This window comes from Pithys albifrons, chromosome 16 (genome assembly GCF_047495875.1).
Source record: "Pithys albifrons albifrons isolate INPA30051 chromosome 16, PitAlb_v1, whole genome shotgun sequence".
In the NCBI taxonomy this organism is placed as follows: domain Eukaryota; kingdom Metazoa; phylum Chordata; class Aves; order Passeriformes; family Thamnophilidae; genus Pithys; species Pithys albifrons.
The window spans coordinates 3327162-3611975 of record NC_092473.1 but is presented as its reverse complement, the minus strand read 5'-3'; the positions used below and the strand labels follow the sequence as shown (position 1 = coordinate 3611975).

At 46.0% G+C, this 284814-nt stretch overlaps 7 protein-coding genes across 18 annotated transcripts; 4 read left to right on the top strand and 3 right to left on the bottom strand.

Moving 5' to 3' along the window:
* The first annotated feature begins 25394 nt into the window (after positions 1-25394).
* On the top strand, positions 25395-43029 carry IL20RB (interleukin 20 receptor subunit beta). 4 transcript variants are annotated; one of them, XR_011699180.1, is made up of 8 exons: positions 25395-25618; positions 29689-29815; positions 30552-30742; positions 33471-33595; positions 34213-34363; positions 34675-34820; positions 35358-35535; positions 42679-43029. XR_011699180.1 is itself a non-coding variant. In XM_071570911.1 (7 exons), exons 1-7 carry the CDS (start codon positions 25531-25533, stop codon positions 35481-35483), a joined length of 954 nt encoding a protein of 317 aa, XP_071427012.1. In that variant the 5' UTR covers positions 25395-25530; the 3' UTR covers positions 35484-37944. The 4 variants fall into 4 exon arrangements, 2 of the variants coding, with proteins under 2 accessions (XP_071427012.1, XP_071427013.1); XR_011699179.1 differs by lacking the exon at positions 42679-43029 and adding an exon at positions 37484-37944; XM_071570911.1 differs by lacking the exon at positions 42679-43029 and having other exon boundaries at positions 35358-37944.
* A 4580-nt stretch (positions 43030-47609) lies between these two features.
* GSG1L (GSG1 like) lies at positions 47610-105769 on the top strand. Of its 2 annotated transcripts, XM_071571042.1 has the most exons (7): positions 47610-48420; positions 66000-66047; positions 82270-82422; positions 86524-86635; positions 91780-91947; positions 96969-97036; positions 103907-104018. In XM_071571042.1, the coding sequence occupies exons 1-7, from the start codon at positions 48120-48122 to the stop codon at positions 103927-103929; spliced, it is 873 nt and encodes a 290-aa protein (XP_071427143.1). In that variant the 5' UTR covers positions 47610-48119; the 3' UTR covers positions 103930-104018. The 2 variants fall into 2 exon arrangements, with proteins under 2 accessions (XP_071427143.1, XP_071427142.1); XM_071571041.1 differs by lacking the exons at positions 91780-91947; positions 96969-97036 and adding an exon at positions 105000-105769 and having other exon boundaries at positions 103907-104512.
* Positions 105770-116683: 10914 nt separating this feature from the next.
* KATNIP (katanin interacting protein) lies at positions 116684-176616 on the bottom strand. Of its 2 annotated transcripts, none has more exons than XM_071571284.1 (26): positions 176536-176616; positions 175066-175141; positions 173307-173476; positions 168323-168402; positions 166372-166509; positions 164165-164426; positions 162768-162917; positions 160583-160746; positions 159438-159535; positions 158901-159015; positions 158328-158534; positions 154413-154553; positions 147757-148654; positions 142678-143412; positions 141909-142117; positions 137243-137306; positions 135237-135414; positions 133016-133181; positions 129036-129193; positions 128651-128715; positions 128194-128304; positions 126277-126416; positions 123392-123493; positions 122585-122745; positions 120284-120372; positions 116684-117844 (listed from the first exon to the last, which is right to left on the bottom strand). In XM_071571284.1, exons 2-26 carry the CDS (start codon positions 175125-175127, stop codon positions 117789-117791), a joined length of 4719 nt encoding a protein of 1572 aa, XP_071427385.1. In that variant the 5' UTR covers positions 175128-175141; positions 176536-176616; the 3' UTR covers positions 116684-117788. The 2 variants fall into 2 exon arrangements, with proteins under 2 accessions (XP_071427385.1, XP_071427386.1); XM_071571285.1 differs by having other exon boundaries at positions 176491-176601.
* A 91-nt stretch (positions 176617-176707) lies between these two features.
* Positions 176708-217208, top strand: GTF3C1 (general transcription factor IIIC subunit 1). Of its 2 annotated transcripts, XM_071571462.1 has the most exons (37): positions 176708-176940; positions 177978-178187; positions 178340-178516; positions 179577-179720; positions 180257-180353; positions 180813-180936; positions 184226-184378; positions 184996-185111; positions 186439-186763; positions 188483-188694; positions 189177-189316; positions 192315-192468; positions 193422-193510; positions 193750-193931; positions 194285-194560; positions 194789-194934; positions 195351-195448; positions 196550-196646; positions 197419-197596; positions 198223-198358; positions 199372-199507; positions 201245-201326; positions 201982-202167; positions 202736-202893; positions 202980-203122; positions 203713-203794; positions 204993-205105; positions 206025-206087; positions 206605-206698; positions 207627-207799; positions 208288-208572; positions 210557-210810; positions 212135-212421; positions 212893-213556; positions 214989-215028; positions 215766-215958; positions 216813-217208. In XM_071571462.1, exons 1-37 carry the CDS (start codon positions 176720-176722, stop codon positions 217032-217034), a joined length of 6450 nt encoding a protein of 2149 aa, XP_071427563.1. In that variant the 5' UTR covers positions 176708-176719; the 3' UTR covers positions 217035-217208. The 2 variants fall into 2 exon arrangements, with proteins under 2 accessions (XP_071427563.1, XP_071427564.1); XM_071571463.1 differs by lacking the exon at positions 184226-184378.
* Positions 217209-217555: 347 nt separating this feature from the next.
* On the bottom strand, positions 217556-218402 carry POLR3K (RNA polymerase III subunit K). Its single transcript, XM_071571472.1, has 3 exons — positions 218271-218402; positions 218050-218137; positions 217556-217705 (listed from the first exon to the last, which is right to left on the bottom strand). The coding sequence occupies exons 1-3, from the start codon at positions 218379-218381 to the stop codon at positions 217578-217580; spliced, it is 327 nt and encodes a 108-aa protein (XP_071427573.1). The 5' UTR covers positions 218382-218402; the 3' UTR covers positions 217556-217577.
* A 23-nt stretch (positions 218403-218425) lies between these two features.
* Positions 218426-222716, top strand: SNRNP25 (small nuclear ribonucleoprotein U11/U12 subunit 25). Its single transcript, XM_071571470.1, has 5 exons — positions 218426-218741; positions 219525-219630; positions 219706-219780; positions 221116-221177; positions 222518-222716. The coding sequence occupies exons 1-4, from the start codon at positions 218459-218461 to the stop codon at positions 221168-221170; spliced, it is 519 nt and encodes a 172-aa protein (XP_071427571.1). The 5' UTR covers positions 218426-218458; the 3' UTR covers positions 221171-221177; positions 222518-222716.
* A 134-nt stretch (positions 222717-222850) lies between these two features.
* Positions 222851-259558, bottom strand: RHBDF1 (rhomboid 5 homolog 1). 6 transcript variants are annotated; one of them, XM_071571469.1, is made up of 18 exons: positions 259217-259290; positions 243198-243342; positions 241131-241261; positions 235598-235811; positions 233507-233713; positions 232740-232862; positions 232408-232568; positions 230001-230252; positions 229297-229408; positions 228324-228398; positions 227636-227797; positions 227452-227552; positions 226807-226870; positions 226284-226378; positions 225301-225376; positions 224744-224844; positions 224333-224486; positions 222851-223231 (listed from the first exon to the last, which is right to left on the bottom strand). In XM_071571469.1, the coding sequence occupies exons 1-18, from the start codon at positions 259276-259278 to the stop codon at positions 223094-223096; spliced, it is 2373 nt and encodes a 790-aa protein (XP_071427570.1). In that variant the 5' UTR covers positions 259279-259290; the 3' UTR covers positions 222851-223093. The 6 variants fall into 6 exon arrangements, with proteins under 6 accessions (XP_071427570.1, XP_071427568.1, XP_071427565.1 ...); XM_071571467.1 differs by lacking the exon at positions 259217-259290 and adding an exon at positions 259436-259558 and having other exon boundaries at positions 223100-223607; XM_071571464.1 differs by having other exon boundaries at positions 223100-223607; positions 259217-259289.
* Between the last annotated feature and the right edge of the window lie 25256 nt (positions 259559-284814).

Genomic DNA, 284814 nt, shown 5'->3' with positions numbered 1-284814 from the left:
AAATCTAGTTCAGTCTGATTCCTTTTAGGGAGGAAAAACAACTGCACAGGAAAGTTACATAAAACACCTATCACCTCTGTAAGATACACAAATCTCCTGCCTTCTACAGGTTTAAATGTCAGGTATTACCATCAAGAAAACTGTTTTCAACAAATTCTTTTTTTGCCTTAAACATTTCTGGATTGTGGCATTTTCTAGCCCACCATCTGTGTCTGAAACCTAATAGTGTGCTGGCAGCTCCAAAACCTTAATTTCATTCATCATTAGATTTCATGCTAGGAACAGACTTCAGAGTTTGGGCAGCAACAGCTGTGATGCCTTGAAACAAAATTATTTGTATTACCAAGGCAGGTTGCTGAAGGAGCTCAGGCTTCCCAAGCTGCCCTTTGCTCTCTGCTCCTCAGACTCTGAACAAAAATTCACTTTGCAACTCTCACATATCTCCCAAATTCACTGGCACATCTGTGAACAGTGATAAAGCACAGGACTGCAAATCAAAACAAGCAGCTCAGAAAATGCACCAAGTGGCTCTCACTAAACTCACTGAGAGTTTTTGTTCCTTTTTCCAGTTAACAATAAGGTCTTGATCAGTGAAGGCAAGAGAAAGGCTGTCAGTGATTTCAGAAAGACAGTCAGCCAAAAAGGGAACATCATCATCATAATACTGGAAAATGCTACTTGCTGAAGGAGCAGGAGAAGACAAAGGCACAAATGAGATGCTGGAAGAGCTAAAGGAACTGCTGTAACATTCAGCCACAGTGACTGTCACCTGAATACTCTTCCAGTCCCCTTAGCACCTTCATCTCACACCCTCTGCTGCCTTCAATGTCTCTCTCCCTCCCTCCATCCATCCCTTCAGCACAGCCTCATTCAAAGCCCGTTTTAAGTAGCTTTGTTTCCTTCTCTCACTTTGCTTGTACCTCACATCCATTTTCTTTGTCTGCCTCACACCTTTTTGAAGAATGGGGGTCCTGCTTCATACTTGGAAAAGCTTAAAAGCAACAGAACTTGATCATAACTAGGGCCAACAAATACTACCAGAATTCATATATAGAATAAATGGCTCTAGGGCCAATAAATACTACCAGAATTCACATATACCATAAGTTGCTCTATCAGTCAAAAGCTTTGTCTATGCTACAGGAGTAAAGAGGGAGTCAGGTCAAACTCAAACATGTTAATAAACCGTTTAACCAATTGAATAGTTGGTAGAGCCCAAAAGAAAAGTCATGAGTTTAGGTCACCCTGGAAGGAGCAGAAGTAGAAATAACTGAGCTACAGTTTTCTCATAGCAGAAAACAGTCACCTTCACATCATAGTCAAAGAAAGAAACTTAAGTGTAGCTTTGGGTGTCTGTTACCACCTGAGCCACAAAAAAAGGCCAAGCAGGAGGTAAACTATTCTTACATACTCCAGAGAAAATAAAATGTGCAATCCCGACCAGTTTTCAGCAAGTTCATTTCCCTCCCAGCATCATTTCTGAAAGGAAGAGATCTCATTTCCTTCAGTCATGAAGCAGAAAGAAGCTGTTTGCCTTTTGTGAGAGCATCTTGTGATTGATGGGGCTTCAGCTTTACACAGGATGGAAAGATGTGTCCAGATTCATCACAGCCTTTTACAACACAGTTATAGAAACCCATTCAGTGCCTAACAAACACGGGGAGGTTAATTGTCTCCTCCTGTTCCTGTTATCAAACAGCAAGGGCAAGGTTACCATCCTGTCTCATTTATACCTGCATTACCTCAGGTGCCTTAGTGCTGTACAAGCCATTTATAAGAGAGCACAGCAATGGCAGGAAAGTACAACAGGCAGCATCCAGCCCAAGGAAGAAAATACAGGTGTCACCACCACCACCTGACTGACTACCTGCCAGTATGTCCAGCAGGTTCGTGCTTTCATGAGGGCAACACAACAGAGTAATGCAGATCTGCTCAGATCAGCCTCAAAACTAGTCCAGTATTTCAGGTTAAAGACTCTTAACCCCCTTAAGTGCCCATTGTTCATTCTTAGTATCACTTATTTCATTGATGAATTATACTCAGAATGCAGCTTGGCTGAAATAGATATTTTTAAAGATACACTAAAGTGGAAGGTGGGAAGGCCAAGAGGAAAAAAACAAACCTGGAATGGAAAGGCATTTCACATCTTGCTCTCCTTTCCTCTCTCATTTGAATATTGATGCTTTGCAATCACTGGCCTTCATTTAATTAATGCCCTGAATTTCCAGAATGTAATTTTTAAAGCAATAAAACTATAATCTCTTATGCTTCTCTTTATGGAAATAAATCACTTGAGCATCCTCTACAAAACAGGACAAAGGGAGAGAATATTTCAGTCATTCTCAGAAAGTGAAAAAGGAAAAACCCAGCCTGCCACACCTCTGCAGAGCCACCAGCTACAGTAAAGGAGGCATATTTAACTTATATTTAATTTACAGTCAGGCCCCTGTGGTAGTTTTGGCTTTAGTTTCAGTTTAGGCCTTATTTAGGCCTCAGTTTTAGCAGGCCTGAAAGGATGTGACATAGATCAGAACGGACAAACATCACCTGACTTAAGCAACCAAAGAGGTATTTCATATCATCTGACATCATCAAAAAGTGTCAAGGGATATAAAAAGAGAGAGAGGAGGAGTTTCTGTGTCTTTTGGTCTCTGCCTCAGCCCACAAGGACGTGCTGCTCTGATTGCCAAGATTAGGCCTTGCTGCCATCCACGCTGTTGTTTATCCAGGCAGGTGAACATTTTCTTGTTAGTTTTCTCTTTTCTCTTGCTGGGAGGCTTCTCAGGAAGAGTTTTTGGGAGGTTTTTCTGGGGTTTGGGTGGTTGGAATCTGTATTATTAGGCTGGGCAACTCAGTGAAGATGGTATTATTTCTTTTCACATTTGTATATATATGTGTGTGTTATATCATATTCTGTTTTAAATTTTCTTCTGTGTAAATATAAAAACGTTGCCATTTCAAAGTTCCATTTCTAGGTGGTATTTTTTATTCTTCTCCCTCCCTTTCAGTTTCTGGGGGGGGGCCTCTGACAGGGAATTGGGCACGTGGCATTTTGCCAAGCTAAACCATGACAGCCCCAAGTAAAGCAAGGCCTATATACACCCTGCATCAGTGCCAAGGAGTCAGCTGAGCTGCTGCACAGTCCCTGCTGGTCTTCTCCTTTGTGCTGCCAGTCACACAGAGAGGTGCAGATGGAGGCACCATGCACGGCAAAGCCTGGCTGTATGGCTGGTGTCAGCCTTTGGATTCCAACAGAGGACCACCTTCTATGCATATGGACACTTGGGGAGGGATGGGCTCCACCCACCCAGCAGAGGAAGAGGAATTGCAGGTGGGCTAATTTGGTAAATCATGCTTTAAAGGGACTGGAGCACAAGTGCTGTGGGGAGAGGCTGAGGGAGCTGGGGGTGTTTAACCTGGAGAAGAGGAGGCTCAGAGGTGACCTCAGCACTGTCTGGAACTGCCTGAAGGGAAGTTCTGGCCAGGTGGGGGTTGGTCTCTTCTCCCAGGCACTCAGCAATAGGACAAGGGGGCACGATGGGCTCAAGCTCTGCCAGGGGAAATTGAAGTTGGAGAGCAGAAAAAACTTCTTTGCAGAGAGAGTGCTCAGGCATTGGAATGGGCTGCCCAGAGAGGGGGTGGATTCCCCATCCCTGGAGGTTTTTAAAGTGACATTGGCCATGGCACTGAGTGCCATGATCTGGTAAAGGGACTGGAGTTGGACCAAGGGTTGGATGATCTTGGAGGTCTTTTCCAACCCCATTGATTCTATGATTCTATAATTCTATTATTCTAAACTAACAAGCCAGGGTGGTGGGGTCCAAAGCCATGACCTGTGTGCTCACAGCCAACAGGTAAATGAGCACACCCACCAGAGTTGGGATCAATGTCCTCTCAGCTCTCCAAAAATCTCTTACCTAACCCCTACCTGGCCCCAGGAGCCACAGCTGGGCTCTGAGCACCAGCCCTGGTGTCTGGGTCCTTTTCTGCTCTGTGCCAGAGTGCCCTACATCACAGCCACTTGGATTTATTGCATTTGAATCAGAGCTGAATGGTCTGTTTAAAATTGAGATACAGCCTCTGCATCCCTCAGCTTTAAAGGTCTCCTCTTTATTTATCAAGAGTGTTTAAACAGATGCACCTGAGTGGTGCAAACCACACAAGGAAGTAATTAAATGCCATAGAATCTGAAGTACTGGAGAGAAGCCATTAAATTTAATAATAATGTGGCTTTTCCAGCAGCTGCAATAACACATGCACAGCCTTATCTATTATATTTTGATTGATCATTTCTCTATTATGTAGGCAAACCATTAAGTTTAGGTATCGAGCTGAAAGCTATTATTCAAAATCTTTTAATGAAGAACAAATGCCCCATGTTTCAGCTTTTACCAATAAATGGAGTTTTATTAGTTTTTTAATAGAACTATAATGTCTACATGCTTAAAGAGACAGATCTCATGGTCTTTCTCAGTACAAAGCACCTCCTTGCCTGATTTTCCTCAAAGATGGTTTGTGCTGAGAGATTACAGATGTGGCCAGGCACTAGAACATCAATGCCTTCAGGCCTAGCAGATCCACCAAGAGCAGATGGAAAGGTTTCAACACCTCTGCTGGTGATTCAGCTAACAGAGATCCAGCTCTTAATATCACAGTTGTACAAACACAGTCCACCAAATTACACCTCTGCTTGAATTTTTCTATGGTTTTCTTACATTCTTACATAGTATTCTTTGCATCTAACTTTTACAATGCCCCTTTCTTTGTGTGAATAGAAACTCATGGACTCTTGAAACCCACCTGCAATTACTCTGGGCATTTGTACACAGAGAAACTGAGGCATAACTTAAGGCACCGACCTGTTCATCACTCCAGGCTAAAAAAACAAACTAAGAAATCGTGAAAAACCATCAGGTGGGTACAGAACTGAGCCAACATTAGGGCTGAGGCAAAGCTTAGCACAAGCACTTAAAAGCTGCCCTGTTGATTTAAAGCTCGTTAGCAGCAACAGCATCCATTTGTACTGAAGATGCACTTTGGTCAATAAGCAGAAATACTTAAGCCACAAATCGGGCTAAAGGGATTTCTTCAGAAGAAACAATTAAAGACTTAATGTGCAATACCTTGACTAAATAATCACAGAGGGGAACAATAACCTTCTCGAAGTACATGGAGGATGAACACACCAAGGAGGGAGATGACTCTTCAGGGACTAAGCTAATAGGATTAAAATTCAGAATATCAGAAACTTTATTAGTGTAACCTCATAGACCATGGAATAATTGGTATCACCAGAGCAAAGAGGCATTTTATTAATACTACACAGACCAAGTACTCACAGTGAGATTGAAGAAAAAAGCAATGAGACCTTAAACTTTTTTTTGGTATCATTTCTAAATAGACTATGAGTCTATTATTGAATTATTTAAATATTTCAGAATAATTAACTTGAAATAACGGGTGAGATTTTGGAATGAAAATATGAGAAGACACTTCTCCAAGTCTCCCTATAGGAAACCACATCTTCAGCAGAATATTTTCCTCACTATGAACAAAGAAATCCCACTTTCAAAGGCAGCTGTATTTTCCCCCCACTCAACAGCTAAACCTCAAGCTTCAGCTACCACTGAATTTCTCAGTGTAAAGTAGTGTCTGCTTCAGTTCCAGAACACATTCAGTTCTGTACAGTGATGACAATGCTAGATGTGGGTTTGTTTGTTGTTTGTTTGGGGTTTTTTGTTAGATCAAAGTATTTGTTGCCACATGAAGCTTGGTAATTGAGGAACTCCAGTAAAATGGAGTTGTTTGAGTCCAAGCTCCAGGGAACATATTGGTTGCTCCTATGAGGAAGTTCCACTCCTAACATACAGATGGCCCTGCATCAGTTTTATATACCTTAAATTCAAACAAACTGACTAAAGTGATCTAGTCTCATCACACTTCATTAAACTCAGCACACAAATTCCCCAAATCGATAATTAATTAAAAAGAGGTGGCAATTTCTTCATACTAAATTAGGCCATACCTTTTATTCCACATTCCCTGTTCCAGGTATGTGAATGCTACTGGGAGAAAGAAGACCAGTTCAATTGAAAGCAAGTTTTTAGGAGGCTGCCTTTTAATTTTGGGGGGAAAAAAACAAACAAACAAAAAAAAACAACAAAACAAAAAACCCAAACACAACAAACCACCAAGCCACCACATTAAGAATAAAACAAACAGAAAACTTTATTAATGCTTAATTTTGAAAACCAAGTATATCAAGACTGACCATAGGAGGGCATCACAAAGTTGTACAAGCCTTGACAAGGCTACAAAAACATAAACCAAAACAAAAAAAGAATGCCTCAACCAGCAGAATGTCTCATCCTGGGAGGATGTTCTTGCAACTTTCTTGGTTGATGTGTCTTAATTTTTTTAAAGCTAAAGGAAATAATTACTATGCATGCCAATCTGGAGCTAGCAGATGTGGGGATTTGGGTGTTATTTGTATTATGCAAATGTAAGCCAGTTCAAAACATATAATTTCATTGCAAGTTCAGTAGGCACATTAGGCTGGCATGTGCCACCTACCCCATCAGGTCTGTCATGCCCAGCTAAGCCTCGGGAGTGCTTGAGGATAAAATACCACTGTTCTCTGCTCCCTGGCAGTGAATAACCCAAACTGAAGAAAGGCAGTGCCTGAGCAAGACAATAAAGGAATAAAAGCAAAGGCTAGGACTGTTCACACATTACCTCCACCAGTGGATTTCCTGAGAAAGCAGCAGATCAGTGGAATCTCTGTATTGTGCCAAACTCCTCTGAGTTTTCTGTGGGAGCCAGAAGACCTGATGGCACAGGTAGCACCTATTTCTGGCCTGGATGCCCATCTACCCTGCTCAGGGGGCACGAGGGAGCTGTTGGATTTCCACAGTGCCCAGACCACCCTGCACTGAAAGCATGTTTAGGTTGTAACAAGTGTAAAGGCAAATCTGAACTATGTCCTATTTATAGCCCAGCAATGACCCACCACTGTTCTTCATACAAGGCTTTGTAGATTTCAGTAAGATACTCCATTTCTCACCTCAGCTCTGCTTGGCACTTGAATTATTTCCTATTTTTGGTGGAAGAGGTTGTAGAGGTTTGGCTGCTTCAGGGGAAGGTTTCGTGTTTGCTTTTCCTTTTTAACTGTATGAAGAATAACGAATAATATGCACCATAAAGCTCTTGCAACATGTTCTTGCCTATTGACAGTATCTCAAGCCAAGTCTGGCTTTGTTCCTCTATAAACCAGCAGTGCTGTGAATGATTCCCAACAGATGTTCTTCCCCCAGCTTTGACACTCCTTCAAACATGGTCCTTTTTCAGAGGGCCTTTTCCAGTTCTCTTGTATGTACTTGCAAACAAGATATTACACTCCTGTGGAACGTGTTTCCCCCAGAATACAGATATTTTGCTGCTGTGGAAGCAGACTTGGCTGCTTCTCTGCCATGACCTCTTGGAATCTAAAGATAAGAAAGGGAAGCAAAATTGAAATTCTGCCTTTCAAAATTCAATACTCCCAGTCAAAGGGGGCCAGAACAGAAAGGTCTTGCTGCCCATGGAATGCCCTGGGCAGCCCATCATCTGCACCTGAGACTCCAGTGCTCCAGGTTTTCTTTCCTGAAGGGCTGTCATTCACTTGCAGGAGCCCAGTGCTCAAATTGCAATTCTGCCTCCCAAAACTGAATGTGGTCAAAGGTTCCTCCTAGAAAAAGAGGGCCAGGACAGGGAATCTTGCTTTGCTCAGCCTCATTCACTGTTTTGTCTAAAGTGCATTAGTTCATGTACTGAAATGGTGTTTAGCAGAAAAATCAGAGTGATTTATTGGGCTATACCTGCTTTTAAACATTCTATAGGAGTACTGAGTATAGATAGCACAGGCAATGAAAGAAACAGGTTGTGTGAACTGAAGTATTAGTAGCTATGGAACAGTAGCAAAGAATAAATAATTCTTGTAAACTTTATGTGTTGATTTTACAGACTAACCCCAGTGTTTATACTCAAGACTAAAGGCAGCCGAAGGAATGGGACTTTACCATCTGGTACAAGTGAATTCAAACCTCGTTAAAATGAGCCTTTTCCTGGTGCATTCCTCATTCTCACTGACATGTCCCCGATCACTGCCATTTGCTTCAGATCAAACTGGGAATTGAGCCTTCAGATCAAAGTGGCAAATGTAATTCCTCTGCTCTGATACCAATCATGAGATAAGCAAAGGCATTTGCTTCTTCCCAGGTTTTCAGATGGTTTCACTCCAGGGAAGTAGAAGTGTCATGCCCAGAGTGGATGTCATGGATGACTATGGGTACATATCAAAGGCATTTCTCTTTTCCAGCAGACCTCACATAACAGACTAATTGCAAGATTTCCAGGTGTATAAGAGGGAGTTACACACCATGATTTATGGAGAAGAGGCAAGTCTGTTTAATCACCATAGTTTTTTTTAAGACATTACATTTCTTGCCATCCACTGAGCAAGTCTATTTGCATAACTAGGCTTTAAATGCAAATCAGATAAAGAATTCCACTAAGTGGATGATTTGTACAATGCAGCCTCTAGGTCTCCTGCAGAATTACTTTGATGAGGGAATGTTTCTTTAATTACGCTGAAGGCCGATTACCCCATTACAGCCATATTGGTTGGGGGATTGCTTATCATTTTGCTCTTTCCAAAGATTCCCTGCCATAATTCTGAAGAAAATTCAAACAGCAAGCAGACACTTGAGACACATTAGGCAAGAGATGCTTTAGTGAATTCAATTTAAGCTGCAACATTAAAGTGATTTTGTTGAATAAAACATAATGCAATAATGAGGCTGTGTATGTCAACTCTGCAGAGGAGATAATAGCTGGAGAGTTGGCTTTGCTTTCCTCCTTTCTAGGCTCTTCTTTTCTTAGACTCATTAGGAAGAGACAATGCTGCAAACAGAAACCTCTTCTAGTATATGCTTTGTTTCAGGTTAAGTGTATTCCCTGCAGTTGTATTTCACAGCTGAATACAGTGGTGAAGGAATTCATTTGTGTCTGCTTCACATCAGCACTAATGAGATCCCACACTACATGGGTATTTCACCCATTTATGCCTAATCTTAGGGACAATATATTGTAGCGATCACTCCAGATCACTTGCTGATGTTTGTTGCTTTTTTAGAGATGAAATATTTACAAATCTATGCAATTAAAAGAAAACAATCTCAGTTATGCTCAGCACAGTTTTCCTTCATTCTGCTTTCTGACATCCTTCTTGTCTCTACAGACACTGAATGCAACAAGGGCAGGAGCCCCTCATGTCCAGAGCAGGGATAACACCTGACACTTCTGGGGCTGGAAGTTTGGAGCCTGTGGTTTCCTCCCACCTCCCAGAGGGGCTCAAATCTGAATTACAGGCAAGCAGGTTTTTTGTGACTTCAAGAACATTCACCTGTACCAAAAATAAAGGAAAGACAAAGATAATTTAAAGAAAAAGAACCTTAGTAGGGTTATTTATTCATTGTAACTTCCACCAGACCTCTTCTGATTTACAGGGTTAGCCTGTAACTCCAATTAAGTACAGCACAGCTATCAGGTTTTTCTTTTAAGACCTACCAAAACTTCTATAATGTGAAGTTTGCAAATAGAAAAGGTGACTTCTAACAGTTGTGTCTACACTGGTTTTCAGTTATTGCTACCTTGGGTTTTTATAGCTTTTTATGGTTTTAGTAAGAACCACTATCTGCTTTGGTGACTCAAAAGCCTTTGGTACAGAAAACTACTGGGATTCTATGATTGTAGCATATTGGCAGCATTTCAGCTTTCATTTATCCATGGAGTCATCATTTTATATGGAAAAGCAAGGTAATAAATCAAAATCTCAGCCATTCATCATTTAGAGGGGTGTCTCACCTTGTAAATTCAAATTGCTTTAATGGTTTGGCACCATTTTATTTAGTTTTCATTGAATGAAGAATAGCTGAGAAGAACAGCCAAGCTTATACATCACTACATGTGTGGATCAAAGGGAAAACCAAGACTGAAATGTTTCATAAAGGCAAAGCAGTAAATGGATTGAAAAGGAAGTGTTATTTATAAAGGGGAAAGAAGGCAGGCAGCCTTTTTGGCTTGAATTTAGATTCTCTGAAATCCTGTGTCTTTGGCTGATAATGAAAGGCTTCGGGTCTGCAGGATGCTCCAGTCCAGTTGGGAAGCTGGGGGTACCCAGGGGTTTTTGGCAAACTGTCCATGGTAGAGCTGAACATCCATTCACCTTCAGGGGTGAGTTTGGTTGATACAGTGGTTTGCCATTGGTGCAATCTGGTCACCAAACACATCCAAACTTTTATTCCCTTCCCACACTCTCATAGAAGGTGGCATGGACTCTAAGAGAGTGGTGATCACCACTTTGGAGCTGATCAAAGCTGTCCTGCAGTCTTGTTTCCTCTTGCCTCCAGTTCCATTCTCCTCACAAGCCTCATTTCTGTGCTTTTTGGGCCTGCAGAGTTAATTTTACTTAAAAAAAATCCATCCTTTATGCTCAGGGTTACTCAGAACAACTTTTTAACTCAGGTGCAGCAATAGGAACATGATCATGAATGCCAAGAGGAATTCTTAGGCTCTGCTAATTAAAAGAGTGAAGATAAAGCACAAGAAATGATTTGCACTGCTAAGTGAAGGTTGTAGGAATCCCAAGTGATAGTGTATATGTTACCTCAGCAGAGAAATAAATGAATGGGTCTCCATTCTCTTATCTCTGTGCCTTACTGTGCAACCCCCAGTGAGGAACAGCTCATGCCAGGCTGTGGAGTTGGATGGGAAGCATCACTCCCATATGGAGTCTGAGAAGCCCTACGTTTTCCAGAGGGAAAGAAGGAAGGAAGAATTTTCAAACAGATGTGTTTGCCACAGGAAGGTTAACTCTGTACTTCTGTCTATGACATCAGATCTACTGTGTTGTGCTGGTTTAAAGGTAAACCGGCAGGAGAAACAAACCCAGCACAAAAGAGAGTATAAGTCAGAGTTATAATTTAATAAAAATATTACAATAAATACAGTGACACAAAGGGAAATTGCTTTTAACCCACAAAACCCAGTAGTATTACCCAGCACCCTGGGGCACAAACACAGTGGGGTTTTTTGGCCCCTGTGCTGAGCCCCACGTGGTTCCTGTGAGTCCAAAGTAAAAGGAAGGGGAAAACCTGTTGGTGCAGATGATGGCACAGTCTGGTGGAGAGTGGTGGGCTCCTCCTGTCAAGATTCTGGTTCTCCTCTGGATCTGCCAAGTGGTTTCAGAAGTCCCCAAATCCCCAAGATTATAATACCCTCTGGTTCAAGTGGGAGCCCCCAGTCTCTCCCCCAGGGCAGGGAGTTCCACACTGGGGGATCTGACTCTGGCAGTCAGGGGGGATTTTGGAATCGTTGCTGGCCCATGAGCAGAGCTGAGCCCTCAGGTGGGTGTGGAGGTGCCAAGGACTCCCTGGAGGGGAGTTCTCCCAGCTCCTCTGCCAGGCTTCTTTCACACTCAGTTTACATCCTGAGGGGTCAGGTGTGCCCTGGGCAGCTGTTGCAAATGGTCCATTGTTAACAGTTCATGGGAAATGACGTAGAGGGTTTAGAATATAAAGTTTTGGTCACACCCACACAGTGATAAACTGGTCCCACCTGCTGCACTGGGACATGCGCTCATTGTCTCACATGGCAGCAGAAAAGAAACATCAGCAGTGAAAGGATGAGATCTGGGCATAACCCTCTCTAAGCAAAACCTTGGAAACACTGCTCTGTTTCCTACCCTGCACCATTTTTCATTGCCTTCCTTTCTCACTGCCCTGTTCTGAAAACCCTCATGCTGTTTCCATCCAGGTTGGTGCCTTTGTGCTTGGAACACACACAGTGGCCTCAGCTGTGAGCAGAAATTGTGCTGGAACACGAAGGTGGCTCAGGAGCTGCAAGACAGGACACCTCTGCAATCTCTATTTGTTTGGGTGTGACCCTGGTTAGTTGTGTCATTCCTGAACTTGCTTTACTGAGGTAGCCCCAAGTCAAGGCTTATTGCTTGTGCTTTGGTGGCTGATGGTGCAGACTAAGTGAGGACTTGCAAAATAATCAGCTTTTTCCATCTCTTAGTGATGCAGCTGATTAATCTAATAGTGCTCTTTACTTTGTGCTCACACCTGCTTTGTTTCATAATTCTGAGACAATTTTTTCAATATTTAAGACAGTTCTAAGCTGCTTTCAAAAATCTTTGCAGCTTTACTGAACACTTCTGATGTCTTGGTTCCAATCTGTAGTCCAAGAATGACACCACAGTATACAACAAAGCTGTTTGAGTGTCCATCCTTCTGATGAAAGAAGTACAGCTTGGAATCTGTACTAAGCAAGTAATACCAGCATACTGGAGTACTTTTCCACAGCATCCACAAATCCTTAATTTTGCTTTCTCTTAAGTCATTCACCCTACTGCAAATGCAGTAAAAATGGCATCAGCAGGAATATCTTCATTCAAGTTTTTGTGTGCTTTGCTGTTCCATTTGGGTTTCAAAATCTTTGTTATCTAATAAACAATATATTTAACCCTAACACTAACAAAACAAACTGTCTGTAAGACTTAAAAGTCTAATATTAAAATAGAAAAAAATGTAACAATCCCCCCCAAAACTAAAAAAGAAACCTTGTGCTCAATAGGGATCAATCACAATGATAGAAGTAGAAAATGGGATGCAGTTTGTTCAATAATATTTAGAAACATGCGGGGTTTTTTTGTAGAAGGGAACCCTCAAACTAGAGAGAACCAGTGTCTCTTAGTATTCTACAGTGACATGCAGGACTTGGCAGAATAAACAGAATTTTTAGAGACTCATTGTGCATTCTGCTTTTTTTTGGAGCCACGTTTGTGCTGTTTGTTTGTCCCCAGCGGATGCCACAGTAGGTGATATAAAAAGATGTATGAATAATTTATGAAAGTACGCAGTAGTCATCAAAGAGCATTGCTCTGATGATGTAGTGTGCATGGAGGCCTTGGGTAATAATAATAGACTATATATAACAATAGATACAGTGGCAGCCATTGGAAGGCTACATTTTGGGCTGCACTTCTAGAGCTCTACTCAATGTAGACATCTTGAGCTGTAAAAAGACATTTTCCAAGTAAAAGCATTTTGAAGGTCCACAGTTCCTCCAGTCCTTAAAACAATGAACTTTATGTTAGAGAGCACTGAATGTGTATATTATCTTAGCAGGCTCACTTAGGTATCACCTGAGGCCTTTCATCAGAAGGGTGTAATTCTATTTGTGAGTCAGTATAATCTGTCAGTGTAATTATTCACAATGAGCAGGATCATAATTTTTTTTAAAAATCCATATTAGCTGTATTTTAAAAAGGAAATAAAACACAGATGGTTTCAGTTCTGGATCTCCCCATTGGAGTTCCTGTCACTCACAATAGTGAGCATGGAAGGGATGACACTTTTAGACCACTGAATGCCATGGAATTATTATTTGAGATGAGCTAGATATGGAAAATGTTCTGGTGGGACAAAAGCTGAAGCTTCCTAAGAATCCCCTTTCTGGTTCTTTCCACTTTGAGCCATGGGAGGGAAACGTGGCACAGTCAAAGACAGCAGTTCAGAACTTCTGAGATGGGTTAAGCAGAAGCCAACCAAAGAAATGGCAAAACTTTAGAGCCTGTGTCTGCTCTAAATTTATTAAGAGGGTGTCAAAACATTCCTGTGTGCCAGCACTGCTCCTTGTACCTTCAGAGGAGAAAATGTGAGCCCTTATTAATGATTCAAAGTGGCTAAGGCTATTTTGAAAGAGATCAATGAAAAGTGACACTTTGGCCCTCAGAAATTCAGGCTTTGCTCGAAGTGAAGTTCAGGTTGCCTTAACTTTTCTTTCTGTGCAAATGTGAAGATAATTAGCAGGCTGCTTGAACAGAGGCCTGAGACAGAACTGTATTTTCAGTTTTATTAAAGTCGGTTCCACTGACTTGAACATAATAATTCAATGTGTATTGCCTGTGCTCACACATAGGAATAAGAAATCCTGCAGTTCCTGCCAGTGGCTGTTTCCAATGTGGGTGTTTGCACTGGGGGGTCCCAGAAGAGTGTGCTGCTTTGGGCACCTTGTCTCTCTTACCCTTCCTCTTCCACTTCTCCACACATTTATTTAATGAGAGGAATCAAAAGGTGGGCTGAGCTCCAGCTCTTCCCACATGGCTGCTTTGTCCCAGAATTCATGTCAGGCAGAGCTCAGGGAGTCCTTCTGACCTTCCCAAGCTCCACTGGTGTGCAGCAAAACAGCATTCCAGAATTCCAGGAATTGGGCAGTTAAAGTCAACAGAAAATAAACGGTGGAGGAACTGGACTTCACACAGAGAGTCTACGAGATTCAGAGTGAAGACAATTTATTACACATAGCACATGGATTATATATTGTTAGAACTGCAGCTTATTGGCTAAAAAGAGTTACACATCACCACGCTAGAAACTTCAATTGGTTAGAACCCATATCTCACAAGTCCCATGTTTTGGAGAACTTTTCCTAGATGTTTTCAAGAACCTCTCCAGTGTGCTGTGAGAAACCTGAGGAGCTCCCATGAGAAGCCTCTTGGGAGTAGCTACTCCTCCAAGCAACTGTGACTTGTTTATTCTTAGCTGCCTTCGGTCTCACAGGGTCTTCTCTACATCTGAATTGCTCACTTTTGATTTTACTGTAACTACAGGGCAGTGTTGGTGGTTGAAGTCCAGAGAGAACAGCAACAGCCAAGAGTACAAGCCCAGGGTTTGGAGCCAGGTCTTGGAGACTGAAGAAGCTGATTAGAGACCAGGAGCTGCAGCCTCAGCAGCACCATGTTATGAACCACAAACTCTTCTGTGGGAAACACTTCATAATCTAAACAGCTTGTGATGATTTAAAGAGACATTTATGAACTGATGGAACAGATTGAAATACGAAGTGTAATTCTGAGCTGATTTGGTAGAACTAATGGGATTTAAAGTACATCTTGTAAACTGTCTGGAATACAGTTCTGAATATCAGGGGGATTGTTCTCACTTGTCACAGCTACGCTACCTGACATAGTTCTTTTTTACTCCTCAGTTTTATTCCCATAAACATCTTCAGCACAAACAAAAAAACTTGAAAAATTCTTATATTCTCTTCCTTAGTCCCAATGGCAGGTTAAGAGGAAGTGCTTCTTGAGTTTATTCCCATATTCATCTGCCAACATCTGACACCAGGCCAAACACTGAATTTTGGCAATAATGGGTGGTGTGTGACATGACTATCCCAACAGCAGGAGGAGTCAGACACCCACATGCACCTGCCCTGAGTATTGAGGGTGGATGGTCCTCCATGGCTTTGGAGTCTTTCTTTTCAAATTGCTCTGTAAAACAGCAACCTGTTCTCACCCTGGACCCCCAGTATATGCCATGTGTTGTTTGTAACCCTGAAGTGGATACTGTTTTCGTTTCTGAAAACCCGAGGAGTAACTCTGCGTTTGTGAGCACATCTTGCACTTATAGAAGGTTGTCCTAGTTCAGCAGGTGGGACCAGCTATCACTGTGTGGGGATGATCAAAGCTGTGTGTTCTACCCCCTCTATTCATTTCCCAAGGACAATGGACCATTAGCAGCAGCTGCCCAGGGAGTCATTGGCACCTTCACACTCAGCCTGAGGGGGTGTGGCTGCCAATGGGCCATCAACAGTTCAACAATACCCCCTGGCTCCAGAGTCAATCACCCATTGTGTGAGTCCCCACCCTGGGGGAGGGACTGGGTGCTCCCTGAGGGTACATAAGCAGGGGGTAAGAAGACCTTGGGGACCACTTGTTGGAACCAGAGGAGCAGCAGGACCTTGACAGGAGGAGACCATCACTTTCACCCAGCTGAGACCACCATTCTCAATTAGACTGGGACAGTCATTTGCACCAACAGGTCTCTCGCTTCTTTCTATTTTGGACTTGGGGGAACCATGTGGGATTTTTACCCCAGGGTGGTGGGTCATACTGGGTTTTGTGGGTTAAAACCAATTTCTCCTTGTGCTATTGTATTTATTATAATATTATTATTAAATTGTAACTTTGACTTATAATCTCTTTTGTGTAGAGTTCATTTCTCCTGCCGGTTTACCTTTAAACCAGCAGAAAGGCATTCAAGGGCTATAAGGCAGTAAACAATAAAAGCCTTGTGAATCAGAAATTACTATTAGTGACTTCACAGTGATTCCTTAAGCCCCAGGTTGTAACCTAAAGTGGGAGAAGTTTTTCCCAGACTGACTCTACTGCAACTCCATTGAATTTGGCTTTGTTTGTAAAGAAACACAGGATGTAATCAGAAAACAACAGTAATTGGAAGAGATGAACTTCAGAAAAACCAATAAGCAGTTCCCATGTTAGCATCTGGAGACATAAATAAATTAAAAAGAAAAAGATGAGTAAGAAAAGAAACATGATTTATAGTAAGAATTGTCCCCTAGCTGAATGCTCTTGTATATTTTCTGAACTCCAGGAAGTTTCTAATACTGCAGTTTGGCTCCCACAGCTGCATAAATATTTCAGAGCATGCTTATTTCTTTCCTGTTAACTCAATTTTTCTTAAAATCCTTCCAGATGCCATATCTAACTTACACTATTTCCTTATTTCCTCGCTTCTGGAAAATCTGAGGTAGAAATCATGTAAAGCAACTACTATATACACATAAAATCTCTCATAAACATCTCACCCTATAGAAAGAAGGTGTTTCTGTTAATTGTGCCTCTGTTGTGTCTTTTCACTGTGCTTGGGAGCCTGGGACCAGTTTGAATTATTTAAACGTTCATCCAACCCAGGTGTACTTTTTTCAAACTAAAATATTAATCCTCACTAGAACATACATTAGTCTTTTTCCCCAAATCAAGACTCTTGGTTATCTTTTGGCCCTGAATTGCTGGCTGTCTCTAAGAGATTTCCAGAATACCTTCTACCAATTAAAGATGCTTTGTTTTGTTTCTCTTACTTCTAATTTGGGGAAAAAACCCCAAATGCCAAAAAACAACCTAAGACTTTTTCAGATACACTTTCAGGCTTGCTGCATTTAGGACTCTAGAAAGAAAATCTCATTTTTTTACCTCATAGACAGAGTTAACAAAGTGCCTAAAATGAATTTCTTTCTGAGCTAGAATAGCTGAGGATGAGTCTCCTCCAGGTGTAACAGAAGTGCCTTCCCCAGTGTGCGTTAAATCTTCCACAGGTTTTTGTCTTCAGAAGTTCTTTGACAAAAGAAGGTGCCTACAGCCATTTTGTGGAGCAACAGTGACATGTAGTGGTGACTGAAGCAACTCTTAAATCTTGTTGGCCCTTTATTGTCTTGTTGACCCCAGCAACATTTCCCATACACTGATACCCTCTCTGTGATTCACAGTTAATCTCCTTTTCTCCCCAAGCTTTGTATATTGTAATGGAATATTTGTAAAAGGATAAAAAGCTATTTTCTGGAACACAAACCTTTTAACAACATAAATATTTCATTTGAGGGTCTGCCTTGCAAATCCACACCTTTGCATATCATGATAAAACATTTAATAATTAACAAAACTTTACTTTGAGACTCAGACTGAAGCAGAGCATTGTAAAAAAAATCAAATTGCAAGGAATAGATAGAACCATTTTTTCCCTTAATTTTTCACTTATTGTCTCAACATTCTGGTATTGAGCTCAGGTCATTCATTTGTGGTTTTGTTTTGACCACAGAGTAAGAGTTGCTTGCTCCTTCCAATTCCCTTTCCCACCTCATTAAGCTTTTGGGATTATGAACATTGAATAAATGAGTGTTCCGTTTTGTTTCACTCTGATTTCAGGGATTACATACATTTATAAAGGAGATCAGTTGTTTGGTAATGATCATGGGAACATAAAAGGGCCTGGTTTTACACAGAATTATTCAGCTTGGCCCATCACCAGGCTCTGCTTCTCCACTGCTGTGTGAACTGCTGAGAGTCCATCCTGTGTCCCACACTGATCCCCGATGGTCATAGAGAAAATGCTCTTTGACAGACCAGAGGATAAAATCAGGCATTCTGTTAGTTTTGAGTCCCACAGCAGCAGCTCTTCTTGCCCATGTTCCACACTGCCATTCAGTGGAAGGAGGAAATTAATATCTACATAATTGGAAGCACAGAAAGAGTAGCAATTAGTCTTCAGGGAGAGTTGGATGGATAAAACAGGAAGTTTTGCTACTTGTCTAATTATGAGAAAACAGGACATAACTGTCTCTTTCTGACCCCACTCAGTTAATAGAGCACTTAATTCCTTGTTTTCTCATTCAAGGCAATATTTGTAATTAATATCTCAGTTTGGAAAAAGCTTTAGGTTACCTGGATGCCTAATGGCCCAGGCAGCTGGGAAAGCACAGCACTGCAGTTTTCCAGTTGTGTCCCAACAACAACCTTCAAAACTCCTGAAGGATTTAAAGAGCTGTTTCAGGGGCGTGTTGTCTGTCCTGATCAAACTTCTTCCCTATAAAGAGCTTTAAAGATGTTTTCCAGATTTAGCTACAGCACGGAGTTTCTTTCAGGTAGTGCCATAATTTCTCTTTCAAGAGGTTGAAATGTGCTCTAACACAGCACTTCTCCCTCTAACACTAATTTAATTTTCTCCTGTCACCCTTGTTGCCACCAGTTGGAGCTGCCACTGAAGTGCAGCCCAGAGACACGTGATTTGGAGCTGTGAGGAAACTGGGATAAGAGCAGTTGCTCAACATGTTTCCACTCCTGAGAATGACAGCCACACACTGCCTCCAAAATATTGTTTTCCTCTCCCTCCACCCCCACGCAATGGTTTTGCAATGTTTGTAAACTCTTGAACAAGTGTTCTGCAGTAACAACACAGTCCTGGAGAAGCCTGCAGAAGACAGGCAGTCTACAGACATGTTGGCTTCAAGTCTTCTAATCAGAGGGTATTTCTCTCAGTGATTTGGCTCAGATGAATCAGCTTTCTAAATCGTTCACATTTATTTAAGTTCTACCACAGATTGGAAGCTTCAGCACATCACAAAGCATATGTAAATAGATCAGTTATTCATGTTTTGGCATCCACCAAGTTATCTAAGTACAACAAAGAGCCTGTCACAGGTAGTTACATAAAACCCTGTCCAGCTGCCATTGGAATACGACTGAAAGCTTTCTTCTCAAGCTGTCACCTGGATCTTCTCTTTCTGTTCCTTCAATCCATTTTCCTTACAAATAACTACACTTGTCCCTCTGGCAGCCATCCCAGGAGAAGGACAACTCCAACCCCAAACCCGAGCAGATGGAGCTCGCTTAGCCCTGTAAGGCCATCCATCTAAGAGAAGGATACTCCAACCAAACCTACGTCCTGAGGTATTCGCTGTCACCGTCCAAGCTCGCTGGGCCCTGGCAGATGAACCTCAGGAGTAAAGGGTGGGGCCAGTTCTGCGCACGCTGTGCCTCACCTAAACAATCCACTGCACAGGCTCACACCTTGTCCGTGAGCTGCTCTTTGCTGACAATGCTGCCCTCGTTGCTCACACAGAAGCAGCTCTGCAGCGCTTCACATCCTGCTTTGCAGAGGCTGCTGAGCTTTTGGGGCTGGAAGTCAGCTTGAAGAAGACAGAAGTTCTCTACCAACCTGCACCTCAAGAAGTCTTCCATCATCCTCACATCACCATAGGCAATTCAGAGCTTAAGGCAGTCCAGCAGTTCACCCATCTGGGAAGTATCATTTCCTCAGACGGTAAGACTGACAAAGAGATAGACAACAGGCTGGCAAAGGCAGACAGAGCCTTTGGAAAACTCCATAAAAGAGTCTGGTCCAATAAACACCTGAAGAAAAGTACAAAGATCAGTGTCTACAGAGCCATTGTGCTGTCTACTCTTTTATATGGGTCTGAATCCTGGGTCATCTGTCACCACCTGCGGCTTCTCGAACGCTTCCATCAGCGCTGCCTCCGTTCAATCCTAAACATCCACTGGTCTGATTACGTGACCAATGTGTCTGTTCTGAACAGGCAGGGGTCAGCAGTGTCAAGGCCATGCTGATGAGAATGCAGCTGTGCTGGGCAGGGCACGTCTCCAGGATGGAGGATCTGCTACTCCCTCCTGAAAATTGTGCTCTGTGGAGAACTCGCCACCAGCTGCCGCAAGAGAGGAGCCCCGAAGAAGAGATACAAGGACTGCCTGAAACAACACCTCAGCCTTGGCCATATTGACTGCCACCAATGGTCCACTCTGGCCTCCAATCGGGATTCATGGAGACACACCATTCACGACGCTGCTGCTTCCTTTGAGAATGCACAGAGAGTCAGTCTGGAGGAGAACAGACACCGCAGACAGAACCGTCCCTTGCCAATGTCACATAAGGAGACGTTCCACTGTGCCTTCTGTGACCAGACCTGCCTATCCCTCATTGGCCTCTTTAACCACCAGCACCCTTGCAGCAAGCGTGGGCAGTGCCCTTCCCAAATCTTCGTTCTTCTTGGCCATGATGATGATGAACTGCACATGAGCAACCCAAGTTGCACTAGGTATGGATTCCCCAGGACTGCTTATCTGCACTAAGAGATACAAGCCCTATATTGACTCCAAAAATGGATGACACCTTGAAAGGCACAGAATTCCATACATTTCCCAAACATTGTATAATTCCCATGAGTGCAGCTGTGCATTTTTTTACCTAAATCAACATTCCAGGACTGAGGGGGCAGTTCTTCATGCATTTCTCTGTGCATTTCTCAGCTACCAGTCAAACCTCTTTGTTTTCTAGTTATAAATGGTGAGGAGGCTGCTTAATAATGTGGTTTCCTCCAATACCAGCAATGCTCTTGGCCAGGGCAGTGTGACCTGTTCTCTGAAGGAGAGCAGATTCCTTCCCAGACCACTCTGCCTCCTCCCACTGCAGCAGCTTGAGCCTTCAGCTCCATGTGCTAACAAACCCAGAGGCACATGGTCATCCATTTTTCCTTTCCATTTACTTGATTTGGCAAGTTTTAACAAGGCCCTCCAGTTCACATTTTGCAACTATACCTTTTTTTTACTGCTTTCATCTTATCCAAATGAGCCCAGCAAAGAGAACAGGTCTGTCATCATTGCTTTGGATACAGGGATTATTCCAACTCCTTTCCAAATTTCTCATGTCTGTTGTCTTTTCCTGCAGTTAATTCCATCCTTCTGCCTGATAACCACTTCTTCCCCAGCACTCTTGGTTTTTCTCAAGCTTTCTTCACAGGATCTCTGCTTTCCACTCACCTTTATAGAAAGAATAACTGTCCTCACCGTTAAACTTGCTGTGATTTACTGAGGTTAAAAACAAACCAGTCAGATTTACATATTTTTCTTTGATATTTGTAAATGTCCTGGGCTTTCAGCAGTTGGGGTTTTGTTTATTTTTTTTCAGCAGAATAGCAAATAATTGAACTGCTTTCCTTACATATTGCACTACTGCTATTTGCTGTGTCTTACAAACATAATGATCATTGTTGCAAATATGTCTGGCAAATGTCATGACCCATTTTAGCATTCCCCTGTTCACTCACAGGAACTGCAAACAGAACTACACTCACAGCCCCTCAGGGCAGTCAATTTCTCATTTTCCTGGTAGTGGCAGCATTTTTTCCTCTTGAGCAGCAACAAAAATTGTCAAAGCCCTGTGGCAAATTCCACAGTTTCTCAGTGTGTCAGGATGAAGGTCTTTTGCTAATCTTCACTTGCAAAGCCAAGCCTGACCAAGTGTTAAATCAATTTATAGCCATTTTATTTTAGGAGCCTTCTTTTGGATTAAATATACTGAAAGCTCAGCTCTATTTACATATTCTGCCAATTCCCTTTCAAGCCACTTCTCCTCTTTCCTGGCAAGACTAAGCTGGTGGCTGCCTTGTAGCAGCATGTCTGGGGCTCTACAGTCTCTTTCTTTTCTGGATGTAGATTTTGAGTGTCATCCAAACTGTGCTAGTCAAATTTAATGGAACAGAACCCCATTTCTGTCTGTCTCCTGAGCCCAGTGGTTGTGATGTTAAAGGTAAACTCTGCTGAACTGAACCATGCACAGAGTTTTGCAATATTTTGCATTGATTTCAGAGAGTAAAAATAATCCTGATTACCTCCAAATTAGGCAACAGTTGGAAATTACCCAGAGTTTCTTACTGATCCAGTTCCAGTTGTGACCCCTCCCTTGCCCTGTCCTGCCCTGCCCTGCCCTGCCAAGAGAGGGATAGGCAAGGCAAGGCAAAGGGAGAGCTGAGCAGGGAAAGGCAAGGGAAGGCAAAGGGTGGGGTAGGCAAGCAGGGCAAGGCAGGACAAGGCAAGGCAAGGGAGGGACACACAAGGGAAAGTAAGGCGAAGGAGGGGTAAGAATGGCAAGACAAGGGAGGGGTATGTAAGGCAAAGTAAAGCAAGGAAGGGGTAGACAAGGCAGGTCAAGGCAAGGCAGGAAGTGTTAGGCAGGGGAAAGCAAGGGAGGGGAACAAGGCAAGGCAAGAGAGGGGCAGGCAAGGGAGGGGTAAACAAGGCAAGGCAAAGCCAGGGAGGAGTAGACAGGGCAAGGCAAGGTAAGGCCTGCCCTTGCTGACCCCTCCCTTGATTTGCCTTGCCCTGCCTTGCCTACTCTTTACTCTGCATTTCCCATCTCTCTCTTACCTTCCCTTGCCTTGCCTATCCCCCCTTGCCTTTCCTCTCCTTCCCTTGCCTTGCCTACCCCTCCCTTCCTTATCCCTCCCTTGCCTTTCCTCTCCTCTTGTCTTTCCTCTCCTTCCCTTGCCTTTACTTGTACTGGTCTGTGGATTTTTATATTGTTTTTTTAATTAAGTTCAATGCTCTGTTTTGTGATGAAAAATCATGTTGTTTATCCAAGTTCTCCAAACTGCAGCTGAGAAATCATCTAAATGCCCATCCCAGCTTAGTGGTGTAAAAGCTGTCCTGAGTTTCTTGCCATGCAAGGCAAGACTTACAAACTAAAGTCAATCAGACAGATGCTTATCTTTAGAAATACTTGTTTAACAACTTTTATCTTTAGAAACACTTGCTAAATAATCTCAAAGTATTTCACAGAAACATAAATGGCACAGTAATTGATAAGGAAAAGCTATCAAAATGTTTGTTTCATCAATTCCAAAGTGACTTGAAAAACTGATAAAATTCTGAAAGCAAAGCAGCAAAATTGAAAGAGCTCTTTTATCTCTATCAAACCAAATATTTTCATACAGCACTTCAGAATAAGGGTAAATCTCAGAATGTATTTTGTCACATTATTTGTGGCTGTAATCTGAATAATCACTTGTATTCCAAGCCTCCTGCTTTGCACATCTCAGCCCTGTATCTGCACCACCTCCAGCTTCCACCTCAGGCTTTCTTTAGACACCCCACCTTAGGTGACTGTAATCAAGGAAGGAAATACAGTATAATATTATTATCATTTTCATTTTAGAGTCTTGCTGATAACTCAGAGCACTTGCAGTCCTTATCATTACAATAGATTCCCTCTCCTTTCCATTGCTCAGCATTGATTAACTCTGATATGGGCCTGTATTCATTTTTGCCACCTTTGAAAATGAAAAATAGGCTGACTGGCTCAGAGACAGTGAGAAACCTTTGCAAAGAATGACTTCCAGCTGTGTCCTTGATGGCAGTAAATCCCCTGCAAACTGAATGCAAACCCTCTTCTGTGCATCTGTTTCAGTAATAAAATGAAGGGTGAGAGGCACAATTTGTTACACATCGTGTGAACTGTTAAATACTTCCCAGCCCTTGTCTGACTATTTAATCAAAACACATCCCCATGTTCCTGACACCACGAGAATAACCCAGTGAAGAACCAGACATGGTACCCACCCTTAACTGAGGGTTACCTCAGTCCTCAGGGTTGCTTTCTTTATAACATCTTGGCACAACAAAAAAACAGACTGGGGGTTTTTTTCCCCACTGACAATTTAAATTTTGCCTTTCTTCTGCAAGTACTTATTTTGCTTGCCAGCAAAAGCACAGTATTTTATTGCCAATCCTGTTAACCACATCCATGTCTTCCTTTAGGACATTGCATTTCACAGCAATAATGAAATCACTCACCACAATCCCCACCTTTGGTTCTCAGTACAGGCATTGGATAAAAGTTGTAGGAGATTGGGAAAATGAAGAGCAAGAAGATAAAAGTTTAGTTGAAAGGTATTTCAGAGAACATCCTTCTACCATGGAAGGAAAACATCCCCATGTTTGGGAAAAGCATGGAATTCTGTGCCTTTTGGTGTGTCCCAAAGATGGAGAGAAGAAGGAAAAGGAAGGCTGGAAGGGATGCAGGAAGGAAGGGGGGTGGGAAGGGAGGAAGAAGGGAAGTAAAGGAAAGAGGATGGAAAGGAGAAGGAGGCACAGATAGCAAAGGAAGGAAGAAATGAAAGAAAAAAGAAGTGAAAGAAGTAAGGAAGTGAATGAAAAGAAGGAGCAGATTTGGGGATTTATTTGACTGTGCTGCTCCTGCATGTCTGAAAATCTGAAGACCTCTGATTAACTGAATACAAATTTTATTAAATAAAAAACCACCTTTCTTTCCTTGGAAAATATGTACTAAACAGGTTTAGACAGATCCCTTTAGTTCACACTGAAAACAGCAGTTGTGTATTTGTGATTAAAATAGAAGGGAAATAATTTCTAAAGAAATAAAAAGCACCTTCTAAGGTGCCAAACTGTGAGGAGGAGGAGGAAGTGGTTTAGAAATGAGGTTTCTGAGCATTTGGTGGGATTTGGCTTTTTCCTCACATTTTCTGTATAATCAGAATTTCATTTAATTTAAATGACCTGTTGCAGAACATAAGAAGCTTCCACCTCAACTTTGTCTTTCCTTTGGCCTCTGAAGAAACCAACCCCATGGGCAAAAAGGGAGCTGCTGCTGCAGCCTTGGAGCCTGCAGGAGGTTTGGGGGTCTCAGAAGGTCTCAGAGCTGCACTCACCTGAAAATCCTGCCTTCATTTGAGGTGAGATGGACAGCAGTGGACCTTGGAAGATGGCAAAACCTTGAGATATGTGTGCCTGCATCAAACCAGGTCTGAAAACTGTGTCCTCCTCAGCACACACCCAGCACAGCCATCATAAAAGTAGTGCTTGAAGATAAATTGGAGCACGCAAGTCCCTTCTGCCAGCCCAGAGTCACAGAGTGATTTGTGCAAGGACACAAGACATGTCCTTGTAATGTGGAGGAACTTCCCTGGGGCTTGGAAGCATCAGGATCTGTGTAGTTTGGGGCTGAGCAGAAAAGAGAAAAGCATTTACAGTTATATGGAAATATCCAAAGTATCCTGGTTCCTTCTGATAATGCCTCTGTTGAATCCATATCATTGCTAACTACAGAGTTGCACCATCTAGCTGAGAGCTGCACAGACCTGTCAGGAAATGCTGGCAGCAGCTTCTCTGGGCACTCCCTGTAACTACACCCTCACAATGTTTGGAGAGAAGAGGTGTTTGCCACACTCCCCTGGAGCCTCCACCTCGTGCCCACCATGGATGGCTTGGACAGGGCTCCCAGTCCAGGAGGGAAAATATCTGACCTGTGTCATGGGATATGAATGTGGGAAAAGGCAACAAAGACCAACAAAATGTCACCAAAGCTCATCTGCTTCTTCCTCTGCACCCTGATTGCACCAAACCTCACAGGTAAATATCTCAAGTATCTTCAGTTGAGTTCAGTCAGAAAATGAAGGGTCTCAATCAAAGGCTTTCATCCTTTTGTTAAACAGGCCTCTACAGTACTGAAGTCAAACAGTCAGATGATCCTGAATGTTAATTCTTTTTCTAAAGTTAATATTAGAATAAGCAAATGAAAAAGACAACCTGTAACTTCTGTATTCTACAGGTCAGTTCTGAACCCTGAAGGGAAATTTCAGTTTGATGGAGTTTAAAGAAAACTGTGTTTATCTCTGTTCTTTTGCTGTTCTGTGAGAAGCTGAACTCCCAAATCTTGCTTTGATACTCTGAGCACAGGGGTGCCCTGCCTGGGTGCAGGGTCACAGAGGAAGGACATGAAGTGCTAATTAATAGCTCCAAATGGTTCACTGAGGGTCCCCTTTACCTAGAAGGAGGTTGTACAGTTTGCAATCTGCTTTTCCAAGTAAACACCAAACACATCTAGAAGGGGTTTGGCCTCAGATCTTCTGACTACCCTTCAGTGTTTGTGATGGTCAGACCTTTAGAAAGCAACATGGCTTGCCCTGTGCTTGTGTTTTCCCTAGTCCTGTCTTTCTCAAATGTGCCATCTTAGGTTGTGTCAACAATACTCAGGTTGTTTCTTGCTCCATTTTGTTCTCTGCCTCAGAAAATAATTTATATCTTCTTTATTATTTATGTTCTTAATTGCTAATTACAGAAACCACTGACACAGCATTGGCTTTGAAAATTTCTCCTGTGGAACAGGCAAGATTATGACAGATGGGTTTTAAAAGCTGACAAAGCTGGGCAATTATTCTTCACATAATTTTTCCTGTATCTTTGATTAGGGCCTGGCTGTTTGTGTGATTTGCCCAGGCAGGAGCAGAGCTGTGTGTGTGCCAGCCTTGCCCAGCTCACACTCAACCAGTTTTGCCCTACACTGGCACACAGCAGGAGAGCAGGGTGGGATAACTCACACTGTGCCTCCCATTCTCTTGGCCTTGACCTGAAAAACAAAAATCAGTGTCCTGATCTCCTTTTTGGGCAAACAACATTGATTTGGTCCAATATTTATGCCTTAATCTGCCCATGTGGTTGTGCAGAGCAGCCCAGGGTAGAAGACAGTGTGTTCCTGTCCAGTGCAGGAGTCCAGGCTGGATTCCCAGGGGCTGGGGAGAAAAACAGGCAAGGGATTTGTCCTGGGGTCTTGCCTTTTGATGTCACTTTGTGTTACCAGCAGATGAGGAAGGGGACGTTCCAGAGCCTTCAGGTCAGAGTTCTAACCAAAGAGACTGCTTGGTATCATTTGTTTCCATTGTCCAGATTTCTGTGTTTCCAGGAGTTCAGGATGCTTGGCTTTCATTTACAACATTTATCTCACACAAAAATCTTCTTGGAATGTTCTAGAAATCATTTTCCTGTGACCAATATTCAGAATTCAGAATTCCCTTGCCAGGTTGCCCTACACAGATATTTCCTCCCATGGAGAGGCAGAACATGCTCCAAGACACAAGGAGCTGGTGGCACTGGTGTCCTCCAGAGGAGCAAAGCGAGATTAAATGATGAAACTCTTGAAAGTTAAAAGCCATTGCTTATGAGCACAGCAGGGAGGAAGGATTTCTCAGTCCTATATATAAAATTGTAAGGGACATGCCAGGAAAAGCACAGACAAGGTGAAGGACTTAGCACTTCTGGACACTCCAGTTCTGGAGCTGCTGTTTCTTCTTGTGTTGTTAAGCCCCTGAAAGGTGAGCATGTTATAAATGAAGAGGTAATTGTATTAATATTTTCACACTGTTCAAATACATTTAACAGTAAGTAGTGATAATAGTAGTAATGAAGTAATGAAATATTATTGCCAGAGCAAGAAGCATCCAAAAATCTATCCCAGAGCAATAGAATTTTATCAAATTTAAGACATTTTTAAACGAAAAGTGAGGCAGATAAATGTCCTGGACTTGATCATGGGTTTTTATAATTGTGAATTCTTTATGTTTAACATAAAGAGGATAAAAATATTAAACAAAAAGGGTCATCACCATTCTAAATGGAAATATATTCCTTGTGTAACAAATGGAATATATTGCTGAGAGGGTAGGAGGCAAAAGTGCTGTTTGCAGAGAAACTCTGCCATGGCTTTTCCTTGGCATGGCTGGAGGCATCAGGGTAAGAGTCAGGATGGCTGGAATGCCTGGAGTTTGGCTTTGCCTGGGAGGCTGTTCCCAGCCTGCTTGGGAAGCCCAGAGCAGGTGGAAAGGTGCAGCCCTGGGCTCTCCCCTTTACAGGACTGGTGTTTCTTTTTCCTTCCAAAGGCATAGGCCAGAGGTAATGGGTTATTTTAGCCCTGAAACACCAGACTTCCCTGGTTTCACCCTCTGCCTTCCCTCTTTATATAACCCAGAACTGTCTTTTCTCCCAGTGTTAAACTTGAATTTGTTACAATTGTTTTGTGGGCTGTTGCAACAGATGGATTGGAGAAACCACGAATAGAATTTGTTTGGATGTGACACAGGATACATTATGTCTAGAACAAAAGTATTTTGGAAAAGCACGAGCCTCTCCTCCAAACTGTAACTTTCAGCATATAATGCCAAGCAGAAAGTTAAATCAGTGAACTTCTTTTATAGAGGCTTAAACACTGGCATTAAGTACAGAGTGTTTCCTACTGAAAGGAAGAAAGAAACCTTCATTTCTGTGTGTGAACTTTTGTGGTTCAGCTGAAATGAGGTGTCAGGTCTCACTGTGCCAATACACTGGTTTTGCCAGCAAAACAGTGTACTAAGATAAATATAGCCTGGAAAAGTTTGGGTTCAACCAGCTCTGAAATAACCCTTGGGCCATTACAAGCCATAGACCAATTCAGAACTATCCTCTTTTTAAATAGGTTTCTAGACAGTTTAATAAAATAGGGGTTAGTACTGTTGAATAATAATAGAAAAAATAAATATCAACAAATCCTAAAGTCAAGTACTTAAAAAACACAGATGCAGGGAATATTCTAAGGGCAGAAATAAAACAGATGTTGTTTCAATGCTTTAAAAGAGCAATTGTCATGGAAACATTGCTCCTGGACTTGTCAGCCTGGTTTTGATCCTGGTTAGAGCAACTGACATTAACTGGTTAACTTGGTAAACATGGCTCAAAAGAAGACACTTTTATAAATGGCAGTTAAGGACTATTGGATTATAAACCTAGTTAAGTGAAATAAATTTCATTTTAATATAATCTTTAGGCAACATATTGTGATAGAACAGTTACCTTGTTCTGGAGAGTGTTTGCCACTGCTGCTCTGGGGTGGGAGAAACCACTGCACCCCTTCCTTCCTTCCTTCCAGTGGTTCCATGGGAACCATTCCCTGCTGAGCAGAGAGAACATGATTGTCCTGGGCTAGGAAAGCAGGAGACAGAGATGAGTCTGTTCCCACAGGACAGTGCAGGATGTGCCCATGGGGAACTCTGCCTTCTGTGCTGGGGTGCAAACACTGCTGAGGATTTGACATCAAGATACCAGAGTGTAAAATTAACTGCATCCCAAATTTATGCTTTGATGATCTCAGAGTAATGTAATAATTTCGTTTATAGAGCATTGAATAAGTATATTCTATTAAGAGGTACTTTGCAGCCTACAAGCACTTACATTATTAGAATCCTGCAACAAGAAAGGACCTGTACCAGAGCCAGGATCCTCCTTTCCAGATCCAGCCTAGAAAGAAATAGCAAATTTGAACCATGGCACTCATTGGAACAGTTTATAGAGTGCAACAGAGTATCTGTTAGACTCCATTAAATCGAATGGGGTGGCTTGACCTTTTCTCACTGTTTCACTGATACAATTAAAAGCTCTGGAATAAGGAAAAGGCACCTTTGCCTTTCTGCACACAGTGCCAACCTAACTCTGTCATTTGCTCTCTGGTTGTCATTTCTTCTTCTTTATAAAATACTTTCAGATACTGAAGTGACAGTAGTGAAATAAAGAGTCTGTATTTCTGATGCAAAATGCTGTTTTGTACTATTCTTCTAAGCTTTTTTTCTTTTCCTAGTACATTCAGGTTTTTTTCTTTCTTATACTGGGAATTTTAGGTGAAGATGCTTTGCTGCCAGCACCTCAGAATATCTCCATTCTTTCTACCAACATGAAACACTTCTTAACTTGGAGTCCTGTGATCGTCCAGGGAGAAACTGTGAGATACTCGGTTGAGTTTCAGGGGTAACTTCTGGATTTTTCTTCTTCTTTTATCTTTGAACACTGTTTATCTACACTTAAAGTCCTACCTTGTTTTTGTGGTGCTGGTGCTGGTGGTGCTTGTGGTTGTTTTGAGCACCCTTCAGCTCACAAGCCTGAGAAGTTTGATACTTCAGCACTGATAATCACAAGGGGAATGGGGTGGAGAAGATCCTTTTGCTCCAGTTCTGAGGCTCTTTACAGGTTCATCAATTGCTGAATAATCCAAGGTGTGCATCAATTCCACATGAGAAATCTGCCTCTATCCAAAGAATTCAAAAGTTAGGAAGATTAGCAAAAGTTTATGTAGAAGGAGAAAGCATTTGAGATTTATTCAGTGTTAATCTTTGAAACATTCAACACACATCACAGGAGGTTTCTGATATATCTTGAGCTATGACTTGTATTACAATATGCCCTTGGAATTCTGGTGCACTGGGAATGCTCAAGTCAAAGGAGTGGGCAGGATTTGATGCCTCAACACTGCGTTGGCTCTTCCCACCTCCCACCATACTGTGCTGCATTTGGCTCAGGAGCAGGCTGGCTCTGGCAGGGTTCCTCCAGATACCATCCCAAACACACCCATACTGCTTTCCCACACTCCTGGTATTCCAGCATATCCCAGGACTGGTTTTACCTGGGAAGAACCCCCAAGCAGCCTCAGCCCATGTCACAATCCATGTCCTGTCAATGCTGCCTGTGTGCTGTGTCTTCTCCTCAGGGAGTACGAGCGAGTGTACGCCAACGAGAGCTGGATCCCCAGCTCGGAGTGCTCCCTCATCACAGCCACGGAGTGCAACATCACAGAGGACATCTCTGCCACCGTGGCCTATGCCCTGCGAGTGAGGGCACAGCTTGGTGCCAGCAGATCCCAGTGGGGGACCCTGCAAGGCTTCTTCAATCGCATCACCAGTGAGTGCTGCTGTTGGCTTAAGCCGCATATTCATGTTTTCTTCTCAGAGCCTCATGCTGAGGGATCCCTAAGGTGCAACTTTGTCTCACAAAGCCCAAATAACCACAGAGCACATCCTGCTCCTCAGCTCCTCTCCTGCTGGTTTAGGGTGTTCCACTCATGGACAGCCATGCCGTGTTCTTGGACATGAGGTAGGGCCAAAACACACCAGGTCTTGAATTTGAAGGGTTTCAAAGACTGCAGGCATTTCTTCTGACAAGTTGGTTACTCCTGCCCCTAATTTCAAGGAGTTCCAATCAACTAGGGTATCTGTCAACCAATTCATGTCATGCAGTCACTTCCAAGGGCCCAGAACCTGATCCCATGGGAGCAACTTCTCTAGGAAAGAGCCCTGTCACCCTCCATGTGCCTTATGCTGTCCTGGAAACCCAGCTCCCTTCCAGACATGATTCCCTCCTCCCCTCTTGTCAGATACAGGAAATAATCTCCAGAGAGGAAAGAAAAATAGACTCCATATCACTGCTCTCATGCCAGCAATGATATTTTCTCCATTTTCTTTCAAGTCCTGCAAAGCCTGAGGCCCAGCTTAACTCAAGGATCATGTTGCAGCCTAAAATTAGTATAGTATTTCCAGAATTTCTCTGAAATCATTACCTCTCTTCTCTGCCATGTATTCAACTGCTTTCTGCAATAAGAAGTATGGAGAAAAACCCCTATTGAGGCTGTAACTCTCAGTCTGGCATGGGCTGCAGTGATCAGCTTTAGCCAGGGGAGAAATTGCCTGTCCTAGAGAAGAACTGACCTGATATTAAACCTTCACCAGTCTTTGTAAGTTATCTGCTACTTCATGAGTGAGCAGTCCACACTCACACAGAGCTCTTAGACAAAGCAGCACCTTCCAAAGTGCCACTTCAGTTGGTGAATGTGTCTCTAGGTGTGAAAGTATTCCCTGGATAGTGCCTTAAATGAAAACCCTCTCCCTTTTCCAGCAGCTGTGGTGGCCCAGAGCTGAGCCACAGTCCACAGTGCCAGGCAGAGAGAGGGAAGGACATTCCTGAGACCAACAGGAACAAAAGCAGCAGCTTTCTCCCAGCTCAGTGAAGTACTTGACAGCTTGGTCCTGTGCCTTCAGGACCTCAGCACAATCCCTGTGCAAGTTCAGAGGACACAGCCTGCAATGGGATGCAGTGTGAATATGACCAATGTTTAAAAGAGAAAGGGAAAGTCACTTTCAGCGCTTGTCCTGCATTTTTACTGCTTGCTTTCCCTTGTCTCTGCTTTCACATCTCTTAGGAAATCTGGCACTGAGTCTGAGAGGAGCCAAGGAATTCAAACACTGCCCACAGGTTCTGGATGGGGTTCACAGACAGTCAGGGCATCAGCACAGCCCACACTGCCTCCAGATTGGGGAGCTCCAGTGTCAGAGGCATAGGTGTACAATCACAGAAAGTATGATAACACATGGAAAACACATGGAAAAAGTCTTCCTAAACCCAACAATTTAGTCAGCCTTACTCCTTCAGTTATCAAAATTCAAATAGTTGGTTTGTATCCAGCATGCCAACACAAAGCTAAACAGAAATGCTCCTGTTTGGTTGGCAGTTGCATCTTGCAGTGTCCCTTTGTTGCCCAAAATTTGCTATTAACCTTCCAATGTTATCAATTTTCTGTTTCAATTTTGAGGCATAGTGTTAAGCAGAATTCCAGCTTTTCATTTAAAAGTATAAGTAGATTTCCAAGCCTCCCATTTGTGGGACATTCATCATGAACATACTTGGATTTTATCTTTTCATATTGCTCAGTATTGGTGGCAGGTCACTGGATGTAAAAACAAATTCTATTAAGAACCTCTCTTCTGTGTGGAACTGTGCATTGCTAAATAAGGAGGTGGAAACTGGGTTCAGCTACAGCAGAGTGGTAAATAATGGCATAGATAAGCAGTGCAAATCTGAGCTCTGTACTGCCTTGATTCCCCATTCACAAATGTACAAGGTGTAGTTTCAGCTCTACTTGATTGATTCTCATTATTTCACTAATATTCATCACAGCAAAATCTCAGAAAAAGCCAAGCTTTGAATATCAAAGTAAGCAGGAAGCAAATCACTTACAGATTCACTTGCATACATTTACACAAACTTAAGGCACAGCAGACCATCAGCCCAAGTCTATCTAACACCATGTACATACTAAAAGAAATCAGGATTCCTGTGAACTACCAGTTATCCTGAGGCTCATAATGCCTTTTCCTTCACCTTTGAATAACTGCCAAACTTCCCATGAAAAAGCAGTGGTTTCTCAGCTCCTGTTCTGTGTGTTAGTGCTAAGCTAATGCCCAGGAGCAGAAGAGCTGGCTTGATCTGGTGTCTCTGCTTCTGGCTGCCCAGCTGGTTCTGCTGCAGTCGGTCACGTGGGACCCTCAGGCCAGACAGTTCCTCCACTGGAGAAGATTCCAAACCTTTCAAGTTCTGTGCAACTCAGCTATTGCCAAACTCCTGTTTGAAATGCCAGTCATGGTCCTTCTCCTTTTGGAAGTCTCTTATTTTATCTAGGCATACTGGGAGGTAGAGCAGAGAGGTTTCTGCCCCACAGAAGCAACCAGCTGTTCCACCAGATTAGTGTTACTGTACTAGAGATGGCAGCTGCTCTTCCTCTCCAGGCTGAGGAAAAAGAGGAGGGTTTTTAAGGGTTGCCTCTGATGTGGTAATGGTGCTCTCTCTGTGTTGGCAGCTTCTCTGACCCCACCTGTGCTGAAGGTCATAGCAGATGGGTATCATTTACTAGTGGAGCTGGAAGACATGGGGCCTGCCTTTCAGTTCCGTGTTCTCTACTGGAAGAAGGGCCAGGAGAGGAGGGTGAGTGTCACCTTCAGGTTTGGCGTGATGACAGAGAGCCCTCAGAGAGACAATATATGGACAGTTTGCCAGCCCAAGCTCGTGCTGTGAGACTGGAGGACCTGCCTGGAATCAGTGTGTCCCATATTACTCTGGATATACCCTTGGGTTGCTCTTCTCCTCATGGAGAAGGTTGTCTGTTCTTTCCACATTTCCTTCTCTGAAAAGAGGAATCCCCCCAGGTACCTCAACTGCTGAAAGAAACCAGAAGTCAGGTGTCCATCACACCCAGCAAAAAGCTCAGATCACTCAGAACCTTAGTCATTGAGCCCTTACATCAAGGCAGTAGGTTATGGTCTAGTGTTGAAGCCCAATATTATCATTCTGTCCTTTGGTTTCTTCTCCTCAACCCCCTCCTAGCCTTCCAGATGTGTGTGGTCTCGTTCTGTACTCCACTGTGCTCCCTTGTTTGCTGCCTTTGTCCTCCTCTCCTCTTACTCACCCAGTTCCCACTGACACCTCCTGCTGCTCCTTCCTTTTCTCCCAGCAGAGCCTTGGCCAGCACCATGATAGGGCTCCCTTTCCATAACAGGTCCCTGCCCTGAGTTCTGATGCTTTCTCTCGTGGTCCTGTGGCAGATGCAGGTGAAGGTGGTGAAGGAGGTCAGCTCTGTGGCCCACCTGGACACCATGGAGGCAGGAGCTGACTACTGTGTGAAGGCTCAGACGTACGTCGAGGTGATCAACAGGGGCAGCATCTTCAGCCAGACACAGTGTGTGAGGGCACAGGGTGAGAGCCAGCCCTCCTCCTATTCTCCTGCTGTAGCCATGCCCAAGGGTACCCTGCACTCTTTGATTCCACCCCACATCTCCTGTCTTGTTTGCAAATGTGCTGCCCGTTTGTTCCCTGGAAGAGGTAAAAAAGAAAGAGCCCTGAGTGCAGCCCCTTCCACTGGCACTGGTATCCTCCCCTGGAGTGTGCCTATGAAGGATCTCACCAGGATGGGTGGGAAGGGCAGCCCTCAGGGTGCAGGCTGCCTGCAGGGAGTGGTGGGTCCTCACAGTCTCTCTGAGAAGTTTTGCTGCTTCTGTTGTTTTTAGGAGACACATCCATGTGGCTGGTTACTGCCCTCATGTCCTGTGCTGGCTTTGCTGTGGCTGCCTTAACCCTGCCTTTCCTCACCTGGAAAACAAGCAAAATCTTTCAGTACTCCTGCTGCCCTGTTGCTGTCCTGCCAGACACACTGGTAACTTTTTTTACTGATTTTATTGGTTTTTAGGGTGCTGGGTATTCCCAGGAATTTGGGGTAGGCAGACAAAGCAGGCACATAGGAAGCCTTGTTGAGCCACAGGGATCAAGCAGCTCTGAACTGGCTGCACAGCTCCCACTGTCCTTGGTCTAGAGCCCTCAACAAGGAAGGTGCTTCTCGTGCTTGTGAAGAAGTGGCCTGGGAGGCATGGACTGACCCTGCCTGACCAGCTGCTCCCTCACCACACAACTGTGTCCTTGGCAACACTGCACCATGTCCCCTAGAACCAGCTCTGAGCTTCTCAGCTCCCTGGTGAGGAGAAACCAATGTCCAAAAGCTCCCTCATGAGTATTTAAATGTCCACTTCAAGTGAGAATGCAGGTAGTAGCTTCTATGGCTGTGGGTTCATGAGCACAGGGTCTCTGGGCAGTTGTGGCAGGAAGGATGAGAGGAACAGCTTGTGGGGAAAAGCAGAAGACAAGCAGACAGGCTTATCATCCTGAGGGTGTTTGAGGGAGTGCATTTGTTTTGCAGAAAGTATCTGAGCCCTCCCCCCAGCTGACACTGCGTGGCAGTGAGGAAGCCGAGCAATGTGATCCGATGGTGGTTGTGATGCCCTCAGAAGAAGTTCTCCGACTGTGGATCCAAGAAACACTTTAGAGCACCCCACAAAACAGCCTCTTCGTAGCATCTTCATCTGTCTACACCAAAAGTATGTAAAAGTGACAGCTGCCAGTTCTGTACTTCCCCTCCATATCCCTCTCCAGGAGCAGACAGGAGGGTTACAACATCTCCTCCTTTCCCCCCTGTCAGCCACATCAGTTGTCCCAAGGCAGAGCTCACCCTTCAGCCACCAGGATTTCACCAGAGCAATACATGTCCCTTAGTTCCAAACCATTTCAGCCTCAGTGTTTTGTCTCACTAAGAGCTTCTTATACGGCAAAACCAGCAGGTGGTAAAAAGCTTTTAGGGCTGCAGGCCCTGATGTGAGGTGACACTCACTGAAAAGGATGTTGACAGTGACTGGGTGCAGTGTCCTGATTTGCTGCATGTGACAAATGACAATGTATGGTGCCACCAAAACCTCCAGACAGGGCCACGAGGGATGACTGGCCTTCAGCTGTGCTTAGGAGGGAGTGATGTGAGAAACAGCCAGACTTCAAAGCTGGTTGGAGAGAGTGCTGAGAACCTTTTGGGGAGCAGAGCTTTGCAAGAGCAGCAGCATCACTAAAAATGTAGAGGCCCAAAGTCACCTAGTCAGGGTGTCAAAAGTAGGAAAGCTGTGTCTGAGTGAAGGAAAAACTAGAACCTCTAGGGAAAATATAATGAGTTAATTGTTTAAATGAGAGGAGATTGGAGTGAGGAAAGGTAGGGAAAGGATGGAGAAAGGTGGGCTTAAGAAATAGGAGAAGAAATAAAAATGTACAATTCATGGTCAGGATTGTCCAGGGTGCCTGCTGGGCACCCCTGTGGTTCAACAGCAGGGCATTGACCATGTCACACAAGGCAGATGTGCTTCTGTGGCCAGAGGGCCAGGCTGAGGGGCAACTGCAGTGCTTATCCTGGCTAGCAGGGGAATATCAGGATTTATGGATGAAGCATCACAGCAGTGCCATGTTAGGGACCACTCCAAGCCTGACAACATCATTATCCTCCAGATGTCTTGTCCTCTTAAGGAAGGAAATTGCCAAAGACATGAGAAATTCCTTCTAATCACAAATAAAATACAGTTGATGTGTATACTGCAATTATGGCTGTCACTTCATAAAACAAAGTAATTTATTACCTGTGAAGCAGAGACTTGTGTTAGCAGGGCACGAAAAGACATTGATCTGAGAAGCTTTTTTAAGGGTATCAGTAGATCTAATGAAATGCAAGACATCTCTTTCTTAAATAATGTACCTTTTCGTTTCATTATTGCAATCTTGCATGGGGCCATCGGGTGGCAACAAAGCACCGTGAGAAAGGAGAAGTGAGTCAGGGCTATTGATCCCTGTGTTCTGTCCAGGCTTTTGCCCCTGGTCAGCACGTCCTTTGTGTGTTGTAGCAGTTCCTTGTTTTATTCCTGTCTCACTGCCATCTGTCTGGTCAATATTGCTTAAATTTTCGAGGCATAGCTCCCCATCACAGAGACCTTGAAAGTAAGGCTGGTTTTTAGAGAGCTCTTGTGCCTCCCATTTATCCTTATTTTATACCCCAGTGATTTGGAAGAGTTCTGGTGTGCCCCACAGGGGTGTCCCCATGCAGGAAAAATGTCCTGTTTCTTGTGCATTCCATGGCTAAAGGTCAATAAAACCTCAGCAATTCCTCCTTCCTCTTTGCCCTGACAATGCTGCATTATGGCAGTACCAGCAATTGTTTAGGGATACAGAGAGAGGAAGAGAAAGAAAAGGCCCTTGAATCTAAAGGGCTTTAAAAAAAATATTTTAGTGCATAATTTCCAGCTGCACATTAAGCATAGAGCATATGTTTCTTTCTCACTTGCAATAACAGATTTTATGTCCTTCCTCATTGCCAATAAAGCAGTTAAAGTGTGGGAGAAAACTGTGCAGACAATGTTAAACAAAAGAAAGACCTGAAAACAAATTCTTACAATAGGGACATGGAAGGGAATTAAGTGCCACTGCCACCTTAGCAAGGCTATTTTCAATATCCATTAGGATGTTCCAGTTTATGGCAGCCTGAAGGCAAATTTGAGGTGGTGATTGAAAATGCCTGGAAACCTCCGTGTTTGGGCTGCACTTTGCTGAGTATTGTGAGTATCGTGGTGTGGAACAGGAGCAATTCCTCTGCCCCCTGTGCCCAACATCAAGGTGGCATTGGCAGCAGTGCCAGCAGGGACTCCTCAGTTCATTGCCCTGCATTCCAAGAGTTAATTGCACCTCAGCAGTCATGGCAACCACTGCCTTTGATCCCTGATTTTGCTCCCGAGACCATGATAGCACATTTCAAAGAAGGACCAGACAAGTCACCACAGTGAGGAGCACTGTGGACTGATGAACTTTGCTCTGTTTCTTTCCCTTGATGTCACAGGAAGTGGCTCCATTTCTTTCAAAATATGCTTCTTTTTTATTTATCTCAAAATATGTTGAATGAAAATAAAGCATAAACCTGCACCATCTTTTTAGTGAGTTTTGTGTCTGTGCTACAACCTCTGGGTTGTGACTCAAAAAAAAAAAAAACAACTTTGTGAGAAAGAAGAAATGGTACTAAGGCCGTTTTTCAAAGAACAAATTATGCAGACCAGCATAAAAACTGTTGATTACATGAAGATTTGAGAAGAATTACATATTAATGCATTGACAAGGAAGCAAGGAATTCAATTATCTGTTCCATAACACTAACTGGCTGCAGTATAGCCTAATTTTTCCTGTGAAGTACATTTCCTTACAAGTATATTGCTTTTTACAACTTTTAAAGGTCAGTACTAATATTCAGTCCAGCATTTCACTGTCCAATCAGATCCTTACCTTGATAAATTGCTATCTTAGGTATTTAGTGCATCATTACTGTATGTTTTGTCTGTTTAAAATTTACCAGCTCTCTTACAAAGTCAAAAATAACCACAATCCCTCCTTTGACTGCAAGTCAGTTCAGTTTCTTGCAAAGGTGGCACTGTGTCCTGCAAATCAACTGCTACAAAGATAATAAACTTCTAATCCACTGCAGATACAGTTACAGATATTTATTCTTTAAAGAACTTGTGCACTGATGATCCTCTTGTTATTATAGTACCAAATTCCAGAAGCAGAAAATTACTCAGATCAGGTCTCTGGTGGTGTTTCTCAATAAATGGAACTATAAAAAAAATCAGAAATTACTAAATCAAGATATAAAAGCAATTAAAAGATGGCAAGGTTAAGTGAAATTGCCCAAGTAAATACTGCACACAGAGCCCTAATTTGGTTGTGTGCACGTCTGGGCTATAATTGAGCTATTACTGCAGAAATGGCTCCAGCTGAGGGTTGTGATGCCCATGATTTGCTGGGATCAAACTCAGCCCTTGTGGAGAGCTAAGCCTGTGCTGTCAGGGTGCAGCCCAGCAGACAGTGATGCTCCCCCAGACCCTGCTCACCCTGCAGCCCTCAGTGCCCCAGGGACAGCTTGCACTTCATGTACAGATCTTCAGAGCTGGAAAAAATAGCCATGAGGAAACTGCCAGCCCAACCCTTGCTGCTGTGGCTGCGTTTAATGATGGAAGGGCTGACTTTAGGAAGGTCTGGGGACAATGACAGGGGTCAGGCCCAAGCACTGGATGGGTCTGCAGTGTTGGGGCATCAGGCACAGCCAGGCACAGCAGAGCTACAGCTCTGGCAGCAATGACAAGGGCTGTGGCTTGAGCTCAAAGGCAATTCCCAGCAGGGGGAGGTCCTGATCAGAGTTTTCACTGTCCTCTTGTGTACCATCATCTGATCCCCAGTGACATGGGTGCACCTTATCAGAGCTGGTCTTGGACACAGGCCCTCTGGCCACTGAGCCCAGCTGGGTCTATCAGCCTCCTCTACAAGCAACCCAAAAGACTTGTGTCTTCATTGTCCTTGGAACATTAACAATATCTGATTTTTTTTTCCCATTTTCCATTATCCTTTATTTTTTTATCCAACATCTGAATCAAGAGCATGAGGCCTATTTAAAGACAGAACAGAGGCTTAAAATAAATACATTCTACCTGCCAAACAATTCACATTTGGCAGAACTATTTTAACTGAGTGCTCTATATCTGCTTCCAACCAGGCAGTCTGTTCTGTGCTACGGGTGTTGCATTAACGTACACAGAACAGAAGGGCTGAATGGTTTGGAGCACATGGTGGAGAAAAGAAGATCTTTAAAGATGCACACAACAAGTGGAGAGGTGTTCACTCCCTGAGACCTTGCAGGATATTGAGAATAGGAAGGACTTTTCCCCAGCCAAAACTCAGTCAAGGAAAGGACTGGAAAGAGGAAATATTCATGATCAGCTGTGAACCTGGAAATACAACCCCAGCTCCTGAGCTGACCAGGCAGTCATTGTGCTACTGCTGAACATTTTTCCTCCTATAGCTCCATTCTCATTTAAGTTGCCAGATTTATAGCAATTTTCCTTTGAAGAACTGTTCTTTCATTTTGCCCCCCTGCTGAGGCAAGAGAGTTCATGTGAAAGAGGTCCTTGATACAAGCCAGCCACAGCTCTATACTTTTTAGCATATTGTGGTCTTCAAACCAGCCTTCCACTGCACAATCCCTCTCTGCTCTGCTGTGCTTTCATTCTGCTGAGCGTCCTGCTCGTCCTCCAGGTTGCTCATATATCTCATCCCTCCTGCTGCTACCCAGACAGGCTGATGGCTAACATTTTCCCTCTTGCTGCCAAGTCCTGGCCTTGACTCCCTCTTCTGCCATCTGGTACAACTTCATTGCTAAATTTGACATTGTTCCCAACCCTCTGCTGAGTTTGGTGCTGCCTCAGATGTCCTGCAGTTTAGAGGATGTCTCTCACCATGACAGTGTGTGTCATTCTGGGACAGTCTTACCCAGCCCTTCTCATACAGTTTGGCATTTTCTTAGTCACTTTTGCATACTCATTCACTTTTCTTCCAAAGCACTATGAAATGCTGTCCCCTGCTAGGCAGAGGCTCTCTGTGCACCAGCCTGTCATCCTCCTGTTGACCTTTTCTCTTCCACTTGGAACAGTTATGCAATTACCTGGCTGTGCTATGAAGAGAGACCTTTTCCACTAAGTTTTGCTTTTACTATCGATCTCCTGGTTTTTAGTTCGGTTGTTTTGTCCTCTGCTGTGCTCCTGGGGGAGAGTCTTGTGCTCAGACTGAGATTTGGTACTGGAATGTTTAAAACCTTCTGGCTGTATGGATGAATTTGCTATTCTGTAGCTTCTGTTAACCAAGTGGGGGTCAGTGTGTTCTCCCAGGACAAGAGGACACAGTCTTAAGCTGCACCAGGGGAGGTTCAGGTTGGACATTAGGAAGAAGTTCTTCACAGAAAGAGCGACTGGGCTTTGGAATGGGCTGCACAGGGAGGTGGTGGAGTCACCATCTCTGGAGGTATTTAAGGAAAGAAAGGTACTATGGAGTGGTTAACATGATGGTGTTTGGTCATAGGTTGTTTTGATAATCTCAGAGTTCTTTTCTAACCTTACTGACTCTGATTCTGTCTCAGTGTAGACCAAATGCAGCGTTCTGTTGCATTCAGCTTCCAGAGCCAACCTGCCTTCCTGTGGCAGCCAGACTGTGCACTCACCTTCAGCATCACCACCCTGTGTCCCTTTGTCTGCAAGCCAGAAACTCTGCTGGGGATCATGAGCACAGGCTCTTGATCCCTTGGCTTGGAATAAGCCTCCAGTGACAGGATGTGCACTCATTCTCTGCAAGTCATACTGGGCCCATCCAAAAGCCATCCCTGGACAGAAGCAGCCTCTCCTGCTCTGCTCTGGTAAGGTCTATTTTCCCAAATGCATTTTGCACAGAGTACAATTTCTGCAGAGAATACAGAGAAATGTGACCTGCAGGGTACAGAGCTGCTCAAACAAGTCTGCCTGGTCACCCCTTCCTGAAGTAAAACCTCATTGCAAATCATATTCTATCACTTAAAATGCCTGGACATATGGATGAATCTTAATTATGGGAATAAAATACATGGACATACAAATAAGCAACATTAGTCTTCATATAAATGACACCAAATGTACACAGTTTAGTCCTTTGCCAGGCAGAAACTAAAAACTACAGACATTTAAATGTTCTGGCTGCTGTCCCTAAAAATATATTGATAATAGAAGGGAAAGAAGGTCTTAAAAAAAAGAACAAATGAGGAAGTAAGATAAATGAATTCATCTGTAGTTAGTGGATTAGGTACCTCCAAGGCACACTGGGATATAACAATCTATAACTTTATATGAATATGGAAATCAGATGGCTGGGTTATAAAAGAGCATGTTTGTGTAATGAACCCTTTGATGTTTCTCAGCATTGCTCTGTTTGCTGTGGCCACCTTTGCTCTGGTGCTGCTATTTTGCCAGGCCAAGGTGCCTAAGAATATTGAAAGACTCACAAGCTGCCATTAAGGCTTTGATGTGCAAAAATGCCTCTTTAATTGTAGCAGTAAAGAAGGTAGGTTCTGCTTCAGAGTTCTTCTTAGGCAGGGCTGTAACTTCTTCCAATAACTTAGACATATCAGAGCAAAGAGAAGCCTTAACAAAAAGTAGCAAATATTAATTAAACTTTCATCTTAATCCAATCCAACGGGAGACTGTGAGGAAATAATTCTCGCCACTCTCAGACAGACAAATTTCTGACTCTAAAAGTAGGGTAGCACTACATTTTGTTCACTCCCAGCATAGGCTGACATGTGTAAATGGCCTGTTGAGATTGGCCTCAGGAATATCTTGCTTGCTCAGCCATGACCTTTTGGACCATCTTTTGAGGCAACTCACCAGTCAGCTCTCCTAGACACGAATCACAACATGACTCAGACCTGTCACTTCTTTTCATCTCCCTTCCTTTCCACCAGCTGCTGAAAGAATTAAATGCAGATAGCAGCTAAGTACAAATCTGTTAACATCCCAGTCCCACCCCGTTTTTACACAGAGAGCAGTGCTGGATGATTAATGTAATGCTGTTTGGGACAGACTGCAAATCAGAGAGCTGCAGAGCCCCTTCTTGTTGACAGGGAAAATCAGAGAGCTGCAGAGCCCCTTGATGCCGAAAGGGTTTTTGTTCTGATTTTCACATCTTGTAGATTTTAGGAACACAGTAGTTGTGGATTTTTAGAGGATTAATATTTCTAACAGTTTAATGCCTTTCTATCACTACCCCTGTCCCAGAACAGGGAGCTCAAGTTCCTTTAGTTAATTAATCTTGTTCAGACTCCTTTCCAAGGTAAAGAGCTGAAGGATATCAGAAGGCCTACAGAATGAAACATAAACACAGGTCAGAGTGACCCAAAAGCCAGAACTGGATGAACTCCAAGAGACCTTTGTGTGCCTGAGGAAGAGGAGCTGATGAAGACAGAGGGTCTTGACGACCCCAGACCCAATTCCAGGGGTTGGACCAGGGGTGGAACCAGGGCTGGACTGAGAAATGTGTAAAGCAATGATTGGAGGGATCTTATTATAAAAGCCATGGAAACAAGAACTGGGGCACATGCATGTCATCATGTATTCCTGTGGGCCATAGGCCTGTGATATTAAAGGACCTTTACTTTTTATCTTACCCTACACTAACGTGGCTTGAAGTCCTGTTTTTGGGGGGAAGAGTCACTCACGGCATCACCCTGTTTGTCAGCAGGAGAAATCAGAGAGCTGCAGAACCCCTCTTTGTCAGCAGGAGAAACCAGAGAGCTGCAGAGCCCCTCTTTGTCAGCAGGAGAAATCAGAGATCTGCAGAGCCCCTCTTTGTCAGCAGGAGAAATCAGAGAGCTGCAGAGTCCCTCTTTGTCAGCAGGAGAAATCAGAGAGCTGCAGAGCCCCTCTTTGTCAGCAGGAGAAACCAGAGAGCTGCAGAGCCCCTCTTTGTCAGCAGGAGAAGGGGTGCCTGGAGTGGCACAGTCCTGGGGTGCAGGCAAGGATGAGCAATACTGACAACTGGTCAAAACATCCTTACCAACTCCTCTGAACGGGCACTTAGGGATGTTTTGTCTACTCACGAGTGACAAGGGAATTGTTCTGGGGAAATCACACAGGAGAACCAACAGTTTGTTTTATAGCTTTCTTTTCTGTCAAGGCTGCTAAAGGTCTTCGCTACAGTACTGTCACAAATCATTTTTTGCCTGGTTGGTTTAGGAACAGGAAGAATTTCCTGAGCAATCTTCTTGTCCTTGACTAAATGCCCACAAGCAAAGTACATGAAAGGCACACTTCAAGTCCTAAGTTGAACTGAACACCAAGATTTCATGTGGTATCAATATTCAGCCCACCTTCACACGCACCCTAGTGGGACTGCCCGTTTGCTGAAGGCTTAATTTCTGTAAAAAGCTCAGTAGTAATGTCTCTCAGCAGCATCTCTTAGATGAGCAGGATTATACAGCTCACCCTGTGTGCTCAGAGTGCTGAACACAGACCACTCTGGGTCAGAGGTCTGAGAAAAAAAAAGCAAAACCCAAGGTGAAAACAGCAAAAGAGAGACTGCATATAGAGAAGACAAGATATGCCTATACAGCTGGGGGAAATACAGAGAGAATTTCTACCTCCACCCTCTTCTCTGAATATAAAGGTCAAACTTGCCATTCTGCTGGACAGAGTGGGGACAGGGGAAGTGTATTGGGGGCATACCAATAATTCATATTTACTGTGGTAAGAGAGCAAGAAAAAGATGAGCTGTGCAGATCTTCATGTCCAAGGAGGACAATTCTAGCTAGAAAAGGAGATTTTGCATCGTTTGTAAGACAAATGAATTGAGCAAATGGATTCTGTGGATCTGTAGTGCTGAGGAAAAGCAAAGATGGGCTGTCAGGAGGGGCCAGCAACTCAATCCAGCGACAATACAAACACATGAGGAAGCTCAGAGGGGCAGAACTGTAAGAAATGAGAATTTAAACAAAAGCTATAGGTTTTTTTTCAATGAGGATTTCAAACCAGTATCTAATCCCCCACAGCTGACACTGCTGGTGTGTGTGGCTCATCTTCGCGAACGAAGATTTGGGCAGGGCTCTCCCCACGTGCCCTTCCAGCCTGCCCAGTGGATTTTAGGTGAGGCTCAGCGTGCACAGAACTGGCCCCACCGTTTCAGTCCTGAGGTTCATCTGCCACGGCCGAGCGAGCTTGGACAGTGCCAGTGAAGTCCTCAGGACTAGAACCTGCAGCACCCGGCATTGCCCAGGAGGTCTCCCATCCAAGCACTAATCCGGGGCTGACCCTGCTGAGCTTCCGAGATCTGACAGGATCGGATGTCAGGGAGACATTTAACTGCCTAACACTGCTGGTATCAAATAAACAACCAGACTAAGGTCACCACATCCCCATCAAACCAGAGGACCCAAAAGCAGGACTTCCTCTCATTTCTGTGAATGGGGCTTCTGTTTGCCACCACTGAAAAACACAGCCTGACTGAAAGATTCCTTTGCAAGTGCTATCGTTATTTTAAATCCTCTGGGGCAAATTCCTTCTGTACGTGAGTAAATCCTGAGTAATAACAATGTACACTGATCCTGTAAGAAATAGTAAAGGGAAAGGGGCTTAGCTATAACCTGTGAAGGTGGTTATTTCTCACAGCATCAGATAAAAGCTATTGCTGCAAAAAGGTTTTTAAAGATTCTGGTAGCCACAATATGAAAACTATTTCTCTATAGCATTCAAAACCTTCTACTTTACTATTAAAGATAATACCACGTAAATACAACATAATCCAGGCATCTGAACTGCCTTCTGCAACATATGTATGATCTTTCCATTTTTATACACAACAAATCTGATAAACAGAGATTATATAAAGAGAAGTCATTGGAGTATTACAGCATGAGTATAGCACAGACTAGTTTCCTTCTTTTCAAGTAATCCCAACTTATGCAGCAAGAGGAGTCTAATAATGAAAAAACCCACCTGACTTCCTTTAGAAAACAAAATTATTCCTATTTAAAAAAGAGCACACTTTACTTTGTCCCCGGTATTTTTAAATGTTTAATATTCTAATAGCTCTGTGTCACAAAAGAGACCAAATTTCTGCTTCATTTTGCTTTTTTTTTAATATACTGCCACCATCTCTGTTCTCAACAGCTCTGCCTGCCTGAAAAAGAAGAATGAGGAAGATAAGGAGGAACAGAAATAGAAATATCTATTAGGGTTAGGAATAAAACAAACCATAAGAAGTATTCAGGACAAAATTATCACAGATAACAAAACTCTTGGATGCCCAGCCCTTAGGGAGATGGGCAAAGGGAGAAGCAAAGTGTGGAGACATTTGTGCTGCAGCCAGAAAATACAATGCACAGGGCAATAGAAAGAGAAAAATTTGTAAGAAAAGAGCTGTAAAGACCTATATTCACACTTGGAAAAGTGTGATGATTCAGATGTTGACAGCCACTTGAAAGACAGTCCTGAAGATCAGCACAAGCTTTCTTCTGAAGTCTTTCTGTCCAAGTTTTGAGGGCTTTGTTTATTCCTCTAAGCAAGTGGATAACCCTGAGAAACACAGAACACACAAAGGCATTACTGAGTGAATGTCCTGCAACATAGAAATAATTGAAGCAATAATCCTGTGGTCCTCTAAACACCTATCCTCTGTATGTCTTGCATGTAATTAAACCCAAGGAAATCATGCTGATTATTTGGCTGCAAGGTGTAATGCTGAAAAGACCAGAACAGGGAGAGGTGACAAGCCATTCCAACAGGACAAGGAGGACCATGCAGAGGCACTCTGCTAGTGCAGACCACTGGAAGAAACCTGGCCCTGGGGAGGTGGCTGTCACCATGTACAGGCAGGAGCAGGCCAAATGAAGCCTCTTGGGCAGGGAAGGGTCTGCAGTACAAAACTCTTTCAACTAACCTTGCAAAGTTGCCATCATAATTGTTCTCACAGATCCATGTGAGTTTTCTCACAAAAGTTTTCCAGCAACTTTCCAGTTTACTTTTAACACAAAATGATTAAAGCCAAGTGAGTGTGTATAAATAGTGGAAAATCTCATCAACAGTTGGGTCCAGATGTGCAGGGCAGGCACCAACAAGAGCCATAGAAGAGTCCTAAGTCTATCTATGAGGGCATCAGGGAGGCAGAAACAGGTCCCTGAAGCCTTGTGGGGTGGTGGCTTCAGGGAGAAACTTCACCTCATCCTTCCAGTCTTTCTTCAAGCAGCCGGAGAAAGTGGCCCCGCATGTTCTGTCTGCAGACAGTAAGGCACAGGATGAGCTTTGCATGTGTGCTGCCTCAGCAGAGTGCAGGGTGGGAGATGGCAGCCCTGTCCCCCTGATAGCACAAGCCAGTGTGCCTGCAGGGTTATTTCCAGGGTTTGCTGGACTGCTCTGAGAGGCCACAAGCATTCCCAAGGCCCTTACAGGGAGTCCAAACAAGGCTGGAAGGGAATACCACTCAGTCTAAAGCCCAGGAGGCACATGCAGCTTCTTCAACACAGAAAATTGAGTTCATCTACTAAGGGCACATAACTGTTGTGTGCAAAGTGTGGCCAACTTCAGTGCTTGGATACAGGCTCTTAGGGATTGCACTTTCACCACCATCAAGGGCTCCTTGTGGCACTCTGTGCTCACCAGGTAGCCCTGAGCAATGTGGGCAGAGGTGAGGAACCCTCAGAGCCAGTCAACCATCACAACAGGGCAATACACTTCTCTTTGGAAATGGGATTTTAAGTAGTCCTCCCTGCTCTCACAGCATTGCCACCTGATGAGTAAAGGCCAGGGTTTGTTCTAATTAGTTCTCTCCATCTGCACAAACCAGGACCTACAAAATTTCCTATGGACTCTTCAACCCGAACATCTGTGTGTGCTCTGTGTGGAAATGAAAGCCTGAGAAAGGGGCTCCACTTGGCATTGTGAAAGATGTGTGTTCTGCTCATCACACACTGAGCTTGAAATTCCTCTGGGGCTTTGCTGACTGCCAGAGCGAGCCCCTGAAGAGACAGATTTACACCAGTGTGCTGACAGCAGAATCTAACCCTGGATTTACTACTCACTAGCTCAGAGCAGAAATGCTAAAGTACCACTCGATCTCTCCTCCTGCTCCTGGACGAATCTCTCTCCTCTGGTATATGAAAAATGCATTTCACGGCTCCACACAATAATTCTTGTTGAGACTAAGCCGTGACGCCTCCCCCAGTCCGGCTGAGCCGCCAGTGTGCTGCAGTGGTGGCCGAGCTGTGCGAGGACGGTGGCGGCGGCAGCAGCAGCAGCTGTGTCTGTCCCTGCCCCTGCCGCCCGCTGAGTTCTCCTGCCCATCCTACGGGAGCGGAGGACAGCGAGTCTCGCAGCCTGCAGGTGTCTCCCGGCGGAGGAGGCTGCGGAGCCCCCTGGGATCATGTGTGGTACCCGAGCAGCTGTTCCGCGGCTCCCGACGAGGCAGAGCCTGTGCGATCCCGTCAGCGCGCTGAAGCTGCCCGGCTGCGAGAGCCCGGCCGCGCTCCCGCGCCCGCAGCTGCTCCGCTAACGTACAAAGGCAGGGTTTCAAGTGAAGGGGGAAGAATGGGAGTCTGGCTGCAGCGTTTCCTTCGCCGCCGCTACAGCAGATTGGAAGAAGCTGAGAGTTTTGGTGCCTGGACAACTGGATTCTGAATCGTGAGAGGCTTTGAAACCCCCCCCTCTCCCAAATAAAACAAACCCCTTTGACTTCTTCTCTCAGCAGGAGGGGGAGGGAGGGCGGATTTACCATGAAGACAAATCGAAGATGCAGAGCCCTGCTAGCAGTGAGTCTGAATCTGATGGCTCTCCTCTTCTCTACAACAGCTTTTATCACGACCCACTGGTGTGAGGGCACACAGAGGGTCCCCAAGCCGAGCTGTGGGAAAGAGAAGAAGACAAACTGCCTCAACTACGGCGGGAATGAGACTGCAAATGAGACAAACCAGAATGTGGTTCATTACAGCTGGGAGACGGGAGATGACCGCTTCCTTTTCAGGTATTTCCACACCGGGATCTGGTACTCCTGTGAGGAAAATATCAATGCTGCTGGTAAGTATAAAACAACTTCCTTCCAGCTTGTGCAGCTTCGCGTTTGCCTCGGCGCGATAAACACACAGGCTGTGCCGTGCCGTATCTCAGAGCAGATTCGCCCTGCAGAGAGAGGCAGGATTCTAACAGTTCTTTGTTGGAAAGCAACCTGTTTCCAGAGGGAGAGAGAGGGTTAGGCTGTTTTCTTGCTGGCTGGCGCAAGGTGTGCGCTCTCCCCGGGCAGCGAGGTGTGCCCCGCGGTGGGCACTGCGGCCAGAGCCGGCCAGCGCTGCTCCCCGAGCCGCTCCGGGCAGCGCACGAAGGGCAGCGGCCGCCACTTGTTAAGGAGAGTCTGACATCTCATTGTAATCGCCCCGAGGACGGTGGTCGGAGTGGCAGGGAAAGCACAAAGGGCACGGGTTTTATCACACTGCCTCTTTTCTGGTATCCCTTAAGTAAGTGACCACCCGCAACCCCTTCCTGGGTTGTGTGTTTATTGAAGTAGAGAAATGGCAGTTAAAGGGCACAACTGGGTGCAAGAAAGCTCATTTCTGTTCCCTGCTCAGCCGTTTGCTGACTGAGAACCACTCAAAAAGACACCTCTCCAGCTTATCAGTGCATTCATTTCTTCTGCTGTACCCTGGCACTTACCAAGAAATAAAACATTGGAGGGTGGATGGCAGGCAGCTGCCATGGGACCCGTTTGAGTCTCAGCAGATGCAAACTGACAGTCCCTGCTCCCATAGGTGTCTGGTAGAGCTAATTTCCAAACTCTGCTTTAGAAAGAACTCTTTTCTAGATTATGTGTCTGAAAAATAAAGTTTACCAATGTGACACAATATGAGATGATGGATTGTGGATGCTGGTTCCTCTCTGGGCTGTTTGCAGCCTATCCTGCCCATTGCCCAAGGAGTAGACTGGGAAGTTGGTCATTCACCACTGCTGGGAGAGAGGAGCAGGTAACATGCTACATGTTGTGTCTCTGAGGACACCTCTCTGCTAATGGGAAGCTTATGAGATCCTGGTAAAACTGCTCTGTAGGGATGTACTATAAAGTGGGACAAATTTGGGGAGGTGCTCACAGCCCATTTCATCCCAAGGGGCTGTGTATATTCCCTGGTATTTTTGAGGATAGTTCTTCGAGGATTAGTTGGTCATTAAAACTCAGTTTAACATAAGAAAAGGAAAGTTCCTGAACTTCAGCCTTGGGACTGTCAATAGACAGCTCCATGCTGAAGTGAGGGCACCAAAGCAACCTTCTTGATGTTAGGGAAAAAGAAAAAAACACAGAAAAAAAAGATGTTTTATCTTACTTATATGGGAATCAACTTAGGCCACAGCAGCCTGAGTGAGCAGCTTGAAAATCTCTGGCTTTTTGAGCATCTTAGCTGGGATTGGCACAATCAAACATGCCCATATTTCTGGCAGATACTGAAATCTTTCCAAGTCAAGATGTATGTGTGAGATAAGTTGTAACTGTGTGACTCTAGCCCACTCAGAAAAGTGAGTTATCTGTGGGAGAAGAGAAATACAGTGATCTATTCTGTACTGGGTAAACAAAGATGTGCTGGAGTGGGTGATTTCGGGAGAGAGCTGGAAGCCAGCTTTAGAAAGTTATGCTGAAAGCAGAAGAGAAGGGGTTGTTTCTCCCTCCCCACACCACCACAGCAGTCATGTGTGTGCTTCCTCTTATTTGAAACACTTAAATTGGAGGAAAGTACTCTTCAGTTAGCAGAGCAGGAGTGGCCAACCTTTGCAAATAATCCAGGGGATATGTTGGTTTAGACAGACAGCTGCCTCATTCACATTTACTGTATCTTTTTCTGATAAGGACAGGAACAATGTAAAAGACACAGATCTAAATTTGTCCCTAATAGTGTCAACATAAAATAAGTGACAGGTCTTCATTCAGAGTTACAGGTTTGTAATATCAGACTGTCAGTATGTTGTTATGGCCTTTTGCAGCCTGACTGGTGATCATTTTATCTGAGGCACCACCCAGCCCCAGTCCAACACCAAAATGCTCATGCTTTTATGTACAGCCCCCCACTCAATGTAGCTGTGAATAATCCATCCCATAGGCTCGTCACACCATCCACAGCACACTCACTGACCCCAGCCCTGCAGGTATCACAAGTCATACAGTCACTACGTGTGTGTACTAAATATTATTGTATTAATTGTATTAAATAGTAGTGTGTTAAATCAGTCAAAATCCCCAGTTTGAATGCACTGCATACTGCCAATAAAACCCCTCCTAAAGCTTTACCCAGAGCATACTGACAGTGACTGCACCAGCAGCCTTCCTCCAGGCAAAGCCCTTGTCAGCCTCACACCTCTGTCAGCAGCACATATGGCCACAGCCTCTGGTCAGCACCATTCCCACAGCTCACTCCTATCCCTGGTTCCTCACTGACTCACTGCTGTCTGAAGTTAAGCACTGTGAATCCCACCAGGCACACGTGAATGGCAGTAACTCTCCCTGTGATGGTGATGCTGTCAAAACTACCCAGAGCCTCCAAACTTGCCCAGCTGGGAGCCACAGTCTTCATCCAACCACCAGGCTTTTGATTTCTCTCTCCCTCCAGTCACACTATCAAAACTTTCTGCTCCCTGTGCTGGTGCAGCTGCAACACAGCAGATCTTGTAGTGCCAAAGTAACGGGACCAGTTCCCAGCAGGTTGAGGCTGCAAGAACTCCAGGAACAGGACTCCAGGGCTTCCAGTTGGCTGGAGGAGCTGGGACCCAGTCACACCTTCAAATGACATTTAGGCTGCAAGCAAAGACATTTTTGAGTGTCTTCTCCTTCCCCTTGTTTATGTGCAATGTGCATTTGGATTCCAGAGGCTGAGGTGCAAACAGCATGTCATCCACTTTGTGCAAAGCCCAGCAGAGCGTGCCCTCCTCTTGGTGCCAGTTCTTGGCTTTCACTGACAGCTCTAACAGAGATTGAATGCTGTGATTATTTCTGAAATAATTTGTGAATCTAGAGTGTATTTTTATCCAGCATGTCTAGGACAGCTAAAGAATTCAAAAAGCGTTTAGTACCTGAGAAATGTAATTGTGAGTCTCCTCTGGGAATAGAAGGACTGGAGCATTTATATTTCATTGGTGGGGGAGTCCTGTACTTATTTAGCATGATTTCTGACTCAAAAGTGTGCTGAATTCCAGTCTACCAAAAAGGCTCCCCCTTTCAGAGTGGGCTCAGTGCTTTGGATCCCACACAGGTGGAGGGACCCTGTGTAGGAGAAATGCACCTGGGCTCGGAAGGGGATGAAGCTGCAGCACATCCTACAAGCTCTGCTGGTCATGAGTCCTGTTCTGCCCTCACACACTGCACTTGAGGCCTCCTCCTGGGCTGTGAAATCCTTGGCCATGGCTCACTATCATTTAATTTCTTTTAAAGTGTGATTTTGAGTGTGTATCTTCTCGCACACCTGTAATCTGGGCCTGTGCCTGAGCAGTGCTGAGCCCTTCACAAGATACCACACAAGTGCTGTACTAATAGCAACAGTGGGGAACCAGGTGGCAGATTCCATGACTCAAGACCATACATGCCGTGAAAAAATGGCCACATAAAGTAGGCAAGGTGGTATATGGTATCCTAACAGGTAGAGGAGTTGGAGAGCTGGGAAGCAGTCACAGATCAGCTGGCTTTGCTCAACAATGTATTTGCTTTGATGTCAGATAAACTCAGATCTGGATTTAGATGCCAATGAACAGACAATCTCAGTAGTAACAACCACAAAAAAGAGAGGAAAAACAGCTGCCTAATTGCCTTTAAAGAGCACTGCCCCATTAAATAAACAACAAGCTTTACCATGATGCTCCCATGCTGCCTGGAAGTCAGGAGGTCAGGAATGGGTATGCAGGGCTTGTTTTGTGGGTTTGGATTGATTTTTGAGGGCAAGGGGTCTGCAGCTCTTTGTATGCTCTGTGCCTCGTATTCCTTAGCACTCCTGAGGGAGTCAATGGCAGAGTGGAATTTAGATGATATGTAAGGATGCATCAAAATGAGCCATAATCATGGACATTAAATGCACCTTGAGATGGAACCAGAGGAGGAGAGAGTCAGTCCTGCAGAAATGAGTAAATCTGTAACACATAAAGACCAGAACTTGCTCCACAGTGGTTCTGCATCACCTTCTCCCCCCACCCCCTGTGATAATAAGCATATCACAGTGAATCACTGCAGGTGGCTGTCCAGAGAGGGACCAGGAGAAGCACCTTGTGAGTATAAAATTAAAAGCAAGAGGAGTTGGGAATTCTTGCTGGATTATGAGAAATACAATATAATTGGCATGACTGAAACCTGGCAGGTTTATTCACATGACTGGGATGCAAAAATTGCTAGTTATAAATTGTTAGGAAAGAGTGGTAAAAGGAATTGAGGAGGTAGAGCTCTGTATTAAAGGTAAAATTTCCAGCACTAGAGGAACTAAACCCAGGGGGCCTGGATAATCTCCATCTGAGGATGTTGAAATAATTGGTACATGAAAATGCAGGTTTAGTAGCAAGAATCTGTACTTTGCTGTATTTAAAGAAGATTGGAAAAAAAGTGGTACAGGCCACTTGACCCAGGAATTTTAGGACAGTTTTTAGGCAAAGCACTCAGTGCATGGCAACAAATGGGTTTTATCAAAGGTAGGGCTTTATTAAAGGTAAATCTTTTAACAAGATGAATCACTTCTTAGACAAGGGTAATGGATTAGACCCAGTCTCTGTGGATTTACAAAAAAAAAAAGCCTTTGATGGAACATCCCACTGAAAATTCTTTATAGGAGAGCCACAGAGAGTGGAGAGGATGGTAAGAACACGGTGACAGAGGCAGGGATGCTTCCACACTGGGAAATGCTAAACTGCCTGAGCTGCTTCAGGCTGGGAGGAAGGCACAAGGTGCAGAGAGATGTGATATTGGAGGGGATCAAGTGAGAATGACAGAGATCAGACAAGACATCCCATTGATGCTTCTGTGATTTAAGAATAAAAAGGCATAACAGACAAAAATAAATACTCCTTCCTACAGAGCTCCCTGCCAGGGAATGCTGTGAAGGCTGAAACTGGGGTTTGCATGGATCCAGGGAGGAAACATCCATTCTTGCTACCAACAGGATGGTTTGAGAGCAAGCCCTGACTGAGAAATCCCCAAACTATTGGTGGAGTACTGGTATGAAAAGGGCAATATATGAGTAGAATCACTCTATGCCCACCCCTTTGTTGTTCCCTAAATATCTATCACTGGAAGTGATACAAAGACAGTGAAGAAGACAAACCTTTTGCTTGAACCACTTTTGCAGATTTTACTTAATTTTATTTATTATGATGGGGAAAAATAAATAGTAAACTGCCTAAAGCCCAATCTTACAAGGAGGCTGTGGCAAGTAATACAAAAAGGGGTATTATCACAATGGAGATCAAATATTTCTACCTGTCCTGAAATCTGGAGTTGGGACTGATCCTGTTCTTGTTGAGATTAGCAATCAAGGGAAAAAGAACTAGTGATACAATTTGTAGCACCTAAAAAACTAAAGGCAAGATGAATCCTACAGCAGTCCCATGGACATCAGCAAATGTAGGTAGGTGTCTGTGGCTAAAGTGATCAGCAGCATCATTAAAGAGGGGAGATTCCATCACTGCTCCTATGGGATGAACTGAGCCCTCAGATGACGTGTTTTCCTCATTGGCCAAAAAGGAATCTGTGTAAGACATTGCAATTTTAACCCAGAAGTCTTAATTTGAAGAGTCTAATCCTGCTTTGGATGTGTGTCTTACATACTCTGTGAAACAAAATCTGGGAATATTGGGCATTACAGAGCAGAGATTTTCCTGCATAACTGAAAATGTGAGCTGGCCTGATAGAGTTGTAAGAGCAGTATTACATTTTAAAGAAGGTTAAAAGCACCAGATGCTAAGGCATAAAGTGCTGTGAGGTCACAGGTATTACCAGTTGTAGGGAAAAGATAAGAACCAAGATGGGGACCAGTATTGTGGGGTGACTGTGAGCTGCCAAGTGCTGTGGTATAAAGGAAAGGTGTTATTCTAGGGAAAAATCAGCACCACAGTGCAAGGCACAGGTGACACCAGTGACTTTTGTTAATGCCATGCTATGGTAGGAAAAAGGGAGAGGTGAATTCAGATGGAGAGTAGGATTTCCAAGGTGATTAATGGAAAGAGGATCCCCTTCAAGAAAAGAAAAATGGTCCTCTTTAGTATAATAAATTGGAGAGCTAGAGGGGATGTGGTGATATCATATATATGGGAAAACAAAAGTGCAAATCCAAGGATGGAGTTCCCAGAGAGTGTGTCTGGACCTCAACTCCACAGAGGGCAGTGTGAGCCAGGGAAATCCATGGGCTGAAATGGACACTTCTTAAGCCACAGGAAGAACTGCAGGAGAGAAGAGGAATGTTCCTGGCATGAGGAAGCTTGGAGTGAGTCCTGCATGGCTGATTTGTTGGTGTCTTAAGGAGGTCTGAAAGGAGCCATCCTGCCTGGTGTCCACGTTCTGCTCTGGCACAGCCACAATGCCCGCTGGGCACCAGTGGGAGTCACAGGAGACAGAGCTGCTGTCTGGATTCATGTCCCCTTTTCTGGAGGGTTTTATGCCTCCTGTAAAGCTGCAGAAATTGGCTACAGGTGGAGGCAGTCTGTGAGGAGGCTGCTTCGTGCAGCATTATTACAGCTTCTCAGGATCTAATTGGTATGGCTGCTCATGCACTGCACATTAAACTGATGATCTAATTTGGGATCAGAAGGGAAATCTCCCTCAGGCTACATACCAGGGAGAGTCACAAATTTTTGCCTTCCTTTAAAACATGGGGAAGGATCCATTTCAGAAAAGTGCTTGTGAACTCCTCCTAACAAATGTCTGGTATTTTGCTTTTGGGATGAGACAGGCCTGGCCATAGGAATGGGCAGATTTATTCCTGTTCCTCACGATGACTCTTGCTCCCTTCCTGTGCTACATGATTTCTGTGGTGGTGATTGCTTTATTATAGACATTCAAGTTTTTATGGGATGTTGGGGATATTTTGTGTCTGCAGTGCTCTGGGAGCTTTGGATTTTAGGTCCTCCTGATCCTGCTAGACAGACTAGCTGTGTGAACATCTATCATCCATAAATTGTGGGTATAAAGTCCCTGCAGGCTGAGCCTCATAACAGAGCAAAGTAAGGGAGCAGGCAGCTAACTGCTCCTTCTTTGATATGTTACTCCACCTCACTGTGCTGTTTTCTCTTTGGATGTGTCTGTCCTCAACCACTTAACCCAGTAGCCTTAATGGAAGTATCTGAGGGGTTCTGCTAGTTCCTTGTAAAGTAATAATAAACTTCAAAGTGCTGTAAGACTAACACAGAAGTCCCAGATTTCAAAGAGAGCTGAGATGCCTTACCCCAGTGTCAGTGCAAAATAGAAACCTGTGCATTCAGGGCTATGGAAAGATCTCTTTTTACAATCAGGTGACCCACCTGGTGGATGAGGGGAAGGCTGTGGGTGTGTCTATCTGGACTTCAGCAAGGCCTTTGACACTGTCTCCCATAATATACTCCTGGAAAAGCTGGTAGCCCATGTACAAGTGTACCCTCTCCTGGATTAGGAGCTGGCTGGAGGGTCGGGCCCAGATAGTGCTGGTGAATGGAGCTGCATCCAGCTGGCGGCCGGTCACCAGTGGTGTTCCCCAGGGGTCTGTGTTGGGTCCAGTCCTGTTTAACATCTTTAGTGATGATTTAGATGAGGGGATTGAGTCCATCAGCAGCAAGTTTGCTGATGACACCAAGTTGGGAGGGAGTGTCGACCTGCTGGAGGGCAGGAGGGCTCTGCAGAGGGATCTGGATAGACTGGAGAGATGGGCTGATTGCAATGGGATGAAGTTCAACAAGGCCAAGTGCAGGTCCTGCCCTTTGGCCACCCCAACCCCCTGCAGCGCTCCAGGCTGGGCACAGAGTGGCTGGAGAGCAGCCAGGCAGAGGGACCTGGGGGGACTGAGGGACAGGAAGCTCAACAGGAGCCACCAGTGTGCCCAGGTGGCCAAGAAGGCCAATGGGATCCTGGCCTGGATCAAAACTAGCGTGGCCAGCAGGCCCAGGGCAGTGACCCTTCCCCTGGACTCTGCCTTGGGGAGGCCACACCTTGAGTGTTGTGTTCAGTTCTGGGCCCCTCAGTTGAGGCAAGAGATTGAGGGGCTGGAGCGGGGCCAGAGAAGAGCAACGAGGCTGGAGAAGGGACTGGAGCACAAGTGCTGTGGGGAGAGGCTGAGGGAGCTGGGGGTGTTCAGCCTGGAGAAGAGGAGGCTCAGAGGTGACCTCAGCACTGTCAGAACTCCCTGAAGGAAAGTTCTGGCCAGGTGGGGGTTGGTCTCTTCTCCCAGGCACTCAGTAATAGGACAAGGGGGCACGATGGGCTCAAGCTCTGCCAGGGGAAATTGAAGTTGGAGAGCAGAAAAAACTTCTTTGCAGAGAGAGTGCTCAGGGATTGGAATGGGCTGCCCAGAGAGGGGGTGGATTCCCCATCCCTGGAGGTTTTTCAAGTGAGCTTGGCCATGGCACTGAGTGCCATGATCTGGTAAAGGGACTGGAGTTGGACCAAGGGTTGGACTTGATGATCTCGGAGGTCTTTTCCAACCCAGTCGATTCCATGATTCTGTGATTCTAGCAGAGTCCCCTGTTAGTCACCAACTGGTGTAGTATCATTCAGTGTCCTTGTTGGCAAACAAAATGGGAATATAAATCTTTGCTGATCTAGCTTAGAAAAAACTAGAGAAGACAGTGAGTAATAAGAAGCAGATGTTATTACTGTGGAATGGCATGGCCTGTAGAATAGTCACAGCCAAACAAAATTCACTTTATGGTGTTCCACCTTCCACTTGGCTACATTTGATGGGAAGAGGGACTCAAACCATGTTTGCAAGCCATTCCATTGTGTTTAAACTCACTAGATTTGGAGAGACCAAAAAACACATCACACTGTCATTCAGCCTGATTTAACTGTGCATCACCTGGCCAGAAAAAAACCATTGAGTGAGAATGTGGTGCAAAGTTATTAGCTACAAGCTTGGAAATAAAGTCCACTAGAGGAAATGCAAGCATAACATTTTTCCATTTGATTTCAAAAATTGTGTGTTCATTTGCAGAGCATTTCCTTTAAAAGTGGTGGAGCAAAGGTTAAAGTTATCTCAGTTTCCATACTCCGAGTCAGGGGCACCTGCCCGGGAAAACAGGACACCTCAAACCAGAAAGCAACAGAGCATCTTGGGCACAAAAGTGGAAAAGTTTCTGGAGTTCACTTTGAAACAGGCAGCCTGAAGTACAGTGGTTAAGATGAACAGAGCAAATAGATGGGCAAAACAGGGAAGAAATACTGTTTGGTGTTAACAGAGGAGGAGAAATAGAGGCTGATGTAGTGCAGGCTCTGGCATTCAAGGTTCCCTGCCCTCCAGAAATCCCTTTGCCTTTCCCACAGTCACTTGCATATCCTTCAAGCTGCAGCCTGAGGACTCGTGTTCACAGCACCATGCCCTGCCATGGGAGTAAGGCTCTGTCCTGCACCCCTTTCCCTCCATTTTGGCACGGGTCAGCTTTTGAGATGTTAATTTTCTGGAGTAATCCATCAGTTAAAACCTTTCCTCCTTTTCTGTCAGTGACTTGCATCTCTGCCCATGTGTCTCTGGAGACAAAGCAACGCAAACTGGCTGGGCATCACCTGCACAGTAACACTGGCATGATTAAAAGAGAATCCACATTGATCCACAGCAAAGATCTGGAAGGAGTGAGAGCCACTGAACTGTATTTCATCTCCAATCAGGGCTTTAGGTTCTTATGGGTTATTTACTCCTTTGATCACTGTTAGTCACCAGCTTGGATGGAACAGCTAATGCACACAGGAGGCTGCAGAAGGCATGTCATACTTCATGCAGTGCAGGATCTACATCCACTCCATCCTCTGGGAAGAGCATCCTTTCTAGTCTTTGCCATTTTCTGAGCAGCCTGTATTCCCACAGACACTGAATTGCCCAAAGCTAGTTTGGTTTGGCATATTTACATTCAGAGAGTCAGCACAGTGTGGCAGATGGTCACCTGTGGGATAGGCAGGTGAAACCCTTCCCATTCCATGGCTTGAAATGCTTAAAGCAACTCAGAGTTCTGTCTGATTTAATGCTTTCCAGATTATGAAGTCAGCTCTTGTTTGACACCAGAATCATTGAAAACCTTTCTCAGCACTGTTGTTTCCTCGATTGTCCCAATTATTTAGAAATCTGAACTATTTTCCAGCTCTCCAAGTGACAGATGTGTGTACACATCCACCAGGTCTCACCAAGATACTCAGCTGAGTCTTGTGACTTGGCTGTGTTTCAATTAGACATGATTTGAGAGCAGCCTGTGGAGATGTTTGCTTTCAGATACTGTGCAAGATTTTTCACATCAGGGAGAGTTTCAGCGTGGAAAATGCAGTTGCCATGGCACATAGTGCCAGGCAGCACCAACCCCTGGGCATTCCCAGCTCTGCCCACACCCACAGCTCTGAACATCTCTCCAGTGCTCCAGCCAACCAAGGGGGAACCCACTGTGTGGATGGTGCCTCTCTGATGAAATGATCACCATTTCTTGAGTATATGTGAACTGAGGGGTAAAACAAACCTGAAATGAACAAGTGGGAAGCTTTAAGCTTTTTCCACTTTTAAAGGTAGGAAACCTTAAGGAGTTGGGTTGCTGGAAGAGAGCAACAGTGCAACACTCAGATTTAAAAACAAGCCCAAAAGGGAAACAGATTGTGAGTTAACTCAGCCTGAGAAATGGTACAAATCCTGGTGTTATTTAGAAGCAGCAGAAATGTTGATGGGCAGCAGCAGTGAATGGCAGCTGCCAGAGGGAGGAAAACAATTGTCTGCTTAGTTCAAGGCATCTTTTAGTGCAGTTCTATATGAACTTGCTTATTTCCCAGAGGAAGACATCACTCCAACAAAATCAACAGGGTCAGCTGGAAAAATGGTGATTTTGCAGATTAACACTCCATTTTTCATTAGAAAACAATTCGATTCAATGCTCTGTCTGGGATCACTTTAATCAAAATTGGAATATTTCAGTTGTTAATTAACCTGCTCTAACTCACTTTGAGGGAGCCCATTGACCTGTATTTTCCCTAATGTAGTACCTTTTTCCATGGAAGTTGTGTCGGAGTCCTCAGCCTCGGCTAGGCTGGGATCCCTCGTGGGTTATGTCTTTTTTTAGACAAATACAATGATTTTACTCTAACTAGATGATGTGGGATCTCATCAAAATCACATGACTCCAGATATAATTGGAGAGATAAAGATTTGTTAGGGCCTATTGGGAAAAAAAAAGGGACCTTGTCTGTCACAGGCTGTGAGCCAGGGTGTTACTAAAAGGGAATGTTGTTTAAATGAAACATAATCATTTAAATTTCCATCAGAAATGTACTTTTGAACTCGTAAAATTTTATGCAGAGTAAGTGAATACAGACAGCTTTTTCTTTTCTTCCTTTTTTTTTTTTTTTGGTGAGATGAAAAGCAGAGTTATAACAGAGTGCACTCAGAGCTACCGGATTTCTTTTAAGTCCAGTTATTTAACTAGAATATTTTCAAACCGTGTCATCGGCAGACATGCAAAGGAGGAGTTTTCAGAGTTGTTTTTATTTTGCTGCTCTGGTTATTAATGAGCCATTTATCCCTGGCTCAGAGAAGAGCTCAGGAATGTAGGACCAATAAGTATGATCCAGGACATCAACTTCTGGTCCTTACTATGGCAACAGCCACGTTAGAAACAGAATATTGTCTTAAAGCTTTTTTTTTGGTGGTTTTCTGTCTTCTTCCTGATTTCCAGTCTAAACCACCAGGTTCCTGAGGTGTTCTCTGGCCAAATCCAACCAGCTTTGGGCTGTGTGGGGGGCTGAAGACAGGAGCAATCAAACCACATATTTTGTATGGAAGAAAGAGTAGAACACACAAAGGCTTAAAGCCAGAGAGTCAAGTGAGCACATTGAGCTTGGATGTACCTCTGTGTGCTGGAGCCCAGACCCAGACTCTGCACACCTAAACCTGCCCTGGGTAGCTCTCTAATTGCCCTCATGTGTCTTCCAGAGGCCCACAGAGGGATGCCAGCCTGTGTCCATGCTGGAAGCTGCAGCCAGCTGTGCAGTGACTGTGCCCGTGGTGAGGTGGGCAGAGCAGAGCAGGGAAGGCAGACCAGAGTCCTGCAGGAATACCATGAGACCTGCTGGCTCTGTGGGACCTGTTTTCTCAATTTTCTGGCAGGATTGAATCTGGGGGATTTGGAAGAGCCACTTTGTTAGGTTTGGTTTTCATATGGCTGTTCAGGCTGGGGAGGGACAGCTCTCTCTGAACTCTGCCTGAGGAAGGCATGAGGAACAAGCACCTGCCCAGCTGTCCCAAGGGTGTGTGTGCAGCTCCTTGTCAGCAGCGACCTGCAGTGCCTCCTGCCATCCCTGCAGCAGTTCTGCTCTCCCCAGCTCATTTCCCTGCTCCAGAGCACAGCTCTGCCAGCCCCGTGCCTGCCTTGCACACAGCCTTCCACTCCTTCCTGAAATGCTGGGATATTGCAGACATGAGACAATTTTCATGACAGGCACATGCCACAGACTTGAAGGGGCTGGAAGCTCCGGACTTCCCAGCACGTTGTGAGCAACAGAAGGACAAGAGTATGGGCCTCATGCTGAAAACAAGACAGAAGGATCATCTCCTTGTGATGCCACAGCTTTGTTTCCTGAGTCCCTGGCACTGATGCAGTAATCAAATCCACAGCCTCCTGTAACTGTTTCATAAAAACACACAGAGGCCCAAAGCTGAGCTTTCTTCAGCAGAAACTGCTGTGGAGCTGGAAAGCATTTGCCCTGCAGAGCTGTGAGATCTTCCTCAGCTGCAGAGCCACGCGATGGCAGGAGTCCCAAGGAGCCTGTCTGAGGGAAGGCTGAACGTGCTCCTGGGAGGCTGAACACGGGGATTTTAAGGCCCAGGGACCCTTCTCTCCCTTGGCTGTTTGCTGCTGGACCCCTTCCCATCCAGGGTGGCCTGTGTTCAAGGTGCAGGGGCACACACACATGAGAGCAGGCATGGCACTAACGTGTCTGGCTACACAGACCCACCAGAGACAGCTCTGCCTTTACCAACACCCAAGGAACAGCATCCTCATCAGCAAACTTGCTCCCCTTCCTTCTCATGATATCCAGCTGGAGATGCACAAGCACATCACACTGATGGTCCATCAGATATTTCCATGGGCTCTGAGTCTATCAAGACCTCAAGACTCTTACCCACCCACCAGCTCAGTCTGCCCAGATGTGTCTCCACCACCCTCTGGCTGCTTCAGTTTGAATTTCCCCAGCAAGTTACAATTACACATAAACATGCACAAATACAGGATTAGATTATTTAATTATGATTGCTTAGAGAAAACCCCAAGTAAATTTTGGACTGGTAGTCCCCAGTCCTGGAGACCCCTGTGCCCCATCATCCCCTCTCAGGAAGGCCACCACAGACAAGCTGAGGAGGAAGTGTGTTTGCCAGAACTTGCATAGATGATGTTTCTACCTCACCCTTGGGAAGACACAGAAGAAGTTGGCACCAAGTGCTTTGCTTATGGATCTTTAGGTGGCTGGTCAGTCCTCTCCTCAGCCTCCAGCAACTTCCTGACTCTGCTGAGCTCCACAGAGCTTCCCATGCACTGTTCATGGCCACTGCTTCTGTGTGGAAGTGGAGAATTCCAGCCAGGTCACACCTCTTCCTTGTGTGAATGAAGTGCAGGACAGATCAGTCCTTGGCTTTCCTCTCTGCCAGAACTGCAGACAGAAATGGGTGAAGGCAGGACTATCAGAAGGATGAATTCTGGAGACTCTTCTTGTTGCATCTCTAACCAGCCTTTTCTGTATTCTCTAAAGATTCTCCAGGAGCCTGGTTAGGAGGAGAAGATGCATCTGGAAAAGGACAGCACAGCAGGATAAACTCTGCCAAGTCTAAAATTAAACTTAAGAGGGCTTAAGAGATCAGTTATACAAGATACCCAAAAATAACTTAGAATAAATCCTAAGAGGAATAGTGAAAGCACTGCTGACATCTTCAGTTCTCAGTGAGATGCATGTCTGCATGTGGAGGTATGGATGTGGTCTATAAATACCACCAGTGGTCACTACTGAAAATGTGGGAAGGGTTTCCAGTCCTCCAACAGCAGGAACAACGAAGGGGAGTGTCAGGAGATGCTGGTGCAAGTCCTTCCATGACCTTCAGCAGCCAGCCAGGCACAATCCAGACAGCAGCTGTTGGAAGTGAAGTGACATCCTCCCAGCCTTCCCTGTCTCCAGTCTGTGCTCAGTCTTCATTCTGTGGCTCCAAAAGGAATTTTTCTGGCCACTCCAGCATCTTCTGTCCATATCATTTAAACTGGAGACCTCACCACAGCCATCTTTCCTGGGAGAGATGATGTCCTGGGCAAGCTGCTTTGAGGATTCACATTCCTCCCAACAGCCTGAGATCACACTCTCTACTCCTGTCCTGCAGACAAGGCAGGTGCAGCCAAAGTCTGTCGTACCATCATCTTCCTCAGTACCCACATGGCAGCAAAGCTCTGTACCTTGCCATGTATCTGAGAGGCATCTGTACCTCCAGCTCTCAGAGCTGCCTGTGCAATTTCTGTAGCAGTTGATGCCATGAGTGACCCCCCCCCAAAAAACAGGACTTAAGCCACGTTAGTGTAGGGTAAGATAAAAAGTAAAGGTCCTTTAATATCACAGGCCTATGGCCTACAGGAATACAGGATGACATGCATGTGCCCCAGTTCTTGTTTCCATGGCTTTTATAATAAGATCCCTCCAATCATTGCTTTACACATTTCTCAGTCCAGCCCCAGTCCCACCCCTGTTCCACCTTCTGGAACTGGGTCTGGGGTCGTCAAGACCCTCTGTCTTCATCAGCTCCTCTTCTTCAGGCACACAAAGGTCTCTTGGAGTTCATCCAGTTCTGGCTTCTGGGTCACTCTGACCTGTGTTTATGTTTCATTCTATAGGCCTTTTGATATCCTTCAGCTCTACCTTGGAAAGGAGTCTAAACAAGATTAATTAACTAAAGGAATTTGAGCTCCCTGTTCTGGGACAGGGGTAGTGATAGAAAGGCATTAAACTTAAACTGTTAGAAATATTAACCCTCTAAAAATCCACAACTACTGTGTTCCTAAAATCTACAAAATGTGAAAATCAGAACAAAAACCCTTTTGGCATCACAGTGAATGCCATTCCCCTCTGCCTGTCTTGGCATAACATGCTGGAGAGTCAGGTCTTTGTTAAATTTTCCCAGTACTGTGGCTCTGGGTTCACTACAACCATGGGTGAGATCAGTGCTGGCCAGTTAGCTTGAAGTCAGGTTAGAATAATGCTTTCATGAAAGTAATACCTTACATCTGGAGAAAAAAACAAAACAACCAAAAAAACATCACAAAACCAGACCCAAACCACAGGTCCATATGGCTACAATCAAAAATCCTGCGTAATCTGCTTATATCAAGTCCAGATCTAAAGGTCATTCTCCCTATATTCCCTTGATTTTATGTCAGTGCATTCCTGAAAAACCTCATGCCTTAAAACTCCAATGCTGTGCATGAGAATGTTTCCTACTTACAGCACAGTCTCGTTTATTGTCCAGCTATTTCTCTGGGTTTCTTGGTCAGGGACCTAAAGTACAGCATGTGTGAAAAGAAGCTGGGGGAGCTGGGCTTGTTCATGTCCCTAAAAATAGAGAAAGAATAGCACAAAGATGCCAGAGGAGCCAGAGAAGTTCAGGCTGGGTGTAAAGGGCTGTTCTCTAGGAGGATGGTGCAGCCCTGGGACCAGAGCAGAGGAGAAACTCCATCCTTGGTGTCACTAAGTGATGGGTATCACCATCCTTGAAGCATTACAAGATTTGGCTGAAAAAGCCACAGCAGGTGTTAGTGATAGTCCTGCTCTGAACAGGAGGCTGGACAGGAGACCTGCAGGGTCCTGCCAGCACTGCTGGGCTGGTGTCATTTCTGTGATCCATTAGTTGTCTTCCTGTGTCTGCCCCAAAACTTCCTAACTTTTCCATCTGATGTTCCTTCTGCTCAGTTACAGCCTGCCCTTCCTACTTGTTTAGAAACAGAGGTGATGCTTTGAGATGTCAGGTGTCACCTCCTTTTCTTGACTGTCTTCTGGGCAGTGCCTGGATTCACAGAGGAGAAATCCTTGCCCTGCCATGGAGTTATCAAAGTGTTCTTTGCAATGTCAACTGAACCTTTTCTTTTACAGCAACTTATATATAGACTACAGAGTATGCACACAACATTTCTCAGTTATTTAGCATAGGTTTAAAACTGCAGAAAGTAAAGTAGAAGTAGCAATCATAACATTGTAATAATAGGTTGTTATGTCAGCACAGCCAGCATTTGAATGGTTAAGTTTACCTCAATCCTGCCTAAAAAGACACCAGAAAGGTTAACATTTTATATTGGTTTGTACATGCACTTGTATTACAACCAAGAAAAAATTACACACTGACTTCCCCATCACTGTGGCATTTCACTGCTTATTCTTTTTTAATAGCTCACATTTCCTAAATCAGTCCTTTGACCCTGCAATTAAAAATGAGCAAAGCTAATAAAAAAAACCCAGTCCTGTTGCTGCCTTTGCATCAATTAAAGTCTTAAAGGGCAAATTGGAATCTCCTCCATGACCCCTGGCAGGCATGCTGGGCTCTGACTCCTCCAGTCAGGTGAGCTGCTGGGCACCTGGAATATATCAAAGGAAACACATGCCCTTGGTGGATGGATGCACCTGGGCCAGAGGAGTTATTTATGATCTTTGACTGCCTGAAGAAGTAAAAAGAAAGGTCCAAGCATCCACCCCTAAGATATATTTCCTGTTCAGAAGCAATAGGCTTCTCAAGAATGCTGCAAACACAGAGGTAAATAAAGGAGGCTTTAATTTACAGTAATAAGTGCACACAGTAGCCATGAAGCAGATGGGAGTGGCACAGGCTGTGATGCTCAGAGCAAGGCACTTGCCTGCTTTATAAATATATTTTTTAAATGCTATGTGATTGCTTAACTTCTTTGTGCTTCAGGTTTTGTCTGTCCTGGTCACATGTGTCCTGTCTGTCCATGGAGACCTCTGTGCCCATGGCAGTGCTCCCCCACACCTGGTGGGGCACAGGCTTTTTCCAGTGATGAGAAGGAAGGCAAAAGTGCCAGTGAAAGAGGCCTGTGCCCTCCCAGTGCAGGAAAAACCTTTGTTGGGGTTTTCCCTGTGCCATTCCATCTGGAGGGCAGCATTGCTGCTGGGCTTGGGAAGGAGCATCACTGACCCAGCAGGGACTCAGACAGCAAAGAATGCTTTTCTCTACTACCTGTGTCCCCTATTTCTGATGAGGGGATTTCAAAGGGAGGGTCCAGCCCTGTGGGCAGAGGGGTTTGGTCAGGATGGAGGCACAGGTGAACATCTGCCCTCGGTGTGGGACAACCCTGTGCTCCTGTAGAGACTGGGTGGGAGCGATGGCAGGAGCCCCAGTGAGGAAGAGGAGGCAGAGCAACACCAGTCAACAGCTGTCTCCTAAAATAATCCTTTTCTTTTAAAGGTGAAAAGTGTCGAAGTTTTATTGACCTTGCCCCGGCTTCTGAGAAAGGTAAGACAATACACTCAAAGCTTCTTCCCATTCTACAGCTTGAATCAGTGTTGTGTCTTGTCACCCTGGAGTGCCAGGAGAAACATCCCTTAGCACGAGGGGACCTGCCTGGCTCCCAGATTACACCCAGCCAGGGGAAACATCCCTTCCCCAGCACAAGGGGACCTCCTGTCCCCCAGATTACACCCAGCCAGGGGAAACATCCCTTCCCCAGCACAAGGAGACCTGCCTGTCCCCCAGATTACACCCAGCCAGAAGAAATATCCCTTCCCCAGCACACAGGGACCTGCATGTCCCCAAGATTACACCCAGCCAGAAGAAACATCCCTTCCCCAGCACAAGGGGACCTTCTGTCCCCCAGATTATGCCCAGCCAGGGCATACAGACCCCTAGGGTTGATGACACCTGTTTGGTCAGTTTATTCAGGTCTGTCATTTCTTTGATCTTAATTCAGACGACTTTCTTTTTCAACAAGATACAGATTTATATTGTAATACAGACATTTCCCTTCTTCCTCTAGTGAGAAAGGACATGCTACATGGTCTCCTCAGGCCATGAAGACAATTATGGTCAGAGAAATGAAGTAACAGTACCAAATGTTTCTTTGTGAGAGGGAATCATCTAGATGCTTGTTTGTTTGCTTTACCCTTTTAAAAAAACTATATATCCAAGTGCACAGAGGCAGGCTGCAAACTTTCTCCTTACCCTGCTGTTGGGGTTTAACTAATTAATTATTGAGAGTTATTTAATTATCAAAACAATTTAACCCACATTGCAAATAGTATCTACAAGTAGCATTCCATTAAATCCTCAGGTGACTGAGCCCATCCTGCTCCCAGCTCCAGACAGAGCAGAGCTCTCTGCCACAGCTCCTGAGCTGCCAGGTGTATTTTGTTGACTCACTTGAGACAATGCCAAGGGCTTTTGGGCACACGGTGCCTCCATCAGACCTGCTGGAGCAGCAGGAAGAGGCAGAAGGGACAATTGTTCTTAGTTTGTGTGAATTGCTGATCCCCTGGAAAAGGGAGGGAAAAGCAATTACCACTAATAAAGCAGGGGGATATTGCAGGGAGAGGAACAGTCACAGGGAGTGTCTGTGAAATCCATTGTAAGCAAACCCAGATAAATTATGCACATAAGGGAGGAACAAGCCTGGGATTACTGCTGCTAATGGGCTCCCAGTTAAACCTCACACACACAAATGGGACCTTGGGGCATAACTGCTCTTCTGAAAGCAGCAGCTCAATGCTCAGCAGCAATCAGAAAACAAACTGGCTGCTAGAAAGCATCAGGAAAGGACTGGAGAGCAGAGCAGAGAGCATGAGGACTGTACACTGTAGGATACAGAGGGGTATTTTGTCCTTGTTAGTGCAGCTCACAAAGCAACAACAAGGGTATCGAAGTTCTGGGAAGTTCTGCACAAGGACAAGAGTAACACTCTGCAGCCTGAAGGAGAGACATGGGAGAGGAGATAACATGGACAGTGATGAGGATGTAAGAGGAACTGAAGAGGCAGCCTGGGTGTTAAGATCCAATTACTGAGAGGTCTTTCCCAACCCAAGGACTGGTGGGCACAGCAGGGCACCTTCAGGGGACAGACAGAGCAAGCCCAAGGTGTCTGCTGGAGAGCCACTGGGGTGCTTTTCTGCTTTCTCCATTTTCTGTGGAACTTCAGGATGGTGCATAATGCTTGGTTGCATCACCCACACACTTTCCAAAACAGCATTTAGTGCTTTACTTTTAGTATTTCTTTTGGTTGTGTGAAATGCTGTCAGCATTTTTTTCCAGGAGAATTTTAGAGTTGCTGCATGATATGAGTGCATATTTCTAGACTATTCTGTTTTTCTTTTTTGAGGAAGGAAGGCTCCTTTGGTGTAGTGTTAAGAAGAAAGTGATATCTATATCTGAAGTCTTTCCATGGAGCTGTAAGGCCTATTGACAGAAAGAGAGGGGAATGCTTTGTCAGAGATGGAAAGTGCTGACCATCAGACTCATAAACAAAGACAGGGTAAATTCCACAGCTGTAAATCAAGTTGGACACTGCAACACAGTTAATCTGAAATTTTCACCACCAGTCTTGTACTGTACAGAGAAACTCTCACCACATGTGAAGGGAAACTGTGTATCAATGATGCCAAATTTACTTTCTCTGAAGAATTCTTTAATTTTTTGAGTTAATCTGCTCTTTTCCTGTTAGAAAGAATTTCCTTTTCCTTTAATTTGTTTATCCCCTCAGTAAGCATTGACTTTAGTGGTCAAAGGCTTGTCAACTACTCAGTTCCACCCAGTTCTAAGACAGATTCTTGATTCTTCTTCCAAGTAAATGAGGTTGGATAAAATACAGTGAATAGCAAAATTTGAGTTCAATTCTACAAACAATGTGGAATTCACAGTCCATTGTGTAACTGGGAAATTTTAAACTAAACTTCCCTTCCCAATGAGACTTCCACTTACTCAGTTCCTGTTCATATTCTTGGAGTATTGAATATCCTTATATAAGCACCAAAACTTGGTTGTTCAGGTTTGATCCTCTGAAATACCTCTACAGTACCTGCTCTGGTACTGCAGCCAAGCTCTCAGGTTTCCCAAAAGTTCCTTTTAGTTGGTTTTAACCTGATCCAAAGAGCACTTCTGTCTGTCTGATCAACTTGTAAGCTAAAAATGCAGGCTCTTGAAGCCTGTGCCTTCTGAGCACATCACCTTCCACTTTTCAGACATGCTAAAAGAAGGCCTAAGAACAAGCCCATTTCCTCTAGAGTGCATTGCCAGTCAGCAGCAGAGCAGTGTAAAACTTCTCTATAGTGTTTAAAATCAATTACCTGCAGGGCAGTTTAAAACTTCTCCATAGTATTGAAACCCTTCTTAGCATAGAAAAACCAATCCTCAAAACGCACAGTAAATAAAACCATCTATGGTGAGGTCTGGGCACATCCTTTTCACAAGCCTTGCATTCATAAATTCAAAAAGTGTCTTATTCTTACAGTAAAAATCTGGTGGTTTATGGCTGAGCTTCCCATGTTTCCCCCTTAGTGCTGATCAGCTGGATCCTGTGTCTCTGATCAGTTATTATACCTTTGGCATATATCTCACCAATGACATCTCCTGAAAGGAGGCAGCAAAATTTGGGGCAAACAGACCCACAGTATGGTATAAATAAGCATTTCCAACCCACACTAGGAGAGCTTTTTCCTGCATTTAAGGCAGCTGCCAGCAATCTGTCAGAACCTCGTAAGCCTAACATTGAATTTATTAGCTGTTGCTGGTTCTTAGTGCCAAATCTGCTTAACAAAATCAGCTTCATGATGGTAGATAATAACTAGGAAAAAAACAGTTTCTTCTGACAGTTTACATTTGCTATTGATAAAAAATGATAGGGCAATAGCTGGTTACAGTGGCCAGGAGTTTTAATGGGCTCTCACAGGGCAGATGTTGGGTCCCACAAAGTGTGCCCCTTTCTAATTTTCATTACAGATGTGAGCAGTAAGATGGCTAATATTTCCAAAAGGAGTTGGAAGGGAACTGCCACGGTAGGCTGGACCCGATATTTCAGTTCTAAATTGCTTCTGGGATCTTCTCCACAAAACTTCCTCAAAGTTTTGTTCCTGCTGAGTATTTTGCTGCCTGAGGAAGAGAAGGGGAACCTATTTAGTGAGGGACAGTTGTGTCCTTCTTGTGGTGCCCAGAACTCTGAGGTTGGGGCACACCACCACACTCCTCCTCCCATCGCACCTTCTGGGTGCACCTTCCAGTTCCCCTTTCCCATTCCTTCAAATCTGTGCCCAAGAGCACTTCCAAGAGACCATGGAGGATACATTCAAAAAGAGGAAACCAAGGCCAAAATTGTCTGGAAATCCTGGCCCCTCAGTGGAAGCAAATATCACCATATGTCTCACCAAATGTGGTAAATGGCTTCACTGAGTAATAACAGCACAGCTGGATCCAAGACTGGTGTGTTCCTTCCCTGCCCAGGGCTGTGTGGGGATTCAAACTCCCACATCCTTCCAGAAATGCATCCCTGCCAGCTCCCAGCCACAGGGACAGCGAGAGATGGAGGAGGAGGAGTCCTGACCAGCTCAGCTCCTGGTGGGAGTGAAGCCTGGGATATGTACAGCAAAAATCAGCTGGAAGCAGTACTTATGCCAGAAACATTTTGCTGGAGAAGAGCAAAGGTTTGCAGGGAATGTGGTGCCTCCAAGAGTTTTCTGGATGGTGTTTCTGGGGGCTGGGACTCAGGCACTTTCCAAGCACATGGAATGCCAACAGCCTGCATGGAAATGAGGTGCTCTGGCCTGAAGAGCCCTGTTGGGAAGTTGCTTTAGGAACAGGCTCAAAGGTCAGTGTTGGCTAAAAATTCAGAGCTGATCAAACAAACATAGGATAGGATTCAAACTCCTTACAGGTTGTGTAGAGCCTGGTCCAAGTTGCTCTAAACTTCTGCAGGATCTCACTTACTTCAGCTGTGATATCTGTGGAATAATTCCCACATGGAATGGCAGAGCACAGGCAGCAGCCACTGCCTGGATTACTCTGCTCTCTACTTACTGATAGGGAAATTCACGTGCATTAAATTAAACAAGACTTAGTAGAGACAAAACCTTGCAGAAGGAAAATGCCCTTTGCTAGTGAGCATTTAACAGTCCAAAATGTTACAGGGGACTTTTTAAATTAGAGACTGTCCTGGCAGAGGTAGGAGATGCCTCCTGCATGTCCTCTGCACAGCTCATGATGATGCATCCTGGAGAGATAAGGCAATAAAAACTCTGCATTTTCTAAAAAGTAGCTGGCAAAGCTAAGGTAGCACATGGCAAAGAGCAAGTAAACAAATCAAGTCTCACCTAAACACAGCACAGAAAGAGAGAAAGCTGAGCCAGCTCTGTACATGCTCCTAAACCAGCACTTCAACAGCAATTAATGAGAAGAGAAACTAAATGCCTGATTTTAATGGAGACTGATATAATAGGTGTACCAGAAATTTGATGGGAGAAAGATAATTAGTGGGACATTAACGTCTTGGTGCTGATTACACTGAAAGACAAAGCAGATGTCATGTACTAAAGCTGAATCAGAATAACAAGGTAATGTCATTAATGAGCAACACAATCTCTGCGGATGGATTCCATGTTCAGATAAATGCAGGATGATGTTAGTGATCACCCACTGGTGTTGTGAGATTGCTTGCAAAAAGTTAATTTCTGAGCAATCCAAACTGCTTCAGCTCCGTGAGAATCATGCTGATACTTCAGCCTGCAAGGACACACCCCTGCTGTTTGTCCGGTAGGCGACGGTCACTCCTTGCAAGTGTTTTCATGAGAACGTCTCAGCTGCCTTCCTGATCTCCGGACATGGACCTCAAAACATCGGGATGAGATAATTCAAACACCAGACTTGTGAGAGATGGGCTTTTAACCAATTAGAAGTTCTAGGGTGTTGGGGTGAGACCCTTTAAGCCAATAAGATGTACCTCTAACCCTGTATAAAGCGTGTGCCGTGTGAAATAAAAGGTCTTCACTATAAACTTCATAAGCTTGTTGGTGAAGTCCTTTCTCTCCACAAAAGTTTGTTTACTTTACACTGGGACAGTTTCATAGATAGCAGGGTTGAACTTGGTAGCAGAGGAAGCGTAAGGACAGAAAACAAAACAGTAGGAGACACTAAAACCCCATGCACAGACTGAGGAATCCTGTGCTACATATGAAGCAGAGCTTAAAATTTGGACAGACTGCATGAGCATGGAGAAATTAGGGGGAAACTTGTTACTCTTGACTTATCCCTGAGTGGGGAACTTGATCCCAAGTGTTGGTAAGAGACACCTTGTAAGGGTGACTAAGACAGAGATTCAGTATCCTCCAGAAGCAATAAAAGTATTTTTTTATAAGTTGTGAAGAAAGGAACCCAAGAAAAGCAAGAGCTGATTAAAATACATTAAAATTCAGCTAAAAAGGCAAATGAAGCTTGAAAATTTTGAAGCTATGGATATACTGCAGGTCCCTGCCTTTGTGACTGAGAGCACGTGGCAGATAATACTCAGTGTTGATAAATGTGAGGTGGTGAACACGAAGAGTCATCCTACCTTAACATATATAGTGATGGGTTCTGAATTAGCTTTTTCCCCTCAGGGTAGAGTTCTTGGAACAATGACAGACACTTCTATGAAAACATTAATTCGCTGCTCTGCAGAGATTAAGATGAAAAGAAATATTAGGATCATCGTAGGAAATAAAGAACAAACCAAAAAAGTCACCATGCCACCACAAGTGCTCATGATGTACCCACCTGCAGCTCCCTGGGAGCACCTCTCATCCCTTCCCTGCCAGCCCCAGCTCAAAGAAGCTGGGATAAAATTTACAGGTAGAGAAAAGAGAGACAGTTTGGGTCAAAAATAGGGAAATACTTGTTTGTATGTGAAGGACAACGCAGAACAGATTTCAGGCTGGAAAAGGGACAGATGAGACTTGTAACAGCCAAATCTAAAAACAAACCTCCTTTTTTTGTGTGCTGGGGAGCTGTTCTTGAGAAGAAAAACAGAGAAAAGATTTTCTAAAAGGACCACTTAGAGACCTGCATCCAGTAAAAAGAAATGTAACTGAGTCTCCCACAAGAATTGTATGTTTTCCAAAACAGTGTCTGTATTCTTGAGACTTCCTATTGCATTTTTCTTCATGTGTCTGCAATAGGGTGTATCCCTTTCCACACTGACAGGTACCTGTGCACTCGTGTCAGGAGACCTGTGGTTAAGTACGGAGGGAAAATGTGTTACTCATATTTAATCTGTGTTTCTTGCACATCCCTTATGACTTAGTGATGCCAGTTTTAAAAGCTAATTAGATATACAAAGGTGAAACCACACTTAATAGCAGAATTCGAGGTTAGTTCCTAGTTCCTAAAAGGAAATAACAGTCTTGGGATGCCAAGGACGTGGAGGGCACTGCTCTGAACATCAGTCATTTCTCAGCCCAGTGCTGAGGGTGGAAGTACAGCACAGGCCCTACACTGGGGGTGTTCAAAGGGAAACACTGATCCCAAATGGATTGAGGAAGGAGTGTGGGATAGACTCAATTTAGGGTATTTTTCATCCTTTTTTCCACTCTATTGCTCTACTCACTAAATCACCATAGACCAGGAAAAAGAGAATATAGGCAAAAAGGTATCCCATGGTCTGCTCAGTATCATACACAGGATCAAATCTGCTTCATGCCAGAACCATCAAAAGGCAGAGAAAACACATCACCACGTAGAAAACAATCATTCACTCACCATTCAAAATAAACTAATGAAGAACTAAAGCTTAACAAATTCAACCCAGCTGGCTTTTCCTCTCTGCCCTCCGCAGTTTCAGGTATTTATTGATCATCTGGTTTCTCATTGTAATGGTTTGACCCATGGCTTCCTCAGTAACCATTGTGTCTAAGGAAGTTACAAGTATTCCACACGTGTCTTCCACGTAGCAGGGGAGGAGTGGTTTTTGGTTTCTTCTTCTCTCTTGGCCGAGGAGCTGGTGGGAGGTGGTTGGAGTCTGGTCCCTCCGGTTGTTGGTGGTTCTCCTGTCCTGGGTGAGATTGTTTCATTCTTGTTCCCCTTCCTTGAGGTTTTTAATTGTGTTTGTTTTGATTCATTCGGTTTCTTTAGGTTGGGTTGGTGTCTTCCCTATTTTCTGGCTAATCAGTCCCCTTTTTTCCCTTCCCCTTCCCCTGGGGGTGGGATCCCACGTACTGTGTATACAGTGTGGTTTGTGAATGTTAGAAAATATAATTTATTCTTTTTATTCAGTTCAGTTTTTCTAGAGTGCGTTTCTTTTCAGGGTTTTTTTTCCCCTTTCCTTTGCTGGGAAAGTTCTGGGAGGGGAAAGGGGGGCCAGTCCAGGGTTGGCAATAGCCAGGCCAAACCTGTGACACTCATGTTTGCAAACCACAGTCTCCTGGCTGGGGACCAGCCCTTTTTCCATCTTGCCTTATTTACTTTCCAGTAATGGGTGGCTTTAGGTGTCTGTGGTGGCATTTAGGGTCCTGAAGCTTCCTTGGTCTCTCGGAGCTCTCCTCTCTTCACAGTGCTTTTCCTACTGATCCCTCCAACACTTCTGGCTGGTAATTCCCAGCAATGGAGTAGAGGAGATGAGCAAACTGCTAAAATCATCAGAATGGCACTGGAAGGGGAGTGGGATTTCCATGAAGCTTCCCTTTAATGCCTTTCCCAAACAACACACACAACGTTTCTCAGTGTGAACCCGTTTGTCTTATTGTGTTCTGTCTTATCTCTTGCACTGAATGTGAAAAGGAGAGATTAAAGTGAGTTCCAGGTGTCAGTTCCAGCATAGCCACCAAGTCTGGAAAAGCACAGCAGTGTCAGCTGGAGTCCAGAAACATGAGGACAGCAAATACAGCCCAGGAAGGACATGAGCTTAACTTTTTGTTGCATGCACAGAGACCAAGAAGAAGAGTGAAATGCTTTTGCCCAAAGAAGTAACACCTGCACCGTGGCAAGTTCACACCACCCAAACCCATGTTTTGTCCTCATACATGGTCTTTGTCCCCCCAGATGTTGGATGAGAACTGTCTAGTTGACTTGCCACAGCCTCCTGCAGTTTTCCTGTGTTGTCTGGCAGTTTGGGATCGTAGGGAGAGTGACTGTGTCTGTCTTGGTCTGAGATAGCAACTGCCAACCCCCCCCAAGCACAGAGAGAAAAGCCTCCCTCCTAACACCAAGGAAAGGGAGGAAAAAGAGAGGGGAAAGAAAAAAACACTTCAAACCACATTTATACTGAAACTACATATATTTTTACAGAAAGGAAGAGATTATTAGAAGAGAGTACAAATATACACTCACACAAGTCTGCAACAACAAATTCCCCACTTCTTAATGAACACATTACTTAAGAAAGAACTTATTCCCCAGGGAGACAAACTCAAGCAGAAAGGAGAGACCCAGAACAACACATTTTACTTTCCTGAGATACCCTGTGAGCCAGTGGTGGGCCTGGTCCTCTCCATCCCCCCTGGGGCACCATCGTGAGTCCTCCCAAGAGGAGGCTGAGAAGCGACTGCCTTAACCACTCCCACACTGGTTCCTACTTCCCTGGAGATGATGTTGGAATGTGGTATGGAATACAAACTTACTGGCTAGAAGAGGTCAGCTGTTAGCTCAGCCCAGCCCAAGTCAGCTGACAGCTTTGGCCTAGTCCAGACTTCAGAGCCCAAATTTAGGCCCACCCAGGTGAACCCATAACAGTGTCCCACAGGCTGAGAGGAGCACTTTGTTCCCTGAGCACCAGCAGCAGTGTCGGGGTGAGCAGCATGCCAGTGAGGAGGCAAGAAGGATGCACACTCTCCAGCACAGCCTTCCTTGGACAGTGATGTCTCTTCAGCTGCTCTGCCCAGCTTGTCCTTCCAGTGCCTGCTCTGGAGTTCATCTCAGTCAGGCAACAGTTATTTAGGAGCACACTCTGCTCAGCTCCACTGCTTCTAGAAGATAGAAGGGTTTTTTGTCATATGATGAACAGTGATGTAGAACCCCCCCAAAAGCCTCTCCTTGCTCTTATCAGTCAGATCAAGGTTGAACTGGCTGAGGAGTGACTGGAGGTGATGTCTCATTGTGGCTCAGACAGACTGGGAGCCTCAGAGCAGACGTGTGACACTGAGTTATTACGAGGAGTGTGGCAACTATAAACCCTTTCCAGATCTCTTTGGCTGCCTGTGGCATTGTCCTGCCTGATTAGCTGCTCTGAGGAGACTGCACTGCTCAGACCCTTCAGCCCATCAGCCACAAGGGCAGTTCAGCTCCCACAGGGGCTGGGATGAAGCAACCACAGATCATCTTCTGCAGGGAGCAGAGGCTGAGGCAGTGGGTGTTTCTAAGGAGGATGAAATCCCACTGAGGCATTCTGAATATGAGCTTACCCCAGTTAGGAAGCTAATTTTCTGTCTGAAAGGGCCCTCAGAAATCAATAGAGATTCCGGACCATTTGTTCTTGGGCATTGCTCAGGAGTGCTGGGCTTCCAGCAGGCAGTGCTCATAGCATGGCCCCTAATATATTCATTTATGGGGTTATTTATGCTGGCATTATTTCCAAGCCACTAGCCAAAGTGCATGACTGACATTTTCATGCACACAGTCCCCGTGTATAACACAGTTAACATGACTCAGCAATCTCCTTCAGGAATAGCAATATGATTTTCCCTGAAGGAATCCTTTAAGAGTAAACAGCTCATGTTTATGGATTAAAAATGCTTTGAACTCTCCCAGCAATTCCTCTGTTGGCCACCTCTTCAGTGTTGCCTTGAGAACATGCACTTACTCTGGATCTTTGACAGTTATTTCCGTGGCCTCAACAGCCTGGAGAAGCATCCAGGAGAGGATTTCAATATCAGTATTTCATCTGGAGATAGGACCTCCCAATCTGGCATCAGAAAATGTTGTCACAGTAAGCTGGCACCAAAAATCAGCTTTTCTGATCCTCTGACAAGTATGCATCAAACTCCATGGCTGCATGTGACTGTAGGTGGTAGGAGGTATAGATGTGATTTAGTCTCTCTAGAACTGCCTTGTTGGCTTTAAAGCTCAACAGTAATTGAAATTATGGAACTTTGGGGTTCCAGAAACAGCAGCAAATGCTTCTTTATCATCCTGCAACTAATCTCATTCAGGTGTTATCCAAGTTCTTGGTGTTTCTATCCAAAGTGCTAACGAGACTAAGAGTGGTTTTAATAAAACACAGGACACCTAAGAATCATCTTTGCATGTTGTGGGGAAAGAGCCCAGAAGGTCATGTCAGGCTTGGCATTCCTCAGTTTAACCAGTGCTCTCTCACAGAAAAGTTGGAGTCAGCAGCTGTTGCTTTTCTGTGGCAGGAAGTGGCAATGGATTGTAACAAGGAATGAACTTCAAGGATCAAGCAGGCAAAATCAGCTCAAAGCTCCTGGACATCATTAACCACACTGTTCTCTGGGTTTCCTCATCAGGAATTCACTGAAATGCCTCGAGTTCTTCTAAGCAGAATTCCTATGATTTTTTTTTCAGAATTCCTATTTCAAAGGAAACTCCATATTGGAGCTGCCTGACTCAGAGTGCTCCTTGGTGGGGGATGACAGCATGTTCATTTATAGAGCTTTCCCTGGTGATCAGGGCTGACTTAAAACGATTGCAGGTTTTGTGGAGAACTTTGTGAGACTCACTGCAGGGTGAGGTAAAGCTTCTTTACCTCCCTGTCAGAGAAACATGCCTTTGTTTCATTCATTCCTTCAGGACTGTGTGCCACATCCTTCTATTAATACACTGTCTCAACATGACCCCCAGCTCCTGCAGAGGTGCTGTCAGGATCAATAAATCTGCTCTCAAATTGTTGCTGTTGCCCTTTGCTGTCTGACAGGAAGCCAAGGGGCTGGGCTTGTCAGATGGTTCATGATGGACTTGAGTGCCAAAAATCTGTGGGTACCAGTTATCCTTTCAGTCACAATGAAGAGTATGCTGCCTTCACTTGGGTTTGCTGCAAAACCTGTTTCCGTGGCGTGTAAAAATGCTGCTGCAGTGGCTCAGTCCATAAGGAGGTGGCACTGGTGCTTCTCACCATGAACTCCACAAAGACAGTCTCTTAGCACATTGATGAATAACTAACAAAAGCTCAGAGACACAAAGAGGATCAGTAACGTCCCAGTGGGCTCACCAACCTTCTTGTGAAATCAGGAGCCCTGGATAGTGACAGAAGCACAGATGAAAAATGTGCTTTCAGCAGGGCAGTGTTTTCATTTTAGGCAGAGCTGGTGACCATATAGAGTGCAACCTGCCTTGAGATCAGATGGCATGGAGGTGATACGATGCCTTCTGAGGTAGGAGACCTGGGATATAAGTTGACTTATGTGAAGTCTCTTGGTGAGTCCCAGCTTTGCCACCTCATGTTCCAGGTGAGCAGCTCAGCCCAGGTCCTTTACTGCAAGTTCTTTTGCTTCACAGGGAGGTTGCCCTGAAGATGGTGACCCCTTTACCTCCAGGAACAGCTTCACAGGCTGTGGGGTTCAGCTGCAGAGCAATCCCACCTGTCACACACGGCATAATATCTGTGGGGCAGGAGCAAAGATCCAAAGTGTCCCACAGTACACAAAGGGGACTCTGTGTGCTCCTTGCACCTGCTCATTGGGAGAACTTGCAGGAAGTGAAATCAGTTTTGTTTGAGTTTTGTTTGGAAGTCAAAACCTCTCCTTTCCAGGGAGGTCTCACTCGGTGGCCACAATGTCACAGAACTATTTCCTACCCATGAGCAGGGGTGGCACACACTGACAGAGGCAGGAGGAGGCAGGTCAGGGCCTGAAATCCCTCTGCATCAACAAGGAATGTCCTTGGCACAAAAGGCACAGCCCAGCTGCACCCAAACCCACAGGACCTTCTCTGCACATGCAGCACTCGGTTTGATGAACAGGCAAGGAAAATGCATAAACTGGATGAAGACTGAAAAATGAGAGAAATCTGGGGATTTATAAGAATGCAGACCCTCAGATGGAGGCCAACCAGGTAGAACCTTCCAAGTGAATCAAGTGCTGACTCTTGGGAAGGAAAGATTTTTCATAAAAGCTGAGTTAGGGCAGACAGATCCCGGGGGCAGAGGACACAGGCTGGAGAGAAGTAAGAGAGACAGAAAAGGTGACAGCAGAGAAGATTGGAAAAGAGAAAAGTCCTCTGGAGAGCTTCTTGCCTGTCACCTGGAATGACTGAGGTCTCCTCAAGAGAAGGAGCTCTCTACTTAGCAGGAAGGAGACTTGTAAGTGGAAGTTATGCCAAGTGACTGCCTCATGAATCTCATATTGAGAGAGGAGCAGTGGGAGATCACTTCACCATCAGCTCACAACAGAAAGACACTGTCTCCTGAATTAATAACCTGAAGCAACTGTTCTGCTTCAGGCAGCCACAGGAAGATGCAAAATTCAGATACAGCTTGCATTTTCTGGTGTTATTATTTCAGATGAAATTCCAAATCAAAGCAGGCAGAACAGGACATACTCAGAACTATGCAAACACTGCATGTGGGACTTGCCTTCCCCCACATTAGATGCATTTAAAGATGGCCCAGAGCAGGTATTCAGTGTGCATCATGAAATTAGACATGAGAGTTAGACATAGTTCCTTTGCAGATAGGAACAGGGCCCAAAAAAAGAAGAAAGAATTGACTATTCCTTCCACAGCAAACTCACCCAGTCTTTGTGTCTCATCAGGAAAAGGTTTATAGAAGAGCAAATTCACATCTCATTGAGCTTTTCATCTTCTCCTTGCAAGGTTATCCTGCTGGCAAAACCACCCTTATCCCAGCCTTGTGGTAAGGGAAGCCAAAGCACTCCCAGCCACACACTCAGGTGTTCCTTCCTCCTGTTCCCTTCTCCTTGCCCAAGCTGATAAAGGACACCAGCCAGGCCCACCCAAGCTCAGCTCCCACAGCCCTCCTGGCCCTTCAAATTGCCAAAGATGCCTTTACCAACATGCCCTCACCTGCCTTCTGGACACTTTAACCCAGACCCTCCCACAGACCTCTGTGCCTCTCTCCAGCTCCCTGGGGCCTCTCCCACTCTCAGCACTTGGTTCTGCAGCATCCAGCTTCAGGCACTGGGCAACAGGTACAACCTGGGAAAAAGCTGTGCACATCAGCTGAACCCCAAGCCATCAGCCACCCTCCCAGGTCCCTTTTCTAGGGGTGCAGGACAGGTTTTCCCCCAGCCCGTGGGTAAATCCAGGATTGCACTGTCCCAGGAGCAGAGCCCAGTTGTTGTCCGTGCTGGATTTCATATGGTCGGTGCTGCACTCACACCTACCAAGATCTCTCCAAGGCCTCTCCATTCTCAAGGGACTCGATGTCTCCTGATTTAGTGTCATCAGGAAACGTCCTTAAGATTGCACTCAGCTCCTGTGTCCAGGTCTGACCAAACATTCAGGAGAATTGGCCCTAAGACTGAGCACCACTAGGGACAACCACCAGACTGATGTTCCCCATCGACTACAAGTCTTCAAGCCCAACCCTGCAGCCAGTTATTGTCCCAGGGAAGTGGAGACAGAGCCACACCACAGCTTGGAGCTGCACACGCTGTTACAACACTGCCCTGGTGTGCAGATACCACCAGTGGGTGTCCTCCAGAGTTGGAACAGGGCGACAAACATCTAGGCAGGTGTGTTGTGTATTAATCTTTCAAGTTTGGGCTGAGTGAATTGGAATTCATTAATTAGGGCTATCAGCTGCCTTGGTTTATGGGTCTGGTTTTCATAATCTAATTCTTTGAAACTCAAATCATTTCTTCATTCTCTCATCATAGAAACTGCTGGTTGAGAGAAAATGAGGCAAAATCCCTTCTAACTCCTGCTGTATCACAGAACAACACTATTGCTCTCTCTCCCTTGTATTTGTTTTTGGAAGAGTGTGCCAGCTGCCTGATACCACACTGACTAATAGGAGGGAGATAAGCAGCTGTTTGCGGTTGATAGATGCAATATTGTACTACAGCCTCTGTGAGCAATTAAAAGGTTTATTTATTGCTATCTCTGTAGTATGGCTTAAGAACTCAAAAGGTCAGATACAGTGGCAACAACGAATAGCACATATTAATTAGATGTAATTATAAACACAAGTTTCCAGAAAGAAAATATGAGCTGAGATCAGCCTGGTCACCAAGAGAACCCTCAAATATTTGATAAAAGTGAGACTGCCTATCTGGTTTGATAAGCTCAACTGTAGGCATTATCACACATGTGCTCTTACAGTGAGGAGAGAAGGTATTAATATAAGTGAAGTCTGTAACAGTCTCTATGGTTACAGCCAACATTTTCTAATATAAGCCATTGTCTTCAGATGCTTAACTTGCCATGTTTCAACTGCTTAGGCTGAAATTTTCCATCACTGCTCATTGTTTCCAGGTGGATTCTCCAGCAATCAGGTTAGCAAATGTACTGGAGAATTCAAGCAGATTCTTGTGCTGAAACAGCAATTGGAGATTGGGCAGGCACTCAATATTATCATCTGGTCCCGTCCTCTCCCATTTACCCCATGGCTTGGTGACTTCAAAAGACTCAGCAGATCCTGGCAGAGGTTTTGTGCTGAAATTTCCAAATGTGGTGTCTGCTGTGGGTGAATCAGCCTCTGCTGGCCAGTGCCATCCTCTGCCAGGCCCACTGCCCTGTGCATGACCCCAGAGTCCTGCAGGGCTCACATGGGGCACAGCAGATCTGAGGGTTGTCCCCAGGGGCTGAGGGGACAGAGGCCAGTCTGAATTTTGTATCTGCAGCTCTTCAGCTGAACATGTTCTGAATAACCACCCCCCTCTGCTGCAATTCTGGCAGTTCCCATGTCAGTCCCAACAGCACAGCCCTGGGTGGTGCATCCAAACACCTCGAGTCACAACAGTCATTCTGCAGGACAGCATGAAGAAGAGTTTCTAATGACAGCCCCCCACTATGACAGGCATTTTAAAGCCTGGACTGAAAAGGTGTTCTTAGAACAGCCTTGTGAGGCTGAGGCAGCCAAGCCTGCCCAGCTCCCAGCAGTGCCCAGATGGGCACTATTCTGTGCCATCTTCTCCGTGTGTGCTGAATCTGCTCATCTCAATGGTGGCACAGGGAGGGAAAAGGAATTCTGGATGCTGTGCTTTGGGTCAGAGGAGCCAAGAGGTTCCTTGATATACCCAAGGAAGTTCTTTACTCAGACTGGGATCTCAAGGAACAGTTTGTTCTTCCTTCAGTGTCCTTACTCTCCTTCACTTTCTCATTCACCAGTCTATTTTTCACAGTTTGGGTCATTGTTTGCTGAATTTAAACTTTGTGGATCACAGAACCATTTAGGTTGGAAAAGACCTCCAAGATCACCACATCCAACCTTTGACCCAATACCCCCAATGCCCACTAAACCATACTGTAGATGGCCATGTCTACTTTTTCTTTTTACCATTTCCAGGGATGGTGGAAATGGTAAACTGCTCCACCAGTTCCCTGAGCAGGCTGTTCCAATGTCATTCTCTCAGTGAAGACATTTTTCTTAATATACAGTTGGTGTAGTAAACATTAAAAAACAAAACAAACTCAAAACAAACAACAAATTACCATTGGTGACCTTAAAAACCAACCAGCTTGAACCCACTTAAAAAACCCAAACCACTCTAATACGCAGTTACTTCTAGATATGCCTGATTTACTAATTGATTTTTACAAACTCAACCCTGTTGGAAGTGTTTCCCAACTAACTGGTTGCTGTTCTTGTGCCTTGCAGGTGTCCTGTGGTTATCAGTGGTATCTGAGGTGTTGTACATCATGCTGTTGGTCGTCGGGTTCAGCCTTATGTGCCTCGAGCTCTTTCATTCAAGCAGTGTGATAGATGGGCTCAAGTTAAATGCCTTTGCTGCTGTCTTCACTGTGCTTTCAGGTATGACCCTTCTCTTCCCCTTTTACCTGAGGAGCCACCACAAAGCAAAAGCCTATTACTTTGGAAGTGGAAAAACCAGAGGCCTCAGGACTGTCTTATCTCCATTTAGCAACCACATTTTTCACTGGAATTTTTTGTTCCTTTGGCACAAGGACCACATGATAAATTTGCCTCTTGCCAGGGAGAAGTGAAAATCCTTATTCCTGATTCCACAACAGCAGTGCAGTAATTATCCCTCCCCAGCCTGCACAGCCAGTAGCACAGCTACAGCCTGAGCTCCATTTGCAGCATCATCACACTCATTTCCCAACAGAAAATTAAAAACAAGTAGCGTAAGTAGCATTGAAAATTCTGTGCTAATCCTGGGAGTAGGTGAAGGCTGGATTTGTCAAACCAAAGGAGGAAACCCATCTTGTTCATCAGCAAAACTGAGAGTGAAAAGGGTTGTAAGAGTCACACTGAGGAGCAACCCCAAGAGTAATGTGGGGACATGTTCATCTCTCAGAACAAATGTTTCAGAGTATTTCCATGCTCAGCCTGTACTTGGGGCCCTTCAGCTTCTGAACTGGAGCAATTCACTTCTCTAGAAGAAGTTATGAAATCTACACATGTAGTTAAGTGCCCCTTCACTCCTGGGAAGGTTTGCTGGCTGAAAACCCTCCAGATTTATCCAAGCAGCCACAGCTGGCTCTTGTGAGAACTCCTGCACGGACCTCTGTGGCAGAAAGAACTTCTGCAATAAAAGTCCATTTTATTCTGCTGCATTTCAAGCTGAAAGACCTTACAGCAGGCACTGTACACTCTGTGAAGGAGTTTGTATCTTCAGGGGTAGCTGTGAATTGTGAAATAATAACACCAAAAAAAGAGATCAGAAGTAGAGTTGAGATGACAGAAGAAATCTGGTAAGAACTGCCAAAGCATATTTTTCTGCTTTGGATGTAATTTGGATTTGTTAAAAACAGTCAGTTCAATTTTCAAAATCCAACTCTGTGGAATTCTTCAGCATTCAAGCAATTACTTCCATGCTGTTTTTCTCTCTTCCCCATTAACTGCAGTTTAAAGTTTTGTAAGAATGATGAAGTTTTCTTTCCTACACATCTTTCTATTTTTATTTTGGCCTTCCCTCTTTCTAAGCAGATTGTCAAGATGGTCCAAATATAAACTTCAAAATTTTACAGGGAAAAATAATGGGAGAATAGAAAAAAGCAAAAACCCCCAAAGCCCAACACACTGCTGGCTGTTGTTTTTCCATGCCAGGGATACCTGGTGAAAGAAAAAAACTATATTTATTTAAGCCTAGCATATTTATAATGACAAAGCTTAATAGCAATGAGGTAATGAAGAGGACTTTGCATTGGAGCATAACACCTCTCATTAAATTCATGGTAGAGTTCCCTCGTAAAAGTGCAATGAGACCTTCATATCTGCACAGCTCAATATCTAAAGGTTAGAAAAACATCCCAGTGGTGTGGTCACTTATTGCTGTTCCTTAACCTCTTATGAGGCACTAAAACAGACCCTCCAACATCACAATTTTGGTATTACTCTTAACCTTACAAATATTAAAAAATTTACATATATCTCTCACGTAATATTTAGGGTAAAGCATTTTAATTAATGTGATATATTCCATAAATGTTATTTCTAATAATAGTATCCAAAAATGCTTTCATATATATTGCCTTTTCCAAATTTCCTTGATGTCCAACTTTCCAAAGTTCCGTAAGCTCTCCCATTGCTGACTCCTCCAAACAGTTCTGGTCCTGCCAGGCTCGTGATCCCAGGTCAGCTGTAAGTGGTCAGTGTTCCTGCACTCCCATCCACTCCAGTCCACCACGTTCCCAGGATTTCCCATCTCCTCCTGCCCTGGTCCCCAGGTGGGTGGGCATTACAGGCATTTTTTTTGCCCAGCCTTAAGCAGCCAGCTGGGGGAGGAGATGATCCTGCAAACAGAGCACTTGTTGATTTATGTTCCAGGCAGCTCATTTTAGCCGAAATGTGACACTGAGCACCCAACCCAAGGGACCACAGGGCATCCCTGTGGAGAATAAGGACTGTGAAGAACTTGGCAAGGCACATCTAAAATAGCCCAAACAAACCCAAATGCACGTGGAACAGCACAACAAAAGACTCCTGTTGTTTTGCCATAGATTGTACATGGAAAAACAGCACCAAGAGCACCACCAGGTCCACATCCAGCCCTGACCCTTCCAGCACTGGGCAGATAGAGCAGTGAACATGTTTCCACTGTGGTCCCTGTGCTACAGCAGGACTTGCTGGTGACCTCCCACGCTCCTGTCTCAGTGGGATGTCATCTCAGCCTCCCACACAGAGACAGGTCTGAGTGCTGCTGAAACCCCATTAAGGGTTTGCATGACAGGAGGGAGCAGCTCAGCACTGCTAAAGCTTGTCCTGGCCGTGTCAAACCTCCCCCTGGCTCTGAGGGACTATGATATGTCTCAGGGCAGGCTGTAGTATTTTATTAAGGTTGAAAAATTATGGGCAGTATGCACAGAAACAGCAAAGCCCAGACTGAAGATCGATGCAGAACTGCCAGCTGAAGAAAAATCCACTGATTTAAAAAGTGCAGCCAGGTCTCAGTGCATTCTGGAAATTAAATATAGCCAGAAACAAGCAAGGTGTGCCCCACTTTGCTGTGCTCCCATTAGACCACCCACCCTGCCCAAATATCATTTCTTCTGAAGTGAATTGCTCTTTCCACCTCCTATCTCTGCAGTGTCTCTCCAGCACGAGGCAGCTGAGCAAATCACCACAGCTGCTTGTAACAGAATGTCTGCTTTCAGCTCTGCAGTTGTTTGTATCAAATATGACATTTGTCTTGCTCAAGGTCCTGCTTAACATGCTCACAACACAAACATGACATTCCCACACTTGCCTCCCCCAGAACTGCCCTGAATCATCCAGTCATCTGGGGAGACTAATGAAGTGCTTCAGACTCTGCAAGTGAGCAGGAAAGAAGAGCCAAAATTTGGGTGGGAGGTGGGGAGGATGTGTCAGGATAACAATGGATGCTGACTTTGAGTAAGGTGCAAAGTGCAGCTGGGGGACCTCACTGTCCCCACCATGGCAGAACGTAGGTGTTCCCAAGTGCCTTGAACTGCCACTGCAGCACAAGAGACATTTTGACATCTGCAGATCAAGGCCTGTTTGGGATGTGATGGCCCTGCCCCTCTTCCTTAGCTCACTGCCTGATCCCACACCTGAGCTCCTTGGGGAGCATCTCTCTGCACTGCCCAGGTGCTAAGGCAGGAACATCCCAAATTACTGCAGCTACAAAACCCTCCAAGCATCAGAGCTGCTCCTGGCCAGCACTGCTTGAAAAGTGGGGTTTGGTGTTCCTCAGAGATGTCTAAACATAAAGCTCAGGCAGTTTTTTGTGCTTAAGCAGCAGAAGCAGCTGTGGCAGAGCTAACTCAGGCCACCCTGTGATTTAACCATCCCAGAGCCTGCAGTGTCTGACACATTGTCTAATCTTCACCCAGTTGCAGTTCCCAGCAGACTGTAACAGTGTCACAACAGCATCACCAACACTGTACCATCCACAGTGTCCCTGTGGTGCCCTCTCCCCACACATCATCAGGAGTACTGAGCTTGCTTAACTTCCCTGTGTAACTGCCACGGGTTTTATAAGTGTTCAAATTTATGAATCTTAGCAACTGCTGAGACAAAATATGGCTGTTTGGCATTAACACATTCAGTCTGCCTTGCCCACAGAAGCCTCTCTGCTCATTCCCTCACCTGAGGCCTGTCTGTGATGGGCTAAGTGAGATAACTGGTGGGTGGCACACCCCTGGTTTGCAGCAGCAGGGTTGGTGGTGTTGCTAATTGTGCAACATTTTCTTCAACGATTTTCTTTCTTTAACTCCTCTTTTAATTGAGAATTCAGTATGATGTAAAATAATGAGCTCTCAGTCACATCTTTCCTCTGCCCATGCAGCTCCCTCCTCCACAGCAGAGCAGGAGGCATAAAAGTACAACAAAGACTTTTTTGGAGCTCTCCAAACACTTCCAGCAGTAGCTATCTCAAGAACTGTAAAACTCATTAGCACAAAAATTCCTGTTGTCATCCCTGCTTCCCAGGTCTCTTGGGGATGGTGGCACACATGATGTATACTCAAGTTTTCCAAGTGACAGTCAGCCTTGGGCCAGAGGACTGGCGACCACATTCCTGGGACTATGGATGGTCCTTCTGGTAAGTGTCACCACCAGTTAATCTCTTTCCTCTTTCGAGTTGTTCCATCAGTCTGTTGTACCCATCCCCTGCAGTTGCCAGGGGCACTCTGTGACTTCCCAGCTGCCCAAGTGCCAGGGGCACCCTGTGGGTTCCCAGCTCCCCAGGGACCAGGAGCACCCTGTGGGTTCCCAGCTCCCCCAGTGCCAGGGGCACTCTGTGGGTTCCCAGCTCCCCAAGTGCCAGGAGCACCCTGTGGGTTCCCAGCTCCCCAGGTACCAGGAGCGCCCTGTGGGTTCCCAGCTCCCCAAATGCCAGGGGCACCCTGTGAGTTCCCGGCTCCCCAAGTGCCAGGAGCACCCTGTGGGTTCCCAGCTCCCCCAGTGCCAGGGGCACCCTGTGGGTTCCCAGCTCCCCAAATGCCAGGGGCACCCTGTGGGTTCCCAGCTCCCCCAGTGCCAGGGGCACCCTGTGGGTTCCCAGCTCCCCAGGGACCAGGAGCACCCTGTGGGTTCCCAGCTCCCCAGGTACCAGGGGCACCCTGTGGGTTCCCAGCTCCCCCAGTGCCAGGGACACCCTGTGGGTTCCCAGCTCCCCAAGTGCCAGGGGCACTCTGTGGGTTCCCAGCTCCCCAAGTGCCAGGGGCACTCTGTGGGTTCCCAGCTCCCCAGGGACCAGGGGCACCCTGTGGGTTCCCAGCTCCCCAGGGACCAGGAGCACCCTGTGGGTTCCCAGCTCCCCAAGTGCCAGGGGCACTCTGTGAGTTCCCAGCTCCCCAAGTGCCAGGGGCACTCTGTGAGTTCCCAGCTCCCCCAGTGCCAGGGGCACAGAGCCCAGGGCAGTGCAGTTGTCACGGTGTGGGGACAGTCACCGGTGGCTGTGCAGCAGCAGCTGTGCCTGTCAGCAGGTACAGAGCATTTGTAAATAAACAGCACCCACAATTACCAACACAGATTGAGCACTCTCATTAAAGTTCAATTTAGGTACATAATTGCCATGGCATTTCAGAGACTTTTAGCTCTTTTTTTTTTTTTTTTGGTTTTCAATTAATGTCTCAGTTGCACCTTACGGTGCAGCTGCAGAGGAGGGTGCAGTGCTGCTGGCACAATGGTACTTCCCTGTGGACCATGAGGGGATGGCTTGGGAAAATGGACATGGCATTTTGGTTTTACCTTTCCCATCTGTCTTTTAAAAATCCCACAAAAATAATTTGGCCAAGATACATCAACTGTGTTGTATTGCTTGCAAGTTTATAAGAAGCTTAACCAGAACAGGAGACTGTGGAGAATAAAAATACCTGCAAACAACATCACCATTCCTCTGGAGGCATCAGCCTCTGTGGCTGAATAGGGAAAATACTTTCTTTTTGTCATTTCCAAATATAGCATATTATTTTCTTTCCATCTCAAAGCAGAGGCAACAACCTTTGCTCACACCAATAAATAAATACAAATACTTATGCACAGCACTGCAGGGGATTATTAGTCTTTCCTTCTCCCCTCTTTATCCTGTGTTTCATGGGAGGAGTTACTAACCTTTTAGCAACATGTTACAAAATATTAATCACATTATATTTAAAAAACAGCTTATTTTCTGTCTCAATAATGAATATTTATTGCATGTGATGATGAACTTAAAAATACACTGCATTCATATATTTATGATATTTATATTAATATTTATAACTGTCATAATAATTGTATAATTTTCAATATATTTAAATAATAAGGCATATTTGTCTTCAATAATCTATTTTAGCATTCCCTGAAATACTCAAAATTCAGAATGTTGTTAAATGTCTAGAATAATAAACACTCATTAGAGTATTCTCCTTCATCTTGTACGAGCTGAACCTCCACTGGTGGGTCCCACAGGGCCTCTGGGGCTCTGCCTGGTCCCACCATCCCACCCACACTCCGAGCAGGCTGCTGGGAGCCCAGTGCCCGTGGGATGGAGCTGGAGGCACTGGCTGGCACCCCCAGCCCTGCCCAGGCAGCCACAGCCAGGGCACAGCAGGCTCTGCTTTAAGGACCAGCACTCCCCTGAGTCAGGGCTTGCTGTGGAGGACTCGAGATTCCCACAAGCAGCAAATATGGGAACAGCCTCCTCTCTGCCCATATTCCTGAGGTGTGACCTCGGCTTCACTCCACACCATGGCTGTGGCTCACAGCTGAGCTCTGCCCCAGCTGTTGGGGTCACAAATCACCTTCTGGAGTCTGGTGGTCTCCCTCCCACCCCAGTACCTTCCAAGGCAGCACATTTATCTGTGCAGGATGTGGGGCACACACAGCTCTGTACTGAGTTTTCTGGGAGCACTTCCAGCCTGTTGCAGAGCCTGGGGAAGACCATGAGGTCTCTCACACCACACTAGTGGTGGACAGCAGACCTGGAAAGGGAGGGTCTGGAAGTCAAATGAAGGAAAACCAAGGCTTTCCCTTCCAGCTAACACTGAGACAGCAGTGCTGTGCAGACCAGAGAGCTCCAACCTCCCCTGGCATCACCCAGACTTGAGTACCTCCTTTAAGAAGGGTCAGTAAGAAATGCCCACCCAGCCTGGTGGAGTTTGAAAACTGCACATGTAGGAATTAATTTCTGCTCCATTTGGATTCTGGTGAAGTTCTGAAACAGGAGCTTCAAGTACCCCTGAACCACCATCATTTTTTCCAACCTGCTGTAAATGTCCCAGAACCTGTCAGAGCCCAGAGGACTGTAACAGTGCTGACAAGTGGGAACATTGTCCCCATGGCCAAGAGCCAAAGGATCTTGGAGATCCAGACTGCCATTCCTTTCCCAAGTGCCAATGCACTCTATTGAAAACTTTGTTGAAAGGGACAAAGTACATCTCCTCAAAATGAGGAAGGGCTGCTTGTGGTCTGCTCAGGTGGGGCTGAAAATGCCCTGCTTGGTTCCTGTTATCCTGCCCCATTCCCAAGCCACTGGCAAAGCCTGGAGGTTGGTGTGTGCTCTGGCACAGGTCAGGAGTGACTCTGGGGATTCTCTGGGCAAGGGGTTTCAGTGGCTCTGAGGATCAGTGAATGTTCCATTTCAGCCCCTCTAAAGTAAATAGATATAAAAACCTGAGCTGTTTGAGCCACAGAGGAACTGGAGAACCCAGCCCTGAGCTCAGCTACCAGAGGCACTACAGGTGCAGTCCCACCACATCTGGGCCACAGCTGGCAGGGAGGGGCACTGCTGTTAAAGAGGTCTTCACCTAACGTGGGGTGTAACTCTTATAGGTAGGAGAACCCCTCTTTACACTTCAAAATAAATAACATTTAACCAAGGTCCATAAAAAACTGTAACAGCTCCATCAAAATTGCCTGATTATGATGATTTACCATATTAAGAGTCTTCAGTCTGTATTTCCTTCTCTGAGCCTTTCAGCATTTCTGAGTACATGATTAGAAATCATCCAAAACTTCAAAAAGGGAAATTTTCCTCCAAATGTCATTCCCCAGGCACAGTGAAGCATGTGGTTTTTGCTGGCTTCTTCCTGGATACTGTTTAGGAGCCCAGCTGGAAATGTTTGCAGCTGCTGGAGCTTTTCCACACACTCCATGTAGGAGGAAGACACATGCCAGGACAGAAAGACACTGTGCCTGAACACTCACACCTAGCAGGAATTTTCTCTGTACTTCCTCACCCAACCATGGGAAAACTCAGGGAACTTTGTCACCCCAGAGGTCACCACATTTCCTTCTCATTTGATTGCATCTGGCAAAGGGGTTCAAAACTGGTGAGGAAAGAGCTGCCTCCACACGTCTCATTGCCTCGGGAGTCCCTGAAGGACTTGTTAGAAGCTGAATCCTGAAATCATTGAAATGAGCCATTTCTGTTTACTTGAGCCATTTTTCCCCTAGATTTTTCAGTTCATGAATATGTGTTGTTTTCCAAGTTTTGCCTAATTTGAAATGAGGAGCTGTTTCCTTGTCTGCAGGTCCTTTGCAGAGTGGGAGAACAGCTCATGCTGAGAGGTGTGTTGACAATGCGTATTCATAAGATAATGCTGCTGGGGCTGTATTCTTTCTGCTCTGCATAACTCAGACCAATTTATTGTAGAAAAGGTGAAAAAAGCAGCAGGGGGAGTGTGTCACTGTCACACATTTAGTTGGGAAGCCTCTGTGAACTATGTGCAGCCAGGGTTGATAGGCTGAGTGTGAAAATCAAGGGGAGCCAGAACACAGACAAGCTCTGCAGACAAAAGGAGGAATTCAGGGCCTTTTTATAGTCCCTTTATATATATATGCTGAAAAAGTATCTAAACTCCTTGAGGCTATGAGTCACCCCAGCCCCATCTGAGCTAGGGGTCAGTGAGGTGCAGGGAGGGCAGAAGAACCCAGGGGGAAACCCTGTCCTCCATCAGGGAACAGAGCAGCTCCCAGATGACCCTCCTTGCCAGGAGATTCAGGACAACACATGCTGCTGTTCCAGCTTGGCGTTGGGCCAGTCATTGTTTTCTTCCACTTTCCCTCTCCCTCTGTCTCCTCATGCTCCTGGTTGGCACTTGCAGGTGTTCTGCCCTTGGCTGACCAAGGCACTGCCTACACACTGGGAGGGTCCACTCAGGAAACACCCAGGTTGGGTCTCTCCACAAAATGTAAGTCCTGTCTCCTATTCTGGGCAGGCTTTCAGAGACCAGATATAAACCAGGAATGCTGGAAATGTCCAAGAACCAGGAAAGAAGGAAATACAGTAGTGTGATGAAAGCATAAAAATCAGATTAGAAACCATCCCTCCAGCAGAATTGTACCATCAGTGTCCCGTGGATACTGCAGGACTTCCACTGGTCCTAAAGATGTGATCTCTGGAGCATTACTCCTCCCAGGAGGACACAGATTTTAGCACTTGTCTGCAAGGCTCTGAGACATTTCAGAGGGAAATCAGGAGGTATTTGGCTCTCCTGTCAGAGGGCACCAGGTGTTCCCCTTAGCCCTGTGCCACGTGATTTTCCAAGGATGAAGGTGGTGGCCAGCCCCTCTTCCAGCCTCCTGCCTGCACCTTGAGCACGAGCCACAGGTCATTTGAGGTAAGACAAGAAGAATGGGTCTGTCACCTCTGCCTTCCTGCCCAGTCTCACCGTGTGTGTGTGTGTGTCTCTTGGCATCAGAAATACGCCCCGAGCTGCTGTGTTAACCCAGCTCATCTGCTGGTTTCTCTCTCCACAGTCTGGCGTGGGGCTCCTTCACCTGCTGCATGGCTGCCTCCGTCACCACCCTCAACTCTTACACTAAGACTGTCATTGAGTTCAGACACAAGCGCAAAATCTTTGAGCAGGGCTTTCGAGAAGAGCAGAACTTCCTAGACCAGGAAGCCATCAAGTACTTCAGAGAAAGGTCAGTGCAGTCAGTCACTCCATCAGGGGAGGTTTCCATGGACTCTGCTGGTCCCAGAAAATCCAGGCTCTCCCCCCCTGCAGCCCCGTGGGTGAAGGCTCTGAGACACCTGGAGAAGGTGTGTGTTAAACACAAAAGGTCCTCCTTGATTTGTTTTTTCTTGAATTCTGTGATGTCCCAGTGCCTGCCCTTCCTTATATACTCATTAAAACACAGGACTGACAGGTCCTTTCTCTATGTATCCAATCCATAGGGATTCACAAGAAACTGTGCTGCCAGTGTAAGCTGATTTTCCCTCTCTGGAAAGGCAAAACTGTGGTGATGCAACAAATGTGACAGACATCCACATGTAAAAAGCACCTCCCAATAATCCCAGCAGCTGCTGAGCCACTTTCCAGCCACCACTAGGCCAGTTTGGAGTTGCCATCTTCCATGGGCACATCCTGTCTCCTCACAAGCCCCATCCTCTGGAGCTCCTCCACACAGGTCCAGCATGTGCATTACAGAATCCCCCACACAGTGCCACCCACACTGCCACCAGGTCTACAATGGACCCCTAAGCCCAGAGATGCTCTGTCACTCTGCCCCATGTGGCTGCTCTGGGACACTCCTTGCCCTTATCCTTTGGTGAGGAAGTGAAGGCTTTGTTTGGAGTGGAATGTGAAGAACACACAAATAATTGAGCTCACACAGCAGTGAAGGTGTGAGGGTCTCCACAGGGGTTTGTGTCTTCACAGAATGAAATGCTGATTAAGTACAGCAAATCCTCACCAGAAGTCTATTGCTTTAAGTAATGTAAAGGTATTTGGGGGGCAGAAAACATCCCAAAGAGGATCCATTCCTGTTTGCCTGCCCACTGTGGCAGTCTCTCCATGGTGGAAGGGGACAGGATGTTTACAATAATCATTTCAGCAGCAAGTGAGGAGCTCTCCTGAGAGAGAAGAGCTAGAGACCTTCCTTGCTTATTGTTTAGCCTTGGTTATCCTGTCACTTTTTAGTCTGTTGTCACAGTTATTCCTCTGCTAACTTCAAAGTTTTCGCTCTACCTTTCAGACAGTCTGGAAGGAAGAGGGGAAGGATGCAAACAATAATGGTTTGCCTAATTTTGCATTTGAAAATGACAGTAAATCCTAAAGAATTCTCCATATGAGAAAAAAAAACACCCAAACACAGTGAAGAAGAGGAAGAGGTCAGTATGTGCCTCAGGAGAAATCAGCACCCAGGGAGGGAAACCAGATGAATTATTGAAGTGAGAATTACAGATAAGAGCCTGGCAGAATTCTAAGGACCAATATGTTGAGTTGCATTGAGAAATGCCAAGGAAACTCGATAATGTACCACTGTTGCCTTTTCTGCAACAGTAAATAGCAACAAACATTAGTGGCCTAGAGGGCAGCAACTCCTTGTCTCACGTGGGTGTTGTAGGTTTGATTTTGACTCCTCTTGCCCTCACCAGATGACACAATTTCGCCCCCAACAATTCCCTCCTCGGTCACACCCCCCAACCCTTCCACACACACTTGGCACACGCAGCTCAAGCATGTGGTGTTCCCAAAATTCATGATTATGACTTTCTTTTTTTATATCACATTATTTTAATTGTTGTATCTGAATACATAATAGGAAGCCCAGAGACAGTGTTACCATGGGATCATTCTGGAGGTTTAAAGCTGTGCAGCAATATACTAAATTTTTTTAAAGTTATCATATTCGTGATGAGCTTCACTGCTGTGACCTGGGAATATTCTGGGGCTCCAGGGGGTCCAGGGATTGTCCATTAGCAACCCCATGTTGCTGCGTGCTGTGGGTGCCCACAGGCCCACACAACTTCCCTTAGCTCCCATCTGCCTTTGCACAAATAGAAAATAAAATAAGTTCTCTTTCCTTCCTGTGCATATACCCAGGGATACTTCACATTCCCTCCTACTCCTCCACCTCCATGTTCCTTTTCATACCTCATGAATAAAACCCTCCAGCCTTTCTTCCTTCCAGTCACTTTGTACATAAGATTACCCTTTTTGCATGTTCCTTTTCCTCAGTGCCCATCCACCACCCCCTGAACACACACAACTAACCTGTGTTTTTGGACAGACTCTGTGCAACAGGGAAGTTAAAGCATTATTATCATTACAGTTATCATTATTCCAAACAGCTCATTTATCATCTGGGAGACAGGGAAGAGAAGTGTTAGCTCCATTTTGCCTGATAAAAGTTTTTTGCTGGAATATTCTTCTACAGGCCCCTGCTCCCAGAGAAGAAATTTGCTTTATGAAAAGTACTGACAGTAAAACACTGCTAATCTTGCAAATGCTTTACCAAACATAATTCCATTGTATTGCACTGGATTTTAATTGCATGCAGCTTACAAGTTACAGAGACAGCCAAATTCTGTGCCTGCTGCACCCCAAGGACACCCCAAGGCTCTGTCTCTCCACAGCCAAGCATCCCCCTGTTCCTATGACTGGGAAAACGTTCAAACAGCTGCAGAAAAATCAAAGATTCATGGGGTTACATGCAACAATCATTTCTTTCCCAGGCCTGGGCTACTTCAGAAAGTCAAGACAAAAGGCACTCTGTAGTTCACACCATAAAATCAAAAGGTACAGCTCTTCAGATATAACAGGTTCAATAGCCCTCAGGATAATTCTAAGAAAAGCAGGTCAATTATACAGACTTGCAGGTATTATCCAGGTATTAAGTGTTCTAGAAAATGATCAGAATTATCTGCAACATGTCATCTTTTAGTCTTTGTCCTTTTATTGCTTGTCCTTTTTTGCTGGTTTTCCTTTGAACTGAGTATTGGTCTAAAACTTTTGCTCATCTTTTTCAGTTTTTTAGTTTATTGGGTGTCAGTTCTTAACAAGTGTCTCTTCAGTTTCTCTTTCTGCCCTATTTCATAGCAATACTCTTGCCCATGAGGTCCTGAGCACAGTCCCTTGTCTGTGGCTCACCCCAGCTGGCAGAGGAGGAACCCTCACATACCTTTCTGCTTTCTTTGCTCTGAGGATCCCTCCAGAGAAGCCAAAGGGACAGGGAATATTCATTTTTTTCCCCTGTAGTCTGATAATCTGTATGGCAGTCAGCTGAAGGAATGTCACTGTGCCAGACCTCCTCCTCCTCCTCCTCTGCCCAGCTGTGGCTGTTTTAGCAGCTTTGCCCATATGGCTGTGTAATAATTAAAACACATCCCCAAGAATTCTGCTCGTTTAGCCCAAGTGGCTACACCAACACAACAACCACATCCATTCAGGCCAAGGCCAGCACAGCCAGGTTAGGCACATGGAATGTCTTTCCTAAATTTGTCCTCAGCTTCTTGTCCTTTTTTTCATATATTAAAAACCTCCTTTGAGCCACTCACCCCTCAACTTTCCCTGCTCCCAGAACTCTGGTGGACTTTGCTTTCAGGTCAAGAATGCCAGCTTTGCTCTCTGCTTCTGCCGTGTGCTGGGGGCAGAGAGGGCAGGGGGAGACCCTGGGCAGGGGTCACAGCTGCTGGAACAAGGGCAATTGTGGCTCCAGGGAGGAAGATCTGGGGCATGGGAATGACCAGGCTTGGGGTGAAGGTGTGTGAGGCCTGGGGTGAGGGATAAAGGGCCTGGAAGGGTGGAAATCAAATCCAAGTGAGCTCCTCATGGAGAGCTAGTCACTGCCTTGAGCAAGGCATAACAACTTAGTGAAGTGGTAGGAGTAAAGCTCATTACCCAGGGCCCTCTTTTAGTGATGACAAGAGGAGAGAACAGCAGGTTTTGGACATGGCCCCATGTCCAGGAGCCCAGGGGTGCTGAGTCCCACTGGCACTGAAAGCACTGCAGAGAGGGATAAAGGAGGTTATCCCAGCCTGGCACTGGTGGGAGAGGGGACCTAGAGATCAGCCTGGTATCCACCCTTGCTGCTCCTTGGGAAGCAAATCTCACTTAATAGGTGCTGTTAAACCAACATACAAATTTAGCCAGGAAATCTGGAGGATTCAGCCTTCCCCAGCTCAGCCATCCGTAGCACAGTTTTTGCCAGCTTGCAGCTGTCCATCAACACCCATTGTGGCATTCCAGCTGATTGCACAACATTTTTCTTGCTGACTGAGCCCTTATTCTGATCTGCAAACCCAACCCAACGTCAGGCAGATGCTCCTGGTGGAAGTCTGGAGTGAGCTGAGTTCAAACTGCCGCTGATACCAGCACAGACAAAATGCCTCTGCAGGGACACAAAATGTGGTTCTGAAGTGCTGGGAGCAGTTTGAATCAGATGGCAGGACCAAAGCTATTGCAGACATAATAAATCAGGACTCTTCCCAAGACTGTGAGAACCAGAACTTTTCAAACCATCTTTCACACATGCTATTTTTTCCCTCTTTGTACATCACTGCAATGTGTCATACTCACAGCTTGCTTCCTCTGGCTCCATTGTCCTCATGTGAGATGTGCAGATCATATCAATGCTTTCCAAAGGCATGCCAGCCTTCTGCTCTGATTTCCTCCGTGGTCACCCAGATATCTGAACAGGGTTTCAGTCCTGGCCCAGTGTCCCCCCCATTCACAGAGTCAGTACCTTTTCACACAGTACAAGTTTCCCCTTTCATTAGCAGACAGGGATGAGTGTAACCTTCTGCCTTGGATTTATTCTGTACTTGATTCTGCATCACAGGAAGGTTTATCCTTTTGGAGAAGTACCTGGACTGGCAGTAAAATGGTGTAGCAGTAGCAACATGCCCACTTCCAACACACACCTACTTTACAGTGCTGTTAGTCCTCAATGCTTAGATCCACCCTGAAGAGTCAAAGAGTGGGAGAGACACAGCCCTGAGCCCCTCATTTCTATTCCCCATGGCCTCTTTACATGAGCTTTCCCCAAGAGGGGCAAAGCCACTGGAATCAAGTCCATTATGATCTCCAGAATGGACCTGGCTGTAGGTGGAGGTGCCCAGGTATGTTGTGCTCTTACTGGTTTTGACCCTTCCATTTCTGTACATTTGGGAGCAGCCTTTGTTTCTGTTAAAGGTGCTACTTGTATATTCTCTTTTCCAGGGCTGAGGAGGAGAGGGCTGAGGCTGGGGACCTGAGGTTACAGTGCCTCCATAGCTGCTCCCCAAATAGTAAGTGACCATGGCTCGAATGTGTCCGGCACACAACGGCTTGTCCTGTCCCCACGCTGCCTCCTGGGGTTCAGGACAAGGTTTGGAGTAGGAAGCTCTGGAAACAGAGGTTTGTTACCTTCCCAGACAGCACTGCCCAAGTGATAATCAACCAGCACACGAACGTGCAAAATTCTCCACCATTCAATTTAGGATGTGCACATATCCTATAATTTTGTGTTATCTCAAGGAGCTCTGACTTCATAGTAGTTTAAAAATATGCTCTAATTTACACCTGTATAACTTTCATTATCACTACCTTTTTTCATCTATATTTATCACCAATTCATGATGATGCATGCTATTGAATATAAAAATGATTGAAAGCAGCTTTGGTAGACAATAATGTTAGTATAATTAATGCCATTTCTTGCACTTTCTCAGAGAATTGCTGTGCTTTTATTCAGCTTTTGCAAAAGCTCTTGCTTTAAGCCGTGGCAATCAGTGGTTCAATGTACAGAGCAATACTGGAGCTCAGCTCCTGCCCTGCTCTGAATACTATACTTTTTCTTTACTCTCCAGGAAAGATGTGTGCAGTTTCATGCATCTATTTCCTTGGAAAGAGAGCAAGTGATCCTTCATTCAGCAGGAGGGAGACTTGGGACAGTGACTTGCTGACTCTGCGCTCTTAAAATTTGGAAACCTCCTGGCATTTTGCTGCCTCTGTCTTGCTGAGATGCACATCTCAGCCACATGCTCGTGGAAGTTTGGTGTCTGTAACCCCAATCCCTGAGGGTCCTGAGCCCTCCCCAGACCTGCTGGAACAGCTCTCCAGTCCCATGTCACTGCAGGTGGTGTCCCCACAGGCATGATGGTGCTGGCACTGCTCTCCAGCTGAGTTTGTCATCAGCTCACTTGGTAACTCCTGCTCCTTGAAAATGTCATGTCAGTTATGGACATTTCCACAGGCACATCCACATCCCTCATTTTCACAGGCCTGAACATATCTATTGGTGCATAATTGGTCTGGGTCATGTTTCCTTAGAAAATTCTCCAGCTGCCAAGCTACTGGCAGGTGCTCAAATGTGCTTATTTTATTATTGAAGCCTGTCCAGAGGTCTTTGTTTCAAAGAACAAATAACAAGTCTTGGCATTAGGTGTTTCAAGGAATAGGACCAGGGCTCTTGGTGGGCCAACACCCAGCCCTGCCCCAGTGGGTCAGCTTTGAAGGACATAGAGCTTACCCCCACAGTGCTGCAAAGTGGCATCGAGAGAGAGGCCCAGTGTCAGGGTACAGAACAGTGCCCACTCTCCAGTGTTACCTCAGCCTCACTTTTGTCTTCTACTGTAATGAAATCAGATCAATATTAATGAAGTGACAGGAGGGGAGTTCTGCTCTCAGTTCCCAGTTTACTTTCGAATCCAGTGTAAGCTGCAGAATCTTCATTGCTCATGCTTATTAGGGAGGAAAAGACATTAGTTTCTGCTGCTCTGGATGGCAGAGAGCCTCATAACCCTCAGAAGAACATCTCCTTCCTTAAACAAGCCCATCAAGCCTGCACCTGACCCGAGGATTCTCCTTAAATCTGTTCCTAGCTTCACACACTCTCATTCTGTCACATTAACCATACAGCGGGCTCGTGGCCAGCAGAGAATTGATAACAGCAAGAGAACGATGGGAGAAGCTCTTGGCTAAAGGCACAAAGCCACAAAGAGCAGCCACAAAGGTTCCTCTGGGCTCTGCTTGGATGGAAGAAGGGGACTCCTAGAACAGAGCAAGTCCTCACCACTGCTTGGTTAAAGCAGCACCCACGTGCCACTCACACAGCAAAGGCAGCAGATCACCCTGAGCACTTTCTGAACCCTTCACACACAGGTGGTCACAGAGCAGGACACCAGGAGGTACCACCTGAAGTTATTCCTGCTGCTCACTTGAACCAGCACTCCATTCCCCAGAGGACTTGCCAGCTGCCCTCACTTAGAAGTGCTCTGAGGATGTTCTGATTGGAACCAAACAGCAGACAAGGAATATTGGCTCATCCTCAGACATCATGACTCTTTCTGTCCTCCCACAAGGACAAAACAGGGCATCTGTCCTTGTTGGGAGGCAAGGATTTGGAGGAGTGTCCCTGAGAGTCAAGGAGTGAAACCTCTAAAGAAAAGAACAAGACAGACACCAACTGGCCAGGTGATTTTGGAAGAGTCAATATTAAAGGGTTTTGAGCAGCCCAGGAGCACTGTGGGAGCACAGGTAGCATGAAGGGCCCTGTGCCAGGGCAGGATACCAGGTTCCTCTGTTGGCAAGACTAAGCTCTCTATTTTGGGAATTACCCTTAAATTATAAATCTCATCAAAATCTTGATCCCAGAGGAGTCTTGACAGGGACAACTATTCAGTCTTGATATTTCTATATTAAGCCATTTAATATCCATCACTAAACTATAATTTCCCTTTACCAGGGTTAAAAAACCCACAATTTATTTTCTTGAAATCTCTTTAACAGGGTTTAAACTTGCCTGAGCTGAGCTAAGAACAGCACCAGGGAGCTCTAGGTATAACTTGGCATCCTCTGCTCTCACCAAGCCACCTTCCTGTGCAAACATATGGCACTGGCCCCTATACATCTGATATCCTCAGTCATGGTTTGTTCATACCAAATTTAGCATTTCCATTGCAAAGCCCTAATCACTCTCCAAGTGCATTTGCTGTCATTTTGAGATGTCAACTGTTTCCTTCAGATGTGCAGGGCTAGGAGGTCTCAGTGATCCAGCTGTGCACAGTCACTGCACAAAAAAGATAGAAGGAGAAGTTTCACATCAGGATGTTTTGGTTGTTGCCAAGAAATGTTAACTGTGATTAGGCTCCAGCCAGCAGTAGCACCTTAGTCAGACATCTCTATGTCCATGCCACTTCCACCCTCTCTTCCAGTGTTGTCTCACTAAGGGACATTAATAGGAAGAGCCTGGAACCCACAGGGCAAATGGCAGATGTAGAATAAGGGGGAAGAGACAGGCAGGAGAAATGTCCCAAAGCACAGGGAGGGACAGCTACGGTGGCAAAGCCAGACAAAAGACAGGTGGCCCAGAGGAGCCAAGAGCTGTGCAGGAAACAGCAGATTCCCACTGTGTGTGGCTAAAAGCTGTGGTGTTATCTGAGGCAGACAAACCCAGGGCTCAGGACACCAGCCTCTCTTGGGGAAAAGGGAGAGATGATTCAAAATTAATTCAGTGTTAAAAATAATATAGTCACTGTTTTTGGCTGTGTGGGCATTTTAGGAGGGTCACCTGACAAAGAAGAGGCCTTGAAAAAGATAGTTTTATCCTCATATCATCACCCTGGAGGCATTTCCCCTGGGTCCATCCCACAGCTCCTCTGCCATCCTCCCACCCCGACTGTCTCCAGCCAGATTGATGCGACCAGCCCCTCAGTGCTTCACTGGAAAGCAGAGTGGCATTTTTTCCTATTCACACAAGTTCACGAGAAGAACTCCAGACTTCAAACATGGTGGAAACGATTCATTAAAAAAAAAAATATCCACCGGTTGGGTCTTTTTTTTCCCTTGGTCACAAAGCGCCACGGAAGGAACGTGGTGCTGGATGCGGAGGCGAGTTGCGAGAATGTCTCCACATCCAGCGTCGTGCACCAGCTCAGCTGGAGAGGGCACAGCACAGCCAAGGTCGCGCTGCCAGCGGGGAACACGCTTGACACGCTGCGCAGCGCCGGGCGGGGAGAGACAGACAGAGCGCTCGGAGCGGCGCTCAGAGCCGAGCCAAGTTGCTCCTTGCGGAGGGACCTGACAGCTGCAACCGCTGTCTGTTCCGTGCCAGCATCGATTCCAACCCCGGGGCTTGCCATTCTTCCTGTCCTTTATTCCGTTCGTGGTGATTCACTTCATAAAGGCAGGTGGGGAGAAGTGCCCTCTGGTTCTGGGGCTGAGAGCCAGCCTGGCTGTGCTGACAGCACTGGGAGTCTCATCCCTGTCTTCAGGCAAACCCTTCCCCTCCAGCAAACTCCGAAGGGAAAGGTCTCACTGTTGTCCTCGTTTGCCTCTGCTCACATCCAGGCTGACATTTCACTACTTAAGCAACCAGCTGCTCTGTTTCCAACATCAGCATGTTGATAAAAGTGAACTCGGTGCCACCTTTAGCACAGCAGCCCATGAAAATTAAAAGGTGGGAAAGGAAAGCAAAATCAGCTGGTAGTGTATAATACTTATTTGTTTCCTCCAGTGCACAGGTGAATTGGAAAGGTTTCTTATATAAATTTCAGTGGGATTAGTTATGAAACGTGCTCTCTGTCACTCTCTGAAATTGCATCTTTCAATAAATGTTTCATCTCCTGCAGCTAATCCTGGATTTATGCAAAAAAACCTCCCCAAACCAACCTCTCCCCCCACCAAAAGTCAACCCTGTCCCACACTGCTAGAAATGTGCAGTGAAGTATTTCAGACTGTGTGTGCACCCAAATAGCCTTTCACTTACTGTGCACATTATATTTCACCCTCAAGATGTAGGCAGGAATTGTTCATCTTCAGATAGTTATTTGAGGACAAATATGTGTATTTTCAATTAAAAAAAAAGTTTCAACAAACATTTTTATTTTAGTTGCCTTAAAATGGCGTTTGCTCTTGTCAGAATAAGATTCCTGTACTTTGCTACAGCAAAATAGGTTTTCCTGAAAATGGTGCTTTGTAGTGACTGCCTGAGATTCAGCTCTGATTTAAATAACCAGTCATTTTGTATTGTCTGTGCCAGAAGACCAGTCCCCCACTCCTCTTGGTCCCAGAGCAGCCAAATCCCAACTTTCTGAACACCTCACAGCAGGACCCAACATGGTCCCACCATTCCTCGCTCTCAGGAGAGACTGAGGAGCAGCAGCTGAATTTGCCAAGGCAACCAGGCACAGATGTCCAGCTCCAGGCTGCCCCCACTCCCACTGCCTGCTCTTCCTGATTCCCCATGATGCAAGGAAAGGGCAGCAATTCCTCTGAGCCAAAAACCACTGTTTTTCCTTTAAAAACCTTATTTATGACAGACTCTCCTGCAGCAGGCATTATTAAGTCAGGATGGAATGAAACAGCCCAGAGGCTCCAGTGGAAGAGGAGGGTGGTGAGATGGGACTCAGAGGGGAGAAAAGTGAAAGAAGAAAGAGGAACTGTGGGGGAAATAAGGTATTTTCCTAGGTAGGCAGAATCACAGAGTAGCACAGCGAGGACAGGACCCCTGAGGGCTCTAGTCCAGTCCTGTGCTCCAGCAGGGCCAGGCTGGATCAGGCTGCTTCCTTCCTTGTCCAGCTGAGGTTTGAACACTCCCAAGGATGAATATCCCAATACCCCTCTTGGCCTCTGTCCCAGTGTTTGAACACACTCAGAGTGAAAAAGCTGTTCTCATATCCAGTTGGCAGTTCTGGCCTTCCAGCCCTGTTCAGCCTGGTGATGATGGCCAGGCACTTCCACTCCCAGGGCCAGGACCTCCCTCTGCCCCGTGTATGCTTGTTTTCTCTCCTGCCCTTTATATAACTCATCTTTTTTGGCTTTGTTTTTATGCAGCAGCTCTGTTACTGTCTGCTTTTCCAATTATAAAACCTCTAAATTTGATTTAAACCTGATAATCAAACCATGACTTAGCACATTAACCCCACTGAAGCCCAGAGGTGTGAGACATGATCTTTAGGACCTTAGAATTTGGTGTTTAATTGCATCTAACACTGAGAAAGGTGCAGAGAAGTGCAGAAGTGACTGTGTAGCTAATTCAGGCCACCAGTGCTAACAGGACATGCTTTAGATTCCATATATCCATCCAGAGCAGGATTTTCTGCTGTCTTCCACCACAAGAGAAACAGGAATGTACCAGATGCACAAGAAGACTCAGTTGGTCACTGGCATCACCACAAAAGTTTGTCATGTCCTCTGGCTTTTGGAAAACCTGAATCATGATCTGCACAGTGGGTGTCTTTGTGTTCCTCTTCAAGGTCAAAGCATTTCTGGCTGCATTCTCTACCTATCAGGACAGTTCCAGGGTACAGGGGTTCATCTTCCTCTCTTGCCATCAGTATTGACAAACTAAGGAAAATTAAGCCACAGAGGACAAAAAAAAGGCAGAAAGCCTTGGGACTTGGGATTTCTCCTGCCTGGAGGCAGCCAGGAGAGGAGTACAGGAAACAATATCCAGGAGGGGCAATCTGACATCCCATGCAGTTGGCATTTCCAGCCTCCTAAAGCAGCTGCTCAGCCCTGTGCACAGTTTGTAGCTTAGAGGGGAGAAAGAAAACTCCTGAACACATCAAGCTATATAAAAGAAATGCCCTACATCACCACAGGGTTCTGTGTCCTCTGTGCTGCCCTTCTATTTCTACCTTTCCTATTTATTCCTCTCTTAATTCACTGGATACCATGCAGAACCCCAGGAGACTGAAGCCTGTGGGTCCATGGCAGGAAGGCAGGTCTTCACCCTTGGCAGGGATGGGCAAGGGCAGGTGCTGTGGAAACCTGCAAGCCAGGGTTTAGCCTTTTGTGTTCTCCCAGGTGATATGGCAGTAGCTTTGTTCCTTTCCTGTCCTTCCCCAGCCCCAAATCCTTGCTTCTTGTGGAGCTGTGTGACTTCTGGGAAGGAGAACATGGGTGTTCCAGTGATTATCACAGTGATGACAGCTGATCAGTGCTCAGTGGACACCAGGGAGGAAGTGGTGCTGAATTTATGTGCCTTATTCTCAAACAATTCACTCTTGGTCACGAGTAGCAGAGGGTTTTATACAAACCTGAGAGGCAAATCAGCCTATGGGGAAATGCAGTTATGGGAAACAGGCTTAAAATTGCCCCAAAATACACCTAAACTTGTCTTACAAGCCTTTAGCCCAGACCAGAGGCAAAAGTGTGTGTTTGTCTTTCTTTAGGGCTTCACAACACCCAGCTCTAAGTGTCACTAGCCCGCAGAGGAACAGGAGTGACCATAATGCTCAGAAAATGCCCCCATTCGCTACGTCAAGCTCTTCCAGCAACACATCAAGCAGCTCTTCACTTTCATCAGAACCAACCAGCCAGATCTCCATGGGTCAGGATCAAACCCTGCTGGACATCACCTCCATCACTAGATTGGCCCCAGGAGAATCACCAAACCCTCAAGCACTTGAGCAAAGAGATACAAATTCAGCAATATCGTGTTCCAGCCCACTCGGAGCAAGGACTATTCCAGCGTCTTGCCCAGCCAGCCTCAGGCTCAGTCTAACACCCAGCTCGGCCAAGCCACAGCAATACTCTGACTCCTCTCCAGTCAGCCCAGGGATCAGTGCAGCTTCCTGCTACACGTTCTGTCCTCACACAGCACAAAACGAACAAGCTTCAGCCTCAGATCACACACTGAGCCCAACCAGGACAAGCACAAGGCCTCCAGCAACAGCGACTCCTGAAGAGAGTTCCCAGGCTCCTGGCTGTTCTAAAACTGACTTAAAGAACACAGGAAAGGACTTTGAATCAGATCTGGAAGATCCTGATCATGAAAGGTATGTATCCAGATCATACACCTGTCTAAGTCCTCAAATGACCCATTTTGATTTAGTGCCATTAAGAGCCCCTCATAACAAAAGTTAAATATCTTTTATGATTTAGTGTTCTTAGTGTTTCTTTTCTAGTAACTACCCTGTGCTCCCACTAAACCCTCTTATCCAAGAAGCAAAATACCCTCTTTTCCATACACCCATTTAGCTCTCCAGACCTGATGACAGACCATCCAGGTCATCAACGTCAGCTCCTTCAGCAGGGCACAGTTTTGAGGTGCCTCCTTTCCTTCCAAGTGGCACAGCACATCTTCCCCTGACACCAGCAGAGAGAAGCTCTGCTGCCCCTGTGGAGCCTGACAGAGCAGAGCTGGGGCTGGTGCTCAGCAGCGTGGCCAGGACCTCCCTCCCAAAGCTCCAGGCAGGCTGGGCTGCTCTCACTCCGCCGAGCCTCTGAACTCCACCCTGTCTCTGCCACTTCTTCCCTTGGCAGGAGATTTGTAACAGCAAAGGAATTCCAAGCCATGGAGAAAGAACTAGAGGATGTCAAAGAAGACCTGCAATGCCTGAAGTGGAAGGTGAGACACATCGGGGGGCCGGTGCAGCCCCTGGCCGAGGACAGCAGGCGCTACAACGGCTACACCCTGCGGGAGCTCAGGGCCATGGTGCAGTGCGAGGAGGACCCTTACAAGGCTGCCCACAAGATCCTCACAGCTCTGTTCAGTGATGGGTGCCACCCACAGCCCCCTGGCACCCACCAGCCCTGCAAGCCCCGTGCTCTGCCCGAGCCCCGCAGAGACCCAGAGCTGTACGCGGTGTACTGCCACATCCTGAAAAGCGTATTCCCTGGAATCAGCAGCCAGACCTTGAGGGAAGAGACACAACACGTGCAGAAAGGCAGCCAGAAAGCAGTGCAGTAACAGCCGAGCCCACAGAGGTCGTGCATAGTGAGAGGTCTGGGGTGATTTGAGGACTGAACTGTGGGAGGTACCAGTGGTTGAGTCTGTCCCTTCCAGGTGTGGATTGTCTGTAAAGATGGTGAGCTCTGAGCCCTCACACCACCTGCCCAACGACACAGAGTGGGAAGGCATCCTGCAGACTTCCCACATTTTAGAAAACAATTGCTCCTTTAGTGTCTCTTTCAATCAATGGACGTTTCCTTGTTTCCAGCAACTACAAATGCTGGCACGTCCAAGCAAGGCCTGGCACGTCCGAGCAAGGGCCTTCTCCCAGCCCCAAACAGACCAACCAACCAACCAGCATCTGGGTAGTTTCTATTTTCTAGAGTGTATCATTCATTAAATGACATTACTTGTTAGAAAATCCTGCCTGTTCTTTTTTATTTATTAATGCTTTACACATCAACTCAGTCAGCATCGTAACCTGGAAGCACACTGGGATGAGAGCTGGGCATTGCCAACCACCTCCTGTGCCCACCTGCATGGTGAGTTGCATGGGGAGACACCCAGGGCATGGCAGGGAGCAGCTGTGGTGACCCCAGCCAAGGGCCAGGGCACTGCAATGTGCTCCTAAATCACCAACTCAGCAGTGAGACTGGTGAAGGTCTGTGACCTCCAGCTCTGCCAGTCTGTAGTGACTGGGCTGGCAGAGCAGCTCAGATGTGTCACAACTCGGCTTTGCAAGGCTGGGGCCCCTTGCATGGATCTCAGGAGGTGATCCCTGCAGTGGAGCCTGCCCGAGGGAGGGAGGCTGCTGGTCATGGGGGACACACAGGAAAATGGCGCTGGAGCTCCTTCCTCCCCATCTGGGAGCCAAAGAATTGTGATGCATGAGCAAGTTTGTCCCCAGGTTCTGCTCACAGGGCTGGGCTTGCAGGCTGTTCTTTAAAGATACTGGTGAGGGTGGAGGGGTGTCCTTGTGCCACTTTGCTCAGTCCCCATAGCAGCCACTGTTCCCCTGCCCCACTGGCTCACCCACTCCCTTCCAGAGTCATTGGCACCTCTTGGGCACAGTCACTTCCCTGCTCTGGGTGTGACAAAGCCATCGGAGCCCTGGGCACATCCTTCCTTCCCACAGCTGCTGCTCCCTGCCAGGCCATGGGGATGGAAGGGGGGAACCTGTGAGTTCAGCCCACCTTTCCCTCTGCTGGGCTATAATCCACTTCTCAAGCTTATTTTAAAAATAACAGGGAAGAGGAGGAGAAAAAACCAATTACAAAAATCCCCAAAAGCAGATCATTCCCTGTGGCACCACAGCTCCAGACATCCTGGGTGATGGGAGGGGGCAGCACAGTCCAAGGACACGCTCTGAACCCGCTGGGCACATCTCCATAGGGACAGGATTCTGCAGGAGAGCTCCCAGCTGCCTTTCAGCACAATGGCCTCTGCTGTGCTTACAAATACATTGTTTTAAGCTCCCTGTTATTAGCAATTTGTTTGACTTTGGAGCCACTGTGCAGACACAGACACAGCACTGCCCACACAGCCTGTGTGTGCCAACTGCAGCCAAGACCTACAGCCACAGCTGGCAAATTCCTCCAGGGACACACAGGGTTGTGCAGTGTCCCAAAGTGAGGCACTGGGATGAGGCTGCCCTCCCTTCCACCCTCACAAGTGGGCACAGAGGTGAGTGCACGATGGTTGGAGTGCTGGAGGTGCAGTGTCCCCTCAGAGCAAACCACCCACCCCAGGGAACACCGTGGTGGAGCACAACCAACCACCCTGAAGGCTCTGTGCCCCACAGAGGGGATGGCTGAGTCCCACACAAGCACCCCCTCCATGGCTCTTGTAGGAAAACACGTGCCCTTGGCTCACAGGGGTGGCACCAGGCTGGCCCTCCTCTCACAGGCACATTTTTCTATGGCAGACCTGCCCCCCAACTCTCCCAGAGGTCTCTCTGTGTTAAGTTTCCATAACTTCCCGTGGACACAGAACCGACAAAAACACAATTTAGGGATTAGCAATATCAATCCTCACATGTTGCATTGCCTGCCCTCGCTGCCTGTAAAAGCTGAATACATTTGTTCCTGTAAGAACAGGCTCTTTGGCTTCTTGTGTTCATGAGGCCAGACAATATGATCAGATTATCACTTTTATCCTTGTTCCCCCCATGCCTCAGATCCAGCACAAGTCGATGAATTATTTTTATTAGCCTTACATCATCAAGGCTGGTTCTGTCGAATAGTGTCAATTCTGGGTCCCTTTCATGTTGCAGTGTCTCCTTCTTCTGGGTCAGTTGTGCTATGAATCACCTCTACTCATTTTAGAGATGTGAATTTTACCCTGAGAGTCTTGGCTTTTCCCTGTTCCAGGGGTACTTTCAGGTTACATGCATCCAACTGGAGCTGCTCAGTCTTGCCAGACCTTCCACACATTATTATTAGGTATTTGCACTGCAGTCTGTGCCCAGTGCCCTGCCAGCCACAGCAGCCCCTGTGCCCAGCTGTGAGGAAACTGGGAAAAGAGCAGCAGGACATACCCACTCCATCTGTCCTTCACAGACTCCTCACTTCTCCTATTCCTCCTCTGCCTTTGTACCTTGAAGGCAACTCTGCCTCTGGGAAGATGTCTCAGCCTTCAGTTTATTATCTGCACCTTTAGGACCATTTCCAGTACTTGAGGCACCTCTCCTGATTTTCACTGATTTTCCTGAGTAGTTCTTTTTCTTGTTATTCCTGTGCATTACCAAATCCTTTCATCCTTTACAAGCCTCAGCTTTCCTTGCTGGTTTTGCTTCCCCAGGTTTGCTGGGGAGAGAAACACGGCTGCCTGCCCACAGTTCCAAAGAGTTTTTCTGTGTCCAGTCTATTTTTTCTGCTGTCACCCACTCCTCACACAACAGGAGGGTGAGGGCTGGCCGCCCACACCCTCAGGACTCTTCCTCCTCCTCAGGGGGCACCAAACTGAGTCAGCACAACCAAAGGAGGACAGCAGTGTCTTAAATACATGGGCCTGAAAGCCATGTTTTTGTGTTCATTTTTAGCATCCTGTGCTTGCCAGAATGTGCCCTGTTACAAGCTTGCTCTGTCTCAAGGCTCCAGGGCTTGCTGTGTGGTATTCAGAGAGAAAGGCAACTGCACAGCCCTGTTATTGGGGCAGTTTAAAGGATTCAGCCACTGCTCCTGTGGGCAATCCCCACTGATTCACACCGTGCCCCTGTGGCTCCTTAGCATAAATACACCTTCTCTGCAAAATGTTATCACCTCCACTTGTACAGAGACAGGCAGAGCAGGCAGACACACAGTGAAAAATTACTCTTTAAATCCATGTTGCATTCCATCTATTCTTCATTAAAGTATATAAGTCTGTATTTTCCCTCAGACACATACTGTCAAGGCTGAAGACCCAACACCTGAGCAAATGATTTCTCCTTTTCTCTCCTAACTAAGGGCACCACATTTGCTGTTCTCCAGTCATACCCAGATCCAGAGAGTCATTAGTCCCACACTTATGCAAGCCACATGCTGTCTGTCAGGTATTCACCCTGAGGGCCTCAGAGCCCTGGCACAGGCTGCCCTCCCCTGGGTCACCTCCCAGAGCAGATGCCTGGGCAGAAGTGCCAGGGCAGAACACTTCTCCAGCCTCAGGCAATCCGTGCTTTGCACTGATTGACTGCATTAAATAAGCAGCCTATTAATATCCCCACGCTGGGGCTCAATGGGCTCCACTTGGCAGAACAGCTTCTCCAGCAGATAAGTTGTGTTAACCAGAGAGAGTCCTGAGCATCCTGGTCATGGAATCACAGAATATTTCAGCTCTGGAGGTCAGCTCAGTCAACCCCTCTGATCAGACAGCATTGTAGTAAAGAAACCCAGTAATAAACCCTGTGCTGCAAAAACTAAAACACTGCAATGAAACAAACATTTAACAATCAAAAAAGCTGGGGAAAAAAAAGAGAAGAACCTTAATTTACATCTGCATCAGTGGATAAAGAAGATAAATAACAAACTTCTTGTAGCACTGGTTTGGAGGGCCCTTTACTCTGGTTAGATCTACAGGCATGGCCGATTCATTTGTCAGCCTTCTCATTAATCTCCCTAATGCATAATTGCAGTCAAAGTCACTCGCTGATCCATACATTTTATGACCTCATGGTTACCCCTTTGTACTACTAATAATAATATCCCTGCATAATGCAAATGTTTTATGCAAAACAAGTCCACCAGCTCTTCTGCTTTATGACTTAAAATACAGCAGACTGAGGTTTAGGCAACTGTCTGCATCTTTATATCATTTATTGGCATTATCTGTCCTGCAATGTGAGTCACAAGGGGCTGGGCAGTGCCATTAATTACCATTTATCCCTTCTCCATTTGTCCTACCTGAATGCCTGCTCCCCATGCTGTGTTCTCTATGCATTTATATATCCAGTGCCTTTTGCAAAGTCCAATTCAACCTGACTTTAGGAATTTTCACAGTAAATCTACAATCTTTGTTTTTCAAGGTGAAACTGCCTCTGGAGACCCTTTTGCATTTCCTACATCCATACATTCTGTAAGTGGTTATTTTTCCACTCTGAGCTGGAGCCTCCCCCATGGACCTCTCCCCTCCTCGGAGTCTGACAGGCAAACAAGGGCCCATAAGTCATCCCTGGAGCCCTGTTCTCAGAGCACAGGCAGGTGATCAAGGTGCAGATCTCCTGAAGGCCTTCATGCTGCTTCCTTAGGAAAAGGAGTGACACTGGAGCATCCCAAAGGGCTTCAGACAGAGCACACGAGGACAGAGCACGCGCTGATCTACCCAAGCACTGTCCTGAGAAATGCAGATCTTTCCTTCTTGCAGATTTATTATGAAGAGTAAATTATCTGAGTGGCCCAAAGAGGGTGATTAAAATACACATCAGTGTCTTGCTGGGTCAGTGGGTTTTGATCAGATCTCCCATTTTGTGTTAATATTCAGATACGTTACTATCCCAGAGGGATGAATAATAGTGGCTATTTAATTTCTCTGACAATATTAAACATAATGAAAAGTCATACTATCATCCCACATTCTTCCCCATGAATTCTGGCCACAGACAGATCTCCTGTTAGTAATGGAAATGTCACTTTGATTCATCTGTTCCCCAACTAATCCTTACCAAACAATTTCCAGTATACAGCGAGCCATCCCAAAACATTCTCTTGGAAACATTCCAGAACCGACATTCACAGTGGATTAGTTTTAACCACTGTTTAGGCTTAGACCATTTCAGGTAGCTTTGCTACTTACTCTATTTTTAGCAGTGTCTCCAGCATACCAGGAAAGAGGCAGATCACAAGACTTCTGCTAATCTGCAAATCTGAAATTATAGTTGGGAGATGGAATTTATTATTCCACAGCTCGATGACAACAGCAGAGATGACCTTTCTGCAATGCCAAAAGTCTTATCCATGCTGATCTGGGTCTTTAATCAGTGGGAACAGCACAGGTTAATATGTGTCAAAGGTAAAACTTTTTCCCTATTAGGAGAGTTAAGGACTAAACCAGATTGCCCAGAGAGGTTGTGCAGCCTCCATCCCCAGAGGGTTTCCAAACCGGTTGAAACCCTGAGTAAGGTTAAAAAGGAAAAGGTGTGTAGCTGCAGCAAACAGTCAGGAAAACCTTTGATGAACAAGAGTACAGGGCCAGGAATAATAAGAGGCACCATCAGTGTGTCCCACTTGCTGAGCCCACTGGTAGGCACAGGAGCTGTCCCGTCCCAGCTCCCTCCCTGTGCTGTCCAGAGCATCCTCCTGCCAGCCCTGCACGCTCAGAGAGCTGCTGTGCCCCCAGCCCTTTTCAATGAGACATGAAAGCTCTCTCTCACTCAATATGAAAGTTCCTTCCCCAGCTTGTTACACACAGAAACCTCTGTTCTGGCAGCCACCTCATGCTGCCATCAGGCAGAGGAGAATCCTCAGTGAAAGAGATGAAAGGGCTCAGCTGCTCTTGGTTCATTGTGTTTACCACAGGAGCCCTCTCTTTGCAAAGCACAATGCTCATGCTGGGGGAAGAGTAATTGCCCTGAGAAACCTTCACAGCAATAGCAGTTTCCTCTGTATTCCCTTATCCTTATCCTTACCACACTTGGCTTTCCATCCAAGCCTTTGCCCAACATCTGCTTCAGCTCCAGCTGCCCTGACTGGGAGGAGACCAGTGCAGCCCATAATACCCAGCTGGGCTCACTCTCAGGAGGCAGCAGCCAAGGACCAGGCTGTGTGCTGCAGTGTCCACATCCAACACTTCTCTCAGCACTGCTCCCACCTCCTGCCTCCTCCAGGGCCAGCAGACTGTCAGGTAACAACTGCTGCTTTGCTGAGAAGGAGGCTTGGCTATTTCTAAGTTTCTTTAGCATTCTTTGACATTCACCTCCCCATGCTTAGCCCAGCAGGATGTTCTTTCAAAACCCACTGTAAAGCTCCTTTTCCAGACAAGCAGAAAAACAAGCAATTGAGCTCTAAAACAATAGATCACAAATCTGTAAGAGAGATTTGAGCATGAGTTAATTGTACCTGTCTGATCCACTCCCTTAGGTCTATGGTTCCCCAAAATGCCCATCCTCTCTCCCCAAAATGCACAAAATCTGTGCCTACTGACATTTTTGGAAGTTCCATGGGCAATAGGACAGAAACCAACATTCAGAGTTTGTGAGTCAAGTTGATTTTAGTCACAGCAAAGGGACCTTGAGTGAGATGAAAGCCAAATGCAGGATTTCACTGTGGTCTCTCTGCAAACTGAGACCCCCCAGAAATAACCAGTACCTGGGGAGAGCTGCTCAAGGGTCAGGAGGTGGAGATCTTCCTCTCCTATCTGGGCCAAAGCAGTGAGCTGTGGGTGAAGGACCATGCAGTGCTGGAAGTGATATTTCAGGCTGGGAAACTCCAACCCTGCTGATCACTGGGGTGGTCAGTGCTCTCCTTCCCCAGCAGCTCAGAAAGGGAACACAGGAGAGCTGTCAGACAGAAGATCTCTAGCCTGGTTTCCCCCTTTCCCAGTAATTCTTAGCTCAGTAAGAAAGAAGTGGCCAATTGCAAATGTTTCCTTTTATGTCCAGATCTCAACAGTGCAGCACTTCACGGGGTCCTGAGCCAGGGTGATGGGAGCTGATGGTGTTGGACAAGGGTGGAAAATTGATCTCTTCCCTGCAAGATTTAGAGGCCAATCGGACAAGAAATTACTCCAGCTGGGCAGTCCGTCCCCATCTCTCAGCTCTTCCTGCAGCTCAGAGATTCACTCTATAATTGCTTTCTTAGTCCACATTTTATCCTCAGCTGACAGAATTCCATTAGGGTGATACAAGCTGGGTGATAAAGGGATGTTTGTGTCTCACATGGGCTGTAAGTCATTTCTCAGCAAACAAGCAAATAGTCACAGAAATGGGCAAAGAGGCCACTGAGCCAGGAAGCCACTTCTTGTGCTCTGCCCAGCAGGACCTCAGCAGGCAGATGGAGGCAGACACCTTCCCAGGGTGTTACACTCCTCTCTGTCTCCCTCTCTGCTCTTCGGAGGAGACACTTCCAAAAGGAACATTTTTGGATAGACAATAATCCAGCAGGCAGCCCCACAGCATGGGCACCCCTGGAAATGGGGGCCCCACACAAACAGGAGCTGTGAGAGCCCAGAGCAGAGAGAAGGGCCCTGCAAAAGGGATATGAGATGAAGCTAATGTTGTACCACATCTGAGCTCATATGGCTCAAGAGTGTAAAAAGTTGGCCACACCTGCAAGGCAAAGAACAAGGATTCTCAACAGGACCTTCAGGACTGTGTTAGAGGGCAAAAGGGGTGACTTCTAATCAGAGTAATGCAGCTAAAGGAGAGAAATGATGGGCAAAAGCTGAAAGGGAGCACAGGAAGGTGCCTCAGGAGCTGCGGAGTGCACAGTTCCAGTGCCTGCCCCACTGCCAGGCGGTGAGTGCTGGAGTTCACACTTTTGGAGGAATACTGGAAGAGATTTGGCTGCTTTGGTAATGGTTACCAGAGGAGCAGCTCCTGTCAGAGCTCACCCTCCCAGATCAACAGCCCCAGGGAGCATCAACAGCCCAAGGCATCCCTCCACAACTGCTGGTTGGGACTCTGCTCACTCCCTGTATCGCCCAGACTGGTGCAGAGCAGATCCAGCAGTGAGGACAGCAGGAGCAGGGAGCAGGAGGGATTGGGGAATGTTTCTGACTCACACATCAAAGGCAAAGCAGACTGTGTCCCCTGCATGTGGCAGAACTCAGATGGCACTACAGCCCTTCAGGTTTGCTCTTACCTGACATGTTGGGAAGGGAGCTTTTCATGGAAATTCCAGCAAGTTTAAAGACTCGGCATTCAACCTCCCACTGTTCTCCCCCTCACCTCCTCACTGGCAGCAAGTCCTGTCTCTGCCTGTGCCAGTGTGTTTGTTACCTGGTGTACAAGATCTCTGTCTGATCTCACCACACTGCTGGGCACTGCCAGGCTCCTGTTACCAGCCTGGCACACATCTCTGGAATGGTAGGACTTGACATTACAATGGGGAATGACCTACACACCAGGAACATGGTAGAAGTCCAGTAGGACCAGGAAATCTTACAGAAAACAGCATCACCTAAGCAGGACTGTGTAGTGCAGTTTATGTCCCAGTCCAGTCTAAGCTCAGTTTAATGTAGCTGCTCTATGGGGTTCCTCATGTAGCTCCTATGGGTTCATGGATGAGTCTCCTCATCAGGGACACTCAGCCCTCCATGCCTTCCAGGCTGCCTTTCCCACTGTCTCCACCACTGACAGGTGCCCCTCCCTGATGTTTAAAGGTTTAAAGCACAAAAAGGCAGAAATTGAAAAGTTTCAGGCCTTTCCAAGCGTCCCAGCTTTCAGATTACCATGAAGACTGATAAAAATATCTTTTTCTAGATCAAAAAGTAGGCAGCCTGACATGCACTGCCTCGCAGATTATTACTTTATCCTCTGTCCTTCTCAGTGTCACTGTGGGACAAACAAACTCATTTCTGTTATCTTGATCCATGCCCTTTAAACCAAATCACAACAGGTAAAGGTGAGCAACATTTTTGAGTGGCCCAGAAATTGGAAGTGGGTGAAAGTTTAATAATTTACATCAAGGGCTTCAGCAAGAGCTCATTCCTTCCCTTCCATTTGCCATGTTTTGACGGTGTCAAGTGATGTTTCTGGGCACATTCTCACTGAATCACTCCTGCTGAAACTGTGCCTGACAGTGACTGAAGTGCTCCATGGGGACTGCCTTGATTGCAGGTTTACTCTTCCTCTTGTCCCTCCTGTAAATGCTAGTCTGGCATGGATGTACTTGTGAGTAGTTCGTTAAAACAAGGTGAAAAATGGAATAAACCCTTTTCTTTAACCCTGATTCACTGAGGAAATGAGTCAAGTGTCTCTGTTTGCGTGTACAAGGCTGAGTAGGACACTTAATTATCTTTGGTTCTATAAAGGGTCATTACATCTCAGCTCCAATTAGGAGGCCAAATGCTGACATCTCCTACCCCACAGAGATGAATGAAGTATTTTTCTAAACATTATGCTACTTTCCATAAATGCCTGACTGGAATCAAGGCCTCCCTGAGGCTGTTCCTCAGGGGGGTGTGTCACCCAGAGCAGACAGCAGGCTGGCAAACCCTCCTGCAGACCCTGCAGAGCAGAGTGTTCCACAACTTCACAACTATTTGAAATATTTTTAAGACTTTTCTGCTCTTTCCACAGTTTGGGGAATCTGGGCCCTTCAGTTCAGAAAGGATATTGAGGTGCTGGAGCGGGTCCAGAGAAGAGCAACAAGGCTGGTGAAGGGACTGGAGCACAAGTCCTATGGGGAGAGGCTGAGGGAGCTGGGGGTGTTTAGCCTGGAGAAGAGGAGGCTCAGAGGTGACCTCAGCACTGTCTCTGACTCCCTGAAGGGAAGTTCTGGCCAGGTGGGGGTTGGTCTCTTCTCCCAGGCACTCAGCAATAGGACAAGGGGGCACGATGGGCTCAAGCTCTGCCAGGGGAAATTGAAGTTGGAGATCAGAAAAAACTTCTTTACAGAGAGAGTGCTCAGGCATTGGAATGGGCTGCCCAGAGAGGTGGTGGATTCACCATCCCTAGAGATTTTTAAACACAGATTGGACATGGCGCTGGTAAATGGACTAGAGTTGGACCAAGGGTTGGACTCGATGATCTTGGAGGTCTTTTCCAACCCAATCGATTCTATGATTCTATGAATCTCCTGAATGGGTAAAAGGGCTGTTAGGAGAGGATGGCAGAGGGCTGGAGCCCCACAATGCCACTCTGAGCCAGAGCAGCTGCACAGGACACAGATTTGCAGGGGCAAAAGGGGTGAAAAGTGGCTGCAGTTACCAGCTGGTTGATGAGGAAACAGTCAGAGAGAGCTGTGACCCACCTGGGCTTGCCCAAGTATTTTGCAACAATTTACAAAACCTGGAGTTACCTCAAAGGATTAGGATTGAAAAATCATTAGTCCAGCACACAGGACTGGAGATGCTCCAGACAGATCCAGAGAAGACAGATGAGCAGACGAAGTCCTCTCCCCCTCATACCTTTGCAGATCAATAAAGATGCTGTTCCGTGCCAGGAAACAGCAGATTTCATTTGTCTGAACATTCAATGCAATTTGCTTAGAAGAACAAACAATGTGACATCCCATTCAGAGATTGCCTGCATGACAAATCTGTCATTGTGCCCTAAGTCTTCAAACCTTGCTATGGCCTCTCCTCTTCCACACACAGACATTTCTATCTGTTCTGAGCCCTACCAATATCCCTCCTTTCAGCTGCTCCTGTTTGTCATTTTGGAGTCGGCTGTTGTATGATTTGGAGCAAAAATTAGGACTTGCTTCTTGGTAGAGCAACATCAGGGAACACTCTATGGGGAGAGAGATCTCAGAACAAGAGGGTGCTTTGGTCAGTGCAGGTTGGGAAGAGCCCTGAAACAAAGTGCAATGTGCTCTCCCATACTCTTTTACATTTGTGTTTAGTACAAAATACAGTTTGCTGCTCTATCAATACACAGAAATCTGGGAACTGCACTGCTATCTTGTGTCTTTTCAGCTGAGCCAACAGCAGTGAAGAAGTTTTAGCAAGCAAATATAGAAGATATTGCACTCCTAACTTGGGACAGAAAGGGAAGCAGCACAGTTGGATTCTGCAGCAACAGCTTCAACAGTAACTCTCTTTTATGTCTAAAAGCACATCCTGACTTCAGTGTTCTGTTCTCTCTGGAAACAATCATGGAGTCATCAACTGGCAGGTTGTAAATGAGAAAGGAAGAATCTACTATGGAAGAAATTTATTCGGGTTGTCATAAACACCAAATTTTCAGTGAAAAGTACATTTGCATAGCAAATCCTGCAGCATATTTATTTGGTTAGAACTTTAGTTTCAAAGACTACATAGCAGGGTATTTTTTTGTTTAAAAATGCACTCTGCTCCTGATCTCCTGCTAATTAAAATGCATTTGCCATTTCTCAGAAGTGACAATATGTTGCTGGCAACAGATGTGGTTAGTGCAGCACAGAGGTATGGCCTCCTTGTTCATATAAACAAAATCAGGCAAAACAGGAGATAAGAACATTGCTGTGTAGCAGGAGGACTCTGAAGAATGCACAGAGTGCCTGCCAGTGGCACTCCAGGCAAAACACCTCATTGCTTCTTTCATGGTAGTGAAATAATGAAAGAAATTATTCTTTCACTGCAAAACATGAAAGGAGTGACAGCTGAAATGTACTTACTAAACCCTGATAAACCCTCTTCCTGATCTCCATTTCCTAAAAGCATCCATCACACTTCTGCAAGCCCAGGGGAGCCTCTCCAGGTGTCAGAAACAGTGTCAGCTCCCACAGAGAGCCACGGCATCAAAACACGCAGTGGCAGCCCAGAGACAGACAGGTAAAGAGTTATTTCCTCTAATAAGTGCATTTCCCAGAGAACTATTTTCAGGCATCAGAAATAAAGCAACATTTCCTTCTAGTGAGGAGCTTTGTGATCATCCAGCTAGGATCTAGGAATAAAAGCTTGAGAAATATTCTGAAAAACCTGTGGTTCTAACCATCCTGTTTCACCCCAGTTCTTGGTACTTGGCAGGAACAGTTGTCAGCAGTAAGGTTTTCACTCTCTCCTTTATGTTCCTTCCTCCCTGGATTTTCAATTAAGAGATGAGGGGGAAAAAATTCAGACAGATCATGACCAAAAAAACCCCAGGAAACTGAATCCATGCTTTAGATTTCATTGGGAAGAAAATTTCCTGTAGCAAGTCAAGATTTCCTCCTAAGACAGGAGGTGGTTCAACAGCAGCAGACAAAGTCCTCCTTTTGGATGATGCCTGTTTTGGAGATGGAGATTGCAGTTTTGGGGGCTGGATGCAGGCAGGACTCTCCTTGTTACCTTTTCCTCCTCTGCAGCCCCTTCTCACACATGCAGGTTTTTGGCCTCAGAGCTGTGGAGGCAAAGGGAGGTCTGGTTAGGGCTGCACAGGGAAGCCACAGAGCAAAGGCAGATAAAAATACCCATTTCCCTTCCCATCCCTGAAGGAAAGCTGAGCTCCTCCTCTCAGTGCTGTTTCCTGCACCCACAGTGAGGGCTGACAGCCTTCTCCCAGTCCCAGGGCTTTGCTCTCCTGGGCATCTCATCTGATTTTAATGCTGACACTCACCTGACTGGATGTGGCACTCAGTGCCATGGTCTAGCAGTCAAAGTGGGATTGGATTAAGGGTTGGACTTGATGATCTCAGAGGTCTCTTCCAACCCAACTGATTCTATGATTCTATAAAAGGACCCTCTGAGGTCTCCTCCAACCCAAATCACTGTACAGACCTGTTATCACAACCCCTGGGGATGGCACCAGAGGGGCCAGGGCAGAGGGCAACAGGCAAGCCCTGACTGGTGACTTCAGAGCAGTTCTGTGCCCTTTCTGCTTGGACAGGCCATGTGATGGTGATGGCAATGCCAGCTGTTTACTGGCCATGTCTGCTCTGGAACCCAGGATGTCCAGGATACTTTGGGCACAGCCAGTGCTCCTACACTAATAACTTTCAAGCTGCTTTGGTGCAGGCAATGGCCTTTCAAATCCTTCTCCAACAGAATTGTTATTAAAAGCCATCAAATAATTTCTGCAACACTTCCTAGAGAACTAATTGGAGAAAGTGTCATGCTCAGGAGAGAAAACCAATCATGAATATACCAGCTTGGCTGAGAATTTGTAATGTATTTAGGGAGCTATTCTGAGTAATTTACAGTGAATGACTGGGACTCTTCAGACTATAAATACAATCTACTCTTTCTCCTTGGGAAAAAAAAGGGGGTTGTCTTTTTAATTATCACTTTGAAAGAGAAAAGACCAACCAGAAAGACAGTGGGAGGAATAAAGTCAACATGTTTTCCCCCTTGTTACACTTATCATGATTTTGGATTTGCTCAAGGAGCAACAAGCAACTGATTCTCAGCCACATCTGCATCATCTCTAAAGCTGCTTAAAAGATCAGAGGGGATGCAATGAGCTTATTATCTATGAACCTGCACAATTAAGTTCTCAATTCATCTTCAGTCAGTCTCCTTCCTGAGCTGGCTGGAGGGTCGGGCCCAGAGAGTGCTGGTGAATGGAGCTGCATCCAGCTGGCAGCCGGTCACCAGTGGTGTTCCCCAGGGGTCTGTGTTGGGTCCAGTCCTGTTTAACATCTTTATTGATGATTTAGATGAGGAGATTGAGTCCATCAGCAGCAAATTTGCTGATGACACCAAGTTGGGAGGGAGTGTCGACCTGCTGGAAGGCAGGAGGGCTCTGCAGAGGGATCTGGATAGACTGGAGAGATGGGCTGATTCCAATGGGATGAAGTTCAACAAGGCCAAGTGCAGGTCCTGCCCTTTGGCCACCCCAACCCCTGCAGCGCTCCAGGCTGGGCACAGAGTGGCTGGAGAGCAGCCAGGCAGAGGGACCTGGGGGGACTGAGGGACAGGAAGCTCAACAGGAGCCACCAGTGTGCCCAGGGGGCCAAGAAGGCCAATGGGATCCTGGCCTGGATCCAAACTAGCGTGGCCAGCAGGCCCAGGGCAGTGACCCTTCCCCTGGACTCTGCCTTGGGGAGGCCACACCTTGAGTGTTGTGTTCAGTTCTGGGCCCCTCAGTTCAGGCAAGAGATTGAGGGGCTGGAGCGGGGCCAGAGAAGAGCAACGAGGCTGGAGAAGGGACTGGAGCACAAGTGCTGTGGGGAGAGGCTGAGAGAGCTGGGGGTGTTTAGCCTGGAGAAGAGGAGGCTCAGAGGTGACCTCAGCACTGTCTCTGACTCCCTGAAGGGAAGTTCTGGCCAGGTGGGGGTTGGTCTCTTCTCCCAGACACTCAGCAATAGGACAAGGGGCCACGATGGGCTCAAGTTCTGCCAGGGGAAATTGAAGTTGGAGATCAGAAAAAACTTCTTTGCAGAGATAGTGCTCAGGCATTGGAATGGGCTGCCCAGAGAGGGGGTGGATTCCCCATCCCTGGAGGGTTTTAAACTGAGCTTGGCCGTGGCTCTGAGTGCCATGATCTGGTAAAGGGACTGGAGTTGGACCAAGGGTTGGACTTGATGATCTCAGAGGTCTTTTCCAACCCAATCCATTCTATGATTCTGTGATTTCTCCATTTGTCTTGGCATAAGCCACAACCGCATACCACCTATGTCCTGGATCTGTATCATCCTCTTTCAGATTTAAATACAGAATAAAAATCCACCAGATTATATAATTCATAGTTTGTCTTTCTATGGTAGAAAAAGTGAAGTTAAATATATGTAAGAGGTCTAAGACTCCCCAGTTTTCCCAGTTTAGGTCTCTAACAATGCTCTTTATCCACACTGTGTCTGTAGGAAGTGATCAGAAGGAAACTGTGGCAGACACTCCTTACCTGGATCAGCCACAACTTGTTTCTTTTTGCTGTTGGTGACAATCTCATTTTCATTCATCATTCGGACATCCTGGTCTCCCATATGATTGCTGAAAAGATTCAAATCAGTGAAACAGCCAAAACAACCAACACTGTGAAAAGTTAGGAGAGCTTTCCATGGAATAAGTTACCAAAAATCATAACCTGAAGGATTTCTTGCCAGTTTAATTAGTGACATCCATTCAGGCACACATTCAAATATAAATATCATATTCACTCTACAGTTTTCAAGCCTTGCCTACACAGCTTGAACCACATTAACCAAAGTGAGATTTTAAATCAGAACTGTGCATAGAGGGTATAAAAATCCCTATATGGAACTTCACACTGCTTTGGAAAACTGAAATTGCATTATTTGAAAGTTTCCTGGACTACACAAAATTCATTTACTGTGACATGTTTTATTTGCAGGCAGTTGGAAAATTTTAACCATTTCTTTTTGGGAAAGAAGTAATAACTTCAAAGCCAAATTAAATTCAACTAATTACAGGGAAAAATGTGAGCTGCATTGAAAGGTGAAGAAAACATCACTAATAACATCTCCCTTTCACACAGACAAAGAAAAACATTCATGCCTTTGGAACAAAAGAAGTGTATTTTTCTTTCCTCTACAAACATTGCACAAAATGGGTTTCTATTTTTGGAGGAAAATGTAATGTCTCTCAGACTGTCAGAGGGAGGCAGGGGAACCAGTAGTGAAGGAAATCAGAAGGTCCACTATTGATGATAATATCAGACTCAAGTTCAGGGTTCATAAAATACTGAACATGTGAAAGAGAACGGGCAAAGATCAGAAGTAACAACATATAAAAGCTCGAGCCCATTTTTAAAATGAAGGGATATTATCCAGCATGTCCCCTCTTGCTGCTGAAGTACCCTGTATTTTAGCAGGGTGGGAGGTGGAAAAAAGGGGAAAGATAATTGCAAACCAGGCAAAGAAAAAGACCAAGAAAGCTCCTGCCCAGAAGTCTAGAAGAGAAGAGGCTCAGCATGGTCTGGGAAACAGATGATGCAGTTTTTGTGACCCCAAAAGATACTCCTCTTAAAAGCAAATCAAAAGATATTTGTCTTATAAACATATGCAAAGGAAGTCATGTGAAAAAGATCTGTGATTACAGCTGGTGCCTCCCTGCTCCCAATAAAACAACTTTACTCACAGAAAGACCTGAAGCTGAGCAAAGTGAAGCTCCATTTCCCCTCCTCCTCCTCCTCCTTCTTGTACCCCACTGAAAAACGTCTCAAAACCTTTATTTCCTCAGGGCATTTTCATTTCAGTAGCTTTTTCACTGGAAGAACTGCCCACCTCCAAATTCCACCATGACAACAGAGCCACTTGTACAAAACGTGAGCCCAACTCATCATATCCAAACCCCACAAATTTATTTAACATCTCACAGAGCCAGTGGCCAACAGCCAATGCTTCAGAGAACCACAGGAAAGCAAACCCTTCTGTTCTTAATCAGACACCTTCTATCCCTTCTGCTTATTTCTAAATATTTGAATATTCTTCTCAATGGATCACCTGCCATTTTTCCATGCAAAACTTGCTTTTTTTTCTCCCCAGTGGTGTATTTGCAAGTCATTCTATTTGTTAGCTGTCCAACGTGTAGGAAAGTGTTCACTTCCATAAGCTTTCATTTCTTCACTTTTCAATCCCATTTAAAATAAATTATTCTTTCAATCTTTATTTTCCTTTGCCAGGGATTAGGTTTAGACTCTATCAATCCCGACCTTCTAAATGCAAGTGCATTTTTCACTGCATTTCATCACATTCTCTGTGAGATTGCCAACTTGGTGGTTTCAAAGTGTCATTTCTGCAAATGTAACTCATTTCTCATTTTAGCAAGTTCATTATTTTAGAATGTTTATAAAATAGAAGAATTCTGGTTCCTTAATGAGCATCTATGTCAAATCAGAGGACTTTGTTTTCTTTAATTTTGATGCTTGGTTCTTTTTCATTAACTTTCTATTTCCCCCTCCCCCTGTATAATATCATTGGGATTTATTATTCCTTCTCTAAGGAAGCTTAACTTTTTTCTTTTGTGTTTACAGGCTTTCATGCAAACACATGTAAATATAAATCATGAATCCCAGTAAGTGCAAATAAAGCTGGCAATTTGGCCCTCATATCTAAAAACCTATTTATTTCTCATTAAGTGAGGCACTTTGGAAGGGAATTTCCCACAGCAATGCACATATTGCTGACATCAGTCACATGGAAACAGTGTTTAAACCCAAGACTCTTCTTCCAGCCTGACATACCTAATGACAGTTCTCTTCTCCTGATGGCAGATCTTCTCATCATCTGTGAAGAGGATGGTGTGATAGGGCACCACAGGCTCACAGGTTGGGAGGATTCCTGCCACCACATGGCTCACCATATCCAGAATCCCATTGTACACCAGCAAGTCATCCACCAGAAGCTACAGATATTTCAGAAACAAACCAAAAAACCCCACCTGGAAATCAGGCATTGCTTCCAGCAATTAACTAGAAATCATTTTGCCCTATTTGTTTTACAAATCTGGTCACTAATTTAGCTTTTGTTCCTTAAAACTTTCATTTCTATTCGCTGCTGGGGTTTGATTTTTTTTTCCCCTCCCCAAGTTTTTATCCTCTCACTGATGTTTTTTAATGCAGCTTTCAAGTAGGTAATTAAAAATGTATTTCATGTTTTACATAATTGCTGTTCTATTCACTGGAGTGAATCACTCTTAAATCTAGGAATTAATGAATCTCACCTCACTTCAGCTGTCTAAAACTTGGGTGTGTAGTTTAAACTAGTCTTCCAGGGCTGCTCTACAGTCAGTGGAAAAAGAAAAGCATTATCCTATCTTAAAACAATTATCTAAGAAAAAATCAGATAGAGTGTTCTTTGCCTGGACAAAAAAAGGAGGACAGATGACTGGCATAGATTAGTCATTTTAACACTAAATGCAGAGTTAAATGAAATGAATCCCATCCTTTGAGGTTTTATGGAATAACACTTCAGTAAACTGTGAAAATCCCTACAGAAACCAAGCAGGCTGACTCACCAGAGCACAGAGAATGCCCAGAGAAGTGACTTACCCCAAACTCTTTCACACCTCTCGGGGGAGTTTTGGCATAATTCCACAACTTGATCATCGACACCGTAGTAGGGACATCAAAAATGACATACACCCTGTTCACCTGGGAAAGAGAATTAATTTATATTTTACAGCCCAAATTGCCCAAAGAAATGAAATCCTCATGCATCTGGCATCCAAAGAGGCTCGTGTTTAAGGAGCTGAGGTGACTCTTGCTAAGGATTGAAGTTCAGCCTCGTCCCTGTTGACAATTCACAGATGTTGTTTCTACCCCACACTGCCCTCTACAATCTGTGTAACTTGGCAGCAGGTGACACCTCGACCACCCTGGGCACCCTGGACTGCCTGGCAATTGAAGGGTGGGTAGAGAGACACTTTTAATGAGTATTTCAACAGCCAAGCACAGACAAGTCCTCCAAGACAAGACAAGGTAGTGTCTGTTCTATTCTGTGCTGTGCTGAAGGGAGCCACAGGAAAGACAAGGAGAGACTCTTGACAAGGGCCTGGAGTGGCTTCAGACTGAAAAAGAGGACATTTAGAATAGACATAGGAAAGGACCCTGTGAGGGTGGGCAGGCCCTGGCACAGGGTGCCCAGAGCAGCTGTGGCTGCCCCATCCCTGGAAGCGTCCAAGGCCAGGCTGGACAGGGCTTGGAGCAGTCTGGGATAGTGGAAGGTGTCCCTGCCCATGGGTTGGAATGAGATAGGCTTTAAGGTCCCTTCCAACCCAAACCATTCTATGATTCTGTTCCGTCCTGTTCCATTTCTTTCTACCAAATATGACCAGAATCCACCTATTTGCAAGACTCAAATATCTCCCATATCCCCTGACTTTGAAAGCTCTTCCAGAAATTTTGCAATTTTTGTGTGAGTTACACTAACTGGAATGTAGAGATCATTCTCCAGATGCTCCCTAAACAATTATTGCTTGATGTATTATTCACTTTCCTTTCAGTGACGTTAATGCCAAGATGTTAAGACTAAAGATTAGCCTGTAGGAAACCAATCTTGCCTGTTACAGTTAATTCTATGCTATTCCTTTTATGAGCCACTATATCAACTTTGGATCAACATATCTTAAGCTTCATCTTTAGCATCCTCTGAAGTTTTAATCCTTTGATGTATTAGAGGAGATACTGGAAGTTATATTAAATCATTATGGCCTTTTTTACTGAAGAAAGAAAGGTAAATGGGATCAATAGGAATGTTTGCATCTGTGATTTTCCACAACACAACTGGAGCACAGTCTCCAATAGCAATTGTTAGTCCTGCAGCAAATGACAAATCTGATAGAAAACCCATTCAAACAAACAAATAAAATGACAATCAGTAACAAGGGAACACAGAATTCAAATTCCACTTACATTAGTAACAAATTTCCAAAAGGCAAAACCACTTTTAGAATCAGAAGGGAAAAGATATTTAGAAAGGAAAAGAAAAGCTATAATATAAATTTCCTTCGAGGTTTTGAGCCTCCCAATACAGCCAAGAGTTAATGCAGCTTTCCAGGCAGCTGGAGCAGCCCAGCAGTGGGGATGGCAGGGAGGGAGGGAGGACACACAGGCTGAGCATCCACAGCCTGATTGCTTAATCCACTGGTACCTCCTGGCTGAACAACCACACCAGGGAAGATGGAGGAGAGCAAAGTACTCTGTGGTTCTTGAAAAGGTGTAATTTGCCACAGTTCAAGGACAGAAAGCGCCATTAAATCGCTTCTGCCTCCTGCATTTCACACATTATCAATTTAGCCTTTAATACTGGCATTTTATGTTCTTCTGCAGTACTTTGCTGTCAGCCAGAACAACACAGAGCAGTGTCTGCATCTCTGCCAGAGCTCCAGGGACTGTCACTTCCCTGTCTGCCCCAGTGAAACAGCCTCTGCAAGCAGGGCTTTCATGAGGACATGAGCAATCCCAGATGGTTGTCAAGTCAATCATTTGTCACGTTGTGATGGATATCTGAACATCCCATCACATCACCAGCACTCAGGATGTGGGATCCACACAGTGGGAGCCTCAGGCACCACACAGACCTTCCACCTCCCTAACAAATGCAAGTGGTCACTATTCCCAAGTATACTTAAGACCTTTATCTTAATTATACCCACTGCATTGTAAGGTACAATGATATAAACTGACTTAACTCCTTGCTTTTAATATTCTGATTAATAACTGAAACATATGGAGTGAGGATTTTTCCAACACAGTAAGTTATTTCACATGTAAGGTTTACATTTTGTTCTCTTTTTAAATCCATTCTCTTCCACAAAATAAATACAGCTCAATGATGTCCATAACAGGCCCATAAAAAAATGTCCTCTCCAAAAGGAAGGTCAGAACTCATTTATCTACTTTTAGATATTTGATATCCCAAATTTAAACAAGGGACTACTGAAAGGGCTGAATTACTTGTGGCCTTAGGACATGAAGTACTAAGTCTGCCATCCCTAATCTCTGAATTTGAATTCAACACAGAAAATGAGATTAAAAATAATTCTTGCTGCTGGAACAACATTCATTGCACTTTGTGAAAATGAATTTAAGATCCTGGTTCCCTCCTGTTTGAAAGGTGTTTATTGCACAAAATACACACATTAAGCTCCTTCCTCATTATCTTTATCACAGTAACTCAAAATTAATCTCTGCCAGCCTTGGAAATTCTGCTGCAGTTGCACCATGGAGATAGGAGATGCCAAACCTGGGAAACCTTCACTGCTGCTGTCTTGCAGTGCAGAGAAGCTGCAATAAAAACCCTCCCCAAAAGCAGAGATTCAATACCAGTTACTAACACCAAATTTACCTACAAATTACGTGTGCTTCCCCTTCCCTCTGTGCTTCCAGCTGTATCCACACACATCCCTAAACCAGAAAGGAAAGGAAAAATGTACCAAACCAGGCAGAACTGGTGCCAGCCACATGTGCCTGCCATCAGTGGTGTCATTGACTCTGTCGATCAGCTTGTCTGGGGTCCGGATGTCTCCAGACACATCTTCCAAAACGTTGACACTGTCTGGGAAAGCAGCAATGTCTGAAAAACACTTTGAGTGTAAATAACCACAAAAGACAGTTCAGAAACACCCCATTTAAAGGTTCATGCTTGGTTTCCTCAGTTCCATGAGTGAGGATTCACTCCGAGTACCTCACACATTTTTAAAAGCAGGACAACCCTTACAGATCCTGGCATTCAAATTGATTTTTAAAATAGGAATAAAGTAACTAGCTGCATTTAGTTTATTTTCAAATATGTATTTATGACTTCATCAATAAAGTTCTGTTAGTGGGAACAAGCACTTCCCAGCTTTTTGGTGACAAAGCCCCTTTTTTTATGATAAGCTTGTAAAAACTCCTCATACAAGACCTATCTCAAGAAAAGCCTCCTGGTAGGAGGTAGTCATCAGCCAGACCAGGTTTTGCTTGAGTTGCTCAGGGTAGAAATCAGTAACTGTCTAATCAGAGCTTTTTTCAGCTCTTTGAGATGAAAAGATTAAACCTCCCATTGAACAGGCAACCAGATTTTCTCTGCAGGAGAACATTTACATTAAAAACACGTATGTGAAAGACATGCCAAAGAAATGTGGGTAGATGGCACTGTCTTCAGGATTATAAATCCCAGGAAAACCAGTTTGATATTAATTTCCCCTTGTCCTCCTTTCTAAAAGGCCTGAATCTGTAAGTATTTATAAAGAATTTAAGGAATACCACAGCAATGCCTCAAGTGTTTAAGAAAAGCTCCAGACTCAGCAATGAATTATCACATTAAGTACTGCACTAAGACAAATCTGCTTTTTTAGCATCCTAATAGAGCCAATCATCAGCATTGCACAGGCAGGAGCAGGTGATCACTCACACCAAGCTCAGGGTTCTTTACCTGTTCTGCACTGCAAAGCCACACCAGCTGAATTAAAGACCCCTTGCTCTTAAAGCCCATTTGTTACCATTTTTCAATTTCAAAATGCTTCTTGTCCATGACAAATGTTTCAAGTTCGTCATGGATCACACAGGATACAAACAAAAATTGGGAAAAAGCCTTTATTACCTTTTCATTCTATCCCCTATTAGGCACTGAGGATCCTTAGAGACATCCCACTCATGCAGCACTTGTGCTATTTATTCTTTCTAATAAATTGGCTAAGAAATGTTTCTGCCGTGCACCTGAACTGTGTGAGTTGTATGTTGGGTGTTGTATGTGAAGTGGATGCTGGCACAGAGCATGGCAGTGCCACCTTGATGACTGTCAATCCTGCAAACATGCCCTTCATTCCCTCTGTTGGGTAGCCAGGGAACACTGAATCAAATTCCACCCCTCAGCCCTGCTCTCATGACTGCAGCAGGTGTCTAGAATAGCCTCAATCTCCAGACTGTGAACAGCCTAAATCTCCAGAACAAGAGGAATGAAAAATTTCTTTCCTGAGGCCCAGTGAAAGATTCCATAATAAAAAAGCACCCAACTCAACCTTTTCTTATGAATTTATAGCTCAGCAAACTTTCTGGTCCTTCCATACCACAAAAGAAATAAATGTCAACAGCAAAAAATATCATGGGTTTTTTATGCCTTCCCTTCTCTAATCTTGTCCTGCTTTATTGGTGCACCCCATTCAGAGATGAAATGTTTTGAAAGTATATAGAATACATAAAAACATATAATAACAAGACTCATCACACAAATATAGAGAAACAGAAGCAGAGTTAACCCCACAGGATAAACAGGAAATTTGGAAGAAGTAGCAAGTGATGCCATATGAAAATCTGCCAGGGAGCAAACTGTGTTTGGACAGGGACAGAGGGGCTTGGTGTGCAAAGGATACTGTTTTCAGTCAGTAAGATTTGCTCTCCATGCTCATTGAACAGCTCCAGCCCATTCAAACCAATGTAGTATGGATCACCCCAGCTTGTCAGGAGCTGAAACTGGAAAATAACTGAAAAGCAAAAGGCTGTTAAGGAAGATTTCAGCATTATTTCTTTGTCCTAACAGATTATTTCATTTGCAGTTTGAAAAATTATCATGCCACCCACACCTCGATGTCCAACACTCTGATTTGCAGATCAGAAAAAGCTACCAGAGATTCTGAAAACTGGTCACATATTCATATATTATGTTCCATTTGTTTAGTCCTGTCATACTTAATGTAAGCCTTCCTCAGATTCTTGGTATCCTGCTAACTACTTAAAGAACCAGAAATTGTTGGTATCCAAAAAGCTCAGGACTCGTATAACTCTAAAATATTCCACTATGACAAGTAAGAAAATGACAGAGAAGGATACAACCACAGGGCATTAAGGGTGCTTCATAGTCCATGCTGGCTTGTTCCATTCTCTTCGAGCCAGTCCTGACAAAAAAAAAACCAAGACAAAACAGGTTTTATATGTACCCATGGCTCGTTCAGAAAAGAACAAACCCAAAGCACTGAGTCCCTACAAACAGCCCCCCTGATCCCTCCACCTGTGATTATGGACTGGACTGTTCTCTGATCTCAATAAAATCTGGTTAATAGTTTATGACTAAAACCCAATTAAACACTCTGGTCTCAGTGCTCTGTATTTTCATTCAAGAGTCCTCATACAATTGGCTTTGACAGATAACAAGATAAAAGACTGTAACAGTGAAGAGAAACCATGTGGTTCAGACACCAAACCCATCCTGCTTTACCTCCTGTGCACTTTGGTGGTTGGCTGAGGCTGCAGGTAGTCAAGGAAGAGAATTTCCTGGGCAAAGTCGAAGTGGCAGTTGCCGGGTCCCTTGCGGATGAGGAACCCGCCTGGTGGGGAGATGCTGTGCCCATCCAGCAGCACGTGCACCACCTTGGCCTGGTTAAAACAGCAGAACATCAGACTACATGACATGACAGAGATTAAAAGAAGTTGAAAACAACTGCATACAGAGGCTGAAACAATTTGAGTTATTTTGTTGGGTTTATTTCACTCCTGTGTAGTGTGAGAGCCTTTGGTAAAAGAAAGCCTAAAGCAGCAGATAGCAGTGGGAACCCACAGTGTGTGACTCAGTGTCAGTGGTGACATGGATGGGGATGGGAGAGGTGAGCATTTGGGAGGATAATATTCAGAAAAACAAAAGCATTGCCAGATCTTTCCATTACTGCATCTCACTAGATCTCAGCAAGTTGAAGCTTCCCTCTATCACAGAAAGGGTGGTCAAGCATTGCAAAAGGCTGCCCAGGAAAGTGGTGGAGTCACCACCCCTGGAGGGATTTAAAAGATGTACAGATCAGGCACCTGGGGCCATGGTTTAGTGGTGGCCTTGGCAGTGTCAGGTTTACAGCTGGACTACATGTTCTTAAAGGTCTTTCCCCACCTAAACAACTCTGTGATTGCTGAGCCTGCAGCAATATTTACACACATGATCAGAATGGAAAGACTCAGCTTTGAGGCCAGCACATGGCACAGAGGTGATCTGAGCAGGCAGAAGAGACATCATGCCCTGGCTGGAGCCACCCTTCCAGAAATCCCACAGCCTGGTGCTGCCTCCAGAGCAGCCTTTTGTGTCTCTGTTGGATTTACAGACACCTGTATTTCCCCAGCTCTATTTATCTTTGTGGCAGGTGGCACTTAGACTTTTCCAGGATCATTCAAACTCCTCTGCCAGGCAGTGCTGTGTGTAACCTAAGGGCATATGAATAAAGAAAAGGTACCTGCACCAGACAGAAAGAATTGAGCTGTGCCCACATGGCAGATGCAAACACATCTTACACAACCTCTGAAGATTAAACTGAATAATTCAGCCATACTTATTGAGATGATGCAGAAGCCCTGGCCCCCCACCCTCCCCCAGCAGCACCATCTGGTGCTGTGTCCATGAGCCCAGGCACAGAACAATTCCATCAGGCAGCAACAATTAATCACTGCATCTTGCCCTGCAACATGTTCAATACAACTTAATCATAAGCAGCATTTATTGCCCTGAGCCTTTCACTAAGGACCAGACTGGAAGGAATATTACCTGGAAAACAGAACAATATGGCCTCATAACTGGCATTGCAATTAAAGCCTGCTGATTAATGAACTGCACCAGAACAGATTCATTTAGTTAACAAAAGACTTAATTTAGTCTAAAGGTAATGTAAGTCAGTTTTCTCATCTTTGGATTTCATGCTGACTGATATATAAAAGATAATTTGAGGTTACCTTAAGTTTGCATGCAAATATTTAATTTTCATTATTAAGATCTGTTAAAACTATATCTGCAATATTTACAGTTAAAATTCTTATTTCAGGTGTCTATTTGAGAAGCACTTTAAAATATTCTGAGCACTCTGCAAATCCTGTGTATTATCAGTGACCTGATACTCATAACAGTTCTCATATTTTTTCCATTTGTGAAGGATGTTTTATTCAATAATAATTACATGCAATATCCCAAAAGCAAATAATTTTCAGGAAGATCTTTTTTTCCCCACAAAAACATTTCTGGCTTTGAAAACCTCTGGTATTGTACTAGACTAGAGGAGGTGCTCAGTTAATTTCCAAACAGCCTGAAGATTAATTAGGAGGGAATGTTTGTATGGCTGCTAAGTATGGAGAAATCAGTGTTTCTGGTTTCATCTTTAATACACTTGGGAGCAAAGAAAGGAACTCTCCTTTCCATCTCAGGAACTCTGCATGGCACTTTCCAGCTGGGTGAATCTGCCAGGCTGAGGAGAGGGAGTGAAAACCCCTCTGCAATATTTTCCAAAAGGGAAACACGTAGTGAATGGGAAGTCTGGAGACTTAGAGATGAAATCTTACCTATTATAGCACAGCTGCTGATATTTATGTGCCCTTTCCAGCCCTCATTTCTCAGTAATTCTCATCAGCTGAGAAGCCACTCAACCATCACATATTGCATTTTACAAATGGCATAACAAAGCTTTCACAAGGTGATTTTTCACAGGGCTGGAAATAGCACCCAAGTCTTCATTCTGTCACTCCCTGCCATTACCCTCTCACACTGAAGCTGTGAATAGAATCCAGCAGCCTGCAGCTGCCTGCAAAACCAGCAGCTCTCACACCCAGAGACTGTTTCTTAGAAGGAACAGCCATACTTCAAGAGACAAATGTCACAATGCCCTGGGTTTGCAGCCTAAAGCCTCTTTAGTGTGGCCCAGCCAATATCTTGCATCCTCAGTTTTCTAAGTAATTTATTTTGTCCTGCAGGAATGGGCTGCTCCTTTAAACTGTATTCACAGTCTGCATGAAGGTGGAAACCTGTATCACACTCACCATTTTTCCCTACCTAGCCAAGTAAACTGCTGAAAATAGATATTTTTTCTTGGTTTGGCCTCCAAAGATCAAATTTCATCTTATATTTTAGAGATTTAGTAAGCACTGCTAAGCAACAACTAAAACATCAGTGTGTTCTCAACATTATTCTCACCCTCAATCCCAAAGACAAAACATTCACTCTAGCCCAGCTGAAATCAGGACACAAATGTCAGTAAACCCCCTACTTTATATAGGGGGTGTATTGAGATGGGGAACTCAGAATGCTCCAGAACCCTCCCATGTGTCAAACCTGTGGGTTAATGAACGTGCCACCAAATGAGGTGCCATATGTTAAAATCTCTGGGTCAATTATGTTTAATTGACAGATTTGATGCTCTGGCCCTCTGGGAGTGTTTAGCACCAACAACCCCCATGCTGACACTAAAAGATGCCAGGCAGGGTTCATGCTAAAGCAATTTCTGGAAGGTAAATCTACACAAAGACACACTTGTGCCAGTGTCTTCCCAATCCTGTGAACATTCCAGGCCTCCAATTTCAATTCGAGATTTTTTTTCCCCAAATGTTGCTGATCCTTTCTGTCCTATCTCTCTCTAGTTTAATATATATATCAATGTTCTTCTTCTTACCTACTGACTGAATTTGGACATCAAGAATGCAACAGTTGTAGGGAAAAAGGGCAGGTCTGGAAACAAATGGATTCATAAACTCTCTGTGAACAGCAACTGCTATTTCATTATCAGTGCAAGTGCAAGTGCAGCAGGGAAGTGAGGGACAGACAAACTCAGCTTGCCAACAAGGTGTAAAATTATCTCCAGCAGGTCTCAATTGCCAGTATGAAAAAGAAATATAAACCAAATAAATTTGGAAAAAGAAGAGAGGAGGTATGTTAATACAATTTTAGCTAAATTATTTTAGCCAAACTGTTTAAAGATGTCAACTTTCCATAAAAAAGATTAAGAGTCCAAGTGACTCTTCTTGCTTCTTGGAAAAGGCAGCATTTAAGGACTGGCCTTTTGAAACTTAACCAAACAGAATTTCTGTTGGAAAAGTTTCCTTCTTGTATCATTCCCTGTATTCCAGGAAACACAGAATCATATGGTAGGTCTAAATATTAGATATTGAGAGGATACCTCTTGAGAATCATCCATCTTGAAAATAACATGTGGCATTGTATGTGTCTCTTAGAAAAATCAGCTTTGAAGATTTCTTTAAACTATCTCTGGCTTTTTTTTTTTCAATATGTGCTGTTTGTGGAGACAGGAATGCATTATACCTGCCACAAAACTCAGACTCCCACAATCTGGAGAGATTTATGGTGTTCCATTAAGGCAGCTATATTCATTCATCACAGTACCAATTTTCCAATGCACTGCTGTATATTTTTGCTGGCAGTGCTCCTTTTCTTTTACTTACCCCTCTGTAGGTATCCTCTGGAGATTTATTATAGTTCCAAAAGCGAAGCCCTGCAATACTTTCCATTTTATCAAAATGGATTGTAAGCAGATGATCTTCTCCAAAAGAGAAGGGAATGAGCCACATATGGTCATCCTCTACTGTGATATTAGTCCCATCTATTAACCTACAAAGAGAAAAATCCATTAGCAGCAGAAAGGGAAAAGCTGCTTCCCCCATGAAAAGCAGGGACTTTACTAAGCAGGGACTTTACTAAAGTGTGCCTGTGTGCACCAATTAAAAAGCATCCAAAATAACACACAATTATTAAATTAAAGACAGTGTGGGGAGAAAAAGCAGTGTTTTCCTTTAGTTGGGTCTGTTTGAGGAAAACCAGCAAAATGTTTCTGTTTTCTCTGTGTGAACAGGGTGGGCAGAGGAAAGCTCAGCCACCTTTGTACCAGCCCAGACACAATTTAATTTGAGTTGCATACCTAAACTAGTCCATGTGGCACTCTGCAGTGTGTTACTCTGCCAACACAACTCCCCTGAATCCAACAGGGACCTGGCTGGCAGCTGGAGAACCCTGGAAGAACCAGAGTTTGCTCCCATCCTTCTGTGTGCCCACAGTCAGGCACAGCCCTGCCCTGTTAAAGAGCTTCCCACCAGCAGGACAAAGTCTTTTCAGAACAGCACAGACTTCAGGCTGCACAGATAAATCCATTATTTCCTCCTCATTTTGGAATCCTGGCTTTGTATTCACCTACTGCAAACTACAGCATACAAAGATGGAGTAAAGAATATGAATTAATTGTCCACTATAATTACTTTGGTACACTGCCCAAAAAAGTAAGTATATACTTGATATTTATTTAAAAGTTTAATGGAAGAATGAGTGCCAGGCTTGGCAGTTCCTTAAAGAAAAAGATTTGAATAATGACTCTCTCACAGAGGACCTGATCAGGGAGTTCATGAGAGAAGACATAATTCTTGACTTGGTCTTGAAGAGCAACAGGACCTATTCCAAGTGCCACAGCTGAGGAGCATTGTAGTGTACTCAAATTCAAAATACCAAAAGCCAAAAAAGCCTCTATTTCTTGTGTCCAAAAAAGTTCTTAAGGAAAACATGTGAAAAAATAATTAAAAATGTATCTCACTTACTAAGAAAGACATCAGACAGAGGGAGGACTTGAAAACTCAAAGGCAGCCTGGCTCAGTAGCAGGATAAACAAATTTATTATAAGCCATCTCTCAAAGAAATTCATGATCAAAAAATCCCAGAATTGATAGAATCATAAACCCTGCAAGGTTAAATGTGTGTGCACAGGCCAAAACACAGTAGGAAGGCTGGCAAGCAAAAGGCACCATAAATAACATTCCTCAAATACATCATGGGCAGATTTCTCACATCTTGGTGCCTACAGATGAGATTTTCACACAAACAGGCAAAAGAAACAAGGAATTATACAGAAGTAAGTTTGATATCTGTGTTAGTCAGATTAGCAGGAATTACAAATAACAGTTAGTGCACATGTAAATAAATACAACATTCCAAGGAAGACTCCAGAGAGACTTAGAAAAGACAAGTCCTAATTCATAAACCCAGTCACAGACCATAAACATGCCAGAGGACAGGATTGTGACTGAAAATACCCTGTAAAATGGAGATATGACTCAGAAACAACAGGATGCAGCTTCAATAACAACCAAATGCCAAGTCCTCTCCAGATCTACAGCCTATGATTTCTATACTGCTGCCATTTAGGATGGGGAAGTTAATTCAAGGAAATAAACTTGTCAGTGAAGAAAACTTCATTAGAATTACCAAAAATAGGCTGCAAAATTGCCAAAAGAATGGCACCCATTTGTGCAATTCCCCAACACATGCTCATTTTTTGCTAACTTGAAAATTTTCCTTGAAGTTATCCAGAAATCCTGCATATATATCACTGAATATGCACAGACAGATGCTTCAGAACACCCACATTTCTTCCTGGAAAGTCCTTGGCAGAAACACCAACCAGGCATGTTACCATCTCCTAACTCAAACACCAACTTTTGGAAACATCTCATTCATGTTTCTACAACAAGCTGTTTCTGGGCAGTTTGTGAATTCCAAGAATGAGCAGTGCTGGGATGAAAATCATGTTTGCATTGATATGTGTTAGCAGAATAGAAGCTTATATAATTCTGTCACTTTATCAAATCTGATGTAAAATGCATCCAAGTCTTTGTTACTTACTTTTCTAATGTTCTGGAGTCTCCTGTGTACTCTGGGAGATCATTTAAGTCTTGGGGTGAAGCAGAAATCTGTTCTGTGCTTATTTTCAGTGCCTGGCCATTCTTTCCTATCACTTCAAGTCCTGTCAGTCCAAGGTAATGGGAGTCTCCCCAGGTCATGGTAAAATTCAGTTGCAGGCCTATATAAAAGATATACATGCAATTTATTTCTATACTGACTAGTTGGAAGTCAGGAGCCAATACAAACATGCAGCAAGCCCCAGTGACAAGCAGTATGTGTATTTTGGGTAGATTAAATAACTTCATATGCTGGATTTGGATATTTCCTGGCCTGTGTCCCTCCTTCCACATAACAGCATCTTCTTTTCATCAGTGTTAGCCCCTTTATTGGGCTGCCAACACCTTGTTCACTTTTAACTGAGCAAGCACATTACCAAGTGTCTCATTACTGTGCCTGCAGAGTGACAGCAATTCAGGGACACATTTCAGCAGTTACATGACAGATTTGGTGATTATGCAGACACAGAGAAGACCAATCAGTCTGAAGTCTATCCATCATCTTCCACCAGCTAAATGACTATACATGATCATATAAATCCAGTCGCTCATAATCCCATAAATTGTCAACTCGTAGTTAAAGCGAAACACAAATTTGCTTTATTAATGTTTTTAAGTTACTATCTTCACATCACAGCTAGATGCATGGAAATATTTTAATGGGACAGCATCAGGGAAAAGCAGCAATATGGATTAGCCTGCATCTCTGGAAAATAAATAGGAAAGGAAAACTGGACAGACAAAAGGCTGTACACGTCTCTTCAGATCCACCTGTTTTATGCCTTACTGAAAAAAAAACAAATGTAACAAGTAATATTTCAATCTGATCAGGTTCCACAAAAATCCAACACTGTAAATTAAAAGTATCTTTCATTTCACACACTACAGAAACCCAGAAATAATCAGGTTGGATAGTGCCTAAAGGAGCACCACTAGTCATGGTGCCCTGAAAAACAAACAAGCATTATACCTATTAAGCCATCCAGCTCAAATAGCTGTAAATAGCTGTAGCAAGTCTTGATATACACATAAATTCACTTGGATGTAAGATCTCCTTGGCATTTGCAAGGACACAAGGGCAGAAGTAGTTCTGTTAGCTGACAAACTTGGAGCTCCGGCTACATTTATTTTGGATGCTGTTCCCAAGGCCATTGCTAAGGCTGAACTTGCTCAGTGTTCTCCAGAAAAGCCAGAGGATGTTTTCCCATGGAAAAGCCAGGGAGGAACAGCCATCCACACAAGGTTCAGTGTTCATTTCACCACAGCAATGAATGTGGGGATGATGCAGGAGCAAAGGGACCTCTGGAGGTGTCTGATCCAACTCCAAGCTCAGGGCTTGTCCATTAGATCAGGTCTCTAAAGAGCTTACCCAGTGAAAGTCTGCAGGTCTCCAAGGCTGGCAGAATTCAAACCCTCTCTCAATCCCTGTTCAGTGTTTGTTTGCCCTCAGGGTGAAAAAGGCCCTGTTGGAAATTGTTGTCAGAGGACCAGGAGCTGATCCTGAAGCTTTTGGGCCATCCAGAAACATTCTGGACAACAATTTAAAGGCTCACAGAGAGTTGGGTTTGCACAGGACAAAGAAATCAGGTACTTTAAGCACAGCTATAACATTCTGATCAAGATTTGTTGTAGGGTTTCTATTGTCAATCCATCTGAACAACTCAGTCTACATAAACACACAGGACTGGGAGAGAATTACTGGGTAAGGCACACAGCTATAAGAAATCCCATTCAGGGACTAGGCAAATGGCTAATGGTATTTTTCTGAGATTAAAAACCAACTGTTACAATATAATGTTGCAAACAAAGCTTCTGCCTTAAACATTCCATTACTCTTCTTTATTCTAGACCTGACATCTGTCACAAAGTTCTGTACAGCTCTGACAAATCAGATCCTCCTGGATGACATGTCTGGGGGAGGGTGGTTAAGGAAGAAGTGTAAGAACTTACATTTTCCAGTAAATATCCCTGTTTCCTTAGGTGTACATTCAGAGAGAGAGTCTGGCTCTTGAACCTAAAAAGAAAGCCAACAGGTGCAATATTCCACATACACTACAGACATTGTTTATAAAGTGAGTTTTTATGTCTGTTCCTTTGGGTTTTACTACATTTGTATCTCAATCTGCCCTTTGCCTCCCCACCCTGGCTGTCCTGCAAATTATGGAAAACATGCCCCAAAATGTAGAAGATCACATGGATCCTTAGAAAATCAAGGGTGGGGGGTTTTGGTTAGTTCATATAGAAACATTGAATGGGAGACTCTGTAGTGTGAGTTACCTGTTCTCAAAGAGGCTGAAATTCTTTAGTCACTCTTATTTACCTGCAAATCCCCATTAGCAAATGATAATATCCTGTGTTTGCAATATGTTGCAAAGTCATTGCAGAGACAAGAAGTCTGGAAGGAAGTCAAGAGCAGAGAGTGCCACCACTGTTTCTTCTCAAGGATTAAGAGGCAGAACAAACAAGCAAACTTGTCCAAAAGCTTGTGCTGGTTCTCTGACAATACTAACTAAAAAGAGCCTGTGCTATTCAGCACAGCAAACCAGAGAGTGAATAAACAGATGGCAAAATTTGCTGATCATCCTGGGGCAATCAGGGCAGTAAAGACAAAGAAAAATGGCAAAGGGTTACAGAGAAAGTTCATTTCATTGAATGCCTGTGATAAAATGACTAATTCTGCTCACTGTGGGTAAATATAAAAATGCTACACTAGAGGAAAACAATCCTAACTTTTTGCATATACCAGTACTGGGCTCCAAAATTAATAATAGCAGATTAGAATGACATCTTGGCAATTTTATGAGTAGGTCTATAACAACATCAGCTGAATCCTCATTAGTAGTCAAAAAGCCAAACAGGAAATTAGAAGTCCAGACTTCTCTATAGTTTAATTCATCATAAGAAGTAAACTTCCTGTCATCCAGAATACATCACATGGACCTACATTGTGACTAAAAATAAATAAAAGACTTGTCAGCACTGTCCTCCTCCTGTTCCATTAGCTCTCTGCAGTAACACCACTCACATCCTGCAGCTCAAATGCCTGTTCCCAGCCTGCAAAATCCTTCACGTGTTAGCAAATGTCCCTGTGGTAATTAAGGTAATTCAGGTGAAAATGAACAAGAAGTGTGCACTGGAATTAATACACACACACAGGGAACCCACTGAAGGTGGAAATCCCTTCCTATTGGGGGGTTTTCATGTAAAACAGTTACTCTGCCTTTGATGCCTCTTCCTCAGAACAGCTTTAAAAGCCAGCCTGGGAGTGAAAATTTGTAACTTCGCTGAAAATCAAAACCCATGGGCACAGTAAAGCCACTGGGTTTATAGATTGCAAAATAATGCCCTTCCTTGCAGACGATAAACCACCTGTGCCAGCCACAGGATCACCTCTTTTCTCCCCCCTTGTCTGCTCAGATGCCTTCATTCCACTGGTGCCACTATCTTTTCTTTCAGACATACTCTAATTTTCTACCACTTCAACTCCTTCTGCCTGTGAGCACTGTCATAGAGTCACAGAATGGATTGGGTTGGAAAAGACCTCCAAGATCATCAAGGCCAACCCTTGGTCCAACTCCAGTCCCTTTACCAGATCATGGCACTCAGTGCCACGGCCAAGCTCAGGCTAAAAACCTCCAGGGATGGGGAATCCACCCCCTCTCTGGGCAGCCCATTCCAATGCCTGAGCACTCTCTCTGCAAAGAATTTCTTTCTGCTCTCCAACTTCAATTTCCCCTGGCAGAGCTTGAGCCCATCGTGCCCCCTTGTCCTATTGCTGAGTGCCTGAGAGAAGAGACCAACCCCCACCTGGCCAGAACTTCCCTTCAGGCAGTTCCAGACAGTGCTGAGGTCACCTCTGAGCCTCCTCTTCTCCAGGCTAAACACCCCCAGCTCCCTCAGCCTCTCCCCACAGCACTTGTGCTCCAGTCCCTTCTCCAGCCTCGTTGCTCTTCTCTGGCCCCGCTCCAGCCCCTCAATCTCTTGCCTCAACTGAGGGGCCCAGAACTGAACACAACACTCAAGGTGTGGCCTCCCCAAGGCAGAGTCCAGGGGAAGGGTCACTGCCCTGGGCCTGCTGGCCACGCTAGTTTGGATCCAGGCCAGGATCCCCTTGGCCTTCTTGGCCACCTGGGCACACTGGTGGCTCCTGTTGAGCTTCCTGTCCCTCAGTCCCCCCAGGTCCCTCTGCCTGGCTGCTCTCCAGCCACTCTGTGCCCAGCCTGGAGCACTGCAGGGGGTTGGGGTGGCCAAAGGGCAGGACCTGCACTTGGCTTTGTTGAACTTTGCAATCAGCCCATCTCTCAAGTCTATTCAGATCCCTCTGCAGAGCCCTCCTGCCCTCCAGCAGGTCGACACTCCCTCCCAACTTGGTGTCATCAGCAAATTTGCTCATGATGGACTCAGTCCTGTGAGACCATCAATGTCCTGCCTGTGTTCTCAGATCCTTCTGGCCAAAACAAAACAGCTCCACAGTACATGAGCTATTGGAAAAGCAGTAAAAAGTAGAAAGTATTACCATGGTCCTACACCTGCCCAATATTGTATAGCACCATCCCTGTGAGGAATAACTAAAGTAGCACCAACCACTCTGGAAAAGAGAGATTTAGAAGACTGGAACACAAGGGCATAAATCTCCTGAGTGGTTTGAAGAAGGGTATGGGGAATAATTGTTTAATTTCTTCCAACACAAAAACTAGAGGACATTAAATGAACCAAGAGACAAACAGAATGTTTGGCTGGGAAGTTTGCCACAGAGCACTGTAAATTGTAAAAGTGCACAGGGGTTCAAAAACCTAGTGGATGAACCTAATGCAATAAAAATCTGTGGCAGGATACTAAACACAAAGGTTCTGTGAAAAAGTCCTTGTGAGACACATTTGTGAGGGCTGGGTGAGTGTTTCAGAGAAGCACTGCTGCATTCTGTGCTATTCTTACATCCTCCCTAAGCACCCATTATTGGCCAGAGCTGAACCAAGGAAGGTCTGACCTGCTAGAAAAGTCAACATGTTCAGGATTACTGAATTCATGGCACAGGCAGATGGCCATGGATAACACTGACATGAAAGGGAGACACTTCTGTGAGAGCTTTGGAGAAGTTTTACAGGTAGTGCAGTAAAACATCGTTTTATCTACTGAAGGGAATGAGGGTGAGGGATCAACAGAGACTGTTCCAACGCCAGGCTGGGCTGACACATTATGCTGGGGAAGACAAATTGCCCAGTAAATCTGTATCACTCTGGTAGCAGGAACATCCCTCCACAAAAATCAGCAAATACACAATGACAGGAAGATCAATGGCTCAGTCACAACAGCTTTGGTTATTCCACTGCTGATGCAGCACATTCCAGAGTTACAACAGGGGTAGCAAGGGCATCACAGCTGAACAGCAAAATGAAAGGCAGGGACAGAGTAAGGACCAGTCCAAGCCCAGGCTTCTACCATAGAAGAGGTTCTGCTGAATGCTCACAAGAAACGAGTGATCAGGAAAAGAAAGGTGAACTTCAATTTGTGGTCATTAAATCCTGCACTGCTTAAGGTCTCTGAGCAGTTTAAGACATTACATGAAAAGATGGGACCAAAATTAGTGGAGAAGTCAAAGGTTAGAGACACTGACTCATGATTTTCACAGTGACATGAACTTCCAATGTCACTGTATTTCCCTTGGTCTTGTAAGCTACAAGAAAAAGAGGACAAGACAGAACAGGAAGGTTTGACAGCCACACAAGGCTCATCAGGAACCACACAGGAACTATCCCTGGGAGCAGTTTGGCTGACCCAGCTGGAATTTGGATTGATTCAGCTTTGGATCTCCTGACAGAATCACCAGAGTGTGTCCCCTGGAAAAAGAGAACCTCACTGATGCAACAGTAGGTGCTCATGATTATGAGAAAGTAGAAGATTTTAAGGAAAACAGATCACAGACTGCTCCACACCATTCTGAGGAGAAAATCTTGCAGGATCTTTGCTCAGACACTGAACTGCTGGGCTGGAATGGTGTAAGGAAGGCCCCAGTGTTTGAAAATATAGCTTTCCTTCAAGGATTAAAATACCTGCTACATGGAAAAGAGCCACTTCTGTGCTGCAAAATGCACACAAACCTGTGGAGATGCTAATCAAAAAAAGACAGAGAGGAAAAATAAGGGGAGGGTGGATGGGAAGGGATCCTTCTCATTGAAGATACTTAATTTTTGGAGGAAAAAACCAGCAAGAGAATATTTTGTGTGGAAAATAAGGAAAAATCTTTGGAGTGACAGGCAGTACAGCTACTCATTATATGAATAACTGTGTGTATCACTGACAGTGCATAAACCTTCAGGAGGACCTAAATCAAAAAGAACTCCCTCTAATCTCTGCCCAAGTAAGTAAAGAAAAAAAACCCCTAGCATAGCTTTCCTGGTAAGCTTATTAATTAGTCAGGGAACCAAACTTCAGAGGACCTTCTGGGATTTAAAAAACTACATAAATTATTGAGCTTGGGGGAAAAAAGTCTTCAAAACAGTCATAGTTTTACTAGTTCTTCTGCAGAGTTTTACTTCAGCATGGAAATGTGTCTATTACTTCCATATCATGTTTCAGAAAGGCATTTCTAGAGAGTTGTGAACAAAGAAGGCCCTACCTGTTGATCTTCTGTTCTCAACCCTGCTTGTGTAAAAGGTCTTTCATCTCCCTCCCTGTCAGCAGTTGTTGGCCTCTTTAGCTCTTCCTCGTATCTCAAGGAGCTGGCATTTTCCATTTCTCCATCATATGTCTCATCATAGCAGTATATGGCTTCAAGAATATCATCCTCAGTAGTGAACAGAATTGTGTCCCCAAAGTGCTCTGGAGCTGAAGGCAAAACACAGAATTAAATGGAGAAATAACACAAAGGAATATCCAGAGCAAGAAAAATTATTTTCGGTCCTTATTTACATTAATTTGCAGCAGTGTTTAAAGATAATTTATGGTAAATCCATACTGATACTGCTGTAATTAGTATTTCACTCTCAAATTATACTGCACAGCAGAAAAATTAGAGAACTCAGTCAAATTTTCAATACATACAAAAGACAACAGGGAAAAAGCTCCTCCATCGCCTTTTCCAAACGACATTATATGTGAAAACAAGGAAAAAGCTGCAACTTTGAAAATTCTCAGGACTATCTGATACTATTGAAATACAGACTTGATGTTAAGACATGGTTAAGAATGGAGATTAACTCCCTGTGCTGCCAAAATCCACAGTATCAGTGAAGAATGCATTAGTGGGCTCTGTATTATGGTTTGAAATTCAACACTACCCAAAGTGCCAACTTGCTCTGAAGTGCCAAGTGATAACAAAGGAGCCAAATGCACTTGTTTGCCTTGTGCTGCTGTGCCCACAGAGGAAATAAGAAATGACAGGATACCTCCAGACAGAGTTCCTGAAGCCTTGGCAATTTCTCCTTTAAAGATGCACTGGTCATCCAAGAGCATGATAATGTCTTTCACACCTCTGAAGGAGTGGATTCGAGATTTATTGTAATTCCAAATCCTTATCATTGCCACCTGACAGGGGCTCACAAAGTCAATAAAGATGAGGTGAGGTTTTCCCAGGGTGAATGGTGCCAGCCAGAGATGCATGTCATCCTGAGTCCGATTTACCCCATCAATTAGGTTGGTTATTATTCTGGGATCATTCCCATAAGCTGGTAAAATATTTATATCAGGGGGTTCAGCTGTTATTTTTGCAATCTGAACAGGATCTCCTTTAGAACTGAAAACCTCAATTCCATTCAGACCAACGTAATGTCTGTCTCCCCACGTTGTTCGAATGTCTATCACTAAGTGCTGCCCAGAAGGTAACACAGGAATTTGAAAGTCATTTCCATCCTGTGCCTCCACGGAATTGTCTCCTTCCTGCCTCCTTGGCAGTGTTTGCAGTCCCTCTTTCCTCACTTGCTGGTACTCTCCAGAGCGGTGGATTCTCTGTTGATGGAGAAACTCATCGAAGATATCCCCTTGAAAGTCCATGTTGGAGATTCGGCCACGATGGGAATAATTAAATTTCACCAAGGAGTTCCAGGACTCCTGCAGAGTGTGTTCCTGCTCACTGCACCACTTCCCTCCAGAGATTGCCACGTCCTTGATGGAAAAGTCTTCATCTGAAAACGTTACAAAGACAGTTAATGTATAAACAGCACTGGGAACAAACCACTAAGATGTGGACTTTGAAAAATAATGCTGGTCATATTTGTGTCCCTTACTGTGAAATTCTCCTGCAGCAGCACTTTTATTGCCTCCTTATCCTGAGGGTTCCATGTCCCAGTTTCTCTTCCCCATTTAGACACAATGAAAACCATTTAACTATTGAAGAGCAGAGCACATGCCATGGTATAAACTGCAACTTGGCTTGAGGCTGTGAATTCTTGACTCAGCCCTTCAGGAAACTGGGATTTTGCCCAGTGATATTTAATGTGTGGCTGTCACAACAGGTTAAATCTGCATTTCTGCAGTTGTTTCATACAGCTGGAAAGGGCTGAACTGGTTAATGTAAAGCTGGAAAGGGCTGAACTGGTTAATGTAAAGCATCACAGAGAGCAGCTGGTACTTTCAGTCAGCCACATGGATAGAAAGAAAAGTGGTGAGGAAAGGAGGAGGCTCAGCATAAGGAAGATGAGGTGAGTGTAATAATGTCCAAATATTTCTCCCACTTTTCAGCAAGTGTGAGGTGTAGAAAGGGGATAATGACAAAGTAATGGGAATGTAGTAGGGACAACAAACTAGAGGGGCACAGTGGGAGCAAAGCATGTTCTCCTCGTGGCTGCACTGGGGAGCTGCTTAATTTCCATCTCAAAACAATTAAGAACAGATAATAACAAAGATTTTCAATAAAGCAGTCACTTATGTATTTTCTTCAAATAAAGGAAGAAGAGGAAGTGGAGTACTAAACAATCACAGGCCCATGGGCCAGATTTAGTTCCATATAATGTCCTTGGGTGGATACTAAAACAAATGGTTATCAAGAATAAATGCCAATTGCTATAAAATGCAAAATAATGTTTTCCCAAAAGACTGCTCAAGACTGACTTTTAACTGTGTTTTTGGAAAAATTGGAAAGAGGCAATGTTCCTAATCTAAGGCAAATAATCATTTACAGAGGGGACATGTGAGATAAAAATAAGAATTTTAAAGCAGATGGAAAACTACCTGGAAAAGGGTTGTCTTCCAGAATGAAAGGCTGGAGACCAACCTGGCCATTCCTCCTTATCCCACAGGCAAAATACAGATATGAGGTAAAGGATGTAAGAACATCAGCCATTTCTAAGCCACTTTCTTGCTCAAACCACTGTCAATACCCCAGGGGTGGGTGATCCCACACAGCACATCCCAGAGCCTCACAATCTACCTGGAGAAGACACTGGATATGTATTTACCACTTTAAAGTGCCAAAGCTTGAAAATTTCAGGATGAAGAGAATACAGAGGAGTATTTGACATCCTTTGTCTTGCCTTGTTTGGGAGAGTTTTTCCCTTTTTTTTGTTAATTTTTTTAACATTAACTACTTCAAACAGTCCAGAGATTACAATTCTGGAGCACTTCTGAGGCAGTTCAAAGGGAGGTCAACAGGTTTGTTATCTGCCTTAAGGAGGGACAGCTGGAGAAGTGGAGCCCTGAAAGGAAAGCAGGCATGGCCCAAAAGCAGAGGCAAATGGCTGAAGGCTTACAGGGCTTGGCTTTTTATTTTCAGAATCTAAAATGTATTATTTATTAATGACAACTCTAATGTCCAACTCCCCTATGGGTTTAGAAGTGTCTTAACCACCAAGTACCTTGTCCTGCTTCTGATGGCAACACACCTCATACAAATCCTTTCAAAACTTTAGTAAACTACATTTTGGGCCAAGACTACCTTGAAAAAAAAACCCACCTTTCTTCTCCCTCTGTTGTGTTAATGTCTTTTTTCCTGCCTGCAGTTATAAATAGCAATCATATTTCCATGCTGCAATCACATGCTTCATTTCCCAAATCATCCTAAAAGCTCTCTCTTCAGTATCTGTTCCACTTTGTAATCAGCTTTCCTGCAAATGGATGAGCAGAGCTGCAGTTTTCCAACCGACGGCTCCCAAGTGGCTGTGCTGGGATATTTAACATGTCCCACCCATCCCAACTGGCTCTGCTGCTCCACCCTGGCAGTGCCCTGCACTCCTCTCACAGCCAATCTGCCAGCAGCTCCTCAGCCATGATCCTCCTCTTCCTCACTCATTTGCAACTGGTGATTACTCAGCTTACAACTTAATTTTTGGTTATTAGTCCCCAAGTGAGCCTGCAAGCATTACTATCCAATTGCATTCCCTGCTCCAGTCCTCAAGTTCATCTTTCTGTGCAGTTCTTCAATCTCCTTAACTCATCACAACCCAAATTATGTGTTATTTGCTAATTTTATCAGCATTCTTCCATCATTGCCTTTGCACATTAAAGTGGTTATCAAAGCAAAATTGATGTTTTTATAGTGCCATTAACTCGAGCCAAGCATGTAGGTGCTATTTCTAATTTCTGTTGTTCTTGTTCTTGTTCATTTGGTGACCAAAGCTGTGCTGTGACGCTGGCAGGAGGCTCTGCAGCCTTCCCTTTGTCTCACACTTCCACTGGGAACTGCCCTGTGCCAATTAAAACCCATCACTCTCAGGGAAACATTTCAAACCCTTTCCCTGTTGTTCAAGCTCACTCAGCTGCACTTTGAAGATGGTTTTGCCCTGCCCAGCACAGTGCAGAGAGAACAAAAGCTGCTGGATGGCTGCAATTTTCCCAGGGACAAAAACATATTGGGAGCTTTAAGCACCACATGAAATAACCTGCTCTGAGCAAAATTAGGGTACACTGGATAGAGTCCTGATAATCCTCATCTTATTCTTTACATTAAAACTCCAGCATTGTTTCCATTTTTACAACTGACCAGAGAAGCCAAGGTGGGATTTATTTACAGTTTCCATAATGTGAAGGTTTTAATCTAACAGAGATACTGTAAAATGTGTGAAGCAGCAAAAGGGCTGCAGTGAGTGGGTAGGTGAAGGGCAGGTGGCAGTTGTTCCAAATCCTTCCCTACTTTCCTCTTCTTTGAGGTATAACTTTAAATGTACTGATGAAATTGCTGTTTTCTTCACAGAGGGTCAGAGAGGAAAAAATTCAGACATTCTAAGTTTAGAATGAACCAATTTCCTCACCTTTGTCTGAAAAATTCATGCAGTAACTGCTGGAGAATTTGAACTGGCATTCCTGTATTTAGGGATATTTTCTGTCCCTTATCATCATTAATGTAAACTCTCAAATTCAATATACAGCAAGTTGCACTTTCATGGACCATTCTGATGCTAAATCACAACCAAAGTCTCAATTTGTAGTTTTGGAACATCCAAATTGTTCTGATGCTAAATCACAACCAAAGTTTCAATTTGTAATTTTGTAACATATTACTCCAATTCCCCGGTCCTGTTGTCCTTGTTCTGCCAACCTCCCTTCATCTGAGCCAAGATATTGAACACTGAAGAATTACAGAATGCCAAAGAAGGGATATGAAGGGTTCAAAAAAACCATAATCAGAGTGGCATGACTTGCAACTGAAAAGGGGAGACTGAAAATGTATCCTGAGCAATGAAAGTTGGTAAAAAGAGAGACAAAGTAGAACCTGAGGGCAAGATATTCTATTCTTTTGTTATTTACAATTGTTGAACACAAAAATGTTCCCCCACACCCTGAAAGTTTCTTAGCCATGGATTGCCAGGGGCTGGGAGAGAGCAGGGACTTCAGAAGTTGCCAGTTCTCCTGCTCTTCCCTGGGGACACACTGTTGGCTCCTGCCAGAGGCAGAACACAACTGCTCGCATCAGGAGCCTCCACCAGGATCCAGGGGACATAAAAAGGGTTTGGGAAAGGATGGCAGGGAAACTCAAAGGCACTGAGAAGGTAACAGCCACATTTACTAGAAAACTCCTGATAAATAAACCAGGAGGTTTGTAAAGTTATGAGCAGAGAAGGGAAAACAAGGGCAGTTTTCCATTCACTCTGAATAAACACATTCAGCATATATTCTCACTGAGAAAGACACAAACCTACTACACAAATAAGCTCTGTAAATTTACTCACTAACTTGAGGACAAACTCTTCTCTATTTTTTTGCAGATTTTAATTGATATTAGCAAACATTTGCTGTCTGCAGGACTGTCAATTCTTGGAATAAAATTTACTGCAATTTAGTCTTCCATCTGCTCCAAACAAACTAAAACTAAAAACTAAATCAGAATGTAAATTTTTCAGAATAGTATTTCACATGAGATGTAGGACAGGGAGAGACACACTATTATCAGAGTTTGAATGAGGAAAATACCACAAACAGCAAAATTAACCCCCCAGGAACCTCAAGGGGTTCCTTCCCACCCAAATGAGTCTGTGATTCTGCAAAATGGAGAACACATCAGCACTTGCACCAAGGTTGCTCTTGTGACCTCTTACCTTTGAGAGCAGAATCATCTTCTCCAAGATTCATAGTGTTTAATCCCATCTTTTTACCCCCTCTGACACTTCTCCTCCCACTCGTAGGGTACTGTGAGCTGCAGCAGTTTCTGTTAGAAAACTGCTCCAGGATGTCCAAGGCCACATCACCACCCTTTCTGCTCCCCATAAGTGCTCTCTCATCTCCATTTGCATTCCTACTACTGGGTCTTCCCAGTTCATGTCTCTGGCATTTGCCATCCTCATTTGCCAGGTCTGAGAAGTTCTCCATGATTCCATCTGGCTGTGTTTGAAGCCTGGAGCCCAACCTGGGTTCTGCAGCAAGCCAGGAAGGTTTCTGCTTGCTGGCAGTGACTTGGTTGCTCTCTGTTGCTTGGGCAGAGGACTGTAACCAAGGGGGAATGGCACCTGTGGCATCAGACAGTTTTCTACCTGTTAACTTTTCCATTTGTTCACTCAAAGAAAGATCCTCATCAGACTCAACGTGCTCTGTAACTGCTGCTGTTGCTGAACCCTCTTTGGCATCTTTTATACAAACTTGAGATGGGAGTGCTTTTAGATCATCCTCTAACTCAGACAAATTTTGCTTTGTAAAGCTAATTGAGTTCATTTTATGCTCAAGAAGATTTTCTTCTGGCAGAGATTGCCAGTTTACTGAAATACTGCTTGATTCTGAGCATTTTAGTTGTAGCTCTGCTTTCTTGTCTGTGACTGCAGGTGCATTTCCCTCCTTCCTTTCACTGGAAGGAGGTGCAGAGATATCTTGCTTGTGATCTGTAAGGTCAATTGTAGTGTTAAGGTCAGCAAGGAGATCTCCAGAGGCTCTCTCTAATTCACCATCAAACACCAGGTTCTCATCAACATACAACTTCACTTTCCTTGCTCCAACATCAAGGTCCTACAAAAATAAAAGGATAAAGATTTCAATTAAGCTTTCAAGCTTAATATCACTGCTCTGGGACTCTTGACATTTGAACACTTAATCAATAGGCAGATGAAAAAAATTAAACTCTGTGTCAGCTACATGCCTTTGACTACCTTTTAATCTAAAGCTCAAACAACTGAAAAACACCATGGAATATTTAAGATTTTATTTAAAAGGACTGAAAGCCCTGCTAGACTGTACTCTGAACCATTTTGTCTGACAAGGCTTGATTATTTACAAAAGCTTGAGGGTGGAAGCCCAGATTAAGTGTAATTGTATCTGATCAGGATATAAATTTCAGAGGCACATTCTGCTTCAGCATCTCTAAGATTCAACACTTTCACAGCACGTTCCATAGTGAACAACCACCCAGATCAAAGGCACTGGAGTTAAAAAGAGTTACAAAGAAACAAGGGAGTGAGAAAGGACAGCAAAAAAAATCATCCAGTCCATCTTTTTTCCACTGAAGAATGTAAAATAACCTATACCATTGTGAAGAAATCTGTTTTTAACAGTTTTCAACTAATCTGCCATGATAGCCTATTCCAACACTTAACTAGCCTTTTAAATAGAAGGCCTTTATCTCAGACACAATTCTGCCACTCACAACTTTATCTCTGTGTTCTCCTTCTCTGTGGCACCCACCAATACCTGATTTTTTCATTCCATTGAAGTTGGAACTAATGTTCTTTCTATTCTCTTCACCATTTCGACCTAACCCTTTCTCCCTCTTGACAAAAATACCATTATCTTCAAAGAAAATATAGAAGATGAGACAAAATCCATCTCCTTTCTGTTCTCTGACTTTCAGTAACGTGTCCATCTCATGGAGTCTTTTAAAGACTCTCTGTTCTTTCCTTCTTTTCATGAAAACTAAGAAGATTTTCATGCAAGTAAGAAGTTTCAGCTTCATCCCTCTTGCTCATCTCCTGGATGTCAGTTCTCCTGGAATACTGATGGAAATTTTCATAGAATCATAGAATCATAGAATCGATTGGGTTGGAAAAGACCTCCAAGATCATCGAGTCCAACCCTTGGTCCAACTCCAGTCCCTTTACCAGATCATGGCACTCAACACCACGTCCAATCTGCGTTTAAAAACCTCCAGGGATGGGGAATCCACCCCCTCTCTGGGCAGCCCATTCCAATGCCTGAGCACTCTCTCTGCAAAGAATTTGTTTCTGATCTCCAACTTCAATTTCCCCTGGCAGAACTTGAGCCCATCGTGCCCCCTTGTCCTATTGCTGAGTGCCTGGGAGAAGAGACCAACCCCCACCTGGCCAGAACTTCCCTTCAGGCAGTTCCAGACAGTGCTGAGGTCACCTCTGAGCCTCCTCTTCTCCAGGCTAAACACCCCCAGCTCCCTCAGCCTCTCCCCACAGCACTTGTGCTCCAGTCCCTTCTCCAGCCTCGTTGCTCTTCTCTGGCCCCGCTCCAGCCCCTCAATCTCTTGCCTCAACTGAGGGGCCCAGAACTGAACACAACACTCAAGGTGTGGCCTCCCCAAGGCAGAGTCCAGGGGAAGGGTCACTGCCCTGGGCCTGCTGGCCACGCTAGTTTTGATACAGGCCAGGATCCCATTGGCCTTCTTGGCCACCTGGGCACACTGGTGGCTCCTGTTGAGCTTCCTGTCCCTCAGTCCCCCCAGGTCCCTCTGCCTGGCTGCTCTCCAGCCACTCTGTGCCCAGCCTGGAGCGCTGCAGGGGTTTGGGGTGGCCAAAGGGCAGGACCTGCACTTGGCCTTGTTGAACTTCATCCCATTGCAATCAGCCCATCTCTCAAGTCTATCCAGATCCCTCTGCAGAGCCCTCCTGCCTTCCAGCAGGTCGACACTCCCTCCCAACTTGGTGTCATCAGCAAATTTGCTGATGATGGACTCAATCCCCTCATCTAAATCATCAATAAAGATGTTAAACAGGACTGGACCCAACACAGACCCCTAAACCAGTCACTCCTTCACCTACAAGTGCAAATGTTTCTGGCCCTTCACTCCTGAAGGCACTTGGTAAAGGCTTATGAGTCTTTAGAACACCTGTTGTGTTGCTTTCCAAATAATAGCACAGATGAGGCAAAAGATGTGCCATGGACCTGCAGAGAGGAGAAGCAGAGGATGCAGGATGACAGGGGAGGGAGGGGAGCAGGTGCAGGAATGTGAGCATGTTCCCAACAGGAAAAGATAACCTTCAGTAACTTCCCAAAGAACAGCTGTAAACCCAGTTTAATTGGCCATTATGGCCTGGCTGCCTGTGGAACTCTGAGAGTACCATAAAGTGCTATAGGGCTGTGCTGATGCATTTGGCCATAAAACATGGTATTTTTTCCCCTTGAATGAGGACATTGATAGATTGCTCTAACTGGAGATCAAAACACTTCAATAATTGTATCTATTAAAAACTACCCACATGGCTTGGCCTCAAATTGTGATAGGGAAGAGAAAGACCATCAGCATGCCCCAGTAATGTTATTTTTAAAATTTCTGTATGTCTGGACTGCTAATGGCCTCCTTAAATGCTAGATATTTTGGATATTCACAATTGAATTTTGCATTTGGGATAACTGCAACATTTCTACCTAATATGTAGAAATGTTTCCAGCCTCTACTGCTGTTAGGAATACTCAGCCCTTAGTTCTGCCTTTTTACCTGGAAACAGGGATAAAGTGCATGGGAACACAGAAACACATCCAGTTGAAAAGTATTTCTCAATGTCATCTTTTGAAATTAAAATCAGCCACCTCTTAAGAATAATTTGTTTTGAAATTAATCCCATTCCACTCACCAGTACCAGAAGAGGACAGAAAACAGCAAAGATGAGAGGGTGGAGGTCATTCCCCCTGAAAGAGGGACAGTCAAGCCCAGAAAAGAGCCAGTCACTTCAAAATTACTATTTCAGTCAGTGGGAAAAGACTTCCTGTTCTCTGATGCTTTGGAATATCTGAAATAGGTATTATAGGAAGCAAAAGAGATGTCTGAAGTGTATCCAGATGAAGCAGCCAAAGCTACAGATATTTGCAGGACAACAGAGACAGACTGAACTGGGACAGGCCTCAGTAACAGCTGATAGCTCAGAAAAAACACCTATTCAGGAAGAACCAGTAAAAGAGCTAATGAAAATCTTTTGCACCAAAATCCTCAGCACACAGAGCCTCAGAGAGGAAAAATATGAACAGATCTCAGAGACTCCAAGAACAAACATATGCAGGCACAAGACTAAGTACTGCTCTTTTTCATTCCCTCCCACCCCTCTCCTGAGCTTTCAGTTGCTTAGTGACCTGTTCTGGTGGGATGATTGACACCATGGCTGAGCTTCCCTGGTACCACTGCTCAGCTCTCCTCAAGCATTGGCAGGCTGGAAAAATCCCTTCCACCTGGGTAATTCCACCCTGTAAACAAACACCTAAAACTTCACTCACCCAAGGCAGGTTTTTTCACCTCCTGGAAGAGTAATTAAAAGGGCTTAATATCTTAGAACAAGTGGCGAGGCATGATCAGACTCAGAAAGGAAAAAAAGGGCATGATCAGACTCAGAAAGGAAAAAAAGGAAGATTTTGTCCCTCTCCAGCTTGCACTTTCAGCCCTCAGAGTGCCTGCTGGGGTGGTGCCTCCCAGTGAGACAACAAGGACGGGATTTCTGGCCATTTCAGTGATATTTGTGCACAAAGGACAAAGCAGAAAAGCAGAGGCACTTTTCTGAGAATTACCCCTGGATAAAGGACTTGAAATTGCTTCTGCCTGACTTCTCACAGAAGTGAGAAAAAGAAGGAGCAATAGAAAAGAAGTCAAGAACTTAAAGGGAAAAGTTTTTCTATAAAACTAATTGGGCTGTAACAAAGCTGCTGCATCCTTACACACAATCAGTGGTAATCCAGCCCTGAAAAATCTGCAGCTCAAGAGAATGGACAAGAACATCTGTACAGGAGGAACACACATACAGGCAGCCACTTGAAGAAGAAAATTATTCAGCTGGAGAACAACTAATACCTTAATGCATTTAAGTATTGATTCCATTCACAAATTTGTGAAGGCACATCACAGATATTATATTGGATCTTAGAAAAAAAGTTTTAACAGCACTGAGTAACGATGCAATTTCAAGGCTGTAGCAAGTACTTGTAAAATGTCTGGCTATTGCAGACAAATTGAAAAAAAACTGGCTGCCCTTTCTTACACTTGCTCCCTTCTTGCAGACTAAAAATGACCTCCTTTTTTGCAGATCTCATCTGAAGTAAATAAAAACAAGATGAAGCATCCTCTGAGACCTTCCTTGTAATCCAATGAATCAAGGCATCTGTGGCAATGATGCAATCTGACTTTTACAGCTTCCCTCAGACATATTTTTTCTCCTTCCAGACTCAAGTCCTCAAGACTCAAGTTTTTTTGCCTATTTTTGGAAGAAGTACTTGGGCACCTCTGGCTTACATGATTTTTGAGGGAAAGAAAGCAGTTTGAATGATTACCAAAACCCACACAGAAATCTGGCTCTGGATTTATATTAGCAGGAAGAAAATTGTTGGCTGATTATATTTTTGGGGTTTATACTTCTCAGACAAAACTTCCTCATGACAAATTACAGAACTAGGCAGAACTACTTCATATTATTCTTTCACCTGAAGGATAACGAGGCATTTCTGTAGTGAGTATAAACTGCTGCACTTCCCCAAAATCCATGGGATTATACTCCCAGTGGATTTTACAGATTGCCTCATAGCAGTTTATTAAAAAGCAGTGCCTTGAAACACAGGCATCCATTCCTGTGTCCTTCCTGCAGTATGTTCAGCAGGTTTGGTAACAAATCCTGCCATTACCTCCACGAACAGCAGCACCCTAATGATGATGGAACATTCTGTAGCCCACATTTTAGTGGAAAAAGCTATTAAAATTCCAGGAAAACAAATACAAATCATGTAATAGCAAATTTGTTTAAGCTGTCCCTTCCATGGCCATTTCTGTATGTATAAATTACCATATGTGCTTATATAAGAACATGGATGAGAGCAAAACCAGAGGGATAAAGCCTCTTATTTATAATCCAGGACAGCAAATCCTCTTTGGTCCAGTACCTGGGATTTCTTTCTTAACATTGCAGTGTACAAACAAGAATAATTTTCATGGTAACATTCAAACACACAGACAAGAGACCATCTGCCATCTGCCATGATATGTCTCTCTTATAACAGTAGATTGTTTTATTATGAGCACACAGTAGTGGACTTTTTAATTGTCCCTGGCCATGGCAGGGGGGCTGGAATTAGATGATCTTTAAGGTCCTTCCAACCCAAACCATTTTATGTCTCTAATTAAAGTGACAAACCCAAACTTGAGCCAACAGTCAGCCTATTTATATTTATATACATGAGAAAACACATATTTACATTGTGATACTACAACTGAAAGTCCTGAATATTAAGAGGCACTTACCTTTGTATCTTTATTTCTCACCACAGTAAAGGATTAAGTGACAGGATATGCAAGCCTTTTATTAGGTCTTTGGAGATCTTTAATAGCTTTGAAAGAAAATGCTCATTGTGCCTATGAAAACATTATCACCACATTGTTACCATTTACAATTAAGGCAGAAGCAAATTCACAGCACACAGGGACACCTCACAGCCCCTGTTTCATGAGAGAAAATTGTATCTACTTTTATTTCATGCTTTTAGGAAGAACATCAAACTGGAACTCCCTAGGCAAGGCAGAGCAAACAGACAGAGGAGTTGAGAAAAGGCTACTTACACTGGGAGTTGTTGTGCTGTAATTCCAGATCTTGATCTTGGATATCCCAAAGTCACGTGACCGGGTGGGATTGCGGACAACAAAGTACAGCTGGATGGGAGGATGGAAAGGGCACATCCATGGGCAGCTTTCCTTGGGCAGCTGAAAGCAGTGCAAGCAGAGGGTCACCACCACTGCCCCCCCAGCAGGGTGTTTTAATTAACCCACCCCTCCACGGCACAAAGTGCAGCACTTAGAAAATTTAATAACATCTACTACGTAAGAGCCAAACCTCGACCCCCCTTTCCCAACGGTAAATCCGCCCCTGCTGCCTGTCAGGCAGCCCCAAGAACCTGCCAAGGAGATCAAGGGCAGTGCTGCTGTCCCAGAGAGGCATCTGCACACTCACAGACCACAGCCTGCCCTGCTTTGCAACCGCAGGGTCACGGCAAGCCCAGTTTATTTTAATCAAATTAATCAGCTTTGCCGGCACTGGAGGGGATCACTGAGCACCACGGACACTGTGCAATCATTCTGCATTTTCCTCGAGTGCTTACACTCCTGGTTTGTTCTCTACAGAGGGGAATCTTACACAACTTTGCTTTATTGCCTGCCTCTGTTTTAATCAGGCTTTGCAGGCAACCAACGTCACTCACGGATCTGTCCCTTGGAGCTGCACAGACTCTACACTTGGCATTTTCAAAGAGGTCACAGAAACTCCCAACATCAGTTTTACATACAACTGGCAGTCAAGAGACTTAAAAGTACCTAAAAATGCCCAATTCTGGAAATTGTTAAGAACTGCTACCTCTACATGTTCAGAAATGGAGTGAAAGGATGTGAGGCAGTTCAGAAAGAAGCAAGGAGGGAAGAGTTTCAGCATCAAAATGTTGAATGACAAATGTTATTACAAAACAGAGATGAAGGGCACAGAGAGAACACACATGCAGGTAACATTTGGGTGATGTGAGATTAGGAGATAAATCAGCTCCCCTTCTGTTCTCAAGGATACACAGTACAAATAAACACACAGTAGGTACAGACAGTATTTTTCCACATCCTTTCACTCTAAAGGGAGTCTTTCAGTTTTTCCTGAAGGCAGAGGCCACAAAACTTCCCTCCTGAGTACTTTAACCAGTGCCTAAGGAAGGTGAGGACAGAGCTCTGCAGCCTGTTCAAAGATATCCTGAACAGATCCATTTCTCCAGGTGGTCATCTCTGTATTCCAAACTCCCTGGGTCACGATGTCTCTGCCCCAGAAGCCTCTCAAAAAGCTTTGGGAGATCGATGTGTTTAATGTCAGTTTGGGGCATAAACAGCAATAAGAGTGCCAGACAGGTTTAATCCTTTCTGGTGAAAAGAAGACACCTCTTAACATCAAAGAAATGAAAGATAGCCCTCAAACCAGTGTTAACCCAACTCCAGGGTCAACTTCAAAGCTGGATAGTGTTTTTGAAGTCATACTATTGAACAAGAATGGTTAAAAAATAATTTCCCAACAGCAGACAACATCTGATGAGCAATCCACCTGCAGACCTCTCAAGTCAGGACGTGATGCCCCAGGAATCAATAGGTTCTGGTGTGCACTGAGAGTCAGAGGCGCCTTCACAGGAGGGTACCTGATTCAGCACCAAAGTGGACTCTAGAAAGAACTGTCCATGCTTCTCACTGGTTTCTCTGCAAAACTGTACACAATCTTCCAAACAACAGAAAGGCCATCAGAGCCAGGACAAGTACTGTGTCTTGAGTGAGAGGCATTAGAGATCATTTTGTTTATCAGTGGAAGTAACAGCTTAGGACTGGGGTTGTACAAACTAACAGATGTTACAGTCCCCATCAACATGTTCAAGATCTGACACCAGAAACTGAGGGCACCTTGAGGAATCCATGCCAAAACTCCCAAGACTGTGGAGGACTCCCATGTTTCATCCCAAAGAGCAATGGTGATGTCTTTGCCTTCACATGATGGGTCTGGAGTCACTTCCTTTGCAACTAGAGCTGAAAGATCTGGCCTCAAAATTCTTTGAACCATCAGGGTGAACCTGATATGTTAAGGAGTAGGAATTATATTTGAATTGAATCAAGGGAAAATGGAGAGTGGAAACCTCTTAGATTTATGGAAGGCTGACCCAACACTGCTTTGTGTGGGCACTGAAGGTGGAGCTGATAGAGAGTAAAGGAAGGCTCAGGCACTGTGAAGAGCAATGATGTGGGTCTAAGGGTTCACCATTGTGAAGAAATATCTTTGTTAGGTATTTCTACAATTACAATTACTGTGCTTGTTATTCTGAGGTTTAAAAGACCTCTATATTTGTGGAAGAATCAAAAATGTTTATGGAAAACATTTGCAATAAAATACCTAGTCCATGCCTTATTAAGCCTTACAACAAAATCATGGAATGGTTTGGGTTGGGAGGGACCTTAAAGCCCATTCAGTCCCACCCCCTGCCTTGGGCAGGGACACCTCCCACTCTCCCAGGGTGCTCCAAGCCCTGTGAAACCTGGCCTTGGACACTTCCAGGGATGGGGCAGCCACAGCTTCTCTGGGCACCTGTGCCAGGGCCTGCCCACCCTCACCCTATTTCTTCCTCATGTCTAATCTAAATCTACTTAGCTGAGAGCACCTGATGTTCTGCCAGGCATTTTTTTTCTTTTACAGTATATCACAAAGTACAAGGAAGGAGGCAATTTAAGTGCTCTTCTCAAAAGTCTGCAAGGGAAATAAATAAACTAAAATCCCCAAACTTCAAAAGGAAGATCTATTGTCTATTCTCAAAGACAAATGAACACTTAAATGATCAATGATGGAAGGGTTTTAACCATGGTAAAATGAGTTTTTCACATGTTTTCATTCTGCTGAAAATATTAGTTGCTTGGAGATTGATTAATTTATTGGTTTTTCTAATGCACTCAAAAGCTTTCCTGAAATGTACACAAACTGGAAATGCTGCTCTGACTTCTGAAGGAATCTGCAGCTCAGGTATCACATGCCTAAATTCCAGGACTTATTCCCTGTCCAGATTGCATCTTGGATGCAATACCTTTCCAGCTTCAAGAGAGGAGATCACAGTGCCACAAATCAAAGGAATATATTAATCAATGAAATTTAAAACCTCATTACTGAAGAATAGTAGGATATAAGAATAATAGGATATATGAATATATGAGTAATGCTGAGAATAACATGTTTCTAATGGCTTAATTAATGTATTACTACATAATTTATAATTATCTGGAGAGTCTGAGAGTCACTACTACTGCTGAGTGTCAACTGCCAGAAACACACCTATCAAGGGGAATCCATATTTAGACACCAAAGTACAGTGTTCAGGAGACAGTAAGAAAGATGTTTTAAGTAAAAATATTTGTCTGGAAATAATATTCCACACTGAGTTTCAACTCAATTTCAAAATACTGCATGTTTTCCCTCTTCCTACTCTCATACTCAGTTCCTATTAAACATCTGAAAGAAAACAGCAGTGAAACTCCTATACCTTGAGACCACAAGAATTATTTCAGTTTATCAGCAGACATACTGTAAAAAGGTGAAATTCACTGTTCTTAAAGTTTTGTGATCCCAGTCTACAGCACAATACTTTTAAACCTGAATGTGTTCTTTTACCCAAGACAATGCCACAGAGTTAATGTATAAAGAGGCAGAGTTAAACCTTCCTCCATCCAATTGTTTAGTTAAGCAAGTCAGGCAAATTAATCAAAATCTGCACTAAAGCAAAGCTACAACTGAATACCAACATTTGGGACAGGAAAGCTGGATTTGTTAATAATAAGCAATATTTGAAGTTTTTTAAATTATCATATGTTGTTATGCAGTCGAGTTCAAAATGCAATCATGTTTCTGAACAAAAAACCTTGTGATAGAGTATTATGGAAATATTATAATGAGAGATTTTAATATCCAGGACTAGGCTGTCTTACATTTAAGTTCTTTTTGACCAAGCAGCACAAATCCCCTGGGTTGTCAGCATTTCGAATGTCCACATCATGAGGAGACACAAATATCTTCTCGTTGTGCAAATCAAAGAACTCCACCTGGCTCAGGCCCACGTTTGCTGGATCTCCCCAGTTGGAAAGCAGTTCCATGGTCACATAAATGGCATCATGCACTTCCACACTGGCTGTCATCTGCACCCAAATGAAATGGGACAAAAACATGAAGTGGCAGAACAATAAAGTGTGGTACAAAACACTGACTGCAATACTGATGGGTCAGAAGCACAAGGACTGCAAAGTCAAAGCCATCTGGATGGCATTCAGTCCTTCTGGGTTCCATCAATTCTGCCACACTCCAACCCTCTTAAAAAGCTCAAAGAGAAAACGGTTCCATGTTCCTTGACTGACTCCTCTGTCATTCTGATGAAGAGATAAATTCTCTTTTCTTACCCTGCCATTGGTTGTCATGGGGCAGAATTGGTGGAATGCAGATACTTCCCTGTGCTTTTATTTCAATAATTCTGGGAAGCACCAATTATGGTGCATATACACACAAACCTTCTCTCTCAATGTGAAATCCACTTCAGCTTTGTCACTAGCCAGGGATCTGTCATTATCACAGGCAGAACTGCTCCCACACTCCAGAAAGACTTTCAGAAGTTTCTTCTTTTGTCTGAAACAACATATTCTTTTATGAGTTATTCCTGCATTTTTAAGCAATAGTTTAGCTGTCATGAAGGTGAAGAGATAATAAGTTGGACCCACAGACCCCACAGGAAAATCTGTGTACCCCCATGCTGAATAAAAACTGTTACAGCATCCCACCTTAGAAACACAGAGTTTGGTCCAAAAACTGGGCCCCAGGTCACAGCTGGTTCTGAGAAAGCAATGCAGAGGTTATTTAAAGACAAGAAAAGAAGATGTTGGCAGACCCCTGCTCTGCAGAGACTGGCCCAAGGCTGGATTCCCTGATTTGCTGCTACTTGTATGGAGTCTTTGAAGATTATTTATGTATTTGAAGATTTACAGGTGTAGAGGCATTCTGAAAAATCCCTCTTCAAAGAAGGAAGGTAGCCCAAAGCAAATCTGTAATACCTGCTTCCAAAAGGACAAATTCTCTCAACAGGCCTTGCCTGGCTCTTTTCTGGAGGTTCAGTCATTGAGGAAACAAAAGATGAAACAGAAGATTTCTCCTAGGTAAGAAAAAGATGAACATGTTTCATTCAGATTGTTCTCCACATACCAATGAGTATTAGTCTGCATCTCTGGAATAAATCAGAGTTTGGGCCCTGCTCATCTGTAATTCTGTGCTGAGTTAAAGCAAATTTAACAGAATTGGTCTTGATTTGCAATGAAAGAGCTGAGCTTGGAGCTTGCTCCTCTATATGGAAGAAAAGTAACATAAAAGCATATTCTGAGGACTTTTAGCTGTGCATATATATGTGTGTGGATGTGTGAAAAAACCTAACTGTATACATTTGGTAGGACTCAGGGTTGGCCAAAGCTTTGGCACAGGTCTACTGGACTTTCCCCTTCTCCAAAAATGGGTAATAAAGACTTTTAAATCCCCAAACCCCTCAGTTTTATTAGAATAATAAAAAAAAGATTCATTTTTTAAAATACAGAACTATCAGCAGTGACTACCTAAGAGAAAAACAGAAGAAAAGTGCTGCAGTTCTTACAATGCTATAGGCTCTTTCTCTGCCTGTACTCCACATTTTTGCTGATTTTTGTTGATTTCTTTGTTTATAAATGAGTTTTAAATTGTGTTTAAACATGGTTGTTGGAGATAAGAGATGTACACACAGAGAACCCAGACCAGCTCCTGTTCAGGAAGATCTAGCAGTGTCCATGGCACTGTAATAACAGGGAACAGTGCCCATATTAATGACTCCAGCAGGAATGTAGCATTTATTGGTATGGAAATCACACATTATCTTGTTTAAGAAGCTTCCAGGATGAAAATGGCTCAACTGGGCCTGCAGCTGTGCACTTGACTGTATAGACATATCATATGGCTGGTCTATCAGTTGCTCAGTGATCCCTGTAATCAAGAGAGAGCTGTGGGATGCCATCCTGAGGAGGCAGATTAAAGAAAACAGCCCTCTGGAAGAATAATACAAATTCAATTACATTTAAGAGGCATCACCATCCATTCATACACAATCTTAACGCATGAAATTGTAATTGATGGGGGGTTTGCTACTTGATCCAACAGCTCCCTCCTGTATTTGCCATACCTTCAGAGGGCCTGTGGAAAGTGTTTGCCTTTGCAGATCCCTCTGCAGGGCCTCGTTCTCCATTTGCATTGCCTGAACCACAGCTGACACCGAGGGAGCAGGATCCTGCTCACACACGTTCCTCCGAGCTGCTGAGAGCAACCTCTCCGGTCGACTGAAGGGCCCTGCCAACAACAGGGGGCAGAAACAGGGATTGGTGTGGACATACAGGTATGGAACTTCACAGCAGCACACATTTGAAACATCTGATTCAGCCACTGCCACAGGGCTTTGCTGGCAGTCTGTAACCATCCCACGCCAGGGGCAATTCCTCCAATTGGCTTCATATTAAGATTCACATCTAATTCAGACAACAGTTAAAACAGCACCATAAGAAGAGGAAAACTGACAAATGAGAAACATAAATTTTCTGCTTTTAGATTGTTTTCATCTGGTATCCAGTGGAAATGCCTTGTAATAGTCCATTGAAAGAGAAGTATATATAATTGAAGCACAGAGGTGTTCAGCTACTTTGGAGGAACCCCCAGAGTCTTCTAGCAAAACAAGGGGAGTCAGGAGTTGCTATTTGCAAGGCAAAATAAATGACCTTGTCACTTAAGTCGTCATCACAATGCCCATACACATCCCAGTCTTTCCAAACTTCACGGAGAAATAGAAACATCCCAGCCTATAAACAGATTTAGAAGAAAGGAAAACAAATTTAACAACAGATGATCTGAGACTGGACTAAAAGAGAAGCACAGTGGTCAATATTCAAATAGAGGCACAGTGGTTATAGCTGAGGACTTTAAAAGCCAAGGGAAGAAAAGAGACTGAAGTTGTAGAGAGATTTAGATTGAGTGGCTGATATGCCACCCTGCTGCAGTGAGGGTTACTAACAGGAGGGAACAGTGCAGTGGATGCAAGGAACTAAAATCTACCTTGAAGAGACAAGACATTAAAACTGAGCTGACATTTGCATGCATTCACCCTCCTTACACACATGAAAACTTTCAACAAGCATCATCCATCTCTGCAAAAACGGGGACAGGACAAAGTCCTCTTGATATTTCTGTGCTATATCATCCCCCTGAAATGAAATTATTTGAAGGCTTTAGCGTGGTAGTTGGACAGAAAGAGTTCCAACGAGCACTATAATAACCTGAGGAGGTGCTGCACACATCTTTGGGAAGCAGTCAAAGCAAGCATCTGCTCAGACAGATGGTGAGTGAGGGTCTCAGAAGCTCCCTCAGAAGGGATTTATTCTGATGCCAAAAAGAATTAGCTTCTTTTCCTCCATTTGGTTTTCTGCCAATTAAGAAACTAATATTTGGACTTCTCAAAACCATTAGGTTTATTGCTTTCTTGGGACACAAGAGGATTTTGCTCTTCTGAAAAGAGCATCTGAACCACAGAGAATGGCATGTCTGAAAACTTCATCTCAGACCTTTCAACACTCAAGTTCATCAGGCTCATTAAGGACTGCACTGAAAGACAACTGCAGTCCTGATTTCAGCCCTAGATTTGGGGTTTAGTGTGTTTTGTTTGGTTTTTTCCCCAGATAAAGACACACCTTAGCACAGATTTTTAGCAGCAGTGCCTGCAAAAGGTTGTTCTCCAGTCCAGGAAAAACATTTCCCAGTATGGTCCTACATAAAGGCTTGTGGAGACTGATCTCCAGTGTTCAAGGTGCAATGCAAGTACAGTCCCAGCAACAACAGAGCTGTTTTGTTGTGCTGTGGAAAACTAAGCCTTTATTGCTGTGGAAAACTATGCATTTTGTGTTGCTACAAATGCATCATGTTAAAACCTTCCACCAAAGCATCAATCACTGATTTTGAGAAGACACTTCTGTTAATGCCACAGGGAATAGATCTTTGTGAGGAAATCAGGAAACAAAGAGACAGTACAAGGACTGAAAGGGAGAAGAAAAAGTCTTATGCTGTGGAAGCAAAAAGATAAGCAAGATATTCAAGATGTATCAGAAGAGTATATAGGGTCCTTCTCACAGTTTTACTTAAGTGAAAACACTCAAAGTGGTAAAAACAACACCAAAAAAGGGCAAAAAAAATACCTAAAAAGAAAAAAGCTGGAGGGATAGCAAAAAAAATCACATGACAGGTATGTGCTGAAATTACACCCGAGCCAGAGGGGAAAAAAAACCTGAAAACTCTCCTTAATGACATCATATATTCTCATGTCTTACTAGAACAAAGTCCTTCATGTCTTCCCTGGTGCAAGAACTCAGCAGAGAGGGGCCGAGTGCCTCTCCTGGTTGCTGTGCTTGGCCTGGCAGGAACAAACACCTCAGCACTGTCCTTCCTTTGGGCAGAGAGAACTCGCACTGGCTTTGCTCCTGCAACACAAAAATGGGAGAGAAATAATCAGCTTTGAAGTTTCTCAGGAGCAGGAAAAATTATTGGAGCCTATCTGCTAAGGTTTGCTTTAATTATGTTGGCATAGTTGCTGTGATAACCTCCCTCCCCTTCACTGATATTGTGCTGTTGATACAAGAGCACCTGTGTATGTATGGCTTGCACTTGGTGAAACAAAAAAAAAATATTATTATAATGTGCCAACATATCTCATCTCTACCAGGTATTTACCTGCATTACTGTCAAGAAAAGCCAAAATGAAAAGGAACTCCTTAGTCACTTGTTAACACAACTATATTGAAATAAATTCTTAAAATACAGAATGAAGTGTTGTCTTATTTAGAAGTTACAAAGAGGGAGAGGGTTGCCTGGTGTAGTTCATATGAGCACTTCCCTTTTTCCTTTGACAATTATTAATGCCTCCACTGTTTACTTTGAAATTTCTCTAGACAAAAAATCATGTACTTTCCCAAAGATCTTGCTCTCACTGCAGCTCCATCCTTTGTTCCCATCTCTTCTGCCCCTCTCCCCATTCACACTCCACTCACATCTATTACAATGAGAGGAACACTCCTTTACTCAATTTATTCAAATTCCTCTTTATTTATGCAATTAACTACGAATAAGGAAAAAAACAATAAACAAAACCAACAACCAAAACCAATTACTGAGCCTGAAATGAGTGGGAGGGAATTTTGAGAAATACTGAATGTAGGTCCAGGTCTGATTTCTGCCTGAACTCTCCACCTTTGACAAGCTGAACATCTTTGAGATCCAGTGACTGGTTGTGTGTTTGGACACTGAGGTCTCCAAAGGACACCAAAAGAAGTGGCTCAAACCATTCATCAGGGATAAATAGCACACACTATGACAAGTTTCCAGCACTCAGGATGTGAAATAAAGTTGAGACTGGGAGTTTGGCTGCCTAGATTACTGCAAGAACAGTTCAAAAAATGTATTAAAAACATAATAATTTCTTGAGAAATCTGACAGACAATCTGAGACAATATTTGTTCAAGTGTCTAGCCCTACTAATGCAGTGCATTAACTAGGACTATATCCTTGTCTTTGAAAGAAAATTCTTAATATAGTAGCAAGAAGATGCAAATCTTCCAAATCAGCAGATTAAAATGAGAGTGTGGAGTAACCCCTAATGATTAACCAGCAGCCATTCCCTTACAAGCAATGCTCTCAAGGAATCATTCTTGCAGAGCACACAGAGACTCACTGCTCTGATCCTGGTTGCACTCCAGCACAGTCAGGGCACCACAATCAAGGCCAGAGCATCTCCCAGCATCCTGTTGTTCAGGAGTTTCCTTCTGCAGTGACCTACTGCCAGGGAACTGAAGGGCTTCAAAGCTTGGCATGTCTTCCTCAGTGGAAGATGACTCTGAAAACACATCCTCTTCAACAGAGTCATAATCATCACTGAGGGAATCTTCTTCCATCTTTTCCTCTTCTACACTGTGCTGCAAGCTGCTCCTCAGTTCCTGGTACCACACAAACAGATCTGTCAGAAAAGCTCAAACATTTATTTTAAAATAAACTAGTGTGGCTGCCTCTTCCTCCCCAGGAGAAGGAAAAACCTTCTCATGAACTCAGAGCCACCATGCAGCCAAGAATATTCACATTCCTGTCACGTCTCCACTCCTTTGAAAAGGGCTTGTAAAGAAAACTCATCCTACAACTCCTTTGTCCCTTCTCCCCAGTATCCTTGCAGGAACATTCCGTAGGCCAGGAAGGTTTTATGGGCAAACCCAATTTTTAGGAATATGTTACAAACAGCACGTAAGTAATGGAGAGGGCAAGGGCACATATTTGTTCAGTCTCACACAGTTGTGTCTTTCTATTTAAAGAGTAGCTGCAATCCAGAATTTCCAAATGCCTTCACAAGACTGCCAATATCATGTAATATCAACTTTATAAGCACTTGGATAGACTTATCTTTACACATCTGTACTTCACAACCCAGCAGAGAAGAGCTGTGGTCTAACGGGTTAAGCTTCCACTTTGCACAGATTCTTTGAAGTGGACACATGGTAACAGGATTTTATGCAAAAATTAATCTGTTTTGAAATTTACTGTGGAAAACACTGCCCTGCTTCTCTCATTATATGCCACAAACAGCACAGATGATGTTGGAGAGCTGTGTGGTTTTATGAAGGCAAAAGGAAAACTTGCGTCTCTTAAATGCTTTTTTCCCCTTATTTTGTTGGTATTAGAGTTTTGAGATAAATATAGGTGAGCAAACTGTAGAAAATGAAAAACCTGAAGCCAACCCAGGTACAAATGAACTGTGACAGTGTATGTTCAGTTTGCAATGAAAGCTTCAAGCTGCTTCAGATTACACTTGTTAGGAAATCCATGTTGACAGATACATATTACAAAGAGCAGGCAAAGTGAGGTTCAAAAGAGGGTTTATAAGCAATCTGAGCCTTGATATGGAGCATGTCTTTATGACAGTCAAGACTAATATTTCCAGGTGTTTGACAGGAAATTGTACAGGATTTCTTTTAGTTTGAAACCTCATGCATCCGCATTGTAAGAAATTCAAGAAAAGACATTATAGCTTCAGGAAAATCAAAAAGTATTTCCATCTGGAATAAAAAGAAAAGTGGGGGTTTGGTTTAAAATTATGAAAGATTATAAATATCCATCACTGTTAACAAGTTACCAGTTTGTAGAGAAAAAAAAAATCATAAACTCAAGAGCAATACAGGAAAGAGAAACAGGTGCAAGCTAGAAAAATAGGCTTGGGAATTTTGTCTGATGTCAGTGGTAAGATCTGCAGACAGTTTCATAGATGGATGTTATTCCACTACCCAGAAAAGCTTTATTGATGTTATTAATTGGTTAAGCTGAAAAACATCCATGAGTCTTTTTTTCATTTATTCATTTTTTAAGGGCAGGACATTAATGAAGTGTGCTAGAACAAACTGTAATTAGTAATCAAATAGAAGGCTGCACAGTCCATACAAAAACAACCCTTGATGGAAAGCAACTGTACTGATTAGAATACTTTTAAAATTCAGTCTGATTTTTGTTAGGTAAAACAATGACATGCAACAACCTTAGCAAGATTATTGAAAAACTAACTTAAATCCAGAAAAAGTAGTTTCAGCTTTCTCTAACTTGACAGCCATGAGTGACATTCCTCTGGACAGCCATTAAGTGAAAGAGGCTCCTTGCAGGGATTCAATCCAACAGGGATGATGTTCTACCTCCTTAAAACAGGACAATGTTTTGCAGCGTTGCTGACTGAGAATAGATTTTCAAAGCTTTACTTTTCATTTTTTCCTTCTTTATGTCACATCTCAACAATGGAAAATCACCTAATAAAGAAACTACTGTACACTGGGTTTGCATGCACTGACCCTGGGCCCTTTCACCTTTCCAATGGCACTGCCATGAACAGAAGGCAACTGCCAATTATACCTGGGAGTAAGGGAGAGTATCATCCTCCCCATTTGTCTCCACACTCAAGCTTTCATAAGGTTCAAAATCCTCAGAGTACTCCACAGATGGTTTAATGTAGAGTTTATCCCCTCTCTCCGTTTTAATCGCCACAGTTTTCTGTCAAGAGAAGCATTCAAAGGAAATTAGATGTCTCTTGTGCAATAATAATCATCACATTTTACATAACAATGTCTAGACCAAGCACCACTTTTCCTCTCTGTTCCAGGGAAGGTTTCTGTCCTCCCTGAGCTCACCTTTGGGCCTCTGAATTATGTTTAAGCACCCTGGCCAAAGTGCCCACCTGCTGCTGGGTCTGGCCCTGCACACATCATGTGTTGGGCCCCAAAGGGAGTGCCCATCAGGGTTCACCCTCACCAGGGAAGTGAAACAACTTCAAGTCTGGTGCAGACATTCCACAGGGGGAAGTCTCCCAAGTGAATGATGGCAAAAGGAGAGTCTCATCAAAGGTAACATGATACAGAAGCCTGCACAGTGATATTCAACCTCATTACCTCTTGTGCAGACAATCCTCTACCATTGTGGGAGGGCCAGGGGCAGAGATATCCCAGAGGGAGCAGCTTAAGGCAACGTGGCTTCTGATAGAGCAAGTTCAGTAGGTCCATCCTCCCCCCTCAGAGCACACCTGAGCACAGCCCAGGTTTGAGATTTGAACATGAATTGCTGGGTCCTTTAGCTATCCAAAAAACCCACTGGGAAAATAAACTGCTGAATAGCACAACCTGCACCTTACTCCATGGCTGCACATCCCCTTAGCTAAATAACTCCAGTTGTTCATTAGGATAACTGCTACCTCCCCATCCAACTGGATAAAAGACTTAAGGTATCATCCTAAGCTAGTCCCAAATAGTAGCCTGTTTTTAGTATAGCTGCCTATGTTTGGATAACTTTCCAATCCAGAGGAGGTGCCTCCTTCTTCATTGGAATGACACAGGCTATGACTGACTACACATTTGGCAAATCCAGCAAACCAGTCCTGGCAGGCTTGTATGTAAGCAGTGGCCTACTGGGAGAAAGAGCAGCTGAGAAAATTAATTAAACGGAACTTTGAAGCAGTAAGGGTGGTAAATAAAGTAATGCAGCCCAAAAGCTTGAATGTGCAATATTTGCTGAAAGAAGAGCAGACCTGCATGGCATGAGCACTTGATCTGCAGTGACACAGACCCCGATGCCCAGTCACTCAAGCACAGGCTGGACATCCAGCCAGGCCAATTACTAATCAAGTAGGGTAATTATTTGGGTGACATGTCTCAGTTGTTCAGAATTCCCACTTGCTCTGTTAATTAAGTCACACTCCTTGACAGGTTAATTCAGATCCTTCTTGAAGCCAAAAGAAAAAAAGACCATTAAAGCTTGTCCAGTGAACCAACAACTGTGTAGCTAATGGCTCCAAATTTCATATAGATATTTTTATTATCTCTATGCATTTTCCTCCCTTTTGATCCACAAGAATTTGTCACAAATTACATCTCAAGCCTTGCAAATTACACCTCTGTGTCCCTCACTCCTGTTGCAGGGTGGAGAACAGCAGTGACAGGCAGGGATGTCTCTTCAAAATGAGTTTCTCCATCTTTTGCACTAAATAAATTCTCTAGGCTACCATCAGAGATGTCCAGTGACAGCTCTTCTGCTGGAGGACACACTGAGCCAGTCATGTCCAGGCTACAGAATTTTCTATGACAGATGTCACTGAAACCAGACCCTTTCAATGAGATTTGTCTTTTTAGGCTTCAAAGTAGCCACAAAACTGGCCACAGAACCATTTCATGTTGTCACTCAGCACCTACACCAAGCCAAGACTCAGGTTCTGTGTGAGAGTCCCAACTATCTACTAGTTGCAACCAATTCTCCCTGAAAGTGTTTATGGCTTAAGGATTAGTTCAAACCCCCATTCCTTCCAACTGCTTCTCACCTGAAGCCAATTCCTGCGCTGGATCTTGCTTGGTGCAGTCTGTGTGCTGCCCGCTGGCAACTCCCTCTCCTCTAGCTGGGCTGCTTTGTCATAACACAGACACAAGAATTAGAGAACAGAAACCATAAATACAGTATGTGACAATATACACCTCACTTCACATTTTGGGTTGGGGTTTATGTTGAGTTTTTTCCCAAATGAGGACAGAAGAGTAAATGTTTGACATGTGAATGGTATCAACAACAGAGAAGCCATTCCAATCCAGACCCTGGCCAGTTGTGTATTGGTAGTAGGAGTTTGGAATCTCTTAAGGGACAATCATCATCCTGTGTATTCAAGAGAATAAACTCTTTAAAGACACATTAGCTGAACAGCAGGTGAAGCACCACTTTCTCTGACATGAAAGTCTAGAGGTATGTTCTAGAACCAGGGTACAGATCACTCCAACCCCCAGATGGGCAATAAGCTGTCTCAGGAAGCCAACTGAGCCCCACCAAAGGCAGGCTCTGACAGACAGAGTTCTGGTGAACAACAGGTGAAATGTTGATTTTACAAAAGAACTGTGTGTATTTACTCTCAGATTAAGGAAATATGAGGTATTGGCAGATTTAACAGAATCTACCAGATATTTAACATACTATGCAGAGAAAGATTCTTCATGTAAAAGCCATAAATAAAGGACAAACAACCATTATCCTTCATTTCTAAGGTCAGGAAGAGTTGGTTCTGGAACTTCTGCAAAAAATCTCAGTATGGTCAAGGAGAACTAAGGGTTTCTGTGCTGGACATGCCCCCAGCTTAGAGTGGAGCAATGGATTTTTGAGAAGATGCTTTGACTGAGACAGAGACAAACATCTTGCAGGTCACATCAGCACCCTCAATGGAACAAGGGCATCACCAACACCCTCAGTAGCATCCTAAATAAAGGCATCTCATTTCCTATGTTCAAGACAGATTTACAGCTTCCATTTCTTCTCAGTGGAGAAAAACAGCTGATGCAAACCCTTTTCTCTTTAAGCCATAATTTAATGGTCACCCTAAGCCAGCAGAAACTGGCACTACCAATAAAAGAACCAACTGTCCTACAAAGGTCATAGAATCCCAGAAAGATTTAGTTTGGAAGGAACCTGTGGGGTCACTTAGTCCAGCTTTCCACTCAAAGCAGGGCTTACTTCAGAATTAGACCACATTGCTTATTACAGCTCTCAATACCACCTTTGCTTTCTTGGGTTGGACAACCCTACGTGCAGCTGGACAGGGAATTATGTGGGCAAGTTTTAACTGTGGGAAAACATAACAGATTACTTTTGATTAGAGCCACTGGTGCACTCTGGTTCACCATGAGATTGCACAAGTGCTGGTACAGATGGTCAAGAGGGACCATTCCTGGGGGAGCAGTGTATGCTTATGTCAGTTTGGAGGGATCATAACATCACAGGATGGTGTTCTACAGCTTCAGCACCAAGTGTCTGCCTCAAAGGCCCAAAATACAACCAAGCACAGAGGGGACAAGGAATGGTCTGCTCCAAGGAAGAAATACAGCCCTTCCAACCAGACCTCCTGCCACTCCATCAGGCTGTTCCTCACTACCTTCAGAAATACTGTGCAGTCATTAATTAGCATTGGTGCTGATTGCTTCAGGGCTCTGCTGGCACTGAGGGTGAACTGTTCTGAGGTTACAATGCTAGAAGGGTGGTCAGATTCAGCTCCTGCTTTGGGACAGAATTGGAAGCACCTTTCACTCCCCAAGCAATCCATCTCTTCCAAGCAACTGCCCAGAAGACACTCAGGTATCCTACAAATGTAAGGAGGAAACAGCAACAGAGTAGGACTTGTGCTACCACTGCTGAGTATTTAGTTCTCAGAATTCTTTGAGTATTTAGAGAAACTATTTACAAGATAATGTAGTGACAAGGACATGGGGGAATGGCTTCAAATTGGAAGAGAGTAGGTTTAGATTTGATGTTAGAAAAAAATTACTGTGAAGGTGCTGAGGTCCTGGCACAGGGTGCCCAGAGAAGCTGGGGCTGCCCCATCCCTGGGAGTGTCCAAGGCCAGGTTGGACGGGGCTTGGAGCAACCTGGGCTGGTGGGAGGTGTCCCTGCCCATGGGAGGGAGTGGAAATGGATAAGCTTCAAGGCCCTTCCAACCCAAACCATTGTAGAGTTCCATGGTTCTACTCAGTGATGGATTTATGTGACCGGGTTTCCCTAAACCAGAAAAAACACTAATTCAAACCCCAGGCAGAGGCTGATGCAGCTGAGCAAATCATCTGTGACACAAACACCACTTTAGAACAAAAACATCCTTCTCATGGGTGGGATGGGGACTGAATACCAACCACTGCCTGCTTTGGCACACAGAATAGGGCCAGTGGTGTCATTCCCCTGGAGACTTGAGCTGACAGTGTCTGTTCTTGTAGTCAAGAACTCAGCAGCACATCATCAAAATATCAGTCATGTTCCAAGGAGACCCCATGGTACCCTTGAGCCCCATTTCTGTGACCACCCAGACATTCACTGGAAGAACAAACATAGTTGTGAGACTATGCCTGGGTTATACACCCAGAGAAATGACAGTACACCTGTGGCTCAGCTTCACTACAATCCTAAGCAGAAAAAGTTTATCAATCACTATTATCATTAATTACTCCTAGGGAACACAGACAAAGAAAATAGTCCTGGCAAGGAGATTTATGCTGACACTTTCAGGAACCAGAAAGAGGGATTTGTGCCTTTTCTGGATTATTAAGTATCACACATTCCTAATTTTTCAGTGAAGATTAATCCTATAGATAGATGCTTTAGAAGTAATGGATGATGCAATAACTCTCAAGGGAGGGAGACAGGGAAGAAAACTCAGTGCTGTATCTCAGCTAGGAATCATTTCTGTAAGTAAAATCATATTCAATCATTGAGAAGAAATGCCTAGAAATGCAAGAGAGCATAAAATTGTTATGGTAGAACCCTCAGGCAAGAAGCTTCTACAGATAACCAATAATTCCCCCTCTGGACTCCAGTGGCAAAATCAAATGGAAGAGGAAAAATTACAGGATGATGATTCAATTGATATCTTTCACTGCAGCTTCATGGGTTTAAAAGATCAACACTAGACAGTAAGAAACTGCAAAACACTGAGTTATCTTCTGCAGAGATAATACTACAGTCTCCAAGTTGATGGAGTTGAGGAAAGGAACAGAGACTGGAACTGAAGTCTTTAAAGGTCCCCAAGACAAGTATTCTACCATAACTGAATCAAATGGCATCAAGTGACCAAAAAAATAATGCACTTTGGTCAAGCTGAGAGATAACAGCTACACAGCAGAACTTTGAGAGGAAATTCCTCTTGACAGAGTTCAATTACAGCTGCTGCCACAATATCCCTGCACAATTTCTGGATCAAAAAGCCAAAGACACTGTTCTGCACCCTCAAAGTGTATCATCCCAGGGTGACAAGGCACAAAATTTCCCTCATTTTCCAATATCAAAGAACATGAAACTTTTTGCATCATTACACACAAGGTTTCACAGCTAAGCTGAACACACTTAAACTTGAAAACAAGCAGCATGTACCCAGTGTGGCAGAAAAACAAATTAAAAAAGAGATAGAGTCATGGTGAGAAAGTTACTGAAAGAAAACTTAGTTTCCAGTATTTTTGAGATTAATAAACCTTCAATCATAATAAATTATTATATTAAGTAACTCTTTGTCTTCAATTTTAGGTGAAAATTAAGTAGACCACCTACACAGCAATAGATTAAAAATAGGTTGTAGCAAAGTAAACATAACTGACTAAGGCTGGTAAACTGCTTTACACAAGGATTTAGTAAAATCAACTTCCTTTTCATTATGCTAAATAGATTAGAAGGCCAGTAAGCTCATACTTTATATCTTCATGCATGCAAAATTATTCCTGTCACTACACTGCTCTCAGTAACAGACAGACTTAAATTAGAAACAAAATACCCACTTTTAGATAAAGCCAACTAATCATTGGGAGAAAATGGTAGACATTCTTTACTTCAAATATTTAAATAAAGATTAGCTGTCTTTCTAAGACAACTATTATAGCTTAAATATCACTTATTAGCTTAATGCAGCTATTAAAGGATATAATTTGATTACAGTCTGTGTCATCAAATGTCATTTGTCCTCAGGACACCAGACTCAGATAACACTGAAGCCCATCAGATTTTAAATCCTATTAATGGTGTTATCCATCAGACAAAGATATACCATTCTTTTCCACTGACAATTCATATACATTTCTAATCTTCTAGTTTTAGTAAGAGCTGTTTAACAAACGAAGACGTGGGGAATTTAAACCTTGGAATTAGTCAGGGATCGACTGAAAAACTGTTCCTTAAACAACCAGCTTAAGCAATTGGAGGAAAGAGTCCCATGTGTAATGAGTTTGGCCAGGTGGGCCTAAATTTAGGTTTTAAAGTTCAGCTAGGCCTAGGATTGTCAGCTGATTTAAGCTGGGCTGAGCTGACAGCTGACTTCTTCCAGCCAATAATATTGTATTCCATACCATACTACATCATCTCAAAGGGGGTAAAATCCAGTGTGTGGGAGTGGCTTAGTTAGTTCCATCATGGCTGCACTAAGAGGAGGACATCCAGCAGCTCCTCTACTAGGCTAAGGCCTGCTCCTGTTGCCTCTGCTTGCATTTTGTTTGCATTCAGGGAAGTAGAGATATTTTGTTGTTATACTTTCTCTTTCTTTCTGAGTGTCTTTTGGAGTGCTTATGAATTTAGAGTAATGGGCTTTGCATTAATTGGGGAGTGGGGAGTTATTCCTTGTTATATATATGTAACTTGTGTAAGTGTGTGTTATATTGTAGTTTCCTCATTCCAAGCTCCAGTGGTGGTCTCTTTATCACAGCCTGGCCAGTGACCTCATCAAGTGAATCAGAGCTCCAGTGAGTGCACTCCTCCAAGAGTTCCATCTGCAATCTCTGCCAGGCTCCCATGGAACTCACCACTTGTCCTGGCGGGTTTTGTCTCGTTCCTGAGGCAGCAGTGGGAGCCGATTTTGCGGCGGTGATTCCTCAGCTGGGAATTGGCTCCATTCACATACAGAGAAAAGCCTTGTTCCAGCTGCTCCAGTTTGATTTGCACAGGATCCTTCCTTTTCAACCGTTCCAGTAACCTGGAGCAGAAAGGACAACAATTCATCCTTACACAGGGCATGTGCAGGTCAGCAATGAACACAGCAAACCACGTCACAAAGATGGAAAAGATGCTCACAGTTCAAACAGTAATTCCAGAATACAACTTCCAGGATCTGGTTCCTGTTCTGGAGTGCTTGTAGGAGTACCCACACACTGTACACCTGAAGTTTGACCAACCCTCTCCCTTCTGACATTTTTCCCATGTTGTCTCTCATTTCACATTATTTTTCCAATTGGTATTGAGCATATGTAACCTTTCTTCCTAAGAATTTTGCAGAGTTTTACTTAGAATTTCCAAATAGCTTAAAAATGGGTGAAGTCTTTTCAAGAAAAAAAAAGAAAAGAAAAACATTATTTGTGTTTTGAAACTTGAGGTAAAAAGCCCTCAGTCAGTAGTGCAGGTAGAGATATCAGAAAATTGAAGACTGGGTAAAATTATATTTTAAAAAATGCCCTTCCCCAGGCTCAGTTTCAGTGAAACACCTACTCTCCCTCTTCCAAATCTCATCTTCTCTCCTTTCACCACAGGTTATACCCAGTCCATCCTAATTCCTTTGGTGAGGTGACATGCAGGCCAGGAGGTTGGGATCACGTGGGTGACAGTTTGCACCTGACCCTGCACAGCCCCTGCTGCCACCACTCTCTTATACCCACCCCAGGCTGCTCAGATTGATGAGATTTTGACACAAGATGGGCTGTTCTTGGTAATTTTGGATCCAGCAGGAGCCAGTGCCTGATCTGCTCCCACTATCCCAGACTGCCAGATATGTGCCCTGCAAGGTACAGTTGTCACCTGCTTGTTATTTCCACCAAAATTCAGAATTAGAGGTCTGATCCTAAGGATACAAGTTGTTTCAATCATTAAATAAATTGGTTTTATTCTTCTCTAAAACTGCTTTATGGTACTATATACAAAGGAAACTCATGGTCACAAAAATTGGCAAGTCTTTTAACATAATTGTGGCTTCCTAAGGTTTTTTTGTCTTTTCACTGAACCAGTTTGTCATAGAATCTGAGTAAAAATCTTATGGATTCTGGTAAAGGAGGGAATCCAGCAAGAAAGCTTTGCAGGTCCTTCTGAATTAACTATGAAGTTCATCTGTCCAGCGTACAACAACAGGAACACATGAACAAAGAGTAAAAGAAATGTTTGAAATTTGTCTGAAAAACACTGAAGTTTGCAAAAGTGACCTGGATGTCCTTATCTCCCATTTTTCTGTGTTTCTGACAACATAAAAACCTTGCCTCATCATTACATCCTCACACAGTGTGAGCTGCCAGTTACCTCTGAACCTCTAAGCTTTTGCTCCATACAGAAAAAAATTTCTGTCAGCCATGAAAACAAAAACTATTTTATTAATAAATGTATTTATCTTTTAAATGCTGAAGAAACATTGTGATCTCTAGAAACCAGAACTTTGATCTGTTTAGCAAGCAAGAAGAGGAAGAGAGAAACACCTGAATGGTTTAAGGCACAGCAAGTCAGACTTTGCACCACAAGTGCTGATCTTTGACACAATAAAACAGGTACTTCACACCCATTGGTGGTAACAACTGTGTGTCTTACCGGTTTCTCTGCTGAAGGGATATTAAGTATTCGTCATGTTTCTCGTCAAAGTCAGTCACCATGTCTTAATATGAAGCTGAAATGAGAATATAATTGTCACACTGAATGACATGGAGCACTACTGGCTTTGCACCCTCAATGGTGAGAATAAACTGAAAAATGTTCCTCCTTCAACAAGGCATAAAGTTGTCATGGAATCATTGAATGGATTGGGTTGGAAAAGACCTCCGAGATCATCAAGTCCAACCCTTGGGCCAACTCCAGTCCCTTTACCAGATCATGGCACTCAGTGCCACGGCCAAGCTCAGTTGAAAAACCTCGAGGGGTGGGGAATCCACCCCCTCTCTGGGCAGCCCATTCCAATGCCTGAGCACTCTCTCTGCAAAGAATTTTTTTCTCATCTCCCACTTCAATTTCCCCTGGCAGAGCTTGAGCCCATCGTGCCCCCTTGTCCTATTGCTGCCTGCAATAGTCAGTGTAGTCAATAAAGCTCCTGAAGAACAGAGGAAACTGTAGTTGTTTTACTTGTTTTCCAGAACCCTCCACAGTCTACTGAAGAACCTAAACATCCCAGAAGTGGGAGGCATGTGCTGTATAAAGGAGTTTATAACCCAAGACCTGACGAGCCAGTAAACCCTGGGGCACAAGCTGAAGCTGTGCTCAAAGTCCAGCTGTGGGATGACTTCCCTGACTTGCTACTGCTCGTCAGGTCAGGCAATCCTACAACTTGTTCTCTGCAGAGCCTGTGCACGTTTAAAGTCTCCAGTTAAAGACTTTCTGTCGCCCCTCAGGAAACACGAACTTTCCCAGCAATCCCCACCAAGCCCCAGAGCCGCTGCCGCTGAGCTGTTCTGTTCACACTCAGAACTTTAAATGTACCCAAAGAAAGACCCCCCGTATTTTGCCTCTGACCCACCGCTGGTGTCTCTGTCAGAGCCCTGCCCTGTCACTGACCCACCACGTTCACGGGACCTCCACGGACACTGACCCTGCACAGACACCGACCCACCACGGACACTGACCTCGGGTAGAGCCCCCGAAACGACACTGACCACCCAGAGAAGAGTCTCCAGACGGACACAGACCCCGAGGGACACTGAACACTGGGCAAAGCCCTGGGGCAGACACTGACCCCTGGAACAGCCCCCGGATGGTCACAGCCCCCAAGACAGAGTTCCTGCACGGACACTGACCCCGCACGGCTCCCGCATGGGTACTGACCCCGCACGGCCACTGACCCCGGACAGTCACGGACCCCGCATGGCCACTGACCCCGCACAGCCCCAACACGGCAACTGACCCCGAATGGGCACTGACCCCGCACGGCCCCCGCACGGACACTGACCCGGCACAGACACTGACCCTCCACAGCCCCAGCACGGACACTGACCCCGCATAGACACCGACCCCGGCACGGCCACTGACCCCGCACAGCCCCCGCATGGACACTGATCCTGCATGGGCACTGACCCCGCACGGTCCCCGATCCCGGCACAGACAGTGACCCCGCACAGCCCCAGCAGGGCCACTGACCCCGCATGGGCACTGACCCCGCACGGCCCCGCCCGCCCCGGCCCCGCTCTGTGTCTCGGTCTCCCTGGTGACGGTCGCGCCGCCGCCGTCAGTTCCTGCGCGCCGGAAGCGGCGGGCGGCGATGGAGGCTCTGTGGGCGCTGCTGGACGAGGTGGCCCTGGAGGGGCTGGATGGCATCACCGTGCCCGCTCTGTGGCACCGCCTGGCCGCCCGCTCGCCGCCCTTCCCGCTGCCGCTGCAGCCCGACACGCGGCAGCTGCTCTGGGCCGCGCTCAGCGCCCAGCCCGACCTCCGCTTCTACCTCCTGCCGCGGCCGCGGCCGCCGCTCCGCCTGCACGGCGGGTGAGTGCGGGGCGGGGGCGATGCCCCGGCAGGGCTGACCCGGGCCTGGCTGCTGACCTAACCCAGGCCCTCCTGCCGAGTTGACCCGGGCCCTCCTGCCGGGCTATCCCGGGCCCTCCTTCCGGGCTATCTCGGGCCCTCCTGCAGGACTGACCCAGGCCCTCCTGCTGGGCTATCCCGGGCTCTCCTGCCGGGCTGATCCGGGCCTGGCTGCTAACCTAACCCAGGCCCTCCTGCCGGGCTATCCCGGGCCCTCCTGCCGGGCTGATCCGGGCCAGGCTGCTAACCTAACCCAGGCCCTCCTGCCGGGCTGACCCGGGCACTCCTGCCGGGCTATCTCGGGCCCTCCTGTCGGGCTATCCCAGGCCCTCCTGCCAGGCTGCCCCCACCGGCACTGCCCGCTCAGGCGCAGCCTCGGGAGCGGTTCGGGGCTTGGGTGACAGCGGGAAGGGCAGAGCGTGGCTCCAGGGCCGGTATTTAGATATTGGAGAGCATTTGTCACTGTTACGGTGCTCAGGCATTGGAATAGATTGGCCTGGAGGTGTTCAGAATGCGTCTGGATCTGGCGCTGGGTAATGTGGTTTAGGGGTTACAGGGGCAGTGCTGGATGGATGGTTGGGAGTGGACAATCTTAGAGTTCTCTTCCAGCCATAATGATTCTGTGACCTGTATATGAGCCCTGACGAGATTTCCAGTCAAACATCTCTTTGCCACTTAGGTAAGGGCAGAATTTACATGTTCCAGTTCATCAGGGTGGATGTATCTGTTCTTTTCATTCTCTGTGAACTGGTATATGTTTCTCTAACTCCCACCACTTCAATAGCCTTGCGTTTTTGAAGGTTAAATAATGTATCCCCCTCCTGCATTCTGAGGTTTGGCTATACCTGAGGAGTACAGCACTCTGCTCCTTGTGTTTTTCCAGTTTCGAGATGAGAGTTCCATTTTTCCAAGATGCTCCATAGAGTTTTCAGCATTATTTGTGACAATCTTTCATTTCTCCTTGCTTGGTTAATGTTGGCTCTCTGCTTTTATTTCAGGTATGAAGAGATAGACCTTGAAACTGGAATACTGGAAGCCAAAAGAGGTGTTGCTGCTTCAGACGATATTTATCCTGTCCACATGATTTTGGATAACAAAGATGGCATACAAGGTTCCTGCCAGTATTTTAAAGAGAGAGTAGATATCACTGATCAAATAAGGAAGAAGAATTTGCAGCCCTGTTATACTCACAAAGAAGCTCTTGAAAAGTGAGTGAAATCCTTAAATTAAAAACATTAAAATACTTATAAAGTTATTTTTCTTTTAGTCTTTACTCAGTGGTGTTTGTGGGTAAAGAGGAATTGATCTCTCTATTGTTATGGAACTAATAACAATAATAACTTTTCCTTCTGTTTCTTAGATGGGGAGAGAGACTAGTCATTGTTGCCTCCCAGGAGCAGCGTTACAGAGCTCTGATAGGCTGGCAGGGGGACCCTGACCTGAAGCTCCCTGACTTCTCCTACTGCATCCTGGAGCGTTTGGGCCGTGCTCGGTGGCAAGGGGAGCTCCAGAGGGACCTTCACTGTGGGGCTTTCAAGTAAGTTTGCATTTTTCTCTATGAATTAAATCAAAGCTAACAAGTTTCCACTGGTTTTTTTGGAGTATTCCTGTGCCTTTATTTGAATTCCTATCTGTACCAAGTGTCTTGTCCTTACTACCCAGGAGTAATTGGTCCTTGGAGCCTGTGTTACTGGAACTATACTGGTCTCATTCTTGAGTTCATTGTACTTCCAGAAGTTGTCTGTTTGCTCAATACACAGGTTTCTAATTTGTAGAAATTCATTCTTTCTCTAAGTAACTTTCAAATTTTGAATGGAACAATGATTTTCATTTCCTTTTCTAAACTGCTGAGTGAGCATCTTGTCCTGCCCAGGTTCTGGAGAGAGTTTTAGATATTTTGTCCCCAGCATTTGCCTGTGTTTCTTCATATGAGTGGGAGCCTGAGTTACCAGCTCCCAAACCAGACCATGTGTTTTGTTGATGAAGGAGTGTTACTCAGCCTCTTAGGGAGCTTCTGGGTTTGCTCTAAAGTTCTGCAGAATATTAGCATTGTTGGAAGGATTCTCTCCTTTTGGGAGAGGAATGGCTTGGAACTGGCAAGCCACCTGGGATTGTTTTGTACCACTTAGGAAACTCTCTTATGTAACCAAGGTGATGGGGGCAGAGGGTTAATCTTTTGTGGCTGCTTTTCTGTCAGTTTGGTGGCCCAGGTCAGCTCAGCAAGGAGTGAGATGAATGTCAGAGCCTTGACAAGGAGAGCAGTGATTGCAGCATAGCCATGAGTTAGAAAGAGAGGATGGAGAAAGAGAGCATGAACATACAATACTGATTCAACTCCCTCATCAAACCATGTCATGCCATGACATAGAGTGCATAGACTGAGGTATTTCTCTCTGTTTAATGAGATTAACTATAAAAATAAATTTCACAGATGTTCTTAATTTTGGCACTTCTTAATTTTGAGTTTGTCACTTTGAAATTTAGCATCTATCGCTAAGACCATAGGAATTTAGGTAAAGTATTCTAAGGTACTGCATATGTAGAATTTATTTGCAGAGGTTTCTATGCCTATAGCTATCTTGCCATCTTTTCTTTAGAGTGGATGCTGGAAAACTTCATTATCACCGAAGAGTCCTGGACAGAAATGGTCTCATAACAATGCAGTCCCACGTCATACGCCTGCCAAGTGGAGCTCAGCAGCACTCCATTCTTCTGCTTCTCACTCGCTTTCATGTAGATAGGTATGTTCTGGAGGTCTGCTGGGGAGACTGTGACCTTTCACTGGGATGAGAGATTGCTCTGTTGTCACAGAACCATCAAAGTTTCCTGATATTGACTCTCTTCAAGTTCTTTAACTCCCCTTCCAAATGCCATACAACACAGTACAATATTCTGGTTCCTGTCACCTGCCTGCATAAACCTACCTTTTCTTATTATAGCACTGATCATTCTGTTGATTTTGAGAGTTTTCACTTCAAACACATTTCTAACAGAGTTTTTGTTTTGTTTTCTTATTTTGTTTATAATTAGAACTTGTGCTTGTGTGGATTGCCAATGAAGTAACAGCTTGGGCTTAGTCACTGTTCCCTTAGCTGAGATCTCTTCTCAGTGACAAATTCTCTTGTGCTATTCACAGAAAGAAAAGAAAACATTCCTAAACCAATCTGAGAACACTTAGCATACTTTCTCTAGTGATTGCCATTTTGTAAAGCCACAACTTGTTTTTATGAAGTTATATGCATACTTACATATAAAATTATTTTCTTTCTTTGGTTAGGAGGAGCAAATATGATATTCTGGTGGAGAAGCTCTCAAGTATGCTAAGTGCTCGTTCAAACCAGATGGAAACATTAGGAAACTTGAGGGAAGAATTGGTGAGATTTATTACTCTTTCAAATTCTCACTCAGTAGAACTAGATGATTAGTATCAAAGGCATTCATTCATACTGCCTGCTCTTTAAAGTTGCACAGAGTTCTGGGGTAGGATATCAAAAGAAAGATCTTAAAAACCTACTAGATCAAGTTACTGTTGGTGTTTGTAATAGGGAAGAATTTGTGTTCCATCCAAAGCTTCAGAAATCCCTCGTCAGTGGATATCATCATGCAGTTTTTAATTGTCCAGTGCTGCTGTTTGTTTGGGTGGCAGAGCTGGAGGGATCCAACACACTCATGTTCTGCCCAGTGTCTGTACTAACAGGCTTTTAAATTCCTTCTTGGATATCCTACCCCAAAACACTGTTTTGAGAACAGGCAGTAAGAATGTCTTTGATTCCAATCAGCAGCAGGTGAGGCTTTTGGACTACAATGACTTTTGCCATTTCTCTTTGCATCAGGGTCTTTCTGAGAAAACCTTCAAACGTGTCTATCACTACATGATGAATGCTGGCCTAGCCAAGGTTGTATCTGTCCCACTGCAAGAAATGCACCCCAGTGGAGGGCCCTACAAGACAAAGAAAGGTAGCAAGAACCATATTTGTGCTTTCTCCTTGTGTAATTACATTGATGCCATTCCATCTCTCAGCTTCATCAATTTCAAGAGGTGTGAGTGAAATCTGTCTTTGCAATTATGTAGATAAATGTGTTACTAAAGGTAGAGTGGCTGAGCTCACTTGAATTAAGCATTTGTTCCAGGTTTTTAAGGAATGGATGTAGTCAAGTTTGTTGGATATCAATGTGAGGTGTTTTACTGGGTTGTGACCTAATGAGGCTGCTCAAGCCAATAGAGAGAGCAGGAACAAAGCAGTCTGCTGAGCTTTCAGGTTGAAGCTGAATGACAGGTCAATGAACATGACCAAAAAAATACATAAAGTCATATATATATAAAAATCCCTTTTATAAAATAAGCTAAAAACCCAGACCATCTGCATTATGGTTTTTTCTGAAACTCATGAGAATGCAAAGTTTCTCTGGAAAGTTTCTTATTAAATTATGGAAGTAAACTCCTAACAGAACACAGAATATTCTGAGTTGGAAGGGACTCCCAACCTTGGCATTGTTAGCTCCAAGTTCTAACAAAATGAGCCAATCTCAGGGTCAAGGTAAGATACTCAGTGACTACTATCCAAAAAAAGCCAGTCTGCTGAGGGGTGGGTTCAGACATAACCAGCTTTGGATCCAGGTTTATTTGGTTCACAAAAAGTGCTGAGAACTTCCTGACATGTGGAAAGACAAGAGCAGAATTGCATGAAGAACAAAAGAAAGCAGCTGCTCTCAGAAAAAAATGTAGATAAAACTTGCACAGGGAAAAAACTACAAGAAATAATAACAGAAAGTATGAGGAAGGGTAGTATCACCAGTGGAATTAATGCAATTGCTGAAGAAATCTGAACTGAATCTTTAATCACAGAAAATCCTAAGAGGCAGATTTGCAGGATTAAAAATAAAATAGTTCTAAAATATAAACAGTATGGGTTTTAAAAACATAATGAACTGTTTAAGGGGAAAAAGGTACATCTGATATGAACTAAACATTGCAAATTACAGAGTCTTTGTGAAAAGGAGTGATATTAAAGGAGGAAGTGAAAAAGTAAAACCACGAGAACTTCGAGAAGACAAAAGTTAATGCCATTTACTTGGAGTTGGATTAAGGCTCTTGATAAGACAAAAAATTCCTTCAAATCTTTTAAGTCAGGGAAGGAAAATTCTCTATAAGGAAGCTTTATTAGGGACAAAGAGAAGCAGAGGTCAAAAATAGGTACAGCATTGAGCATGGCTGAGAGAGAAATCACCCACTTTGTGCTGCCCAAAGAAGGGAGTGACTGAGAGAGCTGATTTGTCATGAAATGTACAGGTCTCCCTCCTTCCCATAAGAATATCAGGGGGAGTTTTACACAGGATAACTCATTTAAGTTCACAGTTTGAAGAAGGCAGTGGAGATCCTTGATACTCTAGAACAAATCAGTTTCCAGTATAAATTCATGGGGAAAAGTATCATCAGATGGTTTACAAAGTGTGTATTGTGCATAGTTAATGTAGTCCTGGTTTGAGCAAGTGCCTCAACATGCACTGGTTGTATGACAGCTTCTTATATGACCTTTATAGACTTACATGCCCTTTAGTCACACCATTTAGCATTGGCATTGACCAAACCCTTGGTTCTGTCTTACACAACCTGTGAGCAGCATTGCACCTGGTTATATTTGTTTATATTCCTCCTACTGACTTGAGTTTCTGAGATGTTCTACTGAGCTGAAAACACTTGCAAATAAAACTCAGAAGACTAAATACTACTCCTAAAAGACAGTTTATAGTCAGTAGTAAAAACATTTAACTTCCTATTAAGGTATTTACTTAGAAGACAGGGAAATACAAGTCCAGTTACAAACTTGGTGGCAGCCCCTGAGGCAGTGATGTTTTATGTTCTGTCAGAGATTGGTAGAACAGCAGCTGCACTTACTGCTTAAGTTTGCCATGAAAAATGCCACTTGATGAATCTTTCACTTGAATGGTAATTCCATCTTACAGATGTAAAAGCTGAAAATCCACAAAAATGCCTTCAAAACACTAGGTATTAAAGGAGGATGAATTAATAATAGCTGATTTTCATCAGAGATCAAGATAGTTTAATCTCTGGAGTTATACAGGAAAGCAGATAGAAATATGTGGGACACACTGTGGATGAAACCAGAGCATCTGCTGTGAGAAGAACATTACTGGACAGGAAGAGCTAAAAGGAAAAGAATTCGTTTGTTTTGGGGGATTTTTTTGTGGGTTTTTTGTTTGTTTTTTCAAATACTGCTTCAATTGAAAATTAATGGGCTGTACAAATACAAAGGATATTACAACAGTGCCTGCAGCCCTACCAAAATGTCAGCACTTAATTACTATCCTAAGCAGCATCTTAGGGAAAAGATTCAGGTCAAGGAAAGTAATGGAATCATCTGCCCTGGAGCTCAGTCACATGGTGAAAGGGCTGTGGGTTAACTTGGTGTCAGCTGGACATCAGTAACTGCTCATACATATACATAGGATGAAATTCATCAGCTGAAACCTGAGTGATTTCAGCTAAAGCTTTCACCTGGCACTGTCACAGCTGCACCAGAGGAACAGAGATGGCTGTGGATGTTCCACCCACTGCTGTAGGATGAAGTGGCTGCTTCTGCAGTAGCTGCTGAATCACTGCAACTTGCTAAGCTGGCAGTGCACAATAACCTGGTTCTGGTTTACCACTGGTCTCTGAAATGGTTCAGCAGGAGCTCAATGGCACTGGTGAGAGCAGGTCATTCTTGTGTCAGGGAGCAGGGTCTGTACAGCTCTCCTGAAGCCACCTGTCCCCCCTCTGCCCTTCTTTGCTGTGAGCTCCCAGTGAGTGGAGAGTTCCTACAGCACAGCTAGTGGACAGTGACATATTAAGATGTGGAATCAAATCTTGTGTGAGAATCTTGTGGCTTCTGGGCAGCAGTGTGTTCTGTCCTTGTAAAAAGAAACAGGTTTATACCCAGTGAGTGATCTTACAGTCAAATATGTGTTCTACAGAAATAATACTGGGGATCAACACTTAATCCCTCCATTGATTTATTTGTGCTGTTGAAATTTCTCCTACTGGGCAGTCCTAGAATTGACACAGATGTGAAGGTTTGGAGCACTTCAGAAATTCACATATAGGGAAAAGCTGTTGCAAACCTTTCCTAGAAATAGCCAGTTTTCTTCAGCTGTTTGTTCCCCATTGCACTGCAACTTCTTCATGTTGCTGAAAGAAATAAAATGCATTTTGTTAGGAGTTGTCACTAACATTCATTTTTCACAGGGACTGATGTCATGGTCCGTTGCCTTAAACTTCTTAAGGTATTTCAGAAGAAAATTGAAGATTATCATGATGATGATGAAGAGATCACAAAAACTGTTCAGCCTGTGGATATTGTTTGTGAAAGGGACATGCTCACCCAGGCCTATGAGCTAAGTAGGTGACATAGTTAGACACCCTAAGACTTTTCCAATTATTTTCTCACTCTTTGTATGTATACAAGAAATGTGTATATTGTGATATTTTCAAGTTCTGGTTGCTTTTGTATCAGAAAGTGTGAATTTTTCATAGCAAAATGACCTTCATATCCAGATTAGACTGGAGGTGCTGCCACCCCTTAGCCCATCCTGGGAGCTTATCAACTATTTATTGCCACCCCAAAAAACCAAGTGTGACAGAATCAGGGTGTTGTGGTGGGATGAGAAAAGATGCTGGGGAAAACAGTGCTCCTTATTCTTCTGTCTTTTATTTTCAAAATGGAGAAATAAATATCTAATTGTGGAAAGCTGTCAGGACAAAAATTCATCCCTGCTTCTGTTTTGAGGCTGTTGCCTCCAGACTTCATTCTTCTGGTCACTGCTTCATGTAAAATTGTGTTTTGACTGAGATTATATGTCTGTGAAAATACCTTTATTAATGGGGAATCTTAAATTTAATATTGTGGCATATGTGGTTGTTCAGAGCAAATATTAATGTATACACAAATATATGTATATATAATTCAGTCGGATTATTTCCTTGAGATACTTTTTTTGTTTTGCTTTCTGAAACAGTTGAAAGTAGAGGAACCAAAGGAATTTCTCAGGCAGAAATTGGCTTGGCCATGAATGTGGGGAAGCTGGAAGCAAGGATGCTCTGTCGCCTTCTGGACAGGTACAAAGTTGTCAAGGTAAGGCTGAAATGAAACATTTTAGGCACTTACTGAAACTGAAGATACAATTGTGGGTACTGTAGAAATACATTATAACATTGTTAACTTCAAACGTTGGAAGGAGCAGTGATTTGAGAATCAGCAGTGGGAGAGTCCTGGTAAGATTGAAGGCTGGACCTAATTGTTGCACTGGAATATTCCTGCTCCTGTAGCTTCCCTTTGCTTTACTCAGTCCTGAGTAAATGCCTGACATTTAGTAGTTCGCTGACCCAGATGAACAAGTATTTTACATCGGTTTGTAACTGGGTGCCTAATTAATAAAGACCTGCCTTCCACAAAGAGACAGGGCAGAGAAAGTGGCCTCAGCCCTGCTCAGCCTTTCCTCAGCAACCTGGCTGAGCCATTCCCTGTGGTCAGGCATGACCTGGAGGCTGGGACTTCATGGGCATCAGCATAATTGGCTCTCAACTCAGAGTATCCACTTGTCTTGTAGTCAAAAATGAAGCAAACTTCTATTTTGCAAGATCTTCTTTTTCAATGACCCTCTGTCTATTTAAAATCATTAATCTACTTGCTTTTTGAAAGTATCAGTAAATTCCAGAACAAAACAGTTACTTTTGTAAAGAATAAGGTGATTAAACTTTTTATTTCCAGATATTTGAATATTTTTTTCATTTCACAAGGCAAATCCAGCTGTCATTTCTTACATGCACCCATTTACCCCTTTCTACAAGGGCAAGATAATTGCCCTGTTCCCTCAAGGGAAGATTTGTTGACATAGATCTTGTCATTTGGTCAAAAGTTCTGTAAAAGTTAAAAACAAACAAATTATGTAAATCATTGAAATATCTTAAACATACTTTTCCCTAGTCAGCTGTGAAGATGAAATCTTCCCTTTTTGGTTGGTGAAGTGTTTGAGATTCCAGATCTCTGGAAGCACCTGTTGTAGCAGACAGGGCGGCAGCAGCAGCTCCTCGAGTGAGTCACTTGGGCACCTTCTGCATTGCAGTTACTTCACAGACTCTTTTTTTCCTGGAAAAATTTGATTTCCAGTCTGAATATATATAGTTTGTTCTGCCTTAGACTTTTCCACATCCCACATATGTAGGTGTTTTGTTCTACTGAGCAGGTAATGCAGATTTGTTTGCTTTTCAAGCACAGAATTTCTTTCAATTTCTGTATGTTAAGTTTTGTGGCATTTTTGTTACTTACTAAAATAAAGACTAACATGATATTTTTTATGTGAGGGAAGAACAGGTAGAAAATTTTGCCACTGTTGGTGCTGGAGAACACTTCAGGAATGAAGAATTAAGGTGGTAAAATAACATTCCAACTGTTTGCTTAGGGTTTTATGGAGGATGAAGGTCGGCAAAGGACAACAAAGTACGTTTCCCACGTTCTCGCAGAGGAGAGTGATTTAAACCGTCAGTTTGAGAGGGAGAAGGCCAGGAGTGAGCAGTTGGCTACAGTGACTTTGGCTCTAGTGCCTGAAGATTCCCCACCTGTGGAAGATGTGTCCCCTGGAGAAGATGATACTTTGGTCTCAGAGTCTGACAATGAAGAGGAAGGGAAAGGTGGCAAGAAGAGAAGAAAAGGGCAGAAGGCCAACTCTGGTTCTCTGGTGAAATCAAGTTTCCAAGATGATGCCCATCCATCAACACCAGCTAAAGGTAGATCATGATTTTGGAATTTGGAGAGAACCCTGCATTTTTCTTATGGATCCTGTTATTAAACTAAAAATAATATGGTATTAGTGTCCACTAAAGTTTTTGGTCATATATTTATTTTTACACTCACTTGATTCTTTCCCTCACTTGATTCTTTCCCTGCTTTCCTCCCCAAGTTGTTATGCTTTGGGACACCAGGTGTGGGAATCTCTGGAGACTCTCAGGGCTGAAGTGTGCTCTGGTGTCTGTGTGCCAAGTAGTATTTCTGCCTATCATTGATCACCAAGAAGACAATCTGCCCTTCCTTCCCTTGTGCCATGTCTCCCCTTGTCCCTGTGTGAGTGAAATGGGCTCATGCAGTGTGCTCCTTGGATATTCAGGGTATTTTTCTGTTGGCTTGAAGGGCTGACATGATCCTGCAGAGGGTCAGACAAATTCCAGAACTGCTGCAAGGGAGGTGGAAGGACTGTGGGGCTGAAACCAAGCACAGTGGGAAGCCCATGGTAGGTAGGAGACAGGTTGGCATAAGCTGCTGAAAAACCATCCTTGGGTAATACTTTTATCTGCCTTGGATGTTCAGGGATGAACCGACAAGGAATTTGTCATGGGCTTTTTAAAAATATTTTCAAACTCAGGCTGTGCTCGTCAGAAAGCACCAACTTAGTGGAGCTTTAGTTTTTAAAGTCCCTGAAGACTTCAAAAGGGATTTGGACATGCTTTGTCTCTCTTGAAATATTTTATTTCTTCCTCACTAAGAATAAAGGTGGGTTGTGCCTCTCATTAAAAAAGCAGTTTCATTCCTCCATTGGATATGCAAATGTCATCTTAGGTGTGGGAAACAGCACAGGAGCTGACAGGCCAGCCCATTAACTTTTATTTTAAAACTGTAACATATAAAAATTCTTCCCCTTTTAGCAGTTTTTGTCAGTTGGAAATGTCTGGTATGGAGCCTTAGAATCTGTGCAAAATGAATGTTCATGTACTGGTGCAAACCTTCAAGTAGGATGAGTACATGTAAATACTGACTTCTTGGCTGGGACCAGACAAGGGCAGTAACTTCAGGCAGAGTTGGCTTTGGATGACTTGACCCACAGCCTTCCTTACCTAAGCACATTGTAACAAAAATGTCTTGTCCCCTGAAATTTATTGCTTTTTTAATTATTTGGAACACTTCACTGTGAATACTGTCAGCCTTTTGGGGACATATTTTAAAAAGGAGGTTATTTTATTAATTTTAACTATTTGAATTTGTGTTGTTAAACTCAAAGGGAAGAGAGGAGAACAAGCTCCATTTCTTACGTAGATTATCTCTGGAGTAATACTAAATCTTTGTTCTTGTTCTGCTTTGAGTCAGAAAAGTCAGGTTTCTTGCAGAACTGGAGAATCTTTGGGACAGAAACTCTGCTCTCTTCAGGTAGCATTTTCTGGATCAGCTACTCTGGCCCTTCGTGGTCTTCCATATCTGGCTGTGAAAAGGCTTTAACATGGAGAGAATTATTTGATGACATGGAGTTCACTTCTTTTTTTTTTTAACTGTACTTTTGGAGGCTGAATGCAGCTTTTCATGGTGAAACCACTGCTTCCAGCAGAGTGGAATACGTGGAAAATGCAGCAGAGTGCTTTTAAGTACAGCTACCTGGGTGGATGGGCAATGGCTCTTAGAGAGGCAGAAGCTGAACAGGGAGAGCAGAACAGTTACAAAGCTTTTTGCTCTCAAACCAGGCTCAAAGCCAACAGCTGTGAAGTCTCGGGGGAAGAAACTGCCCTCCCCTCAAATTCTTGAAGACCCTGATGAGCTCCCAGACAACATTTCAGGAGAGAGTTCTACTTTGGAAACCCTAAAGCAGGAGTCCAGTCTTTCCACCTGTACTCATTCCACTGATGAAGATGGGGATGTGGCTGTGGTGGAAGAAGTCAGACTTGAAGATCCCAAGGTAAGATCACCTGTCCTAATATCTTCTTGTTGGGATGCTGGGCTCAGTTATGTATGTTCATAGCAAGACTTCAAGCTACAGTTTTTGTATTTATTTGTGGAATTTTGGTGGGTTTTTTTAATTTTGTTTTTAAAGTACATTAATCTTTTGGCTGCACTGTAGTTATGAGTGAAAATTATTCCAGGGGGTGGGAAGGTAGATGTCCAAATTGCAGTTCTGGGTTAGTTTCCTGTTGTTCTCCAAATTCTGTTTTGACTGGATGTGTGTCATTACTTAAGTAGCACACAAGTGCTGCATGTCTTCTGCTCTGTCTCCCTGCCTGTGAAGGGGAGCTAAAAGATAATCTTCATCTGACTACTTTGTTACAAATAAATCCATGAAAACTCTGAATTCCTTGGCTGTTACTGTGTGAGGAGCCAACACTGGGCTGAAAACATTGGCCAGTTGACATCCTTTTTTTTTTTGTCCATGCTGGGCACTAGAAGGCCCGTGGGCTGAAGAAGAAGAAGCGTCCCAGAGCTGCAGCAGTGGAGAAGTCCCACGAGACGTACCGGCTGCTGAAGAGGCGCAACCTCATCGTGGAGGCCATGCGCAACCTGCGGCTCATCGAGAGCCTCTTCACGTGAGTGCCAGCCAGCAGCTGGGCTTTAAAACATGGGTAGGGGGGCTGTAGTACTGTCTTGGGTTGGGCTGGCAAAATGCCAACTGCCCAATACAGAGTCACCTTTCTTCCCTCCAGCCAAGAAAAGGGAGAAGTGAAAAAAACCCTTCAGACTAGGTTTATGCTTAAACTATGTATATTTATACAGAGAAAAGGAAATTAAGAGTAACTACAATATAACACACACACAAGTTAGAAATAATAAGAAATAACTTCCCATTCCCCATGGAAAAGAGATTCTATCACTCTAGATCTATAAGCACCTTAAAAGACACCTTGCTAGAAACAGAAAGTATAACAACAAAATGTCTCTGCTTCCCTGAATTCAAACAAAACGCAAGTAGTGGCAGCGGCAGCAGCAAGGCCCACTTCAGCAGGACAGCTGCAGAGTGTCCTGCCTTTACTTCAGGCATGATGGAACTGACCAAACACCTCCCACCCCTGCAGTCATATCTTAGGTTTGCATCATCTGGTATGAAATATCTCTTTGGTCACTTAGTCAGGCAATACCTGTCTCTCCTAATCTAGCCTGCTAATTTGAGGCCTAGCTAAAACTAAAGCCCAAACTACCACAAATACCTCCTGAGAGCATCAAGAGAATGAGCCACAGGCTTGTTCCCAAGGGGTGTTTTGATGGGTTATTTAGGGGAGAAAATAAGGGAGCTTGGCAGAAGTTCCAAAGGGCACCACACCAGCCAGACAAAACATTGCACCACAATACTGACCCAGCACATGCTAATCCACGACACTTAAGTCAGAATCCAGTCCCTCCACAACACTTAAGTCAAAGTGCAAGCTCTCCAGGTCCAAGCCACTCAAAGCATCAAGAGAGGAGCAAAGAAAGAAGAGCAGAGGGAGCAAGAAGAGAGAAGGAGAGAGACAGATCAGATTCAGCTACCACTGGAACCTTGTGGAAGACCAGCTCTCACAAGTCCCCATGGCAGGGCTATGACACATGGCAAACATACGCCTTTGGTTTTATCTGCTCTGGTCCCTATGGCCAACCCCCACACTGGCCTCTCTGGGGTTCCAGGCCAGGGTGATGGGCAGTATTATCACTTTCTCTACCAATCTGAGCCAGTCTGAACTCCCGGGGCTTATAGTTTAGTGTGTTACAGTTTTCCTCAGCTGCTTGTGACCAACAGCCTTTCTGGTGCTTCCCCATATGGGTTCCAGGGCCCTGCCATGAGGGATATGACACCACCCCACCTCTGTGAGGTTCAACCCATCCCTTCCCCCTCCACACACACCCACACCCATACTCACACCCACACCACACACACCCACACCCACAATGTGGTTGATGGCCCATCAGTCAAACAGCCCAGTGAGATACACTCTGACAAGGGGGGCTGGTGCTTTCCAGTAGTGGAAGCCCTGTGTGCTTACTCCATTTTGGCTTTTCTTGTACCTGATAGCACTATATGCTGTAATGTTGGAGAGAGTGGTACATGGAAGGCATGGAGGAAGTTAATCAGTTGTTTGCAGGCAAGAGTTCTCTGCAGATAACTACACAAGTGTACTTTATGCAGTGTATGTCCCATAAATAGAGATCAGAGAACTTTTTTATTCACTTGCAGTATGCCAGTGCTTGGGGCATCACATTCAGCACTTTTCTGCTCGAGGATTGTGTCATCTGCATAAGTTTTATCTCTGCATCATTTCAAAAATTGTGTGTTGTGCTGTCATGGACTGTAGAGGCTCATGTCTCTCACTGCTGGTCACTGGCCTTCTAGCAGGGTCCTCAAAGTTTGCTTTTCTGCAGTTTTGTGAGGTATGGTTGTCTGTCTTCTCCTGATGTCTTGTCTGGACTAAAGATAGTTCCCTAAATGTTATAATGTCTTTCAGCTTTTTCAGATTTCACCTCAAAAGAGAAGTGGGAATTCTGGTGCTGTGCTGGAGTCCCAGATTGGCAGTACTGTCTTGTCACAAATAGGATTGCACCATCCGTCTTCTGTGTCAGCACAGGAGATCCTGGCATGTCAGTGCACACAGGACTCCTTGCTGTAGGGGTTTAGTAAGAAATCATGGCCTTCCTCTGCTCTGAGAATTTTGAAACCTTTTGTCACCTCATTTAGTTATAGTGTTGTAAAATTGGAGCCTCATCTGGCACCAGCCTTGTCGCTGATGGATTGAGTCACAAGGGCAGGCTTGGAAGATATTTCAGGTCTCTGCTGTCTCTTTCAGTGCTGCCAGCAGGTCACTCACAGGTTCCCTCAAAATCAGTGGAAGTCCAGTCTCTGCCAAGGAAATTTGCTGGTGTTGCATTCCCTGTGTTAGTTACCAGGATGTGGTAGTTTTTCAGGAAAGGTGAAGTCCATGTGTACATTCAATTATTGCCTCATTCCCTTACTACCCTTACAGATCTTTTTCAGAATTGACTTCCCAGGATTGAAAAGGTCCAGCATTAGGGTTTGGGGCATTTGTGAAGAAGTGCATGAGAACAGGCAGCACACTCCTGCCAGCTCCAGCAAGGGAAGAAGGGAACTGGCTCCAAGGGATGGGATATGTGTACCTATATCTGTGTTGTGAATGCATGAGGAGTTTCTGAGCTCTGAATGCCACTGAGTAGACCTTTTCTGCCTCAAGCTGAACTGAGCTCACAACTCCAAGTACAGACTGCATATGTTTAACCACCACCTAAAAAAGCTGTAGGTTTTCCTGACCTTAGGGTGGCTGAATTCATAATTGCACTATAGCCATGCACAGAGAAATCAGGCATTGAGAGTTCACTGTCATCAGAACAGCAGTTCTCCCCTGACAAGGGAAAGCTTGAGAACAAAGAAACTGGAGCTGAAATGTAGAGCAAAGTTAGCAGCTGCCTACAGCAAAAACGAAAAGAGAGCAGGAATTGCTCCAAGTAGGGAAACATCCACTCACCCCACATCCTCTAACAAACTGCTTAGGCAGTCTGAGCACTGCTGGCCCTAAAATGCCAGGTATTTTTTGCATCTTCTAGACTTCAGAAAATGATCATGGATCAGGAGAAGCAAGAAGGTGTCTCCACTAAGTGCTGCAAGAAGTCCATTGTGCGGCTGGTGCAGAAGCTGGTGCGGGAAGGACTCCTGAGGCTCTACCGCACCACAGTCATTCAGGATGGCATCAGTAAAAAGGTGACTGCACAAACCCTGGCAGCAGCACCAGCTTTTCTCACAGCCTGCTGATTTATCAGAATGTTCTGGCCTTTTAACTGAAGTGTGTGCATGACTTCACTTCTTGCAGCAGAACCCACAATCAAGCTACCCAGAAGGTTCATGTCTCAAGCTAAGCTATTGTGAAAACCAGATCACTGCTTTCAATTACTGTGCTACAGATAATTGTGAGACCAAGGAGTAGTCCAGAGATCAAAGTCCCTGAATCTCCCTTCTGAGAGGTTCTGCTGCTTATCAGTTGTGTGGTTCATGGTTCTCTCCCTGCTCTGTCAGGCTGCACCATAATTCTGTTTAAAGCCCTTTTGAAAGCCAAGAGTGTATGAAAATGAGGTGAAATTTATAGAACCTGTTCTGTTTAATTTTAAAACAAAAATCCACTGTTAATGAGGTTTGTGGAAGTAAAATGTTTGTGGTTGAAAAGGTGAGACTTGTCACTTCCTCTAGTGTGAAATAAGCAGGAAATTGAGTCTCCTGAAAATTACCTGCTGCACAATTACTGTAGGGCATATAAAACATTTTACCAGTCTCTGAATTGTGTGTGAACTTTCAGCAGCAATATGTATTAGTTTGGCCTTACAGGGTCTGGCTTTTCATTTATCCCTCTCAGCCTAATATTTACAAGTCAAAATGTTTGTTCCCCAAATACTTGAGGTTTTAAAACTCCCAAATCCTGAGGCTTGTAGATATGTTATTAACTGTTTATTGGCACCAAGAGCATGTGCTCTGGCCTCTCGTTCAATGCAAACTAGCAATAGGAGTTTTCATCCAAAAGTGTTAATGTTCTGTGAGTTATTAAACCTTCACAGGATTCATCCTTTGTGGCTACTGCTAATTAACTGTTAATCTCAGATAATTTATGCAGCTGATTGAGAGCCAGTATCTCCATAAATGCCTTTGGTTTGTGTTCTGGACAGGTGGAGTTTGTTGTGCATCCCTCAGTGAGCCCCAGTGATCCCCTGGTAAGAAGTGCCATAGAGCAGGTGCGGTTCCGAATCTCCAACAGGCAAGTCACAGGGATGGGAGGGATGGGTGGGATGGCCTGGGGGGAACTTGGGTTATCTATCAATGCAAAAACTTGCAGAGGAAATGACCTCAAGGTAAGCAAAAGAAAAATATATTCCTTGGCAACAGAGAAAGGGAAGCGCAAAGATGAGCCAACGTGCTGAATATCTCCTGAAGTCAGGAAAGGAGGAATTGAACTCTGCTTAATTCTTACCAAAGTTCTGTGTGGTTCTGATACAGGATTAAAGTTTCTCAGACACCAGCATCACAGGACCATGGTGAGGAAGAAAACCTGGGGCAAGAGGCAGTTCCTGATTCGGGAGAAACCCAAGAAAGCTCCTGTAAAGCTGATAATAGTCGGGCAAGAAAAACTGATGAAAAAATGAGCATGACACAGCTAAAAAACTATCGCCCTGTTACAGGTACAGCCAACTTCAGCTCTTCTGGCATCTTACACTTTCACATTTATTATAATAATAATTTTCAGGTATTGGGCTCTTCTAAGTTACAAGTGGGGTTTTTTCTTCTCCTAGCAGAAAAATTGGATTTACATTAAAGCCATCTCACTATCCAATGTTTTCTTAGCTGCTTCCTTTTTTTAAAAGTTATAGAGTATTTGTATTCACTTCTACTTCTTTACTGCTTTTAAATTATGTTTACTGTCAACTGCCCATCTTTCCTTCCAGCTTTCTTCACATTAGTTTTGCACAGGTAGCCATTTCTCCTGTTCTAATCCTCTTTTTATTTTTGTTTGGTACTTAATCCTCCCTTCCAGTTCCAGGACTTGGGCGTTCTCTTGGCTTTCTTCCCAAAATGCCCCGCTTAAGAGTGGTCCACATGTTCCTCTGGTACTTAATTTATGGACACCCTTTAAAGGGAACACAGCAAAAAGGAAGTCCTGATGGTGAGAAGAAAAATAGCAGTCAAGGGCTGGATGAGAATGCAGCTGTAATTGAAGCACAACCAGATGGGACCTTAGAAATTGGGACAACTGTGGGGAATCCTGAGATCTCTGCAAAGGAGACTGAAATGGAGTTGTCTCATCAAAGAGGTAAGAAGTGGCACATCCTGACTTTGCTACAGACTTTGCCGTGGTTCAACACTGAAAAATAGGTACAAGTCTACTGCAAGCAGGATTGGAAATCATTGGGTTAGAGAATTTTCAGGTCATTTTAGATTTCCAGACGATGAACAGCCAGCCAATTGTGTTCTGCTTGAACACTCAGAGTAGAACCCTTGGTTTGTGCTGTGTGAGTCTGAGCCCTCTCCTTGTTCCCAGTGTACGTGGATGAGCTGTCGTGGATGCGCCACATCCCTCCCCTCCCGGTTCACAGGGATTTCGGGTTTGGATGGGCTCTTGTCAGTGACATCCTTCTCTCCTTGCCTCTCTCAGTCTTTGTTCAGGTGGTACAAGTCAGCTACAAGGTATGGTGGTTTCTTGTTTTCTTTTAAAGTGTGATGCTGTCAACTGTGCCTGTGGCTGAAACAAATATCCCCTTAGTCTGTTTTTTAACAAAACTAGACCCTGGAGAGGAGACACTTCTGTCTTTTACAGAAAAAGTAGGTGCTTTTACAGACACACTGAAAAAATAATTATAGCCCTGTAATACTGCCAATTCTTAAGCTAATATTCTGCCAAGGGCTTGTGATAACCTCACTGACTCTTCTGCCTCGTTGATTAACAAGAATAATGTTTAAGCATTTTACAAAAGCAGTAACATTTGCTTAGAAAATATTTTAGTAGACAGTTCTGGTAGCAAAGCTTTATACTTTAAAGCATAGTTATATTTTATTGTAATTACTTTTATTTTCATTTTAATTAACTTCTACAATAATTCTAGGTGGAAGGTCTGGAAGATTTTTTAAATGATCCTCTGAAAAAGCACACTTTGATCAGATTTCTTCCAAGGTCAGTCCGGCAGCAGCTCCTCTACAAAAGGTAAGTAGATGAGTCAAAGTGGCTCTAGAGAGGAAACAGCAGTGGCTGATTGTTTTCTCAGTTATTTCCTGTTTGTGTCAAAGGGAGCTTTGGTCCTTAAGACAAGGATCATCAGTCTTCAAAGAACAGTGTGCCAAATTGTATTTTTCTCTCTCAACTAGAAGGTAATAAGAAACTAATAAACAATATTCATGTATGCTGTCAGGCAGTGTTTGAGTGCTGAGAGGTTCTGTCCTTCATAACTCAGCAGCAGGATGTTGCTTCTGTATAAAACACGCTCCTGACTGCTGCTAAATTCGGGATTTAATAGGGTCTAAGTGTTGCTGTCCTTCATAAATCTTTCAGAAGGTGCCACATTTCCCAGTTCCTGCCTCTCATACACACCATTCAGGTTCTCCTCATGCTCTCAGTGCCATGCCTGCCATGGTTTGCCATTCCTCATCCAGGAGATTGAAAAATTGAGACTGGGCTGAAGATAGGAAGGGAAAACAACACTAAAGGAAAGTGATGTGGATGTGTGAAATCAAAAGCACCATGTTATTTTCCCCAGAAAGTCATTGCTAACTGTTTGGATTTGGATCACTGGAGGCTTATATGACATTTTACACACCTGCAAATGTGCCATTGGTGAGGGAACAGGGCTGGGTAATATCAGCTGCCAAGGCTCATGGTCAGCCCAGGTGTGTAATTCCTAATCTCCTGCAAGGAAACTGGATTTATGGGGTTTTTTAATCTGCAGGCTCCATCTGGGAGGTTTCTTCAAAACAGTATGACATGTCTCTTTAACCATCCATTTACTGAAACTTCTCAGTCAACCAAATTTGCTTCCGTATTTCTAGGCTTGATCTTTCTGCCCTTCAGAGAAAACTCCTGCCAAAATACAACTCCCATTAAACTACTTGTAATTTGACCTGAGTGAAGTTAAATGTGGGCAAAGCTAATTTTTTACATAGGCTGACAATTCAAGCAAAAATACCACTTCAGAAATTCTACAAGTCAGTGGTTTCTGCATGAAAATGCTGCATGAAAATGTTGTGTTTTCTGGTATCATTTTTACTGTTTTTATGAGTACTAATTGTAATACTCCTATTATTGCTGCAGGAGGTATGTCTTCTCAGTGATAGAAAACTTTCAGAGGTTATGTTACATGGGACTGCTGCAGTTTGGCCCAACAGAGAAGTTTCAAGACAAAGACCAGGTAATGTAGACAAAAATAGGAATTATTCTTCATGGATTTTTTTTTCTAGTGAAATAAATGCAAGATTTGAGATTTGAGGTTTGTAATTACCTTAAATAATTCAGTGAAATAATTATGTCTCAGATGTATGTGCAAACCTGCCAGATGCAAGTGACATAATGCATGTTGTGCAGATAATTTTGCCCCTTTCTCAGGAAGGACACGACTCAAATGTGTAATGCTGAATGCTGCCCACAGTAATGATCCAGGAGGTTTCAGCTTGGCAAGACTTAATGAAAAATGAGCATTCCACCCTCTTATCCATCAAGGTGTCAGGCTTCGAATGTCTGACACGGAACAGAGTCGCTGATGAGAGTAAAATAATGACATTCGTATGCATCTTTTTATAAATAGCACATGCAAAGGAGAAAGCAGACCCAATATATGTACTTAATGAGGCTAAGAAAGATAATTGGGCTCCCAAACACATCTATGCAAATCCTGAACGAGGACTTGTAGGAAATAGTCACGCTGTGGAAACTTGGAATATCCTGTGCATGACAGGGAAAACAAACTGCTCTAAATCTAGAAAGGAAATTTCTGGATTGCTGTCAAGGGAAACATGGGAATACAATGCAATAGGGTGGGAATGGGTGTGTCTTCTCTGAGAGTACTGTCTCAAAACAGCATAGACAGAAAATGCCAGCCAGTCCTGAGCTAGATTGTGTGTCCTGTAAATTAGGCAGTTTCAATGATTTTTATCTCCCAGCCTGAACTATGCTGTGTTTGGCAGGTGTTTGTGTATGTGAAGAGAAATGCTGTGGTTGTTGACACCACCACCTGTGACCTGCACTACAACCTGGCGCGGAGCAGCCGCCCCTTCGAGCGGCGCCTGTACGTGCTCAACACCCTGCAGGACGTGGAGAACTACTGGTTAGATCTGCAGTGTGTCTGCCTGAACACACCCCTGGGTATGGCACAACTGGGCCTCCTTAGCACCTTTGCTGTTTCTTCTGGGCATGCCACAATTCCTCCTCCTTTCCAAAGACAGGCAGGCTCTGTTTCGTCACTTCCAATGTTTTGTTCTCTTGTGAGGTTGCCCTGTGTGTCAAAAAATTAGCTGTGAACTCTGTATCATTCTATGAAGTTGTGATCCCTCTTCAAATTCTCAGAGCAGAGTTCATGGCAAAGCACTGCTGCCCTGTTGGAAGTATCACATTTGGTAATAAGTTCATGGCAAAGCACTGCTGCCCTATTAGAAGTATCACAATTGGCAATGGATTAGCTCAGTTGGTTAAAAAACTTGGTTGTAATAATGCCAAGGTCATGGGTTCAATCCCCTATGTGGGCCATTGACTAAAGAGTTGGACTCAATGATCCTTGTGGGTCCCTTCCAACTCAGAATAGTCTGTGATTCTGTGATAGCTTAGAAGTATCACAGTTGGCAATAGCCCTTTCTGTGAGCAGGTAGCACGTTGTATGGAGGAGGAGTAAAAATGTGCTGTTTGGGAGCAATGGTTTGCCACAGCAGGGTGCAGGGAAAGTGGGTTGAAGTCTGACTCCTCCTGCTGAGGGTCAGACCTGTTGGTGTGTGCAGGAGTTGTTCGCTGTCCTCGGTCCAAGAGAACAAACCTGCAAGAGGAGGAGACTGCACTGGACATGGAAGTGGAACAGGAGTCAGCAGTGAATAAACACAACCTGGAGCGAAAGTGTGCCATGCTGGAATACACCACGTATGTCACTCAGCCCTGCTGTGCTGCTGGAAGGGGGAGGGCAGAAAGAGCTGTAAGGGTGAGGGGTGTTACTCAGCAGGGAAAGCAGTTCAGGCTCGAGCACCTCAGCTGGGTGTTGAGGGCTGTTTCTGTGTCATTCAGAGGGTATCAGGTTAAAAGGACATGTAGTTGTTTCTAAGTAACTTTACCAAGCAGGTTTTTATGCTGGAGAAAGGGACAGGCAGATTTGGATTTCCTTCCTAAGCAGTACAGATGTGTGTTGCAAGAGTCCTGGGGAAGCTCAGAGGGAAGGAGGGCTTCCTAAATACAACTAATGCAAAGGGTAATAACTTTCAAGATTCTTTGTTCCTGAGCTTTATATCATGATATCTCAAGTAGCTTCAGTAGCTGCCCAGTGTCCCATTCTGGATTCTGTCCTTCTGGGCTGTCTTGGCTGTAATTGTTTACAGATTAATTTCTATTATGGTGTTGGTGTACACTGTGATCTGGAAGTGATCTCTGGAGCATTCCATCTTCTGCCTAAGCACAACCTGGATAGCCATGCAGGACACCAGTTAAACTCTTTATATTGTGTTGTGCACTGTGGTTTAGCTTTGTCAATATTCTATTCTACTTTAATAAATGATAAGTTTAAAAGCATTTTCAGTTAGTTCAGTGCTACAGGTAAATACAACGGGTTATCTTAAAAAAATTAATGGAGTTGAGGGAACCCAATTCCACTGATCCTTGCTGATGGAAAAAATTCTGTTGTCAGCTTCTGCATATGATCTCTATTGTATGGCAAGAAATCTTTCAAATTGGATGCCTGCTGTTTACTTACAATTAGGCTGGAGATCAGTGCAACATCCTTAAGGTCAAGAAACAGTTTTGGGATTCACTTGATGATGTCATGTTGCCCTAACTTGGAAGAGCAAGGGGAGAGTTCTGCAATGGCACACACATCCCTTGAGAGCAGCTGAGCAGGCACTGGGTGCAGAACAGTGAGCTGTGTATTCTGTTCCTCTTGCTGGCAGGGGCAGCCGAGAGGTGGTGGATGATGGATCCATCCCTGGAGATGGGTTGGGAGCTGCAGGTCTGGATTCCAGCTTTTATGGGCATCTAAAACGCAACTGGATCTGGACAAGCTACATCATCAATGAGCCCAGGAAGGTGGGTATTTTCAAATATTGACACTGGAGTGACTTTTCCAAATTTTAATATTCTTAAGGTTGAGATGCTGATACTAAAATCTTATTGTGTCATGTTTTCTCAGTGATGTGTCTCAGTAAGGCTTTGCATCACTGGAAAGAAAGGAATGCTGAATGTTATTAAATCTTGGTACTGAAGTCAGTGAAAGAATTGGACATGAATTTTATCTGAAAACTGAATTTGATAGTAAATTTTTAGTACATTCAACCAAAGGAAAAATACTTTATTGACCAAGCAGTTTAGATTATTTGGTGGTACCTCTTGCCCTTCTGGAATGTAGAACTTGTCAGATAAAAACTTAGACCTCCAGAACAAGGAAATACATATGCACCAAAGTAAAAACAAAAATTTAAATAGGGAGCCCAACATATGCAAATGAGAATGGCCATCCCTCTTCTGGCTAATGTCTTGTCTGTGATAGAAGGTTGTAAGAGCAGGGGATGTTTGCTCAGAATATTCTCCCAGCTGTCTGCAAACTTTGGCCTTTCTAAATCTGGAGCTGATGTTTCAAAGCAGTTAATAGCTTTTTTCCCCTACCATTAATGTGCCTGTGTTTTGAGCACATGTAAATCTTTTCCATCCCCAACCTCATGCAGCAGAGCATTTCCAAGAACCATTATGTGTCCCCACTTCCTCTGGCTGCTTTAAGCTCCCTAATAACTGTAGTACTAAGGGAAGCTGTGAAAAAATACTATTTTCTATTACCTTTTTTGTTTCACTTGATTTTTCTAAACATCTCTTATGTTTCCCATTATCATCTTCTTTTTTCAAGACTGATATCAACTATTCCCAGCATGGAGCCTGTCCTGCCTGTAATCATTTTTGCCTTTCTTTAACATAGTTCTACTATATCCCTTTTAAGGTGGAAAACCAGTGGATTTTTACAGCTGCATAGTGTTGCTTTTCCTCCCTATGAATTCCATCCATTTCCTTTGCTTTTTCACCATCACCAAGCACTGAACAGGGACTTTGACAAAACTGGCTGCAATTACCCTCCCCTAAGCATTGGTCAAATCAGAGCCTATCAGTGTATGTAAAATTGGAGTTGCTAATTTTTTCCCCTCAGGCAGAATCATTTCACTCCTAATTTCATTTGCTGTTCAGTCACCTTGGTGTTCAGCATTAGCAAGGCCTCCAGCAGTTCTTCAGTCTCTGCTTTCCTCTCCACATCTATGACCAATTTCTGCCCCCAGTGAACTCTACACAAGAGAAATGGGTTTTGAGAGAATGGCAAAACTCCCAATACATTGCAATCAGTTCAGGCTCAGATTTGAGTTGCATAAAATATGATGTAGGAGGTATTTAATCAATGTTTGTGTTTGCATTTCTGTTTTGTGCTTTTTAGAAATTCCTTTGGAAAGTAAAACGCTTTGAAAAAATGGTTTGCAGCAAATTCTGTAGCAATGAAAGAATCAAGCATTTCTTTTCCAGTAATGACTCCTTTTAAAATTGAGGAGATTTGCTGAAGTTCTAACCTTCATAATCTAGTGGTCATTACAGTATGATTTAAGAAAAGCTCTGGAGACATTCTAATATGTGGTAGCAATAAGACAAATGAGTTCAGCATTTCAGCCAGGGATCTTTTCCTTTATGCTGCAAATTTCTTTCCAACACTACTCATAGGATATAATGCATAGTGTTGTTAACACCAATACACTCCTTTTGCATATCACCTTTTTTAAACCTGTATTGTCTTAGGAAAATACAGTTTCTGAAAATGGACTGACAGCAAGACTCCAAACCTTCTTAACAAAACACCCCCTGCCACTCAGCACTGGAGGTAAGGTGGGCTCTGAAACTCTGCTGTAGAGGTCTGTTACTGTCTTTGTCAAACCCAGCACAAAGGATGTGGACTATTCTTGTCCCCTTAAAGCAATCTAGGATGATTCTGGGGCAGTAAAAAAGATAAATAATTTCATTCCCTATTTCTGGATATATGGAACTATAATTTTTTATCCACTATTGATTACATGGGTTGTTCCTGTCTCCTTAAAATGATCTAGGGTACTTCTGGGGCTGTAAAACAGATGTGTAAATATTTTCTTATGGAACAATAGTTTCTATCCTTTGTAATTTCTGTTGTGCAGTTTGCAGAAAATCTAGAAGGACCAATGTTTTGTAGCACTGTTATCCAGCCTAACATTTGAGCTAAGAAGGAGGAAAAGCTTCAGGTTGAGTGTAAAACCTCAGCTCTGTCCCCTTGTGTTTGTGCACTGCACAATAGACTCAGCAATTACTTAATGATTCCTCATTTATGTTGGATTTTACTCTGAGCTGCTGAGAAGGGGCAAGAAATGACATGACTAACAAGGGGCAATTCTGAGAGGGCATCTGTCTTTTAATACATTGAAACTCTGGCATTTGCTCTTTAGATCTTAATATTGTAGAATGTCATTGCTATAAAGCTCCACTGCTGTAAATATGTGTCGTTTTAGGTAACAAAATTAATATTTTGGGAGAAGCAAAGGTAGGATCAGAATCACTTGTCCAGAAAGAAGAATGTGTTGAAATCAGTAAAGAATCAACCCAGGATCGAATGAAACGAGGGAGAGGTGGAAAAAACCAAAAGAGGAAGAGGCTTAGGAAAGATGTTGTAAAGAAGACAAAGAAGAGAAAGAAAGGTAAGAAACAGGGAAAACCAGCTTTTTTTACAATGCTTATGCCTGCTGGAGGCTGCTTTGGAACAGCTGATGTGCCTGTCAGTGGTCTGGGCTCTGTGTGGGACCCTGGGGCTTCACTGGCCGTATCTTTGGGTTGTGTCTGTCAGTGAGGAGGCTCAGGTGTCCTGGAGCTGTGTGGGAGCTCAAGGGGAAAAACAGCAGCACGTTGGAAGCATTCCCTGTGTGTGAGCCATGACTGCACTGCTGTGCTGCACTGACTGGAGAAACGCTCAGCGTGTCTGTGCCACATCAGCTCCTGGCAATTCATCAGCCACTGTTGATAGCTGGCTTAAAGATTCTTCATGGGATGATGCCCTGGGCTGTCAGTTTGCCAATTAAAGTGCTTGTTTTCTCATTCCTGGCAGAGCCATTAGCACATTTTCCTTTCTGAACCCTCCTCTCTTCCCTGCCCTTGTCTCTCATTCTTACAAACTCAACCTGGTGCTGATACTGCCTGTGATGGGAGTTGGAACTCACCAGAATACGTAGTGCTGAGATAACTTTTCTTTTTCCTTTCTGGATTGGTTAGAGGAGGATTCTGTGGCCAAAAGCAAAAGGCTGCGCTACCACGACGAGGCTGACCAGAGCGCGCTGCTGCGGATGACGCGGCTGCGCGTCACCTGGACGGCGCAGGAGGACAGTCTGCTCATGCTGTGCCGCATCGCCAGCCACGTGCTCAACGCCAAGGTGTGCCACAGACCCCACAGCCCTGAGCAGCCTCTGGGGGGGGTCACAGCTGCAGGTTAATTGCAGACACTTTGTTGTCCCCACAGGTCAAAGGGGCCTTCGTGCCCTGGCAGGTGGTTCGGGATGTCATGCATTCCAGCTTTGAGGAGTCCCTGGATAAAACCTCTCATTCCGTGGGCCGAAGAGCTCGTTATATTATCAGAAATCCTCAGATCTATCTCAACTATAAGTAAGTTTTCTGTGTCCTGGGTATAGGCTACATTCTCCCAAAATTAAGTGAAGGGATAAAGTAAACAAAAAATAAACGGTGGAGAAACTGGATTTCACACAGAGAATCTACGAGATTCAGAGAGAAGACAATTTATTACACATAGCACATGGATTATATATCGTTAGAACTGCAGCTTATTGGCTAAAAAGAGTTACACATCACCACGCTAGAAACTTCGATTGGTTAGAAACCCGTATCTCACAAGTCCCATGTTTTGGAGAACTTTTCCTAGATGTTTTCAAGAACCTCTCCAGTGTGCTGTGAGAAACCTGAGGAGCTCCCATGAGAAGCCTCTTGGGAGTAGCTACTCCTCCAAGCAACTGTGACTTGTTTATTCTTAGCTGCCTTCGGTCTCACAGGATCTTCTCTAGATCTGAATTGCTCACTTTTGATTTTATTGTAACTACAAAGGGACAAGGTCCTCCTATGTTCTTCCCTTGTTTCCTGTGACTTAAATTTCAACTTGTTTGCTCTCTGCTTCTATCCTGTCTCTACTGAACTGGGAAAACGTCAGCTCTGGACAACACCTTCAATTTTATCTGTTGCAGAGTTTGCCTTGCTGAGGTTTACCAAGACAAAGCCCTCATCGATGATTTCATGAACAGAGAAAACAATTATGAAGACCCACAGGTAGGAGGGAGGTATTCCAAAAGGTCATGGAGTACTTTATGCTGTTTGGATTACTGAGTACTTGCACTGCTTGAATTACTGTGATTTCATCTCTTATCCCTCCCTTGAATCCTTAGCTATTTTAAAAATAGCATCATTGTAAAAATGTGGCATCATTACTGGTTTGGGAGCGAAGTGAACACAGGCAGCTTTCCAAAGGCACATAAACAGCCTCCTCTGCCACAAAAATTTTGTGTTTTCAATGTGTTTGTTTATAAACATCCATGCCTAAACATCTGTATCTGCTAATTTTTTTAATCCTCTCAGCCTCATTGTTATCTGAGCAAAAAAACCTTTTTGCTCTGTAATTTCTGTTGTTTTATCCCAGCTGCATGTTGAAATACAGCCTTAGCTTCTGTGGATGAGTGCAGGAATGCAGGCAAATTTTGTAACACTTGATTTGATCAGCCAAAAGATTTTATTTCATTTTTGAGCTTTTTATGGCTTAAATGAACCACAATTTCAAATCGAAAAGTTGTTTACACTTTCAGTGCAAACAATTCCATTTGGAATTTCAGAATGTTTTTAGCACTGGGACAGTGTCACAACAAGATTGTCCTTATCCAGGAATGACAACTCATACTATTGTCAGAAAAACCCATCAGTTCTGTTGGTAAAGTTGTGCTTGTTTAAAGGAAGAGAAGCTGTTCACTGATGAGACATCACTGAAATAAATATCTGTGTCCCCATCCCCAGAGTCTGTCTTTGGAAGCAAATGAAATCTTGTTTCCAGAGAACATTCCTCCCATGTAACAGGTGTTCTCCAAGCCATGCTTGTGCAAACAGACTTAATGGAGAACATGCTAAAGCCTGAAGGGTATGAAGAGAAAAAAACACTTGAACAGAAGTTTAAACAAAGCTCTAGCCAGAGATTTTGTGCAGTAAATTCAGTAGATTGTTTTAGAACATATGTTCGTGGTGGTTGGCTTGTTGCTGGGAGCATCATTACAGATGGAACCTGCAACTGTTCAGTAAATCAGCAAACACAAACTCCACGGAGCTTTTTGATGCAGCCTCTTGGCTGTTTTTCTGTTTCTGGCTTGGTAATTGAAACCCACCTATTCCTACAAGAATTTTCCATGGAAACTTTAAAAGTAGGAGGTCTTTTCCTACTGTCAGATATTGAGGTTGATAATATTTCTGTCTCTTCTTTCCTAAGGTTTGTGCAAAGGAGTTCAAGGAGTTTGTGGAAAGACTAAAAGAGAAATTCAGTTCGACCCTGGGGAATCCCAGACTTGAGATTCCTGACACTTTGCAGGAGCTCTTTTCCAGGTATTTTATAGTGCTTTTGATCCTGCACATGGGCTGAGGCACTGAGAGGGGACAACAATTCAGAGCAGACCTTTGTCTACTAGGCAGGATTTGCTCCCGCTGGTACTTGTACTCTTAGTATCTAAAGAAATTTTAGTACATTCAACAAGAAGTGTTTCTTTCAAATCCACACTTCCTGAATACATATAACTGATTTTGAGTTAGTTGTACAAGTTTGCTGATTTAAAACCATTCCCATTTTGCTAAATAAGACTTTTAAACCAGAAATTCACAGTATCAGATTTTTCTAAATTGTCAAATCCTCACCCTTTCTGTTAGAGATGCTGCTACTCAGGTGTAACTTTTCAGTGCAATAGAAGACTTCCCTTAAGCATTTTCCAGGTTAACTAGCCCCATTTTCTATCACAATCTGTAGCTGGTTGCTGAGCTGAATCATCTCAGCACTACTGAAATTGTTGATAAAGAAGGGCACTCAGCCTTGTACAGCATCCTCCAGCTCCAGATTGTTCAGCTTTTTTGTGATAAATAACACTTGAAGAGCAGCATGGAAACTTTGTGCCTCAGACCATTTAATGATAACAAATTTAGCACCTTTGTAAATTTTCTCATTTTGGGAACATTACAGCAGAAGTGCTACTGACAGTAACTGGAAATCCAAAACCTCAATAAAATCCTTATGGTGCTGGACTGTCTCCTGTCCAGGAGTCTTGTTCTTGTCAACAGCTATTTTAGTGGCGATTGATCTGGACTTTTAGTGTTTGACCCTTGTGCTGAGGCTGCTGGAGCAGTCAGAGCCTGTGCTGTTGCAGCACTTGCCTCGTTAGCAGTTGTGCTCATCAGCCTCTGGGCTTCAGGGCTGATGCACAACCACAGAATGTTGTTCTGGCTTCAGTGTTTTCCTTCCCATTCCCTTAACCAGATTTCGAGTGTTGGCCATCGGAGAAGACACAAATCAAGGCACAGAAGAGGATAATCTAAGCAGGTGAGTAGCAGTAGCACCATTTATCCCATTAGGACTGCAAGACCACGTCTCATATCTGTGAAAGTCATGTAAATAGTCTCCTAATTCATTAGTTTTTCATCTGTTACAGTATATAAATTTATTAACAAAAGTTACTTTCACAAGGCTGTGGGAGCCTCTGACAGATTTGGTGGATCAAATGGCAGCAGTGATGACCTCAAAAGGGTGGTCTGTTGTCATTAGCACAACTGTATGTTTTCTGTGTGGGTGCTGTATCTTAAGAAAAGGAAATATTATCAAAGAGAACTTTGCTTTGTGTCAGGTTATCTGGACTGATCCAAAATTCAGGGAGGAGGGTCAGGGAAAATGTAGAGGCTCCTTGACATGAGTGATCCTCAGCTGTAGGATCTGATGCCTTTATGCATCTGTTTCAGAAGCAGGTGATTGGGTCTGTGCATTTTTGTGGTAGTTTAATAGGTACTCTTGCTCAAGAATCACCATGAGTAAACTTTTTTCTCTTCCTTTTTTTTTCTTTCAGTGTTTATGATATTCATTTTCTCGTGCTGCAGAATCTGATTCAGAGCACTTTGGCACTTTCAGATAACCAGATGGAATCTTGTCAGTCGTTTCAGGTACAGTATCTGGACCAAACTTTACTGGTCATAGAGTCATAGAATTGTTTAGGTTGGAAAGACCTTTAAGATCATCAAGTCCAACCATTAACCCAGCACTGCCAAGGTCACCACTAAACCATGTCCCCAAGTGCCACATGTGGTCCTACAACCCTGAAGTTTCTCTTCCCTCCCTTGATAAATTCCTTTTTCAAGTGAGAGAAGAGAAACCCAGAAACTGAGGTTTGTACCCATTCTGTGGGGGAGTATTCTTGTCTGCTTTTAGGAAATTAGAATTCTAGGCAGATTTTCAGTATGTTGTGTTCTCTCTGAGGATGAGGTTGCAAAATGTGAGGTTGAAGTAATCCCCCAAACCCACATGAAATAAACCCCACATCACTTCCATTGGGTCAAACTGTATCTTAGTGCCCACTTGAGCAGTTGGGATGCTCTGGAGGAGATACCACAGACAGTCCTAATACCCAGCTGACACTGGTGTTGGGGAGCCTCTCCTTCAGGCAGAGCCCACAAAATACATGAGGTTTTAAATAAGGTCAGCAGTTCAGAGGGAGTTTAATTACTCATCAGCAGGCAAGAATGGAGCCCAGAAAGCCAAGCTCACAGCAGGTTGTGTTCCTGATGAAATGATAGGAAGAGTCTCCCAAAATGTGTTGCAGAGGAGCATTTTTCACACCTATAATTCCAGCAGGAGCTTGATCTCATTTTGAATATCAAGTGTTCTACAGTAGTTAGTTAATTTAATTGGCATTTACCATGGAAAGTCTGGAAGCCCATAAAAGGAACAGAATAATAGTTAAGTAAATTTATACGTGTCATTTACATTCTGGCTCGTAGCTTCATCTCCATTTAGCTGATGTACCCCTCAAGCAGGCTGAGTCTGACAGTGGTTCAGAGCTCAGACTGCTCTGACACTGCTGGGGCTTTGCAGACGTTCCGCCTGTACCAGGAGTACCAGGACGACATCCTGGTCAGGGCATTCCTGGAGTACCAGAAGAGGAGTTTGGTGAATCGCCGCCGTGTCAACCACACGCTGGGCCCCAAGAAGAACCGGGCCCTGCCCTTCGCGCCCATGTCCTACCAACTGTCCCAGAGCTACTACAGGTGGGTGTCACTGCTGGGGTTTGAGCAAGGAAAGAATCCAGCCAGGCCTGCTGGGCATGGAAAACAGAATACATGTGACCTGTCCAGATCAAAGAACCTCCTGACCTTCAGCTGAGGCTGAAAGGTAAAGGTACCACCATGTGTGATGGTCATTATTTGGTGTGAGAGAATAGAGCCAAGTGTGCTGGGCAGGACTTAACAAAGACACGTGGAGAAGAGGGGAGAGGTGGCACCAGTGTTCTGGGTGTAGTGGAAAAAGTACTTTAGCACTCTTGGGCTTTGCTTTCTATTTGCTATACCCTACCTGAGTTTTACATGGTGCATAAATACCTAATGTTCTGGAACTAGTCAGGTGTAGAAGGGACTTGGCCACCAGCTCTAACATGGAACCTCAGCTGCTTGGCTGCTCTGTGCCACCCTGAGTGTAAAATTCCTGCTCAGAACAGACTGAAAGATTTGTGCTTCTTTAACTTTGTGTTTCTCTCCAGAGTTTTTACGTGGCGGTTCCCCAGCACCATTTGTACAGAGTCCTTCCAGTTCCTCGAGAAGCTCAAGGACACTGAAAAATCAGACCAGCCGGATGACTTCTCATTTAAAGATCAGGAAAACACATCATCAGAGGGCATGGTGGCATTTCCCATGGATGGACCTGGTGGCCAGTGTGTGGCAATGCTTTCCCTGTTCTCCCTGGGACTGGTGTCAGTGAATGTGAGGATCCCAGAGCAGATCATTGTGGTGGACAGCACTATGGTGGAAAATGAAGTGATAAAAAGGTAAATGCTGCTGCTTCTGTTGGTAAATACAGTTGGGGGATAACTTGAGTGAAATTGGACAGGCATTAGCATTTCCTGCACTGCACTGTGGCATATTTTACTGTGATACTGTTTAGACTTTTCTGTCTGAGGAAGCATTCTGAAGACTTAATGGCACTTCACTTAATGCTTGTCATTATAGCCCTGGACTGCATTTGTCTTCATATGTGACATTTAAATTGCTCAGCACTTCAGTGCCATCAGAGCTGATAGGGAAAGGGGAGCACTGGGTGCTACAAGAGCATTTTCATCATTGTACCACATCATTTCAGACACAGAGAAGGGTTAGTAACAAGGTTTCAGCTGTACCAGTGAAACCTCTCACCACAATATTGCTGCTATTGTTCTCCTCTTTGGTTTAATTTTAATTTAAGCCTGCAGTAATGGCACAGAACTGAAACTGGAACTCTCCCCAGGCAGCCTGATCCTGTGAGCCCCTATCCCTACACTCATTGTTTCATTCTTTCAGTCATTATGTGTTTTCTTAAGAGTGCAACTAAAATCTCCTGCTTTAACTTGCTGCTTCCTGTTGTATCTATGCATGGAGAATACTTTGTTCTCTTTCTCTGTAGAACAGCCTAATACTCATTTGAAGATTGTTACTGTACTCTTCTTCCCATAACATTCTGTTCTTTAAGCAATCTCAGTGACTTGACTTGTGGTTTTGGTACATTTTTAATGTTACCCAGATCTCTGTCTTTCTCATTATTTTCTCTGCACTGGATTATGATGTCAAAAAAACAAATGCCATGCTTTTGCTAGCAGGTGTGTCCCATTCCATCATGTTACATAGGTGAAACTCCTCCAAGATGCTAAATGGCCATGGGCCTGCCAAAAAGAAAGCAGCCAGACCTCCCCAGTGCAGTGAGCCATGTACAGCTTACGATTTTTGTGAGTCACTCTAACAAGCTGCTTTTCCTTTACCTGGTTAATTGTTTCCTCTTAGTGTGGAGGCACAGAAGCACAGCACTATTATATAAATAACAGGCATTTGTCATAGCAAATTGCTGCCTGCCCTTTTCCAGGCTGATTCTTCAGTTTGCTGGAGATGTTCTGAATGCAAATCCCATCTTCTCAGAGCCTTGCAGTGTCTCCAGTTGGGTGATCCTGTGTAGAGTCAATAAGCTATTTTAACACAGGTCTTTAGCAAAAATACACTGAGCCCTGACTGGCCCCGTTGCTGAGTACGGGCACCTTGAGTTCTCTGCTGTTTTTTTCTAAATGATGTTTTCCCTACTGGTTTTAAATAGGTTTTAAAAGAAGGTCCAACTCAGCTTAGAAAAGGTTGGAAAGAACCTTTGGTTGTCTCCCCTTAAAACAGAGGCAACCTCAGAGTTATATCAGGTTGTTCAGAGCATCCAGTTTTATCCATTGTGGCTCTTGTTATGTCCTGGAAAGAAATAATGTTGGTTTGACTAAGTTTATTTCTGAGAAATTTATTCTGGCTGCAATTCCTGTTCTTTTTTTACTCTGAGGCTGTCTGCAGTTTGGATTTTGCTAGGTTTTTTTTTTCTGTTTTAAACTAACTGAAGTCTTTGGTCTGTAATTCTTTCTCCTCCTTTTTTCCCTTAAAAATAAGCACTGTCTGCCCTACAGTGCAGCATCCCTTGTGGTCTCAGTGTCTAACAGATGTTCCCTTGTGCTGAAGTGTCTCCTGAACCAAAGAGGTTCAGCATTTTAACCTGAGATATTTTGGGTTCATTTCAACATGATTGCAAAAAAAAGAAAGAGTTTCCTTTGCCAGAGACCTTTAGTGTATTTTGTTTTGTGTAGTTGCTTGTTCTCAGTGCTTTCAGTAAGCCTGCTGTGGACACTCTGTCCATGACTAAAGACTGGAGTGCAGAATTATTGTGTTCTTGCTCTGCTCAGTGTAATGAGTCGCTTTGTTATTATTTTGGAAAAAAAAAACCCAACAAACAAATAAACCCCCCTGTGTTTGCTGTAGTTTGGGAAAAGAAGGGCTGGAGGACGATGATGAAGACGATGAGGAGCTGGATGACAGCTCTGGGGGCAAGCAGAGAATAGAAGTGAAAGCTCATCAGGCATCTCACACCAATTACTTGCTGATGAGAGGCTACTACGCCCCTGGCATTGTGAGCACAAGAAACCTGAGCCCCAGCGACAACATTGTGGTCAACTCCTGCCAGGTGAAGGTCAGGCTGAGGTGCAGCCCCGTGCCAGGGAGGCTCAGCTTGCCAGGTGAGTGCCTGCTTGGCCCAACTTGCACAGAAATTACTTGGAGCAGGAGAGATGGAGAACTCACCTGCTGAGGAACTGATTTAAACAAAGCCCCTTGATAGGAATATTCTGTTTCCATCACACATCCAGCTTTCTCTCCTGATTTAAACTGATGGTTGACTTTAAGGCACCTCTTGTTGGTAACAAGTGCCTGTATTTTGTGTTGTGTTAAACTGTTAATGCAAAGAGGAAAGTCTGTCCTCTGCTCTGTTACCTTTCTCCAGGAGCTTTTTCAGTCCCTTCTGCAACTTAAAATACCATATTATGTCACACCCAGGCTTTCTCTACTGAGAGAATCTTGAATGGAAATTCACATTTACTTGTCTCATGCAAGTGCCAGAAATAGAGGAGTCCCATGTCTGGCATCTTACCTACAGTAACTGAAACATTTTCATAGTATTTAGAGCTTGAATGTTTGCAGTTCATCAGCACTGCCCCTTCTTAAAGAGCATCTTGGTTTCAGTTGTAATGTACATGTATGCAGAACCTTTAGCTCTTCAGCTCTGGTGCTATTGCTGTTGTGGCAGAAGTAAAATAGAAATTCTTTCTCATTTCTCTGCTGCCACTCATGCCCTCCAGGTCTGCTGAGCTGAGTGCTCATTACAGCTGATCTCATTTCTCCTTGGCTGTCAGGGAAGTGCTGCTGCCATGAGTGTCCAACAAGGCACAGTGTGGAGCAGCCTCCAGATGAAAGGGAGAGGAGCAGGAAGAGCAGTGCCAGAGCTGCCCCCTGATCATCAGGGACTGGGAGAAGGGGCTCTGTGGCTTCAGCTTCTGAATACTCTGCACAGGGGTCAGTTACCTGTCACCAAACACGGAGATGCTTTGGGAGACTGATTGTACCAAGGCATTGTCAAGTGGTATTTAAACCTTATCTGGCCAACAGCTTTCTGCCCTGGATTTTTTGATTAGTAGCATTTCCTTTCCCCTAGAATTTGCACTTGACCCTCTTCAAGGAAACAGGAGATGATTCCCTCATTAACTTAGAGCTAAGCTGACCCAGTGTGAGAGTATCAGTGAGCCTGCACTGCCTTCCAGCCATCCTTCACTTTGATATGAGGATAAACCTTTGTAAACCCACTTGCTCCTCTTCTACAGGTCTTTTCAGCCACAGATGTGTAAGGCAGAAAGAAAAAAGGAAACTGGAGCAATGAAGATGTAAAACAGAGCTCTGTTTTTAATTGGAGTAGTCTAGAGCACCTCTGATCTGTTTGTCTTTCTGCAGTGCATTGCACAGTAACAGCAGCTTCACAGCTTATGCTCCTGTGTTTTATTTGCTTTGCAGTTCCCTCTCTGCTGGATAACATCTCTGTGGGAATCTCCTGCCTCCCTGAAACTTTTACCAGGCTGATAAAAATCCAAGAAGAAAATTATGAGGTTGCTAAGTTTCTCCAGGAGTGCAGAGCACGTTACAGTTACAGCCCCGGAGATGCAGATGCTGTTCTGGAGATCCGGGATGCCATCGAGGCAACTTCCCACTTGGGAATTTGCAAAACTGAGCTGAGCAAACGTTTCTGCAGCTATGAAGAGGTGGAAGCTGAAAGAACCAGGAGCCTGGAGCAGTACATTCAGGTGGGTTTACAGCCAGCTGCTTTTAATGCTCAGTGTTCCCCTTGCACAGGACAAGCTTCCAGGCTGTTGGAAGCAACTGTAAATTGAACAAAGCTGTTTATGTTGGGTAGGAGATCACATGCCATACCTGATAGCAATCTTCCCTCAGTTAGGGGAAGTTAGGGGAAGTTAGGAAGGCCAAAAATTAAAGCAGCACTTAATCAAAGATAGCAATGAGCTGTTTCAGAAACCTGGAGGGGCCAACATCCACTTTTTGGAAGCAAAATACTGTTTCCCAGTTATATTTTAAACTTAATTTAAGCTGAAGAAGAATGTCTTGTGCTGTTCTTTCAGGAAAGTTTAAGGGGTAAAACATCTTTTCAACTTCTTGCTCCTTCCTTGCTGCCACTTAAGGATGGCAGTTCCATGATAACTTGGTTAAACTGACATTTTCCTGTGAAAGTTTCTGATAATTTGTTTGGTTTTTTATAGGACCTTATTGAATTGCAGCAGGTTTTAGAAGTAGGAGGCCACGCTGTAAGACTGGTTGCAATAGTGTTTGCCAGGCCATGGCTGTTGCATTCAGTGTGTCTGAAGGATAAACCAGAAGATGCTGATCAGCAAAGTGCAGACACTGCTGTCCCAGATGTGGCACAGGAGTGCCTGCCATCAGAGCCAAGGAAGAGGGGGGAATGTCTAGGAGAGGAAGAGCAGCTGGGAGAAGAGATACAGCCTGTCAGTGATGAAGAACCCCCGAGGAAGAGATGTAAGAATGAAAAAGATGTCCCTGAGGATGTCAGTGAGCTCTGCCAGGGTTCACAGGGTAGTCTGGAGAGTGCAGAGGGAAGGAACTTTGGTGCAGGTGTTACTGACCCTGTTGCAACAAAGGAAGCTGGAACTGGGGATGAAGAAGCAGGTTCCCTGGGAGGGCAGGCAGAACACCCAGCTGAACTCCCAGAGCCTGCTCCAGAGGCTGTGAATGTGGACACAGACAAGGAACAAGAAGATAAACCTTGTTCTGAGGACAAAGAATTTGAAATGGAGAACAATGAGCTCAGTGCTGAGCACAACAAACAGATCCCCATGGCTGAACAATCAGACAGTGAGCAGGACAATGACCTTTCCTACTCACAGGACAACCCAGGAGTATCCAAAGGTATGTGGGAGCACTCTGTAAATAGCTGATCCCAAATGGATAGCTCCATTTTATAAGCAAATCCTAGATTCTTTATGAGAGGTTGTCATTTCTCACTGACAATTGGCATAACACTAATCCATCTGGAATGTCTTGGAGGTTTCAAATACATCAAAGATTCCTTCCTGTTCCCTTTGCTGAAATGTTCACAACTAGTCCAAAAATATGTTTCCCTCAGAAACTTTTTTCCATGTCTTACTTTTCTCCAAAAACATTATTTGGATCTGAAGTTTCTCATCTCTGGCTTTAGTCCAAAGGCCAGACATGTCTAAGCCCAGAAAACACAGCCTGTAGCTGGAATGTCCATGGCTGAAAGTCCTGAAGTCATTAAACCAGGAAGCAGCACACGCCAGTGAGATTAACAGCCTCGTTTGTAACCCAATTGGACTTCATTTTCATTTCCCTTTTACTGCCAGCTTGCTTTTCTAATAGCCAGTAGTTCTTGCCAAGCTTTACATTAAGCAGTTTGTGGGGGATTTTATTTTGGGTTTGTTTCTATCAGCTCTGGTTTCAGGCTGAATCACTGCCTGGCTGCTCATGTGGGATCCTGCCAAGCTCTGCCAGTACCCACGTGCAGAGGCAGCTGTGAATCAGTGCAGGCTGATCCCTGACATCTCAGAGCTTGGGATTGCTGAACTGGAGCCTTCCAGGGGAAATAGATACTGTCTGAACAGCAGAGATCTCAGCAGTTCTTAAATGAAACTACCAAAGTGTTCTGGATGTACCTTCCTCCACTTGTTTGGAACACAGAAGGGAAAAAACTGTTCTGTTACCAAGCATAGAGTTGTTACTGGCCAGTGAAGGGTTTACATGTGCTTAAGGCAAAGCTGTTCCCCTCTGGGTGTGGTGGGAATACCTCTGTTAAGTAATTGTCTAATTAAAACCCATGACATAATGTAATGGGAGTAGCAGAGACAACCTTCACTTTGAAACTGGGCCCTGCTGGAATCCTGAGTTTACATTCTCATGTCTGCAGCTTCTGGGACCTCTGCTCAACTTCCATGTGATTCCCAGGAGCTTTGGGTTAACCAAACCCCCAGGGGAGCTCACTGGCTGAGACCCTGCCCAGCTCCCTGTGGCACCCAGGCCTTTCAGCCCATTCAGTCACCTGAGGCTCAGCCATGTCATCAGACTTCTGGGAATTAAACTTCTTCTGGGATTTGGAAAAGGAACCACAAGAAGTGTGCAGGAGCAGACTGGTGTGGTTTTAGGAGGTGTGTGCTGCAGGCAGGTCAGGGCAGTCGGTGGCAGCTCAGAGCTCCCCACAACTGAGCAGTTTGCTCAGGTGGTTTCCTAACAAGCTGTTGCACTTTACAGCTTGGTCACCCTTACTCATTTTCCACTAGATAAGAAGTTTGTGTTAATTAGAAAATATGTGTCCCTTCCTTTCCAGGAGGTTCCATGACAGATGTCTCCCAGGCAGCCAGGGACCGGTGAGTAACAGAGATGTGTGCACAGTAACCAACCACTTGGCACTCCCAAAATAATCCTGGAGGCAGCTGAGTTGGAAACCTTTTATGCTCTGATAGACAGCAAGAATTGATGATGGAGAAACCCCAGGTCTTCCTCCTTTGTTCCCACTACCTGTGCTCATATCCATGCTGAAGAAATGTCTCTGATCCATGTTTTTACCCCCAATCCAACTAGCTTCAAATAGCAGAGGAAAGAATGATTTTACTTTACAAATAAGTTCAGTGCCAGAAAGCCTCAGCTTTCAGGTGCCCAGGAAGGGCCTGGAGAAACTGCAATATGAGGAATGGGAATTTCCATGTAGGGTCTGTCTTTTTACTCCAAAATGCTAAAAATGAGGAGTTTCTTTGCCATCAGAGCACTGTTGCTGTGTGTTGCAGAATGAAGCAGCTCTTGGATAACTTTTGGAGCGTAGTGGAGCTGGTACCAGACAAAGCTCTCATGGTCATTGAGACTCAGGGTAACTGCTGGGGGTGTGATGGTGCTGAAAGTGAACCCCTGGTGAAGTCCTGCAGATCTGGAGCTGTCTGGTAGATCAGCACCAGTCCCAGCTGCAGGATTTACCCCTGGCATGTCAGCAAACACTGCAGTGGGTGTAGTGAGAGTCTCTGTAATGCAGAAATGATGATGATGATGATGATGATGGGAAATCTAAGTGGAAGAATTCCTGACAGAGCTGAGCTTTACTGGTGTTCTGCAGGGCCTGTGAGGATGTCTGCTTCATTGGGAGGCCATGGAGGATCGTGGATGGGAACCTGAACAAGCCTGTGTGCAAGGGCATGATGGAAGCTGTGCTCTACCACATCATGACAAAGCCAGGCCTAACTCAGGCTGCGCTGCTGCAGCATTACAGTGGGGTGCTGCAGCCCGTGGCTGTGCTGGAGATCCTGCAGGTACCTGAGCCCCTCTGAGCCTAAATCTGGCTCAGCTCCCACACCCAGAGTCAGCAGATACACTGCTGGGAGTCCCAGGAAAGTGGGACTGTGAATGAACCATGAAAAACCACCTTCTCCCCTTGGTGTAAATTAACCACAGCCAGAGCAAGTCACTGTTCACAGTCAGGAGGAGGGAAGCCTGAATTTACCCATCCTTCAAATTACCCTGTTGCTGATTTTAAAATCGGAGCTTGCTTCTGAAATGGATGTACAGGGAGCTGAATTTCAGGTGGTTACTGAAGTGGGGGCACGTCACTGTGAAATACTGATTGTTTAATGCAGCATTAGTCATTGGATCACAGAATGGTGTGGGTTGGGAGGGACCTTAAGGATCATCCCCAGTCACCACAGATAACCCGCATTGCTAATTTTTTCCCTCATTTACCTTCTAGATGGGCAGTCTCTGAAGTAGGAATGCAACTGAAATGTGTTTGTGCTATGAATGTGTAAATCAGACCTTCTGTCCTGGCACAGCTGCCTGCAGGCCCACCTCCCTAACTGTGAAACAATACAGGGCAAGAACATTTTGATCTCATATTTTTTCCCCACATCATGAAGTTTGATGGCCACCACTGCTACTTTGGAGATTAAATCCTGATTTACACTTTTTTCCTATAAGAATTCAAAATCTTAAGGACAGCAATAACACTGCAGCCCTTCCTGTAAGCATGACTTCCCCTGAGGGGCTCAAATGAAGCCACTTTTGGTACAGATCATCCAGGACTTCTGAGAACACTGGAGGTAGAGCAGCTCAGGGCTTTTTTTTTTTCCACTGCAACTGCCCAAACTAAAGTATGTGATTTTTTCTGCAGGGTCTGGAAACTCTTGGTTGCATCAAACGATTCTACATGAAGAAGCCATCCCCGGTGTCCCTTTTCTCTCAGCCAGTTGTGGAAGAACAACTGAATAATCCCAAACTGAGTGAAACCCCAACAATCTACTACGAGCCCACGATAGACTGTGCTCTCAGGCTGGGCAGGGTGTTCCCCTGCGAAGTGAACTGGAATAAGTGGGTGCAGATTATCCCTGTATAGGAGGGAAAGCTGAGTCGTATTACATTGGCTTAGCCTGGAGGAGGTGGTGTTACTGCAGACTAAATGTTACAATTTTTGCTCCATCATGTTTTTATTAAGTTATTTATCCTTTTTACTTCTGAATGTATTTAAACTGAGAATAAAGCCTGATGTTAAGGCAGAAATAATATGTGATCCTACTTGAAGCCTATCATCTTTTCACCATTAGTTGCTTGCAGAGTGTATAGCTTGTAGTTCCTGATTTAACTCAGGGTGTTTCTGTAGCAACAGGTCCCATTTTGGTTTTTTTCCTCTCTGTAAGACAGCACTAACACCTTTGCTCTGCTTCCCATGCATGCCGTGCTGGGCTTTCACCATCGCTGTCCTTCAGCTCAGTTACCTTCAGGCCTGTTTCTGTTTTAAACACTGTTGTCTTGGCGTGCCGGGCACGGGTTTTACACGGTGTGAGTGAGTGAGGGCCTGCCCGCAGCATCCCCGCCGTGCCCCATCCCCGCCCGGCCAAAGCAGCCACTCGCACACGGTTCCCGCAGCCGCGTTTATTGCTCAGTCCCGCCAGCGGTGCCCGCACTGCGGGTTGCAGCATTTGTAGAACGTGGTCATGGGCTCGTCGGCCGAGCGCGTCTGGATCTGCATGAAGTAGGCGCGGGGATGTTCGCACTTGGGGCACGGCTCTGCGGGGACAGCGTGTCAGGGGAGCGCGGGCCGGGGCGGCCCTTCCCGACCCCCGATGAAGCACCTTCCGGGCCCCGATCCAGCACCTTCCCGGCATCCCGCCCGGCCCGGCCCCTTCCCGACCCCCGATCCAGCACCCTCCCGGCATCCCGCCCGGCCCGGCCCCTTCCCGACCCCCGATCCAGCACCTTCCCGGCTCTTCCCGGCCCCGGATCCAGCCCCTTCCCGGCCCCCCGCCCGGCCCCGGTCCCTTCCCGGCCCCTCGGCCCGGCCCCTTCCCAGCCCCCGACCCAGCACCTTCCCGGCCCCTTCCTGACCTCCCTCCGGCCCGGCCCGGCCCTACCTGCCGTGGAGTCCACGTTCTCCCAGGCCGCGGCGCCGCCCAGCACATCGTCCACCTCCTTCAGCCGCGGGTACTTCCTGCTCGTCACCTGCGGGCACCGCCTGCGGCTCAGCGGGGACCGGGCAGCGAGGCCCGGGTCACCCCTACCCGGGGTCATCATCCCCATCCCCGGGTCATCCCCGCCCCGGGTCATCCCCTCAGCCCAGGTCGCCCCGCGGTACCTTCCTGGTGACATTGCGCACGTAGGGGCAGGTGGTGCAGGCGAAGCGGTGGCAGCGCGGCCCCTCCTCGGCCACCAGCACGTTCCCGCAGGCCGGGCAGAACAGCAACATCGCCGGTTCCGCCGCTCCGCCCGCCCCTTCCGGCCATGGCGGCGGCGGCGGGGGCGGGACAGCGGCCCGGGGCGGTGATGGGGGAGCCGGCGGGGATGGGGGAGCGGCCCGGGGCGGTGATGGGGGACCCGGCCGAGGAGACGGCTGGGGCGGAGACGGTGGAGCCGGAGCCGGCCGAGGAGCTGGCGCACGCCGAGGTGCTGGAGCTGTTCCAGGCGGCGCTGGCGCGGCTGGTGCAGGACCCGCTGCTGTGCGACCTCCCGCCGCAGGTGACGGCCGAGGAGATCGGCTCGCAGGTGGCCCTGGAGTACGGGCAGGCCATGACCGTGCGGGTGTGCAAGGCGGACGGCGAGACCGTGCGTGCGTGCGGGGCTGGGGCGGGCAGGGGACTGGCCGGGGGCGCACTGGGGGCTGACCGGGCTCTGACCGAGGGCTAACAGGGCTCTGACCCGGGGCTGACCGGACTCTGGCCGGGGGCTGACAGGGCTCTGACCGAGGGCTAACAGGGCTCTGACCGAGGGCTAACAGGGCTCTGGCCGGGGGCTGACAGGGCTCTGACCGGGCTCTGACAGGGCTCTGACCGAGGGCTAACAGGGCTCTGGCCGGGGGCTGACCGGGCTCTGGCCGGGGGCTGACCGGGCTCTGGCCGGGGGCTGACAGGGCTCTGGCCGGGGGCTGACAGGGCTCTGGCCGGGGGCTGACAGGGCTCTGACCGGGGACTGACAGGGCTCTGACCGGGGGCTGACAGGGCTCTGACCGGGGGCTGACAGGGCTCTGGCCGGGGGCTGACAGGGCTCTGACCGGGCTCCGACCAGGGCTGTGACCGGGGGCTGACAGGGCTCTGACCGGGGGCTGACAGGGCTCTGACCGGGCTCCGACCAGGGCTGTGAGCGGGCTCAGACCAGGGCTGTGACAGGGTTCTGAGCGGGCTCAGACCAGGGCTGTGACAGGGCTCTGAGCGGGCTCAGACCAGGGCTGTGACAGGGCTCTGAGCGGGCTCAGACCAGGGCTGTGACAGGGCTCTGAGCGGGCTCAGACCAGGGCTGTGACAGGGCTCTGAGCGGGCTCAGACCAGGGCTGTGACAGGGCTCTGAGCGGGCTCTGTGAGGTCTCTGATCGGGCTCGGCCCGGCTGTCCCCGCAGCCGTGGTGGTGGTGCAGAACGCCTCGGTGCTGGAGCTGAAGAAGGCGCTGCGGCGGCACTTCCAGCTGCGGCAGGCTCGGCAGGGCGGCGTGCAGCACCTCAGCTGGTGAGCGGGGCGGGGGCGGCACCGCGTCCCACCCTGCCCGCCCCCCTGGGCTCCCCCTGAGTGCCTTTCCCGCAGGAAGTACATATGGAGGACGTACCACCTGACCTACGCTGGAGAGAAGCTGGCGGATGACAGAAAGAAGCTGCGAGAGTGAGTAACTGAGTGTGTTCAAGGGGGGCCCCGCGGGAGCCCCGCAGCATCCCCGCGGGTGGGAGGTTGTGCACTGACCCACAGAGCTTCCCTATGGGTGTGAGGTTGTGTCCTGACCCACAGAGCATCCCCATGGGCAGGGCTGAGGTGGGAGGTTCTGCCCTGACCAACAGAGCATCAACACGGGTGGGAGGTTGTGCCCTGACCCCCAGAGCATCCCCACAGGCAGGGCTGGGGTGGGAATTTGTGCCCTAACCCACAGAGCATCCCTATGGGCAGGTCTGGGGTGGGAGGTTGTGCCCTGACCCACAGAGCATCCCTATGGGCAAGTCTGGGGAGGGAGGTTGTGTCCTGACCCACAGAGCATCCCCACGGGCAGGACTGAGGTGTGAGGTTGTGCCCAGCCTGAGCTGGGTCCTGCAGTGGGAATTGGCTGGAAGGTGGGACAGCACTGGCCACGGAAATGGCACAGGCAGACTGAGAGGCTCTACAGGACAGGACAGCCTTGGGGGGTTCCTCAGCCATCACCATCCTGTGCCCAGTCAGTTCAGGCCACCCCAAGGTCCTGGGACACACAGCCCTTGGCCATCCATCCCCAGCTCCTGCACAGGGGGTTACACTGACTCAGCCTGGCAGAGCTGCTGATGTAGAATGAAGGCAGAGGGAACAGGAGCTGGAACAGGTTGCCCAGGGATGTTGTGGATGCCCCAACCCTGGCAGTGTTCAAAGCCAGGTTGGACAAGGCCTTGAGGAACCTGGTCTAGTGGGAGCTGTCCCTGCATGTGGCAGGGGTTGGGACTGGATCATCTTTAAGGTCCATTCCAACCCCATAACATTCATGGAGAACCAAGCAAAGAACAACCCAAGGATATGTGTTGGACCTGCTCAGCCACCTCTCAGAGAGTGTCTGGTAACACTGACAGGTGACTCCTGTGTTTCCGTGCCCATTCTTGCAGTGAGGGGGGATGAGGCACTTCCAAGCGCTCCCTCTGTTCCTTACAGCAGTGCTGGGTGTGCCAGTCCATGTTCAGATGAGCAAGAAAAGGTGGTCTGAAGTACTAAAAACATAGCTAGACAGCCCTAATCAAAGCTGTCCTTGGAAAACTGAGCCAGGGGTTGACAGATGTTGCATTTAAGGGATGGTTGGAGGTAAAGGCAGATGATGAGATCTTTCAGTGCTGGCAGCATGTCCTGCATGTATGGCTGAGAATTTTAACGTGTCCTCTATGAGAGCACAGCTCATGATTGCAGGAGTCCATCTGCCCCTGGAGGCTATAGGATTAAAAAGGTGGGTTTTCCTGGGAAACTGGTATATAACAGGATAACTCTGTGCAGGTATGGCATCAGAAACCGGGATGAGGTCAGCTTCATAAAGAAGCTTCGGAAGTAACTCTTGGGTAAGTCCTAAGTGTCCATTAATTGCTCCCAGTTCATCTTCTTCCCAGGGCCATTGCATTCAAGGCTCAGAGCAGCCCATGTTGCTGCTCTCCACAGCAGGGCAGAGCATTCCTGAGTGCCTCTGAATGTCTGCACAAGGCTGTGGTGTGTTTCCATATCCTGGGAGTGGTGTTTGTGCTCCTGTCAGGGTAGGGAATGATAATTCTGCTACTCCAGATAACATACCCTGGGAGCAGCAGGAGGGATGTCCTAGTGCTGGTGTGTCTGTAACTCTACTTCATGTTTAGACTCTGAATTTGCTCCCACAATGTCTTGAGACTCATTAAACACAGTCTTCCTTTGCTGCTGGGATTGCTTCTAGGACATTCAGGCTTCTTCAGTGTCTGGAAATGGCAGTCAGGAGTGTGGCTGGATGCTGATGAACCCCTGGGAGGAGGGAGGTCTCTGTGTGACAGATGGTGGCCATCCCCAGTTCACTCAGGTCCTGCTGTGAGCCTCAGACTGAAATCCTGGAATGCCTGTTCTACCACCCTGCTCCTCCCACTCCTCTGCCACTCTGAGCACCTGCAGCCAGCAGAAATGCCCCCCTGGTGCTCACAGGCACATGGCATGAGCAAACCCAGTGTGTTCTCTGCTGTTCCACAAGGATGTGTATCGAGCCATTTTTCCTCAATTACTGCAAGGAGTTAGGAAAGTGACCTCAGCTTACATATCCAGTAGTTTCTGACTCCCAGTTTTTCCATTTTCTGGTTTATAGAAACTTGAATTCAGCAGGTTCATTGTTCTCAGGAGACAGAACACATCACTGGGCAATGCTGGGTCATGGCATTTCTGTGCAGCTGACACCTTTAAGAACACTTCCAGCACAGGAAGCACAAGTAGCTACATGTATTTACCTGTTTGTAACTCCTGCAGACATAATCCTGGTATTACACTGCTATTTTTAGAACGTTGTGTATGCAAACACAAGATGTGGCCAAGACTCTCAAGCCTAGCAAGTTTAAAATTATCTCCCCAAAAAACAGTCACAGGGCCTGAAGAACAGTGGCAAGAGCAGCTTGTCCAAACCCTTGGGATTTTGTTTTGCTGTTCCAGTTAGCTGGGTTAGAAACCGTTGCTTTGTGACCACAGTAACCTTTTCTTCTTTTTTAACCATTATTTGCCATGTCCAGTGTAGTAAACTGTGTGCCCTCAGAGCAGGCACCTGCTCCAGGGTGCCTGTCACCAGCTGTCACCTGTGGCACTGGCTGATCCCTCCTGGACCATCAGAGCAGTGTGATGGTCAGAGCCCAGCATGCAATAACTATTATCACTGCCAAATACTTTCTTTCTTTAACAGAGAGAGCAGAGAATCCAGCCCTACCAAGACCAGACTGTGGATGCAGCACTTTCTTGGAGAAAAAGGTTTAACACTCCCAAAAGGAGCAAACTCCATTGACTGGACATTCTCATGTATTTTTTTGCAGCTGCTGTTTGCAATGTTTGCCTCTGAGCTATATGTGGAATGCACTTCAGGGATTAAAGAGACCTTCCAGTTTTCTGAGGCTTGTCAGGCCCTTATTTCCAGCTGCAGATCTGCACCTGGCTGCTTTGGGTGCTCAGAAGGGATTGATTCTACTGGGACGTGAAATTGTGTGAGATTAAGTAACAAACGTAGGCACAGACTATGCAGAACAATTAAGAGTAGCTAAAACGCTACCTCACAGTTTAATCACCACCTTAGCAGTAGTAAACAACTCTGGTTAAAAATGTAGTATTGAAACTAGTGTAATAAAAATAATGGCAGCAGAAAAGGTTCAATACAATTGAACAAGGCACAAACGTTCTGTTTTCAGAGTCTTCTGAGATAAGGCAAAACATGCCTGCCAAGTGCTAAGGAGACAGTTTAAATTAACCACGGGCAGGGTTAGAAGGGTCACTGGATTAGAGGCTTTGTCCCCATGAAGTGGCACAGCACATGCAAAGACAGTCCATCTCCAGGGCCTGCTCGAGAGGCCAGTCTTTGCCTTTCAGTGGAGCTGCGCGTCCAGGTCGTACTTCTCGCAGAATTTGTCTGTGAATGGTATACACGTCAGGAACTCACACCACTCGCATTTGATGGGGTAGAAATAGAACAGAATCACAAGTCCTGAGAAGAGTGCAATGAAGATGAGCTGGAAAACTATAATTTGGCATCGTTTCCTATATAAATCAAACTTCCCGAAGCTAATGTAGGGCAGGAAGGCAAAGGAGAGGAAGAAACCGCTGATAAATCCTGAAATGTGAGCAAAATTATCAATCCAAGGCAGGAGGCCAAAGGCAAAAAGAAAGAGCACCACAGCCAGCAGCTTGAAGAAAGCCCTCCATGGGCGTGCCAGGATTTGCCAACTCTGGAAGAGCTCCACAAAGAGACAGGCCAGAATCCCAAACTGGGATCCTGCAGGGCCAACCTGCAGAAGAAGAGCATTACAGACAATGTCAGGCTCGTGCCATCTGCCTGGCCTCGGCAGCCAGCTCAGGCATTAGTTCCTCGTTACTGAACTCCTTGTTCAGTGTTTCTTGGGAAGAGACACCACAGCCTTCAACTTCATCCTTATAATTGAGTGCAAGAAGTAAAGGGGTCTAGTTGGATTTAGGATCAAGATGTCAGGCCAGCAATCCCCAGAACAGACTTTGTACTTAAGGAAGGCTTGAGCTGCCAGAGAGGAGAAGCCCTTGAAGGCAATCTCCTGGCTCCCCCCACCCAACATGCACTTTTCCTTATGGAAGGACCTGAAGATGGTCCTCTGGGTGCTGCCATGCAGTCTTCTGTGGGCAAGATGAGCTCTGCTCTTTGCCCCTCTCCTGCCTGCCACTCTCACATGGAGAGTCTCTGGCACCAGCTACAGTGCTCGATCCCCAGCCTGCCATGGCTGGACAACTCCCCATTTGTTATGACAACAGCCTTCTTCCTGCAGCCAGCCCAGGCCAGGCACTTGGAAAGCCCAGGGTAGCCTGGGGGATGTTGCTGCTCAGCAGTTAAATGATGGTGTGGTGCCATCCTCCAGCTACCAATCTGCCAAGGCTGTGCTGCAGTGATGAGCCCAGCTCTGGTGTCTGTGCCTCTGCCACAGGTGTGGAGAGAAGGGTTGTGTTCAGGGCAAGTTACCAGGACCCTGCTCTGCAGGAGACCCACCTCTGCTCTGTAGGGTAGAAATATTGCACTGGCAAGGTTCCCAGTGATGCCACTGAGAAGGTAGATGATAGAGATGCGGTGCCATCCTGCCAGCTTCTCTAGGTCCCGCAGGATCGTCATTTGGAAACAGACTGAAACCAGACAGTGCAGGATCCTGCCAAATGCAGAGTACAGGAGCTGAAGCAGCAGCCACTGAAGTCACCCCTGTGCTCGTGTTCTGTCCCCAGCCTGGCTCAGAGCTCCTGGTCTGGCCCTGCCCACGCCGCTAATCCCTCCCAGCAAACACAGGATGGCAAACCCTGCCAGGGAGCACACCTCGTGTCCCCTGGGAAGGGACAGCCACACAACTCAGCAATCCCAGGGCTGAGGGTTCCCCCAGCCAGACACTGGAAGTTTTACACCTCTGCTTACCCAGCATGGAGGAAAAGTGAGAGCCAGAGGCGGTAGAACTGGTCAGGGACTTCTGGGTTTAGGAAAGGGAGGAGCCCACAAACATCATCCATGCAGTGCACCTAGGGCAGGAGCAGAGATGAGAGGGGCCCTTTACCAAGGCCAGGGCAGAGCCTGCAGGGACCTCTGGAAGAGGAGCTCTCCTCCTGCTTCTCTGCTGAACCAAGTCCCAACACCAAGTTCCATGTGACCCCACCCATTCCCTGTGCAGCTTTATGCCCCCAGCACACACAACTAAGGCACCTGCTCACTCATGGAGCAGGACAGTTGCCTTCTCCCACTGCCTGCACAGTGAACCTGTGCTGGGCTTTCACAGCTGCCAGCCCAAGTCCTAAGCTGGCCTCCACAGAGGAACAGATGCAGCCAGTTCTGCCACAGCAGCTTCCTGCAGCTCAGGGTGGGACAGGACACAGGACTCCCACCTACACTCCAGCACTGTCACCCCCCAGACCTTGCCAAGCTGCCATGGGGAACAGGAAAGAGAAGGGCAGCCACACAAGCCCCAGCTCCACACTCACCTGAGAGCAGAGCGTTGCCTCCTCGTGGAAGTAGCCCCGCATAAATTCACAATACTCCCGGGAGGTTATTTCACACCTGTAGGAGGCACAAGTCACACATGGAAGGAACAGTGGACCATTCCTGTGCCCTCTCAGGCTGCCCATTCCCCCATCTATGAGAACTGATGCCTTCAGCTGCTCTAGTCTCTCGGAGCCACAAATGCATTCCCATTTAGCCCAGTGCCACTCTCCACACACCCCTCCAGTTTCTCCCACCTGGAATCCTGCCTCACCTCCACACACCCCTCCAGTTTCTCCCACCTGGAATCCTGCCTCACCTCCACAGACCTGCATCCAGAGGCTCCAAAACAGGTGCTAACGCTCTATTTACAGCTGAGAACCACCACAGCCTGGGGAAGCTGTCTCAGGCTGGGGGAGTTTTGTGCCTCTGCAGTTGTGGAAAGGTTGGGGCTAGGCCAGGAGCATGTTTATGACCTTCAGAGACAGAGAAACCCCTTGGGGCAGCACTGATTTTTCTCCCCAGCAGGGAAAGGCAGGGCCAAGCACTGGGTAACTCCTCAAGCTCAGGAGCAACTGAGGAAGAACAGTATCTTCCTCTTTTGCAAACCCAGAGCCTGTTGTTTCCTGGCATCTCCTGTGAGTGCTTGGGGCCAATGTAGCCAAACATCCCCAAAGAAAAGCACAGGACTCCTCAACAGAATTATTCAATCCCTTATGATCCAAGTCCCTCCAAACTGCAGGACCAGTTGAGTGAGATACCCTGCTGCACCAAGACTCAGGCTGGCTGTTATCTCCTGCTCATCCCAGAGTCCTGCTCCGTCTGGGAGACCTGTCATGGCTCTCTGTCCAACTCCCCTTCCCAGCAGGGCTCTGGGCTGTGTGTGGAAAGGACAGGGAGGACAAATGGCTGTGTCTACAACCTGAAAAGGCCCCCTGTGTCTCACCCCAACATGCAGCCCCTCCCTACAGGTAGAACTCATTACCTTCCTTTGGTCCCAATGCAGCAGGGCCGGCCTGTGATCACACAGTCCATGTGGAGGTGGTTGGTGTAATTCCCAGCACTGTTTTTTGTGCAGATCTGGAAAACAACAACAGGCTGCAGTCAGACAGCTTTGCTTGTCAAAAGTCAAAACAGCCCCTTGGGAAGAAGCCAGTTTCCAGACACGGGCCTCGTTCTGACAGCAGGATGTTGCCTGATACTCCATCTGCCTAAGCATCAGTTGTCACCTCTTTTCGAGTCCTGAGGCAGAACTGGTTTCCATCCTCCTGCTACCCTGGTAGGGCCCAGGGCTTTAGTTGGCACAGGGCACCTTTTGTTGCTGGAGGGCTTTGAGCCTTGGTGAGGCAAAGCACGGCTGCCCTGAGCTGGTGCTTGTGACAAGCAGCAGAAGCTGCACCAGAGGCCCTGCCCTTCCACCAGCACAGCTGCGGCTCTGCCCAGTGGGATGCCAGTGCCACATTCCAGCTGCCCTGCAGGCTCTGTGCTCTGGGAACAGGGATGCTCACCGGCCATTTGGTGATGTCATCTGGCCACTCGTGCGGCTCCATCGAGGCTGGCTGCTCACACACCCTGCAGCAACAGAGCACAGGTCAACCTTTTCCCAGCACCAGGTGACTCCCATACTGTCCCTGTCCCCAGGCTGCCATCCACAGCTCTGTCCCTGGGTGGGGACAGCAACACTAGATCAGCTGCAGCCTCCTTTCAGTCATGGCTTCAGCACAAAGGCAGGAGAGCAGGCAGCTGCCCAGCAACCAGCTGGATGCTTCCCAGGTGGACACACCCAGAGGGTGGGAATTCAGCTGCTCTTAGCTCTACATCAGCCCAGAGTTACTGTGTGCAGTGGCACCCAGCAGCTGGCAGGGTGTGCTGGGAACTGCTGCACTCAAGGAGGGGGTACCTGAGGTGAGGAGGGGGAGTGGGATGAGGAAGGCACCCACAGCTCACAACAGCCACTGTGCAGGTGGGCAGCAACAATGGAGACTCGGGCTGAGCAGAAACACAATCTGCCTCAGCCTCCTCTGCAGTCATCACTGCCCCACATCCCTCAGTCTCCAGGGCAGCTGCTGTCCCATCCAGCAATCTGGGCCTGGAACTTTGACCCTACACAGCCCTGTGCCCCCAGGATGGCAGCTGGGCCAGGCAGGACCTACCTGGGGTCCTGATGACAAACAGACCCGAACTGCCTCTTGTTCCCTGCCAGCATCGGTGTGCTGGGGTGATGGGGCCACTTCACCCACACGGCCAGCGTGGACTGCAGGAGAGAGGAGAGGTGTCACCATGGAGGCCAGGGAGGGGGAAGCAGCAGGGATGGCACAGGGGGGCCCTGGCACTCACAGAGCACTCCTCCTCCGAGGTCTGCACGCAGCCAGACTTGTCGTTGCGCACACAGCAAGCCGAGTGCTTCTCCTTCTCCCGCTTGGCGCTGATGAAGCTGTGCACTTGCTGGTCCTGCCTCATGCACGGGGAGAACTTGGCCCCCAGGTGGATCAGAGCCTCCTGGGAGAGATGGAAACACCCAGCTCAGCCAAGGGGCTGTGAGGGGTGTCCCCACCCAGACTCAAGGGACCAGGGACAAGTCACACATGATGCAGCCCAACACACACCAGGCACACTCCCAATATTTGCTAGGAAGACAGACCCAGAACAAAAGTTTAGGGATTTGCTTGCCCATGGCTCCAGAAAGGTCAGCCATGTGACTGGGAAAGAAAACTTTGGGACATTTTTTTGTTCATCTTTGTCTTTCCCAAGGGGAATGGCATTAGGAAAGCTGTCACACACCATACAACTCTGGCATTTTCCCTAACCCCATGCTTGGCTTTGTAGGCAGAAGGGTACAAAGCAGAAGTGTCTGGGTCCATCCCAGCCTCCAGACAGTACATTCTACAGGGTGGTTGGGGCTGGGGGCACTGTTGCTCCCTGACAGTGATAACAGATCCTGAGCTCCAAGCAGCAGAGGGCTCCAGTCCCTGGGAGGGCACAGCTGCACTGCACAGTCCCCCACGTGCCCACCAACAGCACTCACTGAGCTGGGGCCGATCCAGAAGTTCTCCTGCTGAACGTATTTGACATTTTCATAAACCCCTCTGTTCCGCAAGACCTGCAAGGAGGGAAAGTGAGAGCCCCGTGAGCTGCTGCCCACAGGTCAGCAGGGCAAGCAGCGGGGCAGCTGAAAACAGCCCCCAGGATGACCACAAATCCCCACAGCCAAAGACTGGGCCCATGGCTCTCTCAAAGCCATCTTTTGCAGGATCTCAGGTAAACCCCTGTCAAGACTTGGGCACTTTCATCTTAAGATTTCACTTCAAATGTGTATCTCTGGATACTTCAACCTTCAAAGATTCCAAGGCCTGGAGACCTGGGAGTGGCCTAAGAGCCTGCAAAAAGCTCCACACAGCTCAGAAGCACAGGCAGCACCAGCAGACAGTGCAGGCCCAGGTGCTGGTAGCAGTGCTCTGAAAACTGTCAGACATGTAGATGAGATGCTCCCCAGGGCACTCCCTGAATGGAGCAGGGACATGGCTGCACCCCAGAGACCTTTAACAACGTGTGGGAAGACTACAGACAGCTTCAAGATCAGTTCTCAAAGTCAAACAGGTCAGTTTTGCTCCTGGCAGAAGCAAAATCCTGCAACTGTTGCAAAAACTTAGCCCAGGTTTGAAATATTTCCCTGCCATGAACATCCTTCTGGTCTCCGCCAGGAGGGGAACAAGTTTTTTGTAAGTGTTGCCAGCACAGCCAGAGCCAGAGCCTGCAAAGAGCCCACCATGCTTTGTGTCAGAGATAAAGTGATGTCAAGAACAAGGTGGCTGCAGGAGGGAGAGAAGGTGCTGGGGGGGCTCACAGAGACCCTGCAGGCGGCCCCCCACAGCTGGACACCCAGAATTCAGCCATCAAGGTCCTCAGGCAAGTAGCCAATATGGTGAAACTATGACCAAGAGCCAGCAGCTGAAGGCTGAGACAATCACACTCCAGGCAGGTCAGGGGGACTCACTTACTGAATCAACAGTTTCATGCTGTGAGAACCCCACAGGGGCGATGCCGTAGATGCACACCGCGAGGATGGTGATGAGGGAATGCACAAAGGTGACCCAGTAAGTGAAGAAAGGCCTGGATGGAGGGAAAGGGAACAGATCAGTGGCAGAAACCCAGACATATTGCATCTACTCACAGAATTCATGAGAAAAGCTGCTGCTTTTCCCCAGGGACCTCGCCCAAACCTGGGGTACATGGCCAGGATCACCTAGGGATGCACAGGACTGGAGGCAAGTCTTGCTGGCAGACAGACCCTGCTTGCTCTGACTGCCCCATTACACCAGACAACCACACTTTCCCAAGAACACATCCAGGAGAACACTGAAGCCTAATGCCAAGCTGAGCTGTGTGTATGAAATAATGCCTCTAGGGGCATGATGAGAGGCAGGGATACCTGAGCCTTCCTGTTCATCACAGGATAGTGGTGGACCTGCAATCCCCCCAGGGAGCAGAGATCCAGACACCCAAAGCAATGGGAGGAGCTGGCTGAGCTCCCAGTGCAGGGTGACACAAACATGGTGCTCATTCCTGCACTGGCTCTGCACCCCAGGGACACACACTGGAGGGTCTCAGCAGCACCCAACCCTCCGGAGGCAGTGCCCTGAGTGCCATGGGGGGAACAGCACTCACTGGTTGTGCTGGGCACCTCCCCTGCCTGCAGCCCCACCTGTGATCATCCATGTCCTCGATCTGCCGCTTGACGTAGCTGTCGATGCGCTTGCGGTACGTCCTGTTGGTCAGCTTGCCCACCATGCCCAGCCCGTAGGGCCTCTTCTCCTTGGCAAAGAGCTTCCTGACGGGCACGGCGATGCGCTGCCCGCGCTTCTGGGGGCTCACACTCACCACCTCCTGCCGCAAGCGCACCTTGGGCTGTGCCAGGCCCCCGTCCTTCTGCTTCCTCCAGCCTCGCTCCAGGGGGCTGGAATCAAAAGCAGGACAGCAATGGGGACCAGCCCTCCCCTGCTCTTTGGTGGCAGCACAGCCTCTGCCTGTCCCTCCACAGCAGGGCTGAGCATCAGCTGAGGGCAGACAAGGTGCCCTGAAGGGGAAGATTTATTTCAAAGGGTCACACAGTGCCAGCAGATGAAAGAAGGGGACAGCACAGAGGGTGGCACAAGGCAGCTGTGCCAAAGCAGGCTCCACCAGAGGAGCATTCAGGGCTGAAGTGTTTCAGCAACAGGCACAGCTGCAGCCTCAGACACATCAATTTCCTCCTGTACTTCATTCCTCTCACTCTGCTCTTGGCTATGCAATGGACATGGAGTTTAGCCCAGCAGTGGAAATTCCCACCTTTAAAGCACTTCAGTGTGATTGGACTGGCAAGTCTAATCCCCATGCCCACCAAATCAGAGGAGAATCCAGGAAGCTTCCCAGACCAGGAATGTGGCACTGGCACATGCTGAAAGCTGTGCCTGTTACCTCTCACAATCTCTCTTCCATTCTCCCCTTTATTTGTACCAATGTGTGTGTTTTAAAGTGGAACAACTAAACCAGGCCTGAACAACACAGCATCCTTCACAATCCCAGGCATCCTGAGCTAAAGGGAGGCTTTTTTCCCAAAATAGATGAGATGAAGGTTGCACAGGCTACTGGTGAATAGCACCTGCTTTGTAAGTCTCCATCATATTCAGACAGTTTTGAATTTCCTTGCTCTTCAACAGCAGTGTGGAGGTCAAGTCTGCAGCACCCCAACTAGACAACCCAACGGCCTCCCATTTCACCCTCCTCACTGCCTGGCACTGCAGTAGGCATGTCCCTGACGTGCTCTAGTCCAATTTACCTCCTCTGGCTTTCTACATGTCCCACCCTGCACAGAGACAATGGTTGTCAGAAGCAGTGAGAGAAACCAGCCAACAAACTTTTTTCTGAAACATCCCCAGAGCAACTTGGACTGATCATGACAGCTCTGGAGTAGGGGCAGGCAACAGGACGAGGGAGAATCTGAACCTCTTCAACAAAAATTCTGCTGGAAATGTCAGCTCTTTTCAGTATTGCACCTTGCAGAGGATGCATTTTAGTACCCCAGCTTCCCCTTGGGAAGCCCTTCTCCCACAGGAGGTGCAGATTCCACTGCAGCCTGCCCTTGCTCCAGGAGTTCAAGTGGTTTCTGTTACAGACGTGCTGTTCCCCCACAGTTCCGGTGCTGGGCTATGAGCCTGTGCCAAAACAAACACCTGCCACCTAAAGGATGCCTGACCACGATTCTGATAACAGCTCTCTGAAGTGTGAAACAAATGTATTTTCCTCAATAAATAAAACTATTTAAAGAGATCCATATGGTGCCAAGAAGACTGAAACCATCTCAGAGGAGTGACAACAAACTCCCACCATCCGCTGCTTCCCCTTGTGTTAAGACTGAGTCAAGTTCTTGGAAACACTTGAAGGGAAAGCACCAACACAGCAAGATGGGCTGTGAGCAGCAGAACCACAACAAGGACCTCCCTGTCTGCTCCATGTTCACACCCAGCAGAGCTCTCTGCTGGCACAAGCTGCCAGCTAAGCTAGAGCTGACTCGGAAACGACACAGAGCAATTACTCAGGACCAGTTACTCAGGTGGAAAAAATCTAGGCATACAGTACAGCACCACCCACATATTTGTAGGGCTCTCAGCATCAGTGCCACACCTTTCTCTCGTTTCAAGTGAGGAATGTAGCCCAGCTTGACACTCAGCAATGCTTCACACTGCTCCTTGGAGCAACACAACAGTTACTGGTGACTGTTGCAATGGCAACAGCCTTCTCATCTCTGCTATGCTCTCCATAGCCAAAGGCTCAGCCCCCAGCATCCTCACAGCTGATTTAAAGTGTCTTTTGTTTCCTCAAGGCATTATATAATCTCTGAAACACATTACGTGAGGCTCAAAGTTGCTGGAGAGCCTGGAGAAGTGGCTCCAGAGTCACCTTTCACATGCACAGGTACTGGGGTTCAAAGAACATCCAACACAGCACTGCTCTCAGCTCTGCACCAGGCACCCACAGCACTCAGATCCTGGCTTGCTCCAGGCAGGAGGTCCCACTCCAAATAGGTTGGCCACCCCACACTAGGCTTTGGCAGCTTCCAGGAAGATACTCACAGTAGTAAGTGGCTTCTTTCCAGCTCATTTTTGTCCAAGGCACCTCCTGTGAGATCTGTCTGATCCGGAGGTTTCACCTCAGCATCTTTGATTGCAGCTTCTGATGGAGACTCAAACACTTCATCTGGGTAAGTAGAGAGCTCCTCATGAAGGACTCCTTCCTGGGCAGAGAGACAGAAGTTCCATCAGAACACCCATCAGAAGTACCAACATCCCATTCAAGACATTAACCGTGGCAGAAAGCAGTGTTGCTCTCTGCAACACACAGTTCTGCCAGAACCAGAGCCTTGCCCTGTCCTCGGGGCCAGCACCGTGTCAGACCTGCCCCTCACCCTGGCGAAGAAAGAAGTGTCGAGCTCATCTGGAAAATCCACCGTGTCCTCCTCCAGGAAACTTGCTGGGGTGAAGCTGCGCCGCTGAGCCCTCCTCAGGGTGCTGTCCTTCACCGAGCGGCCCTGCAACCAGAGAGAGGGGCACAGAGTCACTGCCAGAGCCCTGAGCCCCAGGCACAGGCAGGGCTGCCCCAGACACTGCACAGCGAGCCCAAAGCTGAGCTGGTTCACACTCGTGTGTGGAGCACAACAGACTTGATGTGTGACACCTTCCTGGTGAGACTCACAGGTGAGACCCCAGTCCACAGTGCCCATCTCCAGGCTCCTCTACCACATACTGTGCAATGTCTCCAACCAAACCACAGTGATGGGTGGCACTAGACACAGCAGAAAGGTCACTGAGCCCAGAAAAGTAGATGCATGGAAGAATGAGGAGACTTGTACAGTAAGAACCTCAGGTATTTCGGCTCTTCCATGACTGCTGACCAGGTGGAGATGGATCATGCAAAGGTCAAAATAGGTTGAACTGGGCCTGCTGAAACACCCTGAGGCTCCTGACTGTGGGAATCAAAGTCCCCAGGCAAAAAAAAAAGGAGAGCAAGACCTGTACCAAAACCAAGCCACCATCCCTGCTTCTTGCCAACCCTGCTTCCTGGGCATGGGGCTGGAACAGAACAGGAGGTGTCTGGGTCTCCTTCCCTCCACCACAGCTCTCCCCGCTCTCCCTGTCCAGCAGCTCCCTCCCTGCCACCCCTCTCAGGCAGTACCTTCACCAACGCCGCGGCCGCTCGGAAGCTCATCTTGGCCACCGACTCGCGCTTGCGGCGCCGCGGGAGGCGGTTGAAGCCCGAGCGGGAGCTGGTGAAGGAGCAGAGGGACGTGGCCCCCGGAGTGATGGGAGTGTGGGGGATGCTGCAGCCGTCGGCGTCCTCAGCCATGCGGAAAGCTCGGCCCCGGGCCAAGGGGTCTATGATCTGCAGAGAGAAGCGGCACATCAGCCCATTCACCCCCCAACCAAGCCCTTCTCCCTCCAAGCAAACATCTGGAGACCATGACAGGGACTGGCACCTGGAACTGACCAAGAACCAGGATGGACAGGCCACAGTGAATCCTACAAGAGGGAGATATGGAATAGCCTATTGCAAGGTAAGGCCTTGTTGTAAGCCTCAAACCTAAGCCCCCAAACCTCTCCCTCTACCCCTTTTTTTTTTCCCTTTTCCTTTCTTTTTTTCTGTTGTTGGCATTAACTACCACACTGTTACTGAATTTCATAGGAGATTTCAAACCTCCTTCAGCCCTTCCTGAGCTCTTGCTTTCATTCTCTCTCATACCAGTGAGCTCTACAGTCAGAGAATGTGCTGTTTAAACAGGAGTTTAAGAAATCCCTGAAAACAGCCAGGTTCCTTCTCCAGCTAGTTTCCTTCCTGACACTGGACAGCTCAGGACTTAAACAGTATCCTGTTATCCTGTTGAAGCTTAACTGTATATTTACATCTGCTTCCATTAATTAGGTTTAACAGCTGGATAAAGCAGGCAAGCTTCCAGGAGCTGCAAGCCCTGCTTTGGGACTCCTCAGGCCAAAGCTCTCACTTACTGCAAACATACAAATCAACGTAAATGAAAATACTGCCTTCAGCTACAAACCTTGCCTCTGTCCTTACATCATCACAGCTGTGGTTTCCATAAGACCTCTGTGTTTTATCCTATGGTTTTTACGAGCTTTTTTAATCCACAGCTGAACACTCAACAGGAAGCCTGATGGGCTTACACCTACTGACACCACATTCTGATTTAATGTAGCCCACACAGAGCCCAACAACATTTCTGAGTCTCCTGTGGCCACAGACTAACTGCAAGACTCTTTGGCTGGTAAGGAAACAGGAAAGAGCACAAGAAGGTGAAACTTAATTGAGAAATGCACAATATTCTCCTCTGCTTTGGTGGTGCAGTGTGGCTTCAGGTCCTGCTTTGGAAGGAATTGCTTCCCCCCTCGCTCAGGCTGCAGTGCTGCTCACTAAAGCACAGTCACCAACCACACCAATTACTGCTGATGAGAGAAGCAAAGGGAAGTCCTGGGTTAGCTCAGAGGGGCTGGTAAGTGGATGTGCTCAACTGGGCCTTGTCCCCTGGAGTCACTCTTGAAGGTATCAAGTAGGAGGCTACCACATGCCCTTTCACAGAATCACAGACTATTCTGAGCTGGAAGGGACCCACAAGGATCATCGAGTCCAACTCTTAAGTCAATGGCCCACACAGGGGATTGAACCCATGACCTTGGCATTATTACAACCAAGTTTTAACCAACTGAGCTAACTTCCAACCTTTGCAGGCACTCAATATCTTTTCTGAGCACTCAAGAGCAGAGCTGTAGCTTCACTGATGCAAGAGACACTTCAAAGTCCTAAACCATAACCAGGTTTCTGTGAGAACAGCAGCTGAGCTATGGCCTGAGCTCTGCTTGGGGTAAGTGTCCCGAGTGATACCAGGCCTGTTACTGTACACTTGGGTCCAGGAAACTGGCCACTCTGTACAACAGAGTCCTTGCAAAAGGCAGCATAAAGCCTGAGCTGAGAGCTCTTGGACACACTGCGCACACGTAATCCCAACAGTCACAGCATGACAAACACAGCCCCGAGCCCATCACTGGCACAGCTGAGGGATCGCAGCCAACAGCACTGGAGAGGCTGCTGGAGGAGGAGGAACTCTGCCCAACTGCACCTGAGATTGAGGAGTGCCTGAGCACAGAGCTCAGACACATGTCGGCAGAGCTCAGCCCACAGACAGGTCACAGTTCCCAGAGCAGTGCAGGCACAGCACAGGGGGCTGGGATGGCCTTGCCTCTGTCCCAGCCTGCTCACCTTCTGCATGCCCAGCTGGCAGGGCCCCACATAGAGCGGAGGAGGAGTCTCTGTGCTCGTCAGGGAGATGTTGTCCTGGCTGGGCAGGTCCATCTCGCGGATGACCTGAGGCTTCAGCTTCCCGTAGCGCAGGCTGCAGTGCCGCAGGCTCTTCCTCTGCCACTTCTGCGTCGCGTCGCTGTCCTTGCTCACCCCAAACCAGTCTGCTGTGCCCCTGAAAGATGCCAGCACACAAGTGCTAAGAAGCATTCTGTTTGCTTGGGCTGTGCACACGAATAGACAAAACCCTGGTGGTCACTTCCAGCCCACCCCAATTCAAAGACAGGCAAAACTCTTCCCCACGAGCCATCTGTAGCTTGTCCTCAGGTGGTTTTAGCAACCTGACAGATGTCGGCCAGAACCATCAACGGCATTTTGTCTTTTAAATCAGAAGACAAACGACAGGAGAGATTCACTGTGGGTAAAGGACAGTTTGTTCTGAGTTCTTCCAAAAATAAAGGAAAGGAGATGGAACAGAAATTCAGAAAACAACTTGGTGAAAGGTGGGGGGCTTTCATTTTAAAAACGATCTGTTGCAAACACTTACCATCTTCAGGCCAGCTCTAGGGCCCCACTGTGGGACTGTACTGTTTCATGGCTCTCGAGTTTCTCCAGAATTCACTCGTCTCTCCCAGCAACCCACACACACACACACAACTCCCAGGATACCCCTAACCTCCCCATGTCATGCTGCAGGATTTCTATCCTCCTCAAAGGCAATATTAATAGCAAATGTTTGCTGTGGTCTTGATCTCTGCTTAGGCAGACACACACAGTTCTAAGCTGCTGGTTGCAGAAGCAGGAGCACAAGTTTGCAGCCATGAGGCAGGTTTGCTGCCAAGTGGCTGCTGTCATAGAAGAGCAGTGGATCAGAAGCAAAATCCCAGGGAAGGCAGAGAGGGATCAGGATAATTCAGGCTAAAAACCTACATCAAATCCTGCAGGACAGCTGGTACCCTAAACCTGGAGAGGTCATCACACCCTGCCAAGCCTTTCCCACCATAGTTAATCCATCCTCAGGAGATGACAAGCTCTCTCAGCCTACAGCTGACTGCCCCAGGTGTTGAAACCTGAAAGTCCTTCCAAGACAAACCCAAACCCCTGGCCTCAGCTCCACTGCTCAAGGGCAGGATTTCCAGCTGCTGAGAAGCAAGACCTCACAGTCACAATATGAGTATTAAAACACACACTGGAGTAAAGGCTGGGAAAAATCCAGAATTAGGCCACACAGGGGAACTGAGACAGTGCACTGAAGACAGGAAACTAGTCCTCTGGTTTTATACCCTACTGAGCAAAAATAACATCAACCTGCCACCATGTAAAAAGGTGAGAGTTTGACATTCAAAGCCTTTACAGCTAAAACCTGCACATGCAAACCAGCACACATTGCCCTCAGCCTTCCCTGTTCTCTCAAAGACACGAACAGACCCTCAGGCAGGCATGAGGTCACGTGGATCATTGTTAGAATTCACCTGGCCTCAATGATCCAAAAGAATCCAAAAGCAACAGGCCAGCCCTCGGAGATGGGGTACATGTCTGGGAGCACCACTCTGCTCCCACAGACCCACAGCTCATCAGAGCAATCTGTGTCTCTGCTCAGAGCAGAAGGGCCCAGGGCCAGCACCTGGTCTGACAGACTCACAAAGCCTCTAGCACAGAGGAACTGCTCTGGCTGTGCAGTTCACTGGCACAACATGTGCCACAAAACAGTTGACAACTCAGAGGGCTTCCCACAGACTGCTATAACCAGGATGTCACCAGCAAGGTGACCTTGGGTGACAAGTTCATACAGGGGCCTCAAAGGGAGAGGGCTGAGGGTCATTTGTACCCATATGAGCCTGCTGAGGAATGGCCCATGGCACCACCAGCAGCCTCAGAGCCCTCTGAAGATGTGCTCCCACCTGTCTGGAAGGACAAGCATCCCTGCAGCTATTTGCTCTGTGAGGACCATTTCTGAAGTGCCAGAGAACACTACGGGGCCAAGGGGAAGAGCTGTCCCACCCTCTGATCATAGCCAAGATCCAGGAGAGCTGCTATAGAGTTTAGGGCATTCAGAGCACCCTGAGAAGATGCTGAATGTCTCTGTTCAGCTGGGGAGCCCCATGATGTCCTACAGACTCCCAGGAGTGCTGTAACAACAATCAGAGGTCAGCTCTCCCTTTTCTGTCATATTTAGCTGACCAGCTCCAAAAAGCTCAAGACCAAACACAAGCAGTCCCAAAGGTGGTCACAGTGCCAGAATGGCACCTGGCCAAGGGCCCCAGTAAGGAAGGTAGAGCAGGAATGGACTCCTGGGCATCAGGTCCAGTCCCTGCCATGCACAGAGTCACGTTTGCTGTCTGATTTAAAAGCTTACTGAGCTCCAGACTTGGGGTGATGGTCAATGGGCTCTTGACTCCTGGAGTGGCTCATCTCCTCAGTGCTAAGTAAACAAAGACTTCCACCTCAAAAAGAAGACTGTCATATTTGTATTAGGAAAAGCCATGATGTCAACAGGATGAGAGTGGGCACACTCTATTCCATTCACCAGCTCTGAGCCCCATCTGCAACAATATGAGAGCATCTGTGCAGTGCTGCTTCCTCTCTTTCCCCTGCTGCCCCAAGGAGGCTTCAGGGCCAACATATGCACAGCCCCACATTGCACTGATAGCCCAGCAAAGGCAGGCTGGGCTGGGGCTGCCCTGGGCACATATTCCAGCTATGGTGAACACCAGGAGGTTGACAGCTTGTTAGGAAAGGCAGGAGGGAGTGAGGCTGGCGGGTGGACAGCTTGTTAGACCATGCTACTTATTGACAGCTGCCTACATGTTTAGTAGGAGTGACAATTGGTTTTTGTTAGAAGCACACATGAACTTTCTCACTCCGCCTGTTTGCAGGCCTCCTGGCCAGACCTGGGCTCAGCAACAGCCAGTCTGTGCAGCTCACAACAGCCCTTGCACACACATGCAGGGGTGAGTTCCACACTCAGTGCCACCAGTACCTGAAAAACGATCGGGGCAGCGACTGCCGCTTTCTCAGGGAGCTCCTGCCCACCCGGGGCCCACGAGCGGGCAGGGTCTGACTCCTCTGAAACCGAACCTGTCTGCTGCAAAGAGAAGAGAGCTGAAGGGAAGGAGCCTGCAGGGCTGTGCAGGGGAGCAGCCACCTGCATCCAGCGCCTCCCTGTCTCCTTCCATAGCCCCATTGGCAGCAGCTGTGCTGCACTGAGAGCATGATCTGAGAGAAACAACCAAACTCAAGGCACACAACAGCACCTTGGAACTCAGGAGGCTGCTGAATCCTTTTGGTGCATCTGCATCTCTTGACATGTCTCCCATTGCTCTTGAAGTTACCAGGGATACTGCAATCCCTCTCAGCCCCCAGACCTCTATGACCTGCCTTCTTCTGCCCAGACACTCAGCTACAGATCCTCCCACTGGCTGGCTTTGGATACTGGAGTGTGAAACCATGGAGGTGTCAGTAGGCTGAGATATGATCTGCTTAGAAACAGGTGCCTGATGCCAGTGGAAAAGACCTGGGTGCATTCTGGTTGACCTGGCAGGATCTTCCCGGGTGTACAGATCTATCTGTGCCACATCTACTGCCCTGTATGAACATCTTGGACACCTTGGGAGACTGGAAATGGTGTTAGATGCCTTCACTCAGGCACATGATCACAATCAGGATTTTAGGCATTTCCTTGGTACTTTCCCATTCCCTGTCCTTGTTTCTGATCCACCCATTTCCTTTATTGCTAGTTTTGTGTCATGTGTGCATCTCCTGCAGTTCTGCCCCTTGGAAAGTCCTCCCCACTGCTGCAGCTCTCTCCTACTCTCATCCCACAGCACTCTGTAGAAGCTGCAGGTCCTCCATGAGGAGAAGACTTGGCACCCCCCATGCTGTGTGAGACAACTGAGCACTGCAGAACAGGATTGAGCCCCCCATGTACAAGAGGATCCCAGGCCTTCCAAAATCATTTGTGCTCCTCTGTGTACTTCATGTATACAAAATACACACACAGACCATTAAGTACAGACAGATGCAGCCACCAACCTGAGCCCCAGCACTTCCACTACAGCCTGGGCAGGAACACAAGTCACAGGGTCTGTTGGAGCAACAGCCACACGTGTCTCCCCACCACCCCAGTGCTAGACAGGACACTGGCATCTCCCTCATTGTGTGAGAGCTTCACCACCACTGTCCAGCACTCCTTCCCTCTCACTGTAGCTCCCTATGCCTTGTTTGTCTTACAGTATAGTAGCACCAGGGACAAATTTGTCACACCAGTGCCAAAGTCATTCACAGTTCCCCAATCCCCTCTCTCACACACAAGCTGCATATTGTGAGGACCTTTGGGCAGGTTACCCTGGCCCTCCCACACAATGCTTCTTGTCAGGGCCTCCACAGCACCCTCCCAGGATATTCCCTCAGCCTTGGCATGCTCTTGCCTAACTGTCCTGGAAAGGAGCAGGACAAGGGCAAGGAGGTAAGGGAAGAGGCAGTCTATGTGTGCAAGGACAGACACAGGCAGGCCCAGAAGCTGCCCACAGCCCTGGAAAGAGTAGACAATGCTTCACAGCTCAGCTCTCTCAACCTCACAAGAAGGAGGATCAGAAAAGAACTGCTGGGGGAGTTCCACCACCAAGGCAGCCAGGGAACATCTGAGGCAAAGGAAAACAGTGCGTGGGAGATCAGTCTCTCCCAGAGGTGCAAAGTTGCTCCTTTGTGAGTGGGCGAAGCCTGGCTGGCTGAAAGAACCCCTGACCTGTGGAACTCCAGAGATGCTCCCGGGATCCAGGCAGGCCTGACACACTGCCAGAGATACAAGTCAGTCATCTAGGCAGAGCAGCTGGGAAAGCCACTCCCTCTGGACAAACTGGGACAAGCTTTTGCCATGGGCAGTGAAGGAGAATTCAGATCTATGGCTGGATTCAGAGACCACTGGGTGGTGGGGACAAATAATGGTCAGAGAAGCCTCTCCCCAACTCTTCAGCACCTCAGAGCCATGTCAAGGACCTGCCAAAGAGCTTGTGCTAGAAGCCAAGCTGCTGAGAGTCCTGGTGTGCTCAGGATGGGCTTCTGCCTCCCCCAGCAATCATGTGCTCTCAGACATGGCACCAAAGCAAGCCCAGCAGACCACACTGTACAGTCACAGCTAAACATCAGGGCCTGAGGCATCCTGGTACTCAGGAATAGCCAGCTCCCCGGGGCATGGGGACAGTCAGAGCCTGCCTGTAAGTGGCAAGAACCATTCATTGTCCTGGTCACCCTCATCTTTCTCACAGGACTTACCTCCTCACATACAAAGGACAGGGTAGGTAGCACCACTTGGCTAATACACTGGGTACCTATTTGCACCCACTTTTCCCCAACCTCACGACAGATAACAAGGGAGTCTACCCAACCCTGAGGTGACAGCGTGCCACCAATGTGCCAGGCAACAGGACAAGAGGTAGAGTGTAAACCCCCAGGATGGCAGAAAGGGCTGAGGCAGGCCCCATGCACAGTGTCTCACCTCTTGATGGTCTGGGTGATGGAGGTCTGTCGCTGTAGCACCGGTCTCCTGGCGTCGTGGGGCAGGGAGGGCACGCGGCTGTTGTCGGCCGGCATGCTCACGCTGCGCAGGAACGCCTGGCGCCTCGGCGGCTGCCAAGGGAAGCACGAGGGGGTCAGTGCTCTCAGGGGTGCTCCACAGGGCCAGCCAGGCTGGGAACAGTCAGCAATCCAACATGTGTTACATGAGCTCCTGTGCCATGCCCTCCTGGCTTTTGTCTAGCCAGAGGGCACCCAGATCCCAAACTCACGGACCACTTCTCAAGGTGAAGAGAAGCACAGTCAGTGACATTTGCTTCTTCCATGACTCTGGGTCTGCATTAAAAACCTGAGAGAGCTGTGGGTGGGTCTGTGCTGTAGCTGCTCCCTGGTGCAGGCTAAGCAAGCTGGGAAAGGCATGCTGGCTTTGTTTATAGCCTAATTGTCTGGGCACACTCAGGTTTGAAAGCCTCTGGCATAACTTGGCTGAATGTCACCTACCAAATATGACACAAGGCACCAGGCTGTTCTCAGCTCATACAACTGCCCTCAGGGCTGCTCTGGACTAAATTTTTAGCAGCTTGGCAGAGACACAATGTCCCATTTCCACAATGCAGACTGAGTAGACTTTCTCTCTGGCAAGCAAAGCTCTGATCTACTGTTTCTCTGGTCAGACGCTGTCTGTCTCAAGACTACTTCAGCCCCTCTAGCCCAGAAAGCTCATGATTTTCACTAATGCTAACCATTTTGTCACTTTTAAGCAAAAACAATGCACAGATACTCGAGTTATAAGCCAGAGCAGTACATGATACACTCTTTTCCTGATAGTCTGGGCTGTGCACATGGGACCTCAGAAAACATCACCTCCACCAGCTTCCAGTCCAGAGTCTCTCCAGAAGGTGCCCAGCTGAATTTAGAGATTTTAGATAAGGGACCATCTATCAAAGCCTTAAATAATTCATTCAGAAGGTTTCAACCTACACTGGTAACACCTTGCATTCCACTTTTAATCCCTGCAGACTGACCCCTGATTTTTTTTCCTTACGAGGGAGGACCAGGGCCAAGGTTTTTCTGCCAGAAGCTGTCACATAACTGAAGCACATTTTAGTCCCTGGATCATGGAATGGCAAAGAGGACAGTTCTGCTATTCCAAGAGCAATTAAGTTCTCTCTTAAGCCAAGTTTGCCCTCAGCCCCCTCCAGGGTACAACCCTCCATTTCTCTGATAGCTAAACTGATCTTCCACATAAGGGACTGAATCCTGGCCCTGCACCCACCCACAGAGCGGGGCAGCAAGAACCCTCCAGCTCTGCCTCTGGGGCACAAGGTCTCTGTTCCTGCAGCAAGGCCACATGAGAAGTCAGCATTCATCTACCCAGGTCTCACTCCCACATCAGCTTCTGATACCTTAGCAGAAAGTCCTGATACTATTCCTATTCCCAGGACAAATAAGGACATTTTACTCTCATGCTCTGCACAGCTTCTACTACCCTATCACCTCATCTCTGCTTCAGCACTCCTCAATGTTATTTATTTCTCATCCCACATGGTTCTCTCATGTTCCTCATGCTGGTAACAGCTTCGTGTTGCCAGTAACTGTTCTTTCTCTGCTGTTACTGATGAAAGCCTGTCATTATTTTGGCTATTCATAAGTCAGATTCACTCCCTGCTCACTTCAACACAAGCTCCAGCACTTCCAGGCTCTCCTATTAGTCAGTCTAGGAGCCCTTCACTCCTCCAGTCCCCTCAAGAAATGCCTCTTTGAATACCTCACTCCCATAGCCCCCGCCAAGACAGTTTTCACAATGCCCACATCCAAACAGTCACATCTACTGATCTGAGCACATCAGCCACCCACCCTCATCCCTCCCACATCCCCTTCAAGGGGAGTTAATTACTGATCATAAATATACTCAAAGGCTCTGCCCTGTCTTATGTGGCCCCATGACTTGCCAGCACAGCCGCCCTCCCCTCAGCCAGGACTGTCAGAGACCCTGGGCACAGGATGCTCCCAGCAGTGCAGACCCTCCCTCCTGCCCCACCCTCTGTACCTGCACAGGCTGGGGGGGCTCCTCTGACACTGGCACAGGCACTGGCACCGGGATGTCCAGTTTCAACCATGGTGGCTTCTTCCGCTGTAAACTGCTCGTGCTGTCGTGCCGCGCCTCCGACATCGTCCCACGCTTGTCCTCAGGCCTAGGAGAGGGGAGAACTCAGAGTCAGGAGGGAATGCAGCCCATCCCTGCCACGGGGCACGCTGGCAGGGCCAAGCAGAGAACCCTCCTCCAGGCTGTGACTGAGGACCAAGCCCCACGTTGGGTGAACTCCTGAAGTGCCCCACTCTGGTCAGCCAGGACCTGCCTCTCGGAGGACACAGCACATTCCTGAGGCCCACAGGACCTCAGGCCAGCTGCAAGGACCACAGTCACAAGTTTGAGAGTTGCCTCCCATTAAGATTTTTGCTGAGACTACTATGAGATCCACATTCCTTAAGAAGCAGTTATGAATTAAATCTTAGTGAGAACTGGACCCAGTCCAACCAGCTAAGTAACTGCAGTACCAAAAGCAACTGACCTCCCTCTAAAACCAGCTTGTGACTCACAGGCACCCTTCCATGCCCACCCAAAGCCAAGCACCACACTGCCCTACCTCCCTACCTACTTACCACCCAGCAATTAGCAAGTAGCTGCTTCTCACTGCTTGTTCTAACCTCTTTTTAATGTAGTCATTCTAGAAACACCACAGAGTGCACAGAGCAGTACCTGTATAGCACGAACATTAGAGATCTGGCACTAATCCTGAACTAAGAGTGGTTTTCATACATAAATAATAATAATACAGCCTTTAAATAAAAACTGCTGTGTTACCAAAATGCCAAAACAAGCAGAGTGACTCGCTGTCATCTTGCCCACTCTGCTGCAGTTTCCCCCTCCTGTTTAGGTCACGTGCAGTGGGACAGGGACCACACGACTCAGGCTGGCAGAGCACCCACTTCACTGAGTATGCTCAGAGAAACAATTGAGAAAATATATCACTGGAGGAGGAAGATCAGCTCAGATACTCAGAGATCTCCACAGGTACTTTCCAACCTAAATCATACTCCAGGCTCATACTTCTTCCTCTCCTAACACACACACAACTGCAAGCCAGCAGTGGGAAGCATGTGTGCTGACTGGGATAACAGACCCCATACCCTCCCAGCATTGTCCTACACCACAGATACTATAGGGGACAAAAAAAAGAGTCAAGAGTCCCACAGTCTTCCCCCAGCACGGCAGACAGACTGGAATAAGCAGCCAGGTAATTCAGCAGCCATCCATGATTTAAAAGGGAGCAGGAGAAAAACTGTATGAATTAAAACTTAATGCTCTAAAAATGTTAACACAGTCCATTTATTTTAAATGCAGAATGAGTTTAACATGCAAGGATTCTCACTTGAGAGAGGCCAAGTCCTAGGCTAGGACCAAAGGTAAAGGGACCTCCATCCTCAGAGACATTCTGCAGTCAACAAACTGAGGCCCTGAGCAGCCACAGTAGCTGAGCCAGACAACCTGCCAAGGTCCCTCCCAGCCTAAATTAGGCACTGGTTCTCTGCTGCCTTGCATGGCATTTCCACCATATTCCCACAGCTCACTGCAGCTGCTCTGCAACGGGAGCTGCACAACCAGCAAAGCTCAACATTGCAAAAGATACACAACAGGTCAGGGGGAGGCAGGGGGAGAATAGGTCAGCAAAAGGGAGAGGGGATGATGTGGATTGGGTTGGGAGAAGAGAATCTCGTCTAAAAGGAGCTGAAGGCCAGCTGCTGGCTCAGTGGCACGAGCTGGGCTGGCTGCCAGGAGTGCTGTGCTCAGCTGAGCCGGAACGACAGACAGGGAGCACTCAGCTCTAGGAGGATGAAGGTTGGGTTTCAGCAAATACCACAGGCCCCCAAAAGTCTGGGAATTCATGACCTAGCCTGCACAGACATGCCCTTCATACATGCACCACGGTCCTGTGTGCACAGACGCTGTGCTGTGCTGAGAGGGACACAATTCCTTCCCTCCCTCCACCCCTGGCCACATGAATGGTTAAATACAACTGCTCTAACTTCCTATGGGAGGGGAATGGTGACAGCATTCGGGGAACTCCTGCCTGCACATCATCAGGCTACAGAACAGGATTTACTGAAAGGTCTTGCATACAAAATGGGCAAACTTGTCTTCATGGTGAGGCCAGAAAGCAAAGCAGATTTCTCATACCTGAAACACTCCATTGGTTCAGTGAAAAGAGCTCCAGCATTTACCCATCAGGATCACAAGGTCTTCCCAAGACTCTAATCAGAGACCAGCCAAGAAAGACAGAGCCACCACTCTGAGATGACCAAACAATCTATCTCACTCAACTCAAGAGTGTCCTTTCTGTGCCTTCAAGGGCAGATTCAGAGCCTCTGAACCAGAAACTCTGCTTTTTGCAGCATCTCTTCACTGCACCGACATCACTCAACTTCCTTCCTGTCCACCTACAGAGCTGCCTCTGTGAGCAGGAGCTCTGGCTGTAAAGAACGAGATTTGCAGCTTTATCAACAGTGAGGCCAAGCTGGGAAGGCAGAGAATGAATCACACCTGTATTGCCCAAAAGCTGCTACAAAAACACAGTGCCCTGTGAAAGACTTTCCAATTAAATCTGTTTGCAGTTTCCCTTCCAAAGTTGCCACAGACACATATCCATGTGTTCATCCCTGGTTTCAGTGCCACCCTTGCAGAGCAGAGTATGGCATCTCCAGCACTGTGCACACATGTCAGAGGAGGCCAGGGCATGCACACACAGGGGGTGAAGCCCGTGGCCTTGTGATTATCCCCAAAGTTGACTCAACTTTGTACTTTAGGCAAGGAGAAGATTTCTAGATGTAATTCACGTCGTGACAGAGCAATGGATTGCTCTGCTTTCTCCCAACTTCAGCAGTTAAGGAGTTCTTTAAATAGCAAAGCACCAAAATGCACATGTAATAATTGTCTAAGTGCATTCAGTATTTAAATACCAGGTGAGTTTCAAGGGTGACAGCAAACAGTACTGAGGAGCAAATCCTTCTAAGAGTTTGACCTTCTTTACTAACATGTTCACTTCCCAATAAAAGAATGCAGTGAAGGCAAAGCTGTTCAGCATTCCCAACTCCCTGTGTGCATTTGGAGTGGCCAAAAATAACCCTCACAAACACCTAAGACAGCATTTGCAGTGGCCTGATCCACTGTGAATACTCAGCCAGGGCACAGTCAGGCAAGTGCCTCTGACCCTGAGCACAAAAAGGACTGTGGGATGGTCACAGGTTCCCAGGGGGTTAACAGGGAGACTGAACGTGGATCCAGCTGCATATCCAGATGTATGGACCAGTTGTATATGGATGCATAGCTGAGTACACAGATGTACATCTGTGAACAGTCTTTGCAGGGCAGGTAACACCCTCTCTTACACCTGGTCCTCACTCCAAGTGCTGCAGTCGCTAATTTCTATCTCAGCACAGCACTAAAAACACTTGCAGAGTTTCACAATGACCTCCTGGTTATTTTTAGGGTTTGCTGTTTCAGGATGCAGTGTCCATGTGTTTCACTGGGCCAATGGGCTGTGTTTCCAAGGTGACTGCACTGACATTTATTTTGTTTGAACGGTCCCGTATCATCAATCCCAACTTCTCAGTACTGTCAAGAGGCCACCAACAGCAGCAGGACAGGAACATAGAGCACAGCCATGCAAGGTCAGGCCAACTGTCCATCTAAAGCCAGTACCTCCTTTCCAACAGAGGATGGCTGGCAGGGGGTAGAGAGCACAGGATCACTCGACAGTCCCATCTCCACGACAGGGCCATGGCATGTGCTATGAATAACCCACAGGCTTCTTGTACCAGGGATGCATCTAACAGTTCTGTGTACAACTCAATATCCACCCAATGGTTATTCCTCCAGAATTTATCCAACTCATTCTTCAATCCAAGCAAACTTTTAATTCCAGTGAATTTTTAGTATTCAGAACTGCACATGACAAAGCTCCACAGCTGAAACATGTGCTGCATGACAAGCCCTCTTCAGTTCCCCTGCAAACCTGCCATTTCCTGGGTTCCCTTGTTGCCCTGTAGTTCTTGGGTTACAACAGTGACCAGCTTTTTCCCTATCTTCTTTCTCCAAGCAAATCCTGACTCTACAGATCTTTTCCATGCTGTTCCTACCAGCCCCTCTTCCCACAAACACAGTGGGATCCACATCGAGCAGCTCAGACCTTGGACAGGAGATGTTTCAGACCTCTCATCTGTGCTTGTTCAGTCAGTTCAGAAGCTGTTCCTCACAAAACTGAGGAATCTGGAAACACAATCTCTCCTCCAGAGCACACAGGTTGAATGCAGGGCATTTGCAAATCCAGCTTCTTCTAAGGCATCAGCTGCATGTGGTAGCAGCACAAAAATTATTAATAATGTCCATTTCAATTAAAATAAACAAACAAAAGAAAAAATGTGTAGATTGCAGATACTCTGGGAAAGTCATCTTCAAAAGTTCTGTGCCAAAGCAAGGTCACAGCACCTGAACGAAAGGCAAATCCACCATGCTGTGGGTCAGGCTGAGAAAGGGGGAGAGCACATTAAATTCCAAAGTTGGCACATGATCAAGAAAAGCTGCTTAGTGAAATCCACTGACCCAAACAGTGAAGGAAAAGCCTTGTCCAGAAGCCTGAGCATGCTCTTAAAACTGACAGGCATCCTAAATACACTCAGAGATGTAAAGTCATTTCAAAGACAGTCCACCCTTCCATTTAAACAGACACCTGAAGTTATTCCCATGTTGACTTCTTTTCTTCCAAATTTCCATTTTACCAGCATTTAAAATAAAGCTGAGGTTTTTTTTTTTCCCTGAGAAACATTCCAAACAAAAACAAACCAAAACAAACCCCCAACTTCATTCAAGCCAAACAAACAGCACCTGCTTTTTCCAAGACCACTGCTCCTCTCCAGCACAGCGTGTGCATGTTCCTACAGACAGCCCCAGGAGGGAAGAGACACCAGGGCTGTTCCACTGCAATCCCATCACCACGTTCCATGGTCACACTCCAGCTGCTTTCCTTCATTTTTCAAACCCCCATCACTGCAACAACTGTACTTGCAGTGCCTGCTGCAGGAGTGCCAGGCAAGCCCAGTGTACCTGACACCAGCAGGAAGCTGGAGACAGCAGAGGAATCAGGCTCCTCAACATGCTCTCCACACAGAGAGAGCCAGGAGACAGCAGGCAGGAGCCTCTCTCCAGCAGGATTGCTGCTGGCACAGCAGGGAAAAGGCAGGAAGCCCAAGGAGAAGAGGAGCAGTGGGGTTACACTCTCATGGCTGCCAATAAACCCATCTAGCATGGATCAGACCCAGAGTTACAAACAACTTCTTGAACACCAGAGGAGAGCCAGCCCTGTACCACAAGGCAGATGGAGGGGCTGAGGGCAGGCAGGGACAGGGAAGGTGGCACAGGCCTGTGACCCTGCCCTCTTGGGTAAAGCCCCCGAGGGCACAGCACCACTCAGGCCCGGGCTGAGACCACCACCACAGCCCACCCTGAGAAACTGCTTTGGAAATGAAACCATCAGCACTGCCTGGGCCCTCTCCTGCTTTCACTGCAGAGCTCGGAGGAGATGCCATGAGGCTCTGCAGACCTGCAGGTCACCCTACCCAAGCAAAGGCTGGCTCTGAGCAATCCAGGCACCTCTGGGCACAAGCCTGGCAGAGCGATGCAGACACAGTGCCCTTTGAGCCCTGCCCAGCAGGGAGCTGGCAGTGCTGCCATTCCCACACACTGCCCACTGTCCCTCTCACTGCTCTCTGCCAGGCACAGGCTCTGCCCCAGTGCTGGTATGGGCTGGTGCTGCTTCCAACAGCCTGCACCAAATCACACAGGCAACAGCTCCCCAGGGCCCTGGTTCTGCTCACACACAAACCAACCCATCAGCAAGGTGCTGCCCAGAGAGCAGTCTTGCCTTACTCCACTGAGCCACTTCAAGGGGTTTTACCAGCACAAAACTAACCCTAGTAAATTATTTCCTGTTGATCTGGCAGCCTGAAGAGGCTCAGACAATTTGAGATAAGCCCTGTGTGCAACGTGGAGCAGGAAGGGGAGGACCAGCCCATCCAGTGACAGCTCAGCATGACAGCAGCTCAGCTGAAACATCAAACACAGCCCAAGCCACTGTCCCCTGCCTGTGTGAAACTGTCCTCCTCCATCCCCAGCCTGGCATCTCAGTGCTCGGGGCACTGCAGGTGTCCCTGCCAACATGCCTGGAGCACAATGAGCCCCGCACCCTGCTCTGGAGAGGGACCAGGCAGGAGCACTGGGGAACAGCCAAGCTCTTCCTAGAAGAAATAGCTTTCCTGCAGGCCACTGTGGCACACTGGCACACTGCCTGTCCCTACCCAAAGTGCCTCTTAAACTCTGTGTCAAAGTAGAAGGAAGAAACAGATCTGGGATAGTGAAAGCCTTTCCATGGGCTCTGATGGAACAGAAAGTGAATTAAAAGGCACACAATCTTCTTCCTGAGAGTTTTCTTTTCAACCAGTGCTCTTGAAAGAACAGGAGCTACACACAGGTGGCCATGAAAGCAGCATGCAGGCAGACCATGGGACAGCAGCACCCGAGCACTGTGCCAGCAGGAACACACCAAGGCAGGGGGAGGGCTGTGGGGAAGGTCTTTGAGTTCTGTGGCTACCCAAGCAATCAAGGCAGAACTGAGGGAAAACCAGTAAAAACTGACTGGTTTGGAAGAGGCCAGGCAGACCCCTGACCAGGAAATGGGAAGCTACATTAGAAAAATTCCAAGGGTTGGTATTTCATGCAAAGCCTTGTAGAGTGATGGTATGCAAGAGGCCACACTGAGAGTGCAAAGCTCCAGCTGGGACCCACTGAACTTGGGCAAAGTTCAACTACACACAGAGCCAGAGGGTTTTAAATACAGGTAATAAAAACATGTGCCAGTGAAGTCTGAATGTATGGCTGTGTATGTGAGCCAATCCCATGACCAGGAAAGCCGACTTGATATCCCTTTGAGCAACTGATGTTCTTCATTTTCAGAAAAAGATGCAGGTCATGATGGAAATCAACTCTAAGTGAGCTCCTGTTGGAATGCCAGCATGGAAAGATTTCAAAGCAGCTTCACCTGGGATCTGAAGGGTATCCAGGTGTGCTGCCCTCATACAGAAGAGGGAAGAAAACCAGGGAGCTCAAAGAACTCTTCTGATTCCTTTCAAATGTTAAAAGATGACCTCCAACTGCAACCTACACACACTCACACAAGAAACAGACTCTGACCTTTGAAGTCCTTTTGTTGCAGCAGACATAGTAAAAAGAACACAGAAACCAACATTAAAAATTCAAGCTATAAGGATGTCACAGCCACTTGAGATGTGAGCCAACAGAAGCAGCAGTGCCCCAGCCCCCTGTGCTGCCCCTCTCCTCGTGCTGGCACCAGCATCCCCACAGCTGTTGGGTGATCCACACTGGGAACCAACCCACATGAGCTCAGCAAACAGCTTATTCCAGCCCAGGCTCCTTCCCACATGGTTCCACAAACACTTGTGCCAGCAGAAGGAAAGGGGAAGAAGCAGGAACAAACAGCAGCTGGAGCCAGACGACTGGACTGCTTCTCAAGGCAGTATAGTTTGGAGTGATCATGAAAACACAGCCAAAAACTCACATTTGCAGCACTGTGGGAAGCCAACAATTATCACAGGGAGGTGGTGGGCTCGGTGTCTTTGATGCTTAAAGAAGTGCCCTCGGTGCAGGGGTTGAGTGCAGCAGAATAAAAACACTACTGTACCACCAGAGGCAGAGTGAATTTTTTGGAGGGGATCATTAGAAGGGAAAACATCCAAACCATTCATGGATTTCTCCAGAGCTGACAGCCAACCCTCACACACAGGCAGCTTCCACAGAGGGGTTCCCAAGGCAGGAATTTCCCCTGCCCATCTACAGCCTGGAGCACCCACAAGGAACAAGGTGGAAGGGAGCCAAGCAGAGCAGACTGGGCAGAGAGGCCTTTTCCATCCCCTAAACATGTGTGGCCCTGATGACAGGGGCAGGTGCACAGCACCAGCCAAGCACAGCTGAGCACCAGAGCCCACACAGGGCCCAGGTGGTGAGCGATCATCAGCTCCACTTTCTACAGCAAACCTAGCCCAGAGCCATCCACAACCTGCCTGGATAACAACCAGCAGTCCACTAAACTGCCTGGATACCAGCCAGGGAAACAGCCTGCACGTAAAACAGAACCAACATGAGAGAGGGAGTGGGAAACCTTCTGGAGGACTTTGGTGTCTTCACCCTGTTCGTGTTACTCCATGCACACACCCTGCAGCTTTGCCCAGAGAGCACCAGCCTGCCAGCACATCCAACAACTCAAACTCTGCTCACAGCACATCACTTACAGGCCACATGTGGGCACAGCACGAGGATGACACCTGCCAATGGCTCCAGTGAGGGCACACCAAGCACTGGGGGTGAAAAACCAGCAGAGGCAGCACTGCCTGGTCCTCCAAAAGGTGGTTTCCACCAGCTACCAGACAGCTGATGTATCTCAGCATGCCCACGCAGGAAGCCCAGATACTCCCACTGCTCCACAGAGCACATGGGCAGAACAGGTAACAATCACAGTCACATTAACAACTCAAATATTAACAATTCCAGTCATAAGCAACTGACTGCCTGCACTGGAACTGCATTCAGAAGGATTAGCTCGTTCCTGAAGCCTATTCAAAGGTAACCTGCCTGCTGGGTTAGTGGAGCCCTTTGCTCTGGGGTCTCCAGCAGCCTCCAAGCACAGCGGTCTCAGTGCTCTGCCTGGGTCTACACATTCTTCAGCTCCTTGTTAACTATTCTAGTGCACATTTAACTCATTTAAACAATTCAATGGGGCTTCAGAAGACCCTGTTCCAGATTTATTTCCATTACTAGTAAAATAGATGCCCTGTAAAGTACTGGCTGACCCCAAGTTCCATGGACACAGTAACTGCCCCAATTAGACAGCAAGGTGAGAGTCACAAAAATGCTTCTGTCAGTGCAGCCATGACCCCACATCAGAAAACAAAAGACAAACCCAACAAAGGCATATTTTTTCACTGAAATTCTGCATTTTGACGTTTTTTTCTACCAGCACTCATATTTGTATCATAAGTACTGTCAGGGTTCAGGACACCTAGGAAAGCCAGGAAAGCAGCCCTGGGGTGAAGCTCAGGACAGCACTAAACACTGGTTCTGGTTGCTCATGCACTCATCTAAAGAACAATTTTCTTGGTAAAGTCAAGCCTCTTCGTGATTACAACATTGTTCATTTAGAAAATATGATATCAATAAACAATTGATGGAAAAGCAGCTGCCAAAACCAGCAATCTCCCCTAAAAAGATCACAATAGGCCAAACCAAAAATTAATGTTAGTCCAAAAGCCATCCATTCTCTACAGCAAAAACTCTGGGTACTAAAAACAGCTAAAAAATCACTGTTGTGCTAAATAAAAGCACTTCAATGGCAAACAAGATCAAAACTACCACAAATGACAACATTTCCTATGGAAAGTTACATAAAACCACGTTGAATAGAAACCTAAAAAAATCTTAGAGGAAATAACAATAACAAACACTGGAGCCACCAGAAGACAGACTTCACGTTCAGGAAGGATGGAAGCTGCAGAGCTGTGCAGAACAGCTTTCCTTGCATGTTCCTGTTAAACTCAGAGCATCCTCACTCCCCACCACACACCTGCTTTCTCCACCACCATCACACAGTTCTGTTCACCTGGGCACAAGTCAGAGAAGGAGCAGTGCCCACAGCAGTGAGGTCCAAAGGAGACCCTCCAAAGGAACAATTAAATAGCCAAGGACTCAGAGCAGAGCTTGTTTGGCTGGAGATGCTCTTCCTCAGCATTAGCTGCTACAGCCAGGGCCACAGGAGAGCTTGTCTCCCTCTCTGATGCTCTAATTTCAGCTCTGGCTAATACCCAACAGGCAGGCACACACCATCCCCTGCTGTGAAAAACTGGAAAGCAGTTGCAGAAAGAGCTTGTCTTGCTCTGCAAATGTGTGAATACCTGTGTATATCCACGTGTGCCCAGTGCACCAACTCATTTATAACACAAATAGAAATAATTCTAAAATAATCAAAAAATAATCATAATTCTAACTTGGTTTTAGCAAAAAAAAAAAATTAAAAATCTAAGTGAACTGTTCTTCTTCAGTGTGAGTGCATGGCACATTCTCTCACTGTTCTCCCTGAAATTACAGTCCCAGAGCAGGCAGAGAAAATGAAGGAACACACACTTTTTGGCACAACTGACAGACTCCTGTCTTCTACAGTTCACTTCAAGGCTTTGAATTTAAGGAACAGGGAAACCTACCTCACATGTGCTGCTTCCTACAGGGCAGTAACTCCCAAAATACAGAAGCTCTATTTGTCAATCCAGCTGTCTGAGCCCTCAAGATTTTAAAGTTCAAGCTGACTTTCACTGAACCAAAGCCAAGTAAGTGCCAGACCTGAAGAACATTCAGAGCAGCGTCCTGTGCAGCTTCAGGATGATCTCATACAGATTGTTTCTTTTTAAAGGAAAGCAAACCTTCAAAGCAGGGATTGCTGCTGACCAGCAGAGCAAGGGACTGGCTCTCAGCGAAGTGGAAACAGGAAGGGGAGGAGGAGGCAAAGGTAGGCTTTCCAGAAAAGGCAAGATCAGGCATGTCTTGCTATCTCTTCTCCCCCTGGGAAGGCTGCACTGTGCCAGGGAAGTATTGTGCAATGATACCTCTTAGTTCACTGAGAAGAAATTACATTTCCTTTAATAAACACTGTGCTTTAGAGCTGCTCTGATTACTAAGGCAAGGTCTGTTTGTTGCTGAAGGCCCCAGAATTTGAGAACATATCCGCTGCTCACGTCTGTACTGCCATAGTTCTATGATAGGCAAAAAATAGCTTTAATTATATTTGAAATAAATTGTTTATCTAAGTAGTTGAAGAGTGCACCCAAAGGAAATTACAGCAAGAACAAGCCTTATGTCAATCTGACATTTGCTGTCTCTGCAGCAAACAGAGCCCACAGGCAATGGAACATGCACTCTATAGCTTTAGGAGATCTGACAGCTAAGGTTAATGTGAAGAATAAGCTCTCTGCCTTCACCAAGTGAGAAACAGCCACTGTTTGTTATTCAAAAGGATTTGACCAAAGTTTGGATTATTTGTTCAAAAACTCAGCTACTAATTTGTTCGTTGTGGCATCGTCCCAGTACACATGAAAAAAAAATCCCACTTCCTCATTCCTGCAGCAGCATGGGCTGAAACAAGGATGAGAGCTGTGATCTGAAGTGGGGTTCAACTGCTCCTGGACAGCAGCTGGATGAGCAAGAGCAACACCAGGAGCAAACAGTCGGAAATCCCTGAAGTTCAGCTAACAAGGATACGACAACAGGCAAGCTCAGCACAGACGCAATTTCCACTTCTCCCTGTGGAAACCTCACTTCCCACTGGCACACACAAGCCTGCCTGTGAAACAGAGACGTTGGCAGGCAAGCCCTGCCCACCTCACAGGGCACTGGAGTGAGGGTCTGCACCAGTCTGTGCAAGCAGGCCTGGATGGCACGAGCAAACATCACACCCCAAATCAGTCTGGGGTTCTTCCAGGGCATGGAAACAGAGCTGCCAGCATGCCCATGGGAACTGCTGCCTAACTGATCCATTTCCTTCCAGGGTTAAATCTTGTCTGCTGCCCAATGAATCTCCTGGGACTAATTGCTTCCCCTTCTAAATGTTTTTCTCTCAGAGGGGGTTACTAGATACTAGCAGAGTAAGCAACTGGTGTCCATTCAGTTCAACTAGTTTTTCTGCTAGTTCTGAACAAGGCAAAAAATAAACTGAAAAAAAAAAGAGAACAACCAACCACAAAGCTAAAAAAATCCCACCACTAGTGAGACAACCACCTGTGTGACCCTGGTCACGAGGGTTTCCCTGTCCTGAAGAAAGAAACCACCTTCACTCTACTTTTCAGCAGCACTGGGATGTTTTACCCACTACCCACACACAAGTCCCACTAAATTCAGACTGCAGCACCCACAGCACACACTGAGACACTATCACACAGCAGAGAGGATACAACACAGCTCTCTGAGCAGGCAGGCAACACATGCATTCTGTGGGTTATTTAAAACTACTGCAGGTACATACCCAGCAGCAGGGAGGCAGCCTCACAGAAACAGAGTGAGATCTGCTCATTGCATGTCCCTTTCATTCACACTAGATGATGACAAATGTTAGACTTGGAGCCCCAGCACCTCTTCAGCTGAAAAGAAAGGAAACTAACTCATGCCTGAGCTCAGGGAAAATGTTAAGGAAGGAACCCATCCTTGAGTGTGAAGTATTTCTACTGAAATGGGTCATGTACCAGTGACAGGCTGGTGGCTGCAGGAGGAACAGCAATTAACAGAAGTGTCACGCCAGGTCACAATTAAAGCTGGAACCTCTGAGAAAGGCACATGGTCCACAGCATGCCAAAGCCTCCAGAGATAGCTAAGGAAGAAAGGCAGCAACCACAAGGGAAGAATCTTATCAAAGTCTGTTCTGCCGGATAAAAGCTCTAGAGTTACAGAGAGAGACACGTCAGGCTCCTCAGCTCACAGCCAGTCCCACTTGGCAGGCACATCCCCAGCAGCACATGGGGTGCTCTGCCAAACCTTTTGCTGGATACACTGAATGGAAGAGGAAAACAACCCAATACTCCTGATCATGTTGCTCATCTCAGCCCTTCAGCACTAACCAGGCTGTGTTTGAGACCTGACACACTGAACGGAATCAAACCTTTACTAATTATATCTGAGCATGAGGGCTCTGTGCCCAGAATAAACTGGCCTATCATGCCACACTCAGCAGACCCTGGCTCTCCCAGGGGAACATGCTGGGACTTGCTGGCTACTCTCCGGGACTGGATTCCAGAGGAACAGGACTGATGACCCCAAAAGGAATTCCTATTCCTGCCTGGCGACCTCGCTCAGTGCAGTCTCGTTGCAGTCCCTGCCACAAAAGTGAACCCTCTGCCAAGTCCAGTGCCGAGGGACGTAACTCTTGGCTGAGGTGACACATCAGGGCCACGTGGTCCCAGCACCAAGCCATGAGAAGGACAAGCTTGCTGGAGAAGAGGTGCCTGCTCTGCTCTGCAGGCGAGCAGAGCTCTCCACATCCAAAGCTCATCCCCCTGACTGAAGCCTACCCAGCATAGCACAAGATTCGTTCCCGACACCAAGGCCAGCCCATGGCTTTCCCCAGAACCTGAAAAGCCAGTTTGTAGGCAGATCTCTTGCAAGTGGATTGCTTAAAAAAAAAAAAAAAGGCCTGTCATGGGAAGTCCCAGAGCAGAACTAGTTTTGTGGGAGTTGCTTTTACGCTGCACAGCATTAACCTCCTTCCATGGGAACACAGAAGCAGGGACACCATGGACACATCACTGGGGGCTCAGGACTGATTAGCAGAGAGCAGATCAGAGCTGAGGGCCTATTTCAAATGCACAGCACCTCCTGAAAGGCTGGCAGTGTCCCACCTTGGGAATGGCACAGGGTCCCCATGAGGCCACACATGGACAGTGCAGACCTGGGCTGCCCAGTGGTAGCCACAAGGATTTAAGCACGGAAGAGGGATGCAGTGGGAAGGAGGGCTGACAGCTGTTATTAAAGCAACGGAGGGTTAAAAAAAAAGGCAGACAAGCCCTTTCATAAAGTCCTTTTAACCATCAAAACTTCAAGGAAGTATCTGAACGTTCATCTCTTTCTTCCAACTGTATCAATCGATCTAACACGAGTCATCATCTCCTCCTCCAAAGCCTGCACCACTGAGGCAGAAGGGCTGGAGAGCAACACCTATCCACACACCAGAGTGGAAATCCAATTCTCCTTCCAAGGGTCTATTCCCCAGCTTGTCCCACGCGGGCCCTTTTTACCCCCGTGGTTACAGCACAAAGGCAGCAATTTGTCCCTGCTGCTCTGTGAGCGTTACTGCAGAGAACACCCCGTGCTCCTTCCCCGTCCCATGCTTCATTCAGAAGCACCTTCGCTTTCGCTGCCTCGTCCCTTCCCGTTACGTGCGGCTATTTTTTCCCTTTACTGCAGAATGCAGTTTTCTTCCCAGAGGAAATTAGCAGGCATGGGGACAAAAACAGGAAGAAAGGAAACAGCTTCCTGCTCGCTCCCAGACCCGGCCCGGAGACATCCCTGACCAACACCAAGCACCCCTACACGAAGCCAACCTGCAGGACAAACAGCAGCCACAGAACCGAGTCATGCACAAGGACAGGCACCGGACACAACTCGTCTGTGCTGCCACACACCTCTCCCGAGTCACACTGCAGGAAAGCACACGGCAAACCACGTACCGGGGCACTCTGGCACTGCAGGCATAACTATGTGTGTGTGGCAGGATAGGGAGAAGGAGTGACCGCTCACTGAGGAGCCCGAAAGGACTTGGCACTGAGGGTGCAATCCTGCAAAAGCTTTGCTCTTGCTCGCGTCAGGCTGCTGTGATCCCCTGAACTCAGTTCAGCGACTCAATCCAGCAGCAAAACTAACCTTTACACGCAAAAAGCCGTATGATTTCCAGCAGATCATCTCCCAGAGCGCCTGCCAAACCACGGGTGCCAGCATCAGGGGAGGGATGGGTGGGAACGCGTGCAGATGGGGAGGACTCGATCAGCTGAAACAAGCCACGACCGCGCACCTTCACCTACAGCCGAAAGCACCGGGATCCCCGAGCTCCCAACATCCACACACAAGGGTCGGGGCGGCACCTGCCCCCCGGGCGGTCCCACCCCGCGGGCCGGCCGGGGCCGCTGCCTGCCGGGCCGGGGCGGTGCGGGGCGGTGCGGTGCCGGCACCTCCGCCGGGCAGGGACAGGGACCGGGACAGGGATCAGCCCCGGCCGCCCCTCCCGGCTGCCCCCCGCGCCGCCCCCGGCCCCGCACTCACTCACCCTGCGGCGGGCGAAGCGCAGCGGCCGCTCGGGTCGAGCCGCCCCCCCCGGCGCGGCTTAAGGGACCGGCGCCGCCGAGCTCGGCCCGCGGAGGGCGCGGAGACTCCTCCCCCGTGCCAGGGGCCGGCCGGGCGGGCACGCCATTCACAGACTCGGCATGCAAATGGGAGCCGGGACCCGAGCGGGGCTCGGCGGGGAGAGTCCCGGCGGGGAGCTGCCAGCGCCCGGGGCCGCGGGACGCCGCATCCCGCCGCGCCGCCCTGACTCACGGGGCAGGAATGCGCCGCGCCGGGCGGAAGCCACCGGCCCGCCCGCGGCCCCGAGCCCCCGCAGCCCCGAGCCCTGCCTGCCCCGAGCCCCCGCAACCCCGAGCCCTGCCTGCCCCGAGCCCCCGCAGTCCCGAGCCCCCGCAGTCCCGAGCCCCCGCAGTCCCGAGCCCCCGCAGCCCCCAGCCCCGCAGCCCTGCCTGCCCTGAGCCCACGCAGCCTCCGCAGCCCCCGAGCCCACGCAGCCCGGAGCCCTGCCTGCCCCGAGCCCCCGCAGCCCCCGGCCCCGCAGCCCTGCCTGCCCCGAGCCCCCGCAGCCCCGAGCCCACGCAGCCCCGAGTCCACGCAGCCCCCGCAGCCCCGAGCCCCGCAGCCCCGAGCTCTGCCTGCCCCGGCCCCGGCGGTGGGCAGCGCCCCGCGGCCCCTCCGTGGGCTGCCCCCGCCTGGTGTTCCCGACGCTGTTTGCCAGCGCTGCTTCCCCGAGCGCCGTGCCCGGCGGGACCTGCGGCGATTCGTGTACCGGGACTGCCCCTTGGCTGGGCACCGCTGAGCTGCCAAGCCCTGGCCCAGCTGCCCCCCACGGGAGCCTTTCCCACTGAGCCTCGCACGCTCCGGGCTGCGATGGTCCCGGTGCCCTCAAGTCTTTCTTGCGCTTTCAGTGTACCCTTTCTTTGCCCCGTTCCCCCACATTTAGTCCTGTGTTTTGTGTTTCCCATCAAGTCTTCACACCTCCTCCTCCTCCAGCCATGTGGTTAGCGTATCATCCCTTCCCTAAGCTTCCACCCGGCCTAAACATTTTCCCCTTCTGGAGGGCATCCTCCCACCTCGATTGCTCAGCCGTCCTCGCCTTCGTCCTGGGATTGCTGCCGAAGATTTCTCCATCCATCCTCTCCAGAGCATCGCTCAGCATGTGTTGCTCAGGCCGAGGTTTGCTGGAGCTCCAGCGAGGCCTGCAGCGTGCACATCCTTCTTGAGCAGGTCCCCAGCCCACAGCTCCAGATGCTTTCAATATTAGCAATAACTGGGGGGATGCTGTTCCTTACCATCTTACTGCGCCTTCCCCGCCGACCTGCGCGATCCAGAGGAGTGGGAGAGCTGCTGTTTCAGGGGCCGGCGCTCCCTGCGAAGGAAGGGTGAGCTCATCAGTACCGCACCCACCGCTCCGCGTGCCCACGCACGGCCAACAGCAGCCCCACGTCTGAGGCAGCCCCCCAGAGAGCCCTGCTAACTACAGCGTGTCTCGTGAGCTAATGAGCAAACACAGAGCAGCCCCAGCTAGTCCTGGCTGAGGTGGAGACCAAATTGCACGCAGAACCCTGACCGTCCACAAAGCTTAACAGGCACAGATTATTTTCAGATGTTTCTACCACATAAACAGAGGAAAGAAGCATCCAGTAATGCAACAGAGCAGAGATGAACTCATAGGGCCCTTCAGCATCTCCCAGGAGGAACTCTGTGAAGCTGGAGTGGGAATCTGACCCACCCCTGCTCGTTCTTTGCCTCCTGCCAATAGTATGTGCATTTTGCAAGAAAACATGACTTCTCGCTCCTGTCTGCAACACTCTTGCAGAGAGCACTGCTAGTCCCATTCCTCAAACTCCCATTCCCCCAGGGCTTCCCTGCCCAGCCCCTGGGGTCTGTGGGGTGGGATGTGGGGTGGGATTCTTTTACCCAACCTGCAGGCATCTGCACTGAGTGAGAAAAAACTCTACTCTCGTGGTCAAGAATAGACCTACCTTGCTGCCATTGGCAGCCAGAGTGTTTCTCCTTCAGTGTACTGAGTCCTCCCAGCCTAAAATAGATGGAATAAGGTGACTTAAGGCCAGTTTCTGACTGCTGGAGCGTGAGATGGTGCACGGCAGCAGTTTGGTGCCAAGGACCCACCAGTCCTGGCCTGGAGCAGGTCATCCAGCCCAAGAGCCTTGTTTGTTTTCTCCCTCATGAATGCGTGCAGGGAGTACTTCTGTTTGAAATGTGGCCTCTGAGGACCAGCTGAAGGAGAGCTCTTTCCTGGTGCTTGTTATGTTTAACGTGAACATGTGATTACATGAATTTGCTTCGTTCTTCTCTGCTGAAAACTGGAATTTCCTCCCTTCTGCTTGAAACCCATGAGAAACTGTGATCTTGCCACAAGACATGGTTAAGACCCAATGAAATAGATATCCATCAGTGTGTGAAGTGCAGCACTTTTACTGCTGCAGCTTGCTAAAATTGCTTCAAAGTCTGGTGAGCCACACACCTGTCCATTTACAGCCAGACACTGCTGGGTCTGCAGTGGCCAGGAGTGGTGCAGAGCAGCCCATGGGCAGTGCACAGGATTGTTCAACACCTCATCTCCATCAGCATCCCCTCCTGCATGCACATACGCAATGCTCCTTGGAGCACTGACCCCATGTCATCAAGTGTTTAATGGGGCTGCACTACATGGGATTATAATCCAAACAGGCAAGTGGTGGTGTTGGCCTGTGCTCATGGCCACTGTTGGCCAGCAGTGGCCCTGGGGAGCCCTGCAATGCTCTGAGTCAGCACAGCCCCTTCTTCCTTCTTACAACGCGAGTACCTTGCCTAACTATTCTGTGAGGACAGCTGGGACACACCAGGAACACAGAGGTTTGGTTTCACCTGGATTGCTCTTTACCTAGACAGATGATTTGATTTTGACCCGCTTCGTTCAGTGTTTAGGCCAAGAAAGCATCCCAGTACCCAGCAGGTAGAGCAGAGAGCATCCCATTGCAGCCTCGGTGGGGAAAGCGGAGCTCTCCTTGCCCTCTGGAAATACACGGGCTGTGCTGTGCCTCCTGCACTGACATGACGCAGCGGCACAGCCCTGGCAGCTGTCCTAGCAAACAGGGAAGAGGTCCAGAAAGGCCTGGGATTTCTTCTGGGGAGGATTACTAACACAGAAACCCAAGCAAAGTCCCACGGAGTTTCAAATGCAGGTGGCCTGGCCAGGAGCCAGAGAGGGAACTGCCAGGAGCAAGAGGACGGGGATTCCCTTTGGGGAATGCCTTTCCAGGGTGGATCAATGGACCTGCATCCCCCTGTTGGGGTTTCCTGGATACCAGCAGCTGGTCAGGTTTTCACCCCCAGCCCTGTGCATGGGATCCTGTGGACAGGAGAAGTGGGGTTGGTCCTGTGGGATCTGTTCAGCAGAGCTGCTATGGAAACAACTCCCTCTTCCTCAGTGCCCTGCAGCTCCTGGTGTGCTGCTGGCATTGCTCCTTTCTGCCCCAGGGAGAGCAGTGTGGGCTGCTCTGAGCACCCAGCCCCAGTAGTGCCCTTTCTCACACGCTGTGGGAGTGTTGGTGCAAAATGCTTGGAGTACAGATGCCTCCAGACTGGGTGCCAAGCTGGGAATGGTGCTGCTGACCTGCAGAAAAAAGAAAATATTGACATTTTTTGGAGTGCAAATTAAATACCATTGCTTTCCAAAAAAAAAAAAAAGCCTAAAACAAAAAAATCCCCCTTCTACTAACGAACAGCTATGTTGCAACTTGAATTTCCTATAATCCACTCGATTTACATGAAGTTCAAAAACCTGACACTGGGTGGAAAGTCTTTTGAAGCCTCTGTCACCCTCAGGCACAGGCATACATTACTGTGAGGGATCACACAGTGGCCAAGGAGGGACACAGAGGTGACATAGGCCTGGCAGCACCATGCACCTGATGAGGTGCTGGGTGTGCCATGGGCTGAGCTGGCAGCAGGCCCACAGGGACTGGGGGTTTAAGCCCATGGAAGAGGTCCAAAAGTAACACCAAGCCCTACCATTCAGCCCAAACCAGGACAGATATTCACAGGTGTGTTCAGCAAGTCCATGCAGGGCTGGAGACCAAAACCAGGAGAGGAGGAGGGAGAGGAGCCAAAAGGCTGAGGATCTGGATGGTGGTGGTGCCCCAGACCTCTCACAGCCACAGGAGCTGCTGCCCAGCAGAGCACGAGGAAATCACATCAAAACTCAACCCCTTCATTTTCTGCCCAGATTAATTGCAATTGATCATTCCTAGCTCTAGCCACAGGGAATGTTGTGTTTGCAGTGCCAGGAGGAGATGGAGGAGTGGAAATGATATACAACCAGGATTTCATGGGTAGCCCTGGAGGAAACATTTATTTTCAACTGTGTTTGACCCAGAAAATCCACTCAGATCAAAATGGCAATTTTCATTTTGGTCAACCCACTGAGGGAATGGATAAAAAAAACAAAAAAAAGGAAAAAAAAGAAGGAAAACAAGCGTGTGTAAAGAAGGCTATGATTTCCAAAATATTTAGGAAATGTCACTTAGCAAAATAGCTTCCTTCTCCCCAATTTACTTCAAGATAAAAAGGAGCTTTCAACATATGTGTATATATATATATATATATATACACACACACACACACACACATATATATACACACACACATATATAGATATAAAACAGATACATATATGGGTGTTTCATATGGAAGGAATAAAAATGTCATGGAAGAAGTAAGACAAAACTCCCAAAATATCTGTTATGTAGCCTGAAAGACTCTTATCATTTTCCAATCCAGTTCTGGCAAGAGATGAAATAATATTGCTTCAGAATTTCAAAACCAGGCAGATTTATTTCCAAGAGGCACACAAGGACTCTTATAAAGCACTCAGATGTGGACTGCAGTGGCCAAGGGTGTGATCACCCCTTGCTTTTGGAATGCGGGCCTGGAAGAGCCTGAATCCAAATTGCACAGATTACCTTTTAGTTGCTGATTTGTAAGTCTGGGCTGCCTCGGTTTTGAACAGGGACTTTCATCTGAATGTTCAACTTCTGCTAACAGGCAATGGATACCAGAAGGAAAAAATGAGCCCCAAGGAGTGTGAGCTCTGTGGCCAAAGGTTGAATGCCATGGTGGTGTTTGGGGTCCCTGCTTATTCCTCCACCAGGGCTGGGTATCAGCAACGGGTGTCACACTTGATTCCAGTACTAAGACTCACTCCTGCTGATGAAGAAGAGGAGCACAAGAAGCAGGAACATACAGCTTGCAAATGACAAAAAGGCCCATCCCCAAAGCACTGTGGGAAATAATGTCAGGTGGACCAACAAGGGTTTGCAGTAAGTGCATCCTCCAGGTTCGCCCAGGTGGCTTCTAATCTGCTGCACAGGACAAGCCTTGAAGGGGAACATTCAAAACTGGCACTAAGGAGTGATCTAGTTCAGTTCAGACAGAAGAGCATCATGAATGGGATTCAAACACTGCATTAATGAAGTTCACCATGTCCTAAGTTCCTGTATTAACTCAAAGGGAATTGAAAAAAAATAAAATACAAAGACTTCTGGTTCAGTCACTCATACATGAACTGAAGGAGTTCATAAAAGAGCTGAGGAATTTTGGTTGGTCTGTTAGCAATAAGCTACATTTTTGAAGACAGAGCAGGGATATGCTATCTTGATGTAAAAATATGAACTCAGTAACTGGAGAAAAAATAATTCAGTAACTGACAACAGAACTTACTCAGCTAAAATAACAGGGCTTTGTGTAAATCCAGCAACTCTTTACACAAATCTTTAAGAATAGTTTTGGCATAGGCAAGTAACAGACAAAGAGGCTAAAATTTCAAAGTAAAATCAACTCTGTTTCAGTAATATAGATCCACTCTTTTACTACTAATTTAACCATGTCAAACTGTAGTTAGTTAAAGGAACAACAATATTTAGTGTAAAAACTATTCCAAGCAATTAATTTCATGGGTTCTGGTCTAAACTTTGTCAGTCCCCCCTGTGCTGCCCAGTAAATGGGAAAAGGTACAGCTGGGAATGTGGCACCTCTTCCCAGTCTCCCTGCTTTGCTGGTTTGGTCCTTCCCCACTGTTCCTGATTTTTCAGGTTGAAGCAGGAGCCAAGGAAGAGGAGAGGCTTAAAGGTTTTATGAGCTCTGTCTCTGGCATGTCTAGACAGTGGCCTTGCCACTGGATTTTAAAGGCCTCCAAGGATGGAGTCCCACCACCTGTCTGGGTTCTGTCTCTGGGAGTTCCATCTTTGTGTGCAGCCAGTTTTCCCTGTCACTCCTGAGGCCTCCTTGCAGGGTCCCTATCACCCCCATGGGCCATGCAGGGTGGGTTTCTATCCCCTCCACCTCATCCTCCATGGTGAGCAAAGCTGCTCTCTCAGCTCTCCTTCCCAGCCATCCCAGTGACACTTCACTGTGCTTTCCAGTCTCTCTGCCTCTTCCCTCTCCTGAGGATCCGGCACTGGATGCTGTGGTGTTCACTGGAACACTGGTGCTATGCAAACAGGAACAGGAGTGTTGTACTTTAACCCCATCAGAATGAGCCTACAAACATCTGTCAAACATGCTGAGCTGTGGAGACTCCCTGTTTTCCAGCAGGACTTTCGGTGCAGGAGCTAAAGAAGCTGTGGCTGACCTTAGATGAGGAAGCACTGGTGGAGCTGTGTCTGCATTCCCAGACCTTCTGCAGGACACAGCTGAAAGAGGAAACTGCCATCAAAGTTCTTAACTAATATTCTGTTTATGATTTGTTGTTAAGATGCTGAACCAGGATCATGCAAGAAAGGACCGAAACCCCAGAAGAAAGCAACTGTTACTCTTGACTCCCACCCAAGCCCCGTGCATGTGTTACATTTTATTACAAGCATTTCTTACAAGAAGTCCACACGTGGAGCAAATGATCCCAGAGGAGTGATATGGTTTAGCACTAGCCAACCTACTAATATCTGCCTTGCTTGTTTTTCCTTTCTCCTGGCACACGAAGCATTTTGAAATCATCTGCAGCTTCCTGCTGCTCCAGGACTTGTGAGGTCCCAAAGCCAGCAATGCAGAAAACTCCTAAGTCACTCTCTGGAAAACTTTTGGGTGACCAAGCCTTTCTCTTGGAGCCTTGGCTAAGGTAGACTGGCTGTTCTAGAGAGCTGTTCCCCATCACTGGATGTGACAACTGCACCAGGAAGTATGGTCAAAGCTCCAACTACACAGAAAGCAGGCAGCCAGTGTCCCAAAGGGTTTGATAAAACAGAGTCTGTCTTCATTCCAGATTACTGCAGAGCCCCTGGATTTCAAGTTGTCCACAAAGGAAAGATCTGTACAAAATATTTAAGCCTTTCCAAAAAAAAAAAAAAACCAACCCACAAATGTTTGGACACAGTCCATTTTTAATGTAACATGCAGAAACTTTTGAAAAACTGGGTGGGGAATTGTTTCAGAAAAGGGCAAAACCTTCCAGACTGCTTGATTCCAAAACCCCTCCAAGCCCAGTGGTGGAGATGGACTGACATTTTGCTGGAGTCCCAGTGGAATCACCTCAGGGTGCATGCAATCATCCAGGAAAGGGCAGATCTGGAGCTTTGCTGCCCCAGTCCAATTGCTCCTACAGCAGACAGGCTGCAGCAAGAGGGACCAGCAGGTCATCCCTGGGCTGTGCAGCTTCCCTGGAGCGGGGCCTCTCCTGCGCCCCAACGTCCATGGTTTGGATCGCAGCCCTCAGTGCCAGCAAGGGAAAGAAGCTGCTCACTGTCTCATTCCTATTCTCCCCTGAATAAAGCCTTGCAGGAAAGGGAAGGGATCATTTCATTTCTTAAAGGGCAGCTGAATCCCCTCTAAATGGCCACATTCTTGTCCCTCTTGCAGAGTGCGGCTGGTGCCAAACTTGGTCACAAAGGCGTATTCACGGCTTTTTCCTTCCTACACATTCAGGAGTTGAAAGCCAGTTTGGTACAAACTCCCCAAAATGACTTATTCAGCAGCTGCTCGCCAGCTTCCTGTTTGCAGAGCAGGGGGGCTGGAGCTGGGGCACGAGCCCCGACTGCACACACGGTGCCACAGGAGATCCTGCCCCTCTGCCAGTCCCTGAGCCTGGCACAGGATCAGCCGTCGCTGACCAGCCTCGGCTTGGACAAAGACCCCGTCACCAGAGCAGCCTTTTCACCTCCGCTCTTGGTTTCATCACCAAATTTGCTTTTTCTTGAGGTCACTAGTCCCTGGGACATGTTCCAGCTGTAATGAGGATCTTTTCCCTAGTAAATAATTCCTCCTCTCACCGAGGGAATGGAGCAAATGCTCAGCCTCAAGCTACTGAGCTCTGAGGGCAGCCAGCTCCTGTCCGTGCCAACAGCCATGGAAGTGATTATCCTCCCTGGGATCAAGAGACTCAATGTCTTGCCTAAAAACCTACAGGAAGGCACTGGGAGAACAGGGACAAAGTTGCCCTTCAGCTCTTAGGTTCATTTATAGCAGGGAAATCAGAAAAAATGGACAAACCTTGCTCACCACAATGCCACCTTCATACTGGCACCAACAGATCCTTCCTGGTATCCTCTCAGCTCCATCACTCTATGGAGAAGTGTAGGAAAGACCAGGGCATAGGACTGTCCAGGTGCTTTTTATCTGGGAGTTGAGCTTCCAGGACTGGCTTGGAGTGGCAGGTTGTCCCTGCTTGGGGAGAAAGAAACCCCTGCTGGGTCTGTGCAAAACTCATAGAAAAACAGTGCAGTGAGTGGGTCAGTGGTGGCTCCTGGCTGCAGGGGGAGTGATCAGGATGTTTTCTCAAGGTCAGCTTTTGGTTATGTGGTTCCTTCACCGTCTGTGGCTTCAGTGTGACTGCCAGCAGGATGGTTTCTCCTCTCAACCTCCTCCACAGCTTTTTGCTGGCAAATGCCTGTGTAGTTTCTGCAATCCCTGCAGCCACACTTGCGGCTCAGCTCACAGGGAGGAACCAAGAACATTTTCATGTCCATGATGTCTCCAGTGAAACAACTTGTCTCATGCAAGAGACAGCCCTCCCAAGAGCATGCCACAACTTATGGGGAAGGATCCCTGTGCTAATGGATATAGGCATATTTTTTCACAGTGCCTCCATCACTTCAACTCATATGTTATAACTGAGCAAGCTGGGTCCTTGTGGTTTTTCCCAGCAGGCTGGTGGTAGGAGACAGCAGGATTTCACTCCAGTGGCCCCACGTTCTTTCACAGATGCACACACCACACTGGTAGCCAGGTGGGGGTCAGCCTCTTCCCCCAGGGAACCAGCAATAGAAAAGAGGACATAGTCTTGAGATGCACCAGGGAGGTTTAGGTTGGACATTAGGTGGAATTTCTTCCCAGAAAGGGTGATTAGATATTGTAATAGCCTGCCCAGGGAAGTGGTGGAGTCACCATCCCTGGAAAGACTGGACGTGGCACCGAATGCCACGATCTGCTTAATGTGGTGGTGTTCGGTCATAGGTTGGGCTCATGATCTCAGAGGTCTCTTCCAAACTAATTGATTTTGTGATTCTGTGGTAGGCTCAGACTGGCCTCAGCTGGAGCTATTTAATCAGCAACGTGCTGATAAGCTGACCACCAAAGCTGCCTCCTGACTGCACAGAGGATGGTTTGTGGCAGGCCCGCGGTGAAGGAGCTCGGATGTGGTTTCCTGGCAGCAAGGGGACCCTTTCTGTTCCCTGAGCATTTGCTCTTCCTGGCTGTTTGTACATGCCAGCAGTGTTCACACCTGGCCCTGGCTGCAGGCCATACACATTGCTTTGCTGCAGCAGGGACAGCGGCAAGTGAGCCCGAGGTGTGGCTGCCTGTATGGAGCTCCCTGTGGGAGTGGGACAGGCACCCAAACCACACCCCTACATGGTGCTCTGCCATGGTGTGCTCCTGAGACAAGGTAGAAATACCTCTGGCAGGAGCAGCAAGTGCTGCCCAGGGTGGATCAAGCCAGGAACGTGGAAGGATTTGACAGCTCAGACACCAGAGACAAGGACAGGGGTGCTGCAGGCAGGCAGCCAAGATGTGTTGGTGCTCACATCTCCTGGATCAGGCCTCCTGCCCCAGCAAAGGGGAGACAGTCCAGCCTTGTTAGTTTGGAAAGTGTGGATCCCTCCTTCCTGGAATTGGGCCTATCCCCACTATCATCCTTTCCATGTGGTTGCCATGGAGAGAACAAATGTTTTTGTGCCTTTCTTGAGCTGAGGTTTGGATCCAGCTGCCAGTGGAATTGATCAGCAAAGGTGAGCTGACACCATGCTTGGCAGGTCCACAGGGTAATGCTCCAAGTCCCCAGCCTGCACACCTTTGGGCTCATGGCACCTGCTCCACTGGCATTGAAACAATAGCACAGCTGGGACATGTGGGAGGGATCCCAGGCTTCTGGGACAGCTCCATGACTGGACAGATCTCCAGCACAAACTCTTCTTGGTGCTGATCTGAGATTCGCCTTCAGCATATTCAGCACTGATCTCACATAACCCACTGGCTCACATACAGGCTGTGCTATGCACTGGGGCTGCTGCTGGTTCCAAATGGACATTTCCAAGGAAAAATGCCTTTGGCAATGTAAATTCTCAGCAATTCCCAGAAGGATCAACACCAAACAAGCAAATCTCTGCAGGAGAAGCATTTGAAGGACAGGAGGGTGCCAGCGCAGCACTCTGGACACATCAGGGACCAGGGAAGATGGAGAGACCACGGCATCCAGTGCTGCTGACTCAGGCTCAGCTATCGCAAAGTCTAACACAATTTTGTTGCACATCATCACCCCAAAGGAGCCAGCACAGTAGGTGAGTGGTGTTGCAAGTGAGGCCAGTTTTTCACAGTATGTGCTGTATTCTTACAGCTACTGATTCAGCTAAAAGCATGTTCCACCCTGGGGCTGGGCAATTACAAATTTAGCAGCTAGAGCTCTAGGTCCATAAATATCTTTGTGGTAACCTTTCTCATTGCATCTGGGAAGAGACCAAACAGGAAATCTCAGGTAGAAATGGGAAATGAAACCTCATAATTTGAGTCATCAATCATATGGTAAAGTTAGGAGAGGACTCAGCCTGAGTACAAAGGAGTTTGTCTCTGGCAGGGCTTCTACAAATAAAAGCAGCAGTTTCTTTTGGTTTCCTGGAAATCTTGTAGCTGAACTTGCTCTTATTTTCCTGCTGGAAAAGGACTAAAATCTGACCTACTTTAGAGCAAAAGAACCATTGGTATCAGAGTCCCAAAATAGGCCTGGGCATGGATGCTTCCTTGGTGCCCACTGAAGCTGGTTGTTTGGTGCGATGAGATAATGCTTCTCTGGAAGAATTTCAAACAAAGAGATTCTGTAGCTAAGGCTTCAAATAAAATTATCTGCCTTGTTGTTTAGGGCTAAAGAGTCCATCATAATATTGAAAGCCAGTTGTGTTTTCTGTCTAGAGCTTGAGTTTTGTCATAAATGTTTTTAAAAAAAGCATGACCCTGGTAACCAAACCGCTGAGTAGCCACTGCTCGAAGTGAAGTCAGACTCTGAAATCAGCCCTCACAAACAGTTGGTTTTGTGGCCTTTTGAAAATGACTCTTTTCAGATGTGCGACTGGAAATTTGCCAGGCCTCTCCAGATATTTCCCCAGAGGTCCAGATGGCACAAAAAGACATGGAAAATAAGATATGTCATTCTTAAATAGGATTAGTGACACTCTGCCTTGCTGTAAAGGACCCTCATTGTATCAGTGTGGGTTTGGGGTGAGTGACCTGTAGGTCTGCAGTCCTTTGCATGCAGAGGGTGTCATGAGGGACTCATGCAGGGTTCCCTGTGTCCATGGGGTGAACACATCCCAACCAGTCCAGTCTCACTGGAGGAGATGAGAAGCATCTTCCAAACCAGCACTGTGGTGTTTTGTAGCTCTAGCATTTAAAGCACTGTTAGAAGGAAAATCCAATCAGCCTCAGTGCACCCAGCAAAGGTGATCCTGAGAGCTGCCCTGTGACAAAATTCTTAAAATCTCCCGTTTGCTTTGGGTGGGGAATTTCAGAGAAGAGGGTTTGGAAAAAGTTGCCATTCAGTTTCACAATGAAGACCAGATTTTCGAGAATTCCTACTGAAAGGAAATTCCAGCACATTTGGAAACTAATTTTGGAGAACAGAAATATTTCCATTTGTTTGAGGGGGAGGCAATACGTGTCCCACACAGAGCATAGGCCCCTGCATGGCTCTGAGCACCAGGGTGTCACTCTGGAGGACAGGGGGGCCTGGCCAGCTGAGGACACCTCCCAGTGCCCTGGGCAGCACATGGAGGAGATGTCCAAACAACTTCCTGCTAATCTGGTAGCATCTGCCTTGCATTTTTGTTTATATATCTGGTTTCAGTCTTGAACAAAAAAATGAAACAAGACCGAGCCCTGGAGAGCACTTGCTCAGTGTGTCTGGGCAAAGCCATGGTAAGCCCAGCTTGGCAGGCTTTGAGGGGGAAAGCTAAGCCACTTCCCAGCCTCCCCATCTTCTCCAACAGAATGTTCCCAGAGCCACTCAGGACACGGACATGGGGTTCAGCAGGACTTCAGCAGTCACCTGTAGCTCATCCAGACCTCTTAGACTTCACCACCTGGACCAGAGCCCCCCAGAGTACAGCCCACAGCTGCTGTTTGGGTATCGTGGGAGGGTCTGGACCCTTCTCCGAGGGCCTGACTCATGTCCCGCTGTGGGATGGAGCTGGGATGGTGGGCAGCCTCAAGGCTGCTGCTGCCCTCACCCCCCATGCCCCTTTGCAGAGCCCAGGAATGTCTCCTGGGATAATGATATCCCAGTGGAATCTGCCTGCCCATTGGGCTGCTCACGCTGCCCTTGCAGGAGACTATTTCTGGCACCACCACCATCCGAAACCCCAAACCAGAGCGCTGCAGCCGGGTCTGCAGATTCCCAGAAATCCCAGCAATGGATGAGGCAGGGGATTTTTCTCACACACCCACACAGGAACTTCAAAAACGAAAAGCTAAATACAAATGCAAAAGCTGCTGGTGGTGGTCACCTAAGTCCTACCCAAGCATCCAGCCTGGAGAAGCTGCTGTCTCCAGGGTTGTGGAATGCTCCCAGGGCTTTTCTCAGGAACTTCCTCCTGCCCTCTCTGATTGTAGCCTTTCCCCAGCTGATGGAGGTCTACACTGACCCACTGTCACCGAGCTCAAACGTGCCTGCCATGTTGCAAGGAGAACAACTCATTGTGCAATTGAGGAATCTGAGTTTCTCCAGGGATTATTCTAATTAGACACTGCCTATTTTTACCCCACATTGTATGTTGGAAATACAACTTTAAAACCTCACTGGAGCAGCCAAGTTAAATACTGTAATAACCCTGAAAATAGGGTTAGTGCCTTTAATGGCTAACAACAACATTTCCAGCAATAACTTTGAACCAGAGGGACTCACTGCCATGCTTCTTGGCACAGGCTGGACTCCAGGGGAGTCAGGGATCAATCTGCAACCCTTGACAGGAGCTCATGAGTCCCCCAGCAGAAGCACTGTCATAGCCACTGTGAATGATGGGTGGCTGAAGTTGCTCAGATAAACACTGTCAAATCCTAGAAACAAATTACATTTACAACAGCTTCTGTATTCATGAATATCACTACAGCAGGTCTCATAAATTTTCCAGCAAACCAGTGATTATGGCTAACGGGAAGGAGGCCAGTGGCTTAGTGCCCAGAGTAGCTTGGGAATCCTGGGCTCCCTCACAACTCACGCTGGGACCAGGCAGGAGCAGAGCTGGGTCCTGCCTGACCACAGTCCCACAGTGCTGTGGTGCCGGGCAGCTCAGCAACCCCAGGAGAGCCATGGGCCTGCAAGCCCAGCACCACTGGACCTGATCCAGGTTTACTTTCCCTAGGCCATGTAGCAAGCCCCTGTACCAGTGTTGGTACAGAAAAATCACAGGTGAGCAATTCGGATCTATATAAACCCTGTGAGATTGAAAGCAGCTAAGAATAATCAAGGCCACAGCTGCTGGTGTCCAGTAAAAGAGAAATCACTCCTTAGGAGTTCTGAGTAACTCCACAGAAGTTTCTCATGAGAACTCCTCAGGTTTCCCACACCACACTGAAGATGTTCCTGAAAACAGTCAGGATGAGTTCACCAAATCACTGGACTTGTGAGATATGGATTATAACCAATTGGGATGTGCAGTTAGATGGTGTGAGGTTCAATTTAGCCAACAGATCTTTAACCCCATATAAACCGTGTGCAGTGTGTAATAAATGGCATTCACTTGATCACACCAGTCTGATGCGTGGTGTCCTTTTCCTCATTATTATTTATTGTTTATTGTTTACTTTATACCAGGACCTTGCTGCCTAAGCTGCATCTTCATCTCAGAAACTGAGGTTTGGCAAAAGCCCTGGGGGAAAAAAGTCCCTTCTTGTTCCCAAAATATCACACATGCTCTACAGTGGTCTGGTCTGGCACATCTCCAGTTACGTGGGCACAGGTTTGGAAGGACTGGGGTTAAAGTGAGCTCCAAATGTACAGAGAGTTTAGAGATTATTTGACAGCTGTAAAAATCCTGCTCAGTTTAAATCCTGCACACTATTCCTCAAGGCCCTTTTGCTGCCCCCCACCCTGTCCTTTTTCAGGTGGGGGCCTGGTCCTCCCCAGGGGGAGCAGAGGTGCCCTCTCCCTGCAGTTGGATGAGTGCCAGCTGAAGGCCTGCATCCAGTTTCTGATGTTTGATGGATTTTCTGGACAGATCATCGGGTACATGCCCATTCTGCTTCCCCAGGGCCACCCAGGACAGCTCCCTGGCACTGTGGACCCATCACACCCAGGTTTTCAGAGCTGCTTGGGCAGGGAGGCTCCTTGAGAAAGCCCCTGGGAAGCCCAGCTGCAAAAGCCCCCAGCAGACAACTTGCAGGGTCCCATGGATTTCACCAGGGGGAAACTTGCTTCACCTGGAGCCCAGCTCTCTGCAGAAAACTGGAATAGATTGTCCAGACAAGGTGCCCTCACTGGTGCAAGGTAACGTGCTCCTGTGGCACCCATTTTGCATGCACCCCAGAAAACACCTGCTAGCTAATGCAAGAGCAAACCTGGGAAGTCCCCTGCCCTGGCACAGCTCATACAGCATCTCCAGCATAAGGGATTTGCCTGAACACAGGAGGGTCAAGCAATTTTGACAGCACTGAGACAGTTAAACACAGAGTCTGAGCTTTGAGGTTTTTTTTTTGTTTAACTAAGTTTCCTGTGCCCTGGAAATACAGTGCTACTTTGGTACCTGTCCTGGGCTTTGGGAACACCATCCCACAGACACCAGTGGGGTAAAATACTGCTCAGCACACAGTTTCTTTAATTCTCCAGATTTTGGGCTACCATAGCCCTCTATGCCAGTGCCAGGGGCTCATTTCTTTCTCATTGTGGAATGTCTCCGTGTCCCAGGTCTGTGGCTGCAATCCCACACTGCTGGTCCTACCTTCTCTCTGCTAGTGTTTCCCCTTTTCCCAAAGCTCTGTGATTCTCTTGACTTTCCCTCCAGCAGTCCCCAAAATAGTTTAGAGTCTTTCCATTTTTAGAGGCCTGTCAGGCTTGAAATCCATAGTGGATTCTGGCAGCAGACACCCAGGTGCCAAAGTCAGAGGATGTGCCATGGGAGATGGTTCTTCTTGAACAAGACCACAGGAGTGTGCTTGGTATGGGAGCTCAGCTTCTCTAGTTCCTGGTCCCACTGAATCCTGGGTATATACGTTATCCCAAAATAGTGAGATCAGCCATGTGCATGGACTTCTCCTGGGAAAGGGCAGCCAAACAGCACTGCAGGGTGACAGGGCAGGACAGAGGAGTTACTCACAGAAGCATTTCCTTTCTCGTGATCACTCAGTTTATCTTTGATTAGAATAGGGTTTGTTTTTTTTTAAACTTCAACCAGTCAGCCTGGGAAAATAGTATGGCAGTTCCTCTGACTGCCCAGCAAACTGCTCCTGAGCAGCATTTGTGAGGGCTCAGCTGACCCACAGAAATCGCTCCAGACAGGCAGCACTGACTCCAGAAGTGTGTTATGCAACATTTAATTTCTAAACCTCCGAGTCAAAACTCCTGAAGTCAATTCCAATAGGAACTGGCTTGTAATTTGGTGTTGATGCCAGTGTGAGGTGTTTAAATAGCATGTGCAAATAACACCTTTGCCTGTTTGGCTGTAGCCACTGTAGCAAATACATCAACCTATTGTACTTCCCCTACAAGCCTGTCATCACACACACCACCCCAGCTGGCAACTCCCCTGCCTTTCTTTTTTCCTCCCCAGATGTTTTGATCTCCAGCTTGAAGCTGACATCTGGAGAAGTGATGTTGTAGGAATGCTACACATCAGCAGGCCAAATATGGGATATGCTATGGAAATGAAATGTAGTGACAGAACAAAATTAATGGGTGTCCAGATGCAAGTCAATAAGTGATATAGTGCCTGTCAATAGCTCCCTAGTGCAAAACCAGGCAAGAAACCTTGTTGTACTCAGAGGCCTCCCAGGAGGGATGTGACATCTGGCCAGCCACAGTTCCTGAGAAAAGGCACTCTCTGAAATCTGACTCCCCCCAGTTAGTCAACATCTCCCAGTGCCCCTCTCTGCTCCTCACTCCCATATTTTCATCCTTTGCAGCCATTTCTGCCAAGACAAAAGTACATCTGGGGTATCTCCTCCATGGTATTTTGGGGTCTTAACCATCTTAAGTGATGAGATTGCAGACAGAGGACATGAGAGATGGAGGTGGAAAGACCTCCTTTAAGAAACAGGTTCACAAAGAAAGGCTTAGAGTACTCCCTCAGGGAACAGGCAACTGCTCTTTGAGTTCCACTGTGGCCAAAAAGACCAGATTTTCCATATATCCTTGATAAGAAACTTGAGCTCACCAGGCTTGTGAAAGATGAGCATTTCTGCTGGAGCAGCAGTTACCTTCTTGGTGAACTCATGAAGGAAACCATTGCTGTTGGGATTCTTGCACAGAAAGGCCTGCAAAGTTGTGTGCTTTGAGTTAGACAGAGTGGTGGTTGTGTCTGACAGCAGCAATGGGCTGCTGGATCCTTCAGTCACACAAAAAAACTGAAGGATTTTGGTAGAATGGAAGTTCTGGAGGCTGGCTCCAAACAGGGTTGGCTGCACAGCCAGAGCAAGTTGGGCAGTGCCTTGTCCAGTTGAGTTTTGAAAAATCTTAAAGGGTGGAGGAACAAACCACCTTTTCAGGTCTTGTCTGGTGCATGGGAACCAGAGCTACCCTTGTTACTACCTGTGGCTTCCTGCACTTACAAGATCCTTGTAAGCCCCATGAGCAGCACAGGGTGTGATCTGATCACCCTCCATCACCTCCTCCAGGGTGACCAAACTCACTATCCCAATGGCCTTTTCCTGGAGACTCAGTCTTGTCCTTGTCTGTCCCATACTGGCTGGCACACTCTCCAGAGAGCTGGAGGGAAAATTGAAACAAATATATTGGCTGCATTAAGGCAGTTTCCAATTCATCTTTTTTTTTAGTCTGTAGACATGCTGAGAAATTCTCCAGCAGCTCAGACCAAAAAAAGAGAAAACCCCAAACCCCAACTCTGGTCATTTTATTTACACAAGGAGGAATGCAGGAATTCTGACTTACTCCCAAGTATCTTAAGTTACCCTGTATGGCTACAAATTTGTTAAGAGAACCAACCCACAATCCCACTGAAGGCACAGCTGCAAGTTTTAATTCAAGTAACTACTGCAGCCCACAAAAAGTAGCAAGACACAGGTCCTGCTGCACTTTCAGAAACACATCAGCAGAGAGAAAACAGGTAAGTAGGAAAAAGCCATGAGCTAAGCAAATGTGATAAATTTTCAGGAAGCAGGAAGAAATAAATTGGGAGTTTAGTTACTTTGAATGTAATTCCTATTTTTTCAGTGGATATTTGTACTGGCTCTGTGTTCCTGTCTTTCCAGTCAAAATTCTGTCTCTCACCACGTGATGATGTATTTTTACATGAGGCCAAGAGGGATTTGTATTCCAGCTAAAGCAACATGGATGTGCACGTTGTACACACATGATCTGCCTTCAGGAAGGCTGCCTGGAGAAAGGCAAGAAAGTTGCAGCTCATTGCAACCAGATGTGGTGTGGATCTCCACCAGGTCCTAGACTAGAAAGGGAAACCAAACTCTGATGGGCAGCAATGCACAGTAGGGGAAAAGGGATTTCTGCTTGAAAAGAGAGCACAGTTTACAGTCCCTTATAGGAATTTATATACTCTGCTGTGGGAATAAACCTGCTTCTAATGGCAGCTCTTGCTGTCCTCTTTGGCCACCCATGACAGTGGAAAGGAAAGTAGATGGGGTAGAAGCAGATTCAGCCAAGACCTTTGGTTAGTGCAGACAGTCCCCAGGGAATGGCTGGTTTCACTGTAATCCTTCCCAAACTGCACAGGAACAGCAGCAGGGGCTGCCTCAGCCACACTATTGCTGTTTTGAGTTTAACTTTGATTATTTAGACAAGGTCATTTGATAGTTGATTGCAGAGAGGCTTGGAGGTCCTGGAAGTGCTGGAGCAGAGTCACCATCTTTGCCCAATTTCAGCAGCCCTGGCTCAGCAGAGAGGATTCCTTAAGCACTTGATTCACCTTCAAAGCCTGCTAAAAACCACCAACAGAGAGATCAGCCTTACACTGCCAAGAAGTGTTCTTAGTTAGGAGGAATTACCACCTCAGAGTAAGAACCCTTAGAAAAGGGACTAATTTTACATTACCAATTAAATTTATACTGGTGTTTTCCCAATATAGTTTTATTGGTCAGGATATGATCTTTTTTGTTGCTTTATTTTCTTTCTTTGTTTTTGGTTTTTTGTTTTGTTTTGTTTTGTGTTTTGGTTTTTGGGTTTTTTATATATTCCTAAAGTAAAAGCCCCAGCAAAGCTGGAACACAGACCTGTCTTGACTGAAGCAGCGGGTAAGGACTGAGATGTTAAAAATGAGAGAGCACTGCAGAAAGCATTAGTGATTTACATGCAAAAGCAAACGTTACCTATATTGTATTTATGCCTCCAGACCGTTTCCTTTTTTCCCTGGGAATATGTGAGTTCCCATCTCTTCAAAAGGAGGAGTTTGTCTTCAGTGGCAGTTCTTGGAACTGGAACACTAAGTCCTATGCCAGCTAAAAAATTGATATGCAGAGGGTGCATCCTGCTGCTTTCCAGTTTCTTAAATTCTTACCCCGGAGCTCAGGCTGCCTGTGTTTTTCTGGGAAACAAATAATCACATCAGACCTAAGGGATTTATTTAAAGACAGATTTGAGGGTTTGTTTAAATGGGGCCTCAGACAGAAACTGGAGATCCTTCATGTTGAAGTTGCTCTTTGAGCAGTGAAGGAACAAAGTACAGTTCCTAGGCTGCTGTGTCCCATTTCCCTTCCTTTCCACAATAATCTCTGTCTCCTCTTGATTTCCCAAGGGCCTGGCAGTGCTGACAGCTCCCCAGTCCCCACTCCCCCAAGCACCATCTACCTCCTGTGTCCCACAAGCAGCCTGCACTGGCTGGCCAGTAAATCCATCAGCCAGACACTTCCACCAGTGTAGGGAATTTCTGAGCACATTCTTGCTTCTTTTTGTAAGGAGGAACATGATTCCAGATATTTTCCCTCTATGCAGAAATCAGGTTTTATAAAATCTACAGGAACTCATCCTACAGACTCAAAAGGGAAAGAGATAGACAGTGTGTGTGTGTAAATTGTGTAAATTTTTTTACCCTGAGAAAGATTAACAGGGAAATATAACAGCAATTTAGGTTGCAATGATGAACTTGAAATGCAGAGCCCAAAAGAAGGGATCTCCCTCTCTTGCTCTGGCTTGTAAGCCCTAAGATGAGTCTCTCTTGCAGCATTTATGATTTATCTTTTAATGTAAAGAGGACAAGCAGGATGGAGTTACAAATGACTTGGCCTATAATTAACTTGCAGTGCATGCAGAGCTAATCTTTGAATTGACAGAACAGTTACAAGCAGCAAAGCCTTTCTCAGATGAGATCCTTTGTGCCAACACTTCTGGTCAATGATTATCCCTTGCAAAAAGCTCCCTCCAGGCACCTGTTTACATCCCAAATGTTCTCAAGTTCTGCTATTTCAAGCTTAACTCTTGTGACCTTAGTCAATGATACTCAATCCAAGCCTCCTTACCATGTCCTGCAAGACAAACAACTTCAGGTCACTTTTAGTAACCAGTGCTATGTCATGCCTGTGGTCAATGACTCTAAATATGCCCACGCCCATCTGTTTCCTAAATTTGGATGTCTGTGATAGCAAACACCAGGGGCTGGGTGGGCAGTCTTGTTTCACCGAAGAAGAATTTGGGGCTTTTTTCCTCTTTGAACATTCTCTTTCACCTTCTGGGCATTTCCTGGATGAACTTAGATTTATTGGAAGATACCAGCTAAGCAGGATAAGCAAAACAATGGTGACTTCTGCAAAATGTCTCTGAGAGTTGGATGAGTCAGATAACAGACTCATGGAGCACGAGATATCTACCCCCAAGAGCAGTGAATTGTAAAAGCTTACAGACAGTATGAAAACAGAACAAGTATAGAGTCATATTTCTCCTAAATACTCCACCAGATCCAGTGGTTTGTGGCTCAGGGACTTCCTGAGGCAGAGATGCTGTGTCTGTGTGTAATAGCCTGGACAGACTTTTCTTCTGGTATTTCTTCAATAGGTTCTTGAGCCCAAACAATATCTTAGTTCTCACAGTGTCCTATGGAAATAAACTCCTCAGTCTACATGTGAATAGTCTTTTTTTTTTGATCCTGGCACTTTCTAAGACACTTTCTTTCCTTTTCAGTCTTTGCTCACCCTCTCCATGCCAAGTTTTCTAATGAATCTCTGAGACAGAGAGTGAGTGGGTCCCATTCAGTGCATAACTTCTGGTCCCCATTGGAAAATCCTCTGATGCTTTCCCAGGGGAGCCAGTAAGTAGGTGACCACTCTTTATCCCACTACACTCATACAACACAGGCATCACCTTTGAAAGTTCCCTCCCAGCAGCATTTCTGTATTGCAAAGGGCACAGGATTACTCCTTTAAAAACCAATGATCATCATCAGCTCAACTGCATCCTAATTTGCACATATTTTGTCTGTGATGAGACACTGATGGAGCTTATCTGAACTCCTGCTATCTGCTGGCCTGCTGACATTGCACAGGAGGCAGAAAGAGGGTGATTCCTCAGTGTGTTCCCCTGCCCCCAGCTTTACTCAGGCACCTCATCTGTGCCTGTTTCTCCTCTTACTGCTCTAGGCCACACCTGTCAGAGGTGATCTCTTGTTCAGTCTGGAGGGCACAGACACAGAAGCAGCAGCACAGGGATGAGATGTTAACCTCAACTAGTTCAGGGAGCTGGCTTAAGCTTAAGTTACTGTACTGGTACAGTGGGGAGGAAACTTCTGAAGGAGACACAGGAATAAGTGGCTTGGGGCAAAGAGCCAGAGGAATTTCTTTAATTGGCTTTTTCCCTGCATCCAGCACATTCTAAGCACTCTCAGTAGAGAGGCAGAGCTGGAGATGGTTAAGAGCTCTTAGGCTTGCAAAGCTCTGCCTCAACATACATATATATATGTGTGTATCCACAAATCCCTCCACACTTGGAATCATAGAATCAGTTGGGTTGGAAGAGACCTCGAGATCATCAAATCTAACCCTTAATCCAACCCCACTGTGATCACCAGATCATGGCACTGAGTGCCACATCCAGTCTCACCTTAAAAACCTCCAGGGTCAGAGAATCCACCACCTCCCTGGGCAGGCCCTTCCAATGCCTGACCACTCTCTCTGTATGTACACTCTTCTATTTATACTCTTTTTCTGGTTTGACTGATTTATAAGCATGCTTGCAGCACGACTCCTCTTGATGTAGAAAACACTGAATAAGCTGTCTTTAACCCTTTCAGAAAGGGAAACTGCAGTGTCTAAAAGAGCTTGGCTGACTGCTGGGGCAGCTCCAGCTCATGGCTCCCAATCTCCTGCTAGTTCAGCCAAGCCTTTGGTCTCATTCTCCAGCTTCCCACTGCTCCTGTGCAACTGGGAGAGGCCCCCAGGCACAGCTGGCCTTATGGCACCACCCAAACAACTTTCACTGGAGATAGCACATAAGCAATCAGTCCTACAGATGGAGGGAGCAGAGCCCATCAGCCCAGCAGTTTGCCTTGCTCCCTTGGTTTTGGCTTTTTTATTTTGTTTTAGTGGTTTGGGTTGGAAGGGACCTTAAGGTCACCTAGTTCCAAATCCCTAAATTTGGAATCCAGTTTCCACTGGACCAAGCCTCATCCAACCAGGGCTTGAACATTTCAGGGATGGGGTGTTCAGCTTCTCTGAGTAATCTGTGTCAGAGCCTCCCCACCCTCACAGGGAAGAATTTCTACCTCATATCTAATATGTTTGTTTCTCTTCTCTGAGCAATCCTGTAAAGCCAAGCACTTCTGTCTTGTCAGAGAACAAAAATGCCTTTCATACAAAACAAACAAACAAAAAAGACTCAGTAGAATCTGTTAATATGTGACTAAATAAGACTTGCCTGCCCTCTCTGGTCCAGAGATGAGGCTCCCAGAAGGTCTGTTGCCTTACTGTGTTTTCCCATTACACTTGCTGGGATTCCTTGCACCCTGAGTGCACAGCAGGTGGACTGGAATCCACCATGGATGTCACCCAGTTTAGGATAAACCATACACATCTGCTTACATTGTGAATTGAATGGACTTGATTCATTGAACAGGACATTTGGCCTCTGGCTCATCTTGGGAGTGGGAGATACCAAAGTAGCTACAAACACCTCTCCCTCCTAGTAGTGGGTTAGTTCTGGTGCTAATTTGAGGGTTGTGTGTAACTCAAAGAGCCGCTGGTTGGAAATAGCTCTGAGTAAGACACACTGGCAGTTGAGGATAAGTAGGAAGCAGCAGCCAAGACTGGATGTCAGGAGAGGCCAGGAGGGGATGTCATAAAAACCCTGTGCTGTTTGGAGCATTTTCATCCATGGGAATTCTTCCCTAGTTGGCTCACAAAGTGTTGCAGCTGTCTTGCAATGCTGGCGGGGGCAGCGTGGCTGTGTGAAGTGCCCAGTCAGTCCGTGGTGAGTGGGGAACTCCGTGTCTCTTCCTGACAGGACAGAGGAGGCTTTTCAGCGGCACCACTGAAGCTCCACTTGGCACCTTACAAAGAGAAAACTTGAAAATCTGCCCCTGTTGCTTTATCCATGCTGATCTGCTGTCCTGGCTGTAAAAGGATGGTTAGTCTGCAGCCTGCACAGCCTGGGAGCTGCAGGGAACCACTCTGCAAACAGTTTTTGCTCCAAGAAAAGCTCGTCCCACTGTTTGCATCCATTGTGCCACAGACCCCGGGGTCTCCACCAGCCAGACTGTCTATTCCAAGTCATCCCTATCACATTAAAAAGGTCTGGCCTCGTAGGGAGGGGGACTTTAATCTTCTCAAACAGATCAGCTTTTACAGGAGGCTATTTTAGGTGTTGATTCTGTAACAGTGAAGTTATTGGACAAATGAAGAACGTGGCATATGCTGTAGCTTGGAGCAATTTGCATTCCTCAGGTGCTAAAGGCTGTAAATATTTCCTTTGGGCATGAAAAAGATCTGCTGTCCAAGCCAGCATTCCTGAGAGTGCCTGTCCCACAGACTCCCACAGCACAAAGGCTGCAGAGCTGAACTAGTCTGACCCCAGGAAGTCCTGCCCACAGCTCAGTTTCTCCTTTAAGTTTCATAATTTGCTGAAAGGCTGGTTTGATGTTTGATTATCTTCCTTTTTGCACACTTTCTTGGTCTTCCTCTCTTATATTAATACTGAAGGGAAGTTCTAGCCAGGTGGGGGGTTGGTCTCTTCTCCCAGGCACTCAGCAATAGGACAAGGGGGCACGATGGGCTCAAGCTCTGCCAGGGGAAATTGAAGTTGGAGAGCAGAAAAAAATTCTTTGCAGAGAGAGTGCTCAGGGATTGGAATGGACTGCCCAGAGAGGGGGTGGATTCCCCATCCCTGGAGGTTTTTAAACTGAGATTGGATGTGGCACTGAGTGAGAATCCACCACGTCTTGATCCAACCCCACTGTGATCACCAGCCCAGGGCACAGAGTGGGGTTTGGATCAAGGGTTGGACTTGATGATCTCGGAGGTCTTTTCCAACCCAATCCATTCTATGATTCTGTGATTCTATATTAAAGCTGGGATGTGACCCAGGCAAGTCAGGAATTCCAAGATGTTCTTTCAGAGACACTCAGCATTGTGATCATTGTTCAAAACTTCTCTTGTCTTTGCTGATTCACAAACAGCTCCTTTCAGGCTGGGCTAAACACACACGTGCAGCCAGCAGGTAATTCTCCCCAGGGAACCCTCCTTCTTGTGAGCTTATTTTTGTTCATTTTAACTAAAACATCCCACAGAGATCTCCAGTTTCAGTAACTTTAAGATTTATGCATGTTTCCTTCCCTTTCTTTTTACACCACCACAGCAGCAGCACTGTCTTGCTTTACAGTGATGATTTAAGGGCTTTTCAGTGCATTCTTGGTAGGTTTCTTTGGGTTCCAAAGTGCATCAGCTGTTTTTTCATGGTCAAAAAAGAATGAATATTGTGTAACAGACTCTGTGTTTGCTCCATTCATGGTTGGTTTGAGAATTTTTCTACATCTTCTTATTAAACTTGACTAGTAACATTTGGAAATTCTGGGCTCAGTTCATGGTTTACAGGAATGTCAAAGCTTTTTATCCAGCTTACTCACATTTGAGCTCACCACTGGAGTGCTGGTCCCCATTTCAGCTTCCATAAGAACACCTTTAGCCACTCAAACACCTGGCTGCACCTCCAAAGCTGTCAACATCTCTGAAAATAATAGTAATTTATCCTTTCTTACAAATTCACAAAAGGGGTAGACAGTAAGGGCTCATTCTCTGCATTGCTGGCTTTTGGCTGGTGCTGTTCTGGAATGAGTATTTGATTATAGAAAATGGGAATAAATTCATTTTTATCCATCAGACTTTCCCTCATACCTTTTGTGCAAACACTTGTTTATGAATCAACAGCCCCAACTTCATGTCCCCAGAATGTTGTGAGGAAAAATCACATTTTGACCCCATTTTGACCATGTGCTCCATATGGATAAAAGATGAAGCCAAGAAGTTTTTTCTTCTGCAGGCCAGATACTGGTTATTTGGGGAACTGAGAGAATAATTAACACAGCTCCCTATAAAGCCAGCTTGTAACCATGAGTGTTCATCAACATGTATATTCAGCCCTTTACTTTTCTGAGCAGAATCATAGAATGATTTGGGCTGGGAGGGACCTTAAAGCCCATTCAGTCCCACCCCTGCCATGGGCAGGGACACCTCCCACTATCCCAGGGTGCTCCAAGCCCTGTCCAGCCTGACCTTGGACACTCCAGGGATGGGGCAGCCACAGCTGCTCTGCCCAACCTGTGCCAGGGCCTCACCACCTCACAGCCAGGAATTCCTTCCCAATATCCCATCTATCCCTGCCCTCTGGCAGTTTGAAACTATTCCCCTTTGTCCTGTCTCTCCACTGTCCCACGTTCCTCTCCAGCTCTTCTGGAGCCCCTTTAGGCCCTGGAAGGGGCTCCATGGTCTCCCTGAGCCTTCTCCAGGCTGAACACCCCCAACTCTCTCACAAATAAATGAATTAATGATTAATATGAAACAGTGAGGAGAACACAAGCAAATGCCGAAAACAAACCAGAGGGAGTCCAAACAGCATTAGCAGAGGGTCTGAGTTCCAGAAAACAAGACCCACAATGAGAGGGGAAAGCTGCAAAGTGACCCCACAGCAAGTCCAAACAGTGTTAGCAGAGGGTCTCTGCCCCAGAACACAAGACCCACCCCACAGAATGGCCCCAAAGCAGCCCCACAGCGAGTGTAAAGTGTTAGCAGGCTCTGTGATCCAGAAAACAAGACCCACACTATGGAGAAGAGCTGCAGACCTGCCCCACAGCAAGTGCAAACAGCATTAGCAGAGCGTCTGTGCTCCAGCAAACAAGACCCACACCACAGAAAGGACTCCAGGGCAGCCCCACAGCGAGTCCAAACACTGTTGGCAGAGGGTCTGTGCCCCATAAAACAAGACCCACACCACAGAAAGGACTCCAAGGCGGCCCCACAGCGAGTCCAAACACTTGGCAGAGGGTCTGTGCTCCAGAGAACAAGACCTACCCCACAGAACGGCCCCAAAGCGGCCCCACAGCGAGTCCAATCACTGTTGGCAGAGGGTCTGTGCTCCAGAGAACTAGACCTAACCCACAGAACGGCCCCAAAGCAGCCCCACAGCGAGTGCAAACAGTGTTAGCAGAGTGTCTGAGCTCCAGCAAACAAGACCCACACCACAGAAAGGACTCCAAGGCGGCCCCACAGCGAGTCCAAACACTGTTGGCAGAGAGTTTGTGCTCCAGAGAACAAGACCTACCCCACAGAACGGCCCCAAAGTGGCCCCACAGCGAGTGCAGTGTTAGCAGAGTCTGAACTCCAGAAAACAAGACCCACAGTATAGACAAGAGCTGCAGACCTGCCCCACAGCGAGTACAAACACTGTTAGCAGAGGGTCTGTGCCCCAGAAAACAAGACCCACACCACAGAGAACGGCCCCACAGCAAGTCCAAACAGTTATCAGAGCGTTTGTGCTCCAGAAAACAAGACCCACACCACAGAGAACGGCCCCAAAGTGACCCTACAGCGAGTGCAA

What these genes read in the sequence shown, in the direction of transcription:
- RHBDF1 (XM_071571464.1), bottom strand. Translation starts at nt 259,278, where the DNA reads ATGGATGGAGAAATCTTCGGCAGCAATCCCAGGACGAAGGCGAGGACG. An exon ending in TCTGGATCGGCCCCAGCTCA is followed by an intron (nt 227,798 to 228,323) that starts GTGAGTGCTGTT and finishes CATCTCTCCCAG; the next exon opens with GAGGCTCTGATCCACCTGGG. An exon ending in TTCTACCCTACAGAGCAGAG is followed by an intron (nt 223,608 to 224,332) that starts GTGGGTCTCCTG and finishes CTTCTTCTGCAG; the next exon opens with GTTGGCCCTGCAGGATCCCA.
- IL20RB (XM_071570911.1), top strand. Translation starts at nt 25,531, where the DNA reads ATGTGGGAAAAGGCAACAAAGACCAACAAAATGTCACCAAAGCTCATC. An exon ending in AGAAGGGCCAGGAGAGGAGG is followed by an intron (nt 33,596 to 34,212) that starts GTGAGTGTCACC and finishes GTCCTGTGGCAG; the next exon opens with ATGCAGGTGAAGGTGGTGAA. An exon ending in CTGTCCTGCCAGACACACTG is followed by an intron (nt 34,821 to 35,357) that starts GTAACTTTTTTT and finishes TTTGTTTTGCAG; the next exon opens with AAAGTATCTGAGCCCTCCCC.
- GTF3C1 (XM_071571462.1), top strand. Translation starts at nt 176,720, where the DNA reads ATGGAGGCTCTGTGGGCGCTGCTGGACGAGGTGGCCCTGGAGGGGCTG. An exon ending in ACAGGTACAAAGTTGTCAAG is followed by an intron (nt 185,112 to 186,438) that starts GTAAGGCTGAAA and finishes CTGTTTGCTTAG; the next exon opens with GGTTTTATGGAGGATGAAGG. An exon ending in CTCATCGAGAGCCTCTTCAC is followed by an intron (nt 189,317 to 192,314) that starts GTGAGTGCCAGC and finishes TGCATCTTCTAG; the next exon opens with ACTTCAGAAAATGATCATGG.
- POLR3K (XM_071571472.1), bottom strand. Translation starts at nt 218,381, where the DNA reads ATGTTGCTGTTCTGCCCGGCCTGCGGGAACGTGCTGGTGGCCGAGGAG. An exon ending in TGCGCAATGTCACCAGGAAG is followed by an intron (nt 218,138 to 218,270) that starts GTACCGCGGGGC and finishes CGGTGCCCGCAG; the next exon opens with GTGACGAGCAGGAAGTACCC. An exon ending in GAACGTGGACTCCACGGCAG is followed by an intron (nt 217,706 to 218,049) that starts GTAGGGCCGGGC and finishes CTGTCCCCGCAG; the next exon opens with AGCCGTGCCCCAAGTGCGAA.
- SNRNP25 (XM_071571470.1), top strand. Translation starts at nt 218,459, where the DNA reads ATGGGGGAGCCGGCGGGGATGGGGGAGCGGCCCGGGGCGGTGATGGGG. An exon ending in GGCGGACGGCGAGACCGTGC is followed by an intron (nt 218,742 to 219,524) that starts GTGCGTGCGGGG and finishes CTGTCCCCGCAG; the next exon opens with CCGTGGTGGTGGTGCAGAAC. An exon ending in GACAGAAAGAAGCTGCGAGA is followed by an intron (nt 219,781 to 221,115) that starts GTGAGTAACTGA and finishes AACTCTGTGCAG; the next exon opens with GTATGGCATCAGAAACCGGG.
- GSG1L (XM_071571041.1), top strand. Translation starts at nt 48,120, where the DNA reads ATGAAGACAAATCGAAGATGCAGAGCCCTGCTAGCAGTGAGTCTGAAT. An exon ending in GGAAAATATCAATGCTGCTG is followed by an intron (nt 48,421 to 65,999) that starts GTAAGTATAAAA and finishes TTTCTTTTAAAG; the next exon opens with GTGAAAAGTGTCGAAGTTTT. An exon ending in TGCCCCGGCTTCTGAGAAAG is followed by an intron (nt 66,048 to 82,269) that starts GTAAGACAATAC and finishes TGTGCCTTGCAG; the next exon opens with GTGTCCTGTGGTTATCAGTG.
- KATNIP (XM_071571284.1), bottom strand. Translation starts at nt 175,127, where the DNA reads ATGGTGACTGACTTTGACGAGAAACATGACGAATACTTAATATCCCTT. An exon ending in AAAACCCGCCAGGACAAGTG is followed by an intron (nt 168,403 to 173,306) that starts GTGAGTTCCATG and finishes ATGACAAAGCAG; the next exon opens with CCCAGCTAGAGGAGAGGGAG. An exon ending in GAGGTGTGAAAGAGTTTGGG is followed by an intron (nt 122,746 to 123,391) that starts GTAAGTCACTTC and finishes AAATATCTGTAG; the next exon opens with CTTCTGGTGGATGACTTGCT.